The following is a 217,500-nucleotide window of genomic DNA, read 5'->3' as shown; positions in this document are numbered from 1 at the left end:
GCTCACAGTTTGGTGAGGCCGACCTGTCATTTAGGACATGCTGTAGGTCATTGCACTTTCTTGTTTCTTGTTTAAATCCTTTTTATATTTTTATTTTTTCACAATTTTGTAACTCATTTTTCACCCAGTGCCAATTGCCTAAACTGTAATCCTGGGCGCTGCTCTCCCTCTGCCAACCTGGGGAGAGCCCCAAACTGAGCTCATGCTTCCTTCAGTGCATGAGGTGTGAGCAGGCCGCTTCTTATCACCTGACAGGGGGAAGCTTCCCCATTTGGACATAGCGGGCGTTATTCCCACCAGTTCCTTTCCCCACGTGGAGAACATACAAACTCCACACAGAAAGAACCTTTCGCCAATCCCACCTAGGGTATGGGCACTGATGCCGTGGAGGAGAGAACATGCCCCCGGCGCCCACAGCGTCCACAGCGTCCCCGGGAAGGAATCGAACCCAGGACCTTCTAGCTGCGAGGCAACAGCGCTACCGACTGTGCCACCGTGCCCCTTCCTATGCAAACTTCTAATAAAGTATTCAATCAATCAGTGTTGATTTCGTCGACTAAAACTATGACGAAAAATGTTTGTCGACTGTGTTTTTTTTCACTGACGAAAACTAAATAAGAACTAAATAAAAACTATGCTGTGATGACTAATACTAAGACTAAATATATTGACAATTTCGTCAACAAAATAAAAACTAGACAAAAATGTTAGGGAGGGACTAGTGGAGAAGAGAGTAATTTTATGTTTGGTTGCTCTCAGCTCTCAAGCTCACATTGAGCTTGTAGATCTGCTATTTTCAGCACTTATATTTTCAGCACACAACCAGTGTAAAATCAGTCATTACGATGTCATCAAAGCCTGCGAAAATACATTTTAATTGACTAAATCAACTGTAGCTTTAGTTGACTAAAATCTTATGATATTTAGTCGACTAAAATTCGACTAAAACTAAAACTTTTCGGGTGACTAAATTATGACTAAAACCAAAAGACATTTTATTCAAAAGACTATGACTAAAACTAAATCAAAATCTGCTGTCAAAAACAACACTGCAATCAATCAATCAATCAATCAGTCACACTCTCACCTATGAGCACCAGTACTATGTTAGAGGCACCGTAGTGCTCCACCTCGTGCACCCAGTGGGTGACGGAGTCGAAGGTGGAGCGCCGGGTGATGTCGTAGGCGATGAGCGCGCCGTGCGCGCTGCGGTAGTAGCTCTGGGTGATGGTCCGGAACCGCTCCTGACCCGCCGTGTCCCACACCTGGATCTGTCACACGCACGCACACGCACGCACGCGCACGCACGCACACACACGCACGCACGCACGCACGCACACACACACACACACGCACGCACGCACGCACGCACGCACGCACACACACACACACACACACACAATTTACAATTTAGGCATTTAGTAGATGCTTAATCCAGAGCAATTTACAATAAGGAAATACATCAACACAACAACTGCATAGAAATAGTAATCTAATAAAATGCATGTAGACCAAGGACCTATTCAATAAAAACTATACAAATCACATAACATAATTATACAAAATCCTATCTAACTTTCATGTATGGTCATTGAGGGTATAGGCACGTGCTACGGTAAGTGCTATGGGCCAAGGTGGAGTCTGACGAGTTGAGTCTGAAGAGGTGAGTCTTCAAACCATGGCAGAAGCTAGGGAGTGAGTCTGTAGTTCTAATGGAAGCTAGGGAGTGAGTCTGTAGTTCTAATGGAAGCTAGGGAGTGAGTCTGTAGTTCTAATGGAAGCTAGGGAGTGAGTCTGTAGTTCTAATGGAAGCTAGGGAGTGAGTCTGTAGTTCTAATGGAAGCTAGGGAGTGAGTCTGCAGTTCTAATGGAAGCTAAGGAGTGAGTCTGTAGTTCTAATGGAAGCTAGGGAGTGAGTCTGTAGTTCTAATGGAAGCAAGGGAGTGAGTCTGTAGTTCTAATGGAAGCTAGGGAGTGAGTCTGTAGTTCTAATGGAAGCTAGGGAGTGAGTCTGCAGTTCTAAGTGCAACGGGGGGATTTCATTCTACATTTGGGGCGCCATGGTAGAAGAGTCTGAAAACTCACTTTGCCACTCGATTTGCCACTCACGTTATGCATGTGCATACCCTCTATAGCAGGGGTGGGCAATTATTTTCCCCAAGGGGCCAAATAAGAAATTGAAAATATTGTGGAGGGCCGGGCCAAAAGGCTGAACTCAATTCTGCATAATATTAATTTTATTTCTAAATAAAGGCAGTAAATAGCATTGTTTTGACAAGCTGGTATACATGTGTGATTAGGCAATGAAAAGGCGAGGTTGCCTTATAAAAATGTAATTTATTAAATAAAAAATGTCAAAAGAAGGCTTATAGCCTAAACAAAATGTGAAACATTTGTGACGCATTACATTTGTGATCATTTTCAGTCACATTGACCCCAAAACCAAACGCATTTTGAGTTTCATAATACTGTGAGAGTTGAAACAACAAAGGTCAAATTAGAACATAAGGTAAAATTAGAAAGGATTTTATTTTCAAATTTCCAAGTAAGCTCTCAGGGGCCGGTCAGAGTCAGCAAAAGGGCCGCATGTGGCCCCCGGTCCGCATTATGCCCAGGTCTGCTCTATAGTGACTTATCAGGATTCAAATGCAAAAGTAGCAGATCTACAAGCTCAAAAGTAGCAGATTTACAAGCTCAAAGGTAGCAGATCTACAAGCTCAAAAGTAGCAGATATCGAGGCTACTGTAAATGGTAGTCCGTGGTTCAAATGCTGAGTAAGTAATGGAATAATTGATATGAAAAAGGCTGAAAACCACTGGTGTAAAAAGAGTGCTATTTTAGTAGATGGGGGGGGGGGGGGGGGGGGGGGGGGAGAAAAAATGTTTTTGACTGTACCAATCAGCCAGACATCATTTCTAAGAGGAATCAGGAAACAGATGATCGTCAACGTTAACTGTATTATCTCACCGTCTGCTCCGCAGGTCAAAGGTCAACTACTGACTTCTATACCTGAGGAGGAGGAGATAGACTCCTCCCCCACCGCTGTCTTCAAGCTGATCTACACAACGATACAAAGACAGGCCTGTGTGTGTGTGTGTGTGTGTGTGTGTGTGTGTGTGTGTGTGTGTGTGTGTGTGTGTGTGTGTGTGCGTGCGTGCGTGCGTGCGTGCGTGCGTGCGTGCGTGCGTGTGTGTGTGTAGCCTACTTGTGTGTGTGATAACAGTTAGGGAGATTCCACCATTCCTGAGGCTATGACCAACATACTCTAGTAACTCTACACCATGTGACTGCGGCTGGAAGAAATACTGACATGTTTTGCTTTAAGTAAAAGTATCAATACTGCAATATAGGAATACCTCTAGTATAAGTAAAAGTCCAGAATCCCAAAAGTACTTGAGTAAAAGTATCAATGCTGCAGTATAGAAATACCAGAATTCAAAATGTACTTGATTAAAGTACAAAAGTATTAGCATCAAAAGTGCCAAAATGTCAATTTTCACGAGTTTTCAAATGTAGTAAATGTTTAAAATCCTTTGTATCGCATCGCAATTTAACCTTTACCTATTAAAAAATAGCAGATATATGCTATTATTTTTCAATCTTGAAAATGTGTGCAAGTCTTTGAATATTTTTAACCCAATTTTTTTTTTTTTTTTTTTTGGAAAACACATGTTTCTATGTCAGTGGTTCTCAAACTTTTTCATGTCAAGGACCCCTAGAATTGTTTGACTGCAGACCCCCATCTCGAAATATTATGTGTCAGGGACCCCCCAGGAGCAAATATTTGAGTTCCAAATGTTAGCTTTAAAAATATAAATATTCAAACACCTGCAAAAAATACCACCATTTGTCAATTTGTCAATTTGTCAATTTTGTGCGTGCGTGGGTGGGTGCGTGTATGCGTGCGCTGTGTGTGTGTGACAAAGGTTACTGTAGGCCACGGGGCCTGGTAGGAACAGGAATGACTGGTTGATCATGTGAGTGACACTGACTGGCAGGACTGGTTCTGTTGTGTTGTGACGACACAGATGACACCCTGACAGATAAAGTGCTTACAGGATCATGTTTATAGGAAACGGCATGGTCCCTCCCCCTCTCCAAAGTGTTTATTATAAATATAAATGTGTGTATTGTTTGCACGCATGCACACAAGTTACACGTGTTAGAGGGTTTCAACAACTTTCCAAAAAGGAGGATAAAAAAGGATGGTAAAGTATTGTGATTCTCTGCCATAATTGGCAGCCACCACATATGGCAGAGATACTGTTACTTATAGCCATAGAGTACTGAGGTCCCAGAGATGTTATGCCCACTTGCCCCGAAAAATAAATCCTTATTGTAGAACAAAAAAGCTGAATCAGTGCATGCTGCTAGTTATAAAAAGGTAGCATTGTCCTTCATGAATAGCCAATAATATTTAATGAAGACTGAATGCACTTGTCCGTCGGGCAACCTGTTTTATTTACTTGCCACAGGCAGTCGGGCAGCCGTTAGTGTCATCCCCTGTATAATGAAGGCACATGCCATGATTTTGTGAATGTAACCTTAAGTAGAGCATACTGATGATGCTAGTATTGTTTGTATAGCACTAGGCCTACTGCACCTATAATATCGGTGTCCTGTCCTTTTATGCTCTGCATGCATGCGTACATGCGTGCATGCGTGCGCATGTGTGCGTGATGCAGCCTACAGAGTCAAAATATTGCATTATACAGTATTATAAATACGTGGTTGTGTAAGAAGGTCTACAGACATACTGTACTCTCTGTGAATGGAAAAGACACCTCAGCACCACTGATAAGATCAGTGAAGGTTCATTCATTCATTCATTCTTCTAGGCAACACAGTGTTCTGGTTCCAAAGAAGCAGGAAATCAACACCATCTCCCCGGCAAAGTCTGAAGCTGATTCTAGCTACGCTCCAATCGTCCCAGTACTCTTCTCCCTCCTGCATGGCTCCCAAAGGGCACAGCCACATACCTGGCGACAAACGCATCTGCCTATAACAGCATTACTGCCTTAACTTTGAACTTTCACACTTGAGCAGCTAACGTGAGTGTCAACAAAGTGACGTTTCTTCCGGCGTTTAAGTCTCTCCCATTGAGAGTACAGCAGTCCTGAAACATGAACCTGTATTCAACCCTTGAGCTCCTGACCCCACAGAGGCTTAATGCCTCTTCGTTCACAGAGCTAAGACCTCTTCCGGGTTATTCTTTTAACATGGGAGTGGATGGTGGTCAATGCATCAATCGCGAGATATGTGGCTGTACCTAAACAGTTAGAACTGCAGACTCACTCCCTAGCTTCCACCCTAACCCGAAGACTCTCATCTTCAGACTCCACCTTAGCCCATAGCACTTGCGACCTTGGCGGTTTATCCACAGGTTTAAATGTCATTTAGATAGCATGTTATGTATAGACAGATGCCAGGTCATTGTTGACCTGGCATCATATAGTGTATTTCAGTAGTTTCATGTACAGATGTTTCAATAACACACTATAAACTACTTCAGCCCTATAGATATTTCAGCCATTTGAAAATAGCAGATCTGCAAGCTCACGATGCGACACATTGTGAGCTTGTAGATCAGCTATTTTCAGAAGATTTTTATACATTTCGAACTTGAAATATTAGACATTGTGCATAATGACTACTTTTACTATTGGTACTTTAGTGTATTTTGATGCCAATACTTTTGTAATTTTACTTTACATTTTGTACATGGGACTTGAACTCGTAACAAGATCATTTCTACATTGCAGCATTGATACTTTTACTTACAGTAAGTAAGAGTACTTTTTCCACCTCTGACAGTGGACAGCACTCTGACTAATGACTATTTATTTTGCATTGTTTTATTTAATGATGTATTCTGCATAGTACTGTGTTCTATCTGTCTGTCATTCAATGTTAAATGAGTTAAAAAAGGACCTCAATTGAAGCTTTTTTGAGGTAAATCATGAAACTGTACCCTTTCCTGTGAAAACCTCTAATAAAGTCTTCATCAGGGACGTGCAGAGAATGTTAGAGAGGCAGGCAAGGGCTGAAATTTCTAAAAGGGCCTCTTGGTTGAAATACTGCAACGCGTTGTGAGCTTGGAGGTCGGCTATTTTCGGTGCTTGATACCACACTGAACTAAGCATAATCAAGTCAATACTGGATTTCTATTCAGGATAGTTCACCATAGTAAAAACTGCATTCGTGGTCTGGAGAGGGCACTTTTTAACAGATGGATAAAAGGGCATGTGTGCACGTGCCTGGTCTTCAATCAATCAATCAATCAATCAATCAATCAATCAATCAATCAATCACTGACCTTGACCTTCTTGCCCTCCACGTCCAGTGTCCTGACGGTGAAGTCCACTCCGATGGTGTTCTGCTGCTTCTCACAGAAGACCCCCGCCTTGAAGCTCTGCACCACGCAGGTCTTCCCCACGTTGGAGTCCCCGATCAGGATGATCTTGAACAGGTAGTCGAAGGAGTCGTCCTGCTCCGGCCCAGGGGCCTGCATGGTGGGTGCTGGGGTGGTGCTGGGTGCTGGGATGATGGTGCTGGGTTTAGAACCCTTGAAGAGGGAAAGATTGTTAATATAATGCAGTGGTTCTCAACCTTTTCAGGCCGCGACCCCCAGAATAATCATATTTTAACTGGGGACCGCCCACACTGACGAGACTTGAGGCATTACATTTTGTTTAACACGGTTCTATTTAGAAAATAGCAGATCTACATGCTCACAATGCCTCGAGGCGTTGTGAGCATGTAGATCTGCTATTTTCAAAATTTCTATTAAATTGTCCTTAAATTGTCACTTTAGAAATGTGCAGATACGCTCTACACTTAATCTTTATGTTGGTTTGTTCTTATAGAGAAAACAATGTTGCACATTAAGTTAATCATCTGGAGACCACTCACAATAATTTGGGGACCCACCTGGGGGACCCACAGGTTGAAAACCACTGGTATAATGAACAGTCAGGACAACGACCTTGCTTTGGCTCCATACACTGTATTAATGACAGTTTTATTAGGCTATTATTGATAACTGTAATTTCATATGATTCATTAAGAGCATAAATTACCAAATATCCCGTTCCCTGTCACAGTGTTGCCAAACATACACTGTAAATGTAAATTCACTATATAATATACACAACAGGTAAATGGAACATGACGATATTTAAAATGCCCGTTGACCTACAGTGTACCAATGACTCTTCATGAATGCACTTTATATATCATGACAACATTTCAAATGCCCATTCATTGACAGCAAACCGCTCCATTCCCAATGAAATGCATCGGCACAATCCACGCTCATAGGTAGAATCAAAGGGCAGTGTGGCCGTGCACTTACAAGTAAAAGTCCAGGATTCTAAACTGACTTGAGTAAAAGTACAAAAAGTATTGGTATCAAAATGTACCAAAAAGTAGCTTTCTACAACCAAAAGTAGAAAGTACTCGTTATGCACCCAAACACATTGTGAGCTTGTAATGTAGTCTATTTTCAAATGGCCGTTATATAGGGATGAAGTGGTTCATGCATGTTTTGCAATTATAATCAAAATCTAGAAAGTAACTAGTAGTTAAGTTGTAACTAAAGTTTGAAAAAATTGCAGTGGAGCAAAAGTAGAGTAGGCCCATTTGCCTTTGAGATGTAGTGGAGTAGAAGTAAAAGTAGAGAAACTTGGAAATAAAATTAAAAGTAAAAACAACACGTCAAAATTGTAGTAGGCCTATTTGAATAAATGGTTTTAGTTATTTAGGCCTATGTGTGCACGCACATGCCTGGTAATATTGTATGTTTAAGCCTCCCCACATAATGTACTGTATAAATATATCCTGATGAAAAATAAATGCCTTGAGAAACACAAATAATATAAAACAGTCGCCAGGGTTTGAGCTGGCAGTTGTACAGTATACCCCTATGTGTATAGGCTACATTATTATATTTCATTCAAAGCTAACACCATTAGGCAATTATAAAGCTACAATAATGGTCCTGCTGTAATGCACTTCACTTAAACAGCCATTAAAAGAAAGAGAGAAAGAGAGGAAAAAAAGCCACTCGGAGCTCGGGAGACATTTCAGAGGAGGTTTTGCCGTTGCCAGGGGTGTCGCACCAAATTCTGGGCCCTGGGTACAAGGATTCACATGCGGGCCCCCCATGAATGTTCATGTGCTTTAACTATTGAAAAATAGCAGATATACAAGCTCACAGCGCGGCACCTTTGGCACCTTTGGCGCTTTGGAGTCTTTGAATATTTTTGACACGATTTATTAACGTCTTCTAAATCCTTCTATGTGTTTTTTTTATGTTTCTATTTCAGCGGTGCTCAAACTTTTTCATGTCAAGGACCTCCAAAATGATCTGTATTTGGCCACGGACCCCCATCTCAAAATATGTTGTTCCAGGGACCCCCCCCCCCCCCTCCCTCCCTCCCTCCCAGAAGCAAAATTTTAGTTACAAACGTTCGCGTATAAAATACATATATCCAAAGATTTTGCACACATTTTCACGACTTTTCAAAAAATAGCAGATCTACAAGCTCGCAGCGCGGCACTCGGTGCCGCGCTGTGAGCTTGTAGATCTGCTATTTTTCCAATAGCTATTAAGTATAAAATAACGAAGGTCCCTCCACCTTGGGCCCTAGTAACTCAGTCCCACTCCCCCCCCCCCCCCCTTGTGACGCCCCTGGCCGTTGCTTCCTGGTTGCATCAGAACAGAAGACCCATAATGAATTCAACAATCCAGAGGCTACTGCTGGGAACAGATTGTAGCAGAGGCAGGCAGCTCTAATAAGTAATAACACTGCGTCTATGGAACTGGGATTATTTCACAATAAGCAGCCTGTTCCAAATTGGAATGGCCGGTTGTTTCCAAAAAAACGAACAATCTCTAAAACTCTGTAGGCTATAAATGTCATTTAATTCTGTATTGTGTCTTCTTTGACATCGTTATGCAATTTACTGTAGGCTAGGCTATAGCCTATACCTCGTCTATCTGGCTGCTGCTTAATTTCCCTCTGAAATTAATAGTATGATCCACTAGTCTCATAGCCGAGGGAAGTAGGGGTGCTGAGGGTGCGCCCGCCCCCCCTCCCCCAGGTCCCACCGCCCCCCCTCCCGCCCCCCCACAAGGGGGTTTGGGGAAAAAAAAAAAAAAAAAAACATATAATTAAAAAATGGGACAGGGTAAGGGTCGGGAAGAAAATATGCCTGTTTTAGAAATAAATATTCTTAAACAACACGTTTGACTTTTGTTATTATTATCATCATCACGAATCTGTGTTTACTGGCAGCAGACCTGTCCGCACGCGCAGTTTCCTGTTTACCTTTTACGCGCGGGACGCATGAAGCTGTCAGCTGTCACTGTCAGCAGGTTGTTTTGTTTTGTTTCCATCTACATGATCATGGCTCAGAAACGTATGACAGATTTCTTTGGTGGGCCTAAATCAAAAAAGAGTTGTGTTGTTGAAGATGAGTCGGTCAATTTGTTGTCATCATCATCGGAGGAGGAGGAAATTGAGCCTGTGGAGGACGCGGAGGTTCCACGGCCTCTGGGAGATTCTCACCCCAGCAGAAGCACTGTCCAGCCGGCTGAGCCGGGGCCGAGTCTCCCGGCTGCACCTGCAGCGAGGGCGAGTACCATGCCTAGTTTAGCTGCACTTGAGAAACCCTTCCAGCCCAAGGACTTCAATTTCCCAGGGAAAAGGTTTGGAAAGGAAACATATAACAGATCGTGCAAACCTACTTGGTTTGAAAAATGGCCATGGTTACACTATGTGAAGAACAGTGACTGTGTTGTGTGCTTTTCGTGTATTTCTGCAGTTGAGAAAAAACTAATCAGTCAAGAGACAGTGAGGCTTGACAACACATTTGTCAAAGGTGGTTTCACTAATTGGCGAAAAGCTGTAGACAAATTCAAGGAGCATGAACGGTCAGATGCGCACTCAAGATCTGTACAAAAGCTGAGCAGTCTCGGACACACACCAATCAGTGCCATGCTATCAAATGTAGCTGCTGAACAGCAAAAAATAGCAATGAGTGTTTTGGAGCTGTTATTCAGATCCATTCGTTTCCTCGGGTGCCAGTCTATACCATTCCGAGGAGATAGTACTCGTGATGGTATTTTATATGAGTACATGCTGGAACGCACATTCAATCTCCCAAAAGAACATGAATGGATGCGCAGGAGAGATAACTGGATGTCAGATACTATCCAGAATGAGGTCATTCAAATGTTTGGCCGCGCTATACAGAGGGAGATAGTGACATGCTCGTCAGAATGTGCTTTCTATGGATTGACAGCTGATGGCACAACCGACATCAGTACGATGGAACAATTCTCATGCAGCCTACAATATGTGGATAAGAACCTGGAGTCACACTGTGATTTTTTGGGATACTACAACGCCCCCGACTCTACTGCAGAAACGCTGTTTAACTGTGTGAAGGACGTTTTTCTGCGTTTAAACATACCCATTGAACGGCTTGCTGGGTTTTGTTTTGATGGTGCAAGCAACATGTCAGGACGTTTTTCCGGCGTACAAGCACGACTGAAAGAGCTGTGCCCAGGATCGATGTATGTTCACTGTTGTAACCATTCTCTGGACCTGGTATTGCAAGAAGTTGCCCGTGACGTGAGCCTTGTGGCGGATGCACTGCACTTTGTTCAGGGTGTAGCAGTGGTCATAAACGAGTCATCAAAACGCACGCAACTTTTTGAGTCTCTCTTTGGTGGGGATGAAGTGGTGATCAATATTTTGAGTCTGTGCCCAACCCGGTGGTGCGTGCGCGCAAAGGCAATTACGCGCGTCTGCGACTCATACAGCACTCTAGTAGCCACACTTGACACACTAAAAGATGACAACAGTGTAAGAAAGGAAACAAGACCGAAAATCAAGGGCCTGCACAAACAGGCATTGAAAGGAAAAACGTTGTTTTCGCTTCTTTGCTGTAAAGCACTGTTCGAGCCCTGTGAGATAGTGGCCAAAACCCTGCAGAGCTCAAACGCCAGTGCACTAGGAGCATTAGAGTGCGCAGATGTTCTGACAGCCCAGGTAGCAGAACTGAGAGACGATGACGTCGTGGGAAAGATAACAGCCAAGGTGACAACATGTGCCCACAAACTCGGCCTGAAAATGCCCACTGCCCCACCAAGAGTGAGCAAAACCCCAGCCCGCTTACGTCATACAGAGGAGCCCGAAATGCTGGCTGATGAATCAGGAGTGGACCCGTGGAGACGCGAGTTTTATGAAGCTGTAGACCTGGTGCACTCTGAGCTGAAGAGGAGATTTGACCAGGACAGCATGCGTATAGCAGCAAGCAGAGAGAGGGCCGTTATCAACGCAGCAAATGGCACCTTTGAATTTGACGCACAGGCGCTTCATCTTCCCGAGCAGCTTGACACAGATCGCCTGCAGCTCCAACTCAAAATGCTGGGAGAAAAAACCAAGAATTCGAAATGCACAACAGTAGCAGAAGTTGGTTCATGTCTCGCCAAACTTCAACCACAAACCAGGGAAATGTTCAGAGATGTCGAAAACCTCATAAAGTTGTGCCTCAGTCTGCCAATATCTGTTGCATCTTCAGAGAGATCCTTCTCCTCCCTTCGGAGGCTTAAGACGTGGACACGCAGCACAATGACCCAGAAAAGACTGACACATCTGTCCCTTATGCATGTACACAGTGACATTCTGCAGACCCTGGACATACATGCCATGATGAGGGAATTCATCAGCGTTACCCCAGAGCGCAAGAGCACATTTGGAATAATTCAAGGTAATAATAATAATAATAATCATCATATTACTTAATACTATTATGTTGCGTTCTGACGTTGGTCAGGCTTCTTATGTGCTAACTGTTGCTGCAAATGTTATGTAGGCCTACTAGGACACATTAATATGTTGTCATAATAATACCGTTTTATTTTCATATCAATAATACATCCATTACTCTCATTGCAGGGTAATAATGACGAGTGTGTTCTTCTGATGGGCGCTGGGCCGCTGGCACCGCCAGGACGCATTGAAGATGGGCCGCTGGCCCGCTGCCAGGGCATATAGGCTATTAATTAGCCTAAAATTGGGCTAAATTGGTTTTTGTATGGTTTATAATAATGTGTAGGCTATCTGCAAAGTAACTAGTAACCAAAGTTTTCAAATAGTGGAGTAAATGTACAATTATTTTTTAATCCAAGATGTGGAGTACTGGAGTTTAGGCCTTAGGCCTAGAAGTAAAATGGGCTTATTGGAAATATACTCCACTCCAGTAAAGTAGCCTACAGATACCTAACAAATGTTTAGTTACATTACACAACTGATTATGTTTGTTTTTTATATTTTCTTTCTTTTGTGCCAGCTACTGCACTTTACACATTGTTTTTGTTTGTTTTTTCATCGCCCTGTGTAGGCTACCAATGCAATTTATGCAATAGGTCTAATAATTAATTGTTTTTTTTTTTTTTTGGTATTGCCATGTTTGCCAGACTTTCTGTGCACTTTGTCTATGTTTTATTTTAATATAGGCGGCCTAGCCTATTATCGCCGCCACTGTGGCTGTGCCATGCCAGTGTGAGTCTAGTTTTGAGCGCACTTTATTTTGAAGATGATCGGCGCATTGTTCTGATGTTTATTCTGTGCCATCTATATCGTCCTGCTCCTCGCTCATGTTTAGGCTATTTAATTGATTTGTTAAAAGGGTTAATAAAAATGCTGTTACATATCAGCTAAGCCTCGTTACTGACAACTGACAGTGAGCTTGTATATGATCAGCTGTATAGGCCTACTCAATGTGCTCCCCAAAATAGGTTTGACGTTTCTGTTGGGAATAAATAAATGATTGGTATATAGGCCTATGAAACAGGCACTTGCTGTCTCAGTGTTGGTACCAAGAAATCCATCTATATAGCATCTAATAATATCCTGCTGGCTGCAATCAGATCAGTGGCATATGGCCACTGTGTGCGCATTTTTTTATATGTCTCCGCACTGTCCACAGCCCGTTTGGAGAGGCAAAGGGAAAGTTTAGTGTGCAGTTCCCAATTGTGTTACATTTAGCTAAAAAATAAACCGCGGAAACCCGAATAAAACCTGCTAAAAAGGTTATAAAACACAATTAAAATCCGCAAATGACCGAAATGTTCGCGCGCGCGCGTGTCATGCACGCGCGTGCGTGCATGACACGATCGACAGCCCCTCCTGCCTCAAATTAGTTCCCGCGGCTATGACTAGTCTATATGTAAGCCTGTCTTGCTACTCTAGGACAGTGGTTTTCAACCTGTGGGTCAGGACCCCCGTCCCCAAATTATTGAGGACCCCAGATGAAAATGTGCAACATTGTTTTCTCACTCAACAGTAAACAAACCAACATAGCCTAAAGTGTATAGTGTATAGAGGGTGTATATGTATATATGACTTTTTAATACCACTAAAATGACACCATATATGGTCAAGACAGCACATATCTGCGTGGCTGGTTCTACAGACAGGGATCTCCATATATAGGCATAAAAGGGATTGTATGCACACTACAGTATGATATTAGATGTCATAGACGTCATGACTTTCACATAACAAATAACTGAGTAAGCATGTTTTACAGTTTGGGGTCTCACAGCATATCCCCATATAGTATACAGTAGGCCACATGGATCTCCATATATGGGTAGCCTATCACTGGCCAGATGGCCAAGACATGCGAGATCTGCTATTTTCACAATAGAACCGTGTTATACAAAATGTAATGCCTCAACTCTTAGTCAGGTTGGGGAGGGCCCCAGTTCAAAAGCAAGGGCCTTTTCAATTTGAACAAGACATACGAATGGTATAGGATTTTCTTGGTAAATTGCGTGCTGCGTTGTCTACTTTGCGGTGTAGAGGTTTATGAGGAACGAAATTGGATTACGACACTTTTATAATAAACACACAGAATGCCCCAACACATCAGGCTGAGGCCAATACATTGTTCGCGATATGGCCAACAATAAAGGTTATGTGTCGCCATCATGTGGTTAAAATGAAGAATGAACAACACTTCAATCCACCCAGCCTTCTGCTTAGTGCAGCCTAGTGAAGGTTGGTGGAAAAAAGGAAAACAAGTCCGGCCTAGTTACTGAAGCATACATTTGATGTACTCTGTTACCACACACTCCGTTACCATACTCCCTGGTGTTACCACATTAATAAGTGTTTTATAATTATAAATGGTGCATTTGTATAGCGCCTTCATCCAAGGCACTTTACATAGATTGTGCAACTGCTCCCACCTCACTGTTTGGCAGGGTTGTCGCACCAAATTCTGGGCCCTGGGTACAAGGATTCACTGCAGGCCCCCCATTAATGTTCTTCATAGGGGAGGGGGTTTAACAGATTTAGACTGGGAACGCATTATTGTGTGCTTTAACTCTTGAAAAATTGTAGATATACAAGCTCACAGCGCAGCTTGTAGATCTTCTATTTTTGAAGAAACGTGAAAATGTGTCTTTGAATATTTCAAATCCTAAGGTTTTGTTTGAAAAACCTATGTTTCTATGTCAGTCAGTGGTGCTCAAACCTTTTCATGTGAAGGAACCCCAAAATGATATGTATTTGGCCACGGACCCCCATCTCAAAAACCCCCCGAAGCCAAATTTGAGTTACAAAAGTTCGCTTAAAAAATACATATATTCAAAGATTTGCACACATTATCACGACTTTTCAAAAAATTGCAGATCTGCAAGCTCGCAGCCTGGCACTCGTTGCCGCGCTGTGAGCTTCTATATATGCTATTTCTCAAGAGCTAAAGTATAAAATAATTAAGGCCCCTCCTCCACCTTGGGCCCTAGTAACTCAGTCCCACTCCCCCCCCTTGTTCTGTCTACTGACAGCTGTGAGAAAAGCAAACTTTGACATAGTTTGCCTGACATCATCTGTGGTAATTTCATAACTTTTTCATGTCAAGGACCCCCAGAATTATGTTAAGATTAAGAACTTTTCAAATGTTTGCACACATTTTGAGATGAATGTATGTACTGTATCAACTCAGTCGCCACATGAAAACATTGGCTCATCACTAAATTGCGCTAGATGAAAACGTTTGTATATTAACGTATTATCAGCAAAAAAAAAAAACGTTTCTATACGAACGTTGTCTATATATCGTATGTTCCTGCCGGGACTGCAGGGGATTCCATATGACGCAAATTACCAAATATGGACAGATGGGGATATCCCACACTCCCACAGCAGCCATAGCATTGTTGTAATATGTACATAAATATATTTTATTTTAATTATTTACAGGTGGTAACCGCGGAGACTAAAACAATGTGAGAACTGTTACAATAAACAGAAATTAAAACGAACAGATTAACATAAATATTATTATGTAAATATAATATATAATCAAAACAATCACATCCTTTAAAGCAATGGCTGTAAATAAGGACAGTGAAGATTTTTAAATGTGATGTAAAGTGTGAAACACTCATCTAAAGTGTTGTTCCATTCCTTTTCTACCATTTGGAGTCCTTGCAGCCTGAACCCTCAAGCACTTACCAGCTGACGTCAGCAGGGGGCAGCAGTGGCTCAGTGGCTCAGGGGTAGAGTTGCAGTCTTAGAACACAGAGGGTTCCTGAAGGGTTCCCAGTTCGATCCCGGACTCCCCAAGAGTTAGTGTGGAAGAGTCCTTGAGCAAGACTCTGAACCCCTAGTTGCTCCCGGTGAGCAGGTTGGTGCCTTGCATGGTTTCCTTCGCCATTGTATGAATGTGTGTGTGAATGGGTGAATGTAATGCACAATCTCTGTGCCTTGGATAAAGACGCTATATAAATGCACCATTTACCATTTAGGTCACTTAAGTCAGTGAGGGTGCAGGGATGACATTGGAATTGGTCCGTTGAACACAACTACATTTGGAGGTTGGAAGCACTCCTGGGAAATCACTCAACAGTGGGCAGTGGGACGGTATTGAAAACGAGCACTTCCAAACTCTAGATAGATAGATAGAGGGATAGATGGATAGATGGATAGATAGATCTATTAATTGGCAGATCTACAAGCTCACTGAGAGTGTACAAATGGAACCAAACGGACCCTTATGAGCCTGTATCTGAGTGTGTGCAAATGGAACCAAATGGATATGTGTGTGTGTGTGTGTGTGTGTGTGTGTGTGCGTGCGTGCGTGCGTGCGTGCGTGCGTGCGTGCGTGCGCACAGAATAACCCTCACAAAAGAATCCATTATTATTATGTCTTTAATTAACACAATTGTATCAGCGTTGAATGTAACTTTGGCACAATTTAAATGGTTTCATTTTCTTGACGATATTAGTAAATATACATGAAAGGTTTGAAATAAATGTTTTACATTTTATAATAAAATGTTATAGGTAAAAAAAAACAGGATTTTCAAAACACTTCATTGGAGTTTCCATTATCAACAAAACTTTACAATATTCATGTTTAAATGTTCTAGACCAGATGTTCTCACACTTGCTGGTCGCGACCCTCAAAATAATATTTGAACTGGGGACCCCCCAAAATAACCATATATAATCAGGTTTGAACTGGGGACCCCCCAAAATAATCATATATAATCAGGTTTGAACTGGGGACCCCCCAAAATAACCATATTTAATCAGGTTTGAACTGGGGACCCCCCAAAACAGGGCCGGTTCCTGGCATAGGCAACATAGGCGGTCGCTTAGGGCCACAACCATAAGGGGGCCACATCACAGGGAGAAGACTGCAACGCGTTTTGAGCTTGTAGATCAGCTATTTTTCACTATATGCATTGTGGAGTGAGTGTGAAGTGGCCCTCTCGACATGTGGCCAAGACCCACAGGTTAATATCGGAATACTGATATATTATTGATTTCAGCTGTTACCCACTTTAATTACTTCAGTCTATAGTAGTAGCATAATGACCAGTGCTATAGTCTTTTTTGTCAATGTATTTGCATTTCATAAGGTTAACATACAAACATATAAATGTATTTGAAATTAAATAATGGATAATCGCAATGCTTGTGTATCTATTTTTTTGCAATATGCATTGTGGCCCTCTGGAGTGATTGTGAAATATAGTGGCCCTCTCCATCATCTAAGTTGCCCACTCCTACCCTATCCAAATGCTACTTATTATTTTAATGTGCAATAAAATTAAGATCTCACACAAGACACAACAGAATTGAAAATATGCCACATACTGTAGAGTTGAATATGCCTACAAGTTGTGGTGTGTGATGTTTTGTATGAATCTGATTCAAATCAATTGTTGTTTTTTCTTGTTATAGCATTACACTCATGTTTTTGGACAAATTAAACAGTGTCTAGAAATAGATATGTATTATAATAGTTATATCTTGGTTTTGAAATGTTTTTCATTAGAGCATAGGCCTACATGTTTCTGTTTTAATAGCTTTTAACTAACCAGAGAGAATGATCTGATAATGTTTTACCTCCATTGTAAACTTTATTGTGTGTTATAGGTAGAACTGTCTGATCTGTGCCAAAATGCAGATTTCTATGCATTTCTGGGGTTTTGACCGCCCCTCAAAACCCCAATTTTTTCCGGCCGCCTGCCTTGCGGGCGGCCAGGATGTATCCCGTATTTGAATCTCTGGGAGTTGGCAACCCTATGTGTAGTTAGTAGATACATGCTTGAGTGCTAACAACAGACACCACATGTTCTACTAGATAGAAGAAGACCTTATTATTTATCACTTTGGTTTTGGCGATTCAAAGACAGTTAATAAGTGCGCGCGTCCGTCAGTGGGGGGCCACCTAAAATAATCTCGCTTAGGGCCACCTGAACCCTAGAACCGGCCCTGCCCCAAAATAACCATATTTAATCAGGTTTGAACTGGGGACCCCCCAAAATAACCATATATAATCAGGTTTGAACTGGGGACCCCCACCCTGACAAACTGTAAATTGTAGGAGTTGAGGCATTACATTTGGTTAGACTCAGTTCCACGTTGCGATGCATTGTGAGCTTGTAGATCTTCTATTTTCATAATATTTGCCCCTTTATGTTATTTGACAATGTGTCCAATGTTTGACCAGTTTATAGTTTGATTACTTTTAGAAGTGCTTTCATTGTCACTTCACTGTCATCTGGGGACCCTCTGGTGGTCCCCAGATGGGGGTCCCCCTGGGGGTCCAGACCCACAGGTTGAGAACAAACCTTTTCATGTCAATCTGAGAGGTTTGTGCCAGAGACTACATTTGTACAAGATTCCTTGTTTGAAAATATAGCAGATCCACAAGCTCACAACGTACCACAGTGCGGTGAGACAATTTATACAGTAAATGGTTAAAGTGGTTACACAGATTTTTACGCTATATACTTGAATGTTGCTGGGAACCCCCTGGAACCCCCTAGAGGACCCATTGGGGTCCCCGGACCCCCACTTTGAGAACCACTTTATTCATGATATATAAATCTGTACAATGTGTTAGACCCCCATCACTATGGAAACCAAACCATATTGATTCTGTAAACCCCCCTCCCCCCTCATAATTATTACATTATGAAACAACACCCTGTCTGTCTGTACTCACACCCTGTCTGTCTGTCTGTCTGTATGTCTGTCCTCACACAGAGACACATAGGAGTCAGGACCAAACCCAAAGGCAGCATAGAGAGGTTCAGTAAATGTGGTCTGGACGGTGTAAAGGTGTCTCAGTGTGTTTGAGGACACTTCATAGAAGGACAGAATCCCACCAGGACAGTCCAGATACACTGCTACTCTGTTGGATTCAGAGGGATGAACAGGAAGGAAAGCGGTCTTACTATTGTGTGAGACAGTGTAACTGTTACCAGGGTTACCATCTCTACAGGAGAGTCTCCAGGACATTTTATTGTATCCAAGCAGACAGTCATCACCCTGTCCTTTCCTACTGATTCCTCTGTAGGCCACTCCCATCTGAGCCACTCCACTCCTCTCTACCTCCCAGTAACAGCGTCCAGTCAGACCCTCTGTACACAGAACCTGGGCCTGTCCATCAAACCTGTCTGGATGATCAGGATATGAATGATGCTGTTTCACCCGAGTCACCTTCAGGTTGTTCTCAGACAGAGAGAGTTCTCTGGCTGCTGTGTTTGTGTCCAGTGTGAGACGATGTGAATCTGATGAGAAAACAACACAGTAAACATTAAAAACATTCCTCACTGAGTGACACACACACACATGCACGCACACACGCATGCACGCACGCACGCACGCACGCACGCACGCACGCACACGCGCACACACACACATGCACACACAAACACACACACGCGCACACACACGCACGCACGCACGCACACGCGCACACACACACATGCACACATGCACACACAAACACGCACACACACGCACGCACACACACACATGCACACACAAACACACACGCGCACACGCACACGCGGTAATAATCAGGAACAGGTTTGTGTTGTTTTTTTTTGGGGGGGGGGGGGTTGTTTAGAGAATCAATAAGGTTTGGTTTCCATAGTGATGGAACATTTAAACATGTATGTTGGTAAAGATTTATAGATCATGAATACAGTGGTTCTCAGAGTGGGGTCTGGGGACCCCCAGGGGTCCTTGAGGGGGTTCCAGGGGGTCCCCATCAACATTCATGTATATAGCATCAAAATCAGTGTAACCACTTTAAACATTTACTGCATTTATTTGAAAATAAACGAGCTCACAACGCGTTGCATCGCGATGTGTTGTGAGCTTATAGAACATCTATTTTCAAAATAATATCTTGGAAAAGCGGAGTCCATGACACACACACGCACACACAAACACACTTTCCAAACATTAATTAATCATATTTTCCTAATTCTTTCAAAAATTCTAAAAGGTCTACAAGCTGGCAGCACAACACCAAGTGATGCGCTGTGATCTTGTAGATCTGCAGACCTAATGTGTTAATACAGCATCACTCATTTGAACCACTTAATCCATATTTTACACGTTGGCTATTTAACACATTTAGAGCTATAAAACCCTAACCCTAACCCTAACCCTAACCCTAGCAACAAGGAATGTCAGAAAACTCTTTTCTCCAGATTCTAACTTTTTGTGATTTTTCCTAAGCTAGCGCCCCCTACTGTACTTGATCATACTACAGCATTACACAAAAGTACCTAAAGTAGCAGATCTACAAGCTCCAAACATGGCGTGAAGTGACGCGTTTGGAGTACATATGTTTTCTAGCTCTAAATGTGTTAAATAGCCAACGTGTAAAGCATGGATAAAGTGGTTCAAATGAGTGTAAAGCTGTATTCAACATTTGCTGGGGACCCCCTGGAACCACCTAAGGACCCCTGGGGGTCCCCAGACCACACTTTGAGAACCAATGCTATAAAGAACCATCAACCACTTTAACCCTTCATCGACCGGTGTCTCCCAGGGCTCTATACTTGGTCTGCTCAGTTTCCAAAATAGCCGATCTACAAGCTCAAAACGTGTCGTAGCACGATGTGCTGTAAGCTTGTAGATCTGCTATTTACGATGAATGTTCACGTATTAAGACATGTCCAACATTGGGACGCAGGGTTTAAATGGTTAATGGTTCAAAGAAGGTTCTTTGAGGAACCATTTGTGCTTGTGAGCTTGTAGATCTGATATTTTTCAGAGCCCTAAGGATCTCCAGTCAGTGACGTGGGTTTAAGTGTTTAACATACAAAATAAATATAATTAAAATAACGTTTTATTAATTAAAATCAGTTCCTGATTGCAGGTCTAATTAACCACTTGAACCCTAGTGAACCTATTCTGTATTCAAAATTCTAAAACAGCAGATCTTCAAGCTCACAACATGTTGCAATGCAACAAACACGACAGACAGACAGACAGACAGACAGACGTTGTGAGGTTGTAGATCGGCTATTTTCACTGTATTTAGACAGTTCTGTTTTAATGCATTTATTTTGGGTGAAATGTTCTTAATTTCAATACAACAATACATTGATATAAATTAAAAAAGTACTGTAGTTGTAATTTGTACTTTTTTATACTTGAGTATTTACTCGAGTAAATGCTTTGTCCACCACTGGTTGTCAGGACAGAAAAAATGTCCAAACATGGAATAAATTCCTTCTCAAGACATTTCCTCACTAATGTGTTTGTAAAGATGTCTAGTAACACATTTCAAGAGGTTGAAACTCCCCTAGGGCAGCGGGAACAGACACGCCCAATTTTCCTGCTCGTCACAAAGCCTTGTTTTGTGTGAGAATCTATATTTGTGGGAGCGTGTCAAATTAAAAAGTATCTTTATTAGTTTGTTGAATCCTAGAAGACACTGCTCCTCAGGAGTCCAGATCACCTGGAGGTCCTCTGGTTCCTCCAGAGGTCCTCCTGGATGGAGTGGAGGAGTGGAGCAGGACTAGGGTGCACCTCACCTGGGTATAGGGGAGCATGAGGTCCTGGGCTGTTCCCCCTCTCCCCTCTATGGATGTGGTCAGCAACACCACACTTCAACACTTTTTATCTGCTGAATAAGAGCTAAGCCTGTTGCCACTTCACACACTGATTGAACTGTGTTTTAAATGGTCTCTCCAGGGGTCCTGAACCCCAGTTTGGGAACCACTGCCCTGGAGTAGGGTTGAATTTCAATGTTTTGGATTGTGTTACTAAACACCTTTAAAACACATTGCTGAAGGTTTGTATAATATCCTCTGAATACAGGGAGGGAGGGGCCAAAAGAGTGTTAAATAGTGTATAAAATGTCAATGTGATGGACAGACAGACAGACAGACAGACAGACAGACAGACAGACACTCACATCTTGTAAGGAGTTGAGGTTTAATCCAGTGTTCTCCTGAATGATTCACACTGTAGGAAATAGAACAATAATGAATCAATGTCTGACTGTCTAACACACTGTCTCCACTACCGGACATAGTCCTGTTCCTTTTGATATCACGCACGCACACACGCACGCACGCACGCACGCACGCACACGCACACACACACACACACACACACACACACACACACACACACACACCTAGAAATTCTTGAACACAAATAACAGTAAAGAAGTGTTTCGGGATACAGATCAAGTCTCCTCCATATTTGGCACACTACCACTGTATATTAAATCTATGTTAGAATATAGGACACTATCACTGTATATTCAATCTATGTTAGAATATATGACACTATCACTGTATATTAAACCTATGAATAGAACCATGGATCATATAGGATCAAATGATCGTCTGGCACTAATCGTCCCAGAGTAAAGACTGAACTGGTAAACACAGTGTTTTGTTTTAGTGTCCAAACCTCTTGGAATGACGTACAGCTCACACTAAAGATCTGTTCTCCTAGAACACGGTGGGCAGTTTTTATTTACAGAGTTCCATACTGACTTTGATAAAGTGAGCCAAGGGACAAAACTTGAAACCTACTCTAAACATATCTTTTAATTGAATTATAATTTTGAAATAAAATAAAATAAATATAAACAAAGAAGCCCCCCTCCCACCTGGCCAGCCAGTTCAACATTGTAAGGGAAACACTGCACTAACCAACATGGACACAGTCCAGGTCTACTCACTTCAGAGTCTCCAGTGCAGCAGAGAGCTTCTTCAGACCAGAGCCTCCTAAGTGGCTGAAGTTCAAGTCCAGCTGTTTCAGATGGGAGGGGTTGAAGGTCAGAGCTGAAGCCAGAGAAGAACAGCCTTCCTCTGTGACCCCACAGCCTGACAGCCTGCAGAGAATACCATATTTAACAAAGTGCTTTTGATGTTCAAGTAGAGATCCACACAGAGAGAAAACACACTATTTATTTACCTCAGGATCTGCAGTCTACACTCTTCACTCTTCAGTAGAGCAGAGAGTTGGTTCACTTGTGATTCCTGCAGGCAGTTGAAACTGATGTCCAATTCTCTCAAATGGGAAAGATTAGATCTGAGAGCTGAGAGCAGGATGTCAAATCCTGTCTGTGTGATGTTACAGCCAGCAAGTCTGTAATTAAAGATTACATATCTGGATTGATTATCAGAGTTTTGGAGGAGGGACCAAAGACATGGAAAGAACAGGCAGGCAGGAATAATGTGAAGTAAATCATGGTCATCTTCCAACAGGAAGCTAACTGACAGGAAACAGGAAGCAGCAAGTTAACAACAGATGATCCAGAAAACTGACAGAGAGAGGACAGACAGACAGACAGACAGACAGACAGACAGACAGACAGACAGACAGACAGACAGACAGACAGACAGACAGACAGACAGAAGGGTAGTTACCAGGTATACAGTAGTAGATGGTAATAATCACATAGTTATTAAAGTACAAATAATATATAAACCAGTGAGACGCCTAAGGGCGAAAAACGTAATAATTGCATGACGTAATTCGCACTGGACGGAATTCATTTGTGAGTGTGATTCGAGTTGCGTTTGGTTGTTAAAGTTGGACAAAATATAGACAAAATATGTCAGCAAGAGCCGTTGGCCGCCGCGTCCACGTCCAGGACGCGTCCATGGACGCGGGACGCGGCCGTGGGACGCGGGAGTCCGTCCGTCCGTCCGTCCGTCCGTCCGTCCGTCCGTCCGTCCGTCCGTCCGTCCGTCCGTCCGTCCGTCCGTCCGTCCGTCCGTCCGTCCGTCCGTCCGTCCGTCCGTCCGTCCGTCCGTCCGTCCGTCCGTCTGTCATATCAATCAATCTCATATCTATCTATCAATCTTATCTATCTATCAATCTTATCTATCTATCTATCAATCTTATCTATCTATCTATCAATCTTATCTATCTATCTATCAATCTTATCTATCTATCTATCAATCTTATCTATCTAATCGGCTGGCTGGCTGGCTGGCTGGCTGGCTGGCAGGCATATCAATCAATCTCATATCTATCTATCTATCTATCTATCTATCTATCTATCAATCTTATCTATCAATCTTATCTATCAATCAATCTTATCAATCAATCTTATCAATCAATCAATCAATCTTATCTATCAATCAATCTTATCAATCAATCAATCAATCTATCTATCTAATCAATCAATCAGTCTTATCTATCAATCAATCAATCTTATCTATCAATCTATCTATCTATCTATCTTATCAATCTAAGCAATCAAATCTCAATCTCATATCTATCTATCTATCTATCTATCAATCAATCTTATCTATCAATCTTATCTATCAATCAATCTTATCAATCAATCTTATCAATCAATCAATCAATCTTATCTATCAATCAATCTTATCAATCAATCAATCAATCTTATCTATCAATCAATCAATCAGTCTTATCTATCAATCAATCAATCTTATCTATCAATCTATCTATCTTATCAATCTAAGCAATCAAATCTGTCTGTCTGTCTGTCTGTCTGTCTGTCTGTCTGTCTGTCTGGATGGATGGATGGATGGATGGATAGATATGAGATTGATATATTGATAGATAGATAGATATGAGATTGATTGATATGACAGACAGACTGGCTGGCTGGCAGGCATATCAATCAATCTCATATCTATCTATCTATCTATCTATCTATCAATCAATCTTATCTATCAATCTTATCTATCAATCAATCTTATCAATCAATCTTATCAATCAATCTTATCAATCAATCAATCTTATCAATCAATCAATCTATCTATCTATCTAATCAATCAATCAGTCTTATCTATCAATCAATCAATCTTATCTATCAATCTATCTATCTATCTATCTTATCAATCTAAGCAATCAAATCTCAATCTCATATCTATCTATCTATCAATCAATCTTATCTATCAATCAATCTTATCAATCAATCTTATCAATCAATCAATCAATCAAATCTATCAATCAATCTTATCAATCAATCAATCAGTCTTATCTATCAATCAATCAATCTTATCTATCAATCTATCTATCTATCTATCTTATCAATCTAAGCAATCAAATCTGTCTGTCTGGATGGATAGATATGAGATTGATTGATATGACAGACAGACAGACAGACAGACAGACAGACAGACAGATAGGATAGATGATTGATAGATAGATAGATTGATAAGATTGATGAGAGAGAGAGAGAGAGAGAGAGAGAGAGAGAGATAGAGAGATAGAGAGATAGAGAGATAGAGAGATAGATAGATAGATAGATAGATAGATAGATAGATAGATAGATAGATTAGATTGATAAAATAGATGATTGATTGATTGATAGATAGATAGATAGATAGATTGATTGATAAGATTGATTGATAGATAAGATTGATTGATAAGATTGATTGATAGATAAGATTGATTGATAAGATTGATTGATTGATTGATTGATTGATTGATTGATAGATGGATAGCAGGTTGATGCACCAATTGATGCAGGTTAGAGTTGTCCCATCTAAAAAAGAAGGTAATATTTGAATTCTCCATCAAAAAATACATACAATCGAGATCCAATTAATTTTTTAGATGGATAGGGTACAATTGGCAATTATAAAATACCAATTGATGCAGGTTAGAGTTGTCCTATCCCAAAAAGAAGGTAATATTTGAATTCTCCATCAAAAAATACATACAATAGACATCCAATTTGTTTTTTAGATGGATAGGGTACAATTGGCAATAATAAAATACCAATTGATGCAGGTTTGAGTTGTCCTATGCAAAAAAGAAGGTCATATTTGAATTCTCCATCAAAAAACACATACAATAGACACCCAATTTTTTTTTTTCGCTGCCTTTTTTCGCTGCCTTTTTTTCATGGCCTCGTCCACGGCCGGCCGTCTGCGTCCACGGCCGCGTCCCGCGTCCCACGGCCGAGTCCCGCGTCCCACGGCCGCGTCCCACGGCCGCGTCCCGCGTCCATGGACGCGTCCTGGACGTGGACGCGGCGGCCAGCGGCTGTCTCTCAAATATGTTTCGAAATATGGATATGACTGATGTCTGACATTATAGATGTCTTATGTTATAGACCACATGAGACTGGGCATTCCAAGCTATGGGCTTAATATTGATGACATCAGGGATCTCCATATATGGGCATATTCTTGTTTCTAGTCAGTGTGGGTTACCATTATATCAACGTTATTGACTAAATGAAACAGACAACAGACTGCATGGTGCTGGTGGGCTGGGGAACCAGCAAACCTTCCAGTCTGTGTTTACACCAGTTTGACATTCAATGATTGTGTAACTGGACGTGATAATTCCCTAGCAGCCATGATGGATCACATATTGTATTTACTGTACCGTATCATTGTGATGTGATGCCAGAGTGAGAACTAACCAACACAAACTCTGACCGTATCATGATTCTAGTCAGTGTGGGACACCATGATGCCAATTTAATGCACACTCCTCTTAAGACAATACATACGGTAATAAAACAGAACTAATCTAAATAATGCATGGTTAATTAATCTGACCTCAGTATCTCCAGTTCACAATGTGGACTCTTTAATCCAGCAGAGATGACTTCCATGGATGAATCCTCCATGTCGTTATAACTGAGATCCAATTCTCTTAGATGTGAAGGATTGGAGCTGAGAGCTGAAGCCACAATTTCATAATCTGGCATTTCGAGATCACAGCCAACAAGTCTGTAATATGTCAAAACAGAGATCAATCATTAACTTGATTAGATCAAGTTAATGTATTATGAGAAAGAAAACATGCCCCCAAAAAAATCATGAAAAAAATCAATCAACCCCAAATATGAATCACAAGGTGAGGGTTGTATTGTCAACGCAGCGCCAAAAGCATTTCCACTTAGACCAGGGGAGCCAAAATGTGAACATTTGAACTGGTTGTTGTGTGTGCGTCTTTAATGGTTATTTTATGTTCATAGGAGTTTTGTCATTCTAGGGTCAAGATCACTCGACCTTTGATGTTCAATGTTTTGAAGGCTCAAAGGTCAAATGCCAGGACAGGAAGGTCATTAAATGAAACAATGATTTAAAATCCACAGAAATAATTAATTTAACACTTACTGCCATTTACGAGTATACTCGTTAATTGATGCGCGCACAAACCCACAGTCTCGCACACACACGCATTTCACAGGAAATTTGTATTTTTTAAAGTAAAAAGAAAGAAAAAAAAACCTGTTAAAATCAGTTCTACACGGCGACAGAACCGCTTAATATAATAGGGTTTACTCCACTGTGGCGTAGAAGTAAATGTATTGGAAATAGGACATACTCAAGTAAATTAGCCTACAAATACCTCAAATCTACTTAGTTACTTTACACCAGTGGTTCTCAATCTCAACCTGTGGTTCGGGACCCCGACCCCCAGGGACCACCCAAATTATTTTTGGGGGTCCCCAGATGATTAAGTTAATGTGCAACGTTGTTTTCTCACTGTTTTCAACAGTAAACAAACCAACATACATTGTATGATTATAGAAGGTACTGTATCTACAAATTTCTAAAGTGACAATTTAAGGACCTTTTAATACCTCTAAAATGACAAATTAAACATCGGCCAAATTGTCAAATATCAGTGGCAGGAATTGTGAAAATAGCAGATCTACATGCTCACGACACCTCATGTAGATCTGCTATTTTCACAATAGAATCGTGTTATACAAAATGTAATTCCTCAACTCTTAGTGCTCGTCAGGGGGGGGTCCCCAGTTAAAATATGATTATTTTGGGGGTCACAGCCTGAAAAGGGAACCCCTGAGAACCACTGCTTGACACCACTGTCTACAGCAAGCATGGTTCCCAAACTTTTTATCCCGTGACCCAAGAGGATGAGGACGCGGTTTAATGCCTTTATAGCCTACGTTGTCTTCTCTTGGTGTTTTTTTGTATATTCCTTATGCCTGCGTTGTTTTCACCACGAGTCCACGACGCACGATCATGTCGCACATGGGGACGACCATCAAATGGGGTGTTCATTGAAAGCCATTTCCTCTATAAACGGTGCGCAGAAGCGTATTTCAAAACAAGAGCCTTTCTTATACTATCGATCATTCAACACGTTTATTTTGAAATTGTACTGGAAATAGAAGTAGCCAGATAGCCCCTACTTCATGCCACTGATGTCAGAGCCTGCTCTGCCAACCCCCCCCCCCCCCCCCTACACACACACACACACAGACCGCCTCTGCACACACACACACACACACACACACACACACACACACACACACACACACACACACACACACACACACACACACACACACACACACACACACACACACACACACACACACACACACACACACACACACACACACACACACACACACACACACACACACACACACACACGCGCGCGCGCGTGTGTGCGGACGTTCTGCAGAGACTCTGTGCAGACTGTAGGTATGGGTATAAGATGTGCACTGCACTGAACGTGTTCAATGACTTTATAATGATGTTCTATCACGCTGAAAGCCAGGGTAGTGGTATTGATACAAAACACCTGCTTTGCAGGTGCTGTCCCAATGAGACTCTAGATCTGGTGGTCCCCGTACCACCAGATCTCTATAAATGTGCTGAAAAGAACAGATGTGTAAGCTGTCGTCACGCAATGACGCAGTGCGTTGAGAGCTTGTAAGTCTGTTTTTTTTTCTTTTCAAAGCCATCAACGATCACACAGAAAACTGCTGTAATGAAGCCGCCGTGGCAGAGATTTTAATTAAACTCTAGTCATAGAGGGCTAAACTAAATACAATATTAAGGTATTTATTATTTTAGTAATAGAGGGCAATTACAATGTATTAATCTTCTCTTTTACTGCAAAAGTTAAGCTAATCGGCTAATTGTCTGTACAATACCAGCAAAACACTAACCTTTGAGATTTTATAGAATAACATCCCTCCATTATATCCATCTGCTCAGTTCTTTTAAGAAGACGCCTGCAGGTCTTCTAGTGTCAAAAGAAAAGTGCAAAGATAGAGCCAGTGGAATGTGGCTTGCTTTCACCCAAAATCAACACATAGCAGATAAAAGTAGATGCAGGGCCTCAAAAAGGAAAAGGAAACCTTCCACTTCCACGTGTGCGTGTGTGTGTGTGTGTGTGTGTGTGTGTGTGTGTGTGTGTGTGTGTGTGTGTGTGTGTGTGTGTGTGATATGACTTCAGGCTACGTGCACGGTCGTTGCTATGGCAACACACAGACCGCAGACACCCACCAGCTGTTTTATGGCTCAAATCAGGATTTGACGAGCGCCCGCCATGGCAGTGAGCGACACGTGACGAGCACCCGTCATATAAGCAGTAAAATAGTTAATAGGAATATGCTTTATTTGCACATAAACACTATACCACCAGTCACTATTTGAGACCTGATTATTATTGGACATTTTACATCCACCATCAATAGTGTTATGTGTGATGGTAGATTGATTCTCTTCTAATACGTTTTCTATTCACATGACTACTAACCGAGCCTTTCTGGTGTTCCTCACAGCTGGGACCAGTCTGGGTATCCCCCATGATCCTGTTGTTCTGTATTTCTGCAGGTCCAACTCATCCAGAACCTCCTCTGACGTCAGCAGCATGTGGGCCAGAGCTGAACACTGGCTCTCAGTCAGTGGTGTCTTTGATCCGTCCCCTGACTCCAGGTACTGTTGGATCTCCTGATGCAGTGAGTGGTCGTTCATCTCCATCAAACAGTGCAGGATGTTGATACATCTGTCAGGAGAGAACCTTTGATCATTCATCTTCTTCAGGTTGTCGATGGTTCTCTGGATGGTCTCTGGACTGTGGTCTGTCTGATCCAGAAGGCCTCCTAATAGACTCTGGTTGGACTCCAGTGAGAGGCCATGAAGGAAGCGGAGAAAGAGGTCCAGGTGTCCATTCTTACTCTCCGAGGACTTTTCAAAGGCTCTCTTCAGGAAGTCATCCAAGGTACTGACATCAACTCCCAGGAATGTCTTCAGTACCTTCACATTCCTCTGTGTGTAACAGTGGAACAGGTAGACTGCAGCCAGAAACTCTTGGATGCTCAGATGAACAAAGCTGTAGACCTTTCTCTCAGATTGAACAGTCTCTTCTTTGAAGATCTCTGTGCACACTCCTGAGAACAGCGAGGCGTCTTTCACATCAAGACCACACTTTTCCAAGTCTTCTTGGTAGAACATGATGCTACCTTTCTCCAGATGTTCAAACGCCAGCCTGCCCAGCTTCAGAAGAACCTCCCTGTCAGCTTCCATGAGCTGCTGTTGATTCACACTCTCATGGTACTTCTTCCACTTCCTCTTGGTCTGAACCCACAGGAAGTGGCTGTACATCGCAGTCTGGGTCTTGGGCAGCTTTTCTGTCTCGTCTGTCTTCAACATGTCCTCCAGAACGGTAGCAGTGATCCAACAGAAGACTGGAATGTGACACATGATGTGGAGGCTCTTTGATGCCTTCATGTGTGAGATGATTTTGTTGGCCAGATTCTCATCACTGAATCTCTTCCTGAAGAACTCCTCCTTCTGGGGGTCTGTGAAGCCTCGTACTTCTGTCACCAAGTCAACGTATGCAGGAGGGATCTGATTGGCTGCTGCAGGTCTGGTAGTTATCCAGAGGAGGGCTGAGGGGAGCAGATTCCCCTTGATGAGGTTTGTCAACAGCAAGTCCACTGATGATGTCACTGTGGCATCAGAAACAATGTCATTGTTGTGGAAGACATCAGAATCAATATCAATGTTCTCGAATTTCAGCGGAAACCTGCTTTCATCCAGACCATCAAAGATGAAGCCAACCTTCCAGACAGCGAGCTGCTCTGCTGTGACCTTCTTTAATTCAGGGTGGAAACGATGAATCAATGAGAGAAGACTGTGCTGCTCATCTCTGACCAGGTTCAGCTCCCGGAATGAGAAGGGAACCAGGAGAATGACATCTTGATTTTCCAAACCCTTTGCCCAGTCCAGAGTGAACTTACGCACAGAGAAGGTTTTTCCAATACCAGCGATGCCCTTGGTCAGAACTCTTCTGTTGGGTTTATCTCTGCCGAGGAGGAGGGGCTTAAAGATGTCGGAGCATTTGATTGATTGGTTATGGAGGGTCTTCTTCTTGGAAGCTGTCTCAAGCTGCCAGACCTCATGTTGGTTATTAACCCCTTCACTCTCTCCCGCTGAGAGGTAGAGCTCTGTGTAGATGCTGCTCAGGGAGGGCACTTCAGTGACGTATGTCACACGATCAAGACGGTTCAAACCGATCTTATAAACCTTTAAATACTCCAGCGGACTGACACCTGCTATGAGAAGAGAATGAAGACATGTTTAACATGTTAAAGTTAATTTATAACTTTACATTTAATATAAAATACCATTAAAACTATTTCTTATACCCTCCAAAAAATCTATAATTCGTCAAAAATAGGGGGAAAAAGAAAGAAAAAAAGAAAAAGAAATACCATTAGATCATTTGTTTCGGTCTAAATGTACTGTATATGTTAATCATCAGTATTTGGACATTGATAAAGGAATACAATGTGGACATTTAGTCTCATGATGCTTTCTGCTATTTAAAGATTTCAGTAATCAATATGAAATGATAATTTGTGTAAAATGTGTCCAGTCTTACTTTGTTCACTTGTGGTTTGACTGGATGTCTTCTGTTCAGGTGTGGTTCTGAGTCTCTCTCTGTGGAGATGAACACAATATAACATAGATATTAGATAGTTTAATAACTTTTATTATTTAATGAACTACTTAAAACCTATGTACTTTGTCCTTCAATGAATAGTGCCGATATACAAGCTCAGGAAGTGCTGTGATGCCTTGTGTTGTGAGCTTGTAGATCTGCTCTTTTTTCCATTCCAACATCAAACAAGAAGCAGAGTGCGCAAAGTGCCTTAAGCTAGCCTTACACCTAACAACTTTGGTAAGATTGTGGACAGATTTGGGAAAGATTTCTTAAAGACTACCCCTCACACTATAAGATTTGAAAAAGACTCCCCAAAGACTGTAGGATGATTTTTCAAAGATTTCAGTTGTTAGATGTGTATGCCTCTAAAGATTGTGTAAAGACTGGTTCAAGATTCCCTTTTATTTGCTGAAATATGCCTATTATATAGCCTTGTGTTCCTAAATAAATTATAATATTATTATAAAGCATTAGGCTAACCATAAATGAAAATAGCCGATCTACAAGCTCAGTCACAGCGCGTCGCATCAGAGTATTGCAGTATTGATACTTTTACTTGATTACTTTTTCACTGCACATGCCGTGCACAGTCTGTACACACACACCGAGCTCCGCCTTCCTCCCTCAGCCCTCTGTGCCTCTCCTCTCTAGTTTTCACCTCTCAGCCGGCGCAGATCGATCCTATCAACTATTATCAACGTTGAATGTTTGGAATAATGGAAACGCGGAGAAATAACTAATAAAGGGCTGTCGTAGTAGCTAGTAGCCGCACCAACAACGACCAGGCTGGCAGCTCAGGCAGCGTCTTTTGGGGAATGAATGGCTTGGCTTTTGGCTTGTTCTGTTTTGGTTGTAGGCTAGGCTACGTCATTGTATTCATTCAGACTCAGCCCCGATTTGTGAAAATATTAAACCAGTTTGATATTCTCGTAACAGAATCTGGCTCTCAAGTTGGGGTAAAAATCGAGTCGGACCACTACCTCACATTTAACGATTGAGTAACGACTGAGTCACGGGAGCGCGCCGCAAATAGCCCCGATTTTATTACGATTGAGAAATCTTTTCAAAGTTGTTAGATGTAAGGGGTCCTTTACAGACCAGGCCTTACAGACAAGGTGAATGGAGGACATTGGAGGTAGTGGTCTCACTCTACTGGATGTAAATACAAATGTGACTGGGGGTGAGATCTGATTATTTAACCACATCTGGGTGAACATTCAGCCAAAATAGCAGATCTACAAGCTCATGACATGTAGATGTAGCAGGGACCCCCCACTGTATATTATAACATTTACCATAGATTTCATAGATGGCTTCATAGAGTTGTTTGACATACATTATCTTTTCTATTAATATGTTAATACATGGGCAACTGGCAGCCCGGGGGCCACATGCGGCCCCCACCTTGACTTAATGCGGCCCGCAGATTAATATCGGAATACTGATATAGTATTGTTTTCAGCTGTTACAATAACAGAACATAAATGCTTTTGAAATTAAATAACAATTTTACTTTTCAGGATTAATAAAAAAATAAATAAAAATAAATAAATAGCCGATCTACAAGCTCACAAGCACATTTTTACAGTCTATTGGTTCCCTTGTCACTGTGACATCACTCTGACATCATGCTCTGATGTCACTGTGATGAACCACTCATAACAGAATGGGTTTGCTTCTCTGACCTCATGCTCTGGCTTGATGTCCCTTCTATGCCCATATTTGGTAATGCCCATATATGGGCATGTTCTGCCAATCTCAACAGATGAGATTGGGTATACATCACTGGCCAGATAGCCAAGAATTGGTGTGACCAAGGAGGCGTTTTAATAGTACTAAACAGTGTCACCACCATTGTAACAGCTGCATGCTGAAACAATGCCCAAATAATGTCTGTCTGACATGATGAAACAAGTGACCAAATTTGGAGATGACTGACATCACTGACTGACATCACTACAGTGCCCAAATTTGGAGATCCAGTCTATTGCATAGAAGAGGATTGACATACTGTGTGTGTGGAGGTCCAGGTTCATTACTGAAGTTAATTATTGCTCCTTTAGAGCGGTCACTCTTCATAGACACACAGCTGCGTGTTGGAGACTCTGCTCTGTGGTCAACACTTCTGGAAACATACAAAAACAACAAAAAAACATGTGTCTTTAATTATCACATGATTGGGAAGTCAGTTTATTCAATATTCTTTATTGTAACGTCCCATTTTTCAAACATAAGAGAGTAAAATTCCATGGGTTTCAGATCCTCAACATTGCAACAACAGTAAACTAATGAATACAATAATAGAAAGACAAGCAGCAACACTGGGGTCAAAGCAGCAGCACTGAGCCCAACACACCATAGACCATATTAACATGGTGGCCATGTTGCCATTAAGTTAATGAAATGCCACCCCAGTTGCTTCATTTTCAACACACCATAACAACAGCATGTGGTCAGCAAGCTTTATATTCAACACACCATAACAACAGCATGGTCAGTCAGATTCATGTTCCTCCACTGGCCTTTAGGGGGAGCCATGCTACCACTGTAAACTACTAACAACTCTAAAGAAATCCCAGGATTTAAGTGGTTTGTTTATAAAATAAAATAATTGGCAAATAAGAGGAGCTTACAGTATGGGTAACAGTGGCCGTAGGTTGAATTATTATTCATAAACTGCACTGCAAGTTTTTTTCAGGTTAGATGTCGTTTTTAGAATCGGCCTCAGTCCTAAATGGGTTAATGGAATTAACACATAAATAGCACCGCTCACCTCACACTAGGTGTGATTTTTTTTAGATATCTAACTATTAGTCAAGCAAATGTCTGTCTGTCCACCAAGTGTGAAGTGAGTGTCCTTTATGCAAGCTTGAGGATTGGTCAAGCAACAGGTTAGGGTGGCCTACAGGTAAGCAGTGGTGGCCTTAAAGGGCCACTTCACCTCTGGGACAACCCTATCTTATTTTAGTGTTGTTTGGGACACGATCAACACAATCCTGAATATTTTTTTGTGTTCAATTTGTGTTTTTAGATATTTTAGTATTTCAGCATGACTAGTGATGCATTTTACATCATAATTTTGCATCATATGATGCAAAACGCATCACTGATTGACCTTACTCGGAAGGCCCCTCCAGCAATGGGGCCCTCTATCTCTATCGGGCTGCGGTGCTGCCTATTTCCGCGTCGTTCGGATTGGCTTTGGAATACGAGAGGCGCGCGGTTTAGTTATACAGTATACTGTAATGGATGGATGGACTATCAAAACAAGTTATTATTAGAATACATCACAGACCCTTTCAAAAGAGGGGGCACTTGTGAATAAAGTTGTTCAACCACTAATTAACAACAATGCGCGCTCATTTTAAGACAACAAACAACATGGATGCAACAATGGTCTGTCGCATCCAAATGAAACAGTGTTAATCATGTGGACAGCTGGACACGTTAAAACATTACCTTGAATGGAATATATATCTATGAGGATCAAATATGTCAACGTTCCCAAAATGTGATCTTGAAACGGGCCTCCAAATTCTTAAGGCCGCCGCTGCGGGTAAGGACTAGTATATATAATTTGCACACTGTGCAACACACACGTCACGTTAAAATGTTGTGTATAATGTAATGGATTGTAATGTTTGTAATGGATTGGCATACTGTGTGTGAGAAGGTCCAGGTTCATTACTGAAGTCAATCAGTGCTCCTTTAGACCAGTCACTCTTCATGGACAGAAGGCTGGGTGTTGGAGACTCTGCTCTGTGGTCAACACTTCTGGAAACATACAAAAACAACAAAAAACATGTCTTTAATTATCACGTGATTGGGAAGTCAGTTTATTCAATATTCTTTATTGTAACGTCCCATTATTCAAGCATAAGAGAATACAATTAAATGGGTTTCAGCTCCTCAACATTGCAACAACAGTGAACTAATGAATACAATAATAGAAAGACAAGCAGCAACACTGGGGTTCAAGCAGCAAGCACTGAGCCCAACACAAGATAACTCTTGGGAGTCTCAGCACTGGTCACTTCTTGGCACTGACTTTCTTTACTCTTTTTAGGTTTTTAGGCTAAGCATTATTAGTATCATTATTGTCTTGCAGACACTTATGTATAGCCTATGTGTATATTTTTTGGCACTGCGTTGATTAGTAGTTCCTTATGTTTGAATGAATGGACCATTGTAAGTTCTTTGAGTTTGCAATATGCTTAGAAAAGTGCTTTAAAATTGCAATCCATTATAGAAACTTTAGGTATTACCATTTCTTTTTTGTTATGTGTGTCTTTTTCTACTGATCTCGACACTTTATATGTATTTCTTTTTTACTTATAGTTGCTCTGTATGGTTGATTCTCCTGTATTGTTGATTCATCTTTCTTGTTTGTTTTTGTCGCTAGGCTGTCACACATAGTCCTTTTTCTTTTTCTTACTGTCCTGTAACTTGTAACCTTAACTGCTATGTGTGACTCTGGGTGACTGAATTTCCCCCTTGGGATAATAAAGGTATCTATCTAGCTATCTCTATCTATCATAACAACAGCATGCAGTCAACTTCATATTCAACACACCATACCAACAGCATGGTCAGTCAAATTCATGTTCCTCCACTGGCCATTAGGGGGAGCCATGCTACCACTGTAAACTACTAACAACTCTAAAGAAATCCCAGGATTTTATGCCTCATTCACACTACAGATATATATAGTTGAACGTTTTGCTTGGTAATTCAATGTAATCTCAATGGAAACCAGCCTTGGAATCTAGCCTTTAAAGCTGGTTTCCATTGAGATAACATTGAATTACCAAGCAAAACGTTCAACTATATATCTGTAGTGTGAATGAGGCATAAGTGGTTTGTCTAGTGGAGCTTACAGTATGCGTCACAGTGTCATAGGTTGAACTATTATTCATAAACTCCACAAAATAACTTTCAGTCTATAGGTAATGATTGGACAGGGTGGGCACACTATTATAATACTCTGTTTTATGTTAACAATGTGCACACTGTGCAACACATGTGCCATAGTGTTGTGTATAATGTAATGGATTGACATACTGTGTGTGTGGAGGTCCAGGTTCATCACTGAAGTAAAGAGGTTCATCTTTAGACCAGTCACTCTTCATAGACACACAGCTGGCTGTTGGAGACTCTGCTCTGTGGTGAAGACTTCTGGAATCATAATAAATGTTTATACAGTTTTTAATGAATATTTTAAGTTTTTCAGGAATATTTCAGGTCAGGATTAAGACACCGGCTAGAGTAGACGAATATGGACCTTTTTCTAAACTACATTTTTTGTTTGGTGCTTTCAGCCACATGGAAACCGGGATTTGGGCCGCTAAAACAGATCTTTTTGTAAACGGTAAAAGTGAAGATTTACCAAAATATCCGCTTCAGTGGATCTTTGTGGACTGGAAAAACTGAGCTGCTGTGTAAACGATGTTGAGTGCGGGGGCACGGTGGCGCTACCCGGCGAGCGCTCGCCTACCTCGCTTCCTCCTTTACTGGCCAACCGCGGGGCTCCTCGCGTCCAAATAAAAAGAGGCCGAGTTCAATTGTCGCCAATGGAAGCTCTCCCCCTCGGTGGTTTCTTTCCAATCGGAACGCCTCCCGTAGCACGTCCGTCCGTCTGCCAATAAAATCGCCGGACTCCTTTTTCATTTCTCCTCCCCTCCCCTCTCTTCCCCGATCAAAACACAACGTCCCTCGCGGGATTCCAACCAATCACGCGCCGTCTTTTCGGGTCGCTGTTCCGGTCTGGGGCCAGAGCGGATATGGAAACGGTACTTGCTTTAACGTGTGCGTACACATTACCGGATACAGTAGGCGGGCTCTAGACAGCATCTGAGCACAGATCAGCAAATAGAAACCACACGAGATGGCTATGATATGAACAGTGGTAGAGTGAAGTGAGCCACATTCTCTCAATGCAGCGTCCGACGTTAAAAACAAACAATTGTCACTTAGAGACCTTTGGATGAATGGACACTTGGACACTGGCTTTGTTATCCTAACACTCAAGGTAAGTTTCGTGACTTCTACAAATTACTATGGTAATGGTCTGGTCATCTGCATGAAATGCATTACCATACATATACAATAACATTCTTCATGTAGGCAATAGGCATGGTGATGGTGTCTGCTACTGTCTTTCGTTTGATCCATGGCTGGCCAATACTATCTAGTAAATGCTTTATTTGTAAAGACATTTTAATATAGGCCTATCCTATGGATTACATAGCTAAGTTACTGTCCTGCTATTGCAATATTAGGCTATTATTATATGTATATATATTTTTAAGGTATTGTCAGTGTCATTGAAACATTAAGATAAGGAGTCATATAGTATGGTAATGAAAGTGAAAAGGAGAAAACTACATTTGGCTCATCAACAAAGCATAACAAACAAATTAGTGGTTTATAGATCTATGTGTTTCTCTTATACATTTAGTACAAAAGGACCCACATGTAAACAAGCCATTGTGCTTTCTTGGGTTTAAATCCTATTAGTAGACCTTGTATCTGATTCTGAACTGTACTGTGCTTTTCCTTTGTGAACTGCTAACAAAGTAACTATTCAATCAAAACCAATAAGACACTCAGAGTTAAGGGTCTGTGCAAATAAAACATTTGAGAACCAGTATATCAGTGTCATACATATTCTGACGAAAACCTGTATGGAGACTTGACATTCTGTAATTGGATCTTATGATCAAAATAAGAACATTATAATAGTGTGTAAATCTGTGCCACATACAAGTCTGTGTACAGACATAGATGGCCCCTTCATGATGGCTGCTAAAAAAAGATAATGCCATGGTGGGATCTGATGTGTGATGGGCATACTGTATTATCACATAGGCAAACATAAACTGTCACCTGTGTGACACTGAATTTGTATTGATTATACATATTTCTCTCTATTTCTCCTTTGCTGTCTCCCAGACCTCAGCTGTTCTCTCTGCACCTCTTCACCAAAGGCGAAGCGCCTCCACGGCCAGATTCAACAAGCGGACAGTGCAGGCAAATTCATGCAGAAAGTGGCCAGTTCAGAACACAGGAAACTACAAGCCCACAACACATCAAAGTGTTGTCAGCTTGTAGATCGTCTATTTTCACCATGTTAGCAGATCTATAGGCCCACAAGATGCTGACGTGTTGTCAGCTTGTAGATCAGTTATTTTCACTATTTTAGATACTTTTTAAATAGTGATAAGAAATAAGTGATAAGTAACGTTTTGGACATACAGGGTTTCCACCCAAGAGTGATGATGTATTCATATATATTTGTTGTCACCATGTTTATGTTGTATGTGGGATTAATACCCTGTTGTATTTTAATCTTTTAGATTAAAATTATATTTACCTTTCATGCAGTTGCATTTTTTTACTTAATGAAATATGTTATGCTTTTACCTCAATGGTTGACTTTGTTGATCCCCATTGGAAATAAGTCCAGATGTCATAATATTGTTGATGTTTGTTTGTTGTAACTCATACAGAGTAAGATTTTAAAAGAAATGTCAGCATTAGAATGAATGAAATACAAGGTACTTCTAAGTGAATTTGTTCCAAACCAAGATGAAATAAATACTGATCTGCATTTGCAGTGGATCTCTGAATAAGAGAAAATAATTATTATGTTATATAATTATATAAAATAATAATAATTATAAGGGTAACAATACATAAAATGTACAGTGAATAAATAAATGCATGTATACTGTGTACATCTATCACCAGTGAATATAAATAGATGTACAATACATCTATGAATGAAGTACAGTCTCACAAGGGTTATACTTAACAGGCATCTGTCAATATGTGCCAATGTACAGTAGGCCTACATGTTATATTGTAGTAATACAATAGTACAAATAGGTTAGATGATGGTGATAAAATTGATTTTGTGGTCCATTTAGAGATGGTTAAAACAATGAGGACGTTTCTTTCATTCATTGAGTTTTATTTTTGCATGGCGTAGGTGGGAATCGAACACCTGACCCGGCGTAGGTGGGAATCAAACCCACGACCTTCGGATCCTCACCAACCATACCTAAAATCGACAAAAGTCACAATTTTCATGAATCTATCATATATACTCATAAACTACTTGGACAGATCACTGGGGAGATGCACACGAAGACTGGCCTGTTGCATTTTTCATCCCTTCCACGCTCGTTTTCTCTTTCTTTCTCTCTTTCTCCTCTTTTTTCCTTCTTCCCCCTTCTCCCCCTCTCCCCTTCCATTTTTTCCCCCCTTCCCCCCCTAGGTAGGCAATTGTTCCCCAGCCCTGGCGCAGTCAGTAGTGCTGTCGCCTCACAGCTAGAAGGTCCTGGGTTCGATTCCCGCCGGGGGACACTGTGGGTGCTGGGGGCGTGTTCCCTCCTCCGCGTCATCAGTGCCCACACCCTAGGTGGGGTTGGCAAAAGGGCCTTTCTGTGTGGAGTTTGCATGTTCTCCCCATGTCTCCTAGGGTAGATACCCTCACAAAAACATGCAGTAATCCTGGTCTCTATAAAGCCTCCCCCTGGCCAGCCGGGGCGCCTGATGGGGGGGAATGGAACTGGTTGGAATAACGTGTTCCTTCCACGCGCTACGTCCAACCGGGGAAGCTCCCCCTGTCAGGTGATAAGAAGCGGCCTGCACACTCCTCATGCATTGAAGGAAGCATGAGCTCAGTTCGGGGCCCTCCCCAGGTTGGCAGAGGGAGAGTAGAGCCCAGGATCACAGCTTAGGCAATTGGCACCGGGTGAAAAAATGGGTTACAAAAATCGTGGGATAAAAAATAAAAAAAACGATGTTGAGTGCGTGCATGAGTGCATTGCTCCATGCATTGTGGGAGAGAGTGACCACACACACACACACTTGTTCTGCTATGGTATTACATATCGCTTACTGCCACGGCGCCAACTGCTGGCCTGGCATGCTTGTTGGAGCCCAAACTAGATATTGTCGTGAATCGTGTGGACCTGGATATTTTTCTATACGGATATACGATTACGAACATGTGTGTTTAGGAAAAGATCCATACTTGTAGCCAGGGCTTTAGAAGGTGTTTTTAGAATCGGCCTCAGTCCTAAAAGGGTTAATGAAATTAACTCATAAATAGCACAACATAAAAGTATTAATACTTTGCACGCTGTGTAACACGTGTCATGTTATAGTGTTGTGTATAATGTAATGTATTGACATACTGTGTGTGTGGAGGTCCAGGTTCATTACTGAAGTCAATCACTGCTCCTTTAGACCAGTCACTCTTCATGGACAGAAGGCTGGGTGTTGGGGACTCTGCTCTGGGGTGAACACTTCTGGAATGAGAAAAATAATCCTCAATTATCATGTGAATGAAGAAGTCAGTTTATTAAAGCAATGTGAGCTCCACCAACTAGATACACCAACGTTACCGGACCTTACGCTGTAGCATTGTGGGTAGTGAGTTTTTTTTTCTTTTTTTTTTTTTCAGTTAAACATGCTTCTTAAAACTACAGTGAGCGTCTATTGCATACTGTATACTGTAAGAGGTTTGACATACTGTGTGTGTGGAGGTCCAGTTTCATCACTGAAGTTAGGAGGAAGTCCTTTAGACGTGTCACTCTTCATAGACACACAGCTGGGTGTTGGAGACTCTGCTCTGTGGCGAACACTTCTGGAATCATAATAAATAGTAACAATTATAATCATAATGTGAATGAAAACAATCTGTTGGTTTAAACCAGGGGTCAGCAACCTTTTTGAAATCAAGTGCCATGTTTTTAGTTTCTAGATAGTCAGTGTGCCATGTCAACATACATATTTTAATGACACCCCATCAAAATTATGACATATTTTGATTGTCAGGACATCGTTATGGGGCTTTTAAGCCGTGACATCATTTTGTAGTCAGACCTCCAAGCAGATTTATTGTCAATATCTGTCCCTCGCTATTTCAACAGATCCGAGACCAAAATAACGACTAAAGTATAATTCTACCACTTTCCTTTCAACAACAAAGAGAAGAAAAATTTGTAAATAGTAAAAATAGTAAAAAGATTCACTTTTTTGGGGGCCAAAAGTTCTCCTCTGCCTACAGAATGATGTAAGAGTTAACAGCCCCATAACGATCATTACACTTGCAGCAATAACCCACCTATCTCCCCGACTCCCTCCCTCCCGTGTCAAGAAATCTTGTGAAATAAAATGTCGCCAACCAATGTAATTAGTTGACTTAAGTGATTTAATTGACCACGTTTAAAACAATGTTTGGTTTTAAAATATAAATCCTCTTTCTCACACTTCTGCCAGTGTGCCAGTGATCACCCTCCCCTGTGTCAATGTTGGCACCGTGCCTAAGGTTGCCTACCCCTGGTTTAAACAATTCAAATGATATATCTTTGGCCTTCGATGTATCTACAAGCTCACATTCCCCATCACACAAAGAATTGGCGGACCCCTGCCCTGTAGTAACCCTGAGGACCCCTTGTAGACCCCTGCTCTATATACTTCATTGACCAGGATTCCTAGCTATACATGGTCACCTCCATTTCCCCTCTAAAAGGCCAAATACTGTACATATCATTTAGGGGGTCCAAAAGGCCAAATACATATCATTTAAGATTTTAGGGGGTCCAAAAGGCCAAATACATATCGTTTAGGGGGTCCAAAAGGCCAAATACATATCATTTAGGGGGTCCTCGCCAATTAAATTGTATTAAAGTGTCAAATCACAACAAGTTGTCTCTAGACACTGTTGTGGCAGAAATGTATACATTAACACATTTGTGCATTGAGTTCTTGTTGGCCTCCCATTCAGACTGATAGCTTTCACAGTGCTAATTCAACTCAACTACAGCTGTCAATCTAAAAGCTGAGCCATCTCCCCCATGCATACTTCATCTCTGTCAGCAAATCTGTATTTCTGTAACTGTTTGTATGGTGTCCTTATCTTTAGTACATGTCCTTAAAGGACCATGTTTAGCTGACAGCTCCTTCATGATCTGTAATGCTGTTACTCTGCTCAACTTTCTGACTTTTAAATAAAACTTTGTCAATCCTCCTTCATCCCACAACATTTCCATGTAGAACAGAGAGCCCATCTTGTCCCATCCTGACCAAGCAGTGTCAAAGCTCTTATAAGAGAGAGATGCTGTTCATTGACATACTGTGTGTGTGGAGGTCCAGGTTCATTACTGAAGTCAATCAGTGCTCCTTTAGACCAGTCACTCTTCATGGACAGAAGGCTGGGTGTTGGAGACTCTGCTCTGGGGTGAACACTTCTGGAATCATAATACATGTTTGTATAGTTATAATGTGAATGAAAATAATCTGTTTTAACCACAAAGAATTGGCGGATCCCTGTAGTAACTCTGAGGACCCCCATTGTAGACACACACACACACACACACACACACACACACACACACACACACACACACACACACACACACACACACACACACACACACACACACACACACACACACACACACACACACACACACACACACACACACACACACACACACACACACACAGTCACCTATATACTGTATCATCTGTCTTCAGTGTATTTAGTCAAGGATCCATTAGTTGAGAGAGAGTTGAAGGAGGGACCCCTTAGCTGAGAGAGAGAGATGTAGCAGGGACCCCTGAGCTGAGAGAGAGAGAGAGAGAGAGAGAGAGAGAGAGAGAGATGTAGCAGGGGCCCCTTAGCTGAGAGAGAGAGAGAGAGAGAGAGAGAGAGAGAGAGAGAGAGAGAGAGAGAGAGAGAGAGAGAGAGAGAGAGAGAGAGAGAGAGAGATGTAGCAGAGACCCCTTAGCTGAGAGAGAGAGATGTAGCAGGGACCCTGTGACCTTAGCTGACCTTAGCTGAGAGAGAGATGAAACAGGGACCCCTTCAGGAAGTAACCAAAAACAGAAAAAGCACAGACTGTTATTGGCTCCACTCTTTTTCCACCTACTCTCAGAAAATAGCAGATCTACAAGCTAATGTTCCCATAGCGCAAATGTTTTTTATGTAAACAGTGGTGGTTACAGCCTGGCAACGGATATGTCTATTTCAATGGATTTTTGTTTTATTCGAAAGCTGTCACCCAGTCTACACGTCTACATCGCGCACAGATCGTGCACGATGCGTGCCCACGTTAAAAGGTAAGGACAATTTGGCAGCTGCTTAGTTCAGCAACTTCAGCTATGTTTAAAATGGCAGCAAAAAAACTAATTGGTCAGACTGCGTAAGACCATGTAAAGTCGTAAACAAACACACAGTGTCATTTACAACTAAACATTGCTCTCAAGAATGTTTTTGAAAATATTTGAAGGAAGAAATAGCCGATGCAATAATATAAAAATCTTGTAAGGCCGCCACCTCCGCTTCGCATTGGTGGCATCAATCGGGATTTTATCTCTCGATAACGACCGCTGAGCCAGAGATTATCCCTTACATGTTAGACTGTATATTGTATAGGAGGAATCACATACTTTGTGTCAGCAGGTTGATCTTTAGAACGGTCACTGTTCACTGATAGAGACTCTGGTCTGTCTCTTCTCTTCTCCTCTGTGTCCATGACACTCTTTATTCAACCTGTCAAATAAATAGATCACAATCATTATGTTGGATGACATAATCACACACACACACACACACACACACACACACACACACACACACACACACACACACACACACACACACACACACACACACACACACACACACACACACACACACACACACACACACACACACACACACACACACACACACACACACACACACACACACACACACACACACACACACACACATAGAGAGACAGAGAAAGTAATGCAGAGACATGTGATGCAGATGTTTAACAAAATAGCACCAAATTGACGGGTCCATTTAGTTTCATTTTACGCTCTCAAGAGTTAAAGATCCATAAGGGTCCATTTGGCTACCAACCCCTTCAAGGACCACCGATGGTCCCCGGACCACTGGTTGAAAACCACTGTTATATAACTATATCACCCTGCATTTATCACATCAGTCTGTAGAACATAATATACATATAGAAGGATGTTTCCATCGTCTCACTCCTCTGCTGTTGGTTAAGATGGAGTCTCCGTCATTAACTTCTCAAAATGGAGGCTGTAGAGTTTCAGCGCAGAGAGAGAGACAGAAATAAAGTGTGTGAGGGGGGGGGGGGGGGGGGGGGGGGGGAATAACCACAAAGCACACATCATCACTATATGTCAGGAGGAAACCGTTGTGTGTGTGTGTGTGTGTGTGTGTGTGTGCGTGCGTGCGATTCAAGGCTTCTCTCTATTTTACAAGTAATAATCAACAGTGACAAACGTAAAAGCAGTAAACAATAAAACACACCATAAAGAAAACTTCACAATACAACAAGAATCACATGACCTCATTACCCTCAGGTCACATGACTTATTTTCACCTGTCACTCTGCCGGAGTGACAGAGTGACACTTGTAACCAGGCCTGGAATTTCATCATTTTAGGAGCAAGGCCACTTGACCTTTAGGGTACAATGCCAGGGCAGGGAGGCCATCAAATAAAACAAGATTTTAGTCCATTGAAATCATTAATTGAATTTAATATATAAAAATACTGGATTGGTTTGGGGACTAAACAAGACACTGGTGTCTACATGACAAGAAAGACACTTGTGTCTACATGCAGAGACAGAGGAGAAAGTAGCACAGTCAGCTGGGGCATTAAGGCCACTGTGGCCTCAGGTCATGCCATTGGTCTGAGGGGCACAAGGCCAAACTGAGGGGCAACGGCGGCCATGGCCTTCATGGCCTCCCTGAAATTCCTATATGTATGTACAAGTAAGACGCCCTAAGGGCGAGAAGACATGGGCGTTCGCACATGGGTGCATCTGCCTGGACAGACTGCTGGGCGAGCACTGGCGCTTTGTCATTGGATCAACTTTGACCCAAAAAATGCACAGACCTGCTTGGTTGTTTAAGTTGGCCAAAATGTGTCGGTGATGGTATTGGTTGCCCTAACAGGGCATCATCTGGGAATGCCCATGCATATTATGGACTTAATATTGACGTTTTCAGGGTAGGGCGTAAAATGTATGCTAATTACATTTCGGGCCCTTTGAGAACGCTGAGTTGGTTGAGTCATCATTGTGATGTCAGAACAGGTCAGTGCAAAGTGAAGTGTAAAGGGACATTCATATACGTAATCACTTTTGATACACTGTCTATTTCGCATGGACATATGTCACATATCGGAACGGCTAGCACCGCTCCAAAATTTATCTTCAGACCTCCCAAAACAAACTGGTACGACTAAACCTCTCCTTTAAGACCATGACCCACCTAATTCCAACACACTTTGCTAGTTTAGGATGACTTAGGGTAGGCGCACACTACCTGTCCTGACAATCGGGGAATTTAATTTAATTGCCTTGCTTCTGAATCGGGCCCGACTATCGGGCATACATTTCATCTAGTGTGAGGGCTCACAGATCCAATCTGAGCCCTGCAGAGTGGCTCGGAGGACGATCAGGGCCAGCCCGACTCTTTTCAAAAATGTTTGATATTTTTCTGGTTCACTACTGGTCTTGAACAGCAGCGGCGGACGCAAGACACAGGGACTGTTGCTGGCGAGAGCCGCTGATCCGAGTCTGAGCATAGTATCTGAGGGACAGATCTCTCTCTCTTTTTCTCTCCATATCTCCCTCCCTCTCTCTCTCTCTCTCTCTCTCTCTCTCACACACACACACACACACACACACACACACACACACGCGCACACACACACACACACAGACACACTTTTCATACCGTCTGTCCGTCCAGAATTAAAACTCAATGGGAGCAGGTTTGTTTTGCGACTTATCACGGGCATCATGAGAAGCAAGACGCAGCAGCAGAGCAGCGTTGACTACTACTAGTTTAGCAGTGTAGAGACGGTAATTCCATATTAAAGAGTTTTTTTTTCTCCATTGCGCGAGTGCCGAGGCGAGATGTGTTTGTGTGTTAGGATGGCTCAGGGTAGAAGACAGGGTTACGTTATATGGAATCTCCTCACATCATCATTATTATATTTAGAACAAAATATAACATTCTCATTCACCTACTCTGACACCAATCACACCATCATATGGAATGTCCTCACATCATCCATTAAAGGATGTGAAACATTGGTTTAGGTTTCTTTCCAAATCTGTCCTGAAAAACATCTGTCAGAAAACCACACAGGGAGGTTGATTTTATATAGGTGAATCAATCAATCCAACGCACTGGTTCTCAATGAGGGGTCCAGGGATCCCCATGGGTCCTTGAGGGGGATCCAGGGGGTCCCCAGCAAAATGAGGACCAGTGTAAACATGTAAGCCTTATATATATTTGTGTTGTTGTTGTTGTTGTTGTTGTTGTTCAAATATAGCAGATCTACATGCTCCCAATTTGTTGCATTGCAACAAGTTCTATGCTTGTAGATATGCTATTTTCAAAATAAATGTGGAAAGATCTTGAGACATCTAAAGTGATGGGGGTCCCTATTACAACACCTTTTCATATGGGGGGTCCCTGGTACAACATCTTTTCATATGGGGGGTCCCTGGTACAACCCTTTTCATATGGGGGTCCCTGGTACAACATCTTTTCATATGGGGGTCCCTGGTACAACATCTTTTGGTTACAGGTTTCTTTGTCCAGATCAATATGAGACAAAGTGTCACTTTTTTATACATACATTGTTGGGGTGGTTTTACTGTCTGACGATCATTAATTCACTGACTTGTTATTGAATGAGTTATTGTTAAACATATTACTGTAGTTAAGCCCTTAACCTCACTCAGTGACATCACACACACACACACAAAGTGTCATGAGACACACATCACACTGAGATTCATTAAAAGGAAGTCTTTACTTTAGTTGTGTTGAAACTTTAAGAAGAGGAAATGATACTGACACACACACACACACACACACACACACACACACACACACACACACACACACACACACACACACACACACACACACACACACACACACACACACACACACACACACACACACACACACACACACACACACACACACACACACACACACACACACACACACACACACACACACACACACACACACACACACACACACACACACACACACACACACACACACACAAAAGAGTTCTCAACAGGCCCGATCCTACTGCAGAAAAGCACAGGGACTATGTGATAATCTAGCTGACATTAAGGTCACTTAAGGTTATGGTGTTTTCACTCTCACAGTAAGGACGATGGAGAAACCAGCTGAACCCCAGAGTTCATTTATGTGACAATCAATGGTATATTGTTTATTTTAGGTGTGTTTAAACCATGCATGTGATGTGGCCACTGTCAGCTGATCTGTTCACTCTGTATCTGGTCCTGGCAGCTGCATATAGCTTCTCATGTAACTAGACAGAGACATGGTCCTGTCAGCTACATATAGCTTCTCATGTAACTAACAGTAGACAGAGACATGGTACTATCAGCTACATATAGCTTCTCATGTAACTAACAGTAGACAGAGACATGGTCCTGTCAGCTACATATAGCTTCTCATGCAACTAACAGTAGACAGAGACATGGTCCTGTCAGCTACATATAGCTTCTCATGTAACTAACAGTAGACAGCATGGTCCTGTCAGCTACATATAGCTTCTCATGCAACTAACAGTAGACAGCATGGTCCTGTCAGCTACATATAGCTTCTCATGTAACTAACAGTAGACAGAGACATGGTACTGTCAGCTACATATAGCTTCTCATGTAACTAACAGTAGACAGCATGGTCCTGTCAGCTACATATAGCTTCTCATGTAACTAACAGTAGACAGAGACATGGTCTTGTCAGCTACATATAGCTTCTCATGTAACTAACAGTAGACAGCATGGTCCTGTCAGCTACATATAGCAGAGATGTGAGAGAGAAAGTGTTCAGTATAACTCACAGTGGTATTTGGCCGTGGACCCCCACCTAAAGTGTGTTGTGCCAGGAAGACCCCCAGAAGAGAAGATCTGTGTAAAAAAAATCTGAATTACTCAAAGTGTTTCAAACATTTTCAAGATTTTCCCCAGACTAGCCGATGTAAAAGCTTGGACTTATATTATAGAAGTTGTGTGACTGTGAACTTAGTAGCTATAATACTAAGCCTGCTGCGGAGGTAATCAGCCCATGTTCTCTGAGCGAGGCTCCATGTTTATTTCGTCCTTAATTTGGATGGTCAGCCCTATTTGCTACACACTGTTTCTTTAAATACAGAGTTGTAAAAGGGTAGAATGGCTGTTCTTAACAAATTGCCAATATTGAAAAAGAGGCTGCAGTGCATGCAGCGATTAAGTTTGTTTAGAAAAATGTCGGACTGTAGGCTGGGTTGGGCTCCAATTGTCAATAATATGTATGGGGCTTTGGGTCGGTCTCGGGCTGACGTTCTGTCAGGCTGGGTTGGGCTCGGGCTCAGATATTTAGGCCCGATTAAAGCTCTGGTGTCTTGGGTTCTGCACAGAGGTTCTGACCTATAGTCCTAGTGAGAGTCTGTGCCAGCAGGAAGGCAGGACAGCACCTGAACCACCTTAGACTGACCTGAAACATTCAGGGTGTCACAGAGAATCCTGTATGGTGTGGGAACAGATGAGGTGGTGAATGTACCAGAACAGCCAGAGCATGCTGATCACTATATGGTGTGGGAACAGCCACTCCCAGATGAGGTGGTGCGTTTGACTGAATGTACTACAGGGAAGCCCCTTACACCCGTGACCATGTGGACTGACAAGCCTTACATTAAGCTGTCAGCTGTTAGAGCCATAAACAAGGACATGGACAAAACGGAAAAGAAGAGAGGAAATAAAATAGGAAAAACGGAAATGAATTATGCTGGCACGGAAACGACAATCTTTCATGTGTCGGTGTGCAGCGACTGCCAACTAATAGAGACTCTGAGGCAGCCACTGATACTTCAGTCTATCAAGCTACCAGAGCTATTTTTGATAGACAATTTGTTTGTGATGAGGCCAACATGACCAGAAAATACAAACTGTTGATTTTGATATTTACTTTTCATTGCAGAAGACATGCTGTATACAGCTTGCCTAAAATGCACAATCCATTTTATATTCAAATGGTCCATGTGTCTATCTCCACTGCAAGTCAGTGACACTTTGTATCTGTCAGAGCATTATTAAAATAGCAGGTAAAGAGAGCAGAATGCAAACGGCAGACAGGCGTCTGACACTGCAATAATGATTACACAACTCAGAGCAGCGCTCTGTGGATTCCTCTATAGCGGGGAAACAACCTTAGGCACGGGTGCCAACATTGGCACAGGGGAGGGTGGTGTTGAAACTTTAAGAAGAGGAAATGATACTGATACACGTCCGTGCGCGCCGCTCATTGCTAAATAAAAGTAAGTATCCTGTTCTGTCGGGGAAAAAAAAGGTTTGTAAATCTGTACTGTGCGCCACTAGTATGAGTCACTCCCACATTCTGAACATTCCTCCATTCTTGCTTCTAGTTGCTGACATGAAACTCAAGCCACACACACACACACACACACACACACACACACACACACACACACACACACACACACACACACACACACACACACACACACACACACACACACACACACACACACACACACACACACACACACACACACACACACACACACACACACACACACACACACACACACACACACACACACACACACACACACACACACACACACACACACACACACACACACACACACACACACACACACACACACACACACACACACACACACACACACACACACACTTCTCAACAGGCCTGAAAATGAAGGCCCGGTCCTACTGCAGAAGAAGCACACAGACTATGTGTCCGGTCAGCAGCAGAGATAATCTAGCTGACATTAAGGTCTCTTAAGGTTATGATGTTTCACTCTCACAGAAAGTACAATAGAGAAACCAGCTGAACCCCAGAGTTCATTTATGTGACAATCAATGGTATATTGTTTATTTTATAAGTGTGTTTAAACCATGCATGTGATGTGGCCACTGTCAGCTGATCTGTTCACTCTGTATCTGGTCCTGGCAGCTGCGTAGCTTCTCATGTAATTAACAGTCCAGAGACATGGTCCTGGCAGCTGCATAGCTTGTCATGTAACTAACAGTAGACAGAGTGTTCAGTATAACTCACAGGGGTATTTGTCCGTGGACCCCCACCTGAAAATGTGTTGTGCCAGGGAGACCCCCAGAAGAAGATCGGTGTAAAAAAAGAAAACAAGAAAAAAAAAGAAAAATCTGAATTTAAAAAAAATTAAAAAATAGCCGATGTACAAGCATGGACTTTAACCCTAGAAGTCGTGTAACTGTGAACTTCGCTGCTGCTGCTGCCCCCACTCTTTGGAATAACCTTCCTTTAAATATTCAACATGCTCAGTCAATTGGGGTTTTTAAAATATCTCTTAAGACCCATTTATTCTCTGTAGCTTTAAATGTTGTTTATTTTTTTAATTATTTTTCTTTCTTTTTATCTGCCTTATCTGCTTTTATGTTCTTCCCTATGCCCTGTGATTGTTACACAGGTTTTGTTGTGCATTGATGCCTCCATGTACAGCACTTTGTGCAATTTTGTTGTTGTATACGGTATGTGCTTTATAAATAGAATTTGATTTGATTTGATTTGATTTATACTATGGCCTGCTGCCAAGGTCGTCGGCCCGTGTTCTCCAAGCGAGGCTCGTTATTTATTATTTCCTTAATTAGGATGCTTAGCCCTATTTGCTAAACCCTGTTTCTTTTAATACAGACAGTTGTAAAAGGGTAGAATGACTGTTCTTAACACATTGTCAATATTTATTTTAAAAAAGTCTGCAGTGCATGCAGAGATTAAGCTTGTTTAGAAAAATGTTGGACTGTCGGCTTGGTTGGGCCAATTGTCAATAATATTTATGGGGCTTTGGGTCGGTCTGGGGCTGACGTTCTGTCGGGCTGGGTTGGGCTTGGGCTCAGATATTTAGGCCCGATTAAAGCTATGGTGTCATAAAGTAGCCTACCTTGGGGTTCTGCACAGAGGTTCTGACCTATAGTCCTCCTAGTGAGAGTTTGTAGCATTTTACTCTGCTACAAGTACACACAGAGCACTCACTGTATGGTGTGGGAACAGATGAGGTGGTGAATGTACCAGAACAGCCAGAGCATGCTGATCACTGTATGGTTTGAGAACAGCCACTCCCAGATGAGGTGGTATGTACTAACTACAGGGAAGCCCCTTTCACCCGTTAGGATGTGGACTGACAAGCGTTACTTTAAGCTGTCAGCTGTTAGAGCCATAAACAAGGACAAAATGGAAAGGAAGAGTGGAAAGAAGATAGGTGGGGTTGGCTGTGTGGAGTTTGCATGTTCTCCCCATGTCCCTCACAAAAAAGACAGAAGAAGAAAAACAAAGAAGAGAAAAAAGGAAATAAAATATGCTGGCACTGTAAATGGCAATATTTCATGTGTCGTGTGCAGCGACTGTCAAACTAAGAGACTCTGAGGCGGCCACTGATACTTCAGTCTATCAAGCTACTAGAACTATTTTTTATTTGAGTTCATTTGTTTGTGATGAGGCCAACACGACCAGAAAATACAAACTGTTGCTTTTGATATATATTTCATTGCAGAAGACAGGCTGTACAGCTTGCCTAAAATGCACAATCCATTTCATATTCAAATTGTTCTATGTGAAATAAGACTACGAGGATCCGAATGGGATTAGCTCAGGTGTCTTTGCTTCTCTGTGCGTGCGTGTGCGTGTGTGTGTGTGTGTGTGTGGTACAGTACAGTACATCCCTTATCTTTTATTTGACACTTCCAATGTGAACAAGTCATAATGACCTGATGCAAGTCAGGTCACAGTCTTACACAACCTTGAACTACGAACATATATTATTATATGTCCAGTCGACAAAGGAGGTACAGTAGTAGTCATGCGTTTTTACAAATATGACCAGGGCATTAAAAGCCAACTCATGGATACACAACCCCACTGTAAGCGTAAAAACTAAGATACGGTACATGTGTCTCACAAGAGAGGTTTCATCACAGACAAGGAGAAACATTTTCTGGTTAAAGATCACCTTGTGTGCCCACTATTAATATACTGTAAGGTGTTCCCAAAATACACAAAACCCTGGAGAACCCTCCCCTCCGCCCTATAGTGTCATCCATAGGCAGCCATACTGAGCCTCTGTCTCAATATGTTGACCACTTTCGGAGACAATATGTACAAAACTTGCCATCCTACCTTGGTGATACTACTGATGTTCTGAATTTAATAAAACATTTGAAATGTGAACATGCTGATGTTATATTGGCTTCACTAGATGTGCAGAGTCTCTACACATGCATATCGCATGATGTTGGTCAAGAAGCCATTTCTCATTATTTAAATACACGCCCAGCACATATATTGCCATCCTCACCTTTTTTGACTGAACTAGCAGAGATAATTTTATCTAATAACTTTTTCAAAAACTCTGGTAATTTCCATCCACAATGCCAAGGAACAGCAATGGGCAGTGCCTTTTCCCCTTCAAATGCCTGCTTGGTAATGGGGTTCTGGGAACAGAAGTTCATCCATAACCCTGTTAATAATACATTTCTCTCCAAAATAGCTCAATGGCGCAGGTACATTGATGATGTGCTGTTTATCTGGAAAGGCACCATAGATGAACTGCAAGCGTTCCTCCAGTCAACTCCATCACTAGGTAATTAACTTTCACCTTGGAGTTTAATGACAAAGAAATAAACTTTCTAGACCTCACAATATTTAAGAGCAAAGATGGCCTGTTTGACACTACCATATATCGCAAACCGCTTAGTAGAAACACGCTCCTAAGAGCCAACAGCAACAATTCTAAACAGCTCATCCGCAACATCCCTATTGGCCAATACTTCGCCTCAGACGCAACTGTAGTTCTACTACCTATCATAGAGATCTCTACACAGACAGAACATCCTTACTCATCAAAAAGCCTAAGCAGGGCCCTACTAGACCCTGTTTCTCAACACAGTATACGCCAGCGGCAGGGCTAATAAAAAATGTATTTCACTGGCACATTTTGAAAAGTTATCCCAAACTTGCAAACATCTTTGCTAATCCCCCTCTCTTTTCTTTCAGACGCTCCAGAATCCTCAGAGACCGCCTAGTCCATTCAGACATGAATGCACCCTCTCCCCCGTCCTGGCTCCCTAAACCCCCACAAGGCTTTTATAAATGTGGACATTGTGCCCAGTGCTCTAATTCAACAAACACAAAGTTTTTCACCCATCCACACACAGGTAAAAAATATAAAATCCTCATTTAGCATTTGTAATTCAACTAATTTGGTCTACATGGTTAAATGACCTTGAAACCACTAAGAGACCACTGAAAGTACGTAGGCCTATTGGTGAACATAAGACGGCTCTCCGCACCAAAAATCTTGAATATGCCATAGCCAATCATGGCTCCCCAGCCTCCCTCAAGTTTTAGGGTATAGAAAGAATCACAGCCCCACCACCACAGGGAGGTGATATAATATACACATTACTTTCTAGAGAAGCATTATGGATCCACAGCCTTGACACTTTAGAGCCACACGGCCTAAATGAAGAATTAAGCCTATATTTTTAAAATATAGATGGTCCCTGGCATTATACTGTATATACTGTAAATTGTGTTTTTAAATGTTTGTATTTGGCCTAACATTTTTGGCCCCTACATATATATAATCTGTGTCTATTCTAAATGGACTCACCTATAAGCATTGCTGACTTAACTGTTTTCCTATAATTATTTGTCCATGAAATAATTATAAACTGTGACGTGCGGCACCTGGTGTCAGAGATCCGGCAGCCCCGCCCTCTCCTACACCTGTTCAAATGTACCTCTGTGTTTGCCTCCATTCATGACTCTTCCTCTGCAAGTCAGTGACACTTTGTATCTGTCAGAGCAGCAAAATGGCAGGTAAAGAGAGCTGAATGCACACAGCAGGCAAGCGTCTGACACTGCAATAATGATTGCGCAACTCAGGGCAGCGCTCTGTGGATTCGTCTATAGCGGGGAAACACAACCTTAGGCACGGGTGCCAACATTGGCACAGGGGAGGGTGGTCACTGGCAAACTGGCATACGTATGAGAGAAAGGATCTATTTTACATCCATTCAAACTCTGAACTCTGACTGGGGAGTCTGGGAGATTGGTGTGGTCACTGCCCTCAAAGATCTAATGGTCATTACACACTGTAAGTGAAAGAACATTATTCTACAGAAGAAGAAAAAGGGTTTATGTAGAATGAACAATCAGAATCTGTTGGAAATATTCAATGTGCATGTGGTGTTATAATTAAAGGTAATGTTGACGTGGCACACAAACTATGAACGTATAAAAACATGGCTTTTCATTGGTTTATCGGCTTCATGAGAGTCTGCATGAAGATACACTGTGTTCAGCTGCTGTGGGTTTGGTGGTTCTTCTTGAAGACCTCCTTCTAACACTATGGCCCAGAGCTAGGTGGCGCTATGGTGCTGCTTTGTGTACCAGAGCACTGATGACAAGTGTGGCTCTATTGATTTTGAGGCGGAGCTCTCTGCCCCTGCTGTTTTTGTCCTTTTGTTTTCCTTTTATTTTGTGATTTCTGGTGGTGGTGAAACTTTAGATTTCCACTCCTTTCCCTCCGTCACTCATTTCTCTTGTGTGTTCGGACACTGCTGGCATTAACCCCCGGCTACACTGGTTACTTGATACGCAAGTAAAGTGAACACTGGTGTAAAATAGGTTGCAGAACCTGCATTGCACCTGCAGTACTATAAAGACACTGGCCCAGAATAGACATGAGTGGAAATCCTTTGTTGCTGCCCTGAATGCCAGCAGACATAATGGACAGTAAGTAAAGTGAGTAAAGTAAGTAAGTAAGTAAGTAAATAAGTAAGTAAGTAAGTAAGTAGCCTAATTAAGTAAGAGAGTAAGCAGGCTTAATCAATAAAATGTACAGTAGGCCTACATGAAACAATTACGTTAACTTCACACACAAAGTGTTATGGAGTTAAAACACACAGCTAATGTCAAAGGCTTCAGTCACATAGAAAGCGGGGTAGTCATGTGGTCAGGTGCAGAAGAGAAGCTGCTTCCTCTTTCTCTAGACCGATGTCTCAAGTCCTTAAATCAAATCCTATTTCCTTGCTTGTATGTTAATTCCTCCCATTGAGGAAATAGACAAGAGATGTCCCATTTCTGATGACAACATCACAGGTGATAGGCCAACTCCCTTATATGGGCGTTCTATTGTTAGTCAGCGGGACAAACATGCAAGGAAATAGGAAAGAAGTGTAGGAAATACTAATAGGATCTAATTTAAGGAATTGAGGCGCAGCTTATGGCTGCGGTCACACATCGGACGCTTCGGCTCGAAACTCCCATCCACTCTCATGTTAAGAGAATACCCCGGAAGAGGTCTTTCGTCTTTCTTTTAACATGGGAGTGGATGGAAGTTTCGAGCTGAAGCGTCCGATGTGTTACCGTAGCCTACGTATCCACAAATTTCCTATGTCCCATGAGCCTTTGCGTGAAAGGTGGGCATCACTTCCTGTCCTCTTAGCCGTTTCATACGATTGGTTGTTGTGCTGCTGTGGCACCTGAATCTCTGCATGGTGATTACATGGTGCTTTGTTCAGTGATTTCAATCAGCTGTGTAGAGGAAGTGAAGCACACGTTTTCCCCAGTAAGCTTGTTGGGAAACTTGTAGTCTCGCGTAGCCAGACAACTATTCCACAATCTCTGAATGCTATATAGAGTCTGGAACAGCAGCTCCCGAACGGAGTAATGGAAACGGGCATTACCGTTCAAGAAAATATATTTTAAAATGTCATTTCTGCTAAGCAGCAAGCTAAACATGCTTATATGATTTTTATTTATATAATGATAAATGTGTGCGATGTGAGACGGAAACGGAAGTGACGAGGAGGCTTCACTTCTGCTTTAACCAATACTCATCGTTCTTCTTTCAATGCACCAGACTATGACGGGAGCTTTTCCAAATAGCGGAGTCAACAGTCTGGCCACACGAGACTAGGACACTTGTGGATAGAGAAGAGGAAGTGCAGTTTGCACACAGGAACTGAGAGAGTGACAGTGGTGAAAAAAGTATGCAAATTTTTTACTAAAGTAAAAGTATCATTACTGCAATATAGAAATACTCTGTTACAAGTAAGAAGTCCGGAATTCAAAATGTACTTGAGTAAAAGTATGAAAGTGTTGGCATCAAAATGTACTTAAAGTACCAAAAGCCTACAAAATGTTTGAAAATAGCTGATCTACAAGTTCACAAAGTGTCCCGATGTGACGCGCTGTGAGCTTGTAGATCGGCTATTTTCAAATAGCCAAGGTATAAAATAGGGCTAAAGTGGTTCATGTATGTTTTATAATATTGTAATGTATATCTGCATCTGCATAAGTAACTAGTAAGGTTTTCCAAAAAGAAATGTAGCGGAGTAAAAGTAAAATATCTGGATCCAAGATGTAGTGGAGTAGAAGTAAAAGTATTGGGAATTGGAAATACTCAAGTAAAGTACAAATACCTCAAAATTGTACTCAAGTACATTACTTAAGTAAATGTACTTAGTTACTTTATTCCACTGGAGAGTGAGGTTAGTTTCAACACTGTAGGAGGAGAAGCACAGTGACTGTCTAGTCAGCAGCTGACTTTAAGGTCACTTAAGGTTATGGTGTCTCTCACAGAAAGGACGATGGAGAAAGTAGTACAGTACATTTTCCAGATTTTTTTTCCTATGAGGTGTAAGCTATCAAATAGTTTTGGAATTTTGTTTCTAACTGCTACATATGCTGAGTAATACATTTTCCAGAAAAACAGTGGGTCATTTTTTAATCGGACTTACCGGTAGGTCTATAAGGATTTATTCAAATCGGCCTTGGGCCGAAATGGGTTAATCAGATCTAACTCTTGGGGGAGCTTGGTGGCAACTAACTGACACATATACAGATCATATGCCCAAATAAAAAAACAATATTATGACGAATTAGCAAGCATATACTGAGAAGATACTACAACAGAGAAGAGGAAGTGCAGTTTGCACACCAACAGGAACAGAGAGTGAGGTTAGTTTCAACACACTCTAGGTGAAGAAGCACAGGGGACTATGTGTCTGGTCAGCACTCAGCAGCATAGATACTCTTGCTGACTTTAAGGTCACTTAAGGTTATGGTGTTTTCACTCTCACAGAAAGGATGGCGGAGAAACCAGCTGAACCCCAGAGTTCATTTATGTGACAGTCAATGTTATGTTGTTTATCTGAAGTGTGTATAAAACATGCACGTGATGTGGCCACTGTCAGCTGATCTGTTCACTCTGTATCTGTTCCTGGCAGCTACATAGAGCTTCTCATGTAACTAACAGTACAGAGACATGGTCCTGTCAGCTGCATATAGCTTCTCATGCAACTAACAGTAGACATGGTCCTGTCAACTACATATAGCTTCTCATGCAACCAACAGTAGACAACTGAGAGAAAGTGTTCAGTATAACTCAGTGGTATTTGGCCGTGGACCCCACCTACAATGTTGTGCCAGGAAGACCCCCAGAAGAGAAGATCTGTGTTAAAAAAGAAGAAAGAAATCTGAATTATTCAAAGAGTTTTTCCTATTGATTACTCACGCCATGGAGACTTGAGTTCAATAATATTTTTAGTTTTTTAGGGTTATTCCTAAGACAAAAGTTTGATTATAGTAAATGTACCCTGATGGTTTTTCCATCCAGCGCCATGCATTTGGGTCCCCATCCGGAATCAATGAGGGTAAATTTACTATAATCACATTTTTGTCTTAGGAATGCAACAATTACAAAAAAATATTAATGAGCTGAAGTCTCCATGGCATGAGTAATCAATAAAAAAAGTAATTTTGGGGGTGAACTACTCCTTTAACATTTACCAGGTTAGCACCAGTGTCGGCAGGTTAGCATTTCACCAGGTTAACATCCACCCGCGTCGAACAAATGGAGCGTCAAACAAATATCGCAATATGGACTTATCAGGCTCCTGTCCTGATATGTCACCACCAAACTGCCACTTCACTAACTAACTACATTAACTACCGACTACTACTAAGTAACTACAGTAACTACTAACTACTACTAACTAACTACTTTACGGGGCGCCCGGTGGCCTACTGGTCTAAGCGCATACCATGTAGGCATTGATGCCTGGCGGCGGCGCCGGTTCGATTTCCGATCCGGACAACCTTTGCCGCATGCCTCTCCCCATCTCTCCCCTGTTTCCTGTCAGTCTACTGTACTATCCAATAAAGGCATAAAAGCCCAAAAACAAATCTTTAAAAAAATTACTACTTTACTAGTAGACAACAATGACAGGCGTAGTCCTGACATGTCACCACCAAACTGCCACTTCACAACACAAAGCCATGTTGGTTAATCCATCAGCCTCTGCAATCACATCATCCTGAGCTCATTAAAAACGTTAACATATTATTATATAGAGTAGGGATGGGACGATAATCGCTGTTATCAATTCAACTTTTATTTGCAAAGCTTAAACCCTCTAAAATTGGTAAAACGGACGTGGAAGTAACCTGGATCCTTTTTTCCACTCTCTACCAAATCTCTTTGCTAAAAAATAGCCGATCTACAAGCTCATAACACGTCGCTCTGTGACGTGTTGTGAGCTTGTAGATCTGCAAATGTTGTGGTATTTTGATCATCGCGACAATATCGTAAATCACAATTTCTTTGTTCACAATAATGGTGACATGATGCAAATGTCATATCGTCACATCCCTAATAACAAGGGCGAAATCTCGCTTTTTCGAAGGCCCATCATTTGGACTAAGGGTCAGGTTTAGGTTTTAGGGTTAGGTTTTGGCATAGTTTTACTGAGGTTAGGGTTAAGTTTAGGCATAGCGGTTAACATTCACCAGGTTAGCATTCACCAGCGTTGGCAGGTTAGCATTTCACATTCACCCGTGTTGAAAAGATGTGCCGTCGAACAGATGCTACTGTATGTCGAAATGATGACACGCTCCCAATAACAAGACACCTAACAATGTGGAGACTCCTACTGAGAGACACAGCAACACAACACAGCTTATGTTCATGTTCAACACCATGCAAGACTGGAGCCTTGTTTTCACCTTAGTAAAAAGTATCAAAAAATATATATAAAAAAACAATCTTAATATGTGCATTTCATTCATTCATTCACTGTGCAACAGGCAGGTGCACACATAGACATCATTGGGGGCTTGAGCCACTGCCCATTTATCTGTCTGTAAAAAGTGCCCTGCAGTTTTTACTAGGGTGAGAGAAGAGCAAATGCCCCTTTTCCATGCCATATCTGAAGGCAGCATTCAAGAGAATTGCCTTGTCCGACACTCTCCTGAACTTGAATGCAGCATCTTATGTTGAAAGAATTGCCCTCTCTGTGTAGAAATCCATGCCGTTACGCCACATCAGTATTCACTTGATTGTGCTTAGTTCAGTGTGGTATCGATCACAGAAAATAGTCAACCTCCAACCTCACAACATGTCGCTGCACAACGTGTTGTGAACTTGGAGGTCTGCTATTTTCGCCAAAAGCCCTTTTAGAAATGCTATAGAATGGTGAATTCATACAAAGCCTTCATTTAAACAGTCATTTTACCTTCATCTGCAGAGGAGACGTTGAAAGAAGAGAAGCTGTTTCTTCTCCTCCGTGGATGTGGAGTGTCTGAGTTGATCTGTTTCTTCTTCTGTCTGAGTTGATCTGAGGGAGTTGTCTCTTCCTCAAACTCAACTAGAACAACATCTGTGACGTCAATGTGAAACTACCCAGGAGGAAACATAAAATAAATCTTTAGCTTGTAGATCTGCTATTTTTGAATATCTAAAGTATAAAATAATGGTTAAAATGCTTTCCAGGTCTTAATTTTACAAATGCCTTAAAGCAACTTTTTCGTGCCTCGCCAAATTAAAATATATTTGGCCAGGGACCCCCATTTGAAACTGTTTTTGTCTCAGGGACCCCCACCTGAAACTGTTTTTTTCCCAGGGACCCCCACCTGAAACTGTTTTTTTTCCCAGGGACCCCCATCTGAAACAGTTTTGTGCCAGGGACCCCCCGAGGAGATGTACAAGCTCGCAGCGTGGCACAAAGTGATGCACTGTGAGCTTGTATCATTTGCCAATAATTTTTTCTAAACCATTTGTTCTAATCTAATTTAGATCTAATAATAGTGAATAATTTCCTGTCAGCCCCTCCTGCTATTATAGCTGTTGGAAAAGACAGTTTCCTTTTCATTTCAGAGACGAGGGGCTCTATTTTCCTCCATGCCTTACCCCTTGTCCCTAAACTGTTTTGCCATGTTTTACTGTCAAGCAGCAGCTTGTGCTTGGAGGATGCCAAAGTAATTCCTGACAAACGTTTCTCTCTAATCATCCTAGTCTCCCTGACCTCCCAGCAGAGGTGTAGGAAAATATAGGAGTCTCTGTCTCCCCCCCCCCCTCATGTAACTTTTATTGATATATTTTTAACCCCCTTTTCTTCCCAATAACCACAAAGCATAAAAAAGAACATATCGCCGCTGTCAGGAAGTAAACGCTGTTAGGAACACAAACAGGGTTTAGGAAATCGTGTGCATGCTATTCAAAATGTATCTCTATTTTAAATGTAAAAAATCTACAAGTGACAAACGTAAAAGTAGTAAAACACACCCTAAAGAAAACGTGGCCACATTATCCTGAGGTCACATGACTTACTGTCGCCTGTCACTCTAGCAGAGTGACAGAGTGTCACTTATATCTATCTTTATCTATAAGTGACATTTTAACAACAAACTGACACATGAATAATGGCATCAAAGTAGGCCTAATCAAGAAAGTCAATCAAAGAACAAGATTCTTGGGCAGGATTTCCTCTTTGAAAAAAGAGTAAAGCCGCACACTCGTAGCTGCCGATGCACATTTAGGACTACACAGGATTTCCTCTTTGGTCAACAATCCTCACTATCAGAAAACCACAATGGGGTCGGTTTTATTTCCCACTGACACGTAAGCCTTATTTTATTTTTGGGGGGGTCTGTTCAAATATAGCAGATCTACAAGCTCCCAATGTGTAAATAGTGGACATGTTCAGAGGATTATAATGATTATTATCATCAAGCAAAGTGCTCTCACTCAGCACAGTACAGTACCTCACTCAGTACAGTGAACATGACCCGCCCTACTCTGCCTCTGATTGGTTGAAGTTTACACATGATGAGTGACAATTGGTTAAAGATGGTGTCAAATATCATGGTAAGCCAATCTGAGGCAGTGTCTTTGTCTTCGTGGTCACACAAATGACACACATGCACGCACAAGCGCGCGCACACACACACCATTACCATTCACTTAATGCATGCGCATACCCTCTGTGTTTGCAGAGACACAAGGCATAGATAGGGATAATTATGGTCAGGATGAAAGTTTCACTTCTGTCATCACATGATCTACACAATCTACAAGCTCAATTGTGAGCTTGTAGATCGGCTATGTTCAGCATGCAAAGTGTCAAATCAGCCATTACGATGCCATTAGTGTACTAAAACTAGACTAAGAGTAAAACCCTAGAGTAAAACATTTCAGGGACTAAAATATGACCACAACTAAATTGAATTTAAAGCAAACACACAGTCAAAATGTCAAGGTTTAAAACGCAATATGTGTTGCTTAATCAAGGGGTCAGTTCCCCTGAAAACAGGACAATAAGGTTCTTCTCATGAGAGGCTTTCAAATAAACAACAATAATCGACATGCTCTGGCGTTTCCATACACATGACATTGAGTTTTCCAAGTTCAGTTGCCCTCGGCATTTGCCTAAAATAGAAACATTGCTATTAGATAAAATGATATCATGCTACAGAGGAGAACACAGTGAAGTTAAATGGCTTACCGGGTCCGCAGCAGTGTGCCGACGGGCCGGTATTCCAACACTAAAACGAACCCTAACTCTACCCCCAACCCTAAACTTATCCTCAGTAACCTTACCTCAGTAACTAACCTGCCGACGCTAGTCGGAACAGCGGCCCGTCGGGATAGTGAGACCACCCGATGGTGAGAGTTCTGTCCTGGATGAGATCAAGCTACACAGTGAGGCAAGAGTTCAGTGCAGGGATGAGCAGATAATGTTAGAGAGGCAGGGGCTTACATTTCTTAAAGGGCCTTTGTGTTGTGTGCTTGGAGGAGGTCAGCTATTTTCGGTGCTATATACCACACTGAACTGGCATAATTATAAGCATAATTTCTACACAGAGAGGGCGATTATTTCAACTTAAGATGCTGCAATCAAGTTTAGGAGAGTTTGGACATTGGCAATTCTCTTGAATGCTGCCTTCAGGTATGGCATGGAAAGAGGAGCATTTGCATTTCTTTTATCCCATAGTAAAACCTGCATTCATGGTCTGGAGAGGGCACTTTTTACAGACGGGTAAAAGGGCAGGGACTCGAGCCCCCTTTGATATCTATGTGTGCACGTGCCTGGTTCAGTGCCTAAAGGCCAAACATTGTGATTACCTGACTCCGTGCAGCTGTTCGCCAGGGAGGAGGTGGTGGCCAGGTGCTGGTGAATCAAACTGATTGAGAATGAACCTGGGGACATAGCTCCCATCAATGACTCTGCCTCTAGGCACTGGCACTCACCTACAACGCAACAGGATATAAAACGCTAGATAGGCCTACCTCGTCCGCTAGGCGGAAGTGTGAAAGGCACAGTGCCACTCAAAGTGACTACTGGCCAATCATAGTGTGTCTTTTCCGGGACTTAAATTCAATCCAAATTGGGAGCTTTATTGGCATGAGGAGACAAACGTTTACATTGCCAAAGCAAGTGCCTTTTGGGAAGGAGAGAGTAGAGCCTTTTTTATATTATTAGTGCTGGTCTACCGAACTTCCGTTTGTGACACACGCAGAAGAATTCTGTTAAAAAAATGCCTATCCTTTTTTACCAACACCTCAGAGCCAGAGCAGGCGTCTACCTTTCTATGGCTCTGCTCACCAAGGTGCTGACTACTGCCATCACTGTCTGCTGGCCGAGTACAAATTCCCACCTGATCAGGGGCACCCACTAGTGGCTGAGACGCCACACTGTCAAAATAAACACTACACTCACTGCTGCTAAGGGCTTTGTCATACTGCCGCTCTACCTTAATCTCAAACTTAATCTCTCATATTTCCAGTAATATCATTTTTCATATATAATCGTAAATTGTATCGTTTTGATTTATTGAAGAAATTATTATAATTTGCATAGGAAAGTGTACAGTTTCATCACAGTACAGTTCACAGGTACATGGTCAACTAAAACGATAGGCCCAGGAAAGCCTATATGGCTTGTTTCAATTGAGATGTTTTTTTAACTCATAAAATGTAATGACAGAGTGATAGAACACAGTACTATGCAGGATATATCATCAGAAAAACTGTAAAAAACACAATTGAAAAATACATGTTATTTACAATAGAAAGATCAGGAGGAGGTAGGGATAGGCTTTGTACAGTATTCATTTACCAGTTGTGAGTATCAGCCACGTCTTGTATTGTTGTGTTTGCACTATCAACATTTAGCAGTTCGAATTAAGTGACAAATTACGTCTTTACCCCTGATTCTTCCATCGACCCTCTGTCCTTCCAGCGGAGTTGAGAGTGAAGTCACCAGAGATGAGAGGGAGAATCCCATGCTTAGATCTGCCCACACCTGGATGCCCTGGAAAAAAGATACACTGGAACAGAGCTTAATAAGTAGAATAATTGGTATAAGACCTGTGAGGAAAGTAAGGAAGAGGCCCATTTCTTCCAATATGGATGCTGTTCCCTGTTCCAGAGATTCCAGATGCGTGGGCAACTGGCGGCCAGGAGCCCACATGCGGCCCCCACCTTCATTTAATGCGGCCCGCAGGTTAATATCGGAATGCTGATATATTATTGATTTCAGCTGTTATAATTCCGAACATACAAACATGACCCGCTTTAATTACTTCAGTCTATACTAGTACTGTAGCTTAATGACTAGTAGGCTACTAGTCTTTTTTTATGTTCATTGTCCAATGTATTCGTATTTAAGTTCATTAAGTTAAAAACATATAAATGCATTTGAAATTAAATAAAAATGCTAATTTTCAGGATTCATATGTAAAAATAACAACAACAAAAAAAAAATCCAGGATTCCAATTCAAAAATAGCAGATCTACAAGCTCAAAATGTGTCTGGGTCTCGGGCGAAAGTGCAATGGGTTCAGCATGTGAGTGCGGACGCAGCACGAGACGCTCCCGAGTTTTATTTCAATTTTAATATTAAATGGACTAACAGGGCATACTTGGGCAAAGACTGCAACGTCAATTTACAACAAAAAGAAATACACAACGTCTGGTCTTTAAAGAAAAGGGCATAACAGCTCTAAGTTTGTGACTCTGTAGGCTGCCTCTGTAGGCTACCTCTGTAGGCTACCTGTGTAGGCTACCTGTGTAGGCTACCTCTGTAGGCTACCTGTGTAGGCTACCTGTGTAGGCTACCTCTGTAGGCTACCTGTGTAGGCTACCTGTGTAGGCTACCTGTGTTTGTAGGCGACATGACTGGGGTTGGTGCGGGGCCGGGCCGCAATACCAGACAAAATCAGCTACCGCCTGACTTGGAGAAACTCCGCACTCTTCTACTGGAAGAACTGAGTGACACTTTAACTATTACTATTAAAAAAGCAATGGCTGAGCAACTGAAACCGATATCGGCCACTTTGGAGGAGATCAAAGCGACAGCGGCCACCCATGCCGTTACACTGTTGGAAATGGAGACCACATTGTCTGATCAAAGCGATCGCATCACAGAGCTGATTGATTATTGAAGAATTTATTAGAAGTTTGCAATAGAAAAAAGTACAGTTTCATGACAGTACAAATCACTGGTACAATGTCAACTAAAAGGAGATCCTAGAAAGCCGAGGCTTATTTCCACAGGAACCACACTTTTAAGTATCTCATATAACATTGAAAGACAGACGGATAGAACATAGTACTTTATCTAGGATAATATCAGTTTCAAAAGCATAACATCAAATGAAAGGCAGCTGGAGCTAACTACCTCTCGTCTACAGTGTGACAACGTTGATCTCAAGCTGAAACTACTTGAAATCGAGCAAAGAAATGTCCGTTTTAACCTGCGAGTGGTTGGAATCCCTATGGGGTTAGAAAAGGACACAGACCCGGTCAAGTTCATGGCCGACTTCTTCGTAGAAGCCCTTGGGGATTGCTTCACCAGCCCCCCCACCCTGGATGCCGCGCACCGCATAGGCCCCCCGCGCAAGGAAGGGTCTAAGCCACGGGTCTTCATCGTCAGGTTTCATTACCTGCAGGATAAAGAGTGTGCCCTGATACGCAGAAGAGAGCAACACAAGTTCCGTGGGCATAATATTCTATTGTTCCCCGATGTGCCAACCTCCGTCGCCAAAAAGCGCGCTGCGTTTGCCGATGTGAAACACTCCTTTTGGGAAAAAAAAATGTAAAGATGGTCCCACAAGACAACGGCAGCCTGTGGGTGGTCTACGAGGGACAGAGGATTGTCTTCGATTGCCCGAAAGAAGCCCAGAAATTCTACGATCTACACTTGACCTGCCCTGCCCTGGAGCACAGCTTTACGCACAGAAAAACGTGCACCTACACATAGGCCTACAGTAGTAGATTCATACGGACTCTTCTTCTCTCTCTTCTTTCTCTCTTTCTCTCTCCCTCTTTTTCTGTCTTTCTCTCTCTCTTTACCCTTCTCCCGCATGCACACACGCACGCTTGATATGGTCGCAAATGGACCCTAAACGTATCTGCATCTGAATATGGGCATTCTGTCTGAAGTCTGAATTACACAAACGGTCCCAGTTCCATCATATCCAGTCAGCATCCCCATTAACCGGACTCTCTAATTCACACAAGTCATAAGGTTTGTCATCCTTCCTTGCTCATTGACTATGCGTTCATGTTAAGCGCGTGCAGACACACACACACACACACACACACACACACACACACACACACACACACACACACACACACACACACACACACACACCCCGTACGGTCGCTGAGTGACTGGCGTGCGTCTGCGCGCACAAACGCGCACTTCAGGACATGCACTCTGGTTACAGTAGGCTATAGTCTACAGCTGGACTCTTTTAGGTCTGGCTCTAACCAGAGCTCAGATTTAATCATTCGTTTTGTTTTCTTTTTCTTTTATGTTGGTACTGGATTATATTATTCCCATACGTTGTTTACTTTTACCTCTAATAAGGCATGTTGTGGAATAGGATGAGTTCAGCTTGCAAGATCCAGTAGGCCTACATGAATTACTAGCAATGATGCTCTGCCTTTGTTGTTATTGTTATAGTTGTTATTGTTATAGTTTTTTTGTCTTTGTTGTTTTTCCTTTTCTATTTTTCTTTGCCCCATTGAAATCCATTCCCTATTTTGACAGGCTGTTTACAGGTGTTGTGTGTTTAGGAGCAGTATTCGCCAAAATCAGAACCTTTTTTGTTTGTTTGTTTCTGTTTTTCTTTCACTCACCTGCCAGGCAGTAGGCCTACAGCTTAAAAGAGTTGGGAGGCGGATATGTGCCAGTATGTCTCTCAATCGCTGTTTAATGAGGGAACAAGCACATAGTTTTAAGCTTGAATTAAATAAAATGACTTAACTTGGCCACAACACATGTTTTTTCTGGCATTGCTCTGCCTGGAGACATTTTTTAAAAAAAGAGAAAAAAATGTCTTACTGAAACTTAAGAGGGGCTAGAATTTTCACTTATCTCCATTTCCCCCTCTTTATTTAAGGGGGGTGGGGGGACATTAATTTAAACTAAACTAAGCAAACTTAGTGGCCATGTACAACGCATTTTTCGTTTTTTCTCTCTCTCTCTCTTTTTTCTAATCGAGATATATTTTTTACATTTATTTATTATTTATTGCTTAAGAGGATGCTTTAGTTTGGCTTGCTTTCCTCCCTCCTTCCTTTTCGGGGGGGGGGGGGGGGGGGGGGGGTGACAACAATTAAATATAATGAAGTAAATTTGATGACCACAATATCTTTTTTTTTTTCTTTTCTTTTTTTCACAAGCTATAGGGAATGGATTAAATGTAACTACATTAAATGAATGATGTTGCTTTAAGGTTTAAGTCTATTAGTTTAAATGAGCATATCTTGGGAGCCTCTCTGCATTAGGAGAGGTAGGTCTTCCACTCAATCACCCTGGAAGTTAGTAAGTGGTGTTTGCCTGCAGTTCATCAGGGGGGGAGGAGGAGCATAGGTACCTGGGACACACTAGGGTTGGACTGTCTGTATCTGTATTAGTGTTTTGTTTTGTGTTTTTTTAGAGTGTGTCATGTCAAGTTGTTGTCATTGCTTGTTTGTTTTCTGTGGGTCTTATTTTGGGGGGTGGAGAGGCCCTGGGGGAGGAGATTGAATGCACTTTTTATGTTTTTTCCCTTTTCTATTTTATTTTCTGCGTACTATTTTTACATTCATAGGTTTATTAAGGTGGTATGTTCCTACAGTTAAAACAGGTCTTACTCTGTCTTAAACATATATTACTCTAATGGTTGTATATTCTATAAATATATACAATGGTGGTTCCTGGTCTTCCCGTTAGGATAGTTACCTGGAATGTTCGAGGTTTGGGGGGACAGATTAAATGTGCAAATGTATTTTCACATCTTAAAAATCTTTCCACTGACATTGCTTTTCTGCAGGAGACAGACAGACAGACAGACAGACAGACAGACAGACAGACAGACAGACAGACAGACAGACAGACAGACAGACCTTTATTGATCCTGTGGGGGAGATGTTGTCACCATATTCTGTCAGGCTGAATGGTGACAGCGGTTACAATACAGACACAGAGGAAAAGAACTACTGAAACAAACAACATAAAAAGACACTATCAGCAATGAACAACCAGCATCCTTCACACACAGCACAGGAGCAGCAGGTGTTTGTTTCCTTTGTGGACACGTCGTAGTGCGACACATTGCATCTGTTCTAAAAGGGCCTTTTGGTGAAAACATCGACAATAGCCGACACATTGGAGGTCGGCTACTTGGAGGTCCGCTATTTTGATGCTTGATTTCTACACATTTCTTGATTTCAACCTAAGACGCTGCATTCAACTTCAGGAGAGTTTGGACAAGGTAATTCTCTTGAATGCTGCCTCCAGGTATGACATGGAAAGAGGGGCATTTGCATTTCCTTTCACCATAGTAAAAACTGCATTCATGGTCTGGAGAGGGCACATTTTTACCGACGGATAAAAGTGCAGGGGCTCAAGCCCCCTTTGATGTATGCACGCACGTGCCTGGTAATATTGTATGTTTAAGCCTCCCCACATAATGTACTGTATAAATATATCCTGATGAAAAATAAATGCCTTGAGAAACACAAATAATATAAAACAGTCGCCAGGGTTTGAGCTGGCAGTTGTATACCCCTATGTGTATAGGCTACATTATTATATTTCATTCAAAGCTAACACCATTGAACCTCTGATTAGGCAATTATAAAGCTACAATAATGGCCCTGCTGTAATGCACTTTACTTAAACAGCCATTAAAAGAAAGAGAAAGAGAGGAAAAAAAGCCACTCAGAGCTTGGGAGACATTTCAGAGGAGGTGTTGCCGTTGCCAGGGGTGTCGCACCAAATTCTGGGCCCTGGGTACAAGGATTCACATGCGGGCCCCCCATGAATGTTCATGTGCTTTTAACTATTGAAAAATAGCAGATATACAAGCTCACAGAGCGGCACCTTTGGCACCTTTGGCGCTTTGGAAAAATCATGAAAATTAATTGTGCAAGTCTTTGAATATTTTTGACACGATTTATTAATGTCTACTAAATCCTTCTATGTGTTTTTTTTATGTTTCTATTTCAGCAGTGCTCAAACCTTTTCATGTCAAGGACCTCCAAAATGATCTGTATTTGGCCACAGACCCCCATCTCAAAATATGTTGTTCCAGGGACCCCCCCCCAGAAGCAAAATTTTAGTTACAAACGTTTGCATATAAAATACATACATCCAAAGATTTTGCACACATTTTCACGACTTTTCAAAAAATTGCAGATCTACAAGCTCGCAGCGCGGCACTCGGTGCCGCGCTGTGAGCTTGTAGATCTGCTATTTTTCCAATAGCTATTAAGTATAAAATAAGGAAGGCCCCTCCACCTTGGGCCCTAGTAACTCAGTCCCACTCCCCCCCTTGTGACGCCCCTGGCCGTTGCTTCCTGGTTGCATCAGAACAGCAGACCCATAATGAATTCAACAATCCAGAGGCTACTGCTGGGAACAGATTGTAGCAGAGGCAGGCAGCTCTAATAAGTAACTAGAAATACTGTTCCTTCGAAACAGTGTGGGCTCGCTTCCAACCCAACAAATAGGATACTTTAAGGTACTGTAAGGTACAGTAACTTACAGTATTGTACTGTACCTTACTATACTGTACTGCACCTTACTGTACCTTACTGTACTATACTATACTGTACTCTGCTGTACCGTACTGTACCTTACTGTACTCTACTGTACTTTACTGTTCTCTACTGTACTTTACTGTACTCCACCTTACTGTACCTTACTGTACTTTACTGTACTCTACTGTAACTTACTGTACTGTACTTTACTGTACTCTACTGTACCTTACTGTACTCTACTGTACCTTACTGTACTATACTATACTGTACTCTGCTGTACCGTACTGTACCTTACTGTACTCTACTGTACTTTACTGTACTCTACTGTACTTTACTGTACTGTACTCCACTGTACTTTATTGTACTTTATTGTACTTTACTGTACTCTACTGTACTTTACTGTACTTTACTGTACTCTACTGTACCTTACTGTATTGTTTTGTACTTTACTGTACCTTACTGTACTGTACTCTACTATACCTTACTGTACTGTACCTTTCTGTACCTTACTGTACTTTACTGTACTCTACTATACCTTACTGTACTGTACCTTTCTGTACTTTACTGTACTCTACTGAACCTTACTGTACTTTTACTGTACTCTACTGAACCTTACTGTACATATTCTATGTGTTCTAGAGGTGTATATTGAGTGCATATACTGTAGGTTAACAATCCCAGATCACATCTGTCCTCCACTATGTCTATAACCAAGGCGTTCTTCTATGTGGCCACTCCAGACTGAGGAGTGGAGCATGACTTTTATTGTGTTTGTGGATCTGATTTGAAAATGCATTGGTTGTGATATCTCCCTGACAACCAACAACAACCACTAATACGGCTGATTGTCCCTGCGGGTTCTAGGATATATATACTGTAAATCCCATTGCCCGGGATCCTAAAACCTTATTCTTTTTAAGTAAAATTTCTAAAACACTACAAAACACGTCTCAAAGACAAATACAAGCAAACGTCTCCACAGTAACACAGTAACAGTTGTTTGTGTGTGTGTGTGTGTGTGTGCGTGCGTGCGTGCGTGCGTGCGTGCGTGCGTGCGTGCGTGCGTGCGTGCGTGCGCACATTGTAGATCAACTTCATAGCAGTATTAAGTGGTCCATCTATGTTTTTTATTAATAATAAAATCTGCAAAGTAACAAGTAACTGAGGCTGTCAAATGCTGTATTTATAGTAGAGTATATGTAACAAAAATGGAAAGTAGAGTTAAAGTATCTCAAAATTGTACTGTAGGTACAAGTACTTGTATATACTTGAGTAAATGTACTTGGTTACTTTGCAGCACCACAGAACAGCCAATGACAGACAGGCCTTTAATCACAGCTGTCTCAATCAGTAGAGTGGAGAGGGACATTTATAGATATTTGTAGTTTTAACTCAGAACATATACATCACACAGCTTAGATATTTGGATCAAATCAGAGAGCAGACCTGTGTGAACGCAATGATATAGATAGCATATCTGAAGTGTGAACACTGCAGCCACAGCGCCTTAACATAAACATGGGTCTATTATCCTTCTCTCCACTCTGTCCCCACTCACTAAACCCATTGGAAATGCATTGGGTGCTTAAAGTTAAACATTTTTATTTTTTTATATTTATACTACAAAACATTTCAAAACCAAAAGTACAAGCACACGTGTCCTCAGTAAGCTGAACACATACAAATTTGAATGGTGTTGAAAGGTGTAAGCGTTTAAGAGATGAATCGCGCCAAAGTTTTGAGGAGATACTGACTGACTGACTATAAATAATGAAGATAACATACGTGTGCTCGCCTTCCAGGCGAGCCCACAATAACACTGCGTCTATGGAACTGGGATTATTTCACAATAAGCAGCCTGTTCCAAATTGGAAAGGCTGATTGTTTCATAAGAACGAACAATCTCTAAAACTCTGTAGGCTATAAATGTCATTTAATTCTGTATTGTGTCTTCTTTGACATCGTTATGCAATTTACTGTAGGCTAGGCTATAGCCTATACCTCGTCTATCTGGCTGCTGCTTCATTTCCCTCTGAAGTGAATAGTATGATCCGTTATATGCAAGCCTGTCTCGCTACTCTAGGACAGTGGTTTTCAACCTGTGGTTCGGGACCCCCGTCCCCAAATTATCGGGGTCCCCAGATGAAAATGTGCGACGTTGTTTTCCCACTCAACAGTAAACAAACCAACATAAAGTTTAAGTATATTGAGCAGGGTTCCCCAATTAGTTTTCCCCAAGGGCCGAATTATGTCTAGGGTGCCAAGCAGAGGGCCACAGCATTGCTTGGGGCGACGTTGGCGTTCCCGCTACTCCAGCGACAGTTCAGATATCGTTGTTGTCGGGTGAAAATCTTGTATGTCCAAAACCGTTAGTTTTGCATTTATCATTTTAAAAATGATTTAAACTAGTGAAAACAGCCCATCTACAAGCACACAACGCCTCGCACCGCAAGGCGGTGTGTGCTTGTAGATCTGCTGTTTTCACTACTTTTGTGCGACGGCCTTGTATGATGAAGCAGGGCATTACTTTGCGAAAGAACATACACATTTGGAGATACGAGGTTTCCACCCAACAACGACGATAAACTAGTGTTGTTGCTGCTCTTATACCACCATTATTATGGGGGTTGTTGGGGGCCAGACAGTAGCCCCCCGCGGGACTCAAATGGCCCACGGGCCGCCTGTTGGGGAACCCTGGTATAGAGGGTATATGTACATTTCTAGAGTGGACTTTTTAATACCACTAAAATGACACATTGGCCAAACTGTCAAATATTTATAAGCAGAAATTGTGATGTAGATCTGCTATTTTCACAATAGAACCGTGTTATACAAAATGTAATGCTTCATTAGTGCTCGTCCCCAGTTCAAAAGCAAGGGCCTTTTCAATTTGAACAAGACATATGAATGGTATAGGATTTTCTTGGTAAATTGCGTGCTGCGTTGTCTACTTTGCGGTGTAGAGGTTTATGAGCAACGAAATTGGATTACGACACTTTTATAATAAACACACAGAATGCCCCAACACATCAGGCTGAGGCCAATACATTGTTGGCAGTCGATATGCCAACAATAAAGGTTATGTGTCGCCATCATGTGGTTAAAATGAAGAATGAACTACCCTTCAATCCACCCAGCCCCATGCCTAGTGCAGCCTAGTGAAGGTTGGTGGAAAAAAGGAAAACAAGTCTGGCCTAGGCACTGAAGCATATACCCTGTTATGTACATTTTCAGATCATATATATAGTATATAATATAGAAATTGAATTTCCACAAGGTAGAGTGAAAATGAATACAATATATTTATTTAACACCAAAATCAAGAACTCTGAGACAACACGCATGCTAGTGTCGCTCCCGTTCTCTGGGCAGTGTCTTATTTATACAAGACAGTGTGACAAGAATAGAGCCTCTTTTCCACAGGCCCAACACCACACCACTCCACACCGCCCACTTGTGCCAGGTTTTCCACTACAAGGACCTGGGTAGAGTGGTGTGAAAGTGGTACTAAACATGGTACTAAAAAGTATCCAATCTAGAGTAGGTCTGAGCTAGGCCAAACAGGGCCAAACTTCATAATGACTGCATGATCACTCACTAACTTTTCATTTAGACCACCAGGATATAGTAATACATGATAATAGATTCTATTGTGTCATAACCACTTTTTATAATCTATTATAGTGTATTATAATTATCATAGTAATACATTAATACTTTATATTGTATTATAATCACAGTTATAATCCATTATAGTGTATTATAATTTAGGATAGTTGTAATACAAATTTATATTGTATTATAATCACAGTTAAAAGGGTCAATTTGTTTCTTACCGATGGGGGTACTTTTGTGTAATGGAAAATTTTATGTGGTGCGGTGTGGTGTGGTGTGGTGTTATGTTATGTTATGTTATGTTTTATTTATTTGATATGGACATCACAATCACATTGGACGAACCAGATGCATTGATATAAGTGATTTTAGCACAAGTACTAATTCTCATCACCTGTCCACAGGAGGCTTTTCTATTTTACAATAGTCAAATCTAACACCCAATCAAGTACAATAAACGTTAATACTAATCTAAAACCCAGTCAAGTACAAACACATATAATATGTGTTTACCAATATGAACTAACATACCACAATCTGACCCTTCAGCTTGTGGGACATACAACATCAGGTGTGGTGTAGTGTGGTGTAGTAGGTGCTAAAGCTGCAGTCAAAAAGGGGCTTAGGTGAAGGACGTGTCTATTCTTACAGAAGTCTTCCATATATGCAATGATCACCAGCTTCGACTGCTCTCTTCGCATTCAATCAGACTTTTTCACCATTTCTCAGACATTTGAATGCAGAGAGTATCCACAGGGTATCCACGGAGTATCCACGGGGTATCCTGTTTCCGTGCACTATGATGTACATCATTCATCCAAGGCACTTTACATAGATTGTGCAACTGCTCCCACCTCACTGTTTGGCAGGGGTGTCGCACCAAATTCTGGGCCCTGGGTACAAGGATTCACTGTAGGCCCCCCATGAAGGGGGGGGGGGGGGGGGGGGGTTACCCCATTTAGACTGGGAATGCATTATTGTGTGCTTTAACTCTTAAAAAATTGTAGATATACAAGCTCACAGCGCAGCTTGTAGATCTACTATTTTTGAAGAAATGTGTCTGAATATTTCAAATCCTAGGTTTTTTTTTAAAAAACCTATGTTTCTATGTCAGTGGTGCTCAAACCTTTTCATGTGAAGGACCCATATGAAAAATACATACTCAAAGATTTGCACACATTATCACGACTTTTCAAAGAATTGCAGTTCTGCAAGCTCGCAGCCTGGCACTCGTTGCCACGCTGTGAGCTTCTATATCTGCTATTTCTCAAGAGCTAAAGTATAAAATAATTAAGGCCCCTCCTCCACCTTGGGCCCTAGTAACTCAGTCCCACTTTTCCCCCCCACTTGTGACGCCCCTGCTGCTTGGTGTTGCTGCTGCTGTCCTGTCTACTGACAGCTGTGAGAAAAGCAAACTTATGTTAAGATTAAGATGTTTGCTTTTCAAATGTTTGCGCACATTTTGAGATGAATGTATACTGTATCAACTCAGTCGCCACATGAAAACGTTGGCTCGTCACTAAATTGCGCTAGATGAAAACGTTTGTATATTAACGCAGGGGTTCCCAAACCTTTTTGTCTCAGGGCACCCCATAAATATTTTTTTTTAATCCGAGGCACCCCTACATTATAATTTTCACTCCCAACACCTTATATTTATAGCATATCGTCGACGTCGTTGTCGGGTGGAAACCTTGTATGTCCAAAACCGTTAGTTTTGTATTTATCATCTATAAAATGTACTAAACTAGTGAAAACAGCAGATCTACAAGCACACAACACCTGGCGTCGTGTGCTTGTAGATCGGCTGTTTTCACTAGTTTTGTGCGACAGAGGTTTCTGCCTGACAGTAATGATATTTTAGTGATTATGTTGCGAGGAAAACGTTGAGATAACAGCCATTTTGGTTAGAACTGACTTTGTACTTTGCAAGTTTAAAATTATACTAAATATTTTTTCAAGTGTCCAAATAAATTCCAAATATTATCAAATTATCTCGCGGCACCCCTGGACTGCCATCGCGGCACCCCAGGGTGCCCCGTCACCCACTTTGAAAACCCCTGAATTAATGTACTATCGGCAAAAAATCGTTTCTATACGAACGTTGTCTATATTGTATCCAGATAACGTCCTCCTGCCAACCCATTGTTCCTGCCGGGACTGCAGGGGATTCCATATGACGCAATGACCAAATATGGACAGATGGGGATATCCCACACTCCCACGGCAGCCACAGCATTGTTGCAATATGACATAAATATATTTTATTTTAATTATTTACAGGTGGTAACCGCGGAGACTAAAACAATGTGAGAACTGTTACAATAAACAGAAATTAAAACGAATAGATTAACATAAATATTATATGTAAATATGAACCCTCAAGCACATACCAGCTGACGTCAGCAGGGGGCAGCAGTGGCTCAGTGGCTCAGGGGTAGAGTTGCAGTCTTAGAACACAGACGGTTCCTGAAGGGTTCCCAGTTCGATCCCAGGCTCCCCCAGAGTTAGTGTGGAAGAGTCCTTGAGCAAGACTCTGAACCCCTAGTTGCTCCCGGTGAGCAGGTTGGTGCCTTGCATGGTTTCCTTCGCCATTGTATGAATGTGTGTGTGAATGGGTGAATGTAATGCACAATCTATGTACAAGGGCCTTGGATAAAGGTGCTATATAAATGCACCATTTACCATTTAGGTCACTTAAGTCAGTGAGGGTGCAGGGATGACATTGGAATTGATCCGTTGAACACAACTACATTTGGAGGTTGGAAGCACTCCTGGGAAATCACTCAACAGTGGGCAGTGGGACGGTATTGAAAACGAGCACTTCCAAACTCTTGATAGATAGAGGGATAGATAGATAGATAGATGGATAGATAGATCTATTAAATGGCAGATCTACAAGCTCACTGAGAGTGTACAAATGGAACCAAACGGACCCTTATGGGCCTGTATCTGAGTGTGTAAAATGGAACCAAATGGATATGTGTGTGTGTGTGTGTGTGTGTGTGCGTGCGTGCGTGCGTGCGTGCGTGCGTGCGTGAGCACAGAATAACCCTCACAAAACAATCCATTATTATTATGTCTTTAATTAATACAATTGTATCAGCGTTGAATGTAACTTTGGCACAATTTAAATGGTTTCATTTTCTTGAAGATATTAGTAAATATACATGAAAGGTTTGAAATAAATGTTTTACATTTTATAATAAAATGTTATAGCTTAAGAAAAAAGGATTTTCAAAACACCATGTCCAATGTTTGACCAGTTTATAGTTTCATTACTTTTAGAAGTGCTTTCGTTGTCACTTCACTGTCATCTGGGGACCCCCTGGGGGTCCCTCTGGTGGTCCCCAGATGGGGGTCCCCCTGGGGGTCCAGACCCACAAGTTGAGAACAAACCTTTTCATGTCAATCTGAGAGGTTTGTGCCAGAGACTACATTTGTACAAGATTCCTTGTTTGAAAATATAGCAGATCAACAAGCTCACAACGTACCACAGTGCGGTGAGGCAATTTATACAGTAAATGGTTAAAGTGGTTACACAGATTTTTACGCTATATACCTGAATGTTGCTGGGGACCCCCTGGAACCCCCTCAAGGACCCATTGGGGTCCCCGGACCCCCACTTTGAGAACCACTGTATTCATGATATATAAATCTGTACAATGTGTTAGACCCCCATCGCTATGGAAACCAAACCATATTGATTCTGTAAACCCCCCCTCCCCCCTCCTAATTATCACATTATGATACAACACCCTGTCTGTCTGTCCTCACACCCTGTCTGTCAGTCTGTCTGTCCTCACAAAGAGACACAGAGGAGTCAGGCAATAACCCAAAGGCAGCATAGAGAGGTTCAGTGAATGTGGTCTGGACGGTGTAAAGGTGTCTCAGTGTGTTTGAGGACACTTCATAGAAGGACAGAATCCCACCAGGACAGTCCAGATACACTGCTACTCTGTTGGAGTCAGAGGGACGAACAGGAAGGTAAGTGTCCTTACTATTGTGTGAGACAACGTATCTGTTACCATGGTTACCATCTAAATAGATACAGTCCAGTTTCCAGGACATTTTATTTTGTCCAAGCCTACAGTCATCACCCTGTCCTTTCCTACTGATTCCTCTGTAGGTCACTCCTATATGAACCACTCCACTCCTCTCTACCTCCCAGTAACAGCGTCCAGTCAGACCCTCTGTACACAGAACATTGACCTGTCCATCAAACCTGTCTGGATGATCAGGATATGAATGAAGCTGTTCCACCCGAGTCGCCTTCCGGTTGTTCTCTGACAGAGAGAGTTCTGTGGCTGCTGTGTTTGTGTCCAGTGTGAGACGATGTGAATCTGAGAAAACACAGTAAACATTAAAAACATCCCTCACTGAGTGACACGCACACACACACACACACACACACACACACACACACACACACACACACACACACACACACACACACACACACACACACACACACACACACACACACACACACACATGTTCATATTTTTTTCAAAAATAGCAGGTCTACAAGCTCGCAGCACGGCACCAAGTGATGCTCTGTGATCTTGTAGATCTGCAGACCTAATGTGTTAATACAGCATCACACTCATTTGAACCACTATATCCATATTTTACACGTTAGCTATTTAGCACATTAGAGCTATAAAACATCTGTGTCATTTTAGATTAGATCTTTTTATTTAGCAACAAGGAATGTCAGAAAACTCTTTTCTCCAGATTCTAACTTTTTGTGATTTTTCCTAAGCTAGCGCCCCCTACTGTACTTGATCATACTACAGCATTACACAAAAGAACCTAAAGTAGCAGATCTACAAGCTCCAAACATGGCGTGAAGTGACGCTTTTGGAGCACAGATGTTTTCTAGCTCTAAATGTTTTAAATAGTCAACGTGTAAAACATGGATAAAGTGGTTCAAATGAGTGTAATGCTGTATTAAACATTTTGCTGGGGACCCCCTGGAACCCCCTAAGGACCCCTGGGGGTCCCCAGACCACACTTTGAGAACCAATGCTATAAAGAACCATCAACCACTTTAACCCTTCATCGACCGGTGTCCCCCAGGGCTCTATACTTGGTCTGCTCAGTTTCCAAAATAGCCGATCTACAAGCTCAAAACGTGTCGTAGCACGATGTGCTGTAAGCTTGTAGATCTGCTATTTACGATGAATGTTCACATATTAAGACATGTCCAACATTGGGACGCAGGGTTTAAATGGTTAATGGTTCAAAGAAGGTTCTTTGAGGAACAATTTGTGCTTGTGAGCTTGTAGATCTGATATTTTTCAGAGCCCTGAGGAACTCCAGTCAGTGAAGTGGGTTTAAGTGTTTAACATATAAAATAAATATCATTAAAATAACGTTTTATTAATTAAAATCAGTTCCTGATTGAAGGTCTACTTAACCACTTGAACCCTAGTGAACCTATTCTGTATTCATAATTCTAAAACAGCAGATCTTCAAGCTCACAACATGTTGCAATGCAACAAACACGACAGACAGACAGACGTTGTGAGGTTGTAGATCGGCTACTTTCACTGTATTTAGACAGTTCTGTTTTAATGCATTTATTTTGGGTGAAATGTTCTTCATTTCAATACAACAATACATTGATACAAAATTAAAAAAAAAAGTTTTTTTTTTATACTTGAGTATTTACTCGAGTATATACTTTTTCCACCACTGGTTGTCAGGACAGAAACATTTCCAAACATGGAATAAATTCCTTCTCAAGACATTTCCTCACTAATGTGTTTGTAAAGATGTCTAGTAACACATTTCAAAAGGTTGAAACTCCCCTAGGGCAGTGGGAACAGCCACGCCCACTTTTCCTGCTCGTCACAAAGCCTTGTTTTGTGTGAGAATCTATATTTGTGGGAGCGTGTCAAATTAAAAAGTATCTTTATTAGTTTGTTGAATCCTAGGAGACACTGCTCCTCAGGAGTCCAGATCACCTGGAGGTCCTCTGGTTCCTCCAGAGGTCCTCCTGGATGGAGTGGAGGAGTGGAGCAGGACTAGGGTGCACCTCACCTGGGTAGAGGGCAGCATGAGGTCCTGGGCTGTTCCCCCTCTCCCCTCTATGGATGTGGTCAGCAACACCACACTTCTCAACACTTTGTATCTGCTGAATAAGAGCTAAGCCTGTTGCCACTTCACACACTGATTGAACTGTGTTTTAAATGGTCTCTCTAGGGGTCCTGAACCCCAGTTTGGGAACCACTGCCCTGGAGGGGGGTTGAATTGCAATGTTTTGGATTGTGTTAATAAACACCTTTAAAACACATTGCTGAAGATTTTTATTATATAATATCTCCTGAATACAGTGAGGGAGGGGCCAACAGAGTATAGGCAGACAGACAGACAGACAGACAGACAGACAGACAGACAGACAGACAGACAGACAGACAGACAGACAGACAGACAGACAGACACTCACATCTTGTAAGGAGTTGAGGTTTAATCCAGTGTTCTCCTGAATGATTCACACTGTAGGAAATAGAACAACAATGAATCAATGTCTGACTGTCTAACACACTGTCTCCACTACCTGACATAGTTCTGTTCATTTTGATATCACACACACACACACACACACACACACACACACACACACACACACACACACACACACACACACACACACACACACACACACACACACACACACACACACACACACACACACACACACACACCTGGTAAAAACAGTGTTTTGTTTTAGTGTCCAAACCTCTTGGAATGACCTACAGCTCACACTAAAGATCTGTTCTCCTAGAACACGGTGGGCAGTTTTTATTTACAGAGTTCCATACTGACTTTGATAAAGTGAGCCAAGGGACAAAACTTGAAACGCACTCTAAACATATTTTTTAATTGAATTATAATTTTGAAATAAAATAAAATAAATAAAAACAAAGAAGCCCCCCTCCCACCTGGCCAGCCAGTTCAACATTGTAAGGGAAACACTGCACTAACCAACATGGCGACAGTCCAAGTCTACTCACTTCAGAGTCTCCAGTGCAGCAGAGAGCTTCTTCAGACCAGAGCCTCCTAAGTGGCTGAAGTTCAAGTCCAGCTGTTTCAGATGGGAGGGGTTGAAGGTCAGAGCTGAAGCCAGAGAAGAACAGCCTTCCTCTGTGAGCCCACATCCTGACAACCTGCAGAGAAATCCATATTTAACAAAGTGCTGTTGATGTTCAAGTAGAGATCCACACAGAGAGAAAACACACTATTTATTTACCTCAGGATCTGCAGTCTACACTCTTCACTCTTCAGTAGAGCAGAGAGTTGGTCCAGTTGTGATTCCTGCAGGCAGTTGAAACTGATGTCCAATTCTTTCAAATGGGAAAGATTAGATCTGAGAGCTGAGACCAGGATGTCAAATCCTCTCTGTGTGATGTGACAGCCAGCAAGTCTGTAATTAAAGATTACATATCTGGATTGATTATCAGAGTTTTGGAGGAGGGACCAAAGAGATGAAAAAACAGGCAGGCATGAATAATGTGAAATAAATCATGGTAATTTTCCAACAGGAAGCTAACTGTATGACGTCTGACATCATAGATGTCTTATGTTATAGACCAGGGGTTTTCAAAGTGGGTGACGGGGCACCCTGAGGTGCCTCAGAATTATTTGATGATATTTGGCAATATCACAACATTAATATCACTTCACTATGTGAACACCTGATTTGCACTGTAGACGAGTTATTTTTCCATCTACAGCCAACTCTTCACCAAAAATAGCAGATCTACAAGCTCACAACGTGTCACGTTGTGATGCGTTGTGAGCTTGTAGATCGGCTATTTTTTGGTGAACCTTCCCCCCAGAATAGGGCTGCTGGGGTTCAAGTGGTTAAACGTCAAGTATAAAGTTATTTTCAGTCAGTTCTGATGGAAACAGATATTTCTCTGTGACGTAGCCTACCGTATCTCAGGTGGAAAGATGTGCATATTTGCATCACTTATGTAAGATTCTAAAAATTAACAGTGTAATTCAGGGGTGCCGTGGATGAAAAGGTTATTTACAGGGGTGACCTGCGTCAAAAGGTTTGAAAACCCCTGTTATAGACCACATGAGACTCACAAAATATGTCCACATATGGGCATTCCAAGTTATTGGCTTAATATTGATTATATCAGTGATCTCCATAGTCCATATACAGTATGGGCATATTCTTGTTTCTAGTCAGTGTGGGTTACCATGATATCAACCTTATTGACTAAATGAAACGGACAACAGACTGCTGGTGCTGGTGGGCTGGGGAACCAGCAAACCTTCCAGTCTGTGTCTACACCAGTTTGACATTCAATGATTGTGTAAGTGGACGTGATAATTCCCTAGCAGGCCATGATGGATCACATATTGTATTTACTGTACCGTATCATTGTGATGTGATGCCAGAGTGAGGACTAACCAACACAAACTCTAACCGTACCAGGATTCTACTCCTCTTATTATAATCTTATTATAATCAAACAATAAATAATAAAACAGAAGTAATCTAAATAATGCTGGTTAATTAATCTGACCTCAGTATCTCCAGTTCACAATGTGGACTCTTTAATCCAGCAGAGATGAGTTCCATGAATGAATCCTCCACGTTGTTATAACTGAGATCCAATTCTCTTAGATGTGAAGGATTAGAGCTGAGAGCTGAAGCCACAATTTCATAATCTGGCGTTTCAAGAATGCAGCCAACAAGTCTGTAATGTAGAATATGTCAAAACAGAGATTATCAACACAGATTAGATCAAGTTCATGTTTGAATCACATGGTGAGGGTTGTGTACTCAATGCAGTGCCAAAAGCATTTACAATTAAACCAGGGGTGCCTAATGTGAACAAAATGTGAACGTTTGTTATGTGTGCATCTTTAAATGTTTTTCTATGTTCATAGGAGTTTTGTCATTCTATAGGGTCAAGACCACTTGACCTTTGGTGTTGTCAAAGGTTTTTAGGGCACAAAGTTCAAATGCCAGGGCCGGAAGGTCATCAAATAAAACAATGATTTAAAGTCCATGGAAATAATTAATTTAACACTGCCATTAACGAGTATACTTGTTAATTGGTACGTGCGCACGCACGCACACACACGCACGCACGCACGCACACACACACACACACACACACACACACACACACACACACACACACACACACACACACACACACACACACACCACAGGAAATTATTCATTTTTAAAGTAAAAAAAATGAAATAAAAGCGGTTAAAAGCGGTTCTACACGGCGGCAGAACCGCTTAATATAATAGGGTTTACTCCACTGTGGAGTAGAAGTAAATGTATTGGAAATAGGACACAATAGCCTACAAATACCTCGAAAGTACAGTACTTGAGTAATCTACTTAGTTATTTTACACCAGTGGTTCTCAACCTGTGGGTCGGGACCCCGACCCCCGGGGGGTCCCCAAATTATTTTGGGGGGTCCCCAGAGGATTAAGCTAATGTGCAACGTTGTTTTCTCACTCAACAGTAAACACACCAACATAAAGTTTAAGATTAAAGGTACTGCATCTACACATTTCTAAAGTGACAATTTAAGGACCTTTTAATACCTCTAAAATGACAAATTAAACATTGGCCAAATTTCAGTGTCAGGAATTGTGAAAATAGCAGATCTACATGCTCACGACGCCTCATGTAGATCTGCTATTTTCACAATAGAACCGTGTTATTCAAAATGTAATTCCTCAACTCTTAGTGCTCGTCAGGATGGGGGGTCCCCAGTTAAATATGATTATTTTGGGGGTCACAGCCTGAAAAGGGAACCCCTGAGAACCACTGCTTTACACCACTGTCTACAGCAAGCATGGTTACCAAACTTTTTAGCCTGTGACCCAAGAGGATGAGAGGACGCGGTTTAATGCCTTTATAGCCTACGTTGTCTTGTCTTGGTGTTTTGTTTGTATATTCCTTATGCCTGCGTTGTTTTCACCACTAGTCCACAACGCACCATCATGACGCACAGGGAGAGAGAGACGGACGACCATCAAATGGGGCGTCCATTGAAAGCCATGTCCTCTCTAAATAGTGCGCAGAAGCGTATTTCAAAACAAGAGCCTTTTTACTGTATACTATCGATCATTCAACACGTCTATTTTTAAATTGTACTGGAAATAGAAGTAGCCAGATAGCACAGACTTCAAGCCACTGATGTCAGAGCCTAGAGGGCTCTGACAAAAAGACGCCTGCAGGTCTTCTAGTGTCAAAAGAAAAGTGCAAAGATAGAGCCAGTGGAATGTGGCTTGCTTTCACCCAAAATCAACACATAGCAGAGAAAAGCAGATGCAGGGCCTCAAAAAGGAAAAGGAAACCCTCTGAGTGCTTTGACGAGTGCTCGCCGTGGCAGTGAGCGTCACGTGACGAGCACCCGTCATAGGCAGGACAATATTTAATAGGAATATGCTTTATTTGCACCTACACACTATACCACCAGTCACTGTTTGAGACCTGATTATTATTGGACATTTTACATCCCCTATCATTTCTACTTATAGTGTTATGTGTGATGGTAGATTGATCTACTTATACGTTTTAACTATGAACATGACTACTAACCGAGCCTTTCTGGTGTTCCTCACAGCTGGGACCAGTCTGGATTTCCCCCAGGCTGATGTTGTGTATTTGTGCAGGTCCAACTCATCCAGAACCTCCTCTGACGACAGCAGCATGTAGGCCAGAGCTGAACACTGGGAGTGAGACAGTTTTGTCTTTGATCCGTCCCCTGACTCCAGGTACTGTTGGATCTCCTGATGCAGTGAGTGGTCGTTCATCTCCATCAAACAGTGCAGGATGTTGATACATCTGTCAGGAGAGAACCTTTGATCCTTCATCTTCTTCAGGTTGTCGATGGCTCTCTGGATGCTCTCTGGACTGTGGTCTGTCTGATTTAGCAGGCCTCCTAATAGACGCTGGTTGGACTCCAGTGAGAGGCCATGAAGGAAGCGGACAAAGAGATCCAGGTGGCCATTCTTACTCTTTGTGGATAGTTCAAAGGCTCTCTTCAGGAATTCATCCAAGGAACCGACCTCAACTCCCAGGAATGTCTTCAGTACCTTCATGTTCCCCTTTGTGAACCAGTGGGACCATAGCCTCTTGTTCCTCTGTGTGTAACAGTGGAACAGGTAGACTGCAGCCAGAAACTCCTGGATGCTCAGATGAACAAAGCTGTAGACCCTTCTCTTAGATTGAACAGTCTCTTCTTTGAAGATCTCTGTGCACACACCTGAGCACAGCGAGGCGTCTTTCACATCAAGACCACACTCGTCCAGGTCTTCTTGGTAGAACATCATGCTACCTTTGTCCAGATGTTCAAACGCCAGCCTGCCCAGCTGCAGAAGAACCTCCCTGTCAGCCTCCATGAGCTGCTGTTGATTCACATCATGACTCTCATGGTACTTCTTCCACTTCCTCTTGGTCTGAACCCACAGGAAGTGGCTGTACATCGCAGTCTGGGTCTTGGGCAGCTTTTCTGTCTCGTCTGTCTTCAACATGTCCTCCAGAACAGTAGCAGTGATCCAACAGAAGACTGGGATGTGACACATGATGTGGAGGCTCTTTGACGTCTTCATGTGTGAGATGATTTTGTTGGCCAGCTTCTCATCACTGAATCTCTTCCTGAAGAACTCTTCCTTCTGGGGGTCTGTGAAGCCTCGTACTTCTGTCACCAAGTCAACATATGCAGGAGGGATCTGATTGGCTGCTGCAGGTCTGGTAGTTATCCAGAGGAGGGCTGAGGGGAGCAGATTCCCCTTTATGAGGTTTGTCAACAGCAAGTCCACTGATGATGTCACTGTGGCATCAGAAACAATGTCATTGTTGTTGAAGACATCAGAATCAATGTCAATGTTCTCGAATTTCAGCGTAAACCTGCTTTCATCCAGACCATCAAAGATGAAGCCAACCTTCCAGACAGCGAGCTGCTCTGCTGTGACCTTCTTTAATTCAGGGTGGAAACGATGAATCAGTGAGAGAAGACTGTGCTGCTCATCTCTGACCAGGTTCAGCTCCCGGAATGAGAAGGGAACCAGGAGAATGACATCTTGATTTTCCAAACCCTTTGCCCAGTCCAGAGTGAACTTACGCACAGAGAAGGTTTTTCCAATGCCAGCGATGCCCTTGGTCAGAACTCTTCTGTTGGGTTTATATCTGCCAAGGAGGAGGGGCTTAAAGATGTCAGAGCACTTGATTGGTTGGTCATGGAGGGTCTTCTTCTTGGAAGCTGTCTCTAGCTGCCAGACCTCATGTTGGTTATTAACCCCTTCACTCTCTCCTGCTGAGAGGTAGAGCTCTGTGTAGATGCTGCTGAGGGAGGGCACTTCAGTGATGTATGTCACACGATCAAGACGGTTCAAACCAACCTTATAAACCTTTAAATGCTCCAGTGGACTGACATCTGGTATGAGAAGACCATGAAGACATGTTAAACAATTTAACGTTAATTTATAAATTTACATATAATATACAATACCATTAAAACTATTTCTTATACCCTCCAAAAAATCGTCAATTCGTCAAAAAATACGGAAAAAAAGAAAAGAAAAAGAAAACTGCAAAATAAATACCATTGGATCATTGGATCATTTGTTTCTGTCTAAATGTATATGTTAATCTTCGGTATTTGGACATTGATACAGGAATACAATGTGGACATTTATTTAAAGATTTCAGTAATCGATATGAAAAGAATAATTAGTGTAAAAAGTGTCCAGTCTTACTTTGTTCACTTGTGGTTTGTCTGGATGTCTTCTGTTCAGGCGTGGTTCTGAGTCTCTCTCTGTGGAGATGAACACAATATAATATAGATAGTTAGTTAGTTATATAGATAATAGTTTAATAGTTTAATAACTTATATTATTTAATTATCCACTTAAAACCTTTGTACTTTGTCCTTCAATGAATACCGCCGATATACAAGCTCAGGAAGTGCTGTGATGCTGTGTGTTGTGAGCTTGTAAATCTGCTCTTTTTTCCATTCCAACATCAAACAAGAAGCAGAGTGCGCGAAGTGCCTTACAGACGAGGCCTTACAGACCAGGCCTTACAGACCAGGTGAATGGAGGACATTGGAGGTAGTGGTCTCACTCTACTGGATGTAAATACAAATGTTACTGGGGGTGAGATCTGATTTATTTAACCACATCTAGGTGAACATTCAGCCAAAATAGCAGATCTACAAGCTCATGACTTGTTGATGTATAGGGCCCCCCCACTGTATATTGTAAGAAACTCTTTTCTCTGTCTCTTTTTACATAGATTTCATAGATAGCTTCATAGAGTTGTTTGACATACATTATCATTTCTATTAATATGTTGGATTCATGTTAATGTGTTTTCAGACAGTGAACCTTTTTACTGTCATTGGCTCTGCTCTTTTTCCCTCTACACCTACTCTCAGAAAATAGCAGATCTTCAAGCTCATGTTCCCCATCACGGACCCCTGTAGTAACTCTGAGGTCCCCGTAGGGGTCGGGTTAGGGTTGGTTGGACCCCCTGTTGAAGACACCTGCTCTATATACTTCATTGATCAGGATTCCTAGCTACATGGTCACCTCCATTTCCCCTGTAAAAGGCAAATACATATCATTTAGGGCATACATGGGCAACTGTCAACTTAATGCGACCCGCAGATTAATATCGGAATACTGATATAGTATTGTTTTCAGCTGTTACAATTCCAAACATGCAAACATGACCCGCTTTAATTACTTCAGCTACAGAAAAACATACTGTCAAAAAAATAGCAAAAATAGCAGATCTACAATCTCATAACGCGTCGCACTGCAAAGCGTTTTGAGCTTGTAGCTCCTCTAGTTTTGTTAGCTTTCACAGTATATGCATTGTGGCCCTCTGGACTGAGTGTGGAAATATAGTGGCCCTCTCCTTCATCAAAGTTGCCCACCCCTGATTTTTAGGGGGTCCAAAAGGCCAGATACATTTCATTTAGAGGGTCCAAAAGGCCAGATACATATCATTTAGGGCAGGGTTCCCCAATTAGTATTCCCCAAGGGCTGAATTATGTCTAGGGTACCAAGCCGAGGGCCACAACATTGCGGGAGGCGGCAGCGGCGTTCCCGCTACTCCAGCGACAGTTAAGATATACTAGTGTTTTTGCTGCTCTTATGCCACCATTATTATAATTATTATTGGTTGTGGCACTAATAATTTAGCCCTGGGATTCTTAAATCCTGTGTTGAGTGTCACACAAGGAGAAATGCACTCCTTAAAGTTAAAACAAAATAAGTTAAAAACCAATTAACCAGTCTGCTTGAAAATAGGCCCATCTGCCCAACAGCAGCCAGTTGACAGTACAGAGACATAATTGCCTTCCTTTGATGTGTTAACGAGTGGCCGTCAACTACTTACTAGCATCAGCTGGACAGACAGACACACACAAACCTTCCCTCTGCAGTGCTCGAAAAGTGAATAGAGTCTGTCTCATTTCTCTCCAAAAGCCCTTGAATATGATTGAAGGATTACTGTGATTATGGTAAGCTTACGTTTCACTGATCATAACTGTAACTTTCACTAGTCCCCCAAAAATATGTTTTTGAAAAATATATATATATATTTTTTTGACTGGGGTTGGGTAAAGGCAAGACAGAACCCCGCCGCGGGCCGCAAATATTCCGCAGGCCGCCTATTGGGGAACCCTGATTTAGGGGGTCCTCGCCAAATACATCATTTAGGGTGTCCAAAAGGCCAAATACATATCATTCAGGGGTCCTCGCCAATTCATTTTATTAAAGTGATAAATCACAAAAGAATTGTCTCTAGACACTTTCCATGTAGAGCAGAGAGCTCATCTTGTCCCATCCTGACCAAGCAGTGGCAAAGCTCTTATAAGAGAGAGAAGCTGTTCATTGACATACTGTGTGTGTGGAGGTCCAGGAGCGATGAAATCTCATTACAATACATTTGTTTCAATGAGGATGTCCTGACCTACCGCGAGCGATGTCGTGGCATGATGCAACGTTGTCCACCCCTCCTTTTTTCGCTCGCAGAGTCTCTATTTGAGCGAAGTTTCGCTGCGATGCCCTAGAGGTAAATGGCAATGTCCTGCTCCACAAAAAAGGTTTCGTGGGACATCGCGTCACGTCGTTCGCGTCGTTGGCAGTGCGGATGAGGTGTTAATGTTCTTATATCACTGTAGACTCAGTCTAACACCAAGGAGGTCGAGACGACACCCCACAGTAGTCCTGACAGACCTACTATGCGGACAACATCGGCCTGCTCTCCAACAACGTGGAACAAGCACAGGAGATCCTGAACAAAGTGGAGTCACAGTGTGCCAAGGTTGGCCAATAAAACTGAGGTAATCACCTAACATGCTATCAGAACATCCATCACAACAACAGGAGGCACTGATCTGAAGGAAGTCAAGGCCTTCAAGTACCTGCAGGCTCATGGGTCAACTCAACCTGAACCCTGAACGGTATGACCAGTGTATGGAACTCTAACCTCCCCCAACAAATCAAACTCTTCTTCTACAGTAGAGTATGTTCTCCTAAATGCCAGTGAATACTGGACCCCGAAACCAACCTGGCAACCCAAGTCTCTACATGGGTGCTACACCAGTATGTTAAAACCAACCAGGTAGAAGTCTCTACGTGGGTGCTACACCAGAATGTTGAAACCAGCCATGCAGAAGTCTCTACCTGGGTGCTACACCAGAATGTTGTAGCACCTAGCACCTCTTATTAACATTAAGTCAAGATAGCGGCTGAAAACACAGCCAAAAGGGCACGCACATCCAAGGCTGTATAGGCTGGGTACTGGACTAAAATGTATACATAAAAAAGTCTGCGGACCAAATTGCTGCTCCCAATGTTATAGTTAGAGTAAATGATATCCAGTCTTACTTTGTCCACTTGTGGTTTGACAGTGTGTCTTCAGTCCAGGTGTCTTTCTGGATCTCCCTCCACATTGGGGACAGCCATGGTGTCCTGTTGGACCACACTGGTCCCAGTAGAGGAAATACCGCCATGGAGTTGCATTTGAAATCCAGCCCACTATGTTGTGAAAGACAGAGTAGAAGAGAACACAACGTCGTTATAGAAGAGATTGTTGTGGACATCTTAAGTATTACTTACTCAAATGCCCTTGTACAAAGAGTGACACCATGGCATAATATCAAGATAAAGTAGTAGCAGTTCCTGCAGAAACTGTGTGGACTTGCTGAAACAGGCACAAAGTGTATTACAGTATTATGTACAGTGGAAAATGTACAAACTCCACACTGCTCACTTTACACCGGGTGTGATTTAGTTTTATTGCCTCTGCCAGGCCGGATGGCTGAAGGCCAAAGACTTAAGTTAAACATTTTAAAAAGTATAAAACATTGTAAAAAGAAAAATACAGGCAATAATAACTGCATGAAGCTGAAAAAGTTACATTTCTAGCACAAAGAATGTGGAAGAAGTAAGATGCTAAATAAATATAAAGTGGGGGCAAAAAGGACAACTTTAGTTTTTTACAACAAGGTTTCATATTTTAGATTGTAATTAAAGAATATAAAAGATGAGTGTTAAAATGATTTCATTTACTTCTTTCTATTGTTTTAGAGATTCTTATTTCAGTGGTTGGGGGCATGCGTACAAGTGGCTAAATATGTCATTTTACACAGAATAAGTCCATTCCCAAGATACAACGCAACCTTTCATGGTTGGATGTGACTTATGGGGGCTAGAAGTGTTACTGTAAATAGCAATAAAGAAGCTGGCTTATTGGGTCTAAAAAGACATTTAGCCACTTGTACACATGCCCCATTGCATATGCATGCCCCACATTTTAGCACGGTAAACGCGATAAAACAATAGAACGAAGCAAATGAAAACATTTTAACACTCACCTTTTCTTTTTTCTAATTACAATCTAAAATATGAAACCTTGTTGTAAAAAAACAAAGTTGTCCTTTAATTAGTGTGGACAAAGAGCCAGAATACATTTCAGAGCATGTTTATTTCCTCTTTGGGTGAAGACAAGTGTTGGCTACACACACAGAGCCGCAGCAATGGTAGTGCAAATGTTGCGGTCGCACAGGGCCTCGCACCTGGGGGTCCTCGTGCTGGGCAGTTTTTTTTTAAATAAATGTAAACAGAATCACCTTCCATCACAGACCTAAAATCTAGTTTTGATGAATCCACTTAAATAATCATGGCATGTAGTGGTGGAGGGGATTGGGGACTGAGCATTGTTTATACCTCCTGTTGGTCCGACCAGGTTAGCATTTCACCAGGTAAGCATTCACCAGCGTTAGTTTTACTGCAGAGGTTAGGGTTCGGGTTAAGTTTAGGTTTAGGTTATGGGATTGTTTTAATGCCAATATTATATCGGATTCGTACTTTTTTTTTACTCGCAAACAATGAAACATTACACATAAACATTGTAATTAGAAAAACATTAAAAAAAGTATGAATGTTTTTTTTTTTTTTTTTTTTAATGCTGTCATTCTCACAGCATTGCAGTAACAAGACAAAGAACAAATAAGAAAGAAATAATATCACCAATAAAAGGTACCACAAACACGGTACAATACAAGTTGCAGTGATAGATAGATAGATATATTCATCATTCTGTGGTGGTTGCGTAGTGATTCTACAGTTTACGACACGTTACGAAATTTGGTGTAACACCGGGTTACACGGTCATCTATTGGCGACATAAGGAGAACTTATTTGTGCACGTCTTAGTTGTTTACATTAATTTACGCTCACAACATGGTAGGGCTTGAGAGAAGCCCTTTAGTAAGGCTGTGGAAAGAGTTACTTTTCTCAGTGGGTAACGTAGTAACGTAACAGATTCATTTTTAAAGGCAGTAACGATGTAACCTAACGAGTTACTATAAAAAGTAACAATACCCAACACTGTGTGTTGCATATATAGATACAGGTTCACAGGTTAAGGTAGGTTAATTATTCACTCCACACATAGTAACGTTCAGTCGATAGGTAATGATTGGACAGGGATGGCACACTATTATAATAATCTGTCTTGTTTTTTAATAATTTGCACACTGTGCAACACGTGTGTCTTGTTATAGTGTTGTATATATTGTAATGGATTGACATACTGTATGTGTGGAGGTCCAGGTTCACTGAAGACAGGAGGATTTTCCATAGACCAGTCACTCTTCATAGACACACAGCTGGGTGTTGGAGACTCTGCTCTGGGTTGAACACTTCTGGAATCATAATAAATGTTTATACGGTTAGCATGTAAATGAAAATGACAGTTTATTAGTTTAGTATAACAGAGTGAAAGGTCTCGGGACGTTGAAGCAACAAAACATGCAGACAGTCAGTCTGTATAGTGCAGCCTCACCACTGAACAGCACATAGTGATTTGTAGCACTTCATTCACAAACTGTTCACATAGTAATTTATAATCTATAGTCATTTATAATTGATAGTAATAATGTATAATCTATAGTAATTTATAATCGATAGTATAATCTAACTATTAATTTACCGAATGTCTGTCTGTCTGTCCGTCTGCCGTCTGTCCGCATGCTGACATCACTGATTGCGACCGAAGGTCGCAGTATAACATGAGAAATGTTGCATCTTGTCTCCGTCTGTCTGTCTGCCTGTTCAGTCAGTCAATCAGTCTGTACACATTTTTACAGTCTATTGGTTCCCTTGTCACTGTGACATCACTCTGGCATCATGCTCTGATGTCACTGTGATGTCAGGGGAACCACTCTTAACAGAATGGGTTTGCTGCTCTGACCTCATGCTCTGGCTTGATGTCCCTGCCCATTTTTGGTAATGCCCATATATGGGCATGTTCTGCCAATCTCAACAGATGAGATTGGGTATACATCCATGGCCAGATAGCCAAGAATTGGTGCGACCTAGGAGGCGTCTTAATAGTACTAAAGAGTGTCACCACCATGGTAACAGCTGCATGCTGAAACAATGCCCAAATAATGTCTGTCTGACATGATGAAACAAGTGACCAAATTTGGAGATGACTGACATCCTACAGTGCCCGAATTTGGAGATGACATCACAGACTGGCCTGGACACGAAACACCATATAAGGGCATAAAAGAGAGTCAGACAGAAAGAGATAAGAGATCTCCATATACTGTATGTGCATGAACGGGACACAGACAGACAGACGGATACAATGGGTATTATTGCACAACTGGATGTCAATGGTGGTTATTCAGCCCAACGGGCACCGGTCTGGGTTCTCCAACATTAGTTCTGAGACTCCTCATCCCTCATACTGCACACCCCGGGCACAGGATTAGTCAATAGTTATGTATAATCTATAGTCATTTATAATCTAAATTATATATAAACATTGGACAGAGTGGACACAGTGGAACGCAGTAACGAGTTACTATAAAAAGTAACGATACCCAACACTGTGTGTTACATATATAGATACAGGTTGACAGGTTAAGGAAGCTTAATTATTCACTCCACACATAGTACACATGTGCAGTCGATATAGGTAATGATTGGACAGGGAGGGCACACCATTATAATACTCTGTCTTGTTTTTTAATAATTTGCACACTGTGCAACACCTGTGTCATGTTATAGTGTTGTGTATATTGTAAAGGATTCACATACTGTGTGTGTGGAGGTCCAGGTTCACTGAAGACAGGAGGACTTCCTTTAGAGCGATCACTCTTCACAGACACACAGCTGGGTGTTGGAGACTCTGCTCTGGGTTGAACACTTCTGGAATCATAATAAATGTTTATACGGTTAGCATGTGAATGAAAATGTCAGTATAACAGTATAACAGAGTGAAATGTCTTGGGTGATTTGAGTGATTTGTAGCACTTCATTCACAAACTGTTCTCATAGTAATTTATAATCGATAGTAATTCATAATCTAACTATCGTCAGATCGTCACTTCCGGTGCGCTGGTACAGGGGCAGCACCGCGACACAGCGTGTCATGTATGCCTTGTTTGTTTGTTTTTTTGTCTGTGTGCCTAAGTTATGTTGTGAGTCGTTATATGTAAGGATGTTTAAGATGAGGGCCGTGGAAATCGCTCTGCTGATCCTGTGGATAAACTTATGTGGATTATGCCTGACTGTGGAGCTTCGGAATCTACTTAACAGCGACACAAACAGCTGGCGTGGAGAGGCGTCCATGCACGGCTATGTGTACAGCTACAGCCGAGAGGAGCTGCTGGCACTACGACCAGAGCCAAAAACAACGACCACAAGCCACGTCGACACCTACCGGTGTTGAATAAAATCCCTGCGGAGTTGATCCGACAGCAGAGAAGGAAAAGAGGGAAGAAGGGAGGCAAAGAGAGTCACCTCAGGAGAAGGTCGACTCGCCCTCCACTCCCCTTTATCGTTCTGGCCAATGTACGAGCCATTCACAACAACATCGGCACAATACAGACCTATGCAAGGTACAGTCATGACTTTCGTGCGGCATCGCTGTTTTGTTTCAATGAAACCTGGTTAAAGCCATCAAAACCAGACTCACTGTATGAAGTCCCCGGTTTCACTCTGGTCTTACTAGACAGAGGTGGAGGGGGCGGATACGGTGGCGTGTGTGTGTACATCAATGATCGCTGGTGTCGAGCCTTTACAAAAAAAAAAACAGGATATTCGACGATCCCAACGTTGAAATCCTGGCTAAAAGAGGGGGGGGGGGGGGGGGGGAAGTACCAATGTCACTGTTCTGCGTTTTTGTCTCCACCAGCCGAAGGCATGGGGGAGAGTATGTTTTCCCCTTCGTCCGTCCGTCCGTGTGTCCGTCCGTCCGTCCGTGCGTGCGTCCGTGTGTCCTCGCAGTTTGTGTGCACCTAATCTCAGTCGCCGTTGGCCCGGTCGCTGCAAAAGTGAGCACACACATTCCCTGGATGCCAATCTAGAACCTCTGCCCTAATTTTTTCAAATGGGCCTTTTCTAGCGCCACCTAGTGGCCGATGTTCGCAAAACACATTTCTGTGCACTACTCTTACAGATTTTGTCCAAAAATCCTACAAATCGGTAGGCAGTATCTCGACAGTCATGTGATCGACACGGATCTGTCCGATTTTGCATATTCCATCCTGATTGGCTAAGATTGGCTTCCAAAGTTTGTAGGATTGAGCCGTTTTGAACAAAATGCCTCAAATCCCAAACGCAAAGTGCAATTATCGTGAAATTGCGCACACACGTTCCCACTAGGTCGTGGAAGAAATGCCACTTCAAATTTTTGAAATCAGCCTCATGGTGGCGCTATAACTGGCCAATTTGTGGTTTTACCTATAACTCCACCGATCAGTTTCAAACTTTGTAAGCGCACTCCCTAGAGGCCAAGGAAAAACCCTTTCCCTACATTTTTCACATCAGCCTTTTATAGCGCCACCAGGAGGCCGATTTATGTAAAACACCATTTTTCCTATTATTCCTTGAGATTTTATCCAAAAATCATGCAAATCGGTACACAGTATCTCTATAGTCATGTGATCAAGTCCGATCCGTCTGATATTTCATATTCCATCCTAATTGGCTAATATTGGCTTCCAAAGTTAGCAGGATTGCTCAGTTTTTGAATAAAATGCCTCAAATCAACAACGCAGCTTGCGATTAGTGTGAAATTTGCCACACATATTCCCACTAGGTCAAGGAACAAATGCTACCTTTTTCACATTGGGCTGTTATAGCGCCACCAGCAGGTAGACTTCAGCAAAACACATTTTTGGAACACAATGCTTCAAATCATGCATGCAGCGTCCGATTGCCATGAAAGGTCTAAGGTGAAGAACATATGCCACCCTTTTTACACTGGCCTATTATACAGTAGCACCACCAGGACGCCTGGCCTGGTGGAGACCTGTGCTCGGAAGAGCACTGCTTCTAGTTTTTTCTTTTTTTTTTTTTTGCTGCTTCTCAATGAAATAGCGGTTAGCTTCGCTCAAAAAAAATTATTGCAGCGATGTACTTCATTTCCCTACTGGCTTGAGCCCCCTTTGCTGTCTATGTGTGTATCTGGAGGTCCAGATTGGGTTTTGATTGGTTAATTGATTGACTGAATAGTAACAGGAATATTAACAGTACAGGTAATTTAGTCAAAATGTTTCATTCTCACAGCATTGCAGTTACAGGAAGACAAAGAACAAATAAGAAAGAAATAATATCACCACTGAAATGTACCATAAATACAGTACAATACAAGTTGCAGTGATAGATATATTCATCATTCATATTTATCCATATTGTGTTACATACATAGATACAGGTTCACAGGTTAAGATAGGTTAATAATTCACTCCACACATAGTAATGTGCAGTCGATAATGATTGGACAGGGAGGGCAAACTATTATAATACTCTGTCTTGTTTTTTAATCATTTGCACACTGTGCAACACGTGTGTCATGTTATAGTGTTCTGTATATTGTAATGGATTGACATACTGTGTGTGTGGAGGTCCAGGTTCACTGAAGACAGGAGGACTTCCTTTAGAGCGATCACTCTTCACAGACACACAGCTGGGTGTTGGAGACTCTGCTCTGGGTTGAACACTTCTGGAATCATAATAAATGTTTATACGGTTAGCATGTAAATGAAAATGACAGTTTATTAGTTTAGTATAACAGAGTGAAAGGTCTCGGGACGTTGAAGCAACAAAACATGCAGACAGTCAGTCTGTATAGTGCAGCCTCACCACTGAACAGCACATAGTGATTTGTAGCACTTCATTCACAAACTGTTCACATAGTAATTTATAATCTATAGTCATTTATAATTGATAGTAATAATGTATAATCTATAGTAATTTATAATCGATAGTATAATCTAACTATTAATTTACCGAATGTCTGTCTGTCTGTCCGTCTGCCGTCTGTCCGCATGCTGACATCACTGATTGCGACCCAAGGTCGCAGTATAACATGAGAAATGTTGCATCTTGTCTCCGTCTGTCTGTCTGCCTGTTCAGTCAGTCAATCAGTCTGTACACATTTTTACAGTCTATTGGTTCCCTTGTCACTGTGACATCACTCTGGCATCATGCTCTGATGTCACTGTGATGTCAGGGGAACCACTCTTAACAGAATGGGTTTGCTGCTCTGACCTCATGCTCTGGCTTGATGTCCCTGCCCATTTTTGGTAATGCCCATATATGGGCATGTTCTGCCAATCTCAACAGATGAGATTGGGTATACATCCATGGCCAGATAGCCAAGAATTGGTGCGACCTAGGAGGCGTCTTAATAGTACTAAACAGTGTCACCACCATGGTAATGCTGAAACAATGCCCAAATAATGTCTGTCTGACATGATGAAACAAGTGACCAAATTTGGAGATGACATCACTGACTGTTCTGGACACGGAACACCATATATGGGCATAAAAGAGAGCCAGACAGACAGAGATAAGAGATCTCCATATAATGTATGGGCATGAAAGGGACACAGACAGACAGACAGACAGACAGACAGACAGACAGACAGACAGACGGATACAATGGGTATTATTGCACAACTGGATGTCAATGGTGGTTATTCTGCCCAACGGGCACCGGTGTGGGTTCTCCAACATTAGTTCTGAGACTCCTCATCCCTCATATACTGCACACCCCCGGGCACAGGACTAGTCAATAGTTATGTATAATCTATAGTCATTTATAATCTATAGATAAACATTGGACAGAGTGGACACACCGTTATTATACTATGTCTGACTATGTAGTAACTTGCACACGTAACCTAGCATAACATTGTATAGGAAGATTCACATCACATTCACATACTGTGTGTGTGGAGGTCCAGGTTCACTGAAGACAGGAGGATGTCCCATAGACCAGTCACTCTTCATAGACACACAGCTGGGTGTTGGAGACTCTGCTCTGTGGTCAACACTTCTGGAATCATAATAAATGTTTATACGGTTAGCATGTGAATGAAAATGTCAGTTTATTAGTTTAGTATAACAGAGTGAAAGGTCTTGGGACGTTGAAGTAACAAAACATGCAGACAGTCAGTCTGTAATAGTGCAGCTTCACCCCTGAACAGCACATAGTGATTTGTAGCACTTCATTCACAAACTGTACACATAGTGTACCGAATGTCCGCCTGTTCGTCTGCCGTCTGACCGCACCCAAATAATGTCTGTCTGACATGATGAAACAAGTGACCAAATTTGGAGATGACTGACATCACTGATTGACATCACTACAGTGCCCAAATTAGGAGACCCACATTCTATTACAGAAGAGGATTAACATACTGTGTGTGTGGAGGTCCAGGTTACAGTTTACAGTTTACAGTTTAAGCATTTAGCAGACGCTTTTAATCCAAAGCGACTTACAATAAGCAGATAAAATATCACAATAATAAACAAATGTCAGTACATCAACAGCAATATAACAAATGCAAATGAATATCTATCTAGAAAAACAATATAATCTGTAAAGAAAAAGAAAATAATAAACAAGGTTTCTAAAAAAAAACTACAAAACAAATGCTAACTAGCTTCATGTATGGGCATTGATTTTCCAGTTTTTTGGTGGAGTCTGAAAAGGTGAGTCTTCAGTCCACTGCGAAAGCTAGCGAGTGAGTCCGTTGTTCTAAGTGCGACAGGGAGTTTATTCCACAGCTTGGGGATTCAATAGTGAAGTTAAATAGTCCTCCTTTAGACCAGTCACTCTTCATAGACACACAGCTGGCTGTTGGAGACTCTGCTCTGTAGTGAACACTTTATTACATTTTCTAAGTAACGTCCCATTATTCAAACATAAGAGAGTCAAATTCCATGGTTTTCAGCTCCTCAACATTGCAACAACAGTGAACTATTGAATACAATAATAGAAAGACAAGCAGCAACACTGGGGTCCAAGCAGCAACACTGAGCCCAACACACCATAGACCATATTAACATGGTGGCAATGTTGCCATTAAGTTAATGAAATGCCACCCCAGTTGCCACCCGGTTTCACTGCAAAAACATGGCCGCCAGGTGAATATGGTGAATAGCAACAGCATGGTCAGTCAGATTCATGTTCCTCCACTGGCCATTAGGGGGACTGGGGAGCCATGCTACCACTGTTAACTACTAACAACTCTAAAGAAATCCCAGGATTTAAGTGGTTTGTTTATCAAATAAAATAAATGGAAAATAAGTGGAGCTTATAGTATGGGTCACAGTGACCGTAGGTTGAATTATTATTCATAAACTGCACATATCGTAACTTTCAGTCTATAGGTAATGCTTGGACATTACCTATAGACTGTAATGTAATACTCTGTTTTATGTTTTAACAATGTGCACACTGTACAACACATGTGCCATGTTCTAGTTGTGTATAATGTAATGGATCGACATACTGGGTGTGTGGAGGTCCAGGTTCACTGAAGACAGGAGGATGTCCCATAGACCAGTCACTCTTCATAGACACACAGCTGGCTGTTGGAGACTCTGCTCTGTGGTCAACACTTCTGGAATTATAATTATAATAATAAATGTTTATAAATTATATAAATATATGTGAATGAATGAAAATGTCAGTTTGTTCAAGATTCTTTATTGTTGCATCACATTATGAAAGCAGGGCTCATCTCCATGCTGGCTTGTGGTGGACATTTTTGTTGAAATGCCATTTTTGCCACATAGTGCGGGCCTTAAGGGGAGCAAATGCTAAATTCGTGCAAATCAGTCTAAAAGCGGGAAATTTTGCACAGATGTAGCCCAGGGCTTGCTCTAATGATTTAGCTAGGCTAGGGCGCCCGAGCCGACGACCTTCGGAGTCGCCACAGCGGCGTAGAGGTGTTTTTAATTAATCTATCATGATTAACTTGTTGAGTGCCGATCCCGAACTAGTTCGGCTTTATTTCAATCCAATACAATTTTTTTTTTTATTAATTGACTTACCCTGAGCTGCTTGTAGAGCCGTGGGTGGTCCTGGCTCGTCCTACGCTAGCCAGCTAGCCATTTTACATGGTCCGACGATATATTCCATTAAAAATGGTTTAAAATACATTTTTGAGACCTCCAATGTTCACCGAATGTTCAGCGCCGCTTCCGGAACGTAGTCCAGTGTGCCGATCCCGAATTAGTTCGGCTTTTTTAATGAAATGAATAAAATGATCCGAGGCCTTCTGAAGCCTGAGCCTTAATTTAAAATCCAGTGTTCCAAATCCTGGGGAAGCCATGCCGGCCGTGAGCCGCGAACGTAGCCGCGAATCGCCGCCGAATCCAATGAAACACCACATCTTTGAAGGGCCATATCTCTGGATTGTGTTTTAGGGATGTGGCGCGAGGTTTATTTACGGCGAAATCGCCGAAAAATTATCTTTAAAATGACAAAATGGGAATAGCTATTCTGTTAGCATTATCATCCGGGACCTTTCCATGACGTGCACGAACGTGAGCACGCGCGTCACTGCAACGTGAGCCCCCGGATGCTAATGCAGTCCCCTATGGGAGAAAGTCTGGCATTCAATGGCGCCATCTAGGGGCTGGCACTGGAAGCGTTAAAATGGAGTTTGAAGTTACAATGAGTGTGTATGGGGAGAGGGCCTGGGCCTAGCGGGCCTGATAACATTTACATCAAATATCTAAATATTGAGGGTCAAGCAAATTAAAAACTGTTCAGGGTGTTCATAAAAGCCTGCGATTAGATGATAAAATGACCAAAAGTTTTTTTTGAAAGTGGACTACCCCTTTAAAATCATTTTGATAATAAAATGCAGCTTTTTATCCCAAAGTGACTGCAAAAGATTCTTTCCAAAAAGCTTTATACCCTGTATATACTATATATATACATAACATGTACATAACGCTGATATAGCTCTAGATCTGTTTACACAATGCTGAACCCCTTCCAAATGCATATGTGCCCCTTTTCAACAGTTGTTTTTATATTTTGACACTTGCTTTGACAATGTTAATGTTTTCTCATGCCAATAAAGCTCCTTTGAGTTGAATTTAGGGTTGCCACCCGTTCCGTATAATACGGAATCGTTCCGTATTGGACAATTAAAAGATGCGTTCCGTATTGAACCAATACGGAACGCGGTTTGTTCCGTACTTAACCAAATGCCCCATAAAGGTCTGTCACACAAACCTCAACACAGAATTTAACAATAATGAATGAAATAAAACACAGGAAAAGACAGCAAAAGGAGGGAGAGGCACGAAGGACCGCCTGTGAGGCGGCTCGCAGTCGCTGTCTCCTCTCCTCTCCTCTCCGCTAGCCCGGCCCCTGTCTGCATATGCACTGCATGTCGCTGTCAATCACCGTTGCCTAGTTACAGTCAGTGGCACACCGCGCGCTTTAAAAATGTCTTCTGAAGACAATACTCCACCGCCTCAAAAAAAGGACATACGCCTACAAAGGCACATACGCGAGTGGGAAGAAACAAACCCGTGGCTTGACAGCGTCAGTGAAGGTTGCTTGCCAAGCAACCTAGCCTACAGTGTGTGGAGAAAAATAACAACATGCAGTTGCCAGGTCTGATAATATAAGCCATGTTGGGCTAGGTTGGATGAAATACCATGCAGTGTTGCCAAATCTGACTATTATAAGTATTTTGGGCTCTTATTTCTGTAAGGTTGCTCAGGTTTAGGCTAGTGAAGCCTATTCAGCCTAAAGTAAAAATGTTCAATGTTCATTGCTAATAAAGCACTTTAAACTAGGCTATGCTCAGGTTCAGGCTAGTGAAGCCTATTCAGCCTAAAGTAAAAAAAAATAATAATCTTCGTTGCTAATAAAGCACTTTAAACTTTAAGTATATGACTTAATGGTTTCTTGACTACCTTCTCTTTACTGACCACCAAGTGACCCAATACAAGAGCCAGGTTCAAATCATTCATACATTGCTTTATTTCATACAAAATTAACTTATTCATATTTTAGAAACAATTGACCACTTCAAACTGCAAAACAATATAGGTTATACCATGTTGTGTGTTATAGTTATAACTATTCTATGCATTTCATGGGTTTGGGACTGCATTTTTTCGCCGGCCGGCGGCTGTGCCACACGCACGGAACGCACGCACCGCGTGCCCGGAAGAGGTGTTCCTTATTTCAATTTCTGAAAGGTGGCAACCCTAGTTGAATTGGATGACCAGTCTGTCAGTCAACACCTTGACACCTCCCCCTCTGTCTGCCCAGAGCACCTGATTGGATTACTGGTCTGTCAGTCAACAACTTGACACCTCCTTCTTTGTTAGCTCATCAACTGGTGTCAAAAAAGTTGGTTTATACTTTGTTGTGTGTCGGTGTTGCGCACCGGACAAGCAGCTCCTCATCCGCCGCTTCAGTTCATTGGCCTGACTGGTAAAACAGGACTGGCGTTTGTAATGAATTGACATACTGTGTGTGTGGAGGTCCAGGTTCACTGAAGACAGGAGGATGTCCCATAGACCACTCACTCTTCATAGACACACAGCTGGGTGTTGGAGACTCTGCTCTGTGGTCAACACTTCTGGAATCATAATAAATGTTTATACGGTTAGCATGTGAATGAAAATGTCAGTTTATTAGTTTAGTATAACAGAGTGAAAGGTCTTGGGACGTTGAACTAACAAAACATGCAGACAGTCAGTCTGTAATAGTGCAGCTTCACCACTGAACAGCACATAGTGATTTGTAGCACTTCATTCACAAACTGTACACATAGTGTACCGAATGTCCGCCTGTTCGTCTGCCGTCTGACCGCACCCACATAATGTCTGTCTGACATGATGAAACAAGTGACCAAATTTGGACATGACTGACATCACTGATTGACATCACTACAGTGCCCAAATTAGGAGACCCACATTCTATTACAGAAGAGGATTGACATACTGTGTGTGTGGAGGTCCAGGTTACAGTTTACAGTTTACAGTTTAGGCATTTAGCAGACGCTTTTAATCCAAAGCGATTTACAATAAGCAGATAAAATATCACAATAATAAACAAATGTCAGTACATCAACAGCAATATAACAAATGCAAATGAATATCTATCTAGAAAAACAATATAATCTGTAAAGAAAAATAAAATAATAAACAAGCTAGCGAGTGAGTCCGTTGTTCTAAGTGCGACAGGGAGTTTATTCCACAGCTTGGGGATTCATTATAGGATTGTTTTTTCTTAAAACAGCGGTGGCATGTTCTGGCAGTAGCTTGTATAGTCGAGTCAAATATTTTCACGGGCCGCGGCTGGAGGAGCGGTCGCCCCGGCGGCGCCTCCCCGTCGCCGGCGGTTCGGAACCGGGCAGGCGGTCGGTCGCGTGGTGGTCTCGTGGCGGCGGTCGGTGCCTTTCGGGGCACCGCCGCCACCGCGAGCCGCCGCCACGGCCGGCACAACCTGCCCGGGGAAGGCCGTCGGTCGGCGGGCCCTATTCGCGGATCTCCTCAGCTGTATACGGTACTCGCCGCGGACCCGCTCCCCTCGGGGGGCGGCCGGCCGCCCCGGCGAGCTGCCTCGGCTGGTGCCTAGCAGCTGACTTAGAACTGATGGGAATCCAGGGGAATGTGACTGTTTAATTAAAACAGAGCATCGCGAGTGTCGACAAAATGCCATTGTTTTGCTGTGGGTATAACGTTGAATTGTTTTTGACGAGGGAAGTTAATTAGTTTGTAGTTTTTGCGCCTAAATCCCATGCATTGTGTTATGTAAGTGTGACAATAATGTCACGCAGCGTGGGTGTGTTTTTCGTGTCTTAAAAACGATTTCTTCGTGGAATGTAATGGTCTGTGAGTTTAACCAAAGATTTGGGACGTGTATGATATCTAGATAAACTGTTGTGTGTGGCAAGGACTGGACAGTCAGAACATGCACCGCTAACTTCAGTCTCTCAGACCTGTAACAATATACTTCCTTGTCTAGCCTGTGCTCTGCACATAATGTCAGCATCCCATAATAATCACACAACCACTGTACAGAAACACACAGTAAACCCCATGGATTATAGTGTGACCCACGTTATTAGAACAATACACCCCAGAATTTTAGTTAGATTTACCTCTGTGTGGGAGGCATGCATATTTGTAGGCAATGGGCTTCAAATGTACTAATTCATGGGTTGCATTTGTAGTCCTATACACAGGCCATGTTGAGGACCAACACAGGTATAGATATTGGCATAGATTTTAGAACACGAGTTCTATGCTATTCAGACAAATTGAAACACCTGTGTTGCTCAACATGGGTCTCTATTGTGTATCATTATTTTATGCTTTAACTATTGTAAAATAGCAGATATACAAGCTCACAGCGCGGCACCGAGTGCCACACTGCGAGCTTGTAGATCTGCTATTTTTGAAAAATTGTAAAAATTAGAATTTTGACACGATTCCATGTGTCTTTTGAATCTTTCTAAGGTTTTTTTGAAAAACCTATGTTTCTATTTCAGCAATCTGGCCAGCCATCGTCAAAGAAAAGGTCCTTTTAACATAAATGGAGCTCAGTTACTCTGTTCTTGAGAGACTATACTATGTTGGTGGTGCTCAAACCTTTTCATTTGAAGCCTGCCTAGTTTAGTGCACCCTTTTCTCACCCTTGTGCTCAACTCTTTGCGCAGAATGGCCAGTCATGAGGTTTAATGAAGTATGTATGATTTTACTCTATTCACCCAGATTGCTGACGCCCACCCAATCGGTCCCCGCGGACCCCGCAGAGAAAGGACACGCCACCCAAGCCAGTCGGTCTCCGTGGGCCCGTGTGACAGGTACAGAGGCCTAGCACACACTAACACAACCGTTTGACTTTAATGTAGGGCTGTCACGAAATTACATCTGTTTGGCTTTTAGGCTTTGAAGTTGCATATAACCAAAGGGACCTTTTAGGGTTCATTTGGTTCCATTTGAACACTGTCAGAGTTACAGACTTGTATGGAACAATTTAGACCCCCTAAAGGAACCCACAAAGTCCTCAGTGGGAATCCTCTTTGAGAACCATTACTGTGTTCAAAACTCTTTGCCCAAATGTCATGTTGTTTAACGAAGTATGTATGATTTTACTCTATTCACACAGATTGCTGATGCCACCACCCTCCCTGTGGTCCCCAGAGACAGGACACCACCCCACCCAGTCAGTCTCCCAGAGACAGGTAGAAGCCTAGCGTACACCAACACAACCATTAAAGTAACGTAAAGCCAAAGTAAAGGCCTGTCAGTCAGAAATCCAATATTATACATCTATCCAATATATCCCATTTTTACATTTATTTTTTCCCCTTACTTTTGAGGTCTGACTGACCAGCACACGACATCCTGACCATAAACTGGGCGTCATGCGAGCTTGTAGATCTGCTATTTTTCAATAGTTAAAGCATTAAATAATTCTAAGCCTAAATGGGTTAAAGGAGTAGTTCACTCCCAAAATGACTTTTTTTCTTTTGATTTCTGAGCCCTATGGTTAGGCTGAAGTGTCGCATGTAGCTCTTATTGGCTAACCATGATAGATCCAGACACCAGGCACAAGCCAACGCTCGCTCACCTCCCAGGCCTGGCTCTTGTCACTTTTTATTATTTAAAGACATTTGAAATAAGTGAAAATAGTCGCTCTACAATCTCACAACACGTCTCAAGATACATTGGGGCAACTTAACTCAAAACCAAAACCTCTAAACCTCTACCAAGTTTAAGTGTGCTTTAAATGCCATTACAGTGATAACTGATGACAAGTGCTCCTTTATATTAGCACATTCTCACTGTTGTCTCTATTTCACAGGTATTTGATGACAACGATGCTGTCGAGGTCCAGGAGGCCATCGCTAAAATGGTTCTGAAAATCTTGTCAGCCGGGGCACCGATGGTCGAGACAAAGCCTTGGGCGGGTATCGGCATCGAAGGAACAGAGGTCCTCTTCGTCCCTGATGTGGCAAGCCCTGAGGGCTAGCCTCTTCTTTTAATACTTCACTTCATGTGTCACAAGATTGTGCTTCTTCAATGTTATCTGTAATATTTGACTGATACTTGTGTACAATTACAGCACGGAAGTCAATTGAAGAATGTGCTGTGTGATTTCTAAACCTATGTGATGCAAAGGTTCCTTTAACATTTGTCTCATAATGACAGTCTTTGAAGACACAGCGCACAGTTTCCTTTTTTTTCAAGATGAACTCCAAGATGTTGGAAATAATCCTTCTCGTTGGAAAGAGTAGAACTGCAATATTCACACTTGAAATAAATGCCTTTGGTAGTTGACTTGTTGAATGTTTCCTTGACAAGTGTGACTTGAGGGCACCACAGGTTTTGAAGGAGCAGGGGCAATCACATTGTAAACAGTTGTTACATTGAAGCGAAAATAGATGTTGAAATGTTGGATCTAGCCTCCATGAAAAAATTAGGCCCTACTGACCTTTAGAACACTTAAATATATTTGGAACCAGCCCTGAGGGCTGGCCTAGTCCTTTAATTTGGGACTTAAATCATACACCTTGGAGTCTTCTTTGTATCCAGCTCCAGAAATATCTTCTGGAAGACCTCGAATGTGAACTTCAACGGCTTCTGGTAACTGAGTTCCAACGAGTAGGCCCATCAGGCATGTGCACACCGTAGTTCCAACATTTCAACATCTATTTTCACTTAAATGTACTATTTTTAGTTGTGTAATATGAAATGTACAATTTTTTGTTGTGTAATATGAAATGAAGCGCTGCACTGTAGCTGTCCTGAAGATTCAATGAGGAATAAATGTTATTAAACCTGACTCATGCTGGTGGTGTTCATAGGACAATATAAGCATTTACAGTATTTTCAGAAATGGCATAGTTACAATTTAAAAAATAAGATATTCTTTAAAATGTATATTATTATTTATTAAATTAATGAATTGTATTATACTTGTAGATTTTACTGGACAATCCTTGTAGAGTTTATGAATGCAGACTTTACTTAAAATTACTTGTATATTTTACTGTGACAAACATTGTAGAATTTACTGTATAATTCTAATAGATTTTACTGCCTTAGATCTACTGCCGTAGATTTTACGGGAGAAGATAAGTTGACTACTTAAACAAATTAAGTATTTGATACAAGACATGTTCTAGTATAATTTACATAATTCCGTGATGCAATTGGTTGCATAGATTTTTTTTTTGTAAATGGGAAGAGAAATTTTTCTCAGTGTAGTGAAGTTAAATAGTCCTCCTTTAGACCAGTTTCATAGACACACAGCTGGCTGTTGGAGACTCTGCTCTGTAGTGAACACTTTATTACATTTTCTAAGTAACGTCCCATTATTCAAACATAAGAGAGTCAAATTCCATGGGTTTCAGCTCCTCAACATTGCAACAACAGTGAACTATTGAATACAATAATAGAAAGACAAGCAGCAACACTGGGGTCCAAGCAGCAACACTGAGCCCAACACACCATAGACCATATTAACATGGTGGCCATGTTGCCATTAAGTTAATGAAATGCCACCCCAGTTGCCACCCGGTTTCACTGCAAATTTCAAACATGGCCGCCAGGTGAATATGGTGAATAGCAACAGCATGGTCAGTCAGATTCATGTTCCTCCACTGGCCATTAGGGGGAGCCATGCTACCACTGTTAACTACTAACAACTCTAAAGAAATCCCAGGATTTAAGTGGTTTGTTTATCAAAAAATAAATGGAAAATAAGTGGAGCTTATAGTATGGGTCACAGTGACCGTAGGTTGAATTATTATTCATAAACTGCACATATCGTAACTTTCAGTCTATAGGTAATGCTTGGACATTACCTATAGACTGTAATGTAATACTCTGTTTTATGTTTTAACAATGTGCACACTGTACAACACATGTGCCATGTTCTAGTTGTGTATAATGTAATGGATCGACATACTGGGTGTGTGGAGGTCCAGGTTCACTGAAGACAGGAGGATGTCCCATAGACCAGTCACTCTTCATAGACACACAGCTGGCTGTTGGAGACTCTGCTCTGTGGTCAACACTTCTGGAATTATAATTATAATAATAAATGTTTATAAATTATATAAATATATGTGAATGAATGAAAATGTCAGTTTGTTCAAGATTCTTTATTGTTGCATCACATTATGAAAGCAGGGCTCATCTCCATGCTGGCTTGTGGTGGACATTTTTGTTGAAATGCCATTTTTGCCACATAGTGCGGGCCTTAAGGGGAGCAAATGCTAATTTCGTGCAAATCAGTCTAAAAGCGGCAAATTTAGCACAGATGTAGCCCAGGGCTTGCTCTAATGATTTAGCTAGGCTAAGGTGCCCGAGCCGACGACCTTTGGGGTCGCCACAGCGGCGGAGAGGTGTTTTTAATTAATCTATCATGGTTAAAATGGAGTTTGAAGTTACAATGAGTGTATGGGGGAGAGGGCCTGGGCCTTGCGGGCCTGATAACATTTACATCAAATATCTAAATATTGAGGGTCAAGCAAATTAAAAACTGTTCAGGGTGTTCATAAAAGCCTGATTAGATGATAAAATGACCAAAAGTTATTTTTGAAAGTGGAATATCACCTTTAAAATCATTTTGATAATAAAATGCAGCTTTTTATCCCAAAGTGACTGCAAAAGATTTTTTTCCAAAAAGCTTTATACCCTGTATATACTGTATACATAACATGTACATAACGCTGATATAGCTCTAGATCTGTTTACACAATGCTGTACCCCTTCCAAATGCATATGTGCCCCTTTTTCAACAGTTGTTTTTATATTTTGACACTTGCTTTGACAATAAATAAATAAAGCTCCTTTGAGTTGAATTGGATGACCGGTCTGTCAGTCAACACCTTGACAACTCCCCCTCTGTCTGCCCAGAGCACCTGATTGGATTCCTGGTCTGTCAGTCAACAACTTGACACCTCCCTTTTTGTTAGCTCATCAACTTGTGTCAACAAAGTTAGTTTATACTTTGTTGTGTGTCGGTGTTGCGCACCGGACAAGCAGCTCCTCATCCGCCGCTTCAGTTCATTGGCCTGACTGGTAAAACAGGACTGTTTGTAATGGATTGACATACTGTGTGTGTGGAGGTCCAGGTTCACTGAAGACAGGAGGATGTCCCATAGACCAGTCACTCTTCATAGACACACAGCTGGGTGTTGTAGACTCTGCTCTGTGGCGAACACTTCTGGAATCATAATAGATGTTTATACATTATCATGTGAATGAAAAGGTCAGTTTGTTCAAGATTCTCTGAGTGAAGGGGGTCCATGCAAATAAAACATTTGAGAACTAGTGGACTCATAATGTACAATGTACGGATACATTTGTCCATCAAATTGATGACCCCTGTATGAAAGTATAGCAGGGTAAAAATAAATTGAGTTTCAACTCCTGGACGTTGCAGCAACAAAAACAGTCAGTATAGTGCAGTTTCACTACTGAACAGCACATAGTGATTTGTAGCACTTCATTCACAAACTGCACACATAGTAACTTATAATCTATAGATAAACGTTGGAGAGACATATCAAACTGTACACATAACTTATAATCTATAGATGAACATTGTAGAGACATACTTAGTGTGAGGAGGTCCAGGTTGAGGAGGAGATGTTGGAGACTGGATGAGATGTTTGTCAGCTCCCTCCTCCTCTCTCTTCACACACTCACTCATCGCTAGGTCCTTATTAAACCTGTCAGTACAGTCAATGAAATAGATCATCTCTAGATCTTTATTAAACCTGTCAGGGTTACAGTCAATGAAATAGATCATCTCTAGGTCTTTATTAAACCTGTCAGGGTTACAGTCAATGAAATAGATCATCTCTAGGTCTTTATTAAACCTGTCAGGGTTACAGTCAATGAAATAGATCAGAAAGACAGACAGACAGACCTCTCATGTTCTCCAGGGTCCAACTCCTCTCTCTCCTCTGAGCCACTCATGGTAGAGCAGAGACCTTTAAAGAGAGAGAGAGAGAGATAGAGCGAGTCAGTTGGACTCATTCATTACACTAGAGGTTCATTTAAATGGTAAATGGTGCATTTATATAGCGCTTTTATCCAAAGCGCTTTACATTCAACCATTCACACAACATTCATACACCGTTGGCGGTGGAAACCATGCAAGGCACCAACCTGCTCACCAGGAGCAATTCGGGGTTCAGTGTCTTGCCCAAAGACACTTGGACATGTAGACAGGAGGAGCCGGGATTTGAACCTCTGACCCATGGATCATTGGCCAACCCGCTCTACCTCCTGAGCTACAGCCGCTCCCATTTTAAACAATTTGTTTCCATTTGTACACTCTCAGAGTTACAGACCTGTAAGTGTCCATTTGGTTCCTATTCTATTTACACACTCATGGAACCAAATGGACCCTTACAGGTCTACTCCTGGCCAGGGCAGGGAGTCAAACACCTACCCAGACCACACTGCACACACAGAGCAACAATCTGACCATAACACACGTCTCAATACTAGAAAGATGAAATTCTGGGACATTGCAAGTGTGGTTGCTGAGACGCGAGTCACACTCGCAAATTAATTCCGTCCCTTTTATGTCCATATATGGAGATCCCTGATGTTATCAATATTGAACGCATATCTTGGAATGCCCATATATATGGATATGCTGTGTCAGTCCCATGTGGCTATATAACGCCAAACATCTATGATGTCAGTCATCTCCATATTTGGAAAAAGTTATTTTTTTGCATTTTCTCAGTCAATGGAGAAAATTAATTCACGAATAAATTAATATAAATATTAATATAAACTATATAACTATCTCTTAGCAAAATGCAAGCACACGATTCCTGATGAACCTGTTGGATTTGACACATGGCCCAAATGTTTGCTACCAAAACTGTGGGAGGAGTAGAGCGGCAAAGTTTATCTGTAAAGATCAGAAAATCAGACAAGTACTATGTTAGTGTGGTTGCTCTAACGGCTCATGATTGTGTTATTTTAATATCCTTTGAGCTAAACTGTCATAAATGCAAACAATCAGTTTGATGGTTGACTATTCAGGGATGTGTTCATTATCTACAGTGCTGACACACAGTGCCTGCTATGAAACACAAACACATGGTCCTCATTTATCAATGCAGTGTAAAAAAGAGTATTTTTTTCCATAAATATTGGTGTAGGTTAAAGTTGAAATGAGATTTATTTATCAACACATCTTATACTGACAATCCTAGCGTACATTTGATCTCAGCGTTGATAAATATTCCGGCTGAAACCTAGTGTCATTTAAATATTCTCAAACGCCACGATATCACGACTTGAACAACCGGAATCTGTGAAGCCCTTAAAGCTGTGACCACACAAACACACAGGCACACACACATGCACTCAGATGTGCACGCACGTGCACGCGCACGCACACGCACACACAACTAGGGGTTCAGACTTCAGAGTCTTGCTCAAGGACTCTTCCGGTTCTCCACCCAGTCTCTCCTGAGCCACTGCCACCATTTCAGCTCCGCTGTAGGATGATGTCACATGACAACACATGTGACGTGAATACAGCAGATCTACAAGCTGTAGGATGGTGTCACATGGCAACACATGTGACGTGAATACAGCAGATCTACAAGCTGTAGGATGGTGTCACATGGCAACACGTGATGTGAATGCAGCAGATCTACAAGCTGTAGGATGATGTCACATGTGACAATTTAACTTGTAAGACCTTTTTAAAAAGACCTTCACTGCATCAAAAGTAATTAACAAACTATGCCATAAAAACTGATCAAACATTGGTCATATTGTCAAATAATATAAGAGGCAAACATTTTCAAAATGTCATAATAACGCCTTGCATTATCATGATATTACTTTTAAGCCAATTGTTATTATGTTTAACTTGGCACCTATTAGTGTGGTTTTATTATAGAAATTAAATACATTCCTACTCACTCTCCTCACAAGTTTTAACAGCAAAATGTCGGTCTTCTGTCTGTGTGCATCCTGTTCTCTGTCTGTCTGTCTGTCTGTCTGTCTGTCTGTCTGTCTGTCTGTCTGTCTGTCTGTCTGTCTCTCTCTCTCTCTCTATCTCTCTCTCTCTCTCTCTCTCTCTCTCTCCTTACTGTGAAAAAACCCAAAGAACAAAGAACAGAAACTTTTCTCTCTCTGCATGCCTCGATGAGGAGGGAGGAGTTGTTTGGAGAGAGAGAGGAGGGGGAGAGAGTGACAGAGACACACAGAGAGAGAGAGAGATAGAGAGAGAGAGAGAGAGAGAGAGAAAGGTCGTTCCAGGCACTCTGTTGCATAACGGTTTCCTGGACCGGAAACGGCAAATCTACAAGCTTACCTTGTGGGGTGTCAGTGATGTTCTGTGATCTTGTAGATCTGCTCATTTCAGTATGTGACACAGTGGTACCATGAAGTATACATCTGAGCTTAAAGGAGTAGTTCACCCCCAAAAAGACATTTTTTTCTATTAATAACTCAGCCCATGGAGACTTGAGTTCAATAATATTTTTTTTTGTTTTTGTCGCATTCTGAAGCCAATAATTTGAGGGGACTCTTTGTAGCCCATTGATTCCAGATGGAGACCCAAATGCATTTGGGTCTCCATCCGGAATCGGAGTCTGTCTGTCACACGTCACACGTCACACTTTTGCCCTGCTCATATCTCCGCAACTGTTGCCCCGATCCGTGTCAAATCCCCCATCACCCATCGATTTTCACATGGTTTTCTTCTAGCGCCACTGTGACGCCCATGCTTGCAAAACACATTTTTGGACACTACTCCTACAAAGGTTTCCATAAAATCACGCAAATCGGTACACAGTATGTCTACACTCATATCATCAACATGGATCTGTCCCATCAGGCTGATTTTTTTCAAACAGATTTGAAGGGACAATCCACCCTAAAACACAACCCACACTGTGCTGTTCCTCTGACAGTTGAGAACTGAGTCATTTCAGTTTTTCAGAGAGAGAGAGAGAGAGAGAGTGAGAGAGAGAGAGAGAGAGAGAGAGAGAGAGAGAGAGAGAGAGAGAGATGTGTGTACCTAACTGATAGTAAAATATGTTATTGTTGTTTAACATGGTATAGATACCATTTTCAGTGTCAATGCCATGATGTTTTGATCTGATAACTAATGCACGAGACGAGAATCTGCCCCACTCCAGGGACAGAAAGATTGACCAGCGAAATGTCAAAGTGTCCAGGACACGGGATAATGAAAAGCCAAAACATTCTACATCCTTGGCTTCTGAGTCCACGAGACTCAGTCACAACAACATCCCATCCATGTTATGTTTAATTGTCCAATCAGAATGTGACTAATGTATTCTGTAAACTCCATATATCTGTGAATCATTATGCTTTGTACTCAGAGATACTATGGGTGGCAATGCTCTCTACTGTACTTGTACAGTACCTACAATTTGAACTCTGACTAAACTTCAACACAAAACGGATTTACGCTGTGTGGTCTCATTTCTTGTGTGGAGTATTTTATTATGATTGGGGAAAACTGTTCATCAATATGGAATATGATCCAAATTCCATCAAATGGTCCATTCGATTGCCGGATTAGCTCCGAGGAGATATTGGGGACTCAACATTGTTGGACTCATTTTGTCTTCTCCGCTGCTAGAACCAGTTACGGATTTCTACTGATTTGACGTTTATGGATTCGATACAGCTGGACAGTTTGTTTTGGAATCCCACTTCGTTCATCTCTGCTAGTAACAACCAGCCAAGGATATTATCAGACGTTTCCCCTGCAAGCAAACTAGCTTTTATTTCATCCTCCACCTACCCGACCAGCTGCAAAATGGGGAATGCACAGGGAGGCAGAAAACACCTGCCGAAATCTAAACAACCTTTTTACAAACGGAACAACACCTTTGAGTTTGAAGCGTCTCTTCAAAGCTTGGAGAATGAACTGATAACAGCTTTAATGGCTAAGATAGACAATGAGGAAATGAAACAGGTTGTTTCTAGGTGCCCCACAATTGCACCATTTTTGCCCATATGGAGAAAGGAATTCGGATATGATGACTCTCTCCCACATGTTTTTTTTCTCCTGCGCGCAGAGAAATTACCATGGGACTTGAGAAGTGTGTATAAAGCACACAGTGTAAGTTTTGATTTTATTCATGCCTTTTTGGACTGAAAATCACAGATGGGTCAAGTACTTAAAGATTTGTACCGGCTAAGTTAGAGAATTGCTACCTCTAGCCCAAGCTGCGTTTTGATTGTTTAATGTTTTGTAGTCTATTGTTTTATCGCTTTTCGTTGCACGTTTGAGTAACAGAATAGGGACTGCGGTTTCCTGTTCTGAGGACATAGCAGACTGTTGGTCACAGATTCATGCTTGTCCATATTATTAGTTGGTGTTATTTAGCACGAGACTCCAGTTTAGTGTTGCCAGGACGAAAGTTATTTCTGTCCTGAAGGAAATCTTTACAAGATTTCGTTTAGTGTACCCAGAACAAAAGCAATTGTTCTGAAGGGAGAATCTCTTGGCCAGTGCATAACCCAGCCACTTAACCACATAACAAATCGCGTGGTTATTTTATCAATAATAGCTGTTTCCAGCTACTTAATCACATAAGAAATAGCGTGGTTATTTTAATTGGTAGATTTCCTTTATGTTCCAGAACAGAACGTTCTGACGGAAATCTTCATGCTTTACGCTTACACGTCTTCGTTTTCGTCTCAGTCTTATCTTATTTTATTTATTTATTTTTATTTCCGTCTCAGGCGACTCTGAGATGTTGAATACAGGAGCTTTTTATCTCAGCGCTCCCAAGAACATTTTTAAGAAACATGACCATTCAAGCTAAAAAAGCCCCCTGCTCCGAGAAGCAGTGTTTTTATCGTGTAAATCCTGGACACACACGGATGAGATGTTACAATCTAAACCCAGAACCTTTTTTTTTAACCCGGACCTCACATCACTCTGGAAGATCATCGGGAACTCCCATTTACCAGCAATACCTAAAACCTTTCCTGGAACATTTCAATGGATATGAAGCTGCGGAGACATTATTGCCACTGGATGTGTTGCTGGATACCACTCAAACCTCAGTAGGAAGGAACCGAGAACGCAAACAGTGTTTTCAGATGCTGACGGGCTTGACAAGGCCCCCCCAGCCGAACCTGGCTGGCACTGCCTTCCACTCACAACGCGATGGGACGCGTTGTGAGCTTGTCGATCTGCTACGTGACTTTCATGGATTACAATGTCCCGAAAAGAACAAACACTCTTTTGACCCTGGGGACACCCCGAGATAATGGTACTATATTTTGTTTACTGTTGACTAAGTACGACTTCTGAAAAAAAAAAAAGAAATCAAGTTCTGACTGACAAACCCTTTTATTAGTGTTAAATGTATGATATATATTGTCTGTCTAATCCTCTCTAATCCCATTTTCCTCCCGTGGTTACATTTTGGCCTGTCTATTATGAAAGAAGGAAAAGAAAAAAACCTCACCAAGGTGAAGTGAGCGGAGCAACATGATTCATGTGTTCTGTGCTTATCTCGCTTATGCTGCTGGCTCGCTCGCGCTCACGCTTGCCCGCGCTCGCTTGCCCGATGCTTACATTTTGGTTTATTATTGTTTTATTTTGAAAAAAACTATGAGGGGATCTTATTTTGAGAAGCCACAAGTCGCTTCTCAGCATTTTGACTCTGAGCTGCTTACGCTGCTTATAGGCTGGCACGGCCTATGTGTTATTTTCAGGCTGATTTTATTTTGAGAGGCCACAACAAGTAGGTTCTCTGCATTTTTATTCTGTGTGTGACCTCGCTCTCTCTCGAAAAAGGGGTCTCACTTCCTTTTGTTTTGTTTGTGTTCTAACTCACTTGCCTGGTTTGCAAAACTAGGAATTATTTACACATATGACTGTCTCTCTCTCTCTCTATAAAAAGGGATCTCATTCACTCTTGGTATGACTACACTCGTACTGATAACAACCAACGCTTGGGTTTATTTGAATGTTTATATATGATGCCCCTAACGTCTTAATATTTTTTTTTCTCCCTAATGTATTAATTCTTTTTCACCAATGTGGTAGGGATTATTTTTACTTTATTGATTTCATTTTAGGGGACAGGACGGACTCGACCTGGATAGACAGGTATCGTGGAAGGAACTCCACTAACTCGCTAACCAACTTGACTGACACTCAACTTGACGGACTGACGGTTTTATTTCAATTTTATTTTAGCCAGTTTAATTTCATGACTGTTTATTTTATTATAACCCATTTTCTCCTGTCCTACTGTTTTGTCGTGAAAACCGTTCCTCTTGCAGAGAACGTGTAAACAACTGACTTGCTTTCATTCCTTTCTAAAACAACTGATAGTCTGCTAGAAGACAGGCCTTCAAGGTCAGAGGGTCTGTGTGTGTGAGATTTATTATTTAGTAATCCTGTTCTTTTAAACCACATCTTATGGACATGAACCAAAAACATTTACTTTTACCATTCTTAACACATAAACTGCAGTATGGGTTAAGGATGGAAGAGGCCTAGCCCTGCTTTACTCAACCTTTAATTTCTCATGTTGGTTTATTTTTGGTAATACTTTATCCTCTTTACTTGAGTAAAAGCAGGCTGAGACGGTTCCAAAAACAATTTAGATGGCTGGGCTCCATTCAAACCTTCCCAGTCAAATTCCACAATTATTACAACCCTACTGGGCTTATACGGGATTACACATTAAAACAAAAAATAATAATAATAATAATGACATTATGATTATGTTATGTGTTTCTATTTCATTTTTCTTATTGTTATTTCTTTAAAGTTTCATTCATTTTCTGGTTAGAGAGGCTTTAAACAGGCCTCGCTAACTATTGTATGGTACACTTCCCCCCTCACAGGCCTGGAAGCTCACTCTAACTCTGACAGTGAGCAGAGTCATTGTCCTTTACTGTACCTCGGTACCCTACTGTACCTCGGTACCATCATCCTCCAAACAAAACAATTTTTGTCACACCCAATATTTTTGACTGTGGCAAACGGGAGGGAATGTGTTTGGAGAATTTCATTTTCTGAATTCATATTTCATTTTCTGAATTCATATTTTATTTTCTGAATTCATATTTCATTTTCTGATTTCATATTTACATATTTCATTTTGTTTTCATCTCATTTTATTTCAGAATATATATATATTTCACTTTGCTTAACCATGTTTAAATCTGTTTACCCCTAACAGAACAAACTTAATACAATTTGACACAAATGGTGTCCCTTGGTGATGTATATCTAAAACAAATCAAACATGTCTATACCTAAATACACACAATGGTCTTAACTTCCATGTAATTCTGATGTTTATTCTATTTTTCAGACTTATCTATTTGATAGACGGTCCATATCTCTTCCCATGATCTGTGAGGAAGGATCATTTTTCGTGAGTACGAGGATCCAAGTCACCTGAGTTCCTAGGGTTCCTATATCATTTTTGTTAATATTTACAGTTGTCTTGTCCCAAAATGCAACTCTCTTCTTTTGATAAGATCTCATAGCCTCGTCCTGGAAATGTTAAATACTGTCATATTAAGTGTATAAAACCTTACTGAAATGATGAGGACAGAGGTCCTATACCTTACTGTTGTGGAGTCAAAAAAGGTCCACCCTGGCTGGGACATATCGCGAAGGTCATAGGTCAAGCAAGGAATGGACCATGACGCTCCACCACACTAATCAAATTTTCAAAATTCTACATTCGTCAATCTCAGGTGAAGCGACTTCACCAAACAAATTAAAAACGTCAAAAATATATATATATATATATATATATATTCTCTTTCATTAAATGCACTCTCTGTAGTGCACCCCACCATCAACCCAGGTGAGGCTGTGAAGAAACTTTGGAAAGATTCTAAATTTAGTGATAAAGTTTGTCATGGTGCGACAGGACAATGTTTGTTATTGATGGATCAAAGGTTTCCTTTTCCTATCAATATATTTTAAGGAACGTGTGATTTTCTCCTCTCTCATAAAAATATTCTAACTCATGTTAAATAAACGTTACAGGCTCCAAATTAAACAGGCCTATTTGACTGCCCTTTGACGCACTCCCCCTAATGATTCCAAATTATACAGTCCTTTATCTTTCATTATCAAAATATTTTTACCTTTGGTTGTATTCTGATTTAAATACCTTTAAAAGACTTAAATACCTTTGGAAATATACAGTTCTTTTGACTCTCCTCTTTAAAAAAACTTAAAGCTATCGAAATGTTTTGACTTAAATTGTTCAATTATTATGTTCTGTTTCAAATACCTTTAAAAAGTTGAACCCATGTTTTCTTCCCTTGTTGTTTATGCTGCCTTGACATTTAACACTTCAAATGCTATCTCAGGAGGGAATTGATAGTAAAATATGTTATTGTTGTTTAACATGGTATAGATACCATTTTCAGTGTCAATGCCATGATGTTTTGATCTGATAACTAATGCACGAGACGAGAATCTGCCCCACTCCAGGGACAGAAAGATTGACCAGCGAAATGTCAAAGTGTCCAGGACACGGGATAATGAAAAGCCAAAACATTCTACATCCTTGGCTTCTGAGTCCACGAGACTCAGTCACAACAACATCCCATCCATGTTATGTTTAATTGTCCAATCAGAATGTGACTAATGTATTCTGTAAACTCCATATATCTGTGAATCATTATGCTTTGTACTCAGAGATACTATGGGTGGCAATGCTCTCTACTGTACTTGTACAGTACCTACAATTTGAACTCTGACTAAACTTCAACACAAAACGGATTTACGCTGTGTGGTCTCATTTCTTGTGTGGAGTATTTTATTATGATTGGGGAAAACTGTTCATCAATATGGAATATGATCCAAATTCCATCACTAACCTCACCTGACACTTTAGAATCAATTTTAAAATGTACTTATTTATTTATAATTCATTAAATGGGCTGGCTCCAGCCTACCTATCAGAACTTGTCGAACCTTACACCCCAGCCAGGGCTTTGAGGTCGGCTGACAAGCATCAGTTGGAAGTTCCCACCAACAAATTTAAAAAGGAGTAGGGGTGACCGTTCCTTCACAGCCACAGTCCCTGGGCTTTGGAATAGCCTGCCCATCTACATTAGATTGGCACAGTCGATTGGGACTTTTAAAACACTATTAAAAACCTAGCTTTTTTCTTTAGCGTTTAATGGCACCTAATTGCTTAAATTCAGCATATCTTTGTATTAGCTGCCTGCTGTTGTTCCCCTAGCTTTGCTGTTTTTGGTTTGAACTGTTTTATTTGATGAATTGCTATGCTTTGCTTTTTTTCCTCTGCTTATATTGTTTGTGTTTTTACCTGTACAACACTTTGGTTCAGCTTGACTGTTTGTAAACGTGCTATATAAATAAAGCTTGATTTGATTTAATTTGAACCTGAAGAGAGAGAGAGAGAGATTTTTTTCCCACTTTGGTTCCTGCCAAACTAGTTCTAACAAGAGAGAATAAAGACACAAATATCTTTTATTATTATTATTGTTATTCGTATTAATATAATGGGGATTAATGAAGTATCGAGGACTGCTGGCTGCCATCCATCTACTGTGTTCCCTGACGTGGTGGGTGGAGGGGAGGCGGGTTCAGGGGCCCACCAATCCAGGCAGCGACAGCAGAGAGTGGGGAGACGGAGAGGACTCGGATGAGTGGAGAATGATGACCAGGAGTGACGTCCCCGCCCAACACTGCTGCTATAAAATGGTGACACTCAATTTAAACTGTTTGTGTTACTGCCAAACCTGTGTATTATTGTTTGTGCCGCGGCTTTCTGCCGTTGGCCGCTCGCTGTAAACAAGCTCATTCTTACTTACTCCTCCTCTTCTAATTCATGTTATTGAAGACTCATAGTAATGTATATATATATATATATTTATTATAGATATGAGTACTAACAACTTACTCTATATATATATATTTTCGCTATGCCCTTTTGATACATTTATATAAAGAAAAGAGAAGTTTTGTACCACGCCTAAAACCTCACATTTTGTAAATAAATTCTATCTATTTTTGCAAACTGGTTTTGGTGTGATAATATGTATTGACCTGGCCTAGACCACATTTTACGGGTCGTTACACGCGCACACACACACGCACACGCATGTGCACACACACACACTTTTATGCGACGTGGCAGTCACTTATCCCTACCGATTAGGGAGTCTTACTGGTAAAAAATAATTAGTAAGACGCCTCAGGGCAACAAGCGAGGTCACGCCATGTTTTGGCCATCTGGCCAGTGATGTATATAGGGCCAGTTATCCATATATGGAGACCCGTGGTACCCATATATGGAGATCCATGTATGTATATGGAGATATGCTGTGAGAGCCCAAACATGCTTACTCAGTTATTCATTATGTAAAAGTCCTATGACGTTCTATGATATCTGAAATCATACATACAATCCCTTGTACTGTATACATGGAGATCCCTGTCTGTAGAAACAGCCACACAGGTATGGGCTGTCTTGGCCATCTGTCTTGGCCATATATGGATTCACAGTGATGTCAGAGCGTGAAGCAGGGGTGGGCAACTTTGATGATGGCGAGGGCCACTATATTTCCACCTTCACTCCAGAGGGCCACAATGCATATTGCTACGTCCTACTTTGACATTCTAATAGTATCGCATACAAAAGAAGCAAAAATAGCAGATCTACAAGCTCAAAACAAATAGCAGATCTACAAGCATCGGCTATTTTTGCTTCTTTTGAATTGGAATCCTGAATTATTTGTTGTCTTTTAAATGGAATCCTGAAATGTAACATTTTGATTTAATTTCAAATGCATTTAGTTATATACTCATGTTAACCTAAATACAAAAACAATGGGCATAAAAAAATACATTTTAATACTACTATACTAGTTATTAAGCTACTAATATAGACTGATGCAATTAAAGCAGATCATGGTTGTAATTGTAAAAGCTGAAATCAATAATATATCGGTATTCTGGTATTAACCAGTGGGCCGCATTAAGTGAAGGTGGCGGCCGTATGTGGCCCCCGGGCCGCCAGTTGCCCATGTATGATCTAATCAATGTTTAGTCTAAGCTTAGACGTCTAAAAAACGTTCATTTCTAGACGTTGATTAGACGCTTAGCACCGCTAAAGAACTACTTTAGAAGATGAAATATGTTGATACAAGGTTTCTCTCTGACACATTGATGATGTCACCACCAGAGAGAGAGAGAGAGAGACAGACAGGATACGCACGCACGCACGCACACGCACACACGCGCACACACACACACACACACACACACACACACACACACACACACACACACACACACACACACACACACACACACACACACACACACACACACACACACACACACACACACACACACACAAAATGTTTAGACAAACCAAAGAGATCTAAATGGACCCTTACAGGACTGTAACTCTGAGTGGAGCAGAACCACTAGTTGTAAAAAGGCCTTCAATCCCTGAGCCAGAAAGGAAGTGCGCAGCTACTATTAAATTCCCTTCCCCCAGCTAGGCTGGGAACAGGACGTGTACTTATTATTCCAGCTAAGCATTTCCTGATGTTCAGAAACAACACCCCAAAAGTTGCCAAATTATGCATGTGAGAATAACACACACACACACACACACACACACACACACACACACACACACACACACACACACACACACACACACACACACACACACACACACACACACACACACACACACACACACACACACACACACACACACACAGAATGCATACATGTAGCTACATTAAAACTTTTCGGTCCATTAGACGTACGTCTAATATACGTCTAAAATACGTCTAGGTTTGAAAGTTTTTTAGACGTCTTAGACGAGTTTATATTGTCTACATACAATACATACATGTAGAGTTTATAATGTCTACATACAATACATACATGTAGAGTTTATAATGTCTACATACTATACATACATGTGGTTGCAGTATAATACAGACTCTTACCTGCAAGCTCTAATCCTTTAGCTGTGTTGTGTCAAAGGGAGTTCATAGTGACTCCAGAATGAGATGGATTCATCGTGGTCTCAAAATGGTTCAGTTTCTACGCTGTTTCTTCCATCTGGTAGAAGTAGTTCTGGTCCCTCCTCTGAAACTCATGTTTCTGATACTGTTGAAGTCCCTCCTCTACTGAGAGAACTGTTTTTCTCCTATTTCACAGAAGTTGTCAAGTGACTTACAGTAAACTGTGCTGAGCTGAGACTGACTCTAAAGCGGTGTGTGTGTGTGTGTGTGTGTGTGTGTGTGTGTGTGTGTGTGTGTGTGTGTGTGTGTGTGCGGTACAGTACATAGTTTGATGATAACATCATCACAACACCTCCTCCTCCTCTCCCCTCATCTCCTCCCATCCCCCTCTTCCTCTGTCCAACATCCGTCCCATCCCCTCTCTTCTCCTCTCGTCTCCTCTCCTAACAGCAAAATGTCCACCTTCTGTCTGTCTGTCTGTCTTCTCTCTCTCTCTCTCTCTCTCTCTCTCTCTCTCTCTCTCTCCAATGGTGTCACATGGCAAAAAAAAAACTTTTCTCTCTCCGCCTCAATCTCTGACGACTGATGAGAAGGGAAGGGTTATTATGAGAGACAGACAGAAGGTGTCACATGGCAAAAAAAAAACTTTTCTCTCTCCGCCTCAATCTCTGACGACTGATGAGAAGGGAAGGGTTATTATGAGAGACAGACAGACAGACAGACAGACAGACAGACAGACAGACAGACAGACAGACAGACAGACAGACAGACAGACAGACAGACACTGTCTCCCTCTCAGTTTAAAAGAATGGAATTGTACAGCATGTAATTGTGGACATAATCGTATCCAACATTCCAACACACTATGAGCGGCCGCCTTCCTGTGAATGGACAAAGAACGGATCGAGCAACTTTTGTCGAGAGTTGGACTGTTTTTTTTCTTTTTTTTTCTTCTAATTTAGGCATGATCAGATCACACTTGGGGAGGCGGCCGCCTATATCCGCCTCCACGCTGACTACACCAGTGTGCGCACACACACACACACACACACACACACACACACACACACACACACACACACACACACACACACACACACACACACACACACACACACACACACACACACACACACACACACACACACACACACACACACACACACACACACACACACAGTTGAAGCATGACAGCATGAGCTTGAGAAAGACCGAGAGAAAAAGAGAGCTGGGGGAGGGCTCATATTCAAAGTTCTCCTTCAATTCACCACAGCACTTCCACATGTACTGACACGCACAACCCTCAACTTCACCTTGTCAACACAGAATGGCGCTGACATGCACAGATAATCTGCACGGATAAGTTAACCCTTTCAAAACCACATGGACTTGCTTGGTCTCTGAAGTCTGAACACAAACAACCTTTGATCTCCTAAACACCAATAAAGACCTTTCTGTTGTCATGAATGCACTGATAGCTCCAGACAACACACTGACCACACCAATGAAGACCATTCTGTCCCTAACCACTACTCTATGGACTCTAAGAACCTTGGTTCAAGAACCAGTGCAGTTCAACTTTCTTGGAACCTTGGTTAGTTCTTGCGGCTTGCGTTTCCACCAGATTGAACCATGATTGAACCAGAGGAACCAATGATGTTGTGGTTCCTGTTCGGAATCAACTTTTATGGTTCGGAACCAACTCCGGTTCTCGGTGGAAAAGCTCACCTCGAGTTCATCCCATAGGCGTGTGAAAGAACCGTGTAAAAGGCCCTTATGTGATCAGTAGTGGACAGAAGCAGTAGAAAATACATGGTTCTCTGACACAAATGGGGCTTGCTGCCCCCTTGTGGTCACTCTCACTCAATTGCTGGGGTTCAAGTAGTTAGTCAAGAATTACGTTATTTTCAATATATGCAAGCAACCTAAAGAAGCACCAGCGTGTTCACACCGAGGAGAGACCATACCGCTGCAATCTCTGCGAGAAGAGCTTCAGCGTGCTGAGCAACACGAAAAGACTTTCCTGTGTGATCGGTGTGACCGGAAGTTCAACGTGCTGAGTAACCTGAAGACCCACCATCAGCGCCTCCACTCTGGAGAAACACCTTCAGTCGATGTCGATTCATAGGTATTATGAAGAAACATGAGTGTCACCACCATACTGTATATAGATGGTCTACTCTGTGAAATCTCGCTCTTTCGAAACGACCATCATTTCGGCAACGGAGCGTCGGGAGGGTTAGCGGGAGGGTTAGCGTAAGGGTTGGGTTTGGGTGTTAAAAAGATGACACATAAGCCCCCACTGGCCCAACACCACACCACTCCACACCACACCACACCGCCCACTTGTGCCAGGTTTTCCACTACAAGGACCTGGGTAGAGTTGTGTGAAAGTGGTACTAAACGTGGTACTAAAAAGTATCCAATCTAGAGTAGGTCTGAGCTAGGCCAAACAGGGCCAAACACTTCATAATGACTGATCACTCACTGACTTTTCATTTAAACCACCAGGATATAGTTGTAATACATGATAATAGATTATATTGTGTTATAACCACTATCATAATCTATTATAGATAGGGATGGGTATCGTTCACCTTTGAATCGATACGATACTTTTTTCGATACCTGGGAATCGATACGATACCTTTTTACTTTTTATTTATTATTATTATTATAATTATTATTTGCCTCTTTATATGGGCTATTTTACACACCACAATAGGTTAATAAGCCAGTTATTCAGCCATTTTAGTATAGACATTGGAGAATCATCATAATAATAAACATTATAGGCTATTGTCGGCTATTTTCACAGTAGGCTAATGAGTGTAGCCTACTAAAGCAGTCATTAAACTCTCAGTAGCCCAATTGTTACAGATGCGACCGGCCAGGGGTGTGTTCAAGAGTATCGAAACGAGGTATCGTTCATTTTTACCTGAACCGATACTCGATAGTATCGACGTCATGTGATCGATACCATTAAAAGTATCGCTGACGATATCCAACCCTAATTATAGAGTACTAGAAGCTGGGCCGCCCTTCGGGCGGCCCAGCGTCTAGTCGGCGACCTGGCCAACTCGGGAACGATGTAAATAGGGAATGAATGCCCCGCCCTTTAATGCAAACCCCATTATACCTGTTGTCATAGGACCCGTTTTGACCATCTGTTTGCCTGTGTCCATTTATGCCCATATATGGAGATATCTGTTATCTGTCTGTCTGTCAGCGTCCATTTTATGTCCATATATGGAGATCACTGCAGATATAGTTCTGGGTCCATTTTATGCCCATATATGCCCATATATGGAGATATCTGTCTATTTGCGTCCATTTCACGCCCATATATGGAGATCTCTGAATCTGTCTGTCTGTGTCCCTTTATGCCCGTATATGGAGATCTTTGTGATTCTGCGTGAATTTTATGCCCATATATGCCATTTGCGTCCATTTTATGCCCATTTATGGAGATCTCTGTATCCGTCTGTCTGTGTCCCTTTATGCCCGTATATGGAGATCTTTGTGATTCTGCGTCCATTTTATGCCCATATATGCTATATATGGAGATATTCAGAGATTTTTTGTTGACTCATGTGACGTACGTGATGTCAGAGCCTTTTATGAGTGATGTCACAATGAGTCAGCGCTTGCGCCGATTTCCTCCGGAACAGCCTGATGTCAACAATCAACCCCTCATAAGGAGATTCCGAACGTTTCGCGCCGGTTCGGGAAAACCGCGCGTCGGGTCGAGGCCCGGCACTGCACTCCGTGCCGCGGCGGGGAACGCGCGTGCCGAATCTGAAGCCGGTGGGACGAACGGTTCTCGAGATACGCGGATTACAGACAGACACACAGACACGCAGAGACTTCTCGCATTTATAGATAGATTATAATTATCATAGTAATACATTAATACTTTATAGTGTATTATAATCACAGTTAATCCATTATGCATTATAATTTAGGATAGTTGTAATACAAATTGATATTGTATTATAATCACAGTTAAAAGGGTCAACTTGTTTCTTACCGATAGGGGTACTTTCGTGTAATGGAAAATGTAGATATTTTGATGTGGTGCGGTGTGGTGTGGTGTGGTGTGGTGTGGTGTGGTGTAGTGTGGTGTGGTGTGGTGTGGCGTTAAAGCTGCAGTGGAAAAGGGGAACAGCGAAGCGCTCCCAGTCTACTCTATACAGTACACTTAACAAAACAACTAAACAACATCTAATCTAAGCCTATAGCTGTCTAAAAAGCTTCCACTTCAGACCAATTATAACATGGTTTTAGCCAGGCTGTTTAGATATATTTTAGACGTCTAATAGCCTGAGCAATGCTCAGTGGGGGATACCTGCACGTGTACAAAGACAAGTGAAATAGACAAGTGTGTTTTTTTTGTATGTTTGTGTTCTTATCTGCTTCTTTGCACATACGTTGCTGCTGCTAGAGATATATAGTGCCTCGAAGTGTTGACTTTGTCGACTAAAACTATGAGTTAAAATGTTATTCGATGAAAACGAAATAAAAACTAAAAGAATAAGCTATGATGACTGAAGCTATAAATATATTGACAATAAGGTCAACAAATAAAAATCACACCCGTGTGAAGTGGAGCTGTGTGTGTGTGTGTGTGTGTGTGTGTGTGTGTGTGTGTGTGTGTGTGTGTGTGTGTGTGTGTGTGTGTGTGTGGATCATGTGTACCGATTTTTGTGACATTTGAAGAAAATATGTAGGAAAAGGAGCAAAAAGTGTGTTTTGGAGAAAATTCAAGATGGCGGAAAATCTATCCTGGCGCAAATGGGCGTGGCCTATATGGGGAGATGCGTCTTGACCCAAGGAATCCAGGGAAAAAAGAATTTTAATTTTCCGATCTACGGTTCAAGAGTTACGGGGCAAAACGTAAAGTGGGCCGTTATATGAGTGATGTAATTATTTTTCGATTCATTCTTAAAATCATTATGAATCTCCTCTCCGAGGTTTGAAACTGTAGCTCCTATGGTTTACGAGAGAAAAATACTTGAAAGTGATTTCTTGCATTGTCCCACTATAAGTCAATGGGGACAATTAAGCGTCGTTATTTGCCGATTATGTCGGCATGGTAAGGCGGATCGGAACGAAAGATAATAAATAGAACACCATTCCCGGCCGAGCCGCACATTTTGATGTATATATTGCGCGAGTGGCGTAAATGGTGCGGCACTAGTTACGCGCCGAAGTCAGGCTACATCAGGCTACACACACACACACACACACAGACCCACACAGCCACGTATAGGGAGCTGCACACAGCTCCAAAAACTAGACTAAAATGGGAGAAGAGATCCAGTAGAAATAAAAGACAAGTCATTTTATATTTGGGTGCACCCGGATGTTGACGTTCTACAAGCTCGATTGTGAGCTTGTAGATCGGCTATTTTCAGCATGCAAAGTGTCAAATCAGCCATTACGATGCCATTAGTGTACTAAAACTAGACTAAAAGTAAAACCCTAGAGTAAAACATTTCAGGGACTAAAATATGACCACAACTAAATTGAATTTAAAGCAAACACAGTCAAAATGTCAAGGTTTAAAACACAATATGTGTTGCTTAATCAAGGGGTCAGTTCCCCTGAAAACAGGACAATAAGGTTCTTCTCATGAGAGGCTTTCAAATAAACAACAATAATCCACATGCTCTGGCGTTTCCATACACATGACATTGAGTTTTCCAAGTTCAGTTGCCCTGGTCATTTGCCTACAATAGAAACATTGCTATTAGAGTAGTGATAAAATGAAATCATGCTACAGAGGAGAACACAGTGAAGTCAAATCACTTACCGCCCCATGGTGAGAGTTCTGTCCTGGAGGAGAGCCAGCTACACAGTGAGGCAAGAGTTCAGTGCAGGGACGTGCAGAGAATGTTAGAGAGGCAGGGGCTTACATTTCTTAAAGGGCCTTTGGTGGAAATATCAAAAATAGACGGTTGTGATCTTGGAGGTCAGCTATTTTCGGTGTTATGTACCACACTGAACTAGGCATGGGGGCGGCATAGCTCAGGGGTAGAGAAACTGGTATTAGAGCACGAAGGGTATAAATCCCGAAGGGCTCCCAGTTCGAATCCGGGCTCCCCCTGAGTTAATGTCGAAGGGTCCTTGGGCAAGACTCTGAACCCCTAATTGCCTCCGGTGAGTAGGTTGGTGCCTTGCATGGCTTCCTCCGCCACCGGTGTATGAATGTGTGTGTGAATGGGTGAATGTAATGCACAATCTATGTAAAGCGCTTTGGATTAAAAGCGCTATATAAATGCACCATTTACCATTTACCATTTAGGCATAATTACAGTATAAGCATACTTTCTACACAGAAAGGGCAATTCTTTCATTAAGATGCTACAATCAAGTTTAGGAGAGTTTGGACATGACTTGAATGCCGCCTTCAGGTATGGCATGGAAAGAGGGGCATTTGCATTTCTTTCACCATAGTAAAAATTGCATTCATGATCTGGAGACGGCACTTTTTACAGACAGGTAAAAAGGCAGGGACTCGAGCCCCCTTTGATGTCTATGTGTGCACATGATGCCTGGTTCAGTGCCTAAAGGCCAAACATTGTGATTACCTGACATTTGAAGAAAATATGTAGGAAAAGGAGCAAAAAGTGTGTTTTGGAGAAAATTCAAGATGGCGGAAAATCTATCCTGGCGCAAATGGGCGTGGCCTATATGGGGAGATGCGTCTTGACCCAAGGAATCCAGGGAAAAAAGAATTTTAATTTTCCGATCTACGGTTCAAGAGTTCATTCAATGACTTGAATGCCGCCTTCAGGTATGGCATGGAAAGAGGGGCATTTGCATTTCTTTCACCATAGTAAAAATTGCATTCATGATCTGGAGACGGCACTTTTTACAGACAGGTAAAAAGGCAGGGACTCGAGCCCCCTTTGATGTCTATGTGTGCACATGATGCCTGGTTCAGTGCCTAAAGGCCAAACATTGTGATTACCTGACTCCGTGCAGCTGTTTGCCAGGGAGGAGGTGGTGGCCAGGTGCTGGTGAATCAAAGTGATTGAGAATGAACCTGGGGACATGGCTCCCATCAATGACTCTGCCTCTAGGCACTGGCACTCACCGACAACGCAACAAGATATAAAACGCTAGATAGGCCTACCTCGTCCGCTAGGCGGAAGTGTGAAAGGCACAGTGCCACTCAAAGTGACTACTGGCCAATCATAGAGTGTCTTTTCCGGGACTTTAATTCAATCCAAATTGGGAGCTTTTGGTAGCTTTTGGGAAAGAGAGAGTAGAGCCTTTTTTATATTATTAGTGTTGGTCTACCGAACTTCCGTTTGTGACACACGCAGAAGAAATCTATAAAAAAAATGCCTTTTTTACCAACATCTCAGAGCCAGAGGAGGCGTCTACCTTTCTATGGCTCTGCTCACCAAGGTGCTGACTACTGCCATCACTGTCTGCTGGCCCCGTACAAATTCCCACCTGCTCAGGGGCACCCACTAGTGGCGGAGACGCCACACTGTCAAAATAAACACTACACTCACTGCTGCTAAGGGCTTTGTCATACTGCCGCTCTACCTGTACTTAACTTAATCTCTCATATCCAGTAATATCATTTTTCATAAATAATCTTACATTGTATCGTTTTGATTTATTGAAGAAATTATTATAATTTGCATAGGAAAGGGTACAGTTTCATCACAGTGCAGTTCACAGGTACATGGTCAACTAAAACGATAGGCCCAAGAAAGCCCATATGGCTTGTTTCAATTGAGATGTTTTTTTAACTCATAAAATGTAATGACAGAGTGATAGAACACAGTACTATGCAGGATATATCATCAGAAAAACTGTAAAAAACACAATTGAAAAATAAATGTTATTTACAATAGAAAGATCAGGAGGAGGTATAGGGATAGGCTTTGTACGGTATTCATTTACCAGTTGTGAGTATCAGCCACGTCTTGTATTGTTGTGTTTGCACTATCAACATTTAGCAGTTTGAATAAAGTGACAAATACGTCTTTACCCCTGATTCTTCCATCGACCCTCGGTCCTTCCAGCGGAGTTGAGAGTGAAGTCAGATGAGAGGGAGAATCCCATGCTTATGTAACAGGGAGACCTGCCTCTAGTCAGGGCTCTGTCTGTGTCCACGCCCAAATCACACAGGTGTGAGTAGTCACTCGTCTACCCCTCCCCTATAAAGCCTGGTGCTCAGGTACTCATTCCTTCTTGGCTCTCTGTAGAGGCGCTGGCTTGTCTGAGACAGGTAGGAAATGGTGGTGTGGTGGCTTTAACCCTATTTATGTAAATGAGTGTATTTACCTTTAATGGTCCTGTTTCTCAGGGGCCTCCTGTTCCATGCCTCACTGAGGATTAAAAGCCAGCTCTGTAGTCCAGGTGCTAGGGCCAAACCTTGTCTAATTTGAGGTATGTGGAATAATGTGGCTGTTATATATGTTCTGCCTCACTATTGTGGTTTTAATACTATTTTATATTTGTAGGCTTCAGCCATGGTGCCCTTGGTGTTCCTGTCCTGTATACTGTGTGAACTGCCATGAGTCAGACGTCCTCTATACCTGTACACATGACCTTAACTGCTGAGGTAAAATAGGAGCCCATATGTTGTGTTTAATGTGTAATTATAAATACATGGGAGCTAATTGTATCTTTGTTTGATCCTATAGGAATAAGCTCCGTTTTTGCTGCCTTTGCCCCTTTTCTTTATAGTTGGTTTCTGTTGCATTGTACTTTATTTTCATTGATAACCCAACTGCTATATATTAATTGTTGTTTCCTTATTTACTCAGATTGAGTTGGAGGTGACTGTGGGGGGAGAACTGTGCGGAGGGCTCGTTGCCCACCCTTCTGTCCACTGCATGCTTTTGCTGTGTTTAGTGTGCACCTAACCCACCCAGTGTGTAAGTGTGTTTTTATAGTGTGTGTTTGTAGTGAAATAGTTTGAACCCTCACCATACTAATCCCCTCTATTTCTCTCTACTCTCCCATAGTCTTAACTCTTAGTAGTAAATAGTAACTTTTAACCATCTGACCTGTGATAAATAAAGCTGATATTTTATTGTTACCTCTGCATTTGATCGATCTAACTTTAAACTACTGTTTGATAAAGGCTTGGAATAAACCTATATTTTGATTTCTTGAGAAACACGTCTCTGTTCCCTTTACTTTACAAACGAACCTGTGTTGCTATTCAATGTGGTTGTATTAGCACTTTATTCTTTGGGCGAAACTCCCAAAGTGGCGTTGTCGAGGTTATTACTATGTTGTAAATCTGCCATGGTTACACTTAGATCTGCCCACACCTGGATGCCCTGGAAAAAAGATAAACTGGAACAGAGCCTTAATAAGTAGAATAATTGGTATAAGACCTGTGAAGAAAGTAAGGAAGAGGCCCATTTCTTCCAATATGGATGCTGTTCCCTGTTCCAGAGATTCCAGATGCGTGGGCAACTGGCGGCCAGGAGCCCACATGCGGCCCCCACCTTCACTTAATGCGGCCCGCAGGTTAATATCGGAATGCTGATATATTATTGATTTCAGCCGTTACAATTCTGAACATACAAACATGACCCGCTTTAATTACTTCAGTCTATACTAGTACTGTAGCTTAATGACTAGTACTAGTCTTTTTTTATGTTCACTGTCCAATGTATTTGTATTTAAGTTCATAAAGTTAAAAACATATAAATGCATTTGAAATTAAATAAAAATGCAAATTTTCAGGATTCAAATGTAAAAATAACAACAAAAAAAGTCCAGGATTCCAATTCAAAAATAGCAGATCTACAAGCTCAAAATGTGTCTGGGTCCCGGGAGAAAGTGCAATGGGTTCAGCATGTGAGTGCGGACGCAGCACGAGACGCTCCAGAGTTTTATTTAAATTTTAATATTAAATGGACTAACCAGGGCATACTTGGGCAAAGACTGCAACGTCAATTTACAACAAAAAGAAATACACAACGTCTGGGATTTAAAGAAAAGGGCATAACAGCTCTAAGTGTGTGACTCTGTAGGCTACCTCTGTAGGCTACCTGTGTAGGCTACCTGTGTAGGCTACCTGTGTTTGTAGGCGACATGACTGGGGTTGGTGCGGGGCCGGGCCGCAATACCAGACAAAATCAGCTACCGCCTGACTTGGAGAAACTCCGCACTCTTCTACTGGAAAAACTGTGTGACACTTTAACTATTACTATTAAAAAAGCAATGGCTGAGCAACTGAAACCGATATCGGCCACTTTGGAGGAGATCAAAGCGACAGCGGCCACCCATGCCGTTAAACTGTCGGAAATGGAGACCACATTGTCTGATCAAAGCGATCACATCACAGAGCTGGAGCTAACTACCTCTCGTCTACAGTGTGACAACGTTGATCTCAAGCTGAAACTACTCCAAATCGAGCAAAGAAATGGCCGTTTTAACCTGCGAGTGGTTGGAATCCCTACGGGATTAGAAAAGGACACAGACCCGGTCAAGTTCATGGCCGACTTCTTCGTAGAAGCCCTTGGGGATTGCTTCACCAGCCCCCCCCACCCTGGATGCCGCGCACCGCATAGGCCCCCCGCGCAAGGAAGGGTCTAAGCCACGGGTCTTCATCGCCAGGTTTCATTACCTGCAGGATAAAGAGCGTGCCCTGATACGCAGAAGAGAGCAACACAAGTTCCGTGGGCATAATATTCTATTGTTCCCCGATGTGCCAACCTCCGTCGCCAAAAAGCGCGCTGCGTTTGCCGATGTGAAACACTCCTTTTGGAAAAAAAAAATGTAAAGATGGTCCCACAAGACAACGGCAGCCTGCGGGTGGTCTACGAGGGACAGAGGATTGTCTTCGATTGCCCGAAAGAAGCCCAGAAATTCTACGATCTACACTTTCCTGCTGAGGAGAAATAAACTTGACCTTCCCTGGAGCACAGCTTTACGCACAGAAAAACGCGCACCTACACATAGGCCTACAGTAGATTCGTACGGTCTCTTCTTCTCTCTCTTCTTTCTCTCTCTTTCTCTCTCTCTCTTTTTCTGTCTTTCTCTTTTTTTTTTCTCTCTCTTTACCCCTCTCCCGCATGCACAAACACGCGCTTGACATGGTCGCAAAATATCTGCATCTGAATATGGGCATTCTGTCTGAAGTCTGAATTACACAAACGGTCCCAGTTCCATCATATCCAGTCAGCATCCCCATTAACCGGACTCTCTAATTCACAAAAGGCATAAGGTATGTCATCCTTCCTTGCTCATTGACTATGCGATCATGTTAAGCGCGTGCACACACGCACGCACGCACGCACGCACGCGCGCGCACACACACACACACACACACACACACACACACACACACACACACACACACACACACACACACACACACACACACACACACACACACACACACACACACACACACACACACACACACACACACACCCCGTACGGACGCTGAGTGACTGGCGTGCGTCTGCGCGCACAAACGCGCACTTCAGGACATGCACTCTGGTTACAGTATAGTCTACAGCTGGACTCTTTTAGGTCTGGCTCTAACCAGAGCTCATATTTAATCATTCAATCTCCTCGGGGGAGGAGATTGAATGCACTTTTTATGTTTTTCCCTTTTCTATTTTATTTTCTGCGTACTATTTTTACATTCATAGGTTTATTAAGGTGGTATGTTCCTACAGTTAAAACAGGTCTTACTCTGTCTAAAACATATATTACTCTAATGGTTGTATATTCTATAAATATATACAATGGTGGTTCCTGGTCTTCCAGATAGTTACCTGGAATGTTCGAGGTTTAGGGGGACAGGTTAAACGTGCAAAAGTATTTTCACATCTTAAAAATCTTTCCACTGACATTGCTTTTCTGCAGGAGACACAGACAGACAGACAGACAGACAGACAGACAGACAGACAGACAGACAGACAGACAGGCAGACAGGCAGACAGACAGACAGACCTTGTTGTCACCAATAACAATACAGACACAGAGGAAAAGAACTACTGAACAAACAACATAAAAAGACACTATCAACAATGAACAACCAGCATCCTTCACACACAGCACAGGAGCAGCAGGTGTTTGTTTCCTTTGTGGACTTGAAAAGAGTATGTGTGCACATATACTCTTTTTTATATACATATAGAGGGCACATTTTTACCGACGGATAAAAGAGCCGGGGCTCAAGCCCCCTTTGATGTATGTGTGCACGCACGTGCCTGGTAATATTGTATGTATAAGCCTCCCCACATAATGTACTGTATAAATATATCCCGATGAAAAATAAATGCCTTGAGAAACACAAATACTATAAAACAGTCGCCAGGGTTTGAGCTGGCAGTTGTACAGTATACCCCTATGTGTATAGGCTACATTATTATATTTCATTCAAAGCTAACACCATTGAACCTCTGATTAGGCAATTATAAAGCTACAATAATGGCCCTGCTGTAATGCACTTCACTTAAACAGCCATTAAAAGAAAGAGAGAGGAAAAAAAGCCACTCTGAGCTCGGGAGACATTTCAGAGGAGGTTTTGCCGTTGCCAGGGGTGTCGCACCAAATTCTGGGCCCTGGGTACAAGGATTCACATGCGGGCCCCCCCATGAATGTTCATGTGCTTTAACTATTGAAAAATAGCAGATATACAAGCTCACAGTGCGGCACCGAGTGCCGCGCTGCAAGTTTGTAGATCTGCTATTTTTTTTATCATGAAAATGTGTGCAAGTCTTTTTGACACGATTCTATAAATGTCTTCTAAATCCTTCTGTTAAAAAAAAACAATGTTTTTATGTCAGTGATGCTCAAACTTTTTCATGTCAAGGACCCCCAAAATGATCTGTATTTGGCCACAGACCCCCATCTCAAAATATGTTGTTCCAGGGACCCCCCCCCCCCCCCAGAACCAAAATTTGAGTTACAAACGTTTGCATATAAAATACATATATCCAAAGATTTTGCACACATTTTCACGACTTTTCAAAAAATTGCAGATCTACAAGCTCGCAGCGCGGCACTCGGTGCCGCGCTGTGAGCTTGTAGATCTGCTATTTTTCCAATAGCTATTAAGTATAAAATAACGAAGGCCCCTCCACCTTGGGCCCTAGTAACTCAGTCCCACTTCCCCCCCCCCCCCTTGTGACGCCCCTGGCCGTTGCTTCCTGGTTGCATCAGAACAGCAGACCCATAATGAATTCAACAATCCAGAGGCTACTGCTGGGAACAGATTGTAGCAGAGGCAGGCAGCTCTAATAAGTAATAACACTGCGTCTATGGAACTGGGATTATTTCACAATAAGCAGCCTGTTCCACATTGGAAAGGCTGATTGTTTCCAAAAAGGAACAATCTCTAAAACTCTGTAGGCTATAAATGTCATTTAATTCTGTATTGTGTCTTCTTTGACCTCGTTATGCAATTTACTGTAGGCTACGGCTATAGCCTATACCTCATCTATCTGGCTGCTGCTTAATTTCCCTCTGAAATTAATAGTATGATCCACTAGTCTATATGTAAGCCTGTCTTGCTACTCTAGGACAGTGGTTTTCAACCTGTAGGTTCGGGACCCCCGTCCCCAAATTATTTTGGGGGGGTCGCCAGATGAAAATGTGCAACATTGTTTTCTCAGTAAACAAACCAACATAAAGTTTAAGTGTAGAGTATATATATACAGTATATGCACATTTCTAAAGTGACTATATTTATGGACTTTTTAATACCACTAAAATGACACAACATTGGCCAACTGTCAAATATTTTAAGCAGAAGTTGTGATGTAGATCTGCTATTTTCCTGTTCAGGGGCGTCACACCAAATTCTGGGCCCCTGGGTACAAGGATTCACTGCGGGGCCCCTGTGCTTTAACTATTGAAAAATAGCAGATATACAAGCTCACAGCTCGGCACCGAGTGCCGCGCTGCGAGCTTGTAGATCTGCTATTTTTGAAAAATCATGAAAATCTTTGAATATTTCAAATCCTTCTGAGGTTTTTTAAAAACCTATGTTTCTATGTCAGTGGAGCTCAAACCTTTTCATGTGAAGGACCCCCAAAATGGTATGTATTTGGCCACGGAACACCATCTCAAAATATTGAGTTCCAAGGACCCCCCAGAAGCAAAATTTGAGTTACAAATGTTCACTTAACAAATACATATCTTCTAAGATTTGCACACATTTTCACGACTTTTCAAAAATAGCAGATCTACAAGCTCGCAGCGCGGCACTCGGTGCCGCGCTGTGAGCTTGTATATCTGCTATTTTTCAGTAGCTAAAGTATAAAATAATTAAGGCCCCTCCACCACCTTGGGCCCTAGTAACTCAGTCCCACTTTCCTACCCCTTGTGACGCCCCTGTTCCTGTTATACAAAATGTAATGCCTCAACTCTTAGTCAGGTTGGGGAGGGCCCCAGTTCAAAAGCATGGGCCTTTTCAATTTGAACAAGACATACTAATGGTATAGGGTTTTCTTGGGAAATTACGTGCTGCGTTGTCTACTTTGCAGTGTAGAGGTTTGTGAGCAATGAAACTGGATTACGACACTTGATAATAAACACACAGAATGCCCCAACACATCAGGCTGAGGCCAATACATTGTTGGCAGTCAATACGGCCAACAATAAAGGTTATTTGTCGCAATCATGTGGTTAAAATTAAGAATGAACAACACTTCAATCCACCCAGCCCTCTGCTTAGTGCAGCCTAGTGAAGGTTGGTGGAAAAAAGGAAAACAAGTCCAGCCTAGTTACTGAAGCATACATTTGATGTATTCCGTTACCACACACTCCGTTACCGTACTCCCTGGTGTTACCACACAATATAAGTGTTTTATATTATAAATGGTGCATTTGTATAGCGCCTTCATCCAAGGCACTTTACATAGATTGTGCAACTGCTCCCACCTCACTGTTTGGCAGGGGTGTCGTACCAAATTCTGGGTCCTGGGTACAAGGATTCACTGCAGGCCCCCCATTAATGTTCTTCATAGGGGAGGGGGTTTAACAGATTTAGAATGGGAACGCATTATTGTGTGCTTTAACTCTTGAAAATTTGTAGATATACAAGCTCACAGCGCAGCTTGTAGATCTTCTATTTTTGAAGAATCGTGAAAATGTGTCTTTGAATATTTCAAATCCTAAGGTTTTTTGAAAAAAAATATGTTTCTATGTCAGTGGTGCTCAAACCTTTTCATGTGAAGGACCCCCAAAATGATATGTATTTGGCCACGGACCCCCCCAGAATGAAAAATACACATATTCAAAGATTTGCACACATTATCATGACTTTTCAAAAAATTGCAGATCGGCAAGCTCGCAGCCTGGCACTCGTTGCCACGCTGTGAGCTGCTATATATGCTATTTCTCAAGAGCCAAAGTATAAAATAATTAAGGCCCCTCCTCCACCTTGGGCCCTAGTAACTCAGTCCCACTCCCCCCCCCCCCCCCTTGTGACGCCCCTGCTGTTTGGTGTTGCTGCTGCTGTCCTGTCTACTGACAGCTGTGAGAAAAGCAAACTTACGTTAAAAGTGATACACCATGCATTTAATAAAAGTATTTATGTCATATTGTTTATGTCCCAAAAACGTATTTCAAAATGTTTGAGGCTAAATTACCACTCCTGAATAGAGAGCCTCTCTCATTTGTGAATGGCTCTCAGAGCATTTTCAGCTGCAGTACCACCTTTGGCCAGAACTGCCAAAGGTGACGTCATCATCGGCAGCAAATCTGGATAGCCTGTTTTGAGAACCCGTGGGATACTTTTAACCTTCACCTTCTCAAAATCAGAGAAAGACACAGAAATGACTTTGTGAGGATAGAAGGTGCTAGTGGGACCCCAAAAAAAGGTTTTAAAATAGTTAAAGTGAAATTTCATGGTGTATCACCTTTAAGATTAAGATGTTTGCTTTTCAAATGTTTGCGCACATTTTGAGATGAATGTATGTACTGTATCAACTCAGTCGCCACATGAAAACGTTGGCTCCTCACTAAATTGCGCTAGATGAAAACGTTTGTATATTAACATATTATCTGCAAAAAAAAAAACGTTTCTATACGAACGTTGTCTATATATCATATCCAGATAACGTCCTCCTGCCAACCCATGGGATTCCATATGACGCAATGACCAAATATGGACAGATGGGGATATCCCACACTCCTACGGCAGCCATTGTTGCAGCCATTGTTGCAATATGACAAATATATTTTATTTTAATTATTTACAGGTGGTAACTGCGGAGACTAAAACAATGTGAGAACTGTTACAATAAACAGAAATTAAAACAAACAGATTAACATATATATTATATGTAAATATAATATATAATCATAACAATCACAACCTTTAAAGCAATGACTGTAAATAAGGACAGCAAAGAGTTTTAAATGTGATATAAAGTGTGAAACACTCATCTAAAGTGTTGTTCCATTCCTTTTCTACCATTTGGAGTCCTTGCAGCCTGAACCCTCAAGCACTTACCAGCTGACGTCAGCAGGGGGCAGTCTTAGAACACAGACGGTTCCTGAAGGGTTCCCAGTTCGATCCCGGACTCATCAAGTGTTAGTGTGGAGTGAGTCCTTGAGCAAGACTCTGAACCCCTAGTTGCTCCTGGTGAGCAAGTTGGTGCCTTGCATGGTTTCCTTCGCCATTGTATGAATGTGTGTGTGAATGGGTGAATGTAATGCACAATCTCTGTGCCTTGGATAAAGGCACTATATAAATGCACCATTTACCATTTCGGTCACTTAAGTCAGTGAGGGTGCAGGGATGACATTGGAATTGGGCCGTTGAACACAACTACATTTGGAGGTTGGAAGCACTCCTGGGAAATCACTCAACAGTGGGCAGTGGGACGGTATTGAAAACGAGCACTTCCAAACGCTCGATAGATAGATAGAGGGATAGATAGATGGATGGATAGATCAATCTATTAATTGGCAGATCTACAAGCTCACTGAGAGTGTACAAATGAAACCAAACGGACCCTTATGGGCCTGTATCTGAGTGTGTACAAATGGAACCAAATGGATGTGTGTGTGCGTGCGTGCGTGCGTGCGTGCGTGCGTGCGCACAGAATAACCCTCACAAAAAAATCCATTATTATTATCTCTTTAATTAACACAATTGTGTCAGCGTCTTCTTGAAGATATTAGTAAATATACATGAAAGGTTTGAAATAAATGTTTTACATTTTAAAATAAAATGTTATAGTTAAAAAAACAAGGATTTTCAGAACACTTCATTGGAGTTTCCATTATCAACACAACTTTACAATATTCATGTGTAAATGTTCTAGACCAGATGTTCTCACACTTGCTGGTCGCGACCCTCAAAATAATATTTGAACTGGGGACCCCCCAAAATAACCATATATAATCAGGTTTGAACTGGGGACCCCCCAGAATAATCATATATAATCAGGTTTGAACTGGGGACCCCCACCCTGACAAATTGTAAATTGTAGGAGTTGACACATTACATTTGGTTAGACTCAGTTCCACGTTGCGAGGCGTTGCGAGCTTGTAGATCGTCTATTTTCATAATATTTGCCCCTTTATGTTATTTGACAATTTGTCCAATGTTTGACCAGTTTATAGTTTGATTACTTTTAAAAGTGTTTTCATTGTCACTTCACTGTCATCTGGGGACCCCCTGGGGGTCCCTCTGGTGGTCCCCAGATGGGGGTCCCTCTGGGGGTCCAGACCCACAGGTTGAGAACAAACCTTTTCATGTCAATCTGAGAGGTTTGTGCCAGAGACTCAATTTTTACAAGATTCCTTGTTTGAAAATAGCAGATGTCCAAGCTCACAACATGCCACAGTGTTGCGCGTTGTGAGCTTGTAGATCCGCTGTTTTCCAATAGTCTGTTCATACAGTAAATGTTTAAAGTGGTTACACAGATTTTGATGCTATTTACATGAATGTTTCTGGGGACCACCTGGAACACCCTCAAGGACCCCTGGGTGTCCCCGGACCCCACTTTTAGAATCACTGTATTCATGATCTATACATCTGTACAATATTCATGTTTAAATGTGTTAGCCACCCCCCCCCCCCATCGCTATGGAAACCAAACCATGTTGATTATGTAAACCCCCCCCCCCCCCCACTACACCTGATCCTAATTATTACATTATGAAACAACACCCTGTCTGTCTGTCTGTCTGTCTGTCTGTCTGTCTGTCTGTCTGTCTGTCTGTCTGTCTGTCTGTCTGTCTGTCTGTCTGTCCTCACACCCTGTCTATCAGTCTGTCCTCATACAGAGACACAGAGGAGTCAGGCATAAACCCAAAGGCAGCATAGAGAGGTTCAGTGAATGTGGTCTGGACGGTGTAAAGGTGTCTCAGTGAGTCTGAAGACACTTCATAGAAGGACAGAATCCCACCAGGACAGTCCAGATACACTGCTACTCTGTTGGAGTCAGAGGGACGAACAGGAAGGAAAGTGTCCTTACTATTGTGTGCGACAGTGTATCTGTTACCATGGTTACCATCTTTACAGTCCAGAGTCCAGGACATTTTACTGAATCCAAGGTTACAGTCCTCACCCTGTCCTTTCCTACTGATTCCTCTGTAGGTCACTCCTATATGAACCACTCCACTCCTCTCTACCTCCCAGTAACAGCGTCCAGTCAGACCCTCTGTACACAGAACCTGGACCTTTCCATCAAACCTGTGAGGATGATCAGGATATGAATGATGCTGTTCCACCCGAGTCGCCTTCCGGTTGTTCTCAGACAGAGAGAGTTCTCTGGCTGCTGTGTTTGTGTCCAGTGTGAGACGATGTGAATCTGATGAGAAAACAACACAGTAGACATTAAAAACATTCCTCACTGAGTGACACACACACACACACGCGCGCACACACGCACACACACACGCACACGCACACACACACACGTACACACACACACACACACACACGAGAACACGCGCACGCACGCACGCACACACACACGCGCGCGCACGCACACAGTAATAATCAGGAACAGGTGTGGTGTTTTTTTTTGGGGGGGGGGGGGTTGTTTATAGAATCAATATGGGGGGTAGCACAGCGGTATCGAATCTCGCTTCGGGAACTACTTTTTTTTTTCTTGGCCATACCCAATGCGTCCAACCCTTGAAACAGTAGGCGATCTCAAAGCGTCTATCGTCCGACGCAGTACAGTACTTCACAACGCGTCGGTTGTATGACGCTTTAGAGGTGAGAATGTGTTGTGCATCGCGATGTGTTGTGAGCTTGTAGATCATCTATTTTAAAAAAATATCTTGGAAAAGCGGAGTCTCTGCCACAAACGCTTTTCAGATGGGAGTCCATGACACACACACGCACACACACACAAACACACTTTCCAAAAATCAATTAATCATATTTTCATAATTCTTTCAAAAATAGCAGGTCTACAAGCTGGCAGCATGGCACCAAGTGATGCTCTGTGATCTTGTAGATCTGCAGACCTAATGTGTTAATACAGCATCACACTCATTTGAACCACTTTATCCATATTTTACATGTTGGCTATTTAACACATTTAGAGCTATAAAACATCTGTGTCATTGCCAGACCCAGGGGGTCGGCCTACAAAAGGCTTTGTCGGTCTGTCGGTCTGTTGGTCGGTCGGTCGGTCCCTCTTTTCCTCAGTGTGCCTGTGTTTGCCTCTGACTGCTCATCTGCCCCTCCCTTCCCTTGCTCGGCTGATTGCCTTGAGTGCCGTCACCTGTACAGGACCAGCTGAGTTGAGTTGGCTGACGAGCTGCTGACACTATAAATTCCTCAGCCCATCTACAAGCTCAGAAACATTTCCAGCTGCTCAGCCTATACAATCCTGTGTGTTCATGTGTTAGTTCAGTGCCATACTAGTGAAAACAGCCGATCTACAAGCTCTTGCTATTAAGTGTTGAAAATGTTCCGCCCCAACTCTGTCAGAGTTCCCCTTAAATTTGTTAACAATACAGGCTCTCCTGATGAGCGCAACCTTTGTTTCGTCAATAGCCCTGTGCAGGCTCTAATGGCTTTCACATCCACTAAGGAATACTTCCTTAAGTTGCATGATTCAGATCTGGTAAACAAGCCTGTCACTAATGAATTTAAAAGAGTCCTTCAGACTACAGGGGGGGGGACTGTGTCTCTGGCAGTGCTGAGGAAGGTGGTGGGTCAGTGTGTAGGGATAAAGTATGCAGGAGCACAGGAAGATGCCAATGAATTTTGGATCTACTTACTGCAGGCCCTTGGGAAAGAAGGAGCCTCCGGGTTTGTAGACCAGTTTTCAGCTGGCAAGTCCTCTGTCTGTCTGACTGTCACTGTCCTGTCTCTGTCCTCTGTCTGTCTATCACCCCCCCCCCCTTCCCCATGGATCAACACCTTATCGTGGTGGGGAGGATTGCGTGCCTTAAGGATCCCACGAGCTATACCAGCTGGAGTCTTGCACTCCTGCCAGCGTCACGCTTGCCGGACAGGTCAAAGGAGAGAGGCCAGACTAAGATTGATCCACCCACCCCCCCCCCCCCCCCCCCCTTCCTTGCATTCTGATTTTCATTGCGGGTCTGGCAGAACCAGGTGACCTGGTCTAGTTTTAGATTAGATCTTTATATTTAGAAACAAGGAATGTCAGAAAACTCTTTTCTCCAGATTCTAACTTGTTGTGATTTTTTTGTTGTGAAGTTAGCGCCCCCTACTGTACTTAATCATACTACAACATTACACAAAAGTACCTAAAGTAGCAGATCTACAAGCTCCAAACATGGCGTGAAGTGACGCGTTTGGAGCACAGATGTTTTCTAGCTCTAAATGTGTTAAATAGCCAACGTGTAAAACATGGATAAAGTGGTTCAAATGACTGTAATGCTGTATTAAATATTTTGCTGGGGACCCCCTGGAACTTGCCTGGCTCCAGCCAATAGACCCGCCCACTCTCTGAGTGAACTGCTTCTCTTGGTCTGGAGGTGTCATATGACGTGCGTCTTTCTGTCGGTGTCTTGCAAACCGACCAATTAAATCAATGCAAGACGGGGGAGGGGTGGGTCTAATTTTTGAAAATCAACAAACAGTGGAGGGAGGGGTGGCTGCGTGGCTCACCAGAGTTCTTAATTGCTCCCTTTGAACTTCAAAAGGGCTCCGAACTGCAGTCATCAGCCGCTTTCCAATCCGAGGGGTTCGCACTTTGAAGTGCGCATTTGAAGGGCTATGACGTCACTGGGCCGCGCCAAATAGCAATCTACAAGCTCACAATGCGTTGCGTTGCGACACATTGTGAGCTTGTAGATCTGTGACCAGTGACGTCATAGCCCTTGAAATGCGCACTTCAAAGTGTGAATCCCTCGGATTGGAAAGCGGCTATCGATTGAGCCATACAAGTGTCGAATAGCTCGTTAGTGATTCTCTCTAATCAATGAAACATCAAAGACAATGACCTGTTTGGTGCCTGTCGTAGAGGGGAGGGGGAGGGGGGAATGTTTTGTTTACACAAGTCAAACACAACCCCTCCCACCAGATCTCTTGTGATTGGGAATTTCAAATTTCAAATCCCCTCCCCTTTGTAATCAAATAGAATAGGGACAACTTCAGACTCAAGCTCCAGCGTAGAGTCTGAAATCAGGCTACCCTGGAACCCCCTAAGGACCCCTGGGGGTCCTCGGACCACACTTTGAGAACCAATGCTATAAAGAACCATCAACCACTTTAACCCTTCATCGACCGGTGTCTCCCAGGGCTCTATACTTGGTCTGCTCAGTTTCCAAAATAGCCGATCTACAAGCTCAAAACGTGTCGTAGCACGATGTGTTGTAAGCTTGTAGATCTGCTATTTACGATGAATGTTCACGTATTAAGACATGTCCAACATTGGGACGCAGGGTTTAAATGGTTAATGGTTCAAAGAAGGTTCTTTGAGGAACCATTTGTGCTTGTGAGCTTGTAGATCTGATATTTTTCAGAGCCCTGAGGAACTCCAGTCAGTGACGTGGGTTTATGTGTTTAACATACAAAATACATATCATTAAAATAACGTTTTATTAATTAAAATCAGTTCCTGATTGCAGGTCTAATTAACCACTTGAACCCTAGTGAACTTATTCTGTATTCATAATTCTAAAACAGCAGATCTTCAAGCTCACAACATGTTGCAATGCAACAAACACGACAGACAGACATTATGTTGTGAGGTTGTAGATCGGCTATTTTCACTGTATTTAGACAGTTCTGTTTAATGCATTTATTTTGGGTGAAATGTTCTTCATTTCAACACAACAATACATTGATACAAAATTTAAAAAGTACTGTAGTTGTAATTTGTACTTTTTTATACTTGAGTATTTACTCAAGTAAATACTTTGTCCACCACTGGTTGTCAAGACAGAAAAAAATCCAAACATGGAATAAATTCCTTCTCAAGACATTTCCTCACTAATGTCTTTGTAAAGATGTCTAGTAACACATTTCAAAAGGTTGAAACTCCCCTAGGGCAGCGGGAACAGCCACGCCCACTTTTCCTGCTCGTCACAAAGCCTTGTTTTGTGTGAGAATCTATATTTGTGGGAGCGTGTCAAATTAAAAAGTATCTTTATTAGTTTGTTGAATACTAGGAGACACTGCTCCTCAGGAGTCCAGATCACCTGGAGGTCCTCTGGTTCCTCCAGAGGTCCTCCTGGATGGAGTGGAGGAGTGGAGCAGGACTAGGGTGCACCTCACCTGAAGAGGGGAGCATGAGGTCCTGGGCTGTTCCCCCTCTCCCCTCTATGGATGTGGTCAGCAACACCACACTTCTCAACACTTTTTATCTGCTGAATAAGAGCTAAGCCTGTTGCCACTTCACACACTGATTGAACTGTGTTTTCAATGGTCTCTCCAGGGGTCCCGAACCCCAGTTTGGGAACCACTGCCCTGGAGGGGGGTTGAATTTCAATGTTTTGGATTGTGTTACTAAACACCTTTAAAACACATTGCTGAAGGTTTGTATAATATCCTCTGAATACAGGGACAGGGGCCAAAACTATTAAATAGTGTATAAAATGTCAATGTGACGGTGACGGACAGACAGACAGACAGACAGACAGACAGACAGACAGACAGACAGACAGACAGACAGACAGACAGACAGACAGACAGACAGACAGACAGACAGACAGACAGATACTCACATCTTGTAAGGAGTTGAGGTTTAATCCAGTGTTCTCCTGAATGATTCACACTGTAGGAAATAGAACAACAATGAATTAATGTCTGACTGTCTAACACACTGTCTCCACTACCTGACATAGTTCTGTTCCTTTTGATATCTCACACACACACACACACACACACACACACACACACACACACACACACACACACACACACACACACACACACACACACACACACACACACACACACACCTAGAAATGATTGACCACAAACAACGGTAGACAAATGTTTCGGGATACAGATCAAGTCGCCTCCATATTTGACAAACTATCATTATGTATAATAAATATATGTTAGAACATAGGACACTATCACTGTATATTAAATCTATGAAGAGAACCGTGGATCATATAGGATCAAATGATCGTCTGGCACTAATTGTCCCAGAGTAAATACTGAACTGGTAAAAACAGTGTTTTGTTTTAGTGTCCAAACCTCTTGGAATGACCTACAGCTCACACTAAAGATCTGTTCTCCTAGAACACGGGTTAGGGTTAGGGTTAGGGTTAGAGTTCCATACTGACTTTGATAAAGTGAGCCAAGGGACAAAACTTGAAACGCACTCTAAACATATCTTTTAATTGAATTATAATTTTGAAATAAAATAAAATAAATAAAAACAAAGAAGCCCCCCTCCCACCTGGCCAGCCAGTTCAACATTGTAAGGGAAACACTGCACTAACCAACATGGACACAGTCCAAGTCTACTCACTTCAGAGTCTCCAGTGCAGCAGAGAGCTTCTTCAGACCAGAGCCTCCTAAGTGGCTGAAGTTCAAGTCCAGCTGTTTCAGATGGGAGGGGTTGAAGGTCAGAGCTGAAGCCAGAGAAGAACAGCCTTCCTCTGTGAGCCCACATCCTGACAACCTGCAGAGAAATCCATATTTTAACAAACTGTTGATGTTCAAGTAGATCCACACAGAGAGAAAACAACACTATTTATTTACCTCAGGATCTGCAGTCTACACTCTTCACTCTTCAGTAGAGCAGAGAGTTGGTCCAGTTGTGATTCCTGCAGGCAGTTGAAACTGATGTCCAGTTCTTTCAAATGGGAAAGATTAGATCTGAGAGCTGAGACCAGGATGTCAAATCCTGTCTGTGTGATGTTACAGCCAGCAAGTCTGTAATTAAAGATTACATATCTGGATTGATTATCAGAGTTTTGGAGGAGGGACCAGAGAGATGAAAAAAACAGGCAGGCATGAATAATGTGAAATAAATCATGGTAATTTTCCAACAGGAAGCTAACTGTATGACGTCTGACATCATAGATGTCTTATGTTATAGACCAGGGGTTTTCAAAGTGGGTGACGGGGCACCCTGGGGTGCCTCAGAATTATTTGATATTTGGAATTCAGCAATATCACAACATTAATATCACTTCACTATGTGATCACCTGATTTGCACTATAGACGAGTTATTTTTCCATCTACAGCCAACTCTTCACCAAAAATAGCAGATCGACAAGCTCACAACGTGTCACGTTGTGTGTCAAACAGACTGCTGGTGCTGGTGGGCTGGGGTACCAGCGAACCTTCCAGTCTGTGTTTACACCAGTTTGACACTCAATGATTGTGTAACTGGACGTGATAATTCCCTAGCAGCCATGATGGATCACATATTGTATTTACTGTACCGTATCATTGTGATGTGATGCCAGAGTGAGGACTAATCAACACAAACTCTAACCGTACCATGATTCTACTCCACTTATTATAATCTTATTATAATCAAACAATAAATAATAAAACAGAAGTAATCTAAATAATGCTGGTTAATTAATCTGACCTCAGTATCTCCAGTTCACAATGTGGACTCTTTAATCCAGCAGAGATGAGTTCCATGAATGAATCCTCCACGTCGTTATAACTGAGATCCAATTCTATTAGATGTGAAGGATTGGAGCTGAGAGCTGAAGCCACAATTTCATAATCTGGCGTTTCGAGATGACAGCCAACAAGTCTGTAAATGTAGAATATGTAAAACAGAGATTATCAACACAGATTAGATCAAGTTCATGTTTGAATCACATGGTGAGGGTTGTGTACTCAATGCAGCGCCAAAAGCATTTACAATTAAACCAAGGGCACCTAATGTGAACAAAATGTGAACGTTTGTTATGTGTGCATCTTTAAATGTTTTTCTATGTTCATAGGAGTTATGTCATTCTATAAGGTCAAGACCACTTGACCTTTGGTGTTGTCAAAAGTTTTTAGGGCACAAAGTTCAAATGCCAGGGCCGGAAGGTCATTAAATAAAACAATGATTTAAAGTCCATGGAAATAATTAATTTAACACTGCCATTAACGAGTATACTCGTTAATTGATGCGTGCACAAAGACACGCACGCACACGCACACACACACACACACACACACACAGACACACACACACACACACACACACACACACACACACACACACACACACACACACACACACACACACACACACACACAATTATTCATTTTTAAAGTAAAAAATAAATAAAATAAAAACAGTTAAAATCGGTTCTACACGGCAGCAGAACCGTTAAATATAATAGGGTTTACTCCACTGTGGAGTAGAAGTAAATGTATTGGAAATAGGACACAATAGCCTACAAATACCTCGAAAGTACAGTACTTGAGTAATCTACTTAGTTACTTTACACCAGTGGTTCTCAACCTGTGGGTCGGGACCCCGACCCCCAGGGGGTCCCCAAATGATTAAGTTAATGTGCAACGTTGTTTTCTCACTCAACAGTAAATAAAACAGCATAAAGTTTAAGATTATAGAAGGTACTGTATCTACAAATTTCTAAAGTGTCAATTTAAGGACCCTTTAATACCTCTAAAATGACAAATTAAACATTGGCCAAATTGTCAAACATCAGTGGCAGGAATTGTGAAAATAGTAGATCTACATGCTCACGACGCCTCACGTAGATCTACTATTTTCACAATCGAACGTGTAACATGTAATGCCTCAACTCTTAGTGCTCGTCAGGGTGGGGGGTCCCCAGTTAAAATATGATTATGTTGGGGGTCACAGCCTGAAAAGGGAACCACTGAGAACCACTGGTTAACACCACTGTCTACAGCAAGCATGGTTCTAAAACTTTTTAGCCTGTGACCCAAGAGGATGAGAGGACGCAGTTTAATGCCTTTATAGCCTACGTTGTCTTGTCTTGGTGTTTTGTTTGTATATTCCTTATGCCTGCATGGTTTTCACCACAAGTTCATGACGCACAGGGAGAGAGAGATGGACGACCATCAAATGGGGCGTCCATTGAAAGCCATTTCCTCTCTAAACGGTGCACAGAAGCGTATTTCAAAACAAGAGCCTTCTTATACTGTATACTATCGATCATTGAACACGTTTATTTTTAAATTGTACTGGAAATAGAAGTAGCCAGTTAGCCCAGACTTCATGCCACTGATGTCAGAGCCAGAGGCTCTGCACACGCGCACACACACACACACACACACACACACACACACACACACACACACACACACACACACACACACACACACACACACACACACACACTATCGAGCGCAAAACGTGCCACGTGGACGTTGGTACGCTCACGTGCAGGCATGCGATTTTATCTGTGTTGTACTGAACGCATGGACGTCTCCTGTAGTTTTGCAATGGCATTCAATAGCTTACACGTAGGCGTCGCTGGCATGCGTATCTGTGTGTCTTCATTTAAGTGGCCAGGCGGGGTACACAGGGACGCGTTTAATTAGGCGTTTGTGGCGAACGCACGTGTTAACACACGCATAAATCTTTTGGTCGGTTTTTTTCATCCGCTCAGGCATGCGCTCATGAGCAGAACAGCAGCCATAAACTGGCGTGATTGACTTGTCGCTCTGCTCTGGAACGCACGTGTGAGATGTGTGCCACACATTTGATTCTCAGCGCTAGACCTGCGTGTGTGTGTGTACACGTGTATATCAAATAAAACAAACATCCAGACGTTCATGCGAGCATGCGTTGGTCTGTCACTGTCTCCACTGTGGGCTGCTCTCTGTGCTCCTTAGGGCTGATGTAGCAAATTTGCTTTATATAGGCCTACCGGTATTTGAATTGGGATAAAATACAGACCCTCAAGGACCACCGGTGGTCCTTTGGTGAGTTGGTGGTCCTGGTGGTCCAAGTGGTCCACAGCTAAATTATGGAGAGTTGTTAACCAAATGGATCTTTTAAATCTAGAGAGCATGAAGTGAAACCAAATAGATTTCGTTTCATTTTCTGGAAACACCCCGCCATTCCGAATATATTATTTATTATTATTTGGGCGATGATGTGATGTTGAAATGTAACTGTCAGATCAGCACATGCATGAGTCACGGCCTCGCGCCCTGCTGGTTGGGACTAATATAGACCTATTAAGTAGAAGTGTGTTGTGTTTATGGACTAAAATAACAGATGCTGGTTATTTTATTTGTTTTGCCCTTTTTTATATTTGCATTTTAACCAAATGTTTTAATCCTTGACTGATTGAGACTATACATATTTCGTTAATTTATTTGTATTTATTTATTTATTTAGCTGTTTTGTTTGGTGTTCCTAAGTTGAGCCCTTCGGAATGGCTGCCTTCTGGTTAAGTTGTCAGTTAAATTGCTTTATTTATTATTTGTTTAGTTCTGTTCAGTTATGTTGTGTTTAGACCTTTATTTCGTTATTTGTTTGTTTTGTTTAGTTGTTAACTTCAGCTCTGAGCAGCGGCCTGGCGCTGCCCCATGCATCCTGCATGGGGTCGGTGGCGCCGTCGGTGCTGCGTCGGTACAGTCGTTCTAGTTTCGGCGCAAACTAAAACTCGAACCATTTAGGCCTACTGCTAATCTGCATAGATTCTCTGCCATTCCGTTCGGTCGGTCTTGTTTTTTTTTTTTGTACCATGTTCCAAGCTCCTCCGTGCTCCGGTCTGCTCTATAACTACAACGCCTTTGCCCATCTACGCAATAGAGCCAGGTCTGTCTGTCTGTCTGTCTGTCTGCTTTGCACGCACCGCCACGCAGCTGCTGCCGTTATATGCCGGGGCACGAGCAATGCATGCGCTCAGCGGAGAGGCACCCCCTTGCCTTAGTAGTATAATAGTAATAAGGGTAATAATAATAATAATAATGATCTATCTATCTACCTATCTATCTATCTATCTGGTGTCACGCTGTTCATGACTGTCGCAGGACGGGCGTTAGTTCCAACTTCCAACGGCAATCAAAACGAACACTTTGATAATATAGCCTATTAGCTCTATATATCTGTTTTATTTCGGGAGTTTCCGTACTGGTGGGTGGGTGGGTGGCTGGCTGGCTGGCTGGCTGGCTGGCTGTCTGTCTGTCTGTCTGTCTGTCTGTCTGTCTGTCTGTCTCTCCGATTAACAAGCTCACAACACATTCGTTGAGTAGACCAACCTTCCACTCAATCCCTCCCTCTATCTTTTTCTCTATATCTCTCCCCCTCTCTCTCTTTCCTTTAGTTGTCTATTTTCAAATATAGGCATATAGGCATAAAATGTAGGGCTAAAGTGGATCAATGGATGTTTTATAATATAATAGGCCTAATCATATCTTCAAATACCTCAACATTTTACTTGAGTACAGTATAAGTAAATCTACTCAGTTACTTTGCCCCACTGCGCCCAGTGAGAGCGGGGGCCGAGAGAGAGAGAGAGAGAGAGAGAGAGAGAGAGAGAGAGAGAGAGATCTCGGCAAGCGCCGAGGTCCATTTGGTTACCAACTGTCCAACTCCATCATTAATAAGCTGGGGATTGTGGACCACCTCAAGGACCACTGGTGGTATTTGAAGCAGATGATCAGATCGTGCAAAAACTCGGAATACCCCGAAACGCTTTGCGTGGTGTCACAGGCGAGAGAGATGAAGCAGGGATCCCCACAACCTTCATAGATTCCATACAGTTTCATTGCTTGACAGCACAATCATCAGTGTATTTTGGATTCATGTATGAAATAGCCGATTTACAAGCTCACAATGCCTAGCAGCATGAGGCGGTGTGAGAGACGAGAGAGAGACGAGAGAGAGAGACGTCGGTTCCATCCAGATATGGTCCATTGCTTTAATGTTCTTTTTTTTCCTTTTTTTTTTTTGCGCAGCCTCCTCGCCAGCATGGTGCTTTAAAACGGCGAAATTAAACAAATATATTCGCTATATAATATAAAGAGCCTCTCTAACATCTCAATAAACTGCTAAAGTCCTATTGAAAGATTGTCTTTGTATAGTTCAGGTAGTGACTGACAGGGGGTGAGCAGGCCAATGCTTTCTAGGAAAAACGAGAACAGTCACCCAAATTAGCTCCTGCTGTGTCAAACAAACATTGACTACATCAAAGGTGATATCCCCAGGCACTTAGGTTTGTTCACGGCTTGGTCATCGAGGTTGTTGTTGGTTGGGTAGCAATAGGCCTATTCAAGCAGGCTGGAGCCTACATTTATGTATGTTAAATAAATGTTGTGACAAAAGAAGGCTAGAAACACAACCACCCTAAGGACTATAAACCATGGATTGACATCTAGACCTACTGCACATACAGTATGAAACATCTAGACCTACTGCACATACAGTATGAAACAGAGCTGATACCTTTAAATGCATTTTGAGAAAAGATAATGATGTTATTTATTCCAAAAGCTTTATACCCTGTGTGTGTGTGTATATATATATATATATATATATATAAAATGTCACAATGCGACATAGCTCTGTTTACACAATGCTGTACCCTCTGTACCCACCATTTTCAATTGTTTTTTATTTTGTATTTGTGACACTTGCTTTGGCAATGTAAACGTATGTTTTTTTTTGTTTGTTTTTTGGCCTATGTCTATAAATATTTTGTTCGTGGGCCTGTGTTTCGCCGTTAACTCTCTCCCAGCCATTTACAATATGCTTGTGCGCCTATACTGCCAGGATTATTATTATTTTTTCAGTCCTACAATACAACGTTCAATGATGCAGAATATAATTGTAAACTGCAGTCTATTTGTATACCACAAGAGTGCGCCAACGACTAAGTGATCAGGCTGACTCATTAGACTGAATGAGAATGACCTGCAGCCTGTGTTTATAATGGAACTGACGGCCGGCCGGAGCGCCCAAACAAACAGCATCGTGCACGCCCTCACGGGCGCAATCAGTTTATTTCAAACACTCGACCATGATGCTGGGTGACCACTCTGTCAGCCTCTCATTTTTTTCCGAATGAAAATCCGTCTACATATGGTAAAGTTTGATAAGAAAAACGTTGGCTTTCAATGCTAAAATTTGCATATGCTATGCTATATGCAAATGACTTCCGGGTTACGTCATCGATGACATCATTTCCATCGCATTATCATTGCTGAAGCTTAAATGAAGCTAGAATGGTCATTTATGGCTCTAAAAATGTCAAAAAAATACCAAAAAAATCAGAAAATCATCAGGAAGGCGACGTTTGGCGATCTGGCTGGCTGGGCCTCCTCAAAATGGCGACGTTTGGCGATTTGGCTGTGAACTAATAGTTCTCCTTGGCTTTATTTATTTTTTCCTATACGCCAATGTAATGTGCACAGGAGTATTTTAGTTGCACAAAAAACAACCGCTCGCCCAGAACGAACCAACGGCGCAGGACAAAACCAAGGCAGGCAGGGTCCATTTGGTTTCATTTTACGCTCTCAAGAGTTAAGGGTCTATATAGTTCCGTTTGGTTACTCTCCATATTTTAACTGGAGATCACCTGCATGGAAACCCTAACCCCTCAAGGACCAACACAGCACTGGTGGTCCCCGGACCACTGGTTGAGACCCACTGCTGTAGACTCAATATACTGTAATCATATCGAACAAAAATAAATAGCCTATGAATTCAATGAAATGTCGGCTTGATGCGTTGCCGTCTGTCCAAAATAACAGATGCGTAAGCTATCAGCACGCCATGATATAGTGCTGATAGCTTGTTTTATTGGAGTTGCAAATGCCACGCGCATAAATTGGCCTATACAACAAGTGTAACGCTGACACTGCATGTGTAATGGAACCAAATGAACCCTAACGGGTCCATTAGCTCTATTATAGGCCTATATCTGTTTTATTTCAGGAGTTTCAAAAATGTAGGGCTAAAGTGGATATGTTTTATAATATAATACGCCTAATCATATCTTCAAATTAAGTTTTCAGACAATTGTAGTGGAGCAAAATTGTACTTGAGTACAGTATAAGTAAATCTACTTAGTTACTTTGCCGAACGCTGTGATGGGTGCGCGGGCAATACGGAGGTGGACGGGGACAGAACGACAGAGAGTTCAGGTTCTTCCCACCCCCCTCACCCCCCTCTCTCCCCCCCCAGACAGCGATAATAATAATAAGAAGAGACTGATTGTTTTAAAATATCTATCTATCCATGACCGTCCAGAGCCGGCCTAAAGACAGTGCACTGCTGCACAGAATTAGGCTATTAATAGGCAACACGTCGCTTTGAAGATGGAATGGCCAATTTCCTATATTGAACAGATGCACCATGATGAGAAGTTAATTTGAGCACTATATGGTAAAAGTACTCTCATTCTTTACTTAAGTAAAAGTATCAGTACTGCAATATAAGCTATAAGTAATATATGTTATGTTAGATCAGGGGTCTTCAACGTTTTCAGGCCAAGGACCCCTTAGTTGAGAGAGAGATGAAGCAGGGACCCCTTAGTTGAGAGAGATGAAGCAGGGACCCCTTAGTTGAGAGAGAGATGAAGCAGGGACCCCTTAGTTGAGAGAGAGATGAAGCAGGGACCCCCACAACCTGTTCATAGATTCCATAGTTTCATTGTTTGACAGCACAATCATCAGTGTATTTTGGATTCATGTCAATTTGTGTTTCAGATATTTAACCACTTGAACCGTCAACATCTTGAGCTTAGTTTCACTCTGTACTTAGTCTGCTCTTTTCCCTACACTAAACCCCTTTGCCTAAAATAGCCGATCTACAAGCTCACAACGCCTCGCAGCGCGAGGCGTTGTGAGCTTGTAGATCTGCTATTTTTGGCTAAAGTTCTCAGGGGGAAAAAAAAGGTTTCTATCACACAAAGATTTGGAGGACCCCCTGTAGTAACTCTGAGGACCCCCGAGGGGTCCCGGACCCCCTGTTGAAGACCCTTGTGTTAGATGTAAAAGTCCGGACAGACAGACAGACAGACAGACAGACAGACAGACAGACAGAGAGGCAGCTAAATAAGTCTGGGCTCGCCGAGCCATAGCCCATAAGGGTTGGGCTTCTTTCCTCTTTATATCACAGATGCATTCTGTTCCTGTTTTTATAGTTAACTAAATAATATCTATCTACTTATGCAGAACTATTGCTTGCCAAAAAATAAGTGAATAAAGTGGGTGCAAGTGAACTGCCTGTGCGCCACCGCCGCCACACAATAGCCTACGAATTAATCTACGTATGGTGTCACGGAATCCATAGATTATCCACGATTATAGCCACGGAATCCGCATGGTTCTGTAACAGTAAACCCCGACTCCAGGGTCTCCAGCGAACAAAACAGCGCTGATTTGGGACAAGCGCTGGAGCTGCAGCTATGAAGCTTGACGAGTGCTTCGCCGTATGGCCGTGTTGCGTATCTATAGCAGATATACAAGCTCATAGCGTGGCGAATTGCGACGAGTTGTGAGCTTGTAGCTCTGATATTTTCAACGCGCGTCACCATCGTACGACGAATAGGCTGATTTTAACAGCGCACAGCACAGAAGAAGCAGCCCGCAGCAAGCTCACCCTTCGGGATATAAACCATGCTGACAGATCATGATACAAAAATGATGATGTTGTTTTAATGGTTGTAGCCTACTACTTTAACCAAATAATAATAAGAATAATAGGCTTAAATCTGATAAAATAGCCTCAAGGGAGCCAAATGATAAAATAGCCTATAAGGGAGACATTTTCCCAGCCGGTCACAGTGTCCGGTGGACTTTATAATTACCGGCCAATTAAACATTTTAACGGTCAATGGCACAACGTATGCTTCGCCAATATCTTTATATATACAGACAGACAGACAGAGAGACAGACAGACAGACAGACAGACAGACAGACGGATATAGAGAGAGAGAGAGAGGGGGGGGGGGGGGGGGTGGGGTCCTGGGGGGCCCCGGACCACTGGTTGAAATCCACTGTCAGAAAGAAAGTAATGACGTGCTGCCGTGCATATCACCGGGAAAAAAAAAAAAAAGGTAGGCCTATACCTCTGCCCTCATGAAAGTCAGGCAAGACTGACGTTAACCTTTATTTTATTTAGAACATAAGATGAAACCAAATCGACCCTTGTGTTCATGAATGAGTTAGAGCTTAAAATGAATAGGCTACAATGAAACCATTGATATAAGAATCACTGTAAATTTACAGACTTTTTTTTTTATTTTTTTTTTATTTTTTTACATGACATGTCACGCGTACCTTCGCTGAACCATCGTGTAAAGACGCGATGCGTCCAGACGCTTTGATGCAGCGCAACGTGTGCCCCGGAGTGCCCCTGGAGCAGAACTAACGCATGCATGCACGCACGCATATGTAAACAAAAAGCCATGCGGCACACATGCGTCCCTTCGCTTTCGAGGCACATTTTGCGCCACACACACACACACACACACACACACACACACACACACACACACACACACACACACACACACACACACACACACACACACACACACACACACACACACACACACACACACACACACACACGTTTGATTGACGTCTTTAATCCTCATTAATTGCTCCGCACAAGTGAGCGTGTACTTTTTAATTGCGTGCATGCGTGTGTGCGTGTTCTGCACAGACTCTGTGCAGACTGTAGACATGGGTATAAGATGTGCACTGCACTGAACGTGTACAATGACTTTATAATGATGTTCTGATTATCACACTGATAGCCAGGGTAGTGGTATTGATACAGGTGCTGTCCCGATGAGACTCTAGATCTGGTGGTCCCCGGACCACTAGATCTCTATAAATGTGCCGAAAAGAACAGATGTATAAGCTGTCGACCCGCCATGATGCAGTGCGTTGAGAGCTTGTAAGTCTGTTTTTTTTCCCGACGTCCACGAGCGCACAGATAACTGCTGTAATGAAGCCGCCGTGGCAGAGATTATAATTAAAATCTAGTTATAGAGGGCCAAACTATATACAATATTAAGGTATTTATTATTTTAGTTATAGAGGGCAATTAAAATGTATTAATCTTTCTCTTTTACTGCCAAAGCTTAGCTAATCGTCTTGTCTGTTCAACGCCAGCAAAACACTAACCTTTGAGATTTTATAGAATAACATCCCTCCATTATATCCATCCGCTCAGTTCTTTTAAAAAGACGCCTGCAGGTCTTTTAGTGTCAAAAGAAAAGGGCAAAGATAGAGCCAGTGGAATGTGGCTTGCTTTCACCCAAAATCAACACATAGCAGATAGAAGTAGATGCAGGGCCTCAAAAAGGAAAAGGAAACGTTCCTTCCTTCCGTGTGTGTGTGTGTGTGTGTGTGTGTGTGTGTGTGTGTGTGTGTGTGTGTGTGTGTGTGTGTGTGTGTGTGTGACATGACTTCAGGCTACATGCACGGTCGTTGCTATGGCAACTCACAGCCCGCAGACACCCACCAGCTGTTCCATGGCTCAAATCAGGAGTAGTCATGTTCATAGAAAACCTATTAGTGTGTGTGGCAGTGGCAGTGAGCGACGCGTGACGAGCACCCGTCATAGGCAGTGAAATAGTTAACAGGAATATGCTTTATTTGCACCTACACACCAGTCACTATTGGAGACCGGATTATTATTGGACATTTTACATCCACCATCATTTCTACTTATGGTGTTATGTGTGATGGTAGATTGATTCTCTTCTAATAGGTTTTCTATGAACATGACTACTAACCGAGCCTTTCTGGTGTTCCTCACAGCTGGGACCAGTCTGGATTTCCCCCACTCTCCTGTTGTTCTGTATTTGTGCAGGTCCAACTCATCCAGAACCTCCTCTGACGTCAGCAGCAGGTGGGCCAGAGCTGAACACTGGGAGTGAGACAGTTTTGTCTTTGAACTGTCCCCTGACTCCAGGTACTGTTGGATCTCCTGATGCAGTGAGTGGTCGTTCATCTCCATCAAACAGTGCAGGATGTTGATACATCTGTCAGGAGAGAACCTTTGATCATTCATCTTCTTCAGGTTGTCGATGGCTCTCTGGATGGTCTCTGGACTGTGGTCTGTCTGATCCAGAAGGCCTCCTAAAAGAATCTGGTTGGACTCCAGTGAGAGGCCATGAAGGAAGCGGAGAAAGAGGTCCAGGTGTCCATTCTTACTCTCCGAGGACTTTTCAAAGGCTCTCTTCAGGAAGTCATCCAAGGTACTGACATCAACTCCCAGGAATGTTTTCAGTACCTTCATGTTCCTCTGTGTGAAACAGTGGAACAGGTAGACTGCAGCCAGAAACTCCTGGATGCTCAGATGAACAAAGCTGTAGACCTTTCTCTCAGATTGAACAGTCTCTTCTTTGAAGATCTCTGTGCACACTCCTGAGTACAGCGAGGCGTCTTTCACATCAAGACCACAATCTTCCAGGTCCTCTTGGTAGAACATCATGCTACCTTTGTCCAGATGTTCAAACGCCAGCCTGCCCAGCTTCAGAAGAGCCTCCCTGTCCGCCTCCATGAGCTGCTGTTGATTCTTTCTCTGGTGTTGCCTCTTTCTCTGTCTCTTGTTTGGTTTCTTTTTCTTGTCTTTATTCTTTAACTTGTGTGTCTCGTCATACTTCAGATTCTTCCTCTTGGTCTGGACCCACAGGAAGTGGCTGTACATCGCAGTCTGGGTCTTGGGCAGCTTTTCTGTCTCTTCTGTCTTCAACATGTCCTCCAGAACGGTAGCGGTGATCCAACAGAAGACTGGGATGTGACACATGATGTGGAGGCTCTTTGATGTCTTCACATGTGAGATGATTTTGTTGGCCAGCTTCTCATCACTGAATCTCTTCCTGAAGAACTCCTCCTTCTGGGGGTCTGTGAACCCTCGTACTTCTGTCACCAAGTCAACATATGCAGGAGGGATCTGATTGGCTGCTGCAGGTCTGGTAGTTATCCAGAGGAGGGCTGAGGGGAGCAGATTCCCCTTGATGAGGTTTGTCAACAGCAAGTCCACTGATGATGTCACTGTGGCATCAGAAACAATGTCATTGTTGTTGAAGACATCAGAATCAATGTCAATGTTCTCGAATTTCAGCGGAAACCTGCTTTCATCCAGACCATCAAAGATGAAGCCAACCTTCCAGACAGCGAGCTGCTCTGCTGTGACCATCTTTAATTCTGGGTGGAAACGATGAATCAGTGAGAGAAGACTGTGCTGCTCATCTTTGACCAGGTTCAGCTCCCGGAATGAGAAGGGAACCAGGAGAATGACATCTTGATTTTCCAAACCTTTTGCCCAGTCCAGAGTGAACTTGCGCACAGAGAAGGTTTTTCCAATGCCAGCGATGCCCTTGGTCAGAACTCTTCTGTTGGGTTTATCTCTGCCAAGGAGGAGGGGCTTAAAGATGTCACAGCATTTGATTGGTTGGTCATGGAGGGCCTTCTTGGAAGCTGTCTCTAGCTGCCAGACCTCATGTTGGTTATTAACCCCTTCACTCTCTCCCGCTGAGAGGTAGAGCTCTGTGTAGATGCTGCTGAGGGAAGGCACTTCAGTGACGTATGTCACACGATCAAGACGGTTCAAACCGATCTTATAAACCTTTAAATGCTCCTGCGGACTCACATCTGCTATGAGAAGACAATAAAGTTAATTTATAACTTTACATGTAATATAGCTACAATTCGTCAAACATAGGGAAAAAGAAAGAAAAAATCAAACCTTGGTTCGAAGTGAAGCGGTGAATTTTTATTCTATGTGTTCTAGAGCTATGAAATCTGTGTTCTAGATCTATACATTCTGTGTTGTAGATCTATACTTTCTATGTCCTTTAGTTCTATATTTTTATGAATTCTGAATTAATGAATGATTTTATGGAGGGCCAAATTGTCATGTGAAGCTTGACCAATCCTCAATTCTGAATGCACGGGACACACAAAGCCACTCCTTGGAAGCGGCTTTCACCGCTTCAAAAACGGATATAAATATCATTGGATCATTTGTTTCTGTCTAAATGTATATGTTAATCATCAGTATTTGGACATTGATACAGGAATACAATGTGGACATTTAGTCTGATGATGTTTTCTGCTAAACATTACATGAATTGATATGAAATGTTAATTAGTGTAAAATGTGTCCCGTCTTACTTTGTTCACTTGTGGTTTGACTGGATGTCTTCTGTTCAGGTGTGGTTCTGAGTCTCTCTCTGTGGAGATGAACACAATATAATATAAATAATAGATAGTTTAATAACTTATAATATTTGATTAACCACTTAAAACATATATACTTTGTCTTTCATTGAATAGCGCCAATATATACAAGCTCAGGAAGTGCTGTGATGCCATGTGTTGTGAGCTTGTAGATCTGCTCTTTTTCCCATGGGTTTTGAAAATATTGTATAGATGAACACAGGGATTGACACTAGCGGTTACCCGACTGCCCGGGGCAAGTAAAAAAAAATCACACGCAATGTGATGTGAGCGGTGGTCGTGCTTGCATAACATCTTCAGGCTAGGATTTGAGTCTAGGATGTACAGGCTATACACACACACGATTTGCTATGGCAAAACGCTGAGGAAAAAGGCTACAGACATACAACATATGACGTCCTAGACAAACATGATGCTACGTACACACATTTTGCTATGACAAAACGCTGAGGAAAAAGGCTACAGACACGCACAGCCACTCTATGGAGTGGTTTACGTGCTACACACACACGTTTTGCTATGGCAAAACGCTGAGGAAAAAGGCTACAGACACAGGGGGTAAAAAGTAATCACGGGTTCAATACTGCGATATAGAAATACTCTGTTACAAGTAAAACTACTGAATTCAAGATTTACTTGAGTAAAGGTATAAAAGTATTGGCATCAATAAATACTTAAAGTACCAAAAGTAAAAGTACAAAATGTTTGAAAATAGCAGATCTACATGCAAGCTTTTAAGTAAACGTATTGTACAGTACTTAAGTAAATGTACTCAGTTAAAGTGGCCAAGACCTGAGGGCAAGTAGTACATGACCTGTACTTGCCCGACGGGCAAGTGCCTCTGAGACCTTACTGTCAACCCCTGGAACATGTATTACATGACCTGGCAAACATGATACAAAAACACAGCCCAGTTGTACACAAATGTTGATTTATATATCATTGTAGACCAATGGTAATAGTTGTATTGGGCCCGATTCACCAACTTACGAACGTTCTTCTTAGACCCTCTTAAGAAGTTTTTTTTAAGAAGATTTGGCATACACCAATGTTTTCTTAGCTGTGATTTGTTCTTATGTTAAAAAAAAATCTACGCACACTGGAGAGCACTCTTTTTAGTTCTTAAGTGTGAGAAAATAATTTATTCATTAAGTTTTTTCAATTCTACAATTGCATAATTGCGACCGAAGGTCGCATATACTCTGAAAAACCGTGTCGCTTGAGTGACCTTCCTTCCGTATGGGAGTGATGTCAGTGTGATGTCAGCGAGTTGTGACATCACTTCCTGTACGGGGCGGCTACACAAAATGTGGATAACACTATATATGGAGATAGTCCAGTCCATCATGTCATATGGGACTACCGTCATAGACAGTAGCCAAAAGAGAAGGATACACAAGACTAAGAAAGACAAAAAAAGAGAAGAATAAAAAAGAAAAAAAAGGAGGAGGAGGATAAAGATACCAAAAGGAGAGAGAAGAAAGGGTGGATGAGGTATGTGTCTCAGAAAAGAAAATGTAACAAGGAGGTGGCAACGGGGAGGCTAGATAAAGTTATTAGGCCTGGATCCGACTTTAAGTCGACGCACAGGATTCCAGAAGTGTAGCGCTTATTCGCTCTTGTATCAAACTGGTACTCGAAACGTTCTTAGAATTTAATATATATTTTATAAAGTAAATATGGGGGCGGCTGTGAAGAAAAAGAGAAGAATAAAAAAGAAAAAAAGGAGGAGGAGGATAAAGATACCAAAAGGAGAGAGAAGAAAGGGTGGATGAGGTACAATGTGCGGTATCCTCCTTGTCAAGCTCGACGTTGGGCATTTGGACCTATACATGGAGAAATGGAGCGAACCTGTGTGGCCTAAACATGGAGATGTGGTACAGAATGACTCATATATGGGCATAAAAAGTATGTCATGTGACATCACTTCCTGTACAGACAGTCAGACAGACAGCCATTGACTCCGGCCTAACAATGGCTACTGTCTATGACGGTAGTCCCATATGACATGATGGACTGGACTATCTCCATATATAGTGTTCTCCACATCTCCATGTTTAGGCCCTATCGCTCACACGTAGGTGGGGTTGGCGATAGGGCCTTTTTTTGTGTGGAGTTTGCATGTTCTCCCTGTGTCTCCTAGGGTTGATAACAACTAGAATCATCAGAGAAACGCTGTGGTTGGCCAGATAGTTAAGAATTGGCACGACCTCGCCCTTTAGGGCGAGGTCGCATGTCACCCTGAGGTCGCATTCCACCCTCGGGTCTCTTACTAGTAATATGATTTAAATCACCGACATATCTGTATCATATCTTTAGAGCAGTGGTTCTCAAAGTGTGGTTTGGGGACCCCCAGGGGTCCTTTAGGAAGTTCCAGGGGGCCCACAGTAAAACAAGGAACAGTTTTAACCCTTTAATCCAGCTTTAAACTTTGTTTGAAAATAACCGATCTACAAGCTCACAACACGTTACCATTACAGCCCATTTTGAGCTTGTAGATCGGATATTTTTTAAACACCTTGATAAATCTTGAAAAATCTTCTCAGGCTTCAGGTGGGGGTCTGCAGAATGCATGTCAATTTGGGGGTCCTTGACATGAAAAGGTTTAGAACCACTGCTTTAGACTAGTTTTCAACAGGTCTGAAAATTGCATCCCAACCCAAAATGACCCGTTGAGTTGAAGCCCAAGCCCCAAACTCACCCCCTATGAGAGTTTGATAACAACTAAATGATATGTTGTTTTCTGTGTGTTTTACATTCTGACCTGGGATCAGTAGAGTGGTGTCCATCTTTGAAGTGAATAGGTTTATGCATGGACGCGTCACTCTTCATGGAGACACAGCTGGGTACAGGAGACCCTGCTCTCTGCTGATGGACCCTGAGAGAAAGAGAGGATCAACATGATTTAAAACAGAACTTGACACTAAGGGTTGCCCACCTGCTCCTGGCAGGTAAATAAAACTTTCAGGGCAGGTGGAGTTTGCTTTGAGGTCTCCCGACCGGGCAAGTGCTCGCAAGTGTCTAAACACCTTAACGTCTATAAACAAAACACCAGATATCTGTCTAAACACCTGAACATGGCCAGAGCAGTCTGTTTTCTGGTCTCTGGTATGTAAAATAAGAACACTGTTGACCTATAATGTGCTATTTTCACTGTTACTACACTTGAACTCGTAGTCATATTCATAGCTAGGTATTTGGCATAAATAAAATGTAAGTATGAATTTATTTTAGCCCCAGATAGAAAAAAATAAAATAAAAAAGTATTAATTTAACGGTAATTTTCACCAACATTTTATAATGGATGATGTACCTTACGGGCAAGTGGGCATGACCTTTGGGCAAGTAGAACATGACCTTTACTTGCCAGATGGGAAAGTGCCTCTGAAACCTTATTGTTAACACCTGATTTACTTTATTTATATTCAATCATTAGAATCCATGTGGAATAGACCCAGTGAAACGTCTCTTATATGAACTCCCTACTCTGAAGGATACACATACAGTAGGTCATGTCCTAGTATCAGCCAATAGGGGAAGGGGATCAACGTCACATGATTCATTGTTTCGCCCGGTAAAAAAACCCGGACGTGTCTCTCATATGATATGAATATTATTGGCAGAATCGCGTAAAGTTTAAAAGGTCATCACTGAGATAACAGGACAGAAGAGGACTAAGACCAGAGCCTGGAGGAGAGTGGTTACCACCTGGTTCAAACACTCTGACGTTAAGAGTTTCTGGCTGCCTTTTATGGTGTTAAATGAGGTGTGGATGATCTGCATGTGCTCATGAGTTACAGCTGTGATACACACACATTAAGGCTGGTGAATGGCACATCAGATTATCTCCATCGTGTTGTGTCTTATAGCATGCGCGCAGGAGATAGGAGGGGACGGGGGGGATTAACACCTCCACTTTTTTTGGGTGGAGGGGATATCCCCCCCAGTCAAAAAGTCTGGATTAAAACTCTTTTTCCCCCAATAATAATTATTATTATTATTATGTTTATTGTGTCTAAAAACTTAAAATTACTGCTGGAATAAAACCAATGAGCGATACAATTTAAATAATTGAGGGTACCTATATTATATACTCACCCCTTATAAAGCTAAAATGGTTTCTCCTGCTTTCACGTTGTTTTGAGACCTATAGTAGCTTTGCGGTTTGTGTGTCCGCTTGCATCATGTTATGGTTGTGAAACTTAGGTGTGCTATAAAGGATAATTATGATCATCTGAAGTAAATGGAAAAGTCTTTTCATTGGTCCTGCAAACATAATATCAACTCTCAGGTTCTGTTCGCCCCACCCTCCCCCGGTCCTGACTGTAAAGCAGCTTCTTCAGCACACAACAGCATGCATTGAACAGAGACAGGGAGAAAAAAAAAAAAAAAAGACTGCAAACATAAGATCAACTTTCAGGTTCTGTTCGCTCCACCCTCCCCCGGCTTCTTCCACACACAACCCGCATTGAACAGAGACAGGGAGAGAGAGAAAAAAAGACATAATGTAACATAGAGCAGCATGTTTCATTAAACTGAGAGGAGAGCTTGACTGTTTACACTCAAGGAAGCAGCTGATGTCTGTGGGTAAGCATGCAACAGAAAATCTTCTCCCCTCTTCCTTCTTCCTTCTTTATCCAACACCATTAAGCAATAAGCATGGATAACGTTTTAAGCACAAACGCAAGTGTTTCGAACAAAACACCTGTTTGCTAAGTTCTGGAAGGAAGCACTCCCAAACTAGTGACATGATCAGTTGATCACAATCACATCACGTTATGAATGTATGTAGGTTCCCAAATTGTGAAAAGTGAAAAATGGTTTGGTTTGTTGCAACAATGACTAGTTATCTAAAGTATGGTAATAGTGTCAAGTAGTGTGAGGATTAATGTTAGAGTGTTTGTGTTTGAGCGCCTCAGTGCGGCCGCTGCAGAGTTCATGTGCAACCTCTTCCAGAGAGATAGATGGAGATACTAGAAACTAAACTGCTGGATGTCCCTAGTAATAACAATAATTGTATAATATCCCATCATCTATCTAGTAGTCATATGATTATGTCATACAAAATTAACAATCTAGGCATCACAATAGTTTTGTTTCAGTCAGTCACAGTATTATTGTTTTGTGAACTCCCAAAATGTTCACAGGATCTTGCTGTAGATTAAACGCACTGACTGACTTTGCTGTTAAAACAATGTATGTGCATACACACAGTACACACAAGAATGTCATGTTATGCCATTCTCATATAGCCTTATATGATCTAGCCTGTTATACAGTAGATGTATTCTCAGATCATTATAGCCAACCCTTGTTTTCCATAGCTTAGCTAACTAGCCAAAGTTCTGATTGCATGCAGACTCATTTTTGCATGTAGGCTAATCATTTTCATACTTCACCCAATCTGAATAGTCCTATACTGCTTATTTTTCCTCCTATTCTATTTCCTATGTATAGCCTATATGCTTCACTCCTCATGTGCATTTGCTTGAGCACTGCTGCTATTGATTAGTGATTGTATATTCTGCACAACACCTGCACATATTTAAGCTGCTACTAAAAATACAATGTAGTGTTTTATTGTTATACTGTTTTATATTGGCTTGCATGGGAGGCTGGGCTCAAGTCAGAGTTCTGGTGTCTCATTCACTTGCTGGTGATGATGGTGGTCTGCACTTTTTATTATACTGCATTAATAATACAGTAGCTGTATCTGAGTGTGCATGTAATGGATGATTATGTGTAGTGATCATGGTTAGATCAAGCTAGAATTCCTGGACTTTGTTTCAAGAGCTAGCATTGTCAAATTGTTACACCAGACACCACATTTTTGTTTATAGCCTGCTTAGGCTACAATAGTAAAACTAAAAGAGTGAGAAAAAATGGTAAATGGTGTTACAATTTGACAAATAAGGTGAACATGATTGCTGAGGCGATCACGGCTACCGTATCATTGTGAGACATGTCATTCAAACAGTAACAAAGTGTTCACGGTTGGCCGGTTCTCCGCTTGCATGGGGGGGCCCATACAGATTTCTGGCCTAGAGGCCCAGAATTGCTAGTGACGCCCCTGCCCCCAGTGTTCAGGTCCAAGAAAAAGCCGCAAATATGATCGATTATACTGTACACACTGAGTAGTTCTCATTTCAAGGCGTATTACTGCCCTCTAGAGGCACAGTCCCACCAGTGCAGTGCAGTCGGCAGCTCAGCTCAGCTGTTCTGAATGAGTTTAATTAATGCGACGCGATAGTGACAAGCAGGCAGGCAGTGGCCTGCCTGCCTTGAAATCTGCGTAAAACAACTGTGTAATTCAGCTCAAGTGGAGGGGATATGTCCCCCCCTCCTCGGGGCAAAAGTGGGGGGGATATCACCAAAAGTGGGGGGGATACCCCAAAATTTTTCGCGCGCGCTATTTGCGCGCACATACCTCCCAGATATGTCCCCTTCACTTTTAAAATGCCTCCTGCGCCCCTGTCTTATAGTGTGTACAATACATTGTAATGGATTCACATACTGTGTGTGTGGAGGTCCAGGTTCACTGAAGTTTGGAGGTCTTCCTTTAGACCTGTCACTCTTCACAGACACACAGCTGGGTGTTGGAGACTCTGGTCTGTGGAAAATCATTAACAGGGTTCTATAATTATCTTGTCATTAATAAAAAGGTTAGTTTGTTCAACATGATGTATTGTTATTTCTCATTATAATAGATGTATAATAATCAAATATGAGAAACATTATTGGGTTCTGGTTCCTCAACATTTCTGTGAAAAGGAAAAACATCAAACTAGAAAGGGACGCTCCACAGAGCGCAAACCTCCACCAGGCAGTGTTTTCCACTTCTTAGTATCTATTATTGGTATGTTTGATACCAACATTCTGTTCTTAGGAAGACAATCATCAAAGTTGACATTATTTGATTTGTTATAAAATCACCTCCGGGTAGAACACAGCCAATGTATTCTGTGAATTTATTTATCAAATATGGAAGGATTTTGTCAGACCACGATTTCTGTTCAGTAGAGTTTGATAACAACTAAATAATATGTTGTTTCTGTGTGTTTTACATTTCTTTTTGCAAAGAAATGTTTTGGCGACCCAATTTAAATCTCCCGCAACCGGCCCAGTCCTTGGGAAACAGTGATCTACATGGTCTCAAGACTTTCTGGCAAAAATGAGTAACAACTGTGATACAAATCATCAGGGCTGTTTGGTGAATGTCATGTCAGATTATTTCCACTGTGTTGTGTCTTATAGTGTTTACATTGTAATGGATTCACATACTGTGTGTGTGGAGGTCCAGGTTCACTGAAGTCTGGAGGCATTCCTTTAGACCTGTCACTCTTCACAGACACACAGCTGGGTGTTGGAGACTCTGGTCTGTGGAAAATCATAAACATGTTTATTATCTCGTCAATAAAAAGGTTAGTTTGTTCAACATGATTTATTGTTAGTTCTCATTATAATAAATGTATAATAAATACGAGTGACATTATTGGGTTCTGGTTCCTCAACATTGTTGCAACAAGAAAAAACATCAAACCAGAAAGGGACGCTCCACAGAGCGCAAACCTCCACCAGGCAGTGTTTCCTACACACTCTGTTTTGCACTGTTTACTATCTACCAGTGTGTGTGTGTGTGTGTGTGTGTGTGTGTGTGTGTGTGTGTGTGTGTCTGTGTTGAAATGATCACAACCACAGATGGGTAATACATTCCATGTGTTTTACATTCTGACCTGGGATCAGTAGAGTGGTGTCCATCTTTGAAGTTAATAGGTATATACATGGACGCGTCACTCTTCATGGAGACACAGCTGGGTACAGGAGACCCTGCTCTCTGCTGATGGACCCTGAGAGAAACAGAGGATCAACATGATTTACTTTATTTATATTCAATCATTAGAATCCATGTGGAATCCACTCAGTCAAACGTCTCACTGAGATGACAGGACAGAAGAGGACTAAGGAGGGACAGGTTGAGGGACACAGCCTGGATGAGAGGGTGACCACCTGGTTCAACCACTCTGACCTTAGAGTTTCTGGTCACCTTTTATGGTGTTAAATGGGGCGTGGATGATCTATGTCAGTGTTACCCAAAGGTTTTTTCAGGGGACCCATTTTTTTTAAGATGAAAAATCAGGGGACCCTTTCCAAGCCACAGGGAGCCACTTAATATTGAAACCGGAATATACCGGACATCTGAGCAAGGATGTCTCAGTCGCGCCGTCTTTTACCATACTGGGTCATTAAAAACGAAATAAATGATGTTTATCCAAAAATCGGCGATCGTCTAATCTTCCCTAGTCACCGCTCGTCCATCGATAGCTCATGGCTGCTCTGACATGAACCGGAAGTGACGTCAGGTCCTTTCCCCGCTAAGGCTTCCCAGAAGCCACCCATTTAATGTTTAGACGATAACATTAGCATAGCTGGAGTGCTAAGGGCTAAGCTAGCGAAAATGCTCACATCGACCGTTCAGTCATACCTGGACCATATGCTTGGATTATATGCGCACGGATCGCGCACGCGAAACGCACGGGGAGAAGACGCCTCGGCCAAAACCGCCACTCTATGTCAATAGAGATCCAGATATTGATGGTGAGCTAATGACTGGGGGATCGAGAAAAAAAAAAGAAAAAACAACGGCGCCGTCCAAGAAGGAGGAGTGGCGGGTTCATGTTTATAAAGTAAACTAAACATAATATTATGTCTCAGATCATAATACAATAATAGAAATTTCACAGCTAATCTATCAACAAGCCATTCTATTTCGGCTAGCAAAGTGTTAAGGTGAAAAACCAAGTGGTCCACAGACCACTGGTTGAAAACCCATGTATATGTATGCCCTAAAAAAGGTTTTATCTAGAAACAATACTGCAACCAGCACCATTGGATAAAAATAATCCTAATTCCTAGTGGCTTCTGTTCTGACTGCACAGTCCAGCCTGTCAGTCAGACAGAGCAGAGAGTGCGGCTGCAAGGAGCTTGTTCATCAATGGCCGAGTGGTGCCTCTGTCATTACATTGTATAAACACTGTTGGAAAAGGAGAGAATCATTCTGTCCTTGACAATAATAAGCAATCCCACCGTTTGACACATGGAGCATAAATAATGATGTTAAGAAATACAAAAGATTATTTATTCAATTATTTTTTACTTTTTACAAAGAAATTATGTTTTGACGACCAAATTTAAATCTCCTGCAACCGTGATCTACATGGTCTCAAGACTTTCAGGCAAAAATGAGTAACAACTGTGATGCACACATCAGGGCTGTTTGGTGAATGTCATGTGAGATTATCTCCACCGTGTTGTGTCTTATAGTGTTTACATTGTAATGGATTCACATACTGTGTGTGTGGAGGTCCAGGTTCACTGAAGTCTGGAGGCATTCCTTTAGACCTGTCACTCTTCACAGACACACAGCTGGGTGTTGGAGACTCTGGTCTGGGGAAAATCATAAACATGTTTCTATAATTATCTTGTCAATAAAATTATCTTGTCACCATGGTTTATTGCCTTTTCTCATTGTAATAACTGTATAATAAATATGATTTACATTCTGGTTCCTCAACATTTCTGTGAAAAGGAAAAACATCAAACTAAAAAGGGACGCTCCAAAGAGCGCAAACCTCCACCAGGCAGTGTTTTCCACTGCTTAGTATCTATTATTGGTATGTTTGATACCAACATTCTGTTCTTAGTATCTATTATTGGTATGTTTGATACCAACATTCTGTTCTTCGGAAGACAATCATCAAAGTTGACATTATTTGATTTGGTATAAAATCACTTCTGGGTAGAACACAGCCAATGTATTCTGTGAATTTATTTATCAAATATGGAAGGATTTTGTCACTAAAATATTAAGAGCCAGACCACGATTTCTGTTCAGTAGAGTTTGATAACAACTAAATAATGTGTTGTTTTCTGTGTGTTTTACATTCTGACCTGGGATCAGTAGAGTGGTGTCCATCTTTGAAGTGAATAGGTTTATGCATGGACGCGTCACTCTTCATGGAGACACAGCTGGGTACAGGAGACCCTGCTCTCTGATGATGGACCCTGAGAGAAACAGAGGATCAACATTAGTGGTGCCAACAATAATCGATTCAGCGATGCATCGTGATTCAGGCGTTCGCGATTATGAATCGATTCAGCAACGTGACATAATCGATTATTAGCTCATTCAAGTCGAAAGTCGAAAAAGACGTCGCAACTATTTAACAGGCTGGCGTATGTGTGAGAACGGCTGCATGCTTCCCACCCGCGATGCGTATAAAACAAAAACCACCAGAGTTTTGTGAACTTTTGTTGCATGTGTTGCGGTTCTCTAGTGCCTTAAACCGACGTGATGGGGAATAATGCAGCAAGCCGTTATAAGCCTTCCTTACTATACAGCCATGACATCCAGTGTTTAGTGAATGATGAACGGAGACAACGGTCAAAGCTGAGCTCAGCGTCAGCATAGTCAGTCAGACCAAAGTAAACCCTTGATGTCCGGTTGAGACTTGTGGGACTTCAAAATAAAGTTCTTTGTCGAGTTATGGGAAAGTAAGAGTCTTTGTGGAATGTAAACTTACTGCACTGTTGACCTATGATGTTCTGTTTTGATTGTTGGTACAAATAAAAAATAACAAGTGCGAATCCATAAATTCATAGTTATTTAGATGTTTCTGACTGCTTGTATTGACTGATGAGAAAATGACATATTGTGCAATAAGAAAAATGTGATGCATCGCAATGCATCGTAGAATCGAATTGTTACCTGGATAATCGTAATCGAATCGATATATTCAATCATTAGAATCCATGTGGAATCCATTCTTACAGATTACAACAAACTCAACAGACAGACAGACAGACAGACAGACAGACAGACAGACCTCTCATGTTGTCCACACAGGATTTCTTTAGAGGGGTCCAACTCCTCTCTCTCCACTGAGCCACTCATGGTAGAGCAGAGACCTTTAGAGAGAGAGAGAGAGAGAGAGAGAGAGAGAGAGAGAGAGAGAGAGAGAGAGAGAGTCAGATGGACTCATTCATTCATTACATCAGAGGTTCATTTGGAACAATTTGGTTCAATTTTTACACTCTCAGACTTACCTGTCTTATGTAAGGGTCCATTTGGTTCTATGTACACACTCATGGAACCAAATGGACCCTTACAGGTCTACTCCTGCCAGGGGCAGGGAGTCAAACATCTACCCAGACCACACTGCACACACAGAGCAACAATCTGACCATATAAATAACACACGTCTCAATACTAGAAAGATGCAGTTCTGGGAAATTGCAAGTGTGGTTGCTGAGACGCGAGTCACACTTGCAAATTAATTCTGTCCCTTTTATGTCCATATATGGAGATCCCTGATGTCATCAATATTAAGCCCATATCTCGGAATGCCCATATATGGATATGTTGTGTCTCAAGTGGTCTATGACGTCAAACATCTATGATGTCAGCCATCTCCATATTTGGAAAAAGTAAATTTTTTGCATTTTCTCATTCAAGTCAACGGTGAAAGTTGATTCACAAATAAATTAAACATGGAAATTATAGGACAATGTGCCTGTTTGTGTCCATCTGGCATATGCTATGCTACGGGCATAGACGTCCGTTCTCATGGCCCTTATATACTGTATGCCTCAATATTATGACATCACCCTCTACGTTTATCATGTCATACTGGTCCCTCGACAATGACGTCATCACCCGATTGATGACATCACTCTGTTATTTCAAGGGTTTTCCCAATCGGATGACGTCAGCGCAGACAAGCGAACACAGACACACGGACGTAGAATTCGGATGGATGGATGGATGGATGGATGGATGGATGGATGGATGGATGGATGGATGGATGGATGGATGGATGGATGGATGGATGGATGGATGGATGGATGGATGGATGGATGGATGGATGGATAGATAGATAGATAGATAGATAGATAGATAGATAGATAGAGAGAGAGAGAGAGAGAGAGAGAGGGAGAGAGAGAGAGAGGGAGATAGATAGATAGATAGATAGATAGATAGATAGATAGATAGATTATCTCTTCAAAATGCAAGCACACGATTCCTGATGAACCCGTTGGATTTGACACATGGCCCAAGTGTTTGCCACCAAAACTGTGGGAGGAGTAGCACGGCAAAATAAAGTTTATCTGGAAAGATGGATGGAGGAAAATCAGACAAGTACTATGTTAGTGTGGTTGTTCTAACGGTTCATGATTGTTATTTTAATATCCTTTGAGCTAAACTGTCATAAATACAAACAATCTGTTTGATGGTTGACGCCACGATTTCACGACTTGAACAACCGGAATCTGGGCACCCCTTAAAGCTGTGACCACACAAACACAAACACAAGCACTCAGGCGTGCACACACGCACACACGCACACACACACACACACACACACGCACACGCACACGCACACACACACACACTTACACACACACACACACACACACGCACACACACACACACGCACACAGACGGCAGAGCGAGAGTGAGAAGGAAACACATTCTTGGCTGGTGATTCCAAGGGGAGGAGTTTCAGACCACTGTGATGATTATGTTTCATTTAAATGATAAAATGGTAAATGGTGCATTTATAAAGAGCTTTTTATCCAAAGTGACAGATTGTGCATTATTCACACACTCACTCACACACACAGACACACACACACACACACACACACACACACACACACACACACACACACACACACACACACACACACACACACACACACACACACACACACAGACACACGGCAGAAGAAACCATGCAAGGCACCAACCTGCTCACTGGGAGCAACTAGGGGTTCAGAGTCTTACTCTGGGGGAGCCCAGGATCGAACTGGGAACCTTGTGGTTCTCCATTCGGTCACTCTACCTCCTGAGCCACTGCCTCCATTTCAGCTCCACTAGACAGTAGGATGGTGTCACATGACAACACATGTGACGTGAATACAGCAGATCTACAAGCTGTAGGATGGTGTCACATGACAACACATGTGACGTGAATACAGCAGATCTACAAGCTGTAGGTGTCGCAGGTGGCAACAAACTGTGAGCTCTGCCATACAAAGTGTAAGGCTTATAGGCCTATATATTTTTTTTTTTTTTCCCGTTTGCTGGTGAATGCTAACCTGGTTTCAGAATGGAAACCCCAAAAATGGTCAGATTGTCAAACAATATAAGAGGCAAACATTTTCAAAATGTAAACGCCTCTCGCATTATTATTTTTATTATTATTACTTTAACTTGACATAATTGATATAATAGAAATAAAACACATTTCTACTCACTCTCTTCACAAGTTTTAACAGCAAAATGTCCGTCTTTCTGTCTGTGTGCGTCTTGTTCTCCATCTGTTTGTCTCTCTCTCTCTCTCTCTCTTACTGTGAAAACAACCCAAAGAACAGGAAATAAAAACTGTTCTCTCGTTTGGAGAGAGAGAGAGAGAGAGAGAGAGAGAGAGAGAGAGAGAGAGAGAGAAAGAGAGAGAGAGAGAGTGTGCGTGCGTGCGTGCGTGCGTGCGTGCGTGTGTGTGTGTGTGGATCAAGGAGTGTTCTAAACCAGATCAAACTGGTTCTTTCCTCTCCTGAGGAAATTGATTGATGTCTCACATATCTGGTTTTTAACATGTACACATGATTGGGGGTCCCCAACTGATTGAGGGGTCCCTACGTGATTGGGGGGTCCCAGTCAGATGATTGGGGGTCCCTACATGATTAGGGGTCCCTACATGATTGGAGGTCCCTACATGAATGGGAGTCCATACATGATTGAGGGGTCGCCACATTATTGAGGGGTCCCAGTCAGATGATAGTGATGTGACAATTAACTCTTTGCGTGCCAGCGCCCTCTAGGGGCCAAAGAATGCCATCGCATCTCTCATAGGCGAGAGCTTTAGCTTCCAGGACTTCAGCTTCCAGGACCTGACGTGCTCACGTTGATGCACAGCATGGAGATGTCCCGGATGAAGATGCTAACAGAATGGCTATTCCCATTTTGTCATCTAAAAGATCATTTTTGGGCGATTTCGCCGTAAATAAACCTCGCGCTGCTTTCCTAAAACACAAAAAAGAGATATAAGCCTTTAAAGATGCGGTCTTTCATTGGATTAGGCGGAGATTGGCGATTGCGTTTGCAAATTACGGCCGGCTGGGACGTTGTTAGCTTTCGGCTAGTAGCTACAAAAATCAAGCCAGGCTTCAGAAGGCCTCTTATCATTTTATTCATTTAATTAAATAAAGCCGAACTACTTCGGGATCGGCACACTCGTGTACTCATCGGAAGCGGCGCCGAACATCGGGTGAACATTGGGGAGCTCAAAAATGTATTTTAACCCTCTAAGGCCCGCATTAAGAAATACTTGAAATAAAAAATTGAAAAAAATCAGATGGTGTTGTAGGAGTCCTATTAAGAGGAAAATGTAATGTTTTTTTCAAAAAAATGTTTTTGTAAGATTTTATAGCCATAAATCAAAAATCATAAATCATGCTCTAATTTACATATGGGGGATATTTTTCAAAATAATAACATATGTACATGTTCTAGACATTCTAATGATCACCAAAAAGAATAGTACAGGCATTTTACTTATGTTTTTTTTAGGTATAGCTTCCATGAAAAAGTGAGATGTTGTTCGTCAAAACTCTGGAATTTCAGCGGGTGTGGCGGGTGTGAATGTCAGCCCCTGTGGGGGGTATTTATATGCAAATATTGTGGCCAATGGCATTGTAATACTAAACAATAGAATCCAATGGTGGTGTTTAAGTGGTAGGGGGAGCTAAAATAAAATGATTTAAACCTTTTTTTGGATAAAATACAAACGTTGTAATATTACAACCGTGGGCCTTAGAGGGTTAAACCATTTTTAATGGAATATATCGTCGGACAGAGTAGAACGGCTAGCTGGCTAGCGGCTAGCGAGCCAGGACCACCCACGACTCTACAAGCAGCTCGGGGTAAGTGAATTAATAAAAAAAAGATTGTATTGGATTGAAATAAAGCCGAACTAGTTCGGGATCGGCACCAGATGAGTTAACACACGCGCACGCACGCACACACACACACACAGGGAGGGGAAAGCAACTGGTTGGAATAACCTGTTCCTTCCACGCACTACGACTCCTCATGCACTGAAGGTAGCATGAGGTCAGTCCGTTGCTCTCCCCAGGTTGGCAGAGGGAGAGCAGCGCCCGGGATTACATTAGATGATTGACACCAGGTGAAACATGGGTTACAAAATCGTGGGATAAAAATAAAAAAAAAGAAAAAAAAAATGTTCTACTCACTTTTTTCAGATTTTTTACAGAAAAAGTAGTCAAAGGTTTTGCCTGAGGGGTTGAATTCAAAATAATTCACGCTTCAATTCAAATGTACACTAATGGGTGTGTTGGGAAATGCGCACCGGGTGTGTGCTCAGTTCAGTCAGTGCAGTGGGCGGTGCCGTTGAAGAGTGCACTCAGTGTGGCTTATTTACCAATGACCAGTTAAGGTTTCAGTCTGAACTCTGAAGCAAAACTCTCTGAAAAGCAGCAGTTGATAACATAACGTTGCTATTCCTAGGAATTTTCGTGTTTTTTCTACACGACAGGTGATGCGCAGCCAAAGCTGAAACCATCATCAGGGACAGACATCATCCCAGCCACAGCCTGTTCCACCCACTGCTGCGCCCTCGACCCGGCAAGAGATACCGGAGTATCATGAGCCATAACAACAGACTGTGGCAGAGTTTTTATGTAGCAGCTGTCAGGCTGCTGAACAAAACCTGTCGAGCTTGATTTGCATTTTACTGACACACTTTTAATTGACTTTTTAAATGACACACTGACTTCCACTATACAGTACTGATTGCACTTTATGTATTTTAGACCTCTCTTCTTACAAAATACTGATTTGAACAAACAAGGCTTTCTTTCCATCCCCTTCTGCTTATCCTTTTTTTTTCTTCTTGCTTTGAGCTGCAAATGGAAGCCTGCATAAACAAGAGTTTCACCTCACTGTTACCTGTAATAATTGTGTTGTGACAATAAAGATGATTGATTGATTATCGAAAGGTAATTTAATTCATAACATTGGCCTACTACCTGCTGTTAGTTTACACGTTGATGCGTGTGTAACAATAAATCCCAAAGGACCAATCATGCCGCAAATGGTGCATTTGGTTATCATTTCCTTGACCTATAAAGTGTCGGTAGAGGCGTGATGTCAGACATCACTGTGATGTCAGGGGAACCACACTAACAGAATCCCTATTATGGCCATATACTGTATATGGAGATCCCTGATGTCATCAATATTAAGACCATATCTGTGAATGCCATGTGTGGCTGGTTCTACAAACAGGGATCCATACAATGGATTTTGTGTGTGTGTGTGTGTGTGTGTGTGTGTGTGTGTGTGTGTGTGTGTGTGTGTGTGTGTGTGTGTGTGTGTGTGTGTGTGTGTGTGTGTGTGTGTGTGTGTGTACATGCCGTCATACCTTCATTAATGTGTTTCCAGTGTCAGGTTGACATATCTTGCATCACACCTACTCATGGTCTAAGACTTTCTCATCAACACAGAACCTGTTCTCCTTCATGAAACTATTTATCTGGTACAACCTGATCTCCTCCTGTCTGCTCACTGCCACGTGTTGTGAGCTTGTAGATCAGATATACATATGACTCAAGCATAACTCTAATCAGGTACACAACTATCGGCCAACAATACCTTCTGATTCTCACATGTTTTTTTTTTTCGGGACACAAGGAACTATTTTATCATCAACGTTCTTTATTGTTCTCTTACATATTCTTGTTGTTTTAAAGGTTGAACTGATTAATTTTCTAGTGGTTTCTTTGTACAGTATAAGTCCAATAGTGGTTCATACCTCTCCTGCACATTTCAAATACTTTAGTTTGGATTTTTCTTTTTGTCTGTATAGGCTATATTATGTTATTGTGTGTGCAAATAAAAAATAAAAACAAACTCTAACCCAACCAAAATGTCTTTAACAACATGGTTACGTACCGAACCCTGTCACTGGAAATAGCTAAAACTCCTCAAAGTACGACTTGTTGTGCATTTTTTAATCTGTAATTTCTGTGCGTGACAAGGTTGCCATTAAGTAGGTTTGAGTCGCTCCCATATTCTGAACAAACTACACACACTGTCAACAAAGCCCTTGTGATCTACAAGCACAAACAACACCAGTACACAACCAACCAACCAGAATCGCAGATCTACAAACACAACACCAGTACACCACCAACCTAGCAGAATAGCAGAACTTCAAGCTCACAAGGCATCGCATCAGCTATTGTCAAACATTTAAAGTATAACATGGGGTTAAAGTGGTTCAACTATATTTGACTAATTCTGCTGGGGACCCCCTGGAACCTCCTCAATCAATCAACCCTTTTCTGCTTAGCATGTTTTCTCTCTGCAAAGAGGACCCCATAACTCTGAGAGTGTACTGATGGAACCAAATAGACCCCGTAGGATCCATTTGGTTCCAAATTTGTCCACTCTCAGAGTTGCAGACCTGTTGTGGTAATTCAGGGCTATTAGCTCTTTATGTGTTTATTATTGTCCACTCATTTTGTATGTCCACCACAAGCCAGCATGATGACCCCTGGGAGAGGCTGAATAAGTCCTTGAATAATATATAATGTGGTTTAAATTTACTATTGAATCAAATTCATACATTTTCTTCATTACAGAGGTCAGTTCTTGACAAATGATCCTGGGCAAGTGTTTACATTGGTGGGGCAGCAATCTAGAAAAGCCCAGAAGTAAACGATCTACAAGTTCCAACTCCTCGCGGCACGACAAGTTGTTAGTTTGTAAATCTGTATTTTCTGTGTGCCGCTCCCACATTCTGAAAGATGGGGGCGGGGCACTTGTTACGAACACAGAGGCCGGAGTCTCCCTCTGATTGCATTAATACCGTAATTGTTGTAATAACAGGATTTAGAGCTACTTATAGGCAATCGGACAATGAGCGAGACCTCAGTTTGTGGATCAATCAACCCGGCATTTAACAGCATTTAACTTGTTGTCACACAGTCAATCCTCCGGCTGCCACTCAACTGAAGAGCCCCAAACACACAACGATCATCACACTGACTGGTCAGTCACGTGTGAACTGGGAAGTAACCTTACCTGGAGTGATTGCTATGAGAACATAGGCTAACGCAGATATAGATCAAGGCGATGACGCAACACAATTATTATATTTATACTTATATTACATAAAAGCCAGGTCCGGCTGCCACTCTTAGTTCTATTAGATTTACATTTTAAAACACCCTTAAACAGTTGTTTCTGTAGGATAATAATAAGTAGGTCTACTGTCTACTGCAGGGGTCTTCAACAGGGGGTCCGCGACCCCTAGGGGGTCCGCGGAGGTACTGCAGGGGGTCCGCGAAATTATTGCTTAAAAAAAAAAAAAAAAAAAAAAAAGATTTCAAAAAATGTTTTTTTTTTTTTTTTTTTTTTTTTTTCCCACATTTATGTTAAAAAATAAACCACGATTCTATCCATTTTGAATAGCTTGAATACATGCTTACTATGCAATTGACAGATTGTTGATATTATTGACATTGGTTCTCAGTTAATAAGTAGTATGTTTAGAAATGGTAGTGGTACGGCCCACCCTGCTCGCTGTAACTTGTACATGTTTAAAATAAAAAATATGTCGTAGCCCTGACCCCCCCACCCTACGAGGTGGTAGGGGGTCCCTGCTCCATCTCCCCATCAGTTTGGGGGTCCCCGGCCTGAAAACGTTGAAGACCCCTGGTCTACTGTATATGCCACCCAACTTAATAATGTAATTTTGTATGGATTATGAATGTTTAGTCCCTCTAATTACAATCTAAAAGAACTACGAGTGGCAGCCGACCTGGTGTTAATGTATTATAGTATAAATATAATAATTGTGTTGCGTCATCGCCTTAGCGATAGCCTATGTTCAAACACTTAGGAGAGCGTGCGGACGTAATGCTTTCACTAAAGACAGACGCGGGGGATGTTGGCCAAAACCTCCTCTTAGTTCCCAATTCACGTGTCTGTCACAGTGAATACTGTTCTTTTCTCTATGTAATCTACTAGTAAGACTGTTTTAGTCTTTAACAACAACAAGTGATCATTATAGCATCATTAGCAGACCTCAACCACAGTCAGCCATGCAACACAAAGCAACGTGAATGTGATAATTATGAATATACATACATTACTGTACGTCAACATGCATGAATAATTAAAACTGGTAGGCTATTTATCACACATAATGTACATACAACCTGGGTAGAGATGTATAATTATTTTCTAAATATCTCAATATTTATTGGACGGAACTATTAGAATGTGACAATAAAACACTTTGATTAAAGTTATTGATTAAACCCAAGCTGGTGATCCATATTTATCAATAAGTATGTATCACTCAAGTCCCCTAAAATGAATCATAACGTAAAAGATAAGAAAGCCCAGGTTGAATGTCAATGTTTATTCCATATTTTCCATTCCAGGCACATCAAGTCTTACCTGCAGGTTCTTGTGTACTTAGAAGTGTGTCAGCGCAGGTATGTAGAAACTAACCGCACGCGTAGCCATGTAGTGGGAGTGATGAGAAGTCTGACTGACGTATTCCTCCCTGAAGCTCTCAGGACCTGTCAATAAATACAACATCAGTAGAGATTGTGATTGGTTTAGAGCACTGACGGGCATGGTGTGTGCATTCAGGCATGGCATGATAAAGGACACACAGAATGGGGCGTGGCGATCAGGGGTGGCGCACCAAATTCTAGGCCCTGCAGGGTACAAGGATTCACTCACATTTTGTGCTTTAACTATTGAAAAATATTTTTTGAAAAATCGTGAAAATTTGTGCAAGTCTTTGAATATTTCAAAACCATTTAAGTTTTTTTTGAAAAAACTATGTTTCTTTGTCAGTGGTGCTCAAACTTTTTCATGTGAAGGACCCGCAAAATGATACGTATTTGGCCATGGACCCCCATCTCAAAATATTTAGGACCCCCCGGAAGCAAAATTTGAGTTGCAAATGTTCGCTTAAAAATACATATATTCAAAGATTTGCACACATTGTCACAACTTTTCAAAAATAGCAGATCTACAAGCTCGCAGCGCAGCACTCGGTGCCGCGCTGCGAGCTTGTATTATCTGCTATTTTTGAATAGCTTAAAGCAGAAAAAGCAGTTTTCTGCTGACATAAGCAGGAATCATGCAATTAGCCCTATTCACGGCCCGCCCACTCAGCAAATTTCTCAGCAACTTCCTGGTGCTGACAACAGAAATAGCTGGACTTAAAGCCAACAAATCATTATTTCGAACAGTAAAGTAAATTATAATGAAGTGCCTTTTACTATCTTGTGTTCTTGATCATGCTAGCCGTATTTTATACTTTACTATTCGGAAATTGCATTAAATTTGTGATTTCTGACTCTCTCCCAGCCATTTACAATATGCTTGTGCGCCTATACTGCCAGGAATATTATTAATTTCCAAGTTATCAGTAGCCTATCCCAGCATATCAGTAGCCTATCCCAGCAGGGATAATATAATTGCAGAATGTAGTACACGTACTATACCACTAGAGTGTGCCCAACGATTAGGTCTTGCAGTCTGGACTCAGCCTGGACAGCATTGTGGACCATAATGGCCGCCTATGGAGCCGCCATTATGGCTCCCGGTCCGCCGAACGGGAGCCATCCTGGAGCGAGTGCACGTCGTGCACACCCCATATACACTCGTTTTTGATCCTGAGTGACCACTCTGTCAGCCTGCCATTTTTTTCCGAATGAAAATCCGTCTCAATATGGTAAAGTTTGATAAGAAAAACGTCAGCTTTCAATGCTATGGAAAGGCCCATGCTTTGTTATGGCCGAACGACTTCCGGGTTACGTCATCGATGATGTCATTTCCAGCGCATTTTTATAGCTTAAGCTTATATGAACCTAGAATGGTCATTTATAGCTCAAAAAATGTCAAAAAAATACCAAAAAAATCAGAAAATGATCCCCAAGGCGACGTTTGGCGATCTGGCTGGCTGGGCTTCCTCAAAATGGCGATGGAAGGCAATTTGGCTGTGAACTAGTTAACTATTTGGGCTTTTAGCAGGGTTTTACCCTTCAAAACGTGACTTCAGCACCAGGGGGATGCTGAGTGGGCGGGCCGTGAATAGGGCTATTGCTTTTTTTTTTTTTTAATATATTTTAATTGTATTTTATTCAGGCGGCTAACAATGCTTCCTAAAGAAATGTTAATGTGTGTGTGACACTTCCTGGGGCTACAATCGGCCTCCAAAACTATTATTTTTATCTGTGAGAAGTTCTGTCATTGGTCGATTAAACTGGGTGTCCATCCAAAATAACAGACCAATCAGGACCGCCTCTTGTTCTTGTTCAGATTGGTTGACCTGTCTGTCAATCCTTTTGGCCCCGGTCGGCTGGTTCATGCACCAATGAGCTGCTAATGACAGAGCTTCTTACAGATAAAATAATAGTTTCGGAGGTAGACTGTAGCTCCTAGAAGCGCCACAGAGACTAGATTTATTTAAGGAGCATTGTTAGCCACCTGAATATAATAAAACCAGTAATACTCCCTAATCGGGATATAAGCGACCGTCAGGTCGCAGCGTGATTTTTGGGCAAAATGTGTAGGAGCAGTGTCCAAAAATGTGTTTGAATAAATCGGCCTGATGGTGGCGCTATATGGGACAGATCCATGTTGATGACATGAGTGTAGACATGCTGTGTACCGATTTGTGTGATTTCAGGGCAAAATCTGTAGGAGCAGTGTCCAAAAATGTGTTTTAAAAAATCAGCCTGAAGGTGGCACTAAATGGGACAGTTCCATGTTGATGACATGATTGCATGATTCCTGCTTATCTGGCAGAAAACTGCTTATTTCTGCTTTAAGTATAAAATAATTAAGGCCCCTCCACCTTGGGCCCTGGTAACTCAGTCCCACTTTTCCCCCCCTTGTGACACCCCTGGTGGTGGTGTTTGTTTGGTGATATGTATCGATAAAACAAAACAACTGATATCAAAATAAAAACACTATGATTTGCTTCATCTTCATACAACCTACAAGTTTATCATGACTGTAGTTATGAGCTCACTGAGGTTCAGACATCACTCATTTATTATAAATAAAGATCATTTCTTATCATGGCTGTAACCAGTTATGATGTCAATGAGGTTCATAATCACACAATATTTATGATAAATACAGCTCAGTTGTGTGTAGCCTATGTTTGTCTGTGCATGCGTGCGCGCGTGTGCGTGCATTCTGCTATGTTGAGAATGTTGTCTGGTGATTGACGTCACCCCCCACAAACACACACCTTCCCTGTAAGGCCGGAATCACACATACGCTTGAGATATCTTCTCCGTATCGTATGAGAATGAGGGGAGGTCCAATGCATTCTCTATCTAAGTCTTGTGGTTTAATGTCGTTGCCGTGTCTCTTGCTCAACCGAAGGCTGTCTTTTGGCCAAGAGACACGGCAACGACAAAATACCATGTGACCTTCGTTGACAATGAATTGGAACTACCCCTCCCCCCTCATTCTCAGACAATACGGACACGATAGCTCTCGCAACTGTCTGTAGCGCGCCTAAGCAGGTTGGTCAACTAGAAAAGACTGGCTGGGTTGCCTAACCCAGGACTTGGGGTCAAAATGGAATGGAATTGACTAAATCTGACGGTTACATTTTGAGTAGTATCAAAAGACTGTGTTGTGATCCAAAGAAAACATTTATATTTTTTTCTTTTTAAGATTTCATTTGGGGGTCTTTTTTATGCCTTTATTTGACAGTATAGTCTGACAGGAATTGGGGGGGAGAGAAATGTGGAGAGACATGCAGCAAAGGTCGTCAGGATCAGGATTGGAAAGTCAGATCTATATATCTATGCACACTGCACAGTAGACAAAGAGTACACTGCCACACTGCATTAATGTTGTCTTGGCTTGTTGCTTAAATCCTGATCCCAATAAGTTACTGTATTTGATCCCAAATGACTTGCCTTTATCCAGTGTCTCTATTCACGATATTCCTGGCCCCGCCCCCGGCTTCCTGTTCATATCCTGAAAGAGGCGGAGGCTGAAAAAACTGGCCTTTAAAACATCATTTGGTTTCCTGTTGTCCTTGCATTAAAGTGTCAGTATTGGCGTTCTGGGCTCTGGGCTCTAAATGTGCCTGGTTTGTCATGTCTGCTTATAATAAGCAATGTGTGTCTTAATAGTATAGTTGCTTATTGGGCTTACTTTCTAATATTTCTTAAACCAGTGGTTCCCAAATCTTTTCATATCAAGGGCCCCAGATTAAAGGACAACTTTATTAAAAAATTACAAGGGTTCATATTTTAGATTAAATTGTAATTAAAGAATATAAAAGATGAGTGTCAAAATTATTTCATTTACTTCTTTCTATTGTTTTAGAGATTCTTATTTCAGTGTTTGGGGGCATGGGTACAAGTGGCTAAATAAGCCCATTCCCAAGATACAACGCAGCCTTTCATGGTTGGATGTGACTTATGGGGGCTAGAAGTGTTACTGTAAATAGCATTAAAGAAACTGGTGGCTTATTGTGTCTAAAAAGACATATTAAGCCACTTGTACACATGCCCCCATGCATACGCATGCCCCACATTTTAGCACGGTAAACACAATAAAACAATAGAACAAAGCAAATGAAAACATTTTAACATTCACTTTTTCTTTTCTCTAATGACAATCTAAAATATGAACCTTTGTTGTAAAAAAACAAAGTTGTCCTTCAACATATTTGTCTACAGTCGCAGAACCCCATCTGAAAATATGTGGTCAATATTTTTTAAATAGCAAACATACAAGCTCACAATGTGTCACATTGTGAGCTTGCCGATCTGCTATTTTCAAATGTAAATGTAAAGTATTATAGCCCATAGTTGCTTCTGTTGGGCTTATTTCTTTGGCAAAATCTGGCAACAGACAATTCCCTGTCACTTCCTTTTTGGGAGGAAGTGAAAAGATGTTTTTTGAAGCTGTAAAAGAAAATGGCAGCCTCCATAGAGAGGGCCAGGAATAACGTGAATAGCGCTCTAACCCAGCTGGTTTCAAGGGTGCATCAGAATGCTGATAATATTTGGAATTCATCTTTTAACCACTGTGGACCCTTTATACAACAGACCTGAGTTGCCCTGTACTTTGTGTGTTCTTTTTCCACCTATCTTTCACCAATAATAGCAGATCTACAAGCTCACAACAGATTGCGTCGTAGATTGGCTATTTGGGGGGATTTTCCTCCCGGAATGGCCAGGAATGCTGGGATTCACGTGGTTAAATGTCAAGAATGAAGTGATTTTCAATCTGTCCTATAATGGAAACAGATATTCTCTCTAGTTTTCCTTGTAACATGAGTGGAATACTGTATCTTAGGGAAAATACATATTTACGTACAATAATATATGCCAAATCTTGGCCCTGGGTACAAGGATTCTCCCACATTTTGTGCATATTGAAAAATAGCCGATATACAAGCTCACAGCGCAAAAGTCTGTGAATATTTCAAATCCTTCAAAGTTTTTTCTTTTTCTTTTTTAAACCTATGTTTCTATGTCAGTGGTGCTCAAACCTTTTCATTTGAAGGACCCCCAAATTGATATGTATTTGGCCATGGACACCCATCTCAAAATACTTAGTTTCAGGGACCCCCCAGAAGCAAAATTTGAGTTACAAATGGCGCTAAGGCACCGAGTACTGCGCTGCGAGCTTGTAGATCCGCTATTTTTCAATAGCTTAAGTAAAAAATAATTAAGGCCCCTCCACCTTGGGCCCTAGTGACTTAGTCCCTCAGTTCTATGAAGCAACAATGTAACTGATGACATAAATGTAAGGTTCTAGCCGCAAATTGCAACACTAGATTTTTTTAATAATCGGATGAATCGAGGGTTGCAAAACCTCCAGGGATCCAATGGATCAAAACGTTTTTTTTTTCTTTTTTTTTTTGGCTATCTGATTATATTAAACAACGTCAAACGAACCAATATTGTGGATATGGAAAGCTTGGCTTATCCTCTTACTATCTGCAAAGTGTTTGTTTCATAAAATCCACCGTAGACATGTTATGAGTTATATCTGTCAATATAGTCTTGAACTTCGGAAGCGCTCGTCTTCCATAACGCCATGTCCCGCTGCGGCTAGTAAGGTTCTATAAAACAACAATGTAACCCAGGGGTTGTGGTGGATGAAACAGTTCTTTACAGAGGTGACCTGAGACCAAACAAAGTGACAACCACTGTTCTAGTCTCATTCATGAAGCTCTTCCTGTGTTGTTGTTGACAATAACAAACAGTTGGTATTGTAATGAATGAAACATGTGTGTAACGTACCTGTTTCAAGGAGTGTCCACACACTGCATCATCAGTGGACTCCACAACTTAGATCTATAGATTCACACACATTCCCACTGATTTATAAATGACTGTAGTCTAGTAGCTCCACATGCTCTGTGTAGACCGAGGTATCCCATTGCCCGGAGGGACAGTTTGGTCACACCCTGATTGGCTAGTTGGTTGTTAGGCAACCCTTAATTTATTATTTTTACACCACGTCCCTGTTGATCATGTCAAAACTATTCAAACAAACAGAACATTTTATGATTGAGTCTATTTATTATTATGTCTGTTACTGTAACTCTTAAAGTATACAAATGGAACCAAATGGACCAGAGTTACAGACCTGTACGAGTACATTTGGTTCCATGTATATGTTACAGTATGTTTGGGTAACTCAGGACGGTAAGAGTAAGAGCGCTTGTTTTGTCGTTCACCACACACTAATCACCACCAGATGGCGACGACAGCCCATATACAGCCATTCACTAGTGCAGGCGCTGACGTCACTCGTTTGCGACTCTCTTTCTTTATTTACTAGCCTAGCTGGGCGGTGTTTAGCCATTAGCTTAGCCATTAGCTTAGCCATTAGCTTACTATGAGCGTTTATCGTGGTTGCATTCACCACGGCTTCGTAACTCGCGCGGCCTGCGGCGCTCGGGGGCGAAGAGCAGGACCAAGGTCCGCTGGCCTTCGCGCCGCTTGCAATGTCGTGGACAATCGAGCGGCTCCGCCTGGAGGACGTTGTTGTGGGCGACCGCTTGTTCCGCCCCGTGCGGCACCACGAGTGCTCCGTTTCTCGACCGTCCTGTTTCTCTAACAAACCGTGACATATACACTCTCAGAGTTACAGACCTATGGGTCCATTTGGTACCATTTTACCTATTCTGACATAATTGTGTTTTTTCTGCCCCCTAGTGGTCATTTTCCACTCACTTCAGATCCAATGTTGATGTGAAAAAGTGGTGGGATGTGATCTATACATTTTATAGATATTTTAAAGTATTAAAATTAGGGCTGGGATGCGATTAAAACTTTTAATCTAATTAATTACAGGCTCACATTTTAATCGCACGTCGATATTTGACCTGAGAAGCATTTTTTTCAAGTAAAACACATTTTGTTGTACGAGTGAATCAACAAGTGAGTTTTTTAAATCTAAATTTCGCATCCTGGGCCAAGCAAAGCGCTCTGATCGGCTACTTCTCCCTTTGCGTTTGTTGTCTCTTCTTGGTTGGTGCATCGCTATGATCGGTATGCCCGAAACTGAAGGTTCTGTGGTGCAAAAACTAAGTGCGATTAAAATGCGTACATTTTTTTAATCGCGTTAATTTTCTGTAATTAATTAATCGCAATTAATCAGTTAAAGTCCCAGCCTTAATTAAAATATAAAATAAAATATAACTTTCTTTAACCCTCCCACAATTTTTTGTAGGCCTGCTGCCACTTTAAATATATTTAAACTGGTTTAAAGGACTATATTATATATATCTATATTAGAGCATTGGTTCTATAAAATAACAATGTAACTGATAATATGACATAAATGTAAGGTTATATAAAGCAACAATGTAACTGATAATATGACATAAATGAAAGGTTCTATAAAGCAACAATGTAACTCATTGCCAGTTTTAAGATATTTAAACTACGTTAAACTGGTTATAATCTATATCAGAGCACAGGGCTCACTGCGATCGACAACATGAGATCTTGTAGATCTGCTATTTTTGGTGAATGTCCCCCCCAGAATAGGGATGCTGGGGTTCAAGTGGTTAAACATCAAGTATGAAGTTATTTTCAATCTGTCCTGTAATGGAAACTGATATTCTCTCTAGTTTTCCTCCTGACAAGGCCTACTACTGTATGTTAGGAGGAAAGATTTATTGTTTATGTACCATAATGACATAAATGTAAGGTTCTATAAAGCTTTATGCTTTATAGCAATGAAGTGGATGAACCACAGCCACTGACCCCAGCCCTATTCCTGGTGGGAAAACGACTGACCTCTCTGCCACCCAAGCCCTTCCCTGCTGACACCCAGCACCCAACTGCCAACAAGGCAGAGATCACTCGAAGATGGAAGTACAGGCAGAGACTAACAACCAGCTTTTGGAACGCCTGGCGTAAGGACTACCTGTTAGACTTGAAGTCAGCGCACCGCTGTGCCACACCGACACCCACCCCAGTGAAAGTGGGTGACGTGGTGCTCATCGGAGAAGACAATACCCCCAGACAAACCTGGAAACTGGGAAGAATCACAGAACTGTTTACAGGCCGAGATGGACTTGTCAGGTCGTGCATGGAGACCTGTTCAGTTACTGTACTGTCTTGAGATTTAATGAACAGTAGTTCATGGGGGGAGGATGTTGTAACTAATTACTGAGTTAAATAAGTTATTTTATGGTTATAATATGTCATTGTGATTATATTTAATGACATTGCATTGAGTTAAAAAGCTGCTATTGATTATTGATATTTACGGAGTTAAAAGTTGCTATTTACAGTTAAAAAGAATTGAATTCATAATACAGTGTTTGGGTTAAAGGGAATTGAAACCGATTTTCTATTACTTAAATTGTCTAGTTAACTTCAACTCCCATAAGGCGTAGCGTAAAAAAGACCGGGAGTGTGGTTACTTCCTTGACCAGTGTGAGTAGCAGCAGAGCAGCATAAAGCCAACAAAACGTTTATTTAACACAGAACTCTGTACCTTTTTTCTTGTTACCTTTTTTTCTTATATAAAGCAAAGACTTCTATTACATTATTTTACATCCTCCTGTGGAATTATTCATTTTGAACGTAGTTAATCTACAACCATTTTGTTACATGTTGCATTATTTAGTTATTTCACTATAATTTAACAACATAATAACCAGCGCAGATAGACAAAGAGACATTCATGGATTTATATTTAAAAGTAACTTTTATTTTCCCCCCCTGGCCCCCAGGGTATGGCAGCTGCATACCCCTGCCATACCCAATTGACGCCCCTGCCACCACCGATTGACAGCAGCCGAGGCCGCGGTGGACCGCCGCTGAGCCACCGAGGGAATCCGCCAGACTGCGTATGATGAGATGAGATGGGGGGAGATAACGTCTTCTTGACAAGCGCCTCCAAACAACAACCAGCTTCGGCTCTAATCAGCCCCGTCTGCCCCCCCTCGCACCTCCCCCCCCCCCCCCCCCCTCCTCCTCCTTCACTAAAAGTAATTACCACACGTGCACCGTGGGCGCACGACACACGTGGACACACGCACACACACATGCGTGTACACTCGGCACACACGCAGGCGTGAACTCACTTGTTTTGCAGGGTGTCCACAGACTTGCATGCACAGGTATGTACGCGGCGCGGCACGCGGCTGACAGATGCATGTACGCACGCACGCACACTCCTCCCATCACTGAGCATGTAATAGGATTCTGTCTGGCAGTGTGAACCCACCTGGTGGGTGTCTCCTGCCAAGTTAGAACTTTGACAAAAAAAGGCCTTCTGGTTACACTTTTAACATAATATACACTGTTAAAGATGATGTATGTATGGATGTATGTGTATGTGTATGTATGTAGGCCTATGTATGTATGTATGTACATATATGTACAGTATGTATGTATGTATGTATGTGTTACACATCCCGGCGTGGGTACGTGGTGTGCAGTTTATGTGATTACCCTGAAAATACAGGACACAAGGATCAGACACAGAAACGTGTTGTTGCGTTCACAAGATCCAAAGGATAATGCTGGTTTTATTAAACCCCCAAAACTGTTCTCTGTCTTTTCTTTCTTACTTTTCTTTTTCTATTGTATGTTCAATGTTCATCTTTTTATGTTTTCAATAATCATATAAACAATAACAATCATTCTGTCAAAATTCACAAATCCACATTTCCATTACACCATTCTCATCATATTCCCATATTTTCTCTTCATACAGTATTTATCTCTTCTCTCTTTACAGTACAATACCATTTTATTTAGTATAATATCATTGCAGTGTCACTGTAGCTGTCCCAGCAATGGGGGGCTAGGAGATTTATTTAGTTTCATTGTTGGATTTGTGAGTTTTGCTGAAATGTTGGGTTTTTGCCGAAATGTTGTATTTATGTGAGTGACATATGTTATTGAGGCCCTCTGGTGCCTGGTTGGTGCCATGGTATGGCATTGACAATGGTCACATGATGCCAATCAGGGCTGGTAGGCTATATAATGGTGCACCTGGTAAGGTGCAGGTAATGAGAAGCTGATCAGAGCAGAACAGAAGAAGGAAGGAGCTCTTTGTAAGAGTCTCTGAGCTAATAGAGCCAAAGGGGTCTCTAATAATGTAAAGATAACTTAACTCTCCTAAATGTATTCAGTGCAGAAGGCCACACGGTATGTCACTTTTATTGTTTATTGTTTTGTATCTTATTGTTGGTTCACTGTTTTTGTAAAGTTATTGTTATTTGTTTTCATCTTATTTGCATTGCCTTTTATTGTTTAATTGGTCATTGCATTGTTTGAGTATTGTTTGTAATTTCATTATGGCTAAAATATGTTTATTTGTATGTTTTCAGTTTTTCACCTTGTCCACAAATTGGTGCAAATAAAAAGCCATTGTGTGAGATATGAGTTTGGAGCTGAAGTTATTCTGCCTGGAAAAAGACTGTTTGGGAGCGTTACAGTCACTGCATTACTTTGGCCTGGCCTACTGGTGGCTAGCTGCACTGCTACAGTGCTATACAGAAAGTAGACAGTAGTTAGTGGAAGCTAAATGCTAACAACACTAGTCTGGACCATAACTCAACACATATATGGCACATTCAAATGCAAAACCGAAATCATTATTCATACATTCTGACACTCTTCTGTTGTCAACTGTTACAAAACTGGTCCCGAAAATAATAATATAAAAATAAACTGTTCAGGAGTCCACATTGCATGAAATAGTCACAAAACATCATCATCTTTACATCAACCTGAAGCCCAGTGTCTTATCTAACTCCCGAAATTATTTGTGTTACAAATACAGTGGTTTTGAGGTCATTACTAACCTGAAAATACAGGACACAAGGATCAGACACAGAAACGTGTTGTTGCGTTCACAAGATCCAAAGGATAATGGAGCTTGGGCGGAAGTCACGTATGCATACTGGCTTCCCCACGAGTGAAACAAGCCTACACTGCCCCCTACTGACTGTAGTTAGCTGTTTGGGCATTCTGTCAAATCCTAGTGTCTAGTCAAATGATTATTATCCACATGGATAAAAACGAAAATAACAAACTACACAATGTGACAACTTTTTGTGGGTGTCACATAATATGTATGTATGTATGTATCAGAGATTCCGTTAGCCGGTATTTACCGGCCATTGGCCGGTTAAATGTTTCATTGGCCGGTAATTATAAAGTCCACCGGCCACCGTGGCCGGCTGGGAAAATGCCTCTTAGGCTATTTTATCATTTAATCTTATTATTCACATAATTATTTGTCTAAAGTAGTAAAGCTACAACCATTAAAACCTATCATAATTTTACATTTGTATCATGTTCTGTCTTCTGTGAGTCTGACGACAGCGGAGCTGCTTCATGCTGCGCTGTTAGAGGTGGGACTTTCGCGAACGAATCAAGTCTTTTGAACGGCTCTTTGAAATGAACGGTTCACAGTAGGGAGCCGTTCCTGAACAGTGGTGGGAAAAGCACGCTAGTCTTTTGAACGGCTCTTTGAAAGGAACGGATCCCAGAGATCCGGCTCACTTCAAATAGCCATAAATCCCATCTCTATGTTACGTGCATTGGAAATATAGGAGCTTCAAGCTCACAACAAGTCGAAACGCGCATCGCTGTGAGCTTGTATGTCTGCTATTTTAGACACGCACACGGCCTTATGGACAAGCACACGTTTCACAGCTCCGTCAAGTTGATAGCCTTACATTAATGCGCTAGTGTTATAATCAGAACAGAACTGGGGTTCTAGACCAAGCTGGACCGAGAGTAGACGATAATGAAAAAGGGACCCGAACTCTGTGGAATCGTGGATATTATAATGACTTTCTGATCGCATGGATGTGAACCCATCGTGGTCAAAGCAACAGAGGCAAGTTAGTAACCTTCCTTGCACCAACATAACATTAACAAAACAAAACAAATGTTGTGTGTTTGCATATAAAGGTTTCATGAGACGGTGAAGCCAAAATCATATAGAATACAATTAACTTATTAATTTGTAGGCCACGTAGTCTAGGCTACTGTGTGGCAGGGCGCGCAAACGGTTCGCTTGTGTTGCGCGCCCACTTTAACCTATTCACTTCTTTATACTACTACATAACATAAGTAGTAAGGATATTATTTTGTTAACTCAGGAACAGATTGCAATTGCATCTGTGATAAAGAGCAATTAAGGAAGCCCAGCGCTAACATAAAATGGGGTAATTATTATGTGCACCATGCACATACAGTATCTCATCTGCAAACACGTGTGACGTTCAATATAATATGGCCGATAAATTAATTGATTGGCCGGTAAACTATAATCCTGCCGGCCACGGTGGCCGGCCCCAAAAATGCCTAGCGGAAACCCTGGTATGTATGTGTGTATAGCCTAGAGCATTGGTTCCCAAACATTGTTAAAAAAATACATTCCCCTAAATGCTAAAGCCCCTAAAGATTGTAATGAATAAATATAAAATGCAATGATTGGTATTATGTAATTTCATTCATACATTGAATAATTGCATAAATTAGAAAATAAATGTTTAAGAAGTAGCGAAAATAGCTTGTGGATCGGCTGTTTTCACCGGTTTGGATCCTGTGCAACCTGCAGGGTCTGATCTCTCTTTTGGGTCTCGACTTGAAAAGATTGAGAAACATTGGCCCAGACTAGAGAGACAGAGACAGACAGACAGACAGACAGACAGACAGACAGACAGACCTTTATTGATCCTGTGGGGGAGATGTTGTCACCATATTCTGTCAGGCTGAATGGTGACAGCGGTTACAATACAGACACAGAGGAAAAGAACTACTGAAACAAACAACATAAAAAGACACTATCAGCAATGAACAACCAGCTTCCTTCACACACAGCACAGGAGCAGCAGGTGTTTGTTTCCTTTGTGGACTTGAAAAGAGTCCTTTGTTGTTGTTTGAGCACCAGATTGGTGTAATGTTCTGGGACGTGCAGAGAATGTTAGAGGGGAAGGGGCTGACATTTCTAAAAGGGCCTTTTGGTGAAAACATTGAAAATAGCAGACCTCCAAGCTCACAACGTGTCGCGCTGCGACACATTGCATCTGTTCTAAAAGGGCCTTATGGTGAAAACATCGAAAAATAGCAGACTTCCAAGCTCACAACGTGTCGCAGCGCGACGCATTGGAGGTCGGCTATTTGGAGGTCGGCTATTTTCGATGCTTGACTTCTACACATTTCTTGATTTCAACCTAAGATGCTGCATTCAACTTCAGGAGAGTTTGGACAAGGTAATTCTCTTGAATGCTGCCTCCAGGTATGACATGGAAAGAGGGGCATTTGCATTTCTTTCACCATAGTAAAAACTGCATTCATGGTCTGGAGAGGGTGTAGCAACTCATAATGTAATAAGGGCTCATAATGTAATAAGGGCTCATAATGTAATAAGAAAAAATGTAATAAAAACTCATAATGTAATAATCAGCTCATAATGTAATAAAAAAAACGAGCGCATAACGTAATAATGGATTTTTCAATAATGTAATAATAATGTAATAATGTGTTACATTAAGAACCTCCACATAGGAGGCTCATAATGTAATAAAACTTCATAATGTAATAATGTATTTTTATTACATTATGAGCTGATTATTACATTATGAGCTTTTGTTACATTTTAATTATTACATTATGCGCTTGTTTTTTATTACATTATGAGCTGATTATTACATTATGAGTTTTTATTACATGTTTGTATTACATTATGAGCTGCTACACACCCTGCCAACTTTGTTGATGAAGAATGGAGCAACTATCTGCTAAACATGCAGCAAATGAATACATCCGGGGATCATTTAGCTGTACAAAGAGAATCCACAATGTTCAACATACAGTTCATGATTGTATCGACACTGGGTGTTGATGCAGCATCGATAATATCCCCATGTGGTCAGTATGACGACAGTCTGCCATTGCTTGTGCCCGGGTGCCCGGGTAGCTCAGTCGGTAGAGCTCTTGCCTTTGTACCGCAAGGTCATGGGTTCGATTCCGGGCACCGCCAACTCAGCGTATGAGTAGCACGGCTTGGCAAGTCGTGCGGCAAGTACTGGGAGCTGATGGTAGGTGTGGCGCTCCACCTCAGCAGTCCATCTCCCAGGGGTCTAGCGCATTGTAACGGGGACAGACTCCCGCGTGTTACCGGCTGATACCGACAATAAGCCACTCCCGACCTACTTACTTACTTACTGCCATTGCTAGTTCTGGGCCACTTTGCCGAAGGTCATGGGGACCATTATGTAAGCCTTGATGGACCAGTCACACAATTGATTCAAAGAGCGCACCACTTCGATCTGTCCAGACTTAAGGCCAGAGTGAGGTACCGGGTCAGGGCCAGAGTGAGGGCCTTACAGCGAGAGTGAGGGCCAGATTTAGGGCCAGAGCAGGGCAAGATTTACCCTTCATGGCGCCCTGTGCTTGGACCTAGTTTGTTTCAAACCGGGACACGAACCACTGTTGCCTAAAACCGGGACCCTAAAAGCAATGCGCACGTTATCGCGCACGTGCATGCCAATTCTCTAACGTTCGTGCAAGCGCACATACACTGCAGCGTTGCAAACAGGCAGTGAGTGATTGACAAACAGCCTCGGCGTTGAATTCAGACGAGCAATGAATTTTTACATGTCTTCTGATTGGTTAGGTGAGCATGTTTTCGTGAAAAGGACATGATAAATGTCTATGCAACCACTGAAAATAGATACTATTATTGACACAATTTTGTAGTGAATGTTGAAAAGCGGGATATATTAGTGTTAGTCCCGGCCAAAACAAAAAAAAAAAAAAAAAAAAAAAAAAAAGAGAGGAGGAGACGGAAAACGGGATGTCTGGTCACCCTACTTAATAGTGTGGTCTCAGTTGCTATATGAGATACATGAAGGTTTCCTGTGCAAATAAGCTGAAAAGCTTACTAGGATCTCCTTTAGTTGACCTTTGACCTTTTTAGTTGTACCATTGAACTGTACTGTCATGAACCTTTTCCTATGCAAACTTCTAATAAAGTCTTCAATCAATCAATCAATCAATCAATCAATCAATCAATCAATCAATCAGGGATAGATAGCACCTTCACTCTGCAGCCGCACTGAGGCGCTCCAACACAATAGTGCACCAGTTCTTTTAGAGTTGTGCATACTAGTATCCACCTAACATTTCTTCAAAACCCTTAACCTGTAACCAGTCATTACAGACAGCAATGTTAGCTTAGCTTATCTTAGCTTAGCTCATGTGAATATCTTTTGTTTACAGTTGATCCTCTGGTGCCCCCCTGTGGTTGTTGATGCTCTATGCTTCAGCACGTCAAGCCCTATTATAAATCCGGCCCTGGGTCAGAGTGAGGGACAGAGTCAGGGCCAGAGTGAGGGCTAGACTTAAGGCCAGAGTGAGGGACAGATCGAAGTGGTGCGCTCTCCTCTGCTTCCTGGACTCTTTGAATCAAGTGTGTGACTGGTCCATCAAGGCTTACATTACATTACATGACCTTCGGCAAAGTGGCCCAGAACTAGCAATGGCAGACTGTCGTATACTGACCACATGGGGATATTATCGATGTTGCATCAACACCCAGTGTCGATACAATCACAAACTGTATGTTGAACATTGTGGATGCTCTTTGTACAGCTAAATGATCCCCATATGTATTAATTTGCTGCATGTTTAGCAGATAGTTGCTCCATTCTTCATCAACAAAGTTGGCAGGGTGTGTAGCAACTCATAATGTAATAAGGGCTCATAATGTAATAAAAACATGTAATAAAAACTCATAATGTAATAATCAGCTCATAATGTAATAAAAAACAAGCGCATAATGTAATAGTTAAAATGTAATAAAAGCTCATAATGTAATAATCAGCTCATAATGTTATAAAAAATACATTATTACATTATGAAGTTGTATTACATTATGAGCCTCCTATGTGGAGGTTCTTAATGTAACACATTATTACATTATTACATTATTGAAAAATCCATTATTGCGTTATGCGCTCGTTTTTTTATTACATTATGAGCTGATTATTACATTATGAGCTTTTATTACATTTTTCTTATTACATTATGAGCCCTTATTACATTATGAGCCGTTTTACATTATGAGTTGCTACAGAGGGCACATTTTCACCGACGGATAGAAGAGCAGGGGCTCAAGCCCCCTTTGATGTTTGTGTGCATGCACGTGCCTGGTAATATTGTATGTTTAAGCCTCCCCACATAATGTACTGTATAAATATATCCTGATGAAAAATAAATGCCTTGAGAAACACAAATAATATAAAACAGTCGCCAGGGTTTGAGCTGGCAGGTGTACAGTATACCCCTATGTGTATAGGCTACATTATTATATTTCATTCAAAGCTAACACCATTGCACCTCTGATTAGGCAATTATAAAGCTACAATAATGGCTCTGCTGTAATGCACTTAACTTAAACAGCCATTAAAAGAAAGAGAGAGAGAGGAAAAAAAAGCCACTCTGAGCTCGGGAGACATTTCAGAGGAGGTTTGCTGTTGCCAGGGGTGTCGCACCAAATTCTGGGCCCTGGGTACAAGGATTCACATGCAGGCCCCCCATGAATGTTCATGTGCTTTAACTATTGAAAAATAGCAGATATACAAGCTCACAGCGCGGCACCTTTGGCACCTTTGGCGCTTTGGAAAAATCATGAAAATTTGTGCAAGTCTTTGAATATTTTTGACACGATTTATTAACGTCTTCTAAATCCTTCTATGTGTTTTTTTTTATGTTTCTATTTCAGCGGTGCTCAAACTTTTTCATGTCAAGGACCTCCAAAATGATCTGTATTTGGCCACAGACCCCCATCTCAAAATATGTGACACCCCCCCCCCCCCCCCCCCAGAAGCAATATTTGAGTTACAAACTAAAATACATATATCCAAAGATTTTGCACACATTTTCACGACTTTTCAAAAAATAGCAGATCTACAAGCTCACAGCGCGGCACTCGGTGCCGCGCTGTGAGCTTGTAGATCTGCTATTTTTCCAATAGCTATTAAGTATAAAATAACGAAGGCCCCTCCACCTTGGGCCCTAGTAACTCAGTCCCATTCCCCCCCCCCCCCCCCCCTTGTGACGCCCCTGGCCGTTGCTTCCTGGTTGCATCAGAACAGCAGACCCATAATGAATTCAACAATCCAGAGGCTACTGCTGGGAACAGATTGTAGCAGAGGCAGGCAGCTCTAATAAGTAATAACACTGCGTCTATGGAACTGGGATTATTTCACAATAAGCAGCCTGTTCCAAATTGGAAAGGCTGATTGTTTCCAAAAAAACGAACAATCTCTAAAACTCTGTAGGCTATAAATGTCATTTAATTCTGTATTGTGTCTTCTTTGCATCGTTATGCAATTTACTGTAGGCTAGGCTATAGCCTATACCTCGTCTATCTGGCTGCTGCTTAATTTCCCTCTGAAATGAATAGTATGATCCACTAGTCTATATGTAAGCCTGTCTTGCTACTCTAGGACAGTGGTTTTCAACCTGTGGGTCGGGAGACTCGGGACCCCCGTCCCCAAATTATTTTGGGGGGGTCCCCAGATGAAAATGTGCAACATTGTTTTCTCACTCAACAGTAAACAAACCAACATAAAGTTTAAGTGTATTGAGCAGGGTCCCCCAATTAGTTTTCCCCAAGGGCCGAATTATGTCTAGGGTACCAAGCCGAGGGCCACAGCATTGCTTGGGGTGACGTTGGCGTTCCCGCTACTCCAGCGACAGTTCAGATATCGTTGTTGTCGGGTGAAAATCTTGTCCAAAACCGTTAGTTTTGCATTTATCATTTTAAAAATGATTTAAACTAGTGAAAACAGACGATCTACAAGCACACAACGCCTCGCACCGCAAGGCATTGTGTGCTTGTAGATCTGCTGTTTTCACTAGTTTTGTGTGACGGCCTTGTACGATGAAGCAGGGCATTACTTTGCGAAAGAACATACAAATTTGGAGATACAAGGTTTCCACCCAACAACGACGATAGTGTTGTTGCTGCTCTTATACCACCATTATTATGGGGGTTGTTGGGGGCCAGACAGTAGCCCCCTGCGGGCCGCAAATGGCCCGCGGGCCGCCTGTTGGGGAACCCTGGTATAGAGGGTATTTATGTACATTTCTAGAGTGGACTTTTTAATACCACTAAAATGACACAACATTGGCCAAACTGTCAAATATTTATAAGCAGAAATTGTGATGTAGATCGGCTATTTTCACAATAGAACCGTGTTATACAAAATGTAATGCTTCATTAGTGCTCGTCCCCAGTTCAAAAGCAAGGGCCTTTTCAATTTGAACAAGACATACGAATGGTATAGGATTTTCTTGGGATTTTTTGTGCCGCGTTGTCTACTTTGCGGTGTAGAGGTTTATGAGCAACAAAATTGGATTACGACACTTTTATAATAAACACACAGAATGCCCCAACACATCAGGCTGAGGCCAATACGTTGTTGGCAGTCGATAAGGCCCACAATAAAGGTTATTTGCGCCATCATGTGGTTAAAATGAAGACCTTCAATCCACCCAGCCCTCTGCTTAGTGCAGCTTAGTGAAGGTTGGTGGAAAAAAAGGAAAACAAGTCTGGCCTAGGCACTGAAGCATATACCCTTATGTACATTTTCAGATCGTATATAGTACCAGTAAGACTCCCTAATCGGGAGATAAGCGACCGTTGGTCGCTTATCTCCACAAATAGGCCAAAAGTTTGTTTTACCAATTATCAAGACATACGGGCAGTTGACAGTTTGCCATGGTTACTCATTGAAGTTGAATCTCCATATATGGAGATAACCTACGCATCACACTAAGTCTGACCTCACCAGCCCATATTTGGGCATGAGCAACTTATGTCTCCATATATGGAGATATGATGACATCACACAGTCCTCAGCCGATGATGTGGCGTGATGTCATACAATACACAAACGAGCCCTACAGTATAAAGGGGCAGTTCTTGCCAGGAAAGAAGCATTTCTTCGACTCAGACCTTATCGCCAGGTTTGGCTTATAGCAGCTGTCGGTAGGACCATGTATGGATTCTGTTAGTGTGGATCTCCTAACAGGGCATCATCTGGGATACAATCCCTTTTATGCCCATATATGGAGATCCCTAACAGAATCCCTTTCATGCCCATATATGGAGATCCCTAACAGAATCCCTTTTATGCCCATATATGGAGATCCCTAACAGCATCCCTTTTATGCCCATATATGGAGATCACTAACAGCTAACAGAATCCCCTTTATGCCCATATATGAGATCCCTAACAGAATCCCTTTTATGCCCATATATGGAGATCCCTAACAGAATCCCTTTTATGCCCATATATGGAGATCCCTAACAGAATCCCTTTTATGCCCATATATGGAGATCCCTAACAGAATCCCTTGTATGCCCATATATGGAGATCCCTAACAGAATCCCTTTCATGCCCATATATTGAGATCCCTAACAGAATCCCTTTTATGCCCATATATTATGGAGAAATCCCTGCTCTGAGTATCTGACATCAGTGTGATGTCACCTGTTTATGCCCATATATGGAGATCCCTGCTCTGCGTATCTGGTTGCTATGGTAAACAGTTGGTTGCTAGGGTAAAAAAACATGGTTGCTATGGTAAACAGTTGGTTGCTAGGTAAACAGTTGGTTGCTAGGGTAAAACCATGGTTGCTAAGGTGGTTGCTAACGTACACTAACAGACCAGCAACAACAGACTGTTGCCACAGCAACGTACACAAAGGTTTGTGTACACATGTGGTGTGATGTCATACTGATGCGGAGATATGAGCAGGGCAAAGGTGTGACGTGTGACGTGTGACGTGTGACCGACGGACGGACGGACGGACGGACGGACGGCCGGTGGAGGTTTTCATAGTAAACTGCTCCCTGACGGTCGCAATAATATAGAAATTCCATTTCCATAAGGTAGAGTGACAATGAATACAATATATTTATTTAACACCAAAATCAAGAGCTCTGAGACAACACGCATGCTAGTGTCCTCCCGTTCTCTGGGCAGTGTCTTATTTATACAAGACAGTGTGACAAGAATAGGTGAAGGACATGCAGGTCTATTCTTACAGAAGTCTTCCATATATGCACTGATGACGTCGGAGTAAGAGCGGAGCAACTGTCTGGATAGACAGCTGTTGTTGAGTCAGTCTTTTTGTGTCAAGTAACTTTAACTTACCGAGGTAAAGGTGACAGATACACATTGCACATATATTAACAGTTTTATAAAAATCTATTACAACCCATTGATGTACTCCGTTACCCCTGGTGTTCAGGGATGCAGTACAGTATACCGGGGGTGTTTAGCTCCCTGGTGTTGCTACACAATATAAGTGTTTTATATTATAAATGGTGCATTTGTATAGCGCCTTCATCCAAGGCACTTTACATAGATTGTGCAACTGCTCCCACCTCACTGTGTGGTAGGGGTGTCACACCAAATTCTGGGCCCTGGGTACGAGGATTCACTGCAGGCCCCCCATGAAAGTTCTTCATAGGGGAGGGGGTTTAACCCATTTAGACTGGGAACGCATTATTGTGTGCTTTAACACTTGAAAAATTGTAGATATACAAGCTCACAGCGCAGCTTGTAGATCTTCTATTGTTGAAGAAATGTGAAAATGTGTCTTTGAATATTTCAAATCCTAAGTTTTTTAAAAAAAACCTATGTTTCTATGTCAGTGGTGCTCAAACCTTTTCATGTGAAGGAAAATCTGAGTTAGAAAAGTTTGCTTAAAAAATACATATATTCAAAGATTTCCACACATTATCACGACTTTTCAAAACATTGCAGATCTACAAGCTCGCAGACTGGCACTCGTTGCCGCGCTGTGAGCTTCTATATGCTATTTCTCAAGAGCTAAAGTATAAAATAATTAAGGCCCTTCCGCCACCTTGGGCCCTAGTAACTCAGTCCCACTTTCCCCCCCCCTTGTGACGCCCCTGCTGTTTGGTGTTGCTGCTGCTGTCATTTTTTTTATTCCAAGGCACCCCTACATTATAATTTTCACTCCCAACACCTTATATTTAAACCTTGTATGTCCAAAACCGTTAGTTTTGTATTTATCATCTAAAAAATGTACTAAACTAGTGAAAACAGCAGATCTACAAGCACACAGCACCTCGCATCACGAGGCGTTGTGTGCTTGTAGATCGACTCTTTTCACTAGTTTTGTGCGTCAGCGACAGAGGTTTCTGCCTGACAGTAATGATATTTTAGTGATTATGTTGCGAGGAAAACGTTGAGATAATAGCCATTTTGGTTAGAACTGACTGAAAATAACTTTGTACTTTGCAAGTTTAAAATTATACTAAATATTTTTTCAAGTGAATTCCAAATATCAAATTATCTCGCGGCACCCCTGGACTGCAGTCGCGGCACCCCAGGGTGCCCCGTCACCCACTTTGAAAACCCCTGAATTAACGTATTATCGGCAAAAAAACGTTTATACGAACGTTGTCTATATCGTATCCAGATAACGTCCTCCTGCCAACCCGTTGTTCCTGCCGGGACGCAAATGACCAAATATGGACAGATGGGGATATCCCACACTCCCACGGCAGCCATAGCATTGTTGCAATATGACATGAATATATTTTATTTTAATTATTTACAGGTGGTAACTGCGGAGACTAAAACAATGTGAGAACTGTTACAATAAACAGAAATTAAAACGAACAGATTAACATAAATATTATATGTAAATATAATATATAATCATAACAATCACAACCTTTAAAGCAATGACTGTAAATAAGGACAGTAAAGAGTTTTAAATGTGATGTAAAGTGTGAAACACTCATCTAAAGTGTTGTTCCATTCCTTTTCTACCATTTGGAGTCCTTGCAGCCTGAACCCTCAAGCACTTACCAGCTGACGTCAGCAGGGGGCAGCAGTGGCTCAGTGGCTCAGGGGTAGAGTTGCAGTCTTAGAACACAGAGGGTTCCTGAAGGGTTCCCAGTTCGATCCTGGGCTCCCCCAGAGTTAGTGTGGAAGAGTCCTTGAGCAAGACTCTGAACCCCTAGTTGCTCCCGGTGAGCAAGTTGGTGCCTTGCATGGTTTCCTCCGCCATCGGTGTATGAATGTGTGTGTGAATGGGTGAATGTAATACACAATCTCTGTGCAAGGGCCTTGGATAAAGGCGCTATATGCACCATTTACCATTTAGGTCACTTAAGTCAGTGAGGGTGCAGGGATGACATTGGAATTGGGCCGTTGAACACAACTACATTTGGAGGTTGGAAGCACTCCTGGGAAATCACTCAACAGTGGGCAGTGGGACGGTATTGAAAACGAGCACTTCCAAACTCTCGATAGATAGAGGGATAGATAGATAGATGGATAGATAGATCTATTATTTGGCAGATCTACAAGCTCTCCGAGAGTGTACAAATGTAACCAAACGGACCCTTATGGGCCTGTATCTGAGTGTGTACAAATGGAACCAAATGGATATGTGCGTGCGTGCGTGCGTGCGTGCGTGCGTGCGTGCGTGCGTGCGTGCTTGCGTGCGTGCGTGCGCACAGAATAACCCTCACAAAACAATCCATTATTATCATGTCTTTAATTAACACAATTGTGTCAGCGTTTAATGTAACTTTGGCACAATTTAAATGGTTTCATTTTCTTGAAGATATTAGTAAATATACATTTTTTGAAATAAATGTTTTACATTTTATAATAAAATATTATAGGTTAAAAAAACAAGGATTTTCAAAACACTTCATTGGAGTTTCCATTATCAACAAAACTTTACAATATTCATATTTAAATGTTCTAGACCAGATGTTCTCACACTTGTTGGTCGCGACCCCCAAAATAATATTTGAACTGGAGACCCCCCAAAATAACCATATATAATCGCTGAGTCGAGGCATTACATTTGGTTAGACTCAGTTCCAGGTTGCGAGGCGTTGTGAGCTTGTAGATCGTCTATTTTCATAATTTTTGCCCCTTTATGTTATTTGACAATTTGTCCAATGTTTAACCAGTTTATAGTTTCATTACTTTTAGAAGTCCTTTCATTGTCACTTCACTGTCGTCTGGGGACCCCCTGGGGGTCCCTCTGGTGGTCCCCAGATGGGGGTTCCTCTGGGGGTCCAGACCCACAGGTTGAGAACAAAACTTTTCATGTCAATCTGAGAGGTTTGTGCCAGAGACTACATTTGTACAAGATTGTTTGAAAATATAGCAGATCAACAAGCTCACAACGTACCACAGTGCGGTGAGACAATTTATACAGCAAATGGTTAAAGTGGTTACACAGATTTTTACGCTATATACTTGAATGTTGCTGGGGACCCCCTGGAACCCCCTCAAGGACCCATTGGGGTCCCCGGACCCCCACTTTGAGAACCACTGTATTCATGATATATAAATCTGTACAATGTGTTAGACCCACATCGCTATGGAAACCAAACCATATTGATTCTGTAACCCCCCCCCCCTCCTAATTATTACATTATGATACAACATCCTGTCTGTCTGTCCTCACACCCTGTCTGTCTGTCTGTCAGTCAGTCTGTCCTCACACAGAGACACAGAGGAGTCAGGTTTAAACCCAAAGCCAGCATAGAGAGGTTCAGTAAATATGGTCTGGACGGTGTAAAGGTGTCTCAGTGAGTCTGAAGACACTTCATAGAAGGACAGAATCCCACCAGGACAGTCCAGATACACTGCTACTCTGTTGGAGTCAGAGGGACGTTCAGGAAGGAAAGTCTCCTTACTATCGTGTGTGACAATGTATATGTTACCATGGTTACCATCACTACAGGACAGTTTCCAGGACATTTTATTGAATCCAAGGTCACAGTCATCGACCCGTCCTTTCCTACTGATTCCTCTGTAGGTCACTCCTATATCAACCCTTCCACTCCTCTCTACCTCCCAGTAACAGCGTCCAGTCAGACCCTCTGTACACAAAACCTGAGTATGTTCATCAAACCTGTCTGGATGATCAGGATATGAATGAAGCTGTTCCACCCAAGTCGCCTTCAGGTTGTTCTCAGACAGAGAGATTTCTGTGGCTGCTGTGTTTGTGTCCAGTGTGAGACGATGTGAATCTGATGAGAAAACAACACAGTAAACATTAAAAACATTCCTCACTGAGTGACACACACACATATGCACACACAAACACACACACGCGCGCACACACACGCACGCACGCACGCACGCACACACACACACGCACACACACAAACACACACACGCGCACACGCACGCACACACACACAAGCGCACACGCACACGCGGTACTAATCAGGTGTGGTGTTTGTTTGTTTTTTTTTTGGGGGGGGGGGTTGTTTAGAGAATCAATAAGGTTTGGTTTCCATAGTGAGGGAACATTTAAACATGTATGTAGGTACAGATTTATAGATCATGAATACAGTGGTTCTCAGAGTGGGGTCTGGGGACCCCCAGGGGTCCTTGAGGGGGTTCCAGGGGGTCCCCATCAACATTCATGTATATAGCATCAAAATCAGTGTAACCACATTAAACATTTACTGCATTTATTTGAAAATAAACGAGCTCACAACGCGTTGCATCGCGATGTGTTGTGAGTTTATAGATCATCTATTTTCAAAATAATATCTTGGAAAAGCGGAGTCCATGACACACACACGCACACACAAACACACTTTAATTAATCATATTTTCCTAATTCTTTCAACAATTCTAAAAGGTCTACAAGCTGGCAGCACAACACCAAGTGATGCGCTGTGATCTTGTAGATCTGCAGACCTAATTCATTTGAACCACTTTATCCATATTTTACACGTTGGCTATTTAACACATTTAGAGCTATAAAACCCTAAACTCTTTTCTCCAGATTCTAACTTTTTGTGATTTTTCCTAAGCTAGCGCCCCCTACTGTACTTGATCATACTAAAGCATTATACAAAATAACCTAAAATAGCAGATATACAAGCTCCAAACATGGCATGAAGTGAGGCGTTTGGAGCACAGATGTTTTCTAGCTCTAAATGTGTAAAATAGCCAACGTGTAAAACATGGATAAAGTGGTTCAAATGAGTGTAATGCTGTATTAAACATTTTGCTGGGGACCCCCTGGAACCCCAAAGGACCCCTGGGGTCCCCGGACCACACTTTGAGAACCAATGCTATAAAGAACCATCAACCACTTTAACCCTTCATCGACCGGTGTCTCCCAGGGCTCTATACGTCTGCTCAGTTTCCAAAATAGCCGATCTACAAGCTCAAAACGTGTCATAGCACGATGTGTTGTAAGCTTGTAGATCTGCTATTTACGATGAATGTTCACGTATCAAGACATGTCCAACATTGGGACGCAGGGTTTAAATGGTTAATGGCTCAAAGAAGGTTATTTGAGGAACCATTTGTGCTTGTGAGCTTGTAGATCTGATATTTTTCAGAGCCCTGAGGAACTCCAGTCAGTGACGTGGGTTTAAGTGTTTAACATACAAAATAAATATCATTAAAATAACGTTTTATTAATTAAAATCAGTTCCTGATTGCAGGTTTAATTAACCACTTGAACCCTGGTGAACCTATTCAGTATTCATAATTCTAAAACAGCAGATTTTCAAGCTCACAACATGTTGCAATGCAACAAACACGACAGACAGACAGACAGACAGACGTTGTGAGGTTGTAGATCGGCTATTTTCACTGTATTTAGACAGTTCCGTTTTAATGCATTTAGTTTTGGTGAAATGTTCTTCATTTCAATACAACAATACATTGATACAAAATTTTAAAAGTACTGTAGTTGTAATTTGTATTTTTTATACTTGAGTATTTACTCGAGTAAATACTTTGTCCACCACTGGTTGTCAGGACAGAAAAATGTCCAAACATGGAATAAATTCCTTCTCAAGACATTTCCTCACTAATGTGTTTGTAAAGATGTCTAGTAACACATTTCAAAAGGTTGAAACTCCCCTAGGGCAGCGGGAACAGCCACGCCCACTTTTCCTGCTCGTCACAAAGCCTTGTTTTGTGTGAGAATCTATATTTGTGGGAGCGTGTCAAATTAAAAAGTATCTTTATTAGTTTGTTGAATACTAGGAGACACTGCTCCTCAGGAGTCCAGATCACCTAGAGGTCCTCTGGTTCCTCCAGAGGTCCTCCTGGATGGAGTGGAGGAGTGGAGCAGGACGGGTGCACCTCACCTGGGTAGAGGGGATTATGAGGTCCTGGGCTGTTCCCCCTCTCCCCTCTATAGATGTGGTCAGCAACACCACACTTCTCAACACTTTTTATCTGCTGAATAAGAGCTAAGCCTGTTGCCACTTCACACACTGATTGAACTGTGTTTTAAATGGTCTCTCTAGGGGGTCCTGAACCCCAGTTTGGGAACCACTGCCCTGGAGGGGGGTTGAATTTCAATGTTTTGGATTGTGTTACTAAACACCTTTAAATACATTGGTGAAGGTTTTTATAATATCCTCTGAATACAAGGAGGGAGGGGCCAACAAAGTATAAAACAGTGTATAAAATGTCAATGTGAAGGAAAGACAGACAGACAGACAGACAGACAGACAGACAGACAGACAGACAGACAGACAGACAGACAGACAGACAGACAGACAGACAGACAGACAGACAGACAGACAGACAGACAGACAGACAGACAGATACTCACATCTTGTAAGGAGTTGAGGTTTAATCCAGTGTTCTCCTGAATGATTCACACTGTAGGAAATAGAACAACAATGAATCAACGTCTGACTGTCTAACACACTGTCTCCACTACCTGGCATAGTTCTGTTCCTTTTGATATCTCTCTCTCTCTCTCTCACGCACACACACACACACACACACACACACACACACACACACACACACACACACACACACACACACACACACACACACACACACACACACACACACACACACACACACACACACACACACACACACACACACACACACACACACACAGTATATTAAATCTATGTTAAAATATAGGACACTATCACTGTATGTTACATATATGTTAGAATATATGACACTACCACTGTATAATAAATCTATGAATAGAACCATGGATAATATAGGATCAAATGATCGTCTGGCTCTAATTGTCCCAGAGTAAAGACTGAACTGGTAAAAACAGTGTTTTGTTTTAGTGTCCAAACCTCTTGGAATGACCTACAGCTCACACTAAAGATCTGTTCTCCTAGAACACGGTGGGCACTTTTTATTTACAGAGTTCCATACTGACTTTGATAAAGTGAGCCAAGGGACAAAACTTGAAACGCACTCTAAACATATCTTTTAATTGAATTATAATTTTGAAATATAATAAAATAAATAAAAACAAAGAAGCCCCCCTCCCACCTGGCCAGCCAGTTCAACATTGTAAGGGAAACACTGCACTAACCAACATGGACACAGTCCAAGTCTACTCACTTCAGAGTCTCCAGTGCAGCAGAGAGCTTCTTCAGACCAGAGCCTCCTAAGTGGCTGAAGTTCAAGTCCAGCTGTTTCAGATGGGAGGGGTTGAAGGTCAGAGCTGAAGCCAGAGAAGAACAGCCTTCCTCTGTGAGCCCACATCCTGACAACCTGCAGAGAAATCCATATTTAACAAAGTGCTGTTGATGTTCAAGTAGAGATCCACACAGAGAGAAAACACACTATTTATTTACCTCAGGATCTGCAGTCTACACTCTTCACTCTTCAGTAGAGCAGAGAGTTGGTCCAGTTGTGATTCCTGCAGGCAGTTGAAACTGATGTCCAATTCTTTCAAATGGGAAAGATTAGATCTGAGAGCTGAGACCAGGATGTCAAATCCTGTCTGTGTGATGTGACAGCCAGCAAGTCTGTAATTAAAGATTACATATCTGGATTTATTGTCAGAGTTTTGGAGGAGGGACCAAAGAGATGGAAAGAACAGGCAGGCAGGAATAATGTGAAGTAAATCATGGTCATCTTCCAACAGGAAGCTAACTGACAGGAAACAGGAAGCAGCAAGTTAACAACAGATGATCCAGCAAACTGACTGAGAGAGGACAGACAGACAGACAGACAGACAGACAGACAGACAGACAGACAGACAGACAGACAGACAGACAGACAGACAGACAGCAGGGCAGTTGCCAGGTATACAGTAGTAGATGGTAATCACATATATTTATTAAAGTACATTATAATATATAAACCAGTAAGACGCCTAAGGGCAAAAAAGCGACCTCACCCTAAACGGCGGGGTCGTGCATGATGTAACTCGCACAGAACGGAATTCACTTGCAAGTGTGATTCGAGTTACGGTTGGACAAAATATAGACAAAATACATTCCAAAATATGGATATGACTGATGGCTGACATTATAGATGTCTTGATGTAATTTGACTAAATGAAACAGACAACAGGCTGCTGGTGCTGGTGGGCTGGGGTACCAGCAAACCTTCCAGTCTGTGTTTACACCAGTTTGACACACAATGATTGTGTAACTGGACGTGATAATTCCCTAGCAGCCATGATGGATCACATATTGTATTTACTGTACCGTATCATTGTGATGTGATGGCAGAGTGAGGACTAACCAACACAAACTCTGACGTATCATGATTCTAGTCAGTGTGGGATACCATGATGTCAACATAATGCACACTCCTCTTATTATAATCAAACAATAAATAATAAAACAGAAGTAATCTAAATAATGCTGGTTAATTAATCTGACCTCAGTATCTCCAGTCCACAATGTGGACTCTTTAATCCGGCAGAGATGAGTTCCATGAATGAATCCTTCACGTCATTATAACTGAGATCCAATTCTCTTAGATGTGAAGGATTAGAGCTGAGAGCTGAAGCCACAATTTCAAAGTCTGGCTCATTTAGTTGACAGCCAACAAGTCTGTGAATGTAGATTACCGGTATGTCAAATCAGACACATTAGATCAAGTTCATACAGTTGATTAACAACGAGAATGTAAATCTAGTTGGCCAGATATTAACAAGTCATAAGAACAAGGAACCACTAAATGTAAAAGTGAAAGACAGATAATCTGTATACTACAGTTTTTAATGTGCTCTGAACTTGTTCTATGAACTAATGTATTAATTCCTCATGAAAATCAGTAAACCTAGGTAATGACCAAGCAGTGTTAATTTTGACAGCAACTTGTGATGTAGTTTTAATCAGTCTTTTGAATAAGTCATATCATCTCAAATGTTTAGTTGAATTAATATTATAAGACTAAATCTACAGTTGATTTAGTCGACTAAAATGTATCTTGGTTCGCTGTGATGACATCACAATACCCGATTTGCTCTAAACTTAAAGGACAACTTTTTACAACAAGGGTTCATATTTTAGATTGTAATTAGAGAAAAGAAAAGTAGAGTGTTAAAATGTTTTAATTTACTTTCTGTTCTATCGGTTTATCATGTTCAATGTGCTAAACCGTGGGGGCATGCATACGCATGGGGGCATGCATACAAGTGGCTAAATATGTCCTTTCAGACACAATAAGCCAGCCATTTCTTTATTGATATTTACAGTAACACTTCTAGCCCCCATAAGTCATATCTACCCATGAAAGATTGCATTGCATCTTGGGAAAGGGGCTTATTCTGTGTAAAAAGACATATTTAGCCACTTGTACGCATGACCCCAGGCACTGAAATCAAAATTTTAAAATCTCTAAAACAGTAGAAAGAAGTAAATGAAAACATTTGAACACTCATCTTTTATATTCTTTAATTACAATCTAAAATATGAACCCTTTGTTGTAAAAAACTGAAGTTGTCCTTTAATGCCGAAAATAGCTAATTTACAAGCTCATCTACATCTATCTTGTAGAACGGCTTTTTGGAGTGAAAACCACACACAATGAAGCATAAAATGACTTGCTTTATAAAGGGGAAGTTCACCCAAAAAATGATTATTTCTATTGTATACTTGATGTGATGTGTGAAATAAAAGGATTATTATTATTTTTGTATGTGTCTAACCCGAATCCTTTACGGCGAATGAAGAATCCAAAAAGGAAGACAATATTTGAGATTAAATGAAGTAAATGGATGCTGAGATTAACACATGAAAACTATCAAAATGACCCACTCTAAAAAAGGAGTTTGATGTCAAGTGTCTTAACGAGCCATGAATCCCTTTGTTGAAAACACGTTCTGATGTTGGAAAAAAAAAAAAAAAAAAAAAAACACATGAATGTCATTCGAGATCATTTAGCCTGGAAAAAGTTTAAACGTTTATGAGTTTGGTTTCCTATTAGGTGATCCAAGATTTTGTCACACTGCTCCTCCCACATTGGGAATGGTGGCATTTTGCTATGTTTGCTATGTTTTGCTAGTTTAATTGACATGAATTTCAAGCGACAGTTCCCATTTAAGTATTTTTCTCTCTGAGACAGTAAGGGCTACAGTTACCACACTGGATAGATAGGTTCACTGTACAGTGGCCTGTGGAAGAAATCATTATTACACCAGTGGTATATGATCTCTGGTCTCCTGGATCCATGAGATAAAAACTATAGGTGTTTAAATGTATTAATTCTAAGGTGGACTGATGTGGCCATGCACGATTCTGCATCGATGCTACCGGTATGACTAGGGATGGGTATCGAGAACTGGTTCTTGTTGAGAGCCGGTTCCCGGTGGATCGATTCCTTGGACTCATTAGCAAAATTCCTTAACGATTCCGCTATCGATGCCTGCATATGCGCGATGACATCACACGCGCGACACGCTGCCTTGTTTTGTTAGACTACAGCCAACTTGTTGTCTAAGCAGAGCGTTCTAAAGTCTGGCTGTATATTTCACGCTAGTTTTGATAATGAGGCGTCAGCTTTCCTATAGTCTGAAAGCTGAAAATCGTGTTGCATGCCGCGACTCTGCACACAGTGCCACGTGCACACATAAAAGGGGGCTTGAGCCCCTGCCCTTTTATCCATCTGTAAAAAGTGTCCTCTCCAGACCATGAATGCAGTTTTTTACTACGGTGAAAGAAATGCAAATGCCTTTTCCGTGTAGGGCTGTCACAATTATTACATAATCGTCTAATCGCAATTATTTGACATAATCGCGATTATTTTTCATAATCGCGATTATTTTTCATAATCGTCATAATCGTTTCCACGTTGAAAGATTTTCATATATATTTTTTTTAAAGTAAAAAAAATTGGAAATAGCAGATCTGCAAGCTCACAACGTGTCGCATCGCAACGCGTTGTGAGCTTGTAGATCGGCTATTTCCTCTATCAATGTTTTTTTAAGTATAAAGTTGTCAAATATGTCAGTCATTTCTTTGTATATTTAGGTTATGTGTCATATACCATGTGCAACTTCAAAGCCTAAAAGCCAAACAGAAATGTGATTGTCAACGACAAAAAAATTATTTGAGTGACAATTAATTGTCTTGTAAAATGTCATAATCGTGACAGGCCTATTTCTGTGCCATACCTGAACGCAGCTCCTGAACTTGAATGCAGCATCTTAAGTTGAAAAAATTGCCTTCTTTTAGAAATGCCTCTCTAACATTCTCTGCAAGTCTCTGGCACACACAGCTACATGCACACGCAATGGCCACACTGTTGTCGTTTTCCTTGTGTCGTCTCGTCAGGTAGTCTTGGTCGGATGCGCTAGCATAGGCTAGGTCTAGGATAACTAGTTTGTGTCATGGAGGATGACAGTTTGTTTCCAAAGCCACAGTACGAGCGGTTTTAATCCCAACAGCAACATTAAAGGAGAGCCCAGCCCAGTAACGTGGAGGAAGCGATCTGTACACTTTGATATAAAAAGGTGCCAGTCAGACGTGCTGCTAATACAACAAATCTACAGATCCACCGCCCACAATAATATGCCGAACTGGTAAATAAAACGGCAGCAGACAGTCCAACAGCAGCTGGTCTAGCCCGTCAACGCGCCGCGTTCTGAGCTTGTAGATCTGCTATTTTCAGAGCACAACACCCACGCGCAACTGGGTCAATCTCTTTGCCACTATAACATTTTAGTCTTGATGTTCAAAAAGCAATTAAATTGCTAATTTTCTTCATTAAAGGAGACATCCAGACCAAAAGACATATAGGGTTAAATCTGCCTTTTATCATAACCCTTCATACCTGCTTTAGTCGATTTTTTTCATAGCTGCCCCTGTTGCTAGATTTTGGCTGCCCCTGTTGCTAGATTTCGCAGGCTCTCTCATAACTAACACAGTGGATTGTCCTTAGGATAGTGCGGTTATTTCTTTAGCTTCAAAGTTAGTATTTTTTGATTGGATTGTGTTTACACAACGTCCCGAGACCAACCAAACCGCTGTTTTGACCTCACAGGCACCCTTACTTGTCAAACAGACCCCTCCCTCCCCTCCCTTTCTAGCCTCTCCTCTTCCTGCTCTGGTGCAGAGCAGACAAGACTACCTGGCTGCAGACACTAGGGTCCTGTTGATGTCCACGGGAGACAGGAACATCAACAAGTGGCAGGAAGTGACCTCACACCTCTTTCTTGCTCTACCCCATGGAGGTTCTGTTTAGGGTTAGGGGGTAGAGTTGGGTTGTCTAAAAGATAAAAGATAACATGTACACATAGCGACAATGCGGCTCAAAGGGACTGTAGTGCCTTGGACTGCAAGGCAGAGACGTCACGTGACCTCCACAAGTGGCATGAAGTCACTTGACACTGTGAGGTCACTTCCTGCCACTTGTTGATGTTCCTGTCTCCCGTGGACATCAACAGGACCCTAGTGTCTGCAGCCAGGTGCTGCTCAGAGCAGAAGCCGTTTGACAAGTAAGGGTGCCTGTGAGGTCAAAACAGCGGTTTGGTTGGTCTCAGGACGTTGTGTAAACACAATCCAATCAAAAAATACTAACTTTGAAGCTAAAGAAATAACCGCACTAGCCTAAGGACAATCCACTGTGTTAGTTATGAGAGAGCCCGCGAAATCTAGCAACAGGGGCAGCTATGAAAGAAATCGACTAAAGCAGGTATGAAGGGGTATGATAAAAGGCAGATTTAACCCTATATGTGTTTTGGTCTGGATGTCTCCTTTAAGGAGTACTATCATAGCGGTATACATATAATGAAGGGGGAAAAATAGACGATATATTCGTCAATCGCGATCATTTTGAATGATGATTAATCGTCTCCAGAAAGTCCTAACCGTGACAACCCTACCACTGGCCACTATTTCTCTAACCCCCCCCCCCCCCCCCCCCAATGAGAATTGATAAGAGAATCGATAAGGAATTGGATCGATAAGCGGAACCGGAACCAGAATCGGAATCGTTAAAATCTTAACGATACCCATCCCTAGCCGTGACATAATTGAATATAGACCGTTAACATTCATTATATTTTTTAATTAGTTTCGGAAGGCAACGTCACATTCAACTGCATACTAATTTCTGGTATGGTCAGTTGTCATTGTGGATAGTACAGAGGACTTGGGTTCTCCTGTTCAGTGTGGCACCATGTTCCTTGTTCACTGTTGGTGTGTTTTACCTGGCTTTAATAGGACTAGCCTTTATTTACACTTTCACACGATACCACCAGTCACTATTTGAGACCTGACTATTATTGGATATTTTATATTAACCATCATTTTTAATTGTACTTTTAGATGTGATGGTAGATTGATTCTCTTCTAATGCGTTTTCTATTCGCATGACTAACCGAGCCTTTCTGGTGTTCCTCACGGCTGGGACCAGGTTAGGTTTCCCTCCAGGTGTTCTTGTGTTGTATTTGTCCAGGTCCAACTCATCCAGAACCTCCTCTGACGTCAGCAGCAAGTGGGCCAGAGCTGAACACTGGCTCTCAGACAGTCTTGTCTTTGATCCGTCCCCTGACTCCAGGTAGTGTTGGATCTCCTGATGCAGTGAGTGGTCGTTCATCTCCATCAAACAGTGGAAGATGTTGATGTATCTGTCAGGAGAGATATTTCCATTCTCACGTTTTATCTCCTTCAGGTTGTCGATGGCTCTCTGGATGCTCTCTGGACTGTTCTGTGTCTGACCCAATAGGCCTCCCAATAGACTCTGGTTGGACTCCAGTGAGAGGCCATGAAGGAAGCGGAGAAAGAGGTCCAGGTGGCCATTCTTACTCTTCGTGGATTTTTCAAAGGCTCTCTTCAGGAAGTCATCCAAGGAACTGACATCAACTCCCAGGAATGTCTTCAGTACCTTCCTGTTCCTCTGTGTGTAACAGTGGAACAGGTAGACTGCAGCCAGAAACTCCTGGATGCTCAGATGAACAAAGCTGTAGACCTTTCTCTCAGATTGAACAGTCTCTTCTTTGAAGATCTCTGTGCACACTCCTGAGTACAGCGAGGCGTCTTTCACATCAAGACCACACTCTTCCAGGTCTTCTTGGTAGAACATCATGCTACCTTTGTCCAGATGTTCAAATGCAAGCCTGCCCAGCTTCAGAATAACCTCCCTGTCAGCCTCCATGAGCTGCTGTTGATTCACATCATGGTACTTCTTCCACTTCCTCTTGGTCTGAACCCACAGGAAGTGGCTGTACATCGCAGTCTGTGTCTTGGGCAGATTTTCTGTCTCGTCTGTCTTCAACATGTCCTCCAGAACGGTAGCGGTGATCCAACAGAAGACTGGGATGTGACACATGATGTAGAGGCTCTTTGATGTCTTCATGTGTGAGATGATTTTGTTGGCCAGCTTCTCATCACTGAATCTCTTCCTGAAGAACTCCTCCTTCTGGGGGTCTGTGAAGCCTCGTACTTCTGTCACCAAGTCAACATATGCAGGAGGGATCTGATTGGCTGCTGCAGGTCTGGTAGTTATCCAGAGGAGGGCTGAGGGGAGCAGATTTCCCTTGATGAGGTTTGTCAACAGCAAGTCCACTGATGATGTCACTGTGGCATCAGAGACGATGTCATTGTTGTTGAAGACATCAGAATCAATATCAATGTTCTTGAATTTCAGCGGAAACCTGCTTTCATCCAGACCATCAAAGATGAAGCCAACCTTCCAGACAGCGAGCTGCTCTGCTGTGACCTTCTTTAATTCTGGGTGGAAACGATGGATCAGTGAGAGAAGACTGTGCTGCTCATCTCTGACCAGGTTCAGCTCCCGGAATGAGAAGGGAACCAGGAGAATGACATCTTGATTTTCCAAACCCCTTGCCCAGTCCAGAGTGAACTTACGCACAGAGAAGGTTTTTCCAATGCCAGCGATGCCCTTGGTCAGAACTCTTCTTTTGGGTGTCTCTCTGCCAAGGAGGAGGGGCTTAAAGATGTCACAGCATTTGATTGGTTGGTCATGGAGGGTCTTCTTGGAAGCTGTCTCTAGCTGCCAGACCTCATGTTGGTTATTAACCCCTTCACTCGCTCCCGCTGAGAGGTAGAGCTCTGTGTAGATGCTGCTGAGGGAGGGCACTTCAGTGACGTATGTCACACGATCAAGACGGTTCAAACCGATCTTATAAACCTTTAAATGCTCCTGCGGACTGACACCTGCTATGACAACACAATGAAGACATGTTAAACAAGTTAAAGTTAATTTATAACTTTACATGTAATATAGCATACCATTAAAACTATTTCTTAAATACCCTCCATAAAATGTACAATTTGTCAAAAAAAAAGAGAATGTTTCTGTCTAAATGTATGTGTTAATCATCAGTAACATTGATACAGAAATACAATATGGACATTAATCTGATGATGTTTTCTGCTAATTAAACATTTCATTAATTGATATGAAATGATAATTAGTGTAAAGTGTGTCCAGTCTTACTTTGTTCACTTGTGGTTTGACTGGATGTCTTCTGTTCAGGTGTGGTTCTGAGTCTCTCTCTGTGGAGATAAACACAATATAATATAGATAATAGATAGTTTAATAACTTATATATTATTTAATTAACCACTTAAAACCTATATACTTTGTCCTTCAATGAATAGTGCCGATATACAAGCTCAGGAAGTGCTGTGATGCCATGTGTTGTAAGCTTGTAGATCTGCTCTTTTTGCCATGAACATGGATTACATCACCTGGCATACATGATACAACCAGTAAGACTCCCTAATCGGGAGATAAGCCACCGTCAGGTCGCATACACAAACTTTAGAAGGCAGTCATAGCCAATCAGGAGGGAATATGGGAAATGGGACAGATCCATGTTGATGACATGACTTTAGAGATACTGTGTACCACTCTGCGTGATTTTAGGGCAAAATCTGTAGGAGCAGTGTCCATGTGTTTTTCAAAAATCGGCCTGATGGTGGCGCAACACAGCCCAGTTGTACATAAATGTTCTTATATCAGTGTAGACTAGAGGTAATAGCTGTAAATATTGTAGTCAACATGTGTTATGTGCGTGCGTGCGTGCGTGCGTGCGCATGTGAGACAGCGTGGCATTCATCTGAAAGAGTATGGTGTTTGTGTTGCGTTCTTCGACCCCCGAGTTTCAGGGCTATGTTCCACTAGCACCAATAAGACTTCTGGTTAACGTGCACTTTTCTGTGAAATTGTAAAAATGAAAAAGTGCTTCTGCATTTTCATTCCCTCACAGACAGCTCAGTGCATCCTTTGCTTTCAACTGAGTAGGAGTGCAGTGGCGGCTCCAGGGAATTGTGACTGGGAGGAGGGGGGTAATGAATTTTGGCAAGTAACACTAATGAATAATACTAATACGAAAAACTAGATTCTCTCGCTTAGGGTACCGATAACTGGTATCGTAGAGATAAGTATGATTTTATGGTATGGTTTCAATGGAAGTCCATCAACTGTCTTTCAAATATTTATATATTCATTTATTCATTCCTTAAATACTAGTCCTGTGCCTGGGGGTGTGCACAGTATTTGAGGGATTGAATGTCCCTGAGGACTGAGGAGTCTCAGAAGTAATGTTGGAGAACCCAGACCGGTCCCCGTTAGCAGAACAGTCACCATTGACGTCCAGTTGTGCAATACCCCTTGTATCCATCTCTGTCTGTCTGTTTCCCTTTCATGCCCATACATTATATGGAGATCTCAGTCTGTCTCGCTCTATTTTATGCTCATATATGGTGTTCCGTGTCCAGGCTGTGATGTCATCTCCAAATTTGGTCATTATGTCAGACAGACATTATTTGGACATTGTTTCAGCATGCGGCTGTTACCATGGTGGTGACACTGTTTAGTATCAGTGATTTCAGCATGTGGTCAGACGGCGGACAGACACTACGTAAATTAATAGTTAATATTTCATCACAATTGGGTTTGTTGAGAGAGGGGGGGAGGGGCTAGGAGGATAAAGCCTCTAACTTGTCCGCAGGTAAAAGAGGACGCATGGTCACCCTAAAATTAAATTACACCTGTACCTTGATTCACTTACTCTGTGTGTGAAGGTCCACTGAAGTCAAGGTTAGGTTCCCATCTAGAATGGTCCCTCTTCTTCTTCTTCTTCTTCTTCATAGACACAAGGCTGGGTGTTGGAGACTCTGGTCTTTGGTGTTTGGCAGAACTCTGACTTTCATCCATCTCTGGGTCTTTATTAAACCTGTCAGGGTTACAGTCAATTAAATAGATCAGAAAACAATAAAAGCTGGATGCATGCGCACCACACAGGCAGGCACACACACACACACACACACACACACACACACACACACACACACACACACACACACACACACACACACACACACACACACACACACACACACACACACACACACACACACACACACACACACACACAAAAGACAAATCGTTTCTCTCAGAGGCTGACTAGGGTGGCCATTCATCGGGATTTAGGCCGGTTTTTATGTGAATCTAGGCGGTGAAAATGCGAAATTATGCGAAATATGCGGGAAATTGTGAAAGTTGCGAGAAAATGCGAAATTATGCGAAATATGAGGGAACATATGTATATTGTAAAGGAGGATTCACTTACTCTGTGTGTGGAGGTCCACTGAAGTTAGGAGGTGCCCATCTAGAACGGTCACTCTTCATAGACAGAAGGCTGGGTGTTGGAGACTCTGCTCTGTGAGGTTTGGCAGAACTCTGACTTTCATCCATCTCTAGGTCTTTATTAAACCTGTCAGGGTTACAGTCAATGAAATAGATCATCTCTAGGTCTTTATTAAACCTGTCAGGGTTACAGTCAATGAAATAGATCATATCTAGGTCTTTATTAAACCTGTCAGGCAGTGGTGTAAAGTAACTAAGTGCATTTACTTAAGTAATGTACTTAAGTACAGTTTTGAGATATTTGTACTTTACTTGACTATTTCCAATTTCTAATACTTTTACTTACTCCACTACATCTCGGGATCCAGATATTGCACTTTTACTTCCCTACAGTTATTTGAAAACTTTAGTCACTAGTTACTTTGCAGATATAAATTATAAATATTAAAAAAAAAACATAAACCACTTTAGCCCTATTTTATACCTTAGCTATTTGAAAATAGCAAAAAAAACGCTCCATTCTCATTGAAATGCATTGGCGGATTCCACTCTAGGTATTTTGGTGTGAGGGCACCCTAACAGAGTATTTCTATATTGCAGTATTGATGCTTTTACTCAAGTAAAATATGTGAGTACTTTTTCCACCACTGCTGTCAGGGTTACAATCAATGAAATAGATCATCTCTAGGTCTTTATTAAACCTGTCAGGGTTACAGTCAATGAAATAGATCATCTCTAGGTCTTTATTAAACCTGTCAGGATTACGGTCATGAAATAGATCATCTCTAGGTCTTTATTAAACCTGTCAGGGTTACAGTCAATGAAATAGATCATCTCTATGTCTTTATTAAACCTGTCACGGTTACAGTCATTGAAATAGATCATCTCTAGGTCTTTATTAAACCTGTCAGGGTTACAGTCAAAACTGAGCACTCCTGCAAGCTTTAGAAGGCAATCTTAGCCAATCAGGATGGAATAT

At 41.9% G+C, this 217,500-nt stretch overlaps 5 protein-coding genes across 5 annotated transcripts in view; all 5 read right to left on the bottom strand.

Moving 5' to 3' along the window:
- The window catches only part of LOC308308740 (ras-related protein Rab-19-like), a gene marked incomplete at both ends in the record, with an annotated part of 9,512 nt that extends 3,001 nt beyond the window's left edge, over nucleotides 1–6,511 (bottom strand). The window contains 2 exons of the mRNA XM_080754194.1: nucleotides 1,088–1,271; nucleotides 6,317–6,511. Coding sequence (XP_080610320.1) covers nucleotides 1,088–1,271; nucleotides 6,317–6,511 — 379 coding nt within the window. The remainder of the gene's footprint in view (nucleotides 1–1,087; nucleotides 1,272–6,316) is intronic.
- A 14,791-nt stretch (nucleotides 6,512–21,302) lies between these two features.
- On the bottom strand, nucleotides 21,303–216,629 carry LOC308308739 (protein NLRC3-like; the record flags this gene model as incomplete). The annotated part of the gene is made up of 11 exons (XM_080754193.1): nucleotides 21,303–21,382; nucleotides 21,766–21,815; nucleotides 22,546–22,698; nucleotides 29,598–31,037; nucleotides 35,187–35,300; nucleotides 161,782–161,895; nucleotides 165,532–165,627; nucleotides 166,751–166,864; nucleotides 168,366–168,461; nucleotides 168,966–169,079; nucleotides 216,505–216,629. 11 exons carry the CDS (start codon nucleotides 216,627–216,629, stop codon nucleotides 21,303–21,305), a joined length of 2,496 nt encoding a protein of 831 aa, XP_080610319.1.
- Nucleotides 49,053–89,656, bottom strand: LOC308308431 (protein NLRC3-like; the record flags this gene model as incomplete). Its single annotated transcript, XM_080753847.1, has 12 exons — nucleotides 49,053–49,111; nucleotides 60,214–60,345; nucleotides 63,102–63,227; nucleotides 64,185–64,290; nucleotides 65,780–65,923; nucleotides 77,844–77,974; nucleotides 80,086–80,135; nucleotides 80,654–80,806; nucleotides 80,890–80,993; nucleotides 82,252–82,354; nucleotides 84,229–85,974; nucleotides 89,532–89,656. The coding sequence occupies 12 exons, from the start codon at nucleotides 89,654–89,656 to the stop codon at nucleotides 49,053–49,055; spliced, it is 2,979 nt and encodes a 992-aa protein (XP_080609973.1).
- Nucleotides 139,713–159,911, bottom strand: LOC308308430 (protein NLRC3-like; the record flags this gene model as incomplete). Its single annotated transcript, XM_080753846.1, has 6 exons — nucleotides 139,713–140,255; nucleotides 144,625–144,667; nucleotides 145,376–145,521; nucleotides 146,522–146,624; nucleotides 156,566–158,338; nucleotides 159,901–159,911. 6 exons carry the CDS (start codon nucleotides 159,909–159,911, stop codon nucleotides 139,713–139,715), a joined length of 2,619 nt encoding a protein of 872 aa, XP_080609972.1.
- LOC308308429 (protein NLRC3-like) lies at nucleotides 202,152–214,629 on the bottom strand (the record flags this gene model as incomplete). Its single annotated transcript, XM_080753845.1, has 9 exons — nucleotides 202,152–202,285; nucleotides 202,415–202,690; nucleotides 204,818–204,908; nucleotides 205,298–205,340; nucleotides 206,064–206,216; nucleotides 206,300–206,403; nucleotides 207,409–207,511; nucleotides 212,284–213,990; nucleotides 214,619–214,629. 9 exons carry the CDS (start codon nucleotides 214,627–214,629, stop codon nucleotides 202,152–202,154), a joined length of 2,622 nt encoding a protein of 873 aa, XP_080609971.1.
- Nucleotides 216,630–217,500: the final 871 nt, after the last annotated feature.

Source organism: Nannobrachium achirus (assembly GCF_963921795.1).
Source record: "Nannobrachium achirus genome assembly, chromosome: 23".
NCBI classification, from domain to species: Eukaryota; Metazoa; Chordata; class Actinopteri; order Myctophiformes; family Myctophidae; genus Nannobrachium; species Nannobrachium achirus.
This window is presented reverse-complemented; position numbering and strand designations above follow the sequence as displayed.